Source organism: Cydia pomonella, chromosome 2 (assembly GCF_033807575.1).
Source record: "Cydia pomonella isolate Wapato2018A chromosome 2, ilCydPomo1, whole genome shotgun sequence".
Taxonomy (NCBI): Eukaryota; Metazoa; Arthropoda; class Insecta; order Lepidoptera; family Tortricidae; genus Cydia; species Cydia pomonella.
The window spans coordinates 17,024,302-17,285,145 of NC_084704.1; the positions used below are offsets into that span (position 1 = coordinate 17,024,302).

Here is a 260,844-nt window from a genome sequence, read left to right on the forward strand (position 1 = left end):
TATTATATTCGAAGGTAACATACGGCCTTGCGTGAACAAAAGATTACCTGTTTGGCAGGATTGGTCCTTACAACCAAAATTTTATTGGGGCGGGGGGTTGTTGGGGAGGAGGTCTCTCAACTTTGTCTTGATATCTATCTGGGGGCACGGCAGTACCCCCGCCAAGACGAGCGAAGCGAAGCGCAAGGGCACTACCTACCTTTTCTCGAAGCGTTTCGTCGTTTTTTTAAATATATTGATATTAATATCTAGGAGACTTATAAATGTGTGTTTTCCCAGAGATAACACCTAGCTAGATCGAGTTTTCGCCCCCGAAAACCCCCATATAGCAAATTTCATCGAAATCGTTAAAGCGGTTTCCGAGATCCCCAAAATATAGAAATATATATATACAAGAATTGCTCGTTTAAAGGTATAACATTTAACCTTTTGAACGCCAAAAACACCTAAGGGCGTCGTTACTAGTCGTGCCCACAGCGCCAAGGACACCAATAGATGTTATGGTGGACCCTGTCAAAGTAACCTTCACACTTAAGAGCCCTTAATCCTTGGAGCGTTCTCCGATTTCACGAAATAACGCTCGATAGATGGCGTTGGCGCTCGGTAATCGGACTCCCAAAAAACCTCATTAAAAAAGAGGTTTAAAAAAGAGAAAATGAAAATTTGAACTGTTGGAGCCCCTAGTTTAGGAAACGATTATTTAAGTACGTTATCAGTTTTTGAATAAATACTAATAGTTACGTCGTAATCTTGAATGAAAAAGGAAGCATTTTACAAAATACGCTCGTCTGTAGGAATAAGGCCTCTTAAGGTTTATACTAGCTCCCTTGCACCCGGGAGCTTGGCGTTTGAGTGATGTTTGTATTTATAATATAGGTAAAGCGTTCAAAGAGTTAAGCTAATAGGCTAAGATTGATATCGTTTTCGTATAAATCGGGGATGCCGAATTCATTTATGGTATCAAAAATTAACCAAAAAAGTATGACGTGATTAATAGACCGTGAGCCAGGAACATACTTCCATGACCAATCGCCTCCCGGTCGAAAACACGTGTAGTGGTTAACGGTTAGGTATGATGAACGCCAGTGGACGTCAGCTGCCACTCCGTTGGTGGGTTCAGGAATGGCAGCCACTGAAGAAGGTAAAACAAAAAAAAATTGTCATTGCCTCCAGTTTTATACTTTGTCAAATGATAGTTCAGGTGCTATTATTCATTAAAAAAATCGTCAGCAGTTTATATCGTGGTGGTAAGAACATCAGCTGGTCGCATGCACATGTAAAAAATAAGCGCTATACCTTTTTATGATAGCAATAACAAATCATAAAACTTTGCATGTAGCATTTCATCAGGCGTAACGCCTGAAAAGCCATTTTTTATATGATACAGGAGGCAAACGAGTATATGGATCACCCGATGGTAAGCGATTACCGCCGCCCATGGACACCTGCAACACCAGAGGGGTTGTAAGTGCGTTGCCGGCCTTTAAGATTGGAGTACGCTCTTTTCTTGAAGGTTCGAAGGTTGTATCGGTCCGGAAATACCACAGGCAATTTACACATTACGCATACTTTGCCGCACTTCAAGTGGTAAGGCGCGTATTTTTTTCATGTTCATTTTACAGCTGACGGTCTTCCCACCGCGATATACAACCGGCTGCTGGTTTTAAAAATTTAAAACAGCATCTATACTATTATCTGACAAAGTATCAGCCGGGAGGCGATGACTAACGAAATATGCTCCTGGCCCGCGGTCTATAATGGACAACCCCTACTATAAACGACATGTTATCATAGGATTTTGAATTTTATGGTGGCGCTCGTATACTTTGTCATTGCAAAGTCTACAGAGTTAGCTTAATGACTTAATCATACTTTTATCAATGAAACGGTAAATAGATGTCAATTATTTATTTCAGTCTTACATTTCTAAGCAACAATGTCTACAAAATATCAACGTTTTGGAATGGACTAAATCCCGGGTAACTTTAATAATTTAATATAATAGTATCTGAAAGTACGATATGAATGGACTAAGAAAAAACATATCTGGACACTAGGTACTAAAGATTTGACTTTGATCCTTATCCTTTCCCTGATAACTACGTGTTTAATTAGTTAAATATCAACAAGTGCCAAGTTAAAGATCAAAGGCCAAAGGTATGGCGGCATCGAATCGAGCGATGGCGCCACAATCTTTGGGTTATGCCCGGTAAGATGGGATAGAAAATTTAACACATCAGTGAAAAAATAAGGATCAAATTCAAATGGCGTTCTAAAAGTTTTAATCGTGTATCTAAAAAAGGCAGTAAATTTACTGTGGGTACAAAATTTTCTTTGACAATCCACCTCTATTTCAAATTCTCTTTGCTACTATTACTACAAAAAGCAACTGGTCATTAGGGAGCGTGCATTAACTGTAGGAGGCAGCACAGAAGCCGTCAGATTTTTGGCGCAAGGCGTAAATGTGATGTTTTTTGTTCCGATGTAGCCCACAAGATGGCAGAACCTACTATGTACAAGAAAACACATGACGTGTACATGTACATGTTTATGGTTCCGATTCAGGCGACAAGATGGCAGACCCTCCAACGTGCACGGTCCCTATTAGCGAACTGAGGACTTACGGAAAATATAGAAAATCAAAATTTCATTATCTGTATCTCTATTGCTCTCGCTTAAGCGCTACACACACCTTACTTAATTCAGTACCTGACGACTGGGACGCTGCTGTACGTTAGACACGGTAGAGATATCTGCATCTCATAATCTCACTTCTATACGTATTGCTGTCCTTGTCGTATATTTATATTAATTGTAAATCAGGATCGAAATTATATAATAGTATATTAATTAAGTACAGTTGGTTGGTTTTTACCCTATTTCCTAATGGAAGAGCGGGGTCTCCCGACACAAGTATTTGTTATACTTAATTGGTTAGGTAGATTCCAGCCCTTTTATGTTTTGTGTATTAAATAAATAAATATTATAGGATATTATTACACAAATTGACTAAATTCCACTGTAAGCTCAATAAGGCTTGTGTTGAGGGTACTTAGACAACGATATATATATATATAATATATAAATATTTATAAATACTTAAATACATAGAAAAGACTCAGGAACAAATATCCATGCTCATCACACGAATAAATGCCCTTACCAGGATTTGACCCCGGGACCATCGGCTTCATAAGCAGGGTTACTACCCACGAGGCCAGACCTACTTTACTCTTTGGCCAGACCGGTCGTCAAAATTATGTGTGTGTGTGTGTGTGTGTGTATTATAAGTTAAACCAAGTAACTATTTTGTATTAAATTTGTATTGTAGTCAGGTGTCTAAAGCGCTTTAATTAATCTAGCGATACAGAGGCAAATGAATTAATAGATGAATAATCTAATTGGTTCGCAACAAGTCTTCTAGCTCGTCATAAACATTTTATTTAACTTGCAATGTACCTATGTATGTACGGGTCAAATCTTGCAAGTTAAATTTGACCCACTTCCTGGTTTTCGATGAAGCTGAAAATTTACATACATATGTAAGTCGGGTCTCAATGCAATATTATGGTACAGTCAGCGTCAAATACTTTGTAGCAACCAAAGTAGCCAAATAGTTCGGTACACCATATATTTAGTATGGTGTACCGAACTATTTGGCCACTTTGACTGCTACAAAGTATTTGACGCTGACTGTACACCATATATTTAGTACGGTGTACCGAACTATTTGGCCACTTTGACTGCTACAAAGTATTTGACGCTGACTGTACCATCGAGCAGTGATAAAACAACGCAACCTAATTGTGTTTGGGATTTTAGAATCGTCTCGATGAGTATTACTTGCCTGTGGAAAGAAAAGTACAGTCAGCAATAAAAGCTTGTACCAAAAATGTTTTTTTTTTTGCCGAAAACTTATTTACATTACATATGGTGTTAAACATTGTACAATTCACGTGCGAATAGGTAATTCCCAACTCGTATCGATTTAAAACACTCCTTTTGATTTAAAACACTCGTTGCGAATTTCCTACTTTTCGTACTTATATCGTAATGTACTATTTACAGTGCATATGCTCTGATACCGTATATTTGTGTGGATCCACATAGGCACAGAAAGTACTATTTTTCGAAATTATGCGGGAAAGTTAGCGGAGAGAGTAGGTATATGTGTAAAAACCACCCGTCAATCACAAACTAGATGTACCTATACAATATGTCAATAGCAAAATACTTCAGTACCAAATTAACGTCCATACTTTCAGCATACTTATTTAACCAATTGTTTAAATGTAAATAAACAATAAAAACCAGGTACCACAATAATACATTGCTAAGATTAATATTGCACACAAGACCTGATAATACAAAATTATGATAGGTACCTATTACAAATTACAATCAAACAAAAGCAAACAAGACTTGCGATTTCCTGATGACCTTAATTGTGAAAACTAGGTATATATCAGAAAAAAAACTTGTCCAGCAGAAACCAACGGAGGACTAAATGTAAAGATATAAATAATAATCTGTTAAATAATGTATATTTTTAGACTAGATAATCTAGATAGACTCTGAAAATGGAGTTTACAGTTTTGTTTAGGCCTCTCGTTATTTGTACTAATGAATAAAAAATGTACCGTAACGTAATGTGTCATCCCAATTGCACTAAGTAAGCATTGCGCTATATTCGACCGTATTTTGCTCTCATATTACTCCCGTTTCATCACACTTGCTCGTAAACAGTGTTATAGTACGCCAGCAAACTGAGATGATGCAATGTAATGAGCTAATGAGCTATATTATGGCCAGCCGTAAGTTTTTTTTAAATTTAATTATGCCCACGTGCATATGGGGCATACAACACAAATACTCTTTATTGCACACATCAATAAAAAACAATACAGAGAGAAAACAGCAACAGTAGAGGTAAACAACAGGCGGTCTAATGTTTTTTTCAACGAGGGGGTAAGTGAAGTCTTGGATACTAGGGTGGTAATTCCCGACAGCCGGAGGCTGTAGGGAATTAAAGACCCGAGCTTGCAATATCCTTACCCCCGGAGTTGCACATAATGTTTTTCATCACAATAGCGAAGAAAAAACTAAATATTAAGCGAAATAATTCATAAGTACGGTGAGATATCAAACATTCGTCTGCCATTTTGTAATTTCTAGGCAGGTGAGGCATCGAAGGCACAGACCTGTTCGGTATTCCCTAGAGAGTTATAGCTTTTTTTTTCACAATCCATAACTCCCACGCGAACAAAATAGGCCTTTGTCCTTCAGCACACCTGCATGAAATGAGATCTTTTTCGAGCAAATGTGACGAAAATAAGTTTTTCTTTTTTATGTACTTTATGTACTTATATAAATATTTAATTTGATTTTCATCACACTTGCTCGTACATAAATATCACCGTATTTAAGAATTATTTCGCTTAAAATCTAGTTTTTTACTCACAAGTGTGATGAAAACATTGTGTGTGCTACGGGCGATACAAGAAATGACAAGAATTAAGAACTCGTGTTAATTAGCCCTGGCTTTCGGCTTCAGGCTTAACACTTGTTCGTCAATTCTTGTTTACCGTCCTTAATACACAATGTACTATATTTTTATAGCCGTTTTTTAAATATTTTTACACAATTTTCAATCATGGCTGAATGCCGGATGGGTGTACCTTCGATGCCTAACCTGTCAAAAAATGACAATATGGCGGACGAATGCCTTAGTTAAGAACTATTTCGCAAAAAATTTATTTTCTTCACAAATGTGCCGAAAAACATTGTGTGTTACTCCGGGCGAAAGAAAATTGCCCTCGTTTGTAATATCTCACTAACCCCCCTCCTTGCACATTGTACTATAATGCACTAAGACTAAGAAACCAAGTTAATTTGAAACAAAGGACTAATTAATACTCAATACTATAATCAATATGATATGAGTATAAACACCATTATTAATAGTGCGTGACACATACAACGAACTGCGCTACATACAACCTATTAAAATAATAACCGGCCAAGAGCATGTCGGGCCACGCTCAGTGTAGGGTTCCGTAGTTACTCTTCCGTCACAATAAGCTAAACTGGAGCTTAAAGTATAGTAAATTGTTAACCAAGGGATGAAACGGTACCTTCACCCGAGTTAAACAAATAGGCAAATTTGCATAATCAGTACCTAATTAAAGTAAGTCTTTTTACTATGAAGGGAAAACTTTTTGCGATAACTCAAAAACAGCGAAACTGATCATGTCCGCTATAGTTTTCATTTAATGTCTTTCTTAAGCTCTACTTCCACGATTTTTTCATATTTTTTGGACCTATGGTTCAAAAGTTAGAGGGGGGGGACACGTTTTTTTTTTCTTTCGGAGCGATTATCTCCGAATATATTCACTTTATCAAAAAATGTTGCTTGAAAACCCCTATTAGTTTTGAAAGACCTTTCCAACGATACCCCACACTCTAGGGTTGAAGCGAAAAAAAAATTTCACCCCCACTTTACGTGTAGGGGAGGTACCCTAAAAAAAATTAAATTTTTAGATTTTATTGTACGACTTTGTCGGCTTTATTGATTTATATATCCATGCCAAATTTCAGCTTTCTAGCACTAACGACCACGGAGCAAAGCCTCGGACAGACAGACAGACAGACAGACAGACAGACAGACAGACGGACATGGCGAAACTATAAGGGTTCCTAGTTGACTACGGAACCCTAAAAAGCGACTTCTGTGCAGATTATTGTGTCGCACACGATTTATGGCACGATTTATGGTACGAAGTGCGTCGACCGTAGAAGCTTAAAAGAAGAAGAATTAAAAAAAATTAAATACGTCCGTCTGGGCGTCCCAGATACCGCTGGAGCGACGAAGTCCTAAAAGACCTGTTCGCCCTCGGAATACCCAACTGGCGTGAAGTGGCGCAGGATAGGGCAGAGTGGCGCTCTCTTGTGTCAGAGGCCAAGATCCTGTTTGGGTCACTGAGCCAGTGAAGAAGAAGAAGAAGAAGAAGAAATATACGCAACAAAAAAATATAAACATCAGTATTTTAAAGTCGAGGGAGTATTTTTTTTTTTAAACATAATTCCCGCGGGAACAATATAGGCCTTTGTCCTTCAGAACACCTGCATGAAAAATGATGTCATGATAGATGTTTTTTGAGCAAGTGTGATGAAAATAAATGATTCCATCCTACCGCATCGTTCACTTTAAACGCATTTAATACCTACATAGGTAAGTATAATATTATAACAAAATTCATGCTCCTTGTGCCTCCGGCTTGTGGTCGTGTTTGCCGCTCCCGTATTGGCCTACACAGCCATGAAAAGCGCTGCCGCCCTACCTGACACTGTTTGAATAGTCTGTAATAGACTCAAAGGCCAAATATATACACATTTTAGGAAGACCACTGGGCTCCCAGGGCTGTCGATTAAATAAATAAAGATAATATTGTGACTGTAAATAAGTATTCATTAGTACGTAACTCGTCAAATGCCCAATACAATAAGGCTACAAGAACGGTATCTACAGATGTGGGCGGACACTTGACAAATTAGGTTTTCACTGCGCTATTGGATTTTTCCGATAGCGTTAGACGAATATTACCATTTTAATCGATATTTTTCGGTCAGTTTCCAGAAATATTTTACATACTTTACACTTTATATCGATTTCTAAAATGCAATTCTACAACATTTACTGTTCATATACCTACATTATACATTTCATGATAGATGACAATATGGCGTGGTTACTTTATTGTCACTTACTTATCAATTCCTCGTCCTTATGGACTATGCTTTAGGCAGGACTCGCGTTGTATACCTTATGTTAAATTGGGGTTTGCCTCTTGGCTTATTAAAGATAAAAAATAAATATTGCACAAACATTTGGTTTAGGCTGCAGTTACTACACAAAATAATTTACTAAATAAAAGTGCTAACTAGTGACAAAACCAAGGAACACAAAAAAACGTAACTTACGATTATAGACGGTGTATAACAACCCGCCATGTCTTAGTAATCTAATATTGCACTTAGGTTTAAAGACACAATTACGAATATGACGCAGACAACAACCTTACTAGATATAACATATTAGTAGCATAAAAGTATCTAATATTTTGCTTTGAACATCGATCGAAATCTGTATGTTCGATTTTTCGTTTTCTTAAATAATTGGTCTAATTGTATACTCCAAAATCTGAAACCTGATACTCCTTAGGTACATTCGGTACAATATATAACTCAGGCTGCTATGTACACGGTGTAACGCGAGGAACTCGAAAGATTTTAACCACGCACTTCTGAGGCCAAAAGAAGGAAAAAATGTAATTAAGTAAATTTCGCCAAAAAAAAATTGTTTTTTTCAAAAATTGTGTGTTTGTGAATGTATTTGTACATAAAAAGTTCATGTGATGGTAAAACTGGCACTGAAAATATTGACAAACCTAGTTTTTGCACAGGTTACTAATCACTTTTGACATTCTATCAATAAAGATATTTAGACTACGCCCCATAATGGATATCATCGCCATCAAAAAGGCGTTTTGGACTAAGTGAACTAAGTCACTATAAAAAGATGTGTATTTTTAATTGATATTAACTCTGAAACTAGGCGAAATCCAAAAAAGTTTATATGACATTTTAGTGTCTAAATGTGATCAGGAAAACACCGTTAAAATCCTTCGGTTTCCTCGAGTTGCACCGCGTATATTAGACGATACCTTCGTGCTTTTTGTAATCATTTTTACTAATTTTCACAACTTAGATACTGCACTAGTTTTTATTACCTTTTCACAACCTACGTTATTTACGACAGCGCGACCACACACAACTAGCATTTGCATAAACGTAAAATATCACGTAAAATACGTATATAATGGTATATATAAAATTAGATGCCAAAAATATCTAAGCATAAAATACGCAAAAACTCAAAGTCTTTGAGACGTGACTAGAAATAAGTAAATACAAGGTGACAAGGCAGCACTACTCCAGGCTTCGCTCGCTCTTCTCCTCAATATCCAGTAACATTCAGCTCCAATGTCCTTAAAGTTATCCTGGAAATACAAGAAAGACATATCTTCATCATCTTTCTCGCGTTATCCCTTGGCTTCTTGCCACGGCTCATTAGAGCCTGGGGTTCGCTTGGCAGCTAATCCCAAAAATTGGCGTAGACACTAGTTTTTACGAAAGCGACTGCCATCTAACCTTCCAACCCAGAGGGTAAACTTAGGCATTATTGGGATTAATCCGATTTCCTCACGATGGTTTCCTTCACCGAAAATGATATTTCGTACATAAGTTCCGAAAAACTCATTGGTACAAGTTAGGGCTCGAACCCGCGACATCCGGATTGAAAGTCGCACACGCTTACCGCTAGGCCACCAACGCATCATAAGAAAGACATATAAGTTTAAATTTTGTCCATACGATACGGGGCTACTGCATCGGTGACGTAATTAGAATTTTTATATGGTTCAACCAATTGACTCCAAATAATATAAAAGCCAGAAATGAGAGTAAACATTGCACATTCCAACAGCGCGCTCAAAATACCCAGTGGTAAGGTGGCACGTGACAACTCATACTGCTCGTGCTAGTCGTAGTCGGACAGGCTGAGCGTTGTGTATCCCTAGGGAGGTATGGTATCGTAGTACCTCACTAGCTCAGATCATGCCAAAGCCCTCGCCGCCCTCGTTGATGGCCCACAGCAGCGCGTGCACGAGCTGCTCGTACGAGTCGTAGTCGGGCAGACACAGCTGGTTGAAGCACGTGTGCGCCGTGGGCAGTGCACCGAACGTTGGTGCCGCCGTTATCTGGAAGCGAGGGTTCAGCTCCTGCGGCAATACGATTTTTTTTACATTAGGACATTAAAAATACGACATGACCGTTGGATTGGTAGTACAGAAAAATATCGTAAATAAAACCGGGCTACTCCCGGGATTCCCCTGCGCTAATTCTTGGGATTAGTTGCTCCCCAGGCTCCCATGAACCGACGCAAAAAAGCTGGAACAACGCTAGCTGATGATTCTCGTCCCTTGAATACTTTGAAACGCTTGCTCTCCTATTACTTACATTTTGTAACTGCCGACCGATCGCCGCCTATGTAACGTCTTACTTAGAATTTAAACAGACGGGGAGTTGTACCTGAAAGCCGGCAGGCGGCAGCTGCGAGCAGCCCGTGGTGAACTGCAGCAGCCGCGCGCGCTCCTCCGCGCTGAAGTTGGCGACGGCGGCCCAGAACCAGCCCAGCAGGCGCTCCCAGCTGCGCCCGGAGCCCGCCACCAGCGCGTGCGCGCGCCAGTCCGCCACCGACACCTCGCCCGTGCCGCACACCAACAGCTGGAAATGTTCACAGAATACTTATCTATCGTTAACGACACTTAAAACCGTGTTGGTGATTGACAAACTTGACTTTGGGTTTAAGGAAGTAAATTTTATTATATAATTTCTTAGAGAAATGGATTACGAGATGTACGAGTTAATTACATGACCGAGTTTAATTACGTGGGAGTAGGTATTCGTCTGGGCTTAGAGGGTTACGATAAGTAGTAAAAATACAATTAACCGACGAAGTGGTTACCTCGAGCTCGTTCTCGTCGAAAATTGCCAGCAGGTCGTCGGGCACGAGTAGCGTGAGGCCGCGCAGGAACGCTTCAGTTTTGGGCCGATAGATCTGACCAATAACCAATTGCTTTTGCTATTTGTAGAGTGGTTACCTTGAGCTCATTCTTGTCGAAGATTGCCAGTAGGTTGTCAGGCACGAGTAGCGTGAGGCCGCGCAGGAACGCACCGGTTTCGGCCCGACAGATCTGACTCACAACCAAGTGCTTTTTGCTGTTTGTAGAGTGGTTACCTTGGGCTCGTTACCGTCGAAGACGACGAGCAGGTTGTCGAGTACGAGCAGCCACTGTCTTACACTTCTTCACTTCAATTCTTATGTATCTGAAGAGTGGTTACCTCGAGCTCGTTCTCGTCGAAGATGGCGAGTAGGTTGTCGGGCACGAGCAGCGTAAGGCCGCGCAGGAACGCGTCGGTTTCGAGCCTACAGCGCGTCGCCAGCCGCCATTGCGCTAGCGCGTCCAAGTATTTCATTTTTGTGCTGTTCGTTACCTGCCCAACAAATAAACGATCAAGTCTCGGTAGTTAAAAAAAGCGGATCTCCTCGGTCATTATAATACTCTAGCAACCGGGGTTTTTTATTTATTTAATTAGGAAACAAACAGGGTTGCCAAGTAGATATAGACGGCCGAGCGTAGCGAGGTCGGGTAGGGATACTCGGCCGGCAACCCCGTTTCTTGCCGAGATTTGTGCAATGAAATAATAATAAAAATAGGATGATGATGATTGTTTCATATCCTATAGGTTATTCAGTGCGTTGGGGTATTGAAGGGGAACAAAAATGTGATTATTTTGGCGCTACGACGCACGCCATTAATAACTATAGAATAGGATAGAATAATATTTATTCAGACAACACATCAATTATTACAAAGAAGAAAATACATTAACAACAACAAGAAATAAAAAAAGAACAGTGGAAGTTGAAGAATACAGAACAGATAAGGATGTGAGGTGTGATGTGCGCTGCGACGCACGGTTTAGTTTAGGAGATACAGCCCAAAAAATATAATTTAAATTTAAAATATTTTTTTCAGTCATGCAGAAATCTTTATTTAAAACCGTGCGTTGTAGCGCAAAAATAATCAAATTTTGTTCCTCTTTTGACAACCCTGAAATAATAATAAAAATACACAACAAAGAAAAAAAAGAAAACAAGAAAAAAAGCATAATGGCATAATTTTGCTTATAGGTTTTTATGGTTGAATGCCAAGACGTGTCACAATTTGACGTTTAAAAACAAAAGAAGGTTGCCTTACAGGCCTAGGTGTGTAAGGCTGTATGAATTTCCTTTACATATCATCTTCACTCATCACACCGGATATCTAGTGTTTCCGGACCTATTTTTTTTTATTTGAAGTAAGTCATGTCAACATTTCATTGCAAGTTTGAAAAAATATAATATACCTACTGATATTCATAACAAGTCGAAACAGGGCTTGATCGACACTGCCCATAAATAGGAAAATACACAAAAGTAACTAGATATAGATGCACCATTAGGAAATTACCTAAGTCATGCTTACAAACATACATACGTTGCATATGACTATACAACAATGACAGTTACACTGATTGCTATGGGAAAATTGGGCTCCGCAGACGAGACTATAATTATCTCGATTTATAAAATTAACATTATAATCTTGACAGGCTCGCCTAAAGAAAGTATTTCTGGCGAAATTAGTATTACAAAAACTGATATGGAACGTTTGGGGGTGGCGCGAGCTATACTACTAAAGGGTCTAGCAGGCTAAGCGAACAGAGGTGCCCCCAACGACGGATTTGGTCATTCTTTCAGGTGGTGTACTGGCAAGTCCTAAAAACACTCTATGCTTAATATCAGTCCTCGATCTTCTTTTGTTTTCGAGTTATTCAGGATAATGTAAAATAATCAGCGTATCATTGAAAGTGGCATATTTTGTAAACTGTTCAAGTTAGATTAACGAAACAAAATTATATTTGACAATAATAAAATAGGCTACAAAATACACATTTTTAACCCACGTCATGTACTTATACTTCATTGTGTATAAAAACATTTTATTTTTCTTCAGATTTATTTTTTTACTTTTCGCGGAGGTACACCTCCAGAAAAAATATGCATGAATAGCCACTAGTACCCGCTACATACCCATATAAAAATATTTGCGTAAATCTTCGTGCGTCATGTCAAAAAAAAAAAAACGAATAAGTAGTTAGGAGCATATGTAAACAAAGTACTAGTGCAGGGTGTAGATAAGTTAGTATGTAGGTGTGTAACCTTTTCTTATAAACCTATTTATAATGCATCGACGATGACATGTCAACGTTGATAACATTTGACACATATTCTAGCTGCATATGTTTTATTTACATTTTGTGTTAGAAAATGGATAACACTAAGAGTAAGTCTTGTGAAAAAACATTAAAAAATATTGAAACATCATATATTTGATTTCAAACGATAACTCTTGCTCTATTGTTCGTAGAACTCAGGAGTTCTCGGTCCTAAATCAAGCGAGGGAGCCAGAAAAAACTTAACTTTAATAATATATATGTCTGTGCCTTGTTAAATTATATCAGCATAACACGTGTGAAGTAGCGAGCATATCATTGTATTAAAAAATAATTAATAATTGTAATGAATGGTCTCAGAGATGTCTTTTTTGTGTCAGGAACTCTTCGTTATCACGTGACAAGGCAATACTGACTGACTGACTGCCATATCAACGCACAGCCTAAACAGCTGGTTCTAGAGATTCCAAATTTGGCATGTAGGTTCTTTAGAAGGTCTAGGGGTGCAATAAGAAAGGATTTTTCAAAATTCACTATATGGTGTCTAAGTCTAAAAATCAACATAGGTAGTTTATCGGGTCGCTGATTACGAAAATAACAGCGATTTTAAAATCTAACGAGGTGGACGTGAAATACAAATCCCCTGTTGGGGTGCGATGGGGTTGATATTACTAAATATCAATATGGGTGTCGTTTTTATGGTTTTTTGGGACGTTATTTACGAAACAGACAGAATTATTTTAAAATTTAATATTGTGGACGTGAAAAATGTTGAAAGTATTTTTGCCATAAAAGAAGAAACTGACTGACTGATTGACTGACATATCAACGCACAGCCTAAACCGCTGGTTTTAGAGATTCCAAATTTGGCACGAAGGTCCTTTACCAGGTCTAGGGGTGCACTAAGAAAGGATTTCTCAAAATTAACCCCCTAAGGGAGTGAAATGCGGTTCCAAAGTTTGTACGGGGAAACAAGATTAGTTAGACTATTTTATTCGAAACTTTACAAGAGTATTCCTAACAATAAATGAGTAAACACGTGTTTCAGGATTTTTGAGAATTCAACACCTAAAAGGGGGAAATATGGTGTCTAAATCTAAAAATCAACATGGGTATTATTTCTATGGTTTATCGAGTCGCTGATTACGAAAATAACAACGATTTTAAAATCTAACGACGTGGACGTGAAATACAAGTCCCCTGTTGGGGTGCGATGTGGTTGAAATGACTAAATATCAATATGGGTGTCGTGTTATGGTTTGGATTATGGTTTTTTGGGACGTTATTTACGAAAATGACAGAATTATTTTAAAATGTAATATTGTGTACATGAAAAATGTTGAAAGTATTTTTGCCATAAAAAAAGAAACTGACTGACTGATTGTTTGACATATCAACGGACAGCCTAAACCGCTGGTTTTAGAGATTCCAAATTTGGCACGTAGGTCCACTAAGAAAGGATTTTTCAAAATTAACCCCCTAAGGGGGTGAAATGGAGTTCCAAAGTTTGTATGGGGAAGCAAGATTAGTTAGACTATTTTATTCGAAACTTTACAAGAGTATTCCTAACAATAAATGAGTAAACACGTGTTTCAGGTTTTTTGAAAATGAAATAAGGAAATATGGTGACTAAGTCTAAAAATCAACATGGGTATTATTTCTATGGTTTATCGGGTCGCTGATTACGAAAATAACGATTGTAAAATCTAACGAAGTGGGCGCCATGTCCATGTCCATAAATAAGTCGCAGGGGCAAACTCTAAAATTCGCCGGAGTAGACCTAGGACAGGACTGTCTCTCCCGCGGTCAGTTCTATTTATGTAGCGTGCTCCCGTGTAAGTTCACCTCAAAGTTTGGTTCTATTGCAAAAAATGTTGTTCATAAGAAAGTACTTTAACAAGTATAAAGTTGTTGAAGACTTTATGCATTTTTCAGAACATGATTCTAAATCTAATACTCGTAATAATCGCGGACAAACATACATAATACCTAAGTTCATGCGTTCATACAAACATACAGGTCAAACTGAGAACCTTTTTTTTGCTTAGTACGTGGGCGAAGCCGCGGGCAAAAACTAGTAGCTTATAAAATTTTCAGTATAATATTATTTTTATTTGTTGCGTAGAGCAGGTATCGTTGTGCAGGTGTTGTACAGAACAATTGTTTCATCCAGAGAATCAAACATTTGCTTGGCGAGAGTCAGTAAGTTTCTCTCGTATTTTGTTACACTCGGGCATGTGATTTCACTAAAATGGACCACTCTTTTGTAAAAATTGGACGCAGTGACCCAATTATGAATAGAATAGAATAAAATTTATTCAGGACGCTTGAACAACAAAAAATTTACAATAACATGTCATAAAACGGGTTAAAACGTTACTGAAAAGGTTTCCACTCAGCTTGGTGTCAAGGTACCTTTTGCATACCTTGACGCTGGTCTTCCGTGGAAGCCCTTCCTTTATCTGAGTCTACTAACAAAATCATAAAATAGACGGGATGATAATCTCTTAGCACCTTGTTAACTGCATCTGTCGCTTCCTTAGATCTGCATTCAAACAAGGAACGCAATATGCATTAACATTCGTAAAAAATGTAGTCACCTGAACAAAAACATTCGGAACAAGAATGTCATATTTCCATAAAAAACTGGTGCGTAAATATGGCTTTATTCGCTTGCTCCTTAAAACCCAGGGCTGACAACATGGAATAATTAATACGCATTTTTAAGAGACTTCAAGATTTCAAAAGAGGAGCTAATCAATTCGGTTGCATGTTTTTTTTTTTTTTTTTTTTTTTTTTTTTTTATGTTTGTTACTCCATAACTCCGTCATTTTTGAGCCGATTTTGAAAATTATTTTTTTGTTTGAATTTATATATATATACAGATTGGTCCCGTTTTTGTCAAAACTCAGTTCTGATGATGGGATCCATGAGGAATCGAGGGAACTCTTCAAATGCGAAAGGCATACATATAGTGATTTTTGTGTTTTCTGTAACAAATCAAGCATTTACATTTTAAAAAGTGACATTTGATGAAGTGGGACTGCTGATGATGATTAGAATGGAACTCTTCAACAACGCATAGTACACGTTTGGCGATTTCTCCTCTTCGTTGTGTTTGTTAAGTAAATGAAATTTTCAAAACAAATTTTTGTCAAGTTCGAGTTCTGACGATGGGGTCTATTAGGAATCGACGGAACTCTTAAAATATGAAAGGCATACATATAGTGATTTTTGTATTTTCTTTGACAAATCAAGCAATTACATTTAAAAAAGTGACATTTGATGAAGTGGAACTGCTGATGATGATCAGAATGGAACTCTTCAACGACGCATAGTACATGTTTGGCGATTTCTCCTCTTCGCTGTGTTTGTTAAGTAAATTAGATTTTCAAATCAAACGTTTGTCAAGTTCGAGTTCTGACGATGGGGTCCATGAGGAATCGAAGGAACTCTTCAAATATGAAAGGCATACATATAGTGATTTTTGTATTTTCTTTACCAAGTCAAGCATTTACATTTAAAAAAGTGACATTTGATGAAGTGGAACTGCTGATGATGATCAGAATGGTACTCTTCAACGACGCATAGTACAGGTTTGGCGATTTGTCCTCTTCGCTGTGTTTGTTAAGCAAATTCGATTTTTGTCAAGGTCGAGTTCTGACGATGGGGTCCATGGGGAATCGAGGGAACTCCTCAAATGTTAAGGGCATATATATATATAGTGATCTTAGTATTTTCATTAACAAATCAAGTATTTATATTTGTAGAAGTGACATTTGATGAAGTGGAACTGCTGATGATGAACAGAACGGAACTCTTCAATGATGCATAGTTCACATTTGGCAATTTGTTCTCTTTGCCAAGCAGTTAGGTTTTCAAGGCACATTTATATATTTTTATCCTATTTAGTTTTTTTAATAATTATCTGGTGCTTTATTTCATGCATGGTGTGAAATAATTTATCTTAAATACAGCCGAATACCCTATTGCGGGTATCTTACCAGTCAACCATAGGGCAAATCTGAAATGTGTCAAGGTGGGTGCAGTGGCAAAAAAAAACATGTTACCTCCTTTTCTACATAATTAGGCGTAGGACGCTGTCTTTTTAATTACATAGTATGAAATCTACAATCAACAATAATTCTTTCACCGGTCTCCCTCATTGAAGTCGGTTTTTTTTTCTTAAAAAATATTTATTCTTTATTAGTCCCTTTATTAGATATATAAAACTTTATTGAATAACTTTAAAATCATAGTCTCTAGAGACAATTAACTATGTAACCGAAGTTATGGCTAGACGAGGTACATGCAAATATCCTTACTTTTTTCGTTTTTATAATTTTAGCTATGGAAGTCCGATTTCAGGACAAACTCACCCGTATCGATTCCCCCATTTTCAACCGGTACTCGCTCTTGGACAGGTATATCTCGGGGTAAACTTGGATATCAAAATAGTGCGTCTCCACCATATGGCTGGGCGAGTCGTACACGTCCTACGCGTTGTATATGTCCGGCACGGACTCTGCCATATCCAGGTCCGTTACCAACAGGTATTTTATCTTGAGCAGGTATATCTCGGGGTAAACTTACCCGTATTGTCGAGCCGTTGGGTATTAAATCCTGCGTCTCCACCAAGTGGCCGGACGAGTCGTACATGTGGGCGGCAATCCTTGATGTTTGTTTATATGCATATTTTTAAATACTTAATTTTAATTAGATTTTAATAATCTAAAATCGATAGTTACGAATTAATATAAAAAATATTTGATTTAAAGGAGGCATAGTCAATTGACTGTTTAATTATAACTTTTATATGAGAAGCTGATCATGTTTAATTAAAATAATCACAATATTATTGTACTAAATAAACATTATTGTTAAATTATAACTTATCTTTAGACGATCTAGGAAATATTAATAATTGGGAATTGTATTGATAAACAACTATAGCTCAGGTGGTGTGGCGTGATCTCAGGTAGTCCTACCTGGAAGGGTAGGGCGGGAAAGTTTATTTAAGTGGTTGCATGCCTTTGGTTGATTCATTCTTATGCTAAGCCTAGACTGTGTAAGAGCTCTAATCGTGAATAAATAAACAGGTGAGTTATTAAGTGAAACGTCTGTTTCTTATCTTCTTTTCTATCCTAATGGATGAAGATGAGAATGTGTTACCACCCGATGACCATGCGGACCATACGAATAGTGGAACTTCGCCGACAGCAGCGACAACATTGCCTTAGTCTATCTTGACGATATTCTCATTATGTCTGAAACGCCCGAGGAAGGTTTGCGTAATCTTGATCTTGTCCTAAAACGATTAACTGACTCCGGTTTTTCATTAAACGTTTCGAAATGTACTTTTTTGAAAACTTCTATCGAATATCTGGGGAACATTGTAGAAAACGGGACCGTCGAGCCTAGTCAAGTTCCCCGGTACCCAGAAATGTTAAAGAATTGCGTCAATTTAATGGACTTGCTGGGTATTTTCGGAAATATGTACCGAATTTCTCAAGGATCATGATTCCCCTTTATGAACTTACTAAGAGTAACGTACCGTGGAACTGTCGCTTGACATCTTCTCCTTTGCTCACGATATTTGATCCGGATTTACCAACCGAACTCCCTACGGATGCCAGTTCTCTCGGCTATGGCTCCGTTTTAATTCAAAAAAGAGATCAAGAAGCTCACGTTATTGGGTACTATAGTAAGATGAGAATGTGTTACCACCCGATGACCATGCGGACCATACGAATAGTGGAACTTCGCCGACATACACGTCCTCCGCGTTGTATATGTCCGGCACGGACTCTGCCATATCCAGGTCCGTTACCAACAGGTATTTTATCTTGAGCAGGTACATCTCGGGGTAAACTTACCCGTATTGTCGAGCCGTTGGGTATTAAATCGTGCGTCTCCACCAAGTGGCCGGACGAGTCGTACACGTCCTCCGCGAAGTATATCTCCGGCACGGACTCGGCCGAGTCCAGGTCCGTTTCCAATAGGTACTTGATCTTGGAAAGGTACAGCTCGGGGTCGTCTTGCTCGAAATACTGTGGAAGATTTTGGAAAGTTATATTTAATATTACTGAGAAATTTGTTAATTGTAACTAAGTACGTCGCCGGCATCGCCTGCCATGCCATGCATACGTAAATAATACACCAAATCAAGAGGCCTGGGGCCCGTTTTAAGAAAGATGTTCCTTGAAATACAGGCGGAAGATTTTTTAAATACATATTATATTATTTATAAAGAATTAGTGATTTCCAGTTATATTACGATGAGCAACATGTGTACCCGCGTAAAAAAGATATGGGTAGTGAATGAGGTCAGGCAGCTATGATGAGAGCACCTTATAGTGCACGCGCAGGCCGATGATCTGCGCGAGGAAGGAGCGCGACAGGCGCGCGCGCACGAGCTGGCGGTAGCTGCCGCCCAGCGCGCTCTCGTACAGGCACTTGCCCACCAGCTTGCCCGCCAGCTCGAAGTGCTTCAGCTGAAACAACGGCAACCGTGTAATACCATTCTATACATCATGTTATATCAGGGTTGGCCACATTGTGAAAAAGTTCTTCAATACGATTATGGAAATAGTTAATAGGGGGGTTAGCATTGATTGACTTGCACGTTATCTTTTCGCGGATAAACAAAGTAATATTTTTTGTTTTAATTACTAAGATTATGATTTACATGGCAAAAAAACCGACGTTCGGATGCTAATAATTATGGTTATGAAGTTGATTATTATATTACTTATGAATATGTTTATATTAGACAAATAAATGTGGTTGTACCTTGTAACACGATAATAGATAGATTCATTTAGCTCCAACAAAGTATGCTTTGAGGTAAAGTACGGTCACGTCTGAAAATATCGATACGGACAAAGTGCCAAAAATATGTATACACTACCCTAATATATGAGCCATAAGGTCGTGTATACATATTTTTAGCACTTCGATCGTGTCGATGTTTTTAGCCGGCCGGGGCAAATAATGGAAGGCGTGAACAGCCAGACGACTCGTGGACGGGCGCGAACAGGCCGAAACGGGCATCGAACAGCGCGCCGCATAACAGTGAGAACAACTTCCGCCGGCATCCCTAATTCATTACTGACAAATACTCATATAATACACAGTCACAAGTACCTTCAGGTGCTTGGGCCGTTCGGGGTTGGGGTGCACGAGGCCGGTGGGCGAGTCGTGGAAGGGCGCGAACAGGCCGAAACGGGCGTCGAACAGCGTACCGCACAGTAGAGAGAACCACTCCCGCCTCACTCCGCCCCAGTCTACTCCTAACAAATACACCAAAAAATATAATATTGTAGTTAATTTTCCGATTTAACTATTGTGACTAACAATCATTTTAACGTTTTAAAAGTGTTTTGGAGCAAATTAAAAGTAAAATCCATCTAGATAACAGCAGTTCTAGTGAACAGTGACACTATAAGTTGGTTTTATTATTTTTATTGTTGTAACTGTAATGCGATATAGCAATATTACCTTGTTCTTCGTGGAAGGTGACGTCGCAGTTCTTCCACCAGTCGGCGATAGTAAAGTGTCGGGTGGCCTTGAGGCTGGTGGCCACGAGATCTGCCCTCGACACTCGGATGGCCAGCTTGTCATGTGATTGCAGAAAGTAGAAGAACTTCTGCTTGTTCTAATGTTTTAAAAAGTGGACGTATGTTATAAACTACCTTGTTCCCCTTGGAAGGTGACGTCGAAGTTCTTGCACCAGTCGGCCACGGTGAAGTGTCTCGTGGCCTTGAGGCTGGTGGCCACGAGATCTGCCCTCAACACTCGGATGGCCAGCTTGTCGTGCGGGTGCCGTGCGTGCGCCTTGCGAACCTCGCTGTAGAAGAAGTCCTGCTTGTTCTGTCGATACAAACACATCGTAATTCGATTACATAATCAGGATTCTATCTTAAAAGTTAGTATTCCATTTACGAATATCCACTTCATTATCAACTTTACGAATACAGCTGAATATATACATATAATAAAGTTAGTATTGGTAAAACTTTTACATCCATGATTAGAGGTGTACGTAGGTAGCTGTGCATGTTGAAGTCGCGCTATGCCGACACTATTTCTAGTCACGGCTGCACTCCTTCATGCAACAACGTGTTGGATTATATTCTTGTCAATAGGAAATGGCGCGATATTCAAAATTTGTATGGGAGCTCCATCCCTCGCACCTACATTTTTCAAATTTGCCGCCTTTATTTTCGACAAAAATTCTTGTGGCTTGCCAGAGCACAGCTGTCCCCTTCTTACCTTGAAGGTGTCCTCGCCGCCGCAGTTAGCAACGAGGAGCTGCGCGAAGGTGGCAGCGATAAGGTCGCGCTGCGCCGACACTAGCTCTACTCGCGGCTGCACTCCATCGTCTAATGCGAACGCGCCTTCTTCCGCACTGTCTTCACTTGGTTTGAGGATTAACTGGAATTGTAAGAAAGACAATAAGGAGGACGTGTCGATAAAAGGGAAATTTTCATTTACGTTTGCATATTATATTTGGAGATAACGAAACTAAATAGAAATATTACGGGGCTTTTAATCAGACTTGCACTTGCATAAGAGTGGGGCAGCGTAATACCATAACCTTCAGCTGTCAAAGAGAGGGTTCTGTTGACAGTGAGCCCATCAATTCTGGTAGAAGTCATTACCTTGGTGGAGGGGCACAGACGGAAGGCCGTGGAGCGGCGCGGGATGAAGCCGAGGATGTAGTCCTTGACGACGAGCTGCTTGCGGCTCAGGCAGCACAGCACGCGGCGCGGCTTGGCCGGGGGCGGCGCGCGGCACGCGTAGCACCACATGTGGCGTTTCGACGACATGTTGCGTTGAAGCGTTGCGGTGTCCGATGCTGCAATCATAATATACAATTATCGTTTAAGTTGTACGCTTCCAAACCTAGAGTCATAAAATCTATGGACGTAGGTTCGAGTCCCGACTCGGATTAATGGGTTTCATGGAATTTTTGAAATATATGTACAAAGTAACGCTCTTAGATGAAGGAACAAATCATGTGGAAATCGGACTAATCCCATTTCCTAGTATATGACAGTCACTAAAAAAAACGCTAATTCTCAGGATGAGGTCACCAAAGCAGAACCCATGCTCATTCACGATACAACCGGGAAAGTGCTAAGATAAGGAAGATAAATATGAAAATAGTGATATTACTACGCAAGTACGCAATCAGAAGCTCTGGTAAAAATTGCTTACCAGTTAGCACAATGCAGTCGAATTCTCCGTTATGTAGCAAAACTGATTCATAATAGATGCCAGCTCTGTACAGTCCCGCCTTTAAAACAAAAAAAATATTAGTATTGCGCTATTCTTCAAATAATGTGCTTCAAAATCAAACTCAGTTGCACTGAATGCTAAGAAATTTTCTTCGCTTTTGTTTTTTTTTAATTAAATAATCAGCTATCAAATTCGGGAGATGAGGCCTTTCAGATATCAGACTAATGAATCTACACACGTATTTATGACAACGATAATCTTTGGATACTCTTTGGCAGTTCGTTTTTAAAGTAACAAATTCCCGTTCCAAAGTCCGCTAAGAGAGTCCAAAAGTCCAGGTGGCTTAAAAGGTTGCATTACATAGTTAAGAACAAGCATATTTTGTTTAAACCTTCCAATCCACCTTCATGATATTTACGTCAGTGACGTCATAGATTTTACCTGCGGGAAGCACAGAGTCATGGAGACACGCTGGTTGACTGCATCGTACTGGAAGGCGGCCGACGAGGAGAGCTGCTCGTCCACCGCACCACCCAGCGGGCTGATCCGGATTGAAAAGCCTTCCTGCAAATATAATCATTGTCGTCTTCAAGATCAACAATAAATGTACTATTAAAATCTCACAATCAATAGACGAGCTTAAAGGGATCAGTTCGCCTCTGTACTAATGATGAGAGTTTTATTTCCTGTTTTGTTTTCATTTTTTTATAATAAAGAGTTTTGCTACTACGACGCACTTATAGCCCTCTGATACCTACATACATAACATACAAATGATTTGTATAAAATGATGATTTAAAATCTGTACTCCACTTACTCTAGACATGACTCCTGTTGTTGAATAACATCTTCATCCTGTCTTTATCCAAATAACATTATTAGACGATTTTTTTAAATACTCCGACTACTCCGATAGAAAAAAAGCGGCCAAGTGCGAGTCGGACTCGACCTATCCATAGATACCCCACACGTATGGGTTTGACGAAATTTTTTTTTTTAATTTTATTACGTTTAAAAAAAACTACTCACTAGATCTCGTTCAAACCAATTTTCGGTGGAAGTTTGCATGGTAATGCATATCATATATTTTTTTTAGATTTTTCATTCTGTTATTTTAGAAGTTACAGGGGGGGCGGGATACACATTTTACCACTTTGGAAGTGTCTCTCGCGCAAACTATTCAGTTTAGAAAAAAATGATATTAGAAACCTAAATATCATTTTTGAAGACCTATCCATAGATACCCCACACGTATGGGTTTGATGAAAAATTTTTTTTTTTTAATTTTATGACGTATTAAAAAAATAACTACTTACTAGATCTCGTTCAAACCAATTTTCGGTGGAAGTTTGCATGACAATGTATATCATATATTTTTTTAGTTTTTTCATTTTGTTATTTTAGAAGTTACGGGGGGGGGGGGGGGGGACACATTTTACCACTTTGGAAGTGTCTCTCGCGCAAACTATTCATTTTAGAAAAAAATGATATTAGAAACCTCAATATCATTTTTGAAGACCTATCCATAGATACCCCACACATATGGGTTTGATGAAAAAAGATTTTTTTAGTTTCAGTTCTAAGTATGGGGAACCCCCAAAATTTATTGTTTTTTTTTTCTATTTTTGTGTGAACATCTTAATGCGGTTCATAGAATACATCCACTTACTAAGTTTGAACAGTATAGCTCTTATAGTTTCGGAAAAAAGTGGCTGTGACATAATCGGACAGACAGACGGATCTATAAGGGTTCCGTTTTTTGCCATTTGGCTACGGAACCCTAAAAAGGAGGCTTATCGTAAGTCGGCGTGTGTTTTATTTGTTTGTGTTTAGTTTCTGCGTATCCTGATCAGCTTAGCCTTAGTTTTAGCCAGCTGGACCCTTCGCGCTGCAGTACACTGACCGCCGGCTGCGGGTGCGTGGGGTTGTCGAACTGGTCGCGCGGGTGCACGTGCAGCGCGCGCGCGTGGCCGGCGCACCACACCAGCGCGGCGCCGGCGCGCGCCACGCGCGACCTCCGCGCCTCGACGCGCCCCGCCGTGAACCAGCGCCGGTAGGGGCTGCCGCTGATATTGACGCCGCCTGCCGATTAAATATTCAATTTTACACATAGTCCACGCGGGCTGTTGTGCTTGGACTCTCGACTCGATGAAAACAGATTTATTTATATTGTATAGACAGATGAGAGCCTGACCTATGGTGACAGCGATAATGTAAACGCCGGCAGTCCGGACGGTGAATTTGACGCGCGCTGTGTGCGCTTGAGCGGGATCGCCAGACCCCAACTCGATGACTGCTGTCATCTGAAAACAGTGTCATTTCTTTTAGTAAGTCGGCTATCTCGCAAAGATACCTATTCCTTTTCACGCAATTCCTTGTCATTCAATTTCTAAGTAAAATTTAAGACACATAGCTCTCAATTCTACGATTTCGACGTTCAAAAGTATTCTTCCATTCTGGTTCCTTTCACATAATGTAGGGGTTGTCTCACACTGATTCCATTACTACTGCTCTTTGCGCTTGAAACACTGGGAAGCACCATATGAGGTGTCTTCCAGACCCTTTCCACTCAAAACCACTGTCTCTGTCTACCTTTCTTGTCCCGAGCGAGATGGTGACCGCTAGCTCGTCAGTATCACAGACTGGGTAGGGTTGTCCATTGCGCTGGTAGCACTGGACTGTGAAGCACATCGTATCTCCGACAGGGTGAGGCTCCTCCCAGCCCCATTCCACCTGAATCCAATAAACAAGACTTAATTTTTTCGTCTTAAGGCGGACCTTAGGGGTAGGTGCCTAAGGCAGATAATTACCTTACAGCTAGGCGGGTGCAAGTACTTCCCGGTGACGTACTGCAGCAACGAATGCTTGGCCTCAGGCGCCAACGAAGGCTGCGTCATGGCGGCCAACGTGACCAGCCCACACACCGACACGGATACCACCAGCATGCCACCTGAAATACACGTCTCTTTTAGTCCAGAAACATTATATAGACTGAGTACAGAATTCAGAACAAAAAAGAATTGAAGTAACAAGGTGTTGATAGGTTACTGAAACCCTTTGGTTTCGACACCCAAGTTAATATGTATTGTTGGCTGTTTTGTTTAGGACATAGTAAAGAAACTTCTTTGCAAAGCGAGGTCAAACTAGCGTGTATTTACGTGAGACGTAACGAGAAGAATTCTTTATACTTCCACGACATAACAGTACGAGTAGGTACTTTGAAATTATTAGGTATGTGTTCCGTAATGCTAATAAGTAGTATGTCCTGAATTTTAAGGTCTGATTCTCTCTCACTAAACCTTCAAAATTCGAAGAACTTTGTCACCACCCTTGCGTGATTGGTTATTTTAGGGTCATATAAGTGTAGAGGCGATTAAGGTACCTACTAAGATAAATTCATTCGCCATTTCCTTCCATCTAACCCAAATTCTCACCGGACACGGCTACCACAAGAAATACCTAAAAAGAATGAAATTTTTCACCGACGATCTCTGCTCGTGTGACGGAAACACCCCACAAACAATATACCACCTTCTACGATCATGCCCAAAATTCAGCATAGCAAGATTCAACCATGAAATCATCTGTCATAATCTCCAAATTCAACCTTACAGCCTCCAAGACCTCATTAGCAGAGAAAGTACATTGACCTCATTTTGCAAACTATCCAGGACCATAATCAACAGTCTAAAAAAGTTCAACAACACATAAAAAACAACTCATCAAAACCACACATCTTAACATGCATTACCACCATCACTTTTCATAACAACACAACATCACCCCAGTCTCACATAATTCATTAGAGATATAAAACATCCTACAGACGGTACGGATCCAGCCGCCCGTATACTTCGCGGGGACTGAACCCAAAATTTAAAACGCAAATTAAAAAAAAATGTCCTTTGAATTGTGGTTGAATTGTTACTTACCCCAAGTCCAAGCATCCTGGTGTTTACTGTTCTTAACAACCGCGCTCCAGAGGTCTGACTTGAGGGTCTGTAGCTGGTCCTTTCCGGTGGGCAGACTCTGGCGCGCCGCCGACCACGCGCCGAAGTCCTTAGGGTCTAGGACATGGCGCGCGGTGCTATCTTCTAGCCAGTACACGTCTTCGAGGGAAGACACGTCTAGGCTTAGCAATCTATGGAAATAGATTTTTTTATTAATAACTTTTCGATAATCTTCAAACAGAGACACTGGTATGGAGCTATTAGAGCGTGTTCAATAGCCAATTTAATAATAATTAAGTAGGTAGGTTTGCCTACATGTTTTTAAATTATCCATTTATATATTTAAAAAATGCTGTGCATAAGAATAAACTAGTCAAATATATTTGTCCAAAAGTAAAATTAAAGTAGTAAAATCAAAGTAGTTGGAAATGTTGCAATAACAACATTTCCAACTACTTTGAAATCGCGAATTGTGTACGTGTTTTCATTACAATATAAGCTAATTTCGTTTTCAAGTACCCCTTAAGTATATAGGTAACATAATTTTAAATTTCTTAAATTCGTTTAGTTCGTTAGTACTTGTGAGTCTTGTGACCCTCGTAATTCAGCATACTAGTTTTAATTATCTCTAGAATAGTAGAAATTCCACCTCCTGCACCTACTCATACCTAAACAATGAACTAAGTGTGCGAGTTTACCCCAGATTCACAATCACGGAACAACTTATGAAGTTAAACTAAACTCGTGTGTAATTTAGCAACAATGGTCATTCAGCGCAAGTGGGACTTTCAACTCCGCAATAACGCACAAGTGGGCCCCGGGATTATGGGCTCAGAGCTCAATTGGACGTGTTATAATGACACTTGGCGTGATATGGTAGGTATTCATAAGGCTACACGTGATAACTGAGGATGATAACTAGTACCTGTTATATTCGAAAAAAAAGATTTTACTTAAAATTGTATAATTCTATGTTAGTGTGGTTAAAAATCTTTCCGATTGGCAGCGAAGGGCTAACTAGTAAATTATATAGATAAATAAGTAGCTATTATGTTGTAATTTTGGGATTTTTCTAGCAATTTCATTATAGCGTGATAAAATAATAGGCGATGGGTGCGTCTGAAGCTCAGCCAAAGCCTTACAAAGTCCCTGGTGTATTTAATATCGGCCGGAAATGCCGCTTTTTCGCGGGCCATTTATCATCCCGACGTAGGGCTGTCACAAAAACGATATTTTTTGTACTGGTATAGGCCGAGAGGTAGAGAAGAATTAATTATTATCATGATATAAACAAAACATTTTGCGGAATCTTCTTTCCAGCCGTAACAGTGCAGACGCCGTTGTAGTGCCTAACAAATTATTAATGCAATTCTACCTATATACTTACTCTTCCTAATCGATGCGTATCTATAAAGACGAATTATCTACATAAAATGTAGGTATTTACGTAATTAATTAAATTATAAAAGGGGCATTACGCCAGCCAATAAAATTCTAATAAAAGACAAAATTAATGTGATTATGCGAGCTAGCTACTTTTACAGGCGACTAGGTAGGTCCTACATAGTTTGCGTGAGCGCGTTTTGGGCACACCTGCGAGATCCGAGATTTTATTGGAGCCTCTCTAAAGCCATCCACTCCATTACTTGTGACCCTCGTAATTCTTGCTAAGCCACGCACATTGAATACTGACTAGATTGATCGTATCGGTATAATATGAACCTTTAGTATTATTAGGTACAAGTCAGTACTTGATATGCCGTCTGAAAGTTTACGAAAATTTCTCAGTAACTCGATAGGTATTATCCATTTTCAAAATGAAAGTTTCCTTTTCTGTGAAATTTTGCTGAAATATCCGACAACATTTCCAACTTTTTGCAAACTTCCGCAACTTGCCTATCTGTAGCCACGTGTTTCCACATCAAGTTACAATGGCTTCGCACCACGCAGTGGAGGGCAAGATTTTTCAATTAAAGGATACGTAAATTGAGGTATTCCTCAATGATATTTAAATTATGATAATGATAAAATAAATAATGGAAATTTATCAGGATTCGATTCGGTGACCTTGATGACGGTGATACCGGATCCTGTTCCAATCAAGAACAATTTAAATACTTCCGTTGTGTTGACACGCATTGGGATGCCTCGAAGAGCTCGTAACAGCAGCTTCTGCAGTTATACATTTATATAAGTATATAGCGGGACCCACAAAAAACCTTGCGACGTATTTAGGTAAAAAAAATTAAATTTAAAAAAAATATTTTGCAAGTAGGCCTCAAAGGCTCTTTTACAAGTCAATACAACATTTATAGTAACATCATATAGTGACATGAAAAATACATAAAAACATTTGTTCAGTGATTTTTGAAAATTATGAATTCTTTAGACTTCCTATTTTTCATACAATAGTAGATTGTTAACTAAGGGTGGAAAGTGAACCATATTGGTAATGGTATATGGTTACTTTTACCCGAGTTACGCACTCTACTTTTCATTTCGACTATGAGGAAAGTCAAACACAAGAAATGTAGGTTATGTGTTATTTTTTTTCGATCAAAATGTAAATAGCGCCATTACATAAAAAAAATCTAAAACCATAGACAATCCCATCTCAAATTGGGATGTGTTAAAAACGGTCTTAATGTATACGCGCCTTAAAAAAAGAGAAACTGTTGAATGAATGTAATGTAATGATAATATTTTTTCCTACTCCTCTACTGTTATCTGTCATATATACATTCTTGAACACGAATATAAGAACCTACATAAAAAGTTTGAAGAAAAGTCTATATTGTCTATTCCTCATAACAACACTTGTGCTTTAAAATCGCTTTAGTGATACTGTGACTAATGGCTACCAACCTAACAAAATCAAATTTAATACAAATAAGTGCATTGCTGCCAACTTACAAAATATTCATTTGGTTGCATTGCATGGTAGAAACAATCGCTTCATAAGTCAGAAACACTTATGTGATACCCGTAATATAACAACACCCATAAACTACGAAGACCGCTTAGCGTCGCTTGTTAGTCTCCATAGGCTACTGGGGCCAAAATCGAGAAAAAAAAAACAGTCCAAAAATTTAATTTATCAAAGACCAGACAAGTACCAGGGCCTCTTGACTTACGAGAAGGTGTCGCTGGCCAGCCGGGCCAGGGCGGGCCCGGCGCATAAGAATGTATGCTCACCTCGTTTTGGTTTGTTACCTACTTATATTCTACACTAGTCTAATGTATTATTTTTGTTGACTCGTAGGAAAAGTATTGTATGCAACGTTGTATAAGTAGGTCAAAAAATGCTCGTGGCGTATTCCTTTACAATGTTCGCCGTTTCCTTCGGCTTCGGCTCACATTGTAACTCACGCCACTCGCCTTTTTTGACCCTTCTTATACAACTGTTGTATAATAAACATTCATCATCATTTATATTGATTTATTAACAAATATTTGTTGATTTCATCATTTAAATATTAAATAGAAGTACATAGTATATTTTTAACCAAGATTTCAAAAGAGGAGGTTATCAATTCGGTTGTATGTTTTTTTTTATGTTTGTTACTCCAAACTCCGTCATTTCAGAACCGATTTTGAAAATTATTTTTTTGTTTGAATTTATATATATACAATTTAAATATTATCTAGATCGAACCTTTATCGAACCACATCAATCGAAGGATAGTCCCTAAGTTATTTCTTAGAAACCGTTCAGCTCACAAAGGTTTATAAAATCTGCTGCTAAATCCTGCTCCTTTGTATAATATCGTGAATACTAAAAAGCATGAGGTAGTAATAGTGTTAGGGCTCCTAGTCTATCCGCGTCCGCTCCATTACCATTGACCCGAGGTTGTGCCTCGTTTAGTCGCTTTGAATACTGACTTCCTATAAATAAGTATGTTGGTTTTATCGTGCCCGAGATATCCATTAGCAGGGGTTTTTAGCAATGGAGCCGAAATATGTTTGATTTAGGATAAAGCCGATAAAGCGTGATTCCTTCTACTGCTTATTGTTTTAGCGCTTTTAACTGAACCTTTTCCAGAGTCTTCTTAGTCATACCTACGGTATACTCAAATACTGGGTGTAATGGTTACCTTTAATTTTAACATAATCTTTTAATGTAGACTTTATAATTAATATGATAAGAAAGAAAATCAAATGTATTAAAACCATCTTTCAAACGGAAATTAGACATAACCATGATACCTAAGTTCAAAAGCAACATAAACACGTTACTTTTTAAAATTTTCGTACAATGTTATCCGATTTCATTGCTCTTAAGTGTATATCCCATTCTAACAGAACAAAGGCACGCCGTCAAAGCCTGGCCCCTTATACAATTAGATCGGCATTCACTGCAGATATCCAAGCCTCGTCACTGCCATCCGGCACCGATCCCATCCAAGTTCAGGTTTATCAAAGGCTTTGTCGACGACTGATATTATAGATAGGATAAGCGGTGACCCCTTTGACTTTATAGTGATTATAATTATTCCCCAATGTACTGCAACAGAACATTCGACAAAGTTACAACCGAAACGGCCATCATCTTGGCAAGAAAGTAGATAGTCATAAGTACACCATTATCCGCAAATGTTGTAATAAATGACAAATATCATCATCTATACATAGCGTTGTCCCGGCATTTTGCCACGACTCAGTCAAGGAACTTATAAATATCTAACGTACTGCTACAGCTATGAAATAATCATAGAACAATGTGCAATAGTCATTAGGTACAAAATATTTTCAGTCGATCGTGTGGCGACGACGCGCGAAACTGGCGGCGTTCCAGAACGCTTGCCCAAGGAAAGCTTTCTTACGTTTCACTAACAATACCGTCAAGTAGGTAGTAGGTACCTATGCTCGTACGGAAAATATGTCTGATTTGGTCCTACCTATCTTTTTACCGTACTTTTTTAGTACTGGCGCGGTGAAGGAGTCAACGGAGTATGTTTCTTTGATTTAAGCCAGGAATATAGAGTCTATTCGGAAAAAGAAGAGTCGTGGAATGTATTGGTTTCCATACATTCCACGACTCTTCTAGGGAACATTGTCGCGGCACTTCACTCGACGTCGCTGGCGACGCGTGTCGTGGCTTTATAACACTAGATATCTGTATAAGAAGTTTAAAATGTAGCTTAACTGCTTTGCTTTGTCAACTTTACACACATATTTTTTTACGTTAAGTATGACCGCTTTGGCAGTATGATATAAGACAATAGATCGTAACTTCAACTGAGAGAGAGAGAGAGAGAGATTTCAGAAGTGTCTATGCTAATTCACTGCTTACTTGCTAAGTAGGTGCGGACAGGTATTCCCTCATGTACAGCTAGTTCCAAAATTGCATGAAGACATTATTAATGGGATTCTTTTATGAATGAATGATTTTTTTTTATTTCAGACTTTTTCAAATCCATATTTTTGTTAGTAGTTACATACTAAAAACATACACATTTATAAAATTTCCATGCACTTTTGCTGCTGGCATAAAACGGTTTAGGGACTTATTTGCCTTTGAGTTGCTTGACGAGTAGGTATATTGGTTTCTTTATCAATAGAAAGCCAGTGGTAAATATTAAAAGACATTTCGACAAAGTCATATTTTAGAGGAGGTTAGGTATATTAGAACCCTCGACCTCTGCACGTAAAGTCGCACGCCTGACCAACTCGGACACCGCTCTACCATTCTACCAAATATATGTAAGGAACGAGCATAGATACATATCTGTTCTCGTGTGCCTCCATAGGTATTTATATGAATATCAAATATATAAAGGGGCCGAAGTGCAATAGTTATTGATATACAAAGGCGAATGGCGAGGCGCGAACCTGGCGGCGTTCCAAAACGCTTGCCAGCCGAATGGAGGCTTTCACCTTTACGTTTACTAACAATGCCAGATCTCGTGTAGCTACTAGTATACGGCTTATATTCACCAGCTTTTGTTTCCCGTAAACTCCGCAAGCCGTAGTTGAGCTTTTTATAGACTTTTCATATATGGATCGAAATTACATTTCGTCAACATATTCATACGTTACCTAACATATTCATAAGTTTCATAACATACGTTAGTTACCTAACATATTCATACGCATGTAGAAATAAAAAACTTTTTGTTTCTGTTCCCGAAACCTGAAAGTAAAGTGCACATACAATGCAAACAGTGCAATGAAAAGAACGACTCAACATTACGAATCACTTATAGTTAATAATTAATTAATATTGTCCTTTTCTGCCTTAAACACAGGAACTCCTAGTTCAGGTATTCGTAAATCACTTTTCTTTTCTCTAATAACAATCCTAGCTTAGTCTTTAAAAGCAACCACTGTACAATACTTTTTTTTATTGCTCATGCTTTGAAAGTGACTTGTTGTTGTTCTAAACGTGTGCAGAAAATGAGACGTTTCTGCTCTAGAGCAGTATACTTTCAAAGTACGTATTTTCTTTTTTGTTACGATAAGCAATTAAAATTTTGGTTTTAAATGGATGTGTAGTACAATTTCCATTCTAGTAACTATTAACTCGCTATTCCATAAATAACGATTTTACCTACATAAGTTGTTTATTGGAAATACCCTCAAGAAATACTGGTGAAGTTTATACTTCACCGTGTTTTTTTAGGTAAATGCACATGTATTTTACTTTCATCTTATTTGAAATTAAAAAAAGAGTGTTTAACTCGGGTAAAAGGCATCATTTCAGTCTCGGCCTATTGGCGCTTTCACTGCGTTTGAGAGCCAAACTATATAGCTCGATAGAAATGGGTACCTTTCGTCCCTTGGTTAACAATTTAGTATTTCAATAAATTATATGTATTTGTATTACCTTTTTAGGGTTCCGTTCCAAAAAGGTACAAAAGGAACCCTTATGATGCGACTGTCTGTCCGTCCGTCCGTCTGTCACATCGCTAAATATCTCGAGAACCACTTAAGCTATTGATTTGAAATTTGGAATAGTTATGAACAACGCTAATCCAGACACATTGAAAGTATTATTTTGTTATTTTATTTTTATTAACTATGGAAAATGCCCAATATGAAGAGGGGCAAAATTTTAAAGTCTAGATACTAGGTCAAGTGGGGTATCATTTGAAAGAGCTCAAATTGTACATTCCAAAACATTTTTTTTTTTTCATAGATAAAAAAAATTGAGGTATGATGGAAATTGGAAAATGTGAAAAAAAATACCGTTAAATAAGGGGGGCCTTATCTCTGAAGTTTACCGACGGAAAATTATGAATATTTTACAGGATATTAACATAACTATAAATTTTACAGGAAAAATATAATCAGACCTCTTGCTAACTTTTTTTTTAATTAACAAAAACCCTTTCCGAATATAGTTTGTTTGACTTGAATATAGAGTGTTTAACCTACTTAACGTGTGTTTATTACACTTGAAATTTCTATGAAATTACATTAAATAGTTAAATACAACTTTTTTTCAAATAAAGGAACGATTTTTGTAATCGGTTCACATGATCCTTAAAAAACCAACATACGTGCATTACATCGCGCAAATTAGTTAGACAATTTGCCAATAGATGGCGCTGTACACAATAATACTTAATATAGGTACTTCTATTCAAAAGTCTTTCGCCTTTATAGTTACACGAGATAATTCAAAGTTTGTACGGAACCCTCGGTGCGCGAGTAAAACGAACTCGCACTTGACCGGTTTTATTTTATCGTGGGTCCATCTCATTTGTTGCATAGATTAATGGAACACATCCGTCGCAGAACAAAGAATTAAACAAAATGTGAATTATTTTCTCAATATATTTCCTCCAATGAAACAGTACAAATGAGAATCATTGTACGCCCCGAAACAATGCCGTAGTTAGCGCAGCCCAGGTTTTGTTTCAATTGTTTGTTGAGTATGGGCGAATTGATCGCTCGAGATCGGGTGAACCAGTGACAAGAGTGCTCTCTGCACCGCACCGTTGTTACGGTTCTCAAGGTCGCGTTATGCTGGCTGAACTAAGAATTAGACTCACCGCTTTCGCGTAACCAATGGGAATCTATGGCCAGCATCCGCCAGATTTAATGGACCGCCCGCCTTTTTGTCATTCTTCTCGCGTTTAAAACTATCTGAAAATTCTGAAAGCATTTTATGCGGTGGGCGTTTTGAAATCCGCATGCACATTTTATTTTCTGCTGTTTAGGTTGTAGTTATTTCTGGATATAGATTGTACTAGTCTATTGTTTTAAGCCACTTTTGAGGGCCTACTGATTACCAGTTCGCCGGACGATATTGGCCTGTCAGTTATTGGCAAAAGCTGACAATCGCGAAGCATTTAAATGTCTGCGCCATAAACCATAAATTTGGAACAAATCAAAAATTTATACTTAAGTAATACACAAAGGCGCATGTTCTAACGAGTTAATTATATAGATACCTATATTTAAGCCATACCTACATTATTATGTATATTAATTGTCCATGTTCAAAGTGATGTAAATGTTACTGTAGCGCTAGTGGCAAATGCTTATTAAAACCATGCATTCTGAATAATACGAGTATATGTAGGTCTATAAGGTCAGTTCATTTTCAGATTGGTAGGTACTGATAATAATGAAGTGCATGCCCGACGCAGCTGCTCACAATGTGCTACAGTCAGCTTTAATATCTACTTCTCATTATAGAGTAGATAATAATCTGAAAACACTCGCATCTCGATTGCATTCAGCCATGATTTTGACGTGTTGATAACAAGTCAATTCGAACGTACACTGATATCAGAATGACATCTATTAAACAATGCCATTCGGTCATCGCGCATTTCGGTCTTACTTGTCCATGTATTGGCGCGGGCGAGATGCACTACAACTAAATAACATGATTCAAATATCGTTCTGCGTCAATGTACATTCGAATAGGCTTGTAAGTGTTGATAAAGGGTGTGCCGTAGCCCGTAGAACATTTGCCGGATTCGCCTGAGGTTCCAAATCGGGCACTTAATACGGTTACGGTACCTATTTTTAAACTAAATAATGAATTTTAATCTTGTTTGCTTGTTTAGATTATTTTCTTATGCCACATTGTTATTATATGTTTACCTACTCATGTAGGTGAATTGTAATGTTCTTATGAGTAATAAAGACTCTTTAAACCTTTAAAATGAAATCATCTGATTAACACACAATTTAGTTTTGACATAACCTGTCAGGAAAAGAGTTGTTTCTTCCCTGCTAGGTGGAATCAAACTAGCACTGTAGGGCTAAGATGGTCGAATCTTTATCATTTGTCACTATGCCTGTCACGTTCTAACAAGTATGTAAGTGCGAAAGTGACGGGCATAGTGACAAGCGATAAAAATGGAACCATGCTGCCACCGCTGGCTGGCTTGGCTGTTATTTTATTGCCAGTATAAAATATTTACAAATTGAAATATAAAATAGTATGCACATAATCGACTACAATTTATTTATACATTATTAACTAATACAAACGGGACTTAATCGCGTATTAGGATTTAAACTTTACCTCCGGCGTTTCGAGGACGGCGTTGTCCCCGTGGTCTCGGAGAAGACTGGCTAAAGCTCACATCAACATTTTCTAGCCGCGCGAGTTTTTGGAACTACCCGCACTCTTCTTCCTAATTGAATTACTCTTCTTCATAATTTGCAACATAATTAATTTACTCATAGGTGATGTGTAAAGGAGTACCTATTGTGTCACATTGTAGCAAAATTATTTCCACCTTGGGCGTAACACTTAGATCCCTCGCTACGCCCTTGATTCAATGTACGCCCACGCCGTAAATTTATCATTTGGCTCCATTGTGTCACAATATACTATTTGTGCCCTGATAACAGAACAGAAAATTCTATTGAAAAAGGAGAGAACCAAAACCCGTTTTCCTCCCTTTAAGCAGGGGAGTAAAAGCGGTTTTTCGAAAATAAGAAGTGAAAAAAATATTCCTTGGCCAGTAGGTTTGCAAGGTAACGGCACAGTGTGATCAGATAAGCTGGCGTGCAGGTCGTAATTTATGCCCAGCGCCGGCGCCCAGCCGTGCAAGCGGAAAGATAGCGATTGTTACCTCCAGCCAACATATGTAGTATTACCCACTACTCGTTATCAGCTTTGACCTAACTCCGTATAAAGCCTCTATTTACCTGTGCTAATGCTTGTGTACGGGCTTGTGTAACTTGTAATGTAAGTAACGAGGTTATACGACCTCACTGGTCGTACTCAACGCCTGTCTTGGCTGTAATAATCGTTATAAACAACACTAATAATACAGTCCGTTTCGGATATCGCACTGCTTATTGCTACAGCTGCAGTCACACCTCTGAATGGACTAATGTACCTACATGTAGATCACATATAAAACGAATTATCATTTATCACGGGGGTGGCCAACAGGTCGATCGCGACTGTTAGTCCAGTCGATCGTGATATAAATACGTAGACCAGTTTCATTTAAGGTTTCAAGAAGTATGTAATTGGTAGATCGCACAGGGTTTCGTTAGTAAACAGGAGATCTTGGGTCTAATCAAGTTGGCCACCCCTGATTTATCATATTTAACGCAAAAGGGGCCAATTATGACAAGATTCGTTCATTAAAATTTGTAATAGAAGAAATCCAGCATTATAATTGGTTAAATAAAGTCTTGTAAGAGAAGCAAAAATGACGCGATAAAAACGGTAATTTGGCCACGACAATAATAAATGTCTCGCGTTATTGCTTCATGGAGCGGCGAAGGACAATGGCTGTTACAACTAAATTAGCTGAATTTATTATAATCATAATAATATATTAAGTTTCATCCCTTTGTTATAATACTTATAATGCTACGCGCAACTTTTTGTACGGATTGGAGTAGGTACTCGTAATACTGGTGCTTTCTTTAAGAAAGCGCAAATTCTAGCATTTCTATCCACTAAGGTATTTTGAGTTATGTATTTTATGTGTGTTACGACACCGAAACTAAAACCGAAGCTGCTATGAAATTACCCGTATTTCTATTTATAAAGTAATAAAATTAGTTCGAGATGCAAACGGAGTTAGGATAGTAGTAGTAGTAGATGTAGATAGGAGAGCTTTGCCGCACTAATGCATAAGGGTATTAGCTAATATGAATTATGGATTACTCTATGCTACCTACGATTCGGACACGGTACCGTCAGCAACGTAAGGCTTGACACAACGGGCTGGGAACCAGTTGCAACAATTACAGCCAACAGAATGCAGTCGGTAGTGCTTTAGTATTGGTCTAATGGGGCTTGTAACCGTTTTGGTGTTGCAGGTGTCCATGGGCGACTTTAATTGCTTACCATTAGGTGATTCGGCTACTCGTTTGCCTCCTATATCATAAAAAAATGTGGTAAATATGCGGACATTGTCTATCAATATGAAAAAATGTTACCTGTACACGAAGGCACCCTACTTCTGGTTTTTCCGTACTAATTTGGGCAAATAATTATAGATGCCGCGAATAGTGGTTTTGGCCGAATACCGATATACGGCCCCTCTCTCGGCCGAAGTGCCGAATATTCGGCGAACGAGTCACAATTATTATGAAAACTGTTCGCCAACAAGGCACAATGTTTGCGAAGATATATTATTTGTTGAATAGAATTAATTAATGTGGTTAGAGTCAATCAAATCAGACCCATGATATAAATAAAATATTTTGTAATCAACAAATGCTCAAAAAAGGGTTTTCATTTTTAACAACGTTCAAAGAAAATATTTTTAATATTAAATAAATATACCTAGTATTCGGTTATTTTTATCGTGTAATTTTTATTTTAGGTAGGTAGGTGCAGCAGATATGCGGTATTCAGCCGAATAGTAGGCAACATTCGGCCAATAATTGAATATTCTGCAAAATGGCCGAATTGGCCGAATACCGAATAGTTGCCGAATATTCGTGGCATCTCGACAAACAATGCATTGGAGCCTGCATTACATGTCGTTTATGGTATATTGGACGCACCTAGATAACGAAAATATTTTTCTTTAATTTGTCATTTAAATGAATGACTGTTCCGTTTTGACAGAAAGTTCAGGGACAGCTATTTGTGGTTTTTAGGGTTCCGTAGCCAAATGGCAAAAAACGGAACCCTTATAGATTCGTCATGTCCGTCTGTCTGTCCGTTTATGTCACAGCCACTTTTCTCCGAAACTATAAGAGCTATCTGTTCAAACGTGGTAAGTAGATGTATTCTATAAACCGCATTAAGATTTTCACACAAAAATAGAAAAAAAAAAACAATAAATTTTGGTGGTTCCCCATACTTAGAACTGAAATTAAAAAAATCTTTTTTCATCAAACCCACACGTGTGGGGTATCTATGGATAGGTCTTCGAAAATGATATTTAGGTTTCTAAGATCATTTTTTTCTAAACTGAATAGTTTGCGCGAGAGACACTTTCAAAGTCGAAAAATGTTCCCCCCCACCCCTGTAACTTCTAAAAAAACAGAATGAAAAATCTAAAAAAATATATGATATACATTACCATGCAAACTTCCACCGAAAATTGGTTTGAATGAGATCTAGTAAGTAGTTTTTTTTAATACGTCATAAAAGGTACGGAACCCTTCATGGGCGAGTCCGACTCGCACTTGGCTGCTTTTTAGTATCTTTTTCCTTGAATTATTAAATTACGTTGCTTTTATTAAGGAATTCAACCGGGTCTGACACCTTTTACTTAATGAACAATGAACTTATAGTCTTAATTACAAGATACAATTTCAGTCACACATGTTAGATATAACAATTTAAACTGACGCGTTTGGTACACATATTTAATGTCCTTAACGGGTGTAACGCGATTAAATTTCTTTTATCCGATCCGACGCTTCAGCCAGGTGCACTAGCTGTGACCACGGAAGACTGACGTCCCGTTAAGGACATTAAACACAATGATCTTATATAAGAATATGGTAAACTACTAGATACTACATCCTATGTGCAAAAGTTATGCATACTGCGAACTGTACCTCTGTAAGAGCTCTAATAATATGTACTTGCACCCATGAAATACAGATTTTCCTTTATGCGAATGTCCGAATATCGGACCGGGTGACCCAGTTTCCAAGCACCAGGTAGCATTATTGATGAATGCAAATGCCGTGGTTTCCTTTGGGGACTGCACATCAACTATTTGGCTGTAAGCGCATTAATTACACCTACACCGCGCTTGTTCATGGCTAAGCGAAGTTGTAGGTAATAACAGGAACGGATTAAACTGAGCAGTAGTAAACCGTATATTTTCACAGTAAGGTTGACGAGTGGCCAGTTAGCAGTGTCGACGATGCTACGGAATATCGTGGCAAACTTAGGAACTCAGAAAACTAGTAAGGTTTGCTTCTATCAGACTTGGTACTACTTACAAAGTATTTGAGGTCTGTTTAACACTTTCAGTACTATCGCTTGCAAGTCCAACGTCTGCGAATATCGTTCGACTTACAAATACCTACAGGTATACCTAGTTATTGCCAGCTATTTGCGAAGTAGCATACGGTGCCAGACTTGCAATTAAAGTATATACCTATTTAAAGATTAAGAGCCCTTATTCCTTGGAGCGTTCTCCGATTTCACGAAATAACGCTCGATAGATGGCGTTGGCGCTCGGTACGCGAGCGCCGGCAACGCGACGCGCGTTTCAATGCAGACTAGAATAATCTTGATAGTTTTCAATATAATTTCAAGTAACATTAATTTTAGTGTTATATGATATCATATGGGCACTCTTTGTTTTATTTTATATGCACAGTAGTTTTTTTATTATGTACACTACTACTAAGTGTACAGACTACAGAGTGTACTATACCCTTGCTCTTTATTCTGTCTCTTTCACACCAATGGAAAATGAAAAAGTTAGTAAATGACTGCAGGTATAAATAAAGTACATTAGTGCGATAGAGAGACAGATAGTGTTTCGTTGTCGTGACGTAAAAGATTGGCATGTTGGCTATGCACCCATGGCGCCTAGCCAACATGACAATCGTTTGCGCATGTTAGTGCGATAGAAAGACAGATAGTGTTTCGTTGTCGTATCGTAAACGATTGGCATGTTGGCCACACACTTGCTTGGTGCCTAGCCAAAATACCAATCTTTTGCGTATATTAGTGCGATAGAGAGACAGTAGTGTTTCGTTGTCGTATCGTAAACGATTGGCATGTTGGCTACGCACCCATGATACCTAGCCAAGATGCCAATCGATTGCACATATTAGTGCGATAGAGAGACAGATAGTTTCCTTGTCGTATCGTAAACGTTTGGCATGGTGGCTACGCACCCATGCTGCCTAGTCAAGATGCCAATCGTTTGCGCACATTAGTGCTATAGAGTTTCAGTGTTATTTGAAATCACGTTAGGGTTTGTATTATTATTTTTGACCCGAATGAAGTCCATCCAGGTTCTCATGATGGAGTCAGGAGTTGGTCGCCAGGAGGCCTACCGCGAACCACGTTCGACGTGTTGCCTCTCTGTCGCACTTGTAAATTCGTACGTAAGTGTGATAGGGAGGTAACTCGTTGAACGTGGTTCGCGATAGGCCCTCTGAACTCCTAATCTATTCATTATAATTCCATCGTGTTTGGGCTCAAAAGATTTGGCCTGACGAACACCATCGATCTAGATGAGGTCCAGGGTCTCATGACGGAGTCAGGAGTTGGTCACCAGAACTCCTAATCTACTCATCATAACTCCATCGTGTTTGGGCTCAATAGATTTGCCCTGATGAGCACCATCAATCTAGATGAAGTTCAGGGTCTCATGATGGAGTCAGGAGTTGGTCACTAGAACTCCTAATCTACTAATTATAATTCCATCGTGTTTGGGCTCAATAGATTTGCCCTGACGAGTACCATCGATCTAAATGAAGTCCAGGGTCTCATGATGGAGTCAGAAGTTGGTCACCAGAACTCCTAATCTACTCATTATAATTCCATCGTGTTTGGGCTCAATAGATTGGCCCTGACGAGTACCATCGATCTAAATGAGGTTCAGGGTCTTATGATGGAGTCAGGAGTTGGTCACCATAATTCCTAATCTACTCATCATAACTCCATCGTGTTTGGGCTCAATAGAGTTGCCCTGACGAGCACCATCAATCTAGATGAGGTCCAGGGTCTCATGATGGAGTCAGGAGTTGGTCACCAGAACTCCTAATCTACTCATCATATCTCCATCGTGTTTGGGCTCAATAGATTTGCCCTGACGAACACCATCAATATAGATGATGTTCAGGGTCTCATGATGAAGCCAGGAGTTGGTGCTAGAACTCCTAATCTACTCATTATAGATCCATCGTGTTTGGGCTCAATAGATTTACCCCGACAAGCACCATCCATCTAGTTGAAGTCCGCGGTCTCATGATGGAGTCAGGAGTTGGTCACTAGAACTCCTAATCTACTCATTATAATTCCATCGTGTTTGGGCTCCATAGATTTGCCCTGACGAGCACCATCGACCTATCTTCGATCTATCGAAATCTTTTGAGCCCAAACACGTTGTAATTATAATGAGTAGATTAGGAGTTCTTGTGACCAACTCCTGACTCCATCATGAGACCCTGGACCTCATCTAGGTCGATGGTGTTCGTCAGGGCAAATCTTTTGAGCCCAAACACGATGAGGTTATGATGAGTAGTTTAGGAGTTCTGGTGACCAACTCCTGACTCCATCATGAGACCCTGGACCTCATCAGATTGATGGTGCTCGTCAGGGCAACTCTATTGAGCCCAAACACGATGGAGTTATGATGAGTAGATTAGGAGTTCTGGTGACCAACACCTGACTCCAGCATGAGACCCCGGACCTCATCTAGATCGATGGTGCTCGTCAGGGCAAATCTTTTGAGCCCAAACACGATGGAATTATGATGAGTAGATTAGGAGTTCTATTGACCAACTCCTGACTCCATCATGAGACCCTGGACTTTATCTAGATTGATGGTGCTCGTCAGGGCAAATCTATTGAGCCCAAACACGATGTAGTTATGATGAGTAGATTAGGAGTTCTGGTGACCAACACCTGACTCCAGCATGAGACCCCGGACCTCATCTAGATCGATGGTGCTCGTCAGGGCAAATCTTTTGAGCCCAAACAGGATGGAATTATAATGAGTAGATTAGGAGTTCTATTGACCAACTCCTGACTCCATCATGAGACCCTGGACTTTATCTAGATTGATGGTGCTTGTCAGGGCAAATCTATTGAGCCCAAACACGATGAGGTTATGATGAGTAGTTTAGGAGTTCTGGTGACCAACTCCTGACTCAATCATGAGACCCTGGACCTCATCTAGATCGATGGTGTTCATCAGGGCAAATCTATTGAGCCCAAACACGATGGAGTTATGATGAGTAGATTAGGAGTTCTGGTGACCAACTCCTGACTCCATCATGAGACCCTGAACCTCATTTAGAGCGATGGTGCTCGTCAGGGCAAATCTATTGAGCCCAAACACGATGGAGTTATGATGAGTAGATTAGGAGTTCTGGTGACCAACTCCTGACTCCATCATAAGACCCTGGACCTCATCTAGATCGATGGTGTTCGTCAGGGCAAATCTATTGAGCCCAAACACGATAGAGTTATGATGAGTAGATTAGGAGTTCTAATTTATTTTTATTTATTTAATCTTTATTGCACATAAGGAAACACACTGTACAATAGGCGAACTTAATGCCGGTCTAATGACCAACTCCTGGCTCAATCATGAGACCCTGGACCTCATCTAGATTGATGGTGCTCGTCAGGGCAACTCTATTGAGCCCAAACACGATGAGGTTATGATGAGTAGTTTAGGAGTTCTGGTGACCAACTCCTGACTCCATCATGAGACCCTGGACCTCATCTAGGTCGATGGTGTTCGTCAGGGCAAATCTTTTGAGCCCAAACACGATGGAGTTATGATGAGTAGATTAGGAGTTCTGGTGACCAACACCTGACTCCAGCATGAGACCCCGGACCTCATCTAGATCGATGGTGCTCGTCAGGGCAAATCTTTTGAGCCCAAATACGATGGAATTATAATGAGTAGATTAGGTGTTCTATTGACCAACTCCTGACTCCATCATGAGACCCTGGACCTCATCTAGATCGATGGTGTTCGTCAGGGCAAATCTTTTGAGCCCAAACACGATGGGATTATAATGAGTAGATTAGGAGTTTTGGTGACCAACTCCTGACTCCATCATGAGAACTTGGACTTCATCCGGGTCAAAAATAATAATGCAAATGCAAACCCTAACGTAATTTCAAGTAAAAATGCGTTTTTCAGAAAATCGCAGCCAAATAACACTAGACCCTACTCATAGTGTTGTGTTCCTGCCGGTGAGTAAGGTTGCCAGAGCTCAACGAGGGTGGGAGGGGGTTAGGGTCGGCAACGCGCATGTAACTCCTCTGGAGTTGCAGGCGTACATAGGCTACGGATACTGCTTACCATCAGGCGGGCCGTAAGCTTGTTTGCCACCGACGTAGTATAAAAAAAAGGACCACTGTAAAATCCATCAATAAGCGAGAGTCTGTTGTTAAGCATAGTGTAAAAAATGAACTTTTATTAAGATTTTCTAAGCGCAGTATATAGCACTTCTCGGAACTCCGTAGCTGATTACGAACTCAACGAATGCCTGACAATCGAGCACAGGTCCGTCCTCTAAGCGCGCTCCGCGCGGACTGAGAGCGGGGCGTCGCTGCTGCGTGATTTATACGTGTTTTAAAAAAATATAAATTTACGGCAATGCAGGTCCCATAGTTATGATTTTTTTTATATAGGTTAACATAAAGTTACAGTTTGCTATAATATTATTTTTAAAGCAAAATATGCGTACAATTTGCGGAAAAAAAATATAATAAAACCCTGTTTTCGCCAAAAAAATGAAGAAAACTCGGAAGGTATTTTATCAGTTTTTTCAAATGAATCATCGATTGTTAATCATTCCAGCCCCTCGTACGAGATATGTTGAATCAAATTGTAGTCCCAAAAAAACTCATTAAAAAAGAGGTTTAAAAGAGAAAATGAAAATTTGAACTGTTGGAGCCGCTAGTTTAGGAAACGATTATTTAAGTACGTTACCAGTTTTTGAATAAATACTAATAGTTACGTCGTAATCTTGAATGAAAAAGGAAGCATTTTACAAAATACGCTCGTCTGTAGGAATAAGGACTCTTAAGAAATAAATGTAAGGATGGCGAGGCGCTCATACGAATACGTAGAAATTTATCCATATTCATGCGATCGTGAGACATATTCAAAACAATATTGCGCTGGTTACGTATTTGGATAAGTACCTTTTGAATACTCCTTCTACTCGATGCAAAATAAGATATTTGGCTGTAAGAGGGGGAATTTCCGGCGTTTCGTGGTCGAATGTCGGATGCCGCGAAGTTGCGCAACACATTGCGGCTAGAATGTCTGCCTTATTTACATTTCTGTCCCTTTTAGCTTTATATTCATGCGTTGTGTTGTGACTACATACGTAAATATATACATATACAAGCAACCCGCCCTGGCTTCGCACGGGTTACACAAAAAAACAACTTATACACCTAAACCTTCCATTTATAATCATTATGATCTTCAATCTGTTATCGTATCAATTGGATAAGTAAAATAAGATTTGGGGCAGTAATCCTAATTATAAAATTGACTCCGTCTGTAACTAATTTTTGTATGTTGTAAGCCAAAATGCGTTTCTAAATACCGTGAAGCCACCATCGTTTTGTACTACCTATGGCGTTAGCTGCAACTTGTACGTACGCCCTGTTCACGGACTCATTATCGTGCAATTGTATAAAACGTACACGCTTATTGGTACATGCGAAATGAAATAATGGGTGTGATGACAAGACGATCGTCAAGGTCTTATCAAAACCAGATCAAAACCGTGACCATTTATTAAATCTGAATCGAGCTGCTTGAGTCGTTTCATAAGGCATCTCACGCTGAATGAATTAAATATTATTTTTAATTGAGTGCTTTTAGCAGGATGTTACGCAATTTCTCGCCGCTGTCCGGGGCTGACCCATTTCGCTGCAGGTACCGTTATTGATGGGCACGATGCTCCGGCGTTTCATTACCCGTGGTGTAGCCATTGATGTACGTAATAGGGGTAGATGAGGTACCAGGCGCTCGATCGTGAGCCACAAAATATAGGTTCCGGGACCTATATTGAATTAGTCGTACGGGTGACGCTGAAGTGTCAACATTGTCATCAAATTCGATAAAATATTGCCAAAGAATGCCGTGTTGCGCCTTTTTCCAGTGCTTCAATAGCTCCAAGCACAAAAACAAAGCTCACGGTATCACTTTTCATTCGTAAGTACTGTTATAACATTTGAAAACATAATTTTTTCTAAATAAAATTAAAAATTTCCTTGTTATTGAGTGAGCGCGACAGCTAAATAATGCATTACCCATGTGAGTAACACGTTTATCCGAGTGTCAAGTAGGCCTGCCCACTTCATGCATTGTAGAGTCAGCAATTTTTTTTATAAATAATGCAACTTTTTAAAACATGTGCTCCTATTCCTTGAAACTATAGAATGTAACCGGTTTTTATTTTAATATACGAATAACCGGTTGTTAACCAAAAATTCAGTTTTTCTGATAGTATTGTTAAAACAATATCTTGCATTAACTTGAAATCCAAATATCGGGAATAGTCCATCAAAAATTACTAAATAGTACCTACTTGTACAACAATAGGAAAACTATGGACAACATTTTTAACGAGAGCTCGATTTACAATTTTAATATGCGAGTTATAGTGTAGTTTTAAGATGTATTTATGTATGTTGAAAACTGTGTAAAAATATTTAGAACAGATATTAGATCAATCAAATTTAACCTTTTATCATAAACAAAAGTAATAAATAATAATCATCTCTATTTGTCAAGTAAAATGTATGATGACTGGTCTGGCCTAGTGGGCAGTGACCCTGCCTATAAAGCCGATGGTCCCGTCCCGGGTTCAAAGTTCTAATGATGGAATCCATGAAGAATTGAGGGAACACTTAAAGTCTTATAGGTAGGTACACATATAGTGATTTTTGTGGTTTTTGTTTACAAATTAAGCATTTTCATCCAAAAACTGGCAATTAGTGTAGTGGAACTGCTGATTATAAACAGAACGAAACTCCCTAACTACGTATTTACCGTTTGAGTATTTGTTTTAATTTGTCCTCTTTGTAGAGCAACTAAGGTGATGAAAATGAAAACGATGAAAATCAGAACGAATACTTTAAATTGAACATTCTAATGTAAGGGCACGCTGCCGTCTCAAATCGAGAAAAGTGGGACATTGCTAATTTCGCCTTCGATAGGGAATGATTAAAAAAAATATAACTTCAAAATCAGTATTAACGTTAAAAAAATGAAAACTATAACGTTTAGAGAAAAAACTTTCACTTATTTCTATTTTAAAACGAGCTGCAGCTGTGGAAATGCCTAGCGATTGAATTGTGAAAATTAAAAATGATGCTCGGTTTCGTTTTTGATACAAATTTTTTTTCTCCATACATTATAATTTTCCTTTTTATACCGCCCTCTCCGCATATTTTTTTGAATTGTATAGATAAACTATCGGTTTTACATATAAAATACATACAGTTTTACATATTTTATTTGTGTTAGCGAAAAAAAAATTGTTTTCCATAAAATAAATAAAGTGCCTATTTATTTTAATTTCGTATATATTTTATAAATATTTGTTTCCTGACGCTACCTAATAAAGACCTCCGTTAAAGGCGCTTATTCCAATGACTTACAACTTGTCCAATATAAGTGAATCCGTATACGTATCGTAACTATGAATAAACAAGGTTCACACTTTTATATTGGTTATCTTGAGTCGTGCGCTCGGTGAACGATTGGAATATATAAATACCAGGAGTAACTACGAATTACCAGTGATTACATTATCTCTTGTCAAGCGTACTTGTCTTTTCCGAAAAACCATCAGAAGTGGAACCTCGAGATCCCTATCAACTGAGATCATATCGTTATACTGGTTTTCTCGAGGCGACACGTTAGTTGAACATAGTGAATAGTCGACCAGGTTTTCAGAAGTAAAAAACGAGGGTCAATTTCATGCTTTAAAAATATGATAGTCAATCATTTGATATTAATCTCAGTGTAACTCGCTCGCTCAGATATTTGCTTGAAGTGAGAGACGGTCTAAGATTAGGTAATATCAAATCATTGTATTTTTTAAAAATCGAAATGACTTAATATCACTTTAAGACGACAATGTAAGAAGTATGTACGTCTCGCCTACACATTTGTATAATGTTATTAGTTTTTCTCTGTTGCACCTCGAGGAATACGCAAAATATAGGGGTCTCGCTTGCGCAGCACTGTTAACTATATTTGGTTATCCCTGTTGCTCGTTGTGCACATGTACATTATAATGGTGTGTAGTATTTGCAAATGAGTGGGTGCTGGACCAGATTTTAGTTTTGTCAACTATTAACGTCACATATCTACCCCTTTTACTTACATCAATGGGTGTAGCTGTGCGAATGAAACCGCGTCCTGTATTGTACGTTAGTGTTGCGGTATGTGCATGCATCCACCCTTTACCTAGATGCTTCATTCTCTTTTTAACCCCCTTAGGGGTTGAATTTCTCAAAACTGCCTGTTAGCCCTTGTACACTTTATAAATGCAACCAAGTGTGTAAATTTCAACTTTCTAGCATTTGTAGTTTCGGCTTTGCGTTGATGAGTCAATCAGTCAGGGCACGTACATTTATATATATGTAGAGAAGTGTTTGCTACGTTTCTCACTACATGCGACGGCGTAGCATTTATTACTAATTGTATTTTACAAATATTATAATATTTATAATATAGATAATAAGTTATTGTTACGCCTCAACGTCCCAAATGACTTCTGTGTAATTTGCTCGCTCTCATCGCGACCTGAATTTAAATAAACTGATGCAAAAGTAGGTACTTATCCAAACCTACTTAAAAAGCCCGCGTAACGGGATAGCCTTTAACGACCGAGAGCAGAACTTTGTACATTAATAAATTAAACTTCAAGATCCTATTAACGAGATCCAGTAACTTTGTAGATACTCCTAATCTTTAGAAGGTGGCTTTATGTTGTAGCAACATATTTCGGATGGGCTTGGTAGATTACCACACTAAATGACATTTAGTTTTTTACCATCCTACAAATTACAGTAAAGATTAAAGGTTTCATTAAGGCGCAGGGTAGGGCAAGGCATTCTCCATACAAACCTTGTGCAAGTTTTATTCGTTAGTTTTGGCATTTAATTTCATTTTTTGCTTGTATATATTAGATGTACGCAGAACTTGATGTAGAAATTTTTCTTTATTAAAAAAAAATAGAAAAATACACAAAAAAATAATACATCAAGCCCTATCTAACAGAAAAATAAGCATATTTACCAAAAATAATAACTGTAGCGCAAACACAAACGAAGAAAAACGCGCACAAAGTTTGTATGGAAAGAGCTTGCCCTACCCTTCGCCTTAAGCTTAAGATTTCATCCCCAATTCACTCTTATGATCCATCGTATGTCCTCAAAACTAAAGTTGGCCTAACTTTGGGAAAATAGCAAACATTATTACCTGACTTATAAAAAGAGCAGGTTTCACAGGAAAAAATCATAAAAAATACTTTGTTGAAGGTCAATTTGACCGTGCCCGTGTACATTAGTTAGTTTAGTTACAGTACCGTAAAATGGGGTGAGTAGGAACAAAACTGACATTCAAACCTCGATAAAACTTTATTTTTACATGTGGCAAACTGATTTTTATACATAAAAAATGTTCCGGTGGTTTGAATTTTAGTTTTTTTTTTATGATTTTGTGTAGTTCCTTTTCAGAACTTTAAAGATAAATACAAAATAGTAGGAAATCCCTCCTCACCCCTACTACAGGGTAGGGGTAAGGTGAGTATTGAAAATAGTTGGATCGACATTTTGGGATTATGAACATTATAATAGCTTGGTTTGTTATTAGAATCTATAATTTACGTAGCAGTGCAGCCTGTAAAAACCAACTCACCCCTCTGTCATCCCTCCTCACCCCATTCATAACCCAACTACCCTCGTAATTCCTACTCACCCCATTTTACGGTACATGTTCTTGCGTGACTATAGTATTAGAATATAATCACAGCCAAGTACATATGTAGCTAAACTTAATTCCTTCTAACATTGAGGTTAACTACCTTTAAGTAAACAGCCATTAGCGAGTGAGGGTAAGTTAGAAAAGAATAGCAATCCGACGATAGTAATAAAGAAGGGAAAAAACCAATGAATACGAGAACGACGCTCGGAGGTCATAAAAGCAACGTACCTAAAGCGGATTGTTTCTTTTTAGGGATCCGCGGGAGAGATATCGCATGTCATTTAAATCGTATCAGTAAATCCGCGCCCATGCGACTTAACTTAGTATTATTTCGAAGACAAAAATAATTGCAGTTTCATTATTTTTAACACCTTTTCCTTGCAAATGTGGGTAAGCATAGAAAGCAAATCCAAATACACAGCCGTAATATGTAACATACTCGTATACCAAACGATGTAAGCTATTCCTTTTATATTTATTTTTAGTTATTTAATTCGTTTTACGGTAATAATAATAATACATAGAGGGTGGTAGATTTACACCCGCGGTGGAAATTAACGAAGCTTGATAAATAACTACTGCGTTGGTAAACCAGTACAACTGCCTTACAGGTAGGTATTACGAATTTAGGGGTCTAATATTATTAGACTATTAGAAATGAGATACCAGAAAAATGGGTGTCTGGCGGCTTGCCTGTCTAGGAACCATTAACATACACAGCCAACCAAGGCCATGCCACCTCGAAAAAGGTAATAGTGGCAGTGTTAGCTGCGACTGGAAGCAATAAGAAGCGACTTTGTAATAAGACGCGTCCTGCTTTCTCCTGGTGGGCGCGACTGTAAATAATGTTCGCCTTAAAAATTATACTAATAAGACCACTGACATAAATGTTGCAATTTTCCAATCTATATAACATTGTTAAGTAAAAAATATTGACTCGCGGCGATACTGCGATGACGATCTTTCTCTTCAATATTAAAAAATATTTTATATTTAAATTCATATGGTGATTGATACGAAACGAAGCTTTGATGCCCAGCTCGCGCTTGACTGGTTATCCTGCTATTTACATTTAATAGCCTCCTCGGGCCAGTTGGCGCGGCGATTCAATTTTTAAGCACGGCCCGGATTTGAACCCCGACCCGACCTGTGGGATTATATTTATAGAGACACGAGTATTTTGCATAGTAATGAAAATGATGACGAGTTAGAATGTACCTTGGGCCGTGGGCGATGAGTTAAGGTATTCCACAGTTAATATTTTTGATCAGAAAACTTTTCTTTTTTAGCTTCACGCAACGTCCTCTTCAATCGACAGGGAACGCTATTTTAAAAGTATACAACTTTATGGTGCCTAAAGCCTTTGTACATTGTTTTGACAATGTCGCAAAATCCAATTAGGTATTATAGGTAGGTAGTTAAGTTTTCACATATTAAACATTTTAGGGCTGACGGGTTTTTAGAACAATTGACTAGTCAGAAAGCGGTTAACCCGGTGGACATAATACCTATAAGATACTATGTATACTTCCTACATATAATTATAAAAAAATGTTATTACCCATGTCTAGAGATCTATAAGTACATCTCGCGTCGAATGATGGTCCCTACAGCTCATTTTTACGAGTACGAGTATATGGGGTAGTTGTCAAGTAAAATGTTATCAGACATTTTTTGGAAGTTCGAAGTTGTATCTAACAACGTTTAAGTAATGAAAAAACCCGCCAAGTGCGAGTCCGACGGATGGACAGCGGAGTCTCAGTAATAGAGTCCCGTTTAACCCTTTGGGTACGGAACCCTAAAAACGGTAAAAACATATATTTTCAAGTATATTTAACTTAACCCCAACTAAAAGAGACTTGAAGGAGTCAACGGGACTATACTATAATTCGACGTGAGAGGTATAATGAAAGTATTTGGAAGTTGTATTTATGCAATTGATATTAAACGTTTAGTACTTAAAGCGTGACCGAAAACCATATGGGCATTACTAACCTACATTAGTTACATATACGAGCGTTTCTCAAAAATATGCCACTTTCATTAATTTTGTATTTTTTACGGCAGCATTGGTCTATTTTTTCCAAGTATATGCATTTCTTACTGAAGGCTTACGGCGGCCCCCACCCCCAGCCATCTCTAAATCTGTTCTTGGCCCTATTTACAGACAACGTCAAAGATTTACTTAGACGTTTCTTAGTTATGGCTTCATAATAAAGGGCACGATTGTATGCATATTTAAAGTCGACATTTATTCTTTTGCTGCTGTGTTCATTCAACAATTTCCGATGTTTCCTCCCGCAAATCGAATCGTGTGCTGCATGCCAATCCAACACGAGCCTCGAGCTACATCGCAATATTCGGCTGAATCTCCACATTTACAATATTGTCCTATTGATTTATTAAATGCCAAAGTTAAAACATCCAGCGACTTAGGGGGCGTCCATTAATCGCGTCATATTGTATAGGGGGGGACGGGGCGGGTCAGCAAAAAATCACCAATGATCACCACAGGGGACGGGGGGGTATGGACATGTATCACGTGTATTTTTTTTTCATCTGTGCTATACTGTATTATAGTCAATAAAATAAAAATAATAGTTTTCCGCCCTTATTATCCTTCACGTGTACTTAGGTTCATTTGTTAGAAAACTGTTCTTTAGTTATCGAAAAAAATACACGTCATATTGGATGGGGGGGGGGGGTCCTGAAAATATCACCAAAGATCATACGATACTTATATTAATTAACAAGCTTCAAAATTAACTTCTGTAGTTTAATTAACTACTTATTATTAACCAAAAAATGTGTATATGTAAATTTATCTAGGTAACCGTTGACCGCTAAGTGTTTGACGTAGTAAAACGCTGAATTTAAGCCAATCTAGAGTTCGCAGAGTTTACCAGAGGTTCCGGCGGACTGGATCCTTTACTTCAAGACCAAAACGTGGCCGCAGAAAGCGTACATCAGAGAGGGACGACCGCTTCATTGTCACAACATCTCTCCGAAATCGACACCAGACAAGCGTTGCCATCCAGCAGCGTCTGCGTGAGGTATGAGGAGGGGCGGCCAGTAAGTGGACTAGAAGAAGAAGACTTAAGAAAGCGAATTCAATACCCAGGAGGCCTGCAACCGGGCCCAGATAGCTGGCACGACACCGTACAGCCCGAAGAGAGTTTGCTGAAAGTCATATGGACTGTACCATTGAGCAATGGACCCCAGTTCTCTTCTCGGACGAGTGCAGAATGTACTTGAATGGATGTGACCGAAGAGTCTACAGGAGGCCAGAAGAACGGTTTGGTCAATGTTGCTTTTCCGAAAGGGTCGCCTATGGCGGTGGATCTGTAGTGTTCTGGGGCGGCAATTCCTATGACGGGCGGACAGAGCTGGTTTTCGTGCCTGGCGGGGGCCGTGGCGGTGAATTGACCGCTGCCACGTACATCACTGATATCCTGGAGGAACATGTTGTTCTTTATGCCGGTATTTTTGATCAGGGGTTCATCCTAATGCAGGATAATGCCCCGTGTCATACCGCTAGGGCAGCCTACCTAGTCGAAGTGGGCATCGACACTATGGACTGGCCAGCGATGAGCCCGAACCTTAACCCCATTGAACACGTGTGGGATTATCTGAAAAGGATGGTTCGGAAGCGGAATCCTGCCCCGGCCAATGTTGAGGAGCTGAAGGGGGCCTTGCTGGAGGAGTGGGACGCTATTCCTAAAGATCACATAAAAAAATTAATTAGGTCTATGAAAAACCGCTTGATTTGTGTGAGGAGGGCTAGGGGTGGCAGCACGAAGTATTAATTTATTAAAAATAATTTACATATATTGTATACTAAAAAATAGACTTTTATTCCTAATTTTCCTGATTTATTTTTGGCACATTATGCGACTACTTTCAGTTTTCACCAACTTCGAAATTTCATTGAATTGACCAATTTTCTAATGCGTTACATTATACGCTTTCAGTTGATACCTAAATTTTCAGATTCGGGTATAGAATTACAAGGACGTGCGGACGAAAAAATGCAAAGTGATGCAATACTTTTGAACGCGAGTGTATAAGTAACCAATAAAGTGCGTAGATATTTAGTGTGAGTACTGCTGGCCTGATGGTATGGTGCGCGGCTTTCAAACAGGAGGTTGAGGTTTCGAAACCGAGGGGTGACTAGTTGACTACTACCAATGAGATTCTTATATTATAACTTATACGTATGTTAGGTATGAAAAGTCCTATGATATTTACCAGTAGCTTTTCGGTGAACGAAAATATCGTGTAGAGAAACCGAACTAATCCAATAAAAATCAGTGTGATGGGCGAATTTATCCACGTGATAAAATGATAAAACAAATATCACGTTTTAACACCACACAATAGTATTTTATACTATCGTGATATAATAGATAGCTTTTCAATCGAGTAACGTGTTAAGGCAACAAATCTTGCTGAGTTGCCTTAGTAAGGTACGAGATTTAAAAGCTTGATTATATTATTATTTATATATACATTTTTTACGAGACATCTAAAATAATACTTTAGTTACAATAAAACCTAAATAATTAATGAAAATTGGTAAGTATCTCAGTACACAAAAATGTAGTACAAAAGACATAAACGCGCGTTATGTGAATATGCTCATGAAATAATTTCCCGTTTATATCTTCTCTATGGGAACGCGGCGGCACGTGATGGGCCAAATCTTTATAGTTGACTACAGCGTATCGAAATGAATATTTTAGTTGAGTTGGGAGCCCATACATGAAAAGTACGCAATTATAGTTTGTGACACGAAATCTTAATTTAACCATTACATCCACGAGTAGAAAAACAGTGTTATTATTAGGTACCTACTAAATATGTCACGTAGACAAGCGTAACAATCACATACATTCCTACTGTAAAGTAATTTCTATTAAAGTTTAACTCTAATTAGGAAAGTCAGGTGGCACGATAGTCGCTTTTATAGAAACTGCAGTGCAGTTCGCATAAACTGAAGTGACTTCAGGATGCTGAGGAGCGCTTATATGAGTAGGAGGAATATACTATACTACAGTACACACTTGGTATATGCATGCTGTAGGCGGTGCGTGGCCAGCCACTGCCGCAACACCAGCCGCTGCTGCAGGACCTGGGCCGCGCGGCGCAGGCGCCGCTCCTCCGCCGCCGGCAGCTCCGGCAGCCGTTCGAACTGCTCCGGCGAGCCGCAACCAGACAGCGTCGATATGCCTGTAACAAACGAGAACATGTGCAATTATAAGCATTGTTCTGGCTGTTTGCCACAGCTCTTAGGGGCGCTTGTTGGCCGCTCAGTAAGAAAATACCATGAACTACATAGAGAAAGGACGCTTAGCATAAGGAATTTCCTACATTAACCGGCCTGTTAAAGGTCCCTTTTTTTAGTTTTCATAAATAACTCTTAAACGGTGGTGCATAGCAAAAAATGTTCTTATAGGTACATAAGTAATCTGTATCAATTTGTAAACAAGAAAGATTCCGTAAAAAAATTCCGTAAGTCTTCTGGTGTCATAGGCGGATCCAGGTGGTGGGCCCCAAGTGACCACCACCCCCTGACCATAAAGCTGGTTTCACCCTTGTCTGGTGTACAAACTCCACCACTTTAGCAGCCGTGGCTGTGTAATGCAAACGCGACACATACAGCGTCTTAACTCGGTGTAACAATCTGCAAGCCAGAATTAGCGGTTCAGTGGTACCATACTGACTCTTACGAGGAGCAGTGCGTGCATTCTCCTTTTTAGACGCCAGTGTGAATTCCTCCTCGCGAGGTGCTCGCTCTTCAGGACCCTTTGAATGGTCCGCCAACCCGGTTCGATGCGACTTACGGGGCGGCTACGACGACGCCCGTGTAAACATGGTGACGTGACTTCGAGAAGCCTTATACGCAAGTACCAAATCTATAATTATGAATGAATAAGGACTTACTTCTGAGGGTGTATATCCAGAACCTAATATTTATAGCCAAACTTAACAGGAGCTTTCTGTCAAAGAACAAATTTATCAAAATTACAAGCGAACACGCTCTTTTGTCGTTAAATTTTTCCAAAGCCATTGCGGTTTTTTTGTTAGTGCTCAAAGAGCTCTCGCGTTGTTAAAAGTTGATATATTACTGTAAGTTTTGAAATAAGTACAACTCTGTCATTTTGGTTTGTTTGGGATATCTTTTGTATAGCTCATGAGTTTTGTAGTGCCTTTAGATTTTTACAAATAATGTAATATGCTAATCCGTTGTGATAACTGAGTTTAAGTAAATTAATTTATAGCGGCTGCAGCTTCAGCATCAAAAGCCGATAAAGATTTTGTCTTTAAATACTTTAAGAGCTAAAACATCTTAACCAAATACTAATTGCACCCAGCCATGAAGTTGTCATTTTAATAAAAGGTATAATTAGGCAGCATTATTAATTTAAAAGTCGGTTTGTTGGCAGCCTGTTGCTTAGCAACTCATCACCTTGGCCCGGCAGTTACCGAGTAATTGAAGACACGCCGTCAACTTGCCACGAAAAGGTCTTGTTAATGCATTTACTTTGGCGCCATAATCACATATCACACGCGATTGTGACACCTATATATATTAATAAGTAAAAGCGGCCAAGTGCGAGTCGGACTCGCCCATGAAGGGTTCCGTACCATTTATGACGTATTAAAAAAACTACTTACTAGATCTCAAACCAATTTTCGGTGGAAGTTTGCATGGTAATGTATATCATATATTTTTTTTAGATTTTTCATTCTGTTATTTAAGAAGTTACAGGGGGGGGGGGGACACAAATTTTATTACTTTGGAAGTGTCTCTCGCGCAAAGTATTCAGTTTAGAAAAAAATGATATTAGAAACCTAAATATCATGTTTGAAGACCTATCCATAGATACCCCACACGTATGGGTTTGATGAAAAAAGATTTTTTGAGTTCAGTTCAGTTCTAAGTATGGGGAACCCCCAAATATTTTTTTTCTATTTTTGTATAAAAATCTTAACGCGGTTCATAGAATACATCTACACTCCAAGTTTGAACAGTATAGCTCTTATAGTTTCGGAAAAAAGTGGCTGTGACATAAACGAACAGACAGACGGATATTCTATAAGGGTTCCGTTTTTTGTCATTTGGCTACGGAACCCTAAAAAGCAGATTTCAATTACTTGGTAAATAATAATTATAAGGAGCATTATTGATAGGTACAAGGCTCCTGAATAACATTCTTAACAACGCTTAAGTTGTAAAAAAATCTTATGAGTTTGTATGTAGGTACCAAGCATTGTCTTTAGTTGAAGTTTCACAAAATATTGGTCGCTTTATCATTTTCTACGTATGTTTGCTAGAGACTGTTTCGGATTTACTAATTGTGAAACAAAATTTAACTAATTGTGAAACAGAATCGGCTTCCCAGTATAGAGTATATTTATTTTGTAATTGGAAAAACATTAAGAGTCCGCAGCAAAGTTCGGCCGAATTTCACCTTCCCATGCAAACAGAGTTTCGTTCTCATTTTAAAACTAACGTAATAGGGATTGCAAACCGGATTGATTTTCGATCCGGCCGGATCCGGCCGGATTATGGTCAAAATCCGGCTGGATGCGGCCGGACCGGATCCGAATTAGTATAGGGATATTAAAGTCAATAAAATGACATAATTTTCTAGATTTTTGCGTAATACGTATTCCTAAATCTATAATTTGAAGTTAATAAATAACTTACTAACAATAAAATAGAACTTAGTAGTAAAAAGTGTTAAAATGTCCGTATCACTTTAAAAACAAAAAATGAAATCGGTCATTTATTATATTTAACCATTTACAATAATTACAAGTGCTCAAATGTTCGTTTACAATTATAAATTTGATTAGTTTTCAAAGCCTGATGATGGGATGTGGGGTGGGAATTGGAACTCCTTGAAAGAAGAAGTTTTCGTAACTGTTCTTTGATTGAATTTATTGTAACTTCGACATCCATTCTAGTAATAAAAGTAGATATTTTACTTTTAACCAAAATGATTTTAAATGCGCTCCAATATTATCTTGCTCTAATTTTTTTCTCCGAGAAAGTAGTAGACTGTATGATTTTAAAAATTGAACTTTTTTATTTACAGAAAAGTATATTGGTCAAATTATAGGAAACAAAACACGACACGACGATCTCATTCAAAAAATAATAGAGTGTAGGTTTGAAAACCATCGTGGAGAGGGACTCTAGGGACTAAAGATATCTGCTTAAACTCAAGTTGTCCTAAAAAAATACCTGTCTTTATGTGTAACTTTAGCGATAAGATATTATAAAACTTCGAATATCGATTTTTTTTAGGAAAAAATGAGTTTTAGCCGATGTAACAAAACACGTGCTCATTATTTTTTGCTGCTTTCAAACATATACTCAAACCAGCCATTAACTAGCAAGTTGCTTGAGCATCACTTTCTATAGGAGTTAGAAGATTTAGTAACTTATTAGTACTTTGAAGGCCATTTTCTCCTAACAGGTTGAGTTTGGGCAGCTAAAAAAAATACGTGTCCGTTATTTTAGACTACTCTATAACATATATCAAAATGAATCAAATCGGAGTCGGACAGTTGGGTACCCTTCCTTGTAAGAAGCTATATTACAGATGCTTCATAAAGTATGATGGCGAAAAGACGGGAGTAGAAGCAATCGATCAATATTGTTGTGAATGTGCGAATTGGTTAAGAACAGTAGGTTGTTGTTCACATGTAGCGGCAATTATATATTACTTGTCGTATGGCAGATGTTTATCCAGAATTCCGCGGCCTAGCCATAAACTCTGTGCACTGTTCAAGACCGAAGGTATAAATGTTAGTATTAATACAGACAGTGACGAGGATGAGTAATTATAAGTGTTATGTTTAGGTGTAAATTGTAGGATTTTAATAAAATGTGCTTTACTTTTTTAGTTTCTTTTGATACATTATATTTTTTTAAGGCAGTATTGCGTATGTCATAATAGACCTCAGCTTCGCTTCGGCCGATAATTACATGTGTTCTGAGACATTTCTTATTTTATTGGCCTCGGTATGTTATCTACTATTGCTGTACGTAAACAACTACTACGTAAACATTCCTATTATGAAATACGCAATACTGCCTTAAAAAAATATTACGTATCAAAAGAGTGTAAACAATTTTTCTGCTCGACTAGCTGCTGCTCGTTAATACCTACTAAATGGTTGTAAAGGCGGAAGTACACAATGAGCCAAATACGTTGGCCCAATGTGTAACCTACAGACGCCTTAAGTCGAATGGCCTGCATTAGTAAGACATTTTTACCTTGTTGCCACAAATGGATTTTTATAAAAAAAAAATATATTTCATACAATATTGTATTGTGCATTAAATACCTAAAAATTGAGGTTGTCGCCCTCTTGTAAATAATAAAAAAAAAATTAAACAAAAAAAAAATATTTTTTAGGCCTTTGTAAATAAGTTAGAACCTTGATTTTTTTCGAACATGTATTTCTATTAGTGCCATGTATAATCCGAATTTCAAAGAAATCTAACCATTACTTTAGCTTAGAAAAATTAAAAAAGATTTTATAAATATATTTTTTTTTTATCCAAACCAAGGGGATTCCAGGCTTGAAATATTGTAAAATGATATCTTATAATAAGACCAATTAACGCTTCTAAGAAAGGTATACATTTCAGCCAGGGGCAGTTTCACTATAGGATTGCGGCTAGACCCTTTAAACTTTTTCATTCGCTTTTTGTTCTGTTTAACTTCATATCTCTAATCCGTCGCGTTTTTCTCATCTAAAACGCGTGCGCGTGCTGTATTTAGGCGTTTTTTATTTTATTTTACCGGATCCGGTAGCTCCTGAAAAGTGCCGGATCCGCCGGACCGGATTGCAATCTCTAGTTGGATTGTAATGAAACTTTGCACATACAATGACATGACGTACATCTTCTGCTAAGCTTCAAAAACAAACAAAATAGGCCAAAAACAAGTTTTGTACCTATCAAAATCTTAAATTCGCTGTATTTTTTTAATATGGTTTTTGAAGCTACTACATAAACTAATTACAGTCATAGATATACCTTATCCTATTATAAGTACAAAGTTTCAGAGCAATCTAGCCAGTTGTTTTAAAATGACAGCGTAACTACGTTTATATGGAAAACCGAGCTTGCTGCGAACTCTTAAATTATGACTTACTATTATTTTTGTATCTCCTTGGATCTCACGGGCCTATAAATCCCGGCCTTTTAATAGGCTTGCGTGGGGATATAGATCCAACACGTAGAGGCCCCTTGGAGAACTTTAATGTCATGACTTATTATTATTATGTCTGTATCTTACAAATTCTCGGGACCATGGGTCCCGGACATTTGGAAGGCGTGCGTGGGGCCGAAGCCAACATGTAGAGTCCCCTGGTAATCAGAAAATTTACTCTAATTGTTATGTGACACCAACCGACGATTATCCCTGTTTACACTATAGTCGTGCACCCAAGGACACGCCCCGGTTAGTGTAGGAATATTGTAAAATAAAACCGGCCAAGAGCATGTCGGGCCACGCTCAGTGTAGGGTTCCGTAGTTACTCTTCCGTCACAATAAGCTAAACTGGAGCTTAAAGTATAGTAAATTGTTAACTAAGGAATGAAACGGTACCTTTCACCCGAGTTAAATAAATAGGCAAATTTGCATAATCAGTACCTAATTAAAGTAAATCTTTTTACTATGAAGGGAAAACTTTTTGCGATAACTAAAAAACAGCTAAACTGATCATGTCCGCTATAGTTTTCATTTAATATATTTCTTAAGCTCTACTTTCACGATTTTTTTCATATTTTTTGGACCTATGGTTCAAAAGTTAGAGGGGGGGACACATTTTTTTTTCATTCGGAGCGATTATCTCCGAATATATTCACTTTATCAAAAAATGTTTGTTGAAGACCCCTATTAGTTTTGAAAGACCTTTCCAACGATACCCCACGCTGTAAGGTTGAAGCAATAAAAAAAAATCACCCCCAATTTACGTGTAGGGGAAGTACCCTAAAAAAAAAAAATTTTTAGATTTTATTATACGACTTTGTCGGCTTTATTGATTTATATCCATGCCAAATTTCAGCTTTCTAGCACTAACGACCACGGAGCAAAGCCTCGGACAGACAGACAGACAGACAGACAGACGGACATGGCGAAACTATAAGGGTTCCTAGATGACTACGGAACCCTAAAAAGGGTGCAAAAATAAACCAGGCTATTGCGTTGAGTTGCAAGTGGACTAGTAACCGGGACTATGGAGGATACTATGGCACCTGCCCTGATCATGTTTCTAAAAACACGACAAAATGGGCAGGTGATGGTGAATTGCCAACTCACAATATGGGTCCCCAAAAACGAGCTCAGGGTGGTGTAGAAATGTGTGCGTAACAAGTTAAGGATAACTAATGCTCCTTTATTCTATTTTTAAATACAGAACGGGACTGCACGTGGACACATCTAACTTTGGTGTAAGGAGAGGTGACGAACAGCCTGAAAAGTAAATGCAGTTGTGTAAAATTTGGAATAAGAAGAGAGCACAAAAAGAAGCACATGTTTAGCACACCCCTCGAAAGAAATTTCAAAATCCAATTAAATAGGTGGTTAGTATAATTATGTAGATTAAGTATAACTTTTAAATAAAAGTATAAGGTATCATTATATTAGAAAATACAAACAATAAGCATTTTATCGCGCTACAGTACCTAAGTTACAACGTAACGACCGCCACTCCTCACCTCGGTCTCTACGGGGAATTATGATAACGGTTTTTCTTTGTAAAACTTTATTCTTGCCCGATGAAACTGGATAAACAAGCTCTTGGGAAAATAATAAAACGTTGGAACGTAATAAGAAAACTTGAGTTTTTCAAGATTTTATTTAAACTTGAACGTGCGTCGGTAAACATTGCAAATGTTTTTGGTTTTCTGCAATCATATTTTGTACTTTGTTGTGCATATACATATAGTGATAAACTATTATATATCAACTTTGAATCTTAGTATACACCAAAAAATACGCTTGGAAGGCCAGATTAAACTTAAGATTACTTAAGGTAAACGTGTAGAGTGCACTAAAACAGCTTCCACTCGTATTTAACCATTAAAAAGCTAATTTCTTCAGATAGGAATCTCGCAGGAGCCGAACTCGTAAACATGGCGGCTCGTGCCTCACGCGATGGTATAATGAAACTATATACTTACTTTGGTGTAATGTAAATCGCGGATTACCCGCGAATAATGTTGCCAACTTAAATTAGTTTTGTGCACTACATTATCAGATATTTGTCGTCGGAAACTCAGAATAAAAAATACAGGATACCCACAGGTACATACATGACAAACAACATATTTTTGTATATATATATATATATATAATAATAATCTAGTATTAACATTTTTGTTTTTAGTCACTTTAGTCAGCTTTATTTTAATCTACTGTTTCTGGACAATATTATGTTGTAAACAATTATAAGGAATAAATTTCGTAAAAATTGACAAGCAGTGCTGGATAATAACAACACATTTCGACCAGGATTCTTTCCTGTATTTAATGAATGCACGAAATAAAGCACCAGAAATTTATTTGATAAACGTAGAAAGCAGTTATTTTTTGACATAATTTTTATTTAATAAAACGGTGACTTTACCGTGACGAAAAAAAACTTATTTGACTACCAGGCAAGTGTCCTATTACCTATGACCAAAAAAAACACTTAAGTATATACTTACTTACTTGGCTGGCGCGACCGACGTCCCGACCCTAAATAAGTCTGGGCCTCCAACCTCCAACACAAGAGCACGCCACTTTGCTCGGTCCAGAGCGGATTCGCGCCAGCTCTCGCTGATGCCGAGCTCACGGAGATCTGCCTTCACTCTATCCGCCCAACGATATTTAGGATGACCAACAGGACGGCGCGGCGTCCAGTTAGTCGACCCAAGTAATCCCTTTTGACTGCCCGATCGTTACCCATCCTTTCGAGGTTTATCTGTTGTGAAATAAAACTAAGACAGAGAAAAATTATACATTTTAACACATTTATAATGAGCTCACGAGCCCAACTCGTGCCCTAAGCAAAAGGAGACTTTTTAATCAGATCACAGTTAGCTAAAATCATATATGTATCATGTATTGTATCTAAAGTATTGAGCGCAGAAACAAAGTTAGACAAGATTTCTAACCTCGTGTGTACGTCAGCGTCGAAATGGCAAAGGTCAGAAACTTCATCGGTACAATCTTCAAAAGAAAACTTCGAGCTGGGGCAATTCAATTAATTCCGAATTGGAGTTATTTTTAGATATTTTCAAAGCAGTTTGTAATAAGTTTTGCCGACAGCCAGCAAGCTGGTGGCATGTAGAGTTGGTAAGAACGAGTCTGAATTTGAGAAAATACTTTTACAGTACATATGGTGCTACTTTATAGAACTAGTGCGAAAATTAGCATATTACGTTACTGTTTACTTTGTCGAACATTTAAAGGGCCATATGTACTGTAAAACGTTGTACGATACATGTGCGAATAGGTAATTCGAAACTCGTGCCGATTTAAAACACTCCCTTTGGTCGTGTTTTAATTTATCGCCACTCGTTTCGAATTTCCTATTTTTCGCACTTGTATCGTTGTAACTATTAAACTTACACTTACGTAATACGTAGTACGTACCTACACAGATTTCTCAAAAGGCTTGTCAAGTAGGTTTTAGTTTTTAGACGATATTTACATCCATTACTCAAGCAAAATATATATACAAAATAAATTCTCATATCATCATTTGAACACAGGGCTTCCACAATTTTTTTTTTTATTTCATCTTGTACAAATAAAACTGATAGTGGACCGTACGGCACAGCCATGATATTATTATAGTACATTTTACAACTAGTGTGAAAAGAATGTCTTTTTACCACTAGTACCTCGGTCGGTACTAGTGGTAAAAAGACATTCTATTTCACACTAGTTGTAAACGACGTTTTTTAATATAGTTGCGAAATAATAAAAAATAATATATCATTGCGATAAAATATGCTTGCTTCGAAGTTATTTTTGAACGAACCCATACTTTACAAATGACACTGACAGTGACAACATACTATTGGAATCAGCGCCATCGGCCTCGAGTTGAGAAACTAAATTGAATGCATATAATTAATTATAATACTGAAACGACATTAATTAGAACCTTTAACATTATCAAAACAGAAGTACAAGACATTACAGTATCAACAAACAGAAACAGATCATGCAACAAGAGTTTTAGTGCCAAATTTGTGATCTGCGACATGTGACCAAGGACACGTTTACAACTAAAATATCATGAATTGTTTGAATATTTGAAGACTTTCAAGGATAATTAGAGGTAAAAGAAACATTAAATCACATTATTAGTTATGTTTAAGGTTATTTTTTGAACAAGAAGCTGGTGAAATCTATAAATGTTACTAAATTATTAACATTTTGCAGGTCCCTAACAAATTGGCGGAAGGATAATATTCACTCAAAGTGGCTCCTAGGAAGTCAACCAGTCAATTACTATGTACATACAACTGCTGCTCAAGTGCCACGTTGATGACCATGTTTAGAAGAAATGATGATTATGTTTAACATTATGGAAAGAGAACTATATTCTTATTATATATAATTACTTGCTTTTGTGATTAAATGAGAATTAAAAAAATATATATTTGTATTAAAACAAGGTTGATATCAGAAATATTTTATTTTCAGTAATAATTATAGTTAATGGTACAATTAGTGCAGTTCATAGTTATGTTGTGAGTTCTTCCATGTAAATTAAGTGTCTGACTAGTCAGGCATGGTGTATTTTCAGGTTCCAGCTGTTGTGATAATTCCTGTGGGTCAAAGTTAGAGGGGCTATGTGTAATCCAAGTGTTGTTGGCACGTGACGGTCCTGGTTGGTTAACAGGGCTGGGTGTAACCAAAGTGTTGTTAGCATGTGACGGTCCTGGTTGAGGTTCAGTATTAACAGGTACATTAAGACCAGATTGGAATGTGGATGAAGAAAATTCTGTGGGCTCTTGCGGCTTTACATTAATTGATTTTGCAATTTGTTTTCCAATTTTTAATTTGTTATCAACGGAGTTTTCTATATATCCTTCTGCTACATTACTTGACCGCCAACCTCCATGCCTCTTCAAAGTTGTTATGTCAGCTCCTGAGTCGGCAAGTAATGTAGCAGAGGTTCTCCTAAATGCATGTCCAGTGTAAAGATTTGCATCAGGCAAATTTAAGTACTGAGCGATATCTCTCGGCATATTCCCAAACTTGTTTAAGCCTATTACCTGGGCAGTGCACCTTCCTCTTTGAAAATTCTGAAAGAAACGGTCACTTTTGCCCTTAGAAGACCGCAGACTCTGATATTTCTTGACTATTTCTGCAAATGGGCCGTCAATAGTGAAGGACCTGGGAATTTTATTTTTTGTATTTGGTATTTTGACAAGAAGTATGTCCCCATGTGTTTCTATATCTTTTACTGATACATTTGTGAGCTCTTCGCGTCTGCATGCGCCACAGACTCCAAATATAAGAGCAACCTATGAACAAAGTTACATATTTATTATATATTGTAACTATTGTAAGACAATTGTTTATTTCATTCTATTTTTTTTAACTTCCTACTTTATTTTTAGAGTTAATTTACTTAAATTGTGTACATATTTTATTAGATTTATATTTAAGTTTATACCTTTGTAGCTAGATGTTGCTGATCTGGAGCTTCATTAATAAACGTCTCAATTTGTTCAGCTGTTAGTACCTTCGATTTTTTACTCTGAAATCCTGCACTTTGCCTTTTTAAGAAAGCAGTCAATCTGGTGTAAGTTTTTATATCTATGTCATGTTTTAACTTTATAACAGCTTTCAACATAGAATATTTTGACCATAATGTTGATGGCCGATAGGTTTCAGGCAGCTCTTGAAAATAGGCCATCAAAACAGTCTCTGAAAAAGACTTTGCGTTATGTAAGGTTTTCCACTCGATAAATTTTACATAGACGGCATTATATTGGTTTTTAGATTTTCCTGGAATAACACAGTCATTGGCAATTGCTGCTCTAGCACGAATGTCTGGTGGTGTCATATCAATGTCTGAATCACTCATTTTCAATATTTTTTTATAACTTCTCGTACCAAATTATATATTTATATGCGTTAATGTGTTTAAATAATGTTAGAAGTTATTTCAAAAGGGCGGGCTGATTTGCTTTTAAACTTTTTTTTCTAGGCATACCTATGCTTGTATCATTCAGCCAAATCAAAGAACGATTTTTAGGAAAGTAAATATTTCATACATAGATACCTAAGACAGAGTAGGCTATAAAATGCAAATTCTTAATATTTTTTCGTCATTTATATATTAATGAATACTTAAAATAAATACTCCTAGTATTCGTAAGCGTTTTTAATTTCATAATTTCCAAGTAAAAAATCTAATATAAAATTACTGCGTTTCGAAAGTATAGTTTGGAACTAAAAAGTAAAAAGCACTAGTTCGAGAAATTGAGCTTCTCGCACGCTACGCAGCCACAAAAAGTACCACTTTTTGAGCAACTGTATTAAAAATTAAGTTTTTACCTTGTTTGCCTGCTGTTAACCTTATCCTTAAAAATCCTTTTACACAACGAAGCAAATCACTTTGCACTTTGGCGCTGACAGTCACAGACTATTCCTGAAAGTCTGTATTCAAAATATCTATAAGTATAACACTATTTGAATGTTTAGGTAATAATATAGAGCATCAGTTAACGCCTACATAATTACAGAAATGCAAATACTTAATGATTTATAATATCATGTTACCTCGTCTCTTCATAAGTTTTGAGACGAATGTAAACTCAAATAGTTCGCTTACTGAAATGTTATACTATACGATTATATGAATATTTTTATCTACACACATATCATAAACCCTCTATGATGCCTTCAAAATCCGTAAATAATGGCCAACATTACGATAAACTGTTTTGTAACAACAAATTCCTTATCTGTGATAATGTAGTTATTGCTTGATAACTACATCAAAATCGATTTGGTTATGAGTTATGACATTCAGATCTGGAACATATCTGAAAAAAAAGCAATTCGATTTCACCTCTATTCTAATATCAGTCGAGATGCCTTTTTGTTCTGAAATGTCAATTGCATACAATTTTGACATATCTCGGATGATACTTTGTATCGAATGATGGGGAAATAGGTTCTCTCTCTATTTTGTCTCTGAATTAGAAAAAAAAAAACACGTCTGAGTGACATGCGTGAAAAAAGTTTTCATTTACCGCCATTTGACGTAAAGTTTATTTTTTAACTAGTCTTAAGTATAAAAAATAAAAATAAAAATTGTTTATTTCGGACCATTAAAAAAAAATCCATAGCGATATTAGTAAAAATCTTAATAGCTATTTTATTCTCTATGTTAATTAACTACAAACTAATCCCTACCTTACCACCTCACCAAGAGGCTTAACCCTACTTATCCCTCCCAATCACCACACCGACCCAGTATTTAGTGAGCGGGCAGTCGAGTCTCTCTGCCAACGTCCTCAGCATGCTGTTGTTGCTACCGCGCACACGTTTCAGCAGAGAGGCAATTCGTTTGCGCCTAATTGCAAAGAAGTCATCTGCCCTTGCCTCTGCGAACATGCCAGAGGCACTGCAGTGCTTTGGTCGCTTCAGCAGCATTCTGAGGATGTTGTTGTACTGCACACGTATCGTGTTATATGCCTTTTGTGTAAACCTCACCCACAGGCTGCACGTGTAAAACGACTGGCAATAAGCCTTGAACAGTGTTATCTTTACTTCCTGTGTACAGCGTGCAAACCTGCGGGCGAGCATATTTCCTCGTACTGCCAACGCTCTCCTCTCTCTTTCCACATCTAGATCATCATGTAGATCTTCCGTGATCATATGTCCTAGGTACTTAACCTTAACAACTGTTTTAAGGGCTACTCCCCCCAGCATGATCCTAGGCCTGTTGTTGACATTATATTTACGTGCCTTAAAAATGAGTACCTCACTTTTAGACGCATTGTATATGAGACCATGCTGTTGCGCGTAGCCCTCACACAGCTTGACAAGATGTCTTAAAGAGTCAATTGACGGTCCCAGCAAGACCATGTCGTCCGCGTAACTTATGTTATTGAAACACGTATCGCCTATGTGACATCCGACATGCTGCCTGCTGAGACTGCCAATCAACTCGTCCACATACAGGTTGAACAGGATAGGGGATGACAGCCCCCCCTGTCTCACACCGCACTGAAGTTTATACTCTTCAGAGTCAACCCCTGCCCATCTCACCATGTTGACCTGGTTGTTGTACCAGTATTTTAGCATCGCTATGTACTCTTTGGGTAGGCTGGTTTCTTCCAACTTACTCCAAAGCTTATCGTAAACAACCAGGTCGAATGCTTTGGAGAAGTCCAGAAAACACGCATATATAGGCGTGTTTCTGTCCTTGTAATACTTGACAGCCTGCTTAAGGCACAAGATTGCACTTTCAGTAGACAGACCTGGCCTAAATCCAAACTGTGCGTCGTGCAATTTGACATGTTTGCAAAGTTGTGCATTAAGCAAGCCATCGAGTACTTTCGCTAGCACTGTCGCTAGTGAGATCGGCCTATAATTACCCATGTCTGATAGGTCCCCGGTTTTGTTTTTGGCTAATGGGATGACCACTGTACGGGTGAGTTGTGAAGGGAGATAGGCGTGTCCAAGGCATATTGTATAGAACATCGCTAAGACGTGTGGCAGATGAACACCAGCATGCCGGAGATGCTCAATGCTGAGACCGTCATATCCCGGTGATTTACCCCTTTGCATAGATCTTATGATATTGCTAACTTCTTTAGTTGTAAATCTTACTGAACATTTTCCCATGACAGTCTCAGCATCGCCCACCCCCGCCCTGCATATTGGTTCGAAACGCGGACTTACCCTAAACGCCTTGCTAAAATTATCAGCAATTGTTTTTCTATCGCATTCTCCCGCCACGCTCACAGGGACGCACGATTTCACTCTAAACTTACTCGTGTTTTTCCAGAACGCTTTGAAGTCTTTCGCAGTCCGGTTCGAGGCAAGAATATCACATTTTATTTGTTCTTGCCTGTCCTGACACCACTTAAGCTTAGACTTAAAAAGCTTTCTGGATTCGCACATCTCAAGGTAAACCGGGCCCTGTTTAGGCTTATTCGCAGATATCCATAACAAAAACTTTTGCCTAGCATCCTTATGCGCTTCCGCCACATATTTATTCCATCCAACTACCCTCTTACCCCTGTTCTCCTTTGTTACCTTGCTTGACTTTCTTGCCGCCTCCGTTAGTGTGGTAATTATTGAGTCATACATTTTATCTAACACTACTCTATGTTCCGGATCATTACAGTGATTATCCGCACACGACGTTAGCTCGGCTGGAAAGTCAAGCAATTTTAACTTGCTGTTACAAATTGTGTGGTACTGCTCCACTTGCGAGTCCTGCCTTTCACCCCAACGTACCCCCTCTTGATTCGGTAAACTATGCATACATTTAATTTGTAACTTATCTAGGTCACATTCAATAACAAGCGGTAGGTGGTCAGACCAATACACGTCATATTTTACCTGAACATTGCGCACTGTCTCCCGGGCTGCCTCTGTGACGATGCAGTGATCTAACCACCTGTTACACCCGTGGGCTTCACTGGTGAATGTATATGTCTCAGCGCCTATGCCCAATCTTTCTAGATATATACAACTCCACTTTTGTGATTCACAAAATTGTAGCATCTCATTACAAAAAAGCTCATTTGGGTGCGCGTTAAAATCCCCTAAGATGTAGACCGCTTCAACGTCTGGATTGTCCTCACTTATAGCGCTTATTTCACCCATGCATTCTGTAAATACCGGCAAGTTCTCAGGCGCATTCACTGGCATATATACACTAAATATTAGCGCTGCCGATTGGGTCATTTGCAACTTAATTGCCGCTAGGCGCACACTATTGCACTTCACAACCGATACACTAGAATATGCTGATTTCCGCCAAAGTATCGCAACACCACCGTGCGGCCGTCCCGTCAGCAAACCTGCCCCGGAGTCCACCGCTGATGTCCCAGTATACGCGAAATCACTATGGACGGTCCCAAGCAACGGTAAACTGTGATCTAACAACCATGTCTCTTGCAATAAAATAATATCCGCCATCTCACACAATTCTCTCACTCCTTCCATTGACCTTTTAAGGGATTTACAATTAAAACTAATTATTTTACTACTCATTTTGTACGTTAGTTCCTATAATTCCTCTCTCACCGTTTTGTTTAGCACGCTCCTCCTTACCGTCCCTTACCGATATAAAGCGCCTAAAATAAACCCCTTTTGGCCACAGTGCTTGATCTAAAAAGATATCTAGTTTCTCATTCGATACATACATTTTATACGAGTGATAGTCCTTTTGGCGTCGCATTCTAACCCGTACTAAAGACACCTTTTGTTTCGTTTTCTGATAAATGTACTCCTTAATGTCGCTTTCCGACACGTCTTTGTGCACATTATAAATAAACAATGGCACCTTGTCCTCCGCGGCTTTAAATTTTACATTTAAGCTGGGTTCCGCATTGCCTTTACAGCCTATGAATCTATTTCTGAGTTTTCTCCTTTGTACCAATTCCCATTCACTATCCACTTCTGGTTGTTTCCATTCCTTGCCATTGTTTAATAAATCTGCAAACGTTTGCTTACTCGACTCGGATTCGCATACAGGTATCCTTGTTACTTCCGCCTGATCCTTAATTCTACTGTCATTATTCCGGCACACTTGATTTTCAACCTTATGGCTTTCCGATACAGTCGAGATCATTTTGCTCTCATTGACCGGTTCCTCTATATTTCGACTCGGCGGTGTTGCGCGAGCGGGAGATAACTGCAACTCGCTCCCTGTGTGCGACAAGGGCGGCGACTCTCTTACCGGCCATACGATCTGCACTGACTCATGACCTTGCTGCGAACTTATCGTATCACTGCGGTCATTGCCCTGCCGGTTAGGCGTTGACCCGTCCGCTAGTGGCACTATACCCATCGGGCCGCTATTTCGCATGTACCCACCGCGTTTCGTATTCACATTCACTTGTCCGCGCATTATTGACTCATATTTATCTTGTTGCCCTTTCTTTACTAGGTCCTCCACTTGCTGTTTTGTAGCGTAGGTGCTCTTTATTTCCTGCACTTCATGTTTAAGCCTCACGACGTCCTTTAAAAGCGATGATGCATCTAAAAAATCAAAGGTCACCGCCGGCAACTTGTTAAGATCTCTCGCCACAAACGTTGGTAGCATCTCGCCCTCTACGTCCCTGAACACTAACATTATGTCTTCGAGGTCCCTTTCAGTTTTACCTTCGTTCCTTCTCACGATCTTCTTTTTCCCTTTGTCATTTAAGGCATCAAATAGCAAACTTTTTGCCTCACTTATCTCCGCCTGACTAAACGCAGAGAGACATATACGCTTCATACTTTCGTTGTCCATGAGACCAGATTTATTTTGCACGAAAGTTAGAAGCTCGGACACGCACAGATTGCACCTCGCACATTTTAACGTTTTCGACAATGATAACGACATTATTTTGTGGTGCACTTGCGCACGCTCACCCTCCCGTTCGCGGTCGCGTTCGCGCGCAAAACTGATCATGTTTTGTTATTTTTAATGTAACTATAGCAAAAGTTTCGTGTAAAATGAGCGAAATAAATATTTCGGTGACGTCACCACATATGCGCGAGTTCCGCCAAGAGAGCAACGATGCCCCAACGTTGGCTATAATTTGGGTTAGTGAATATATCATAGAAAGTACTGTATTTTAATGCCTTTTATTATGTAGCAACCACATAAACTACTATTATTAAACAACTATACTATAATGAATTAAAATAAAATAAATTGAGAATATTTAAATAGCCTTCTGTGTTTTTCAGTCATTTAATATGTTATGTTTACTAATATGCATAAATCGGGGTTTTCGGTACGGGAATGTTTCCGTGTATTTATAACTTTGTTTATTGTAAAATAATTACCAAACTATGAATTAAAAATAGACAGTAAGCTCCAAATGCGCTTAGAAATATTAAAATAGTATCGGTTTTTATAGTTTTTACCTGTTTTTTGGCTAGTGTAAAACATTCCCGAACCAAAAACCCCGATGTATGCTAATATGTTAGAGATCCCGAAAATGGTATGTTTACTGGCGAGATAGTATCGGAAGTAAAAGAAAACTGTAATAGATGAGATATCAAATTATACACCAAAATATTAAGAAATGTTTCGACTATTATGCTGAATAAGCAATATTTAATTACCTTGCCTATATTGTGGTAGAAAGATATTTTACAGTACATATGGTGCTACTTTAATGCACTAGTGCGAAAATTAGCATATTACGTTACTGTGTCGAATATTTAAAGGGCCATATGTACTGTAAAACGTTGTACGATACATGTGCGAATAGGTAATTCGCAACTCGTGTCGATTAAAAACACTCCCTTCGGTCGTGTTTTAAATTATCGCCAATCGTTTCGAATTTCCTATTTGTCGCACTTGTATCGTAATGTACTATTACAGTATATATGGTGCTACTTTTCCGCACTAGTACGTATATTAGCACATTATGTAACTACGTCGAAAATTTAAAGGGTCATATGTACTGTAAAACATTGTACGATACATGTGCAAATAGGTAATTCGCCACTCGTTACGAATTTCCTATTTTTCGCAATTGTATCGTAAATAACTATTTTAATACATATGCTCAAAGAGTGCTACTTTACGTAGCTGTTTAGCATTCGCAAAATAGTTTTTTGCGAAGTAGTGATACATTGCAAAGTTATTGTTTAACCGCTCGTGCTAATATTGATACCCTAGCAAGCGAAAGATCCCAAAATTGAACCACGAGCACATCGAGTGGTTCGAGAAGTTGAATCTTGATCGTTGCGAGCGTTTCAAGGCACAACACATCATTTTTCACCAGTACCAAAAAAATCAAACCAAATCAGATCCAAGTGAACATAATAAAAAATGTATCATTCAAAATCATTATTTAAAAGTTAATTCCAGCAGCTAACAGAAGGAAACAACTTAAAATTAGCATCTGATTACTTTGCCCCACATTTCACAATCAAGAAGGCCTTAACCAGTTGGTGTGGTGAAAATGTGAATCCATACATCGACACCAAAGAGTTTGGATGTCCAAAAACTTTATATATTTTTTATCCCATCACACGTTTATTAGTGAGAGTCAAAATGGCGGGTGTACCTAAATAAAATCAAATGAAAAGCATACCATATTTTTGTACCTAATTTGTACTATTTAGTACCTCCTTTAAAAAAAATTGTACCTCACGGTACATAAAGTTATCATCAAAAAACAGGTCATCCGCCATCCTGACAGTCAGAATGGCGGGTGTACTTTATTACGCTATGTTCCCGTGGTTATTGATAAAATCTATAAATGCCAAATTTTTGTACCTTTTTTGTACCTTCACATTCAATTATAATATGAGCCATTTTATTTGTGGTTTCCAAGTTATACTCATTTTATATTTTGCTTGCTATTTCAATTTTGCAGACGTTATAATTTTTCACGTTATCGATCTCATTTTTAAGAAAAAACGCTAAGGTACAATTATTTTGATTACGCCAGGATTTAGTACCTTTAATGTTTAATATGTTAAGTTCAAATAACTCAGAAAAACATGTCTTAGAAAAGAGCAGGCGCAATTTCAAAGAAATCTTCCGTAGAAAAATCATGCAAGTAAATGTTTTTCATTGATTGTTGGCGGCGATGAATCAAATAAAAGCCGCAAATTTTGCGTGTTTGTCGGAATATTTTTGTGATGAGTTTTATACTTCTTAATTGGGGGATATCGATGATGTCCTTACTTTGCTGAAAAATGCAAAGTACCATATGTATTTCTACTATGACTACGACTAGTGGCTCTGTGAAATGTATTCCTCGCGACAAGATCGATATGAAGCATGCAAAAACAAAAAGATACTTCGTTGAGTCATTTTCATAGCGTACTCACAATGGTCTTAAGCGCCATAGACCGTAATGGCACTTAAGTCCTTTACGCTAATTTCCACCATATCGAACAATTTCCAAAAACCGAAACGACAGAAAAAATATATGTAGCTAATGAACCCGCTTACAAAATTGCACGAGAATCAGTTGAGAATTATTTATTCTTCTTCTTCTTTGTCGTTGTACTCTTTGCCATGGTAAACTGATAAACATGGTAAATCAGTGTCATGGTAAACTGCTGACATCACGCGTACGATTTCTCGCCATTTTTCATTTCGTCATTTTTTTTGTATTATGTAGCATACTTATATCACGGAGATTTAGGATCCATGCTTAAGAGGCAACAGGAGTGGTCATTTCTCCGTACAAACGTACTCTACTGTTTCCTCAGTGGTTTTAGGAGCAACAGTAATGATTTATTTAATTAATCTTTTATTTGATTAAGAGCCCTTATTCCTTAGAGAGTGTAAAACGAACATTTAAGTGCATGATTTTTCTTAGGAATATTTCTTTGAAATTGCGCCTGCTCTTTTCTAAGACATGATTTTCTGAGTCATTTGAACTTAACATATTAAACATTAAAGGTACTAAATCCTGGCGTAATTAAAATAATTGTACCTTAGCGTTTTTTCTTAAAAATTAAATTATAACGCCTGCAAAATTGTAATAGCAAGCAAAATATAAAATGAGTATAACTTGGAAACCACAAATAAAATGGCTCATATTATAACTGAATGTAAAGGTACAAAAAAGGTATAAAAATTTGGCATTTATAGATTTTATCAAAAACCACGGGAACATAGCGTAATAAAGTACACCCGCCATTCTGACTGTCAGGATAGCGGGTGACCTGTTTTTTGATGATAACTTTATGTACCGTGAGGTAAAATTTTTTTTAAAGGAGGTACTAAATAGTACAAATTAGGTACAAAAATATGGTATGCTTTTCATTTGATTTTATTTAGGTACACCCGCCATTCTGACTCTCACGTTTATTACGTCCAAAAAATATTATGAAACAATAAAAAGTAAATATTTATTTGATATTAAGTATATAAATAAAATATTTACAATAATTCACTACAACATTTTTTTAATTATTTCCTGAATGAAACTATCATTGCCACGTTGGCTGTAGTTAACAGAAAAATAACAATAATTAAAAAGTAAAACCGGCACCCGCTATATTCAGTATTTTCACTTAAAATTTAGTCGCATAAAAATAATTCAACTTAAATTGAATAAAGAATAATAATTAAGATTAGGTAAATCTCAACCCATTTTCAAAAATCAGCTGAAACTATACTTTCTATCTCTGCCTTAACTTGCTTTTTTATATATTGTATATTTATTTGTGTATTAGGTATTGTTTTAATACTTACTTATATAAGTAGTATGTAGCAAGTGTGTTTGTGTTAAATAGTCTCTAAATTTAGCTCCTTGCACCACCTGTTGACTTTTGTATGAGTTCTACATTTCCTGCTACCTAAAGGTTGTCTGGAAGAGATTGCTTTTTAGCGATAAGACCGCCTGTTATTACCTGGTTCTATTGACATGTATGTAAAGTGTATAATTTTATTGTTGGTGCAATAAAGAATATTTACTTACTTACTTACTTAAATTGCAACTGTGAGAGTGTTTTTGTATGAAATGAGTTGTTGTGATAGGTACTTCTGATTTTTGAAATGCAATACAGTTTTGCAATGTAAATCATCACTGATCGTAGTATATAGTGCTGAATTAACAATATTATTCAAGTTCAAAGGAAAATTCGTAACTGTAAGTGTACTACTCAACGTAACCTATATTTGTTTTATTGTGATTTTTTTCGCAAATGCATTAAAAACGTCGTTCAATGTACGTGTGCAAGTGTCATTATTTACTTGTCCCGGGTCGTATATAATGACACGCTTTGCACACTTGCACTGAAACGTACCAGTTTTTCCTTCGATATTTAGTTCCGAGTAGTGTCTTCATCATTGTTATTTGAGGACAAATTTACCTTTTTGTAGACCTATGAATGAGAAACAACCCCACCATACATTGTGTTGTTATAGCTCAAACGGATTAGGCAGCGTTTTCGATTAAAGCTCCTAGCCAGCGTGATTTTTTCCGACAACATCGTTATATTTCAAACAATTTACACAAAACCTTAACAAGTTATATACTAGCCTTCCTTAAGAATCACTCTATTGATAGATGAAAGTCGTATGAAAATCCGTTCAGTAGTTTTTAGTTTTGGAGTAGTTTTATAAGATGTAGTGAATTGACGTTTTCCCCTAGACTTGCGGACACTAGGTTGCGTGACAGTCGTGCACGCTCCCAATAAAAGATACAAAATAATTCCGTAAAATAAGCCGCGTGCCAGAACTGGCACGTTTTCAGTCGAGCGAACGAAAATCTATTAAAAAAAACACTCTTTTATCGATCAAAAACCTAGAAATAAACTACATTTATTTTTATAACTTACGGACGTTGATTAAAAGTAAAAATAATAATATGACACATTCCGAAAACGATTTAATTATCTTTCGTTGTTTTTATTCAATTTTGTGTCGTCTCAAAACTTATGAACAGACGAGGAATGAGAATTATTTGGGCAAATCTCACTTCTCAGATTTCAGTATCAATTTACTATAGAAATTGGACTCAACGTTTTCGAGTAGTCCTGAAATCAATTTCGTTAGCAAATATTGACTTTCCCACTTACCAGTCGAAGCACTCGATTTCAGCCCTTAAATCTTTACAAGAAATGGTGAAAACGTACAAATATACTTCGTTACGGAAGCCGGACGCAATTAGGACAATGTTTGAAAGATACCACTGAAAATATCGAATTGACAATAAAATTTTCCTTTGTAACAGACGCGACGATGTAAGACGGTATAAGGAGTCCATATTTGTGCTAATATGAGTGGTGCTATATTACACCTAAGTAGTTTTAAGCCGTGGGTAACCGTAAGTTACCTCCATTGCCTGATAGTTAACAAATCGAAAACTTCCTTAGAGATGGTAACTCAGCAGCTGACACCATTGTACGTGCGAAACGACCCTTACTAAACGGTACTTTGTTGCCCTCTTAAAGTACGGAAAACAAGAAAATTTAGATTTTCACGGTGCAATATTGCGTTTATGCATATACATAGTTGCTATATGTGACGTCTTAGCACCGTTGTATGCCATGACACATCCCAACCGAGTGTCGACTTGTGGGTAGCTGGCAAACCACATTTATTGTGTAATCGTCACACTATACAATTTATTTTTATTAATTTGCAAGTTTAAAAATAACTTAAGTTATGAACCGTGAGGTCTTGTATTTTTACAAGGTTTTTTACAAGCTTTTAACTAGTTTCACCTGTCCCGTTGTCTGTCGGTCTGTAATCAAATCTTGCAAGTTAAATTTGATCCACTTCCCGGTTTCCGATTGGGCTTAAAATTTGCATATATATGCAATATTATGGTACCATCGAGCCTACCTGATGATGGAGACAAGAGGTGGACATAGGAACTCTGTGGTAAAAAAACGCAACCTAATTGTGTTTGAGGTTTTTAGCATTGGCTCGATGAGTATTAGTTGCCTGTCGAAAGAAAAGTACAGTCAGCGATAAAAGCTTGTACCAAAAATGAAATTTTTGCCAAAAACTTTTTCTATCATTTCTATATCTTTGTGTCCAATATATTTAGCACAATCGGATTAGGACCAACCTCGAAATCTCTAGAACAAGCATGAAATTTGGTATGTATATAAATTAAAAATCTAAGTTTGACGCTTATATACTTCCAGGGAACATTCTCTTAATTGGAAACTCGGAGGAATATGAATTCAACTTTTAATTACACATTTGTACGTGATCTACCCCAATATTAACATTTTACTCGACTGCGACTTAACCAGAAAGTAGGGTTATGGGATTAAGTACTGATGATTGAGTATACCCTGTAGCTTAGGATACTGGATGGTTTTTTTTTAAATGACGTATCGGTAGATTCCTCTTACCCTTCATAACTTGTTTACACTTGTTTTATAACAGAAAAATTAAACCAACCGCCTCGAGAGGACTCCGAATATTAAATCATATTTTTTCTTCCAGCGCCTAAACTATTTCGCGGATTTCAATAAAATAGACATCAGTAGATCCATAATTAGTACACGGCTGTTACGCAATACAAAGTTACTAAAATTAATGGAGGAAAACGTTTTAGGGCTAAATAATGTGATTGCAAAAACAGATTTTTATGTTTTAAATGGGGTTCAAACAATAGTGACAGTCATCAAATTTCACACCTACAATTTCTGCGATCCCGGTATAGTCGTTAGATTTGTAGCTGGCCCCAAGCGGCTAATCCTTTCAAAACCTTTGTCCATGGTTTAAGACATTTATTCTCATAAGAATATACATTAGTCACTTAAAATGAGAATTTAAATTTAACTTAATGCTATACAATAACGTGGTGTATATGTATTTGCATCTCAAGGAAACACGAGTAAATTCGAATAGTTACTTATTTGAATAGGAGTAAGGTTGTTAAAAAAGGGTTCGGTCACTTTAACCGGTTATTGAATTGTAACTCGTATGGTAATTGGATTAAGATTCAAAATGAACAAATGAAAAAATAATTTGCGATTTCTTGTGTGGTCCCTCTACAGTTACCCAGTGCCGGCGAGTCGAATGCTACAGAACCAGTCTAAAATGTGTTCTCGATATGCGGGACAAAGGCGCGTTATCGGAGAGCGCACGTACACTGGTTTTTTGAGCGTTGGACTAGCCCGCGCTCAGGTACCAATTAGAATTATACGACCTCTTTTTTTGCAGGTAGTGGCACGCGCGGTTTTAGTTAACAATAGACAAAAGATTACCCGCTCGGGGCCAGCTTTAAATCGAACAACTATATGCGTGACTTAAAATTTGAGCTTCGGGGACCATGGGGATAAGACGGTATAGAAAAAAGTATGCGACTTTTGTTTTTTTCTTTTTTCTCTTTAACTATGGATTTAATGAATGATGTGTAAGGCGATGTGAAAGCTTATTAAATTTCACACAATAATTGTTTATTACACTATGTCTCTATCCCTAAAATGAATGGCTTCATTTCTCTTAGACTTCACTTCTCATAGAAATATGGCTCAGAAGTCAAAAAGTTGTACTACTGTCGTTTTATTCAAATAAAACTCGGTAAAAATATATATTTGTACTTTTTATTAACTTATTACTAGGTACAGATAAGGTGTATATCTGAACGAAACATTCGGGATTGAAATAAAAAATATATATATGTAGCCTAGCATTACCTTATATGAAGAAAAGAACCCTTAAATTCTAAAATATTCTAATTTGCTAACATTAATATGTCTAGTAACAAGTTAATAAAAAGTACAAATATTTATTTATTTATTTTATTTAATCTTTATTGCACATAAGAAAACACACTGTACAATAGGCGAACTTAATGCCGTAAGGCATTCTCTACCAGTCAACCTTTAGGCAAAGCAGATAAGTTGTAGACGGTGCAAAAACGTGAGGTATAGGTGATACAATTGATACATGTACGAACACAATACATTCATAAGAAATACACAAACATAAACATACATATATATAAATAATATTGATACAAATACATACACACATACACACACACAATTTTTTTCCGAGTTTATTTGAATAAAACGTCAGTAGTACAACTTTTTGAATTCTGAGCCATATTTCTATGAGATAGCTTCGTTTTAGGGACAAAGTGTTATAAACATTTATTGAGTGAAATTGCCTTGCACAATATTCATAAAATTTCATAGCTATAGAGATAAAAGAAAAAACAAAAAAAAAGTTGCATACTTTTTGCTGTGCTGAGTAAAATGTTAATATTGGGGTAGATCACGTACAAATGTATAGTTAAAAGTGGAATTCATATTCCTCCGAGGTTTCTATTAAGATAATGTCCCCTGGAAGTATATAAGCGCTTAATCTGGGTTCAACAAGTGGTTTTTATAGCAAGATGTATTTTTTTCGCAAAGATGTCTAACCCAAAAAAAAATTGTGTAAAATTTAATAAGCTTGAATGTTACCTTACACGATATTTTCGTGAAGAACGTACATTTTCCGTAAAACGCGAATTTCTCCTGGATGGTACACATTTTCTATGATGGCTGCGATTCCTCGAGGTCTCCAAATGTCAAATGGTGTGGGCATGAAAAAGGGGCCTTTAACTTATATACATACCAAATTTCATGACTGTTCTAGAGATTTCGAGGTTAGTCTTAACTTAATCCGATTGTGCTAATTGTGATAAATTGCTCATTTTCTATATCTATTTCATTTAACTAGATTTTATTATAAAATACAACATATGTCATCATCCCTATTGTTATTGATGCAAACTGCCTTATCCTTATATGATATCATTATTATTATGTAATAATAATATGTTATACGTTATACTATTAGCAGAATATACTTAGTAAGTACTTAAGATATTGCATGCACGCAGTTAGTGTCCACATGCATGGCTTTGTCATGTCATGGGAAAACCATTTTCACATGCCATATGGCAGAACATATTATAGAGGTCAACAATGTAAATATTTATAACATCTACTGTACTGTACCATATGTTCTTGTGAATAAAACTTTCATTAATTCATTAAAATATGCACTAGCTCCGTAACGAGCGCACATGCGGACACGCAATTGGTTACTTTTTGGTCGACACACGCAATCTCTGCAACTGTGCAGTGCGCCCTGCAACCTGTAGGGGCCGGGTCGCTCGATGCCCCACTTATCCGTGTCCGGGTCGCTGCAACAAGTGCTCCCCAAAACCCATCTGACATCCGTCGCAACCGCACGCATTGAGAACGAGAGCCCTACCGAACGAACATTCTAAGATTGCCGATGCTACATGTTAATGGCCTTATAGCCCAATTCTAACAATATATAATGTGCTACTGATCTAACATAGATCATTCCAATATAAGATGGTTACAATCTCCTTTAGAGTACCTGCTGAATTGCGCATTATATCATCCTTCAACCAAAAACGTCACTTTTGAAACTGACAAATGAGTATCAGATAAGTATCATACTGAATTGAAATCTAATAACTAAAACTCCAATCCAAAAATGTACTTTTGATACTCAGAGATCAGTATCATATTGGAATAAGATTTAAGAAGTAAAATTCGAATTGGCCTGTTAGTTTCAAGACGGTAATACAACAATGTCTCTTCCACCAACCAGTTCGTAGAACTGTGTGTCCCATGAGTCGATAAATCTCCGTCGACTAAAGGCCAAACCACACCGGATATGTAATGCAGGTTGGGTTCGGCTGCCGGCGTAGTAGAAATCGTCTAAGGTAACTTTGCACCGACTAATAGGTAAAGTAAGGGAGTGTCATTCATTATAAAAGTCATATTTTCATAGAAATTTGACATTAATTATGACCCCGATTGCAATGACAAAGTGTAATATCTTTGTCATTGCAAATGCCATCTTACAGAGTTAGCTTGGTCCAACTCTATTGTTGTCGTACGTTCTCAATGCCCCCATTTTCATATCTCCAATTTTTGTTTACCAGACAACGATTCACCATAAGCATGGATACGCCTAAGCGTTTTTAGGGTTCCGTAGCCACATGGCAAAAAACGGAACCCTTATAGATTCGTCATGTCCGTCTGTCTGTCCGATTAAGTCACAGCCACTTTTTTCCGAAATTATAAGAGCTATACTGTTCAAACTTGGTAAGTAGATGTATTCTATGAACCGCATTAAGATTTTTACACAAAAATAGAAAAAAAAAACAATAAATTTTGGGGGTTCCCCATACTTAGAACTGAAACTCAAAAAAATTTTTTTCTTCAAACCCATACGTGTGGGGTATCTATGGATAGGTCTTCAAAAATGATATTTATGTTTCTCATATATTTTTTTTCTAAACTGAATAGTTTGCGCGAGAGACACTTCCAAAGTGAAAAAATTTGTGCCCCCCCCCCCCCCCCGTAACTTCTAAAATACATCTAATACATTATCTTGCAAACTTCCACCGAAAATTGGTTTGAACGAGATCTAGTAAGTAGTTTTTTTAATACGTCATAAATGGTACGGAACCCTTCATGGGCGAGTCCGACTCGCACTTGGCCGCTTTTTTTTTCGAAAGTATACGCTCTTAGAAACCTAAATAATAGTGCCCGCCCTAAAAATATATTTTATAATTTTTTTCATTCTCAATTATATTAAAATACATCTTATAGTTTCCGAATAAAATGACTGCGACATACGAACGACGGACGGACGGACATGACGAAAATATAAAGGTTCCGTTTTGCCATTTTGTGTTTCATTTGAAGTCAACAGTTTTTTTTTTTTCAATACACCTCAGCGGACCCTGGCAAAGGCCGGGATATCTCTAGGTAGAAGACACCTCTTAGTTTTAGTCTTAAACGTTGTTGATTTTTTATCTACATCATATTTTTTATAAAAATATGAGAACCTCAGAAAATAATCTGACTAGACGAGGACATATGCCTCGGGGCCATTAGTGCATAGTTATAGAAAAATAATTCGAGGAAGTTGAGAGCAAATTGCTCTAATTGATTTTGAGAATATTAGGGTATTTGACTGTATTTATAATAAATGATTTCGCGCCATGCACGACACGAAGCAGTTATTTTTAGACACTCTTTCTATTTTATAATTCCTATAGATCTATAAAGAGTAGGTAACTTGACCGTGATATCATTTGCTAGTGTTTCATATAAATTCTAGTAGTAAATCATTTAAATATAATCTACTTATGTTTGTTGACAGAATAATTTCACAGAAACAGTTAAAATAAAGCTAACTAATAACCAAATTGTTAACACGAGATCATTATAAATTAATACAGAAATAAAATAAAAGTACCCCACAAACGTTGCCACGCTGAATGGCTAAGGATATTTGTTGGGCCAGGTAAGATCCAGCCCGGGGGTCGCAGCCTCTGCCCTCAACCGGCGTCCAATTTCCCTGACCAGCTTTTTGGCCTCGGAGCGTCATGGCCCAGCCGTTTCGACAGCGACCGGAATAAAGTCATACACTGGTCGTATTTGCCGTGTTTAAACTTAGCAGCAGCCTCAGCCGCTGGCTGGCTGACATGAGTGGGAGCAAAAGTACACACACATGTGGGATCCCTCAGCAGGCTCCGGACTTTCGCCCATGGGATCAGTCTTTAGACCGGCCGGCCTCTTGCCATCTATACGACTTAAACCAGGGGGTTCCAAAATACAGGATATGTTGGCCGAGACCAAAGCACGTCGAATCAACTCATTAATAGCTTGGTGCCTAGGTATTCTTCCCACACACCGCACACAACTGAGACCGTGGTGCCCATTAAATTCGACCAATGCCCCACAAGGACATCTGTGGGGCTCACATACCTTACTTCCAAGCCGTAAGGCAAAACTTACCCTCACAGTGTTATTGTCAAACAACGTTCCTAAATTATTTCACTGACTCGACTGATTATCTGACTCGGGCTCCGCAACAGCCTTCAATCGTACCGCATCTGTCCCAAGAGCGCCATCCAACAAACTCGTATACTTTTACAGATAATGTCATCCTTTGTGATGCAAGATTCTCCGGTTTTAAACCTTCTGGAGAGCGAAAAAACCACTCAACCAGCGCCTCGCGGACAAACGGAACGTAGATACGGACACCATCCAAACACAACATTTTAGCGACAAGCGACTAAGTAAAGTTTTTGAAAAGTTAATGTTAAATGATTTATTGGGTCACTTCAACAGACATAGATTACTTACAAGCAATCAGATCGGTTTCACAAAGGGCCGTTCCACGACCGATGCTGCTTCGGTACTCATTTTTTAGATTTTACATTCTATTATTTTAGAAGTTACAGGGGGGGGACACATTTTTTCACTTTGTAAGTGTCCCTCGCGCAAACTATTCAGTTTAGAAAAAAATGATATTAGGAACCTAAATATCATTTTTGAACACCTATCCATAGATACCCCACACGTATGGGTTTGATGAAAAATTTTTTTTTTATTTTATTTTATGACGTATTAAAAAAAACTACTTACTAGATCTCGTTCAAACCAATTTCGGTGGAAGTTTGCATGGTAATGTATATCATATATTTTTTTTAGATTTTTTATTCTGTTATTTTAGAAGTTACAGGGGGGGGGGGGGGTGGACACAAATTTTATCACTTTGGAAGTGTCTCTCGCGCAAAGTATTCAGTTTAGAAAAAAATGATATTAGAAACCTAAATATCATGTTTGAAGACCTATCCATAGATACCCCACACGTATAGGTTTGATGAAAAAAGATTTTTTGAGTTTCAGTTCTAAGTATGGGGAACCCCCAAAATTTATTGTTTTTTTTTTCTATTTTTGTGTAAAAATCTTAATGCGGTTCATAGAATACATCTACTTACCAAGTTTGAACAGTATAGCTCTTATAGTTTCTGAAAAAAGTGGCTGTGACATAATCGGACAGACAGACGGATGACAGGACATGACGAATCTATAAGGGCTCCGTTTTTTGCCATTTGGCTACGGAACCCTAAAAAGTAATATTTAAAGTGAAACTGTGTAAACCACAGTGAAAGTGTGTATGGCGGAGACAGACGGGAATACGCCAGTACCTCGCAGGGCTTAGCAAAAATAAAAAAACCGGCCAAGAGCATGTCGGGCCACGCTCAGTGTAGGGTTCCGTAGTTACTCTTCCGTCACAAGAAGCAAAACTGGAGCTTAAAGTATAGTAAATTGTTAACCAAGGGATGAAACGGTACCTTTCACGCGAGTTAAACAAATAGGCAAATTTGCATAATCAGTACCTAATTAAAGTAAGTCTTTTTACTATGAAGGGGAAACTTTTTGCGATAACTCAAAAACAGCTAAACTGATCATGTCCGCTATAGTTTTTATTTAATGTCTTTCTTAAGCTCTACTTCCACGTTTTTTTCATAATTTTTGGACCTACAGTTCAAAAGTTAGAGCCCCCCCCCCCCCCCCCCCCCCCCCCCCGCCCTCTACACACATTTTTTTTTCTCTCGGAGCGATTATCTCCGAATAGACTCACTTCATCAAAAAAATGTTTGTTGAAGACCCCTATTAGTTTTGTAAGACCTTTCCAACGATACCCCACATTGTAGGGTTGAAGCAAAAAAAAATTCACCCCCACTTTACGTGTAGGGGAGGTACCCTCAAAAATATTAAATTTTCAGATTTTATTGTACGACTTTGTCGGCTTTATTGATTTATATATTCATGCCGAATTTCAGCTTTCTAGCACTAACGACCACGGAGCAAAGCCTCGGACAGACAGACAGACAGATAGACAGATAGACAGACAGACGGACATGGCGAAACTATAAGGGTTCCTAGTTGACTACGGAACCCTAAAAATTAGTATATTGTAAGGGCTCCTCTACACGATGGCCCAGCGTACGTCAGTCTAAAGGACGCAGGTATGCGGTGAAATGAGATAGCAATATCACTTGCTCCCTCTAACGCACAAATGCGTCCCTAGGACTGGCCTACGCTGGGCCATCGTGTAGAGGAGCCATAACAAGTTTGATGATCTGCGATGTACCTCATAAAAATACGACAAACAGCTTTTACTAAACTCGCGTGATATTATAAAAATATTATCAGTTTTTATATTTTTGTACAAATGCAATGCACCAGTCTTTATTACTCCCAAGTGTTTGTCCTTCTCCTTACTCTTACTCGTAGCTATATAAAATGTTAAAGTGCAGAATGAATTAGCCCGATAGCAAGATTAGCGGGAGTGGATGTAGTATGGTAATATCGTTATGCGGCAGACCGTGTAACTGTCGGGCGAATGTTCATTGCATATGGACCACTAAATTACGAACGAAACTGATATAGAGCCGGATATATTCTGAATTTGAATATTTATGTAACTTCTCAGGGCGTCTAATAATAGGCACCTACTCAAGTTATAATTACTTTTTTTTATACTGCGTCGGTGGCAAACAAGCATACGGCCTGCCTGATGGTAAGCAGTCTCCGTAGCCTATGTACACCTGCAACTCCAGAGGAGTTACATGCGCGTTGCCGACCCTAACCCCACCCCCCTCGTTGAGCTCTGTCTGTGTACTTCCATTGACAACAAAAAAAAAGTATAATCTCTATAGTTACGTATACACATTTACTGCCAGCGACCCGCTACACGGATTCTTTGTTCGTGAGCGCTTTTCGCTACAAATAAGACTACTTGGACCTGGGTCTGTCCTTAAACTACGTCCAAAAGAAAGGTATGGGCACTGTGCATGTCATCTCGCTTTGTGAGGTAGGGGCACAGCACAGCGGATGTCATTCCAGATCTAGAGCCGAACCCAACTGGGGAAGTACCTTCCACATTTTCAACTGACTGCCCTGTTAAGGAACATACACACACAGATACTACAGAGAAGTCGTGCGCACAAACCAACGCTTTCGTGAGAGTCAGAATGGCGGGTGTACCTAAATAAAATTAAATGAAAAGCATACCATATTTTTGTACCTAATTTGTACTATTTACTACCTCCTTTAAAAAAGTTTGTACTTCACGGTACTTAAAGTTGACATCAAAAAACAGTTCACCTGCCATCCTGACAGTCAGAATGGCGGGTGTACTTTATTACGCTATGATCCCGTGGTTATAAATTCTATAAAAGCCAAATTTTTGTACCTTTTTTGTACCTTCAAATTCAATTATAATACGAGCCATTTTATTTGTGGTTTCCAAGTTTTACTCGTTTTATATTTTGCTTGCTATTACACTTTTGCAGGCGTTATAATTTTTCACGTTATCGATCTCATTATTACCATTATTTTAATTTAGTACCAAATAGTACAAATTAGTTACAAAAATATGGTATGCTTTTCATTTGATTTTATTTAGGTACACCCGCCATTCTGACTCTCACACGCTTTCGGACTATGGCGTGTCCGCTATGTGGGATGATTGACACTATGTACCCAAGATGAACTTATGCTCAATGAAAATTTAGCAAGGATACAAAATTACTAGATTATTGAAAAGGCAACTGACTGTACTAAAAGTACGGTGGTATACAAAGTGATCAGCGCAACGACACCGAACGTATCGTCAATGTTTACGACCTACACGTTGCCGATAGCCGCTTGCAGAGTTTTATGGCTCTCGTGTCCCTACGATAGCCGAGCATATTACAATTTATGATGGCTTTTTGACATACTTATGTATCACAAATATCTATATCTAGGCATCATTGAGAGTTATTATTATTAAGAGTCCCCGGCAAGTTCGGCCGAATTTCATCTTCCCATACAAACGGAGTTTCGTTCTCATTTTAAAACTATGTGTTGGATTGTAATGAAACTTTGCATTTGACATACAATCACATGTGATATCTAGGACTGAAATTAGTTTGCTCCACCTCACAAAACACGAAACGAAATAGTGCAAAGGTTTTGTATGAAAAACTTAAATTCGCTGTAATTCTTTTTAACTATGGTATCTGAGGCTACACCTCATATATAATTATTATATTCTTATCTCGTATTAGCACTACCCGTTCATTGTTGTAAGTTATTGGTTTCCTGCTACCAAAGTAATGGCAAAGGTTGTCTGGAAGAGATCGCTTTTGAGCGATAAGACCGCCTGTTGTTACCTATTGTAATGTGTGTTCTTTTTCTGTATTCCCTTTTCATTATGTGGTGCACAATAAAGATAATATTATTATTATTATTAAAACTAATTACAGTGAGAGTCAGAATGGCGGGTGTACCTAAATAAAATCAAATTAAAAGCATACCATATTTTTGTACCTAATTTGTACTACAGTATAATCCGTTTATTATGACTCCGCCTATATTGACCAACCGGTTATTATGACGTAATTACACTACGAAGTTTGGTTTTCATATAAAATTCTTTATAAAAAAGTCGGATATAATGACTTCCCTTACAGTGACATGTCGCTTATTATGACCCATTTTTAATAAATTATGTCCGGTTATAATGACCGACATGATTCTTTACACCTCCGGTAATGTTCGTTGATTCCCGACGACGTTCGGCACGTGGCTCGTTTTTGTTTTGAATCTCAGTGAGTAATTGACGCTTGGAGGTTACGCATTGTTTTTTAAAAATTAAAGGTGAAAATTGTAGTGGAGGTAAGTTGTCGAAAGATAGAATAACTGTCATGGTAGCAGCTAATATGAGTGGCACAGAGAAAAAGAAATTGCTCATTATTGGAAAGTCACAAAAACCAAGATGTTTTAGAAGTATCAAATCATTACCTGTCGATTATGCTAACAATCGTAAACCTTGGATGACGTCAGAACTTTTTGAAAAATGGCTTCGTGATTGGGATCGTGATTTGGTGAAGAAGAAGAAAAAGATTCTATTGCTGGTTGATAATTGCCCGGCGCATCCAAATGTTACTGATTTAAAGTCTATAAAACTTGCTTTCCTTCCGCCGAATACAACATCAGTACTACAGCCAATGGATCAGGGAATAATACGATCACTCAAAACGAATTTTAGGAAGAAGATGATATTCCTTTATCTTTGTGGTCACGAAACCTAAATTCAGATTCTTTAGCAGCACCGGAAATGTGGGAAGATTATGTTGACATCGATAGCGCTCTCCTCACATCCGAAGAACCCACCGATGAAAATATCGTACAGAACATTAGCGCTAAGAAATAACTCGAAAGTGATGGGGAAGAGAAAGTCGAGGAAGAACCATTACCTACCGCAGAAGAGGCATTAAAAGCTGCAGAATTATTATCACGATTTGTTCACAGCAATATTGAAAATTATAATTTGACCATAGCTATGTCTTCTATACACAATAGTATTAGAGACTGTTTTTACAATAAAATGAAAAAACAAAAGCAGTCAAAAATTACAGATTTCTTACAGTAAAAAATACACTTGTATGTGTTATAATGTGCTGATTATGTACAATTTTGATTTTGATTTAATATGTATGTAGACATATGTATTTACTATGTTTCTGTATTAAAATGCTTAAGTACATACATATTTACATAAAAAAGGTTTTTCATTTCACAAAACGTTTTGTATGACGTCCGCTTATTATGACGTGTTTGTCAATTCCTTTCGATGTCATAATAAACGGATTCTACTGTATTTAGTACCTCGTTTAAAAAAATTTGTACCTCACGGTACGTAAAGTTATGATCAAAAAACAGGTCACCCGCCATCCTGACAGTCAGAATGGCGGGTGTACTTTATTACGCTATGTTCCCGTGGTTATTGATAAATTCTATAAAAGCCAAATTTTTGTACCTTTTTTGTACCTTCATATTCAATTATAATATGAGTCATTTTATTTGTGCTTTCCAAGTTTTACTCATTTTATATTTTGCTTGCTATTACAATGTTGCAGGCGTTATAATTTTTCAAGTTATCGATTTAATTTTTAAGAAAAAACAATTATTTTTATTACGCCAGGATTTAGTACCTTTAATGTTTAATCTGTTAAGTTCAAATAACTCAGAAAATCATGTCTTAAAAATGATTTTTCTTAGGAAGATTTCTTTGAATTAGCGCCTAGCCTTTTTTAACGCTAAGGTACAATTATTTTTATTACGCCAGGATTTAGTACCTTTAATGTTTAATCTGTTAAGTTCTAATAGCTCAGAAAATCGTGTCTTAAAAATGATTTTTCTTAGGAAGATTTTTTTAAATTGGCGCCTAGCCTTTTTAAGACATGATTTACTGAGTTATTTGAACTTTACAGATTAAACATTAAAGGTACTAAATCCTGGCGTAATAAAAATAATTGTACCTTAGCGTTTTTTCTTAAAAATTAAATCGATAATTTGAAAAATTATAACGCCTGCAAAATTGTAATAGCAAGCAAAATATAAAATGAGTAAAACTTGGAAACCAAAAATAAAATGAATCGTATTATAATTGAATATGAAGGTACAAAAAAGGTACAAAAATTTGGCTTTTATAGAATTTATCAATAACCACGGGAACATAGCGTAATAAAGTACACCCGCCATTCTGACTGTCGGGATGGCGGGTGACCTGTTTTTTGGTGATAACTTTAAGTACCGTGAGGTACAATTTTTTTTAAAGGAGGTACTAAATAGTACAAATTAGGTACAAAAATATGGTATGGTTTTCATTTAATTTTATTTAGGTACACCCGCCATTCACTCTCACTAATTACAGATATACCTTATCCTATTGTTTATCCTAAGTACAAAGTTTCAGAGCAGTCTAGCTAGTCGTTTTAAAATGAGAGCGTACATACCTAACTACGTTTGTATGAAGAACCGAGCTTGCTGGGGACATCGGCTTCGGAGTCGCCCATTACTCGTTCATAGCGGTTACATAAGTACTTGCCCACTTGTCTGTATGAGTATACTTAACTTACGGACACTATCGACAGTCGACACTGAAGTAATTTATGCGGCATTGTTATTTCAGTGAAATATAAAATGTCACCAGAGACATCTTACTTGCCACATTGTACTTCGCAACACTTTGTTCTTATTTTTATTCTAGGTACATGTAATGAGTGTCAATTTCTGCAATGAATGGGCTGGCGTCGCTGCCAGTAGCTGTTACAGTGTCCAAATGTAACGGTTGAGCGCATTAATGCAAGCTCGGTGTTTTAATATCGCATTCGTTTAGGCTTGGCCCGCACCCAACACGCCATTGCAGATGGACACTCGCCTCTGTATTTCTGATTAAGTTGCAGTGTATAAGTTCACATAATAGGCCAAGCAATAAAGAGGTATAGAGGGAAATGCTTAGAACACAATTTTTGTCTGAGTAACTTTGTTTAGACTGGTAAGGAGGTGAACATATCGAAAGTACCCGGCCGTTGCCCTTGAGCCGGAGGGCGAGGGGGATTTGAATGTCCCATTTTTCGTTTTTTCGAATGAATGCTGCTGAATTCCTGATGTTAATACTATCTAATTTTAGGTTTGAAGTCATGTTTGGTATGATTTTCAACTAAATCAAAGATGTAGATTATCTCAAATTTCATCTAAATCGGTTCAGCGGTTATTGATTCCCCATACAAAGTTCCACCCCACTTTTCACATCCTCAAAAGATGATTTTGGTTTTAAAAACTATCCTATGTCCTGTCTCGGGACTCAAACTATCTTTATACCAAATTTCATCGAAATCGGTTCAGCGGTTTCAGCGTGAAGAGGAATTCAAAAAAAGTATTTTTGAAACTTTTTTTACTTTGGAATGGTGTCAATGTGATACCATAAATGAATTCAGCACCCCTAATTTATACGAAAACGATACCAAACAAAAAACTTATAGCTAATTTAATCAGCTTTATTTTTGTGGCAGTAGTCATGTCGCTAAGATGCATAGTTTCCGAGATATAATCGAAAAAGCGAAAACTAGGATCTTCAAACCCCCCCAGCTCAAGGGCCAGGGTCGGGGACTTTGACATGTTCGTCCCCTAACTCGCCCAAACAAAGTTACGAAGTCAAAATTTGTGTTCCAAGCATTTCCCTGTATACCCTTTTCTGAGCATTCGTTTCCTGACCTATATTCCACGCCTAGCTTTGCATGCGACTTCACATGATACGCATAACGGATTGTTTTTACCTATACATAACTATATTTTAAACCGTTTCAGTGACCCCACGTTGGGTGCCATTTGCACGCTTCATTTAAAAATTTCATAAACGAATTATAATTCTTTGAAGCATTATATTAATGAAAAAACATTTAAACCACATTAAGCTTTAGCATAGGTACATAAAAGCGCTTTCAAAATTAAATGAATATGTAAACACACATTTAAAAGTTAAAATTATAACTCATGAAAGTCATGAAGACGAAAGTGTTAAAACTTGGCATAAGCTTGATTATGCAATATCGGAAAGTTAATGAAAAAGTTATTACAATTTTTGCAACTGCAGTTTAATGCTTTGTCACACGGTTGGCAGACACGCCACGTAACGTAGGAGCCAATAGCATGGCATACAGAAAGCCCATAGCGAAGGCCGTGCCCAGTGGACAGAGACCTTTTTGAACGAGTTCCAAGTGTCCGCTCGCTCGTGGCTGCACTTGAGGGCTGGCCCGAAGCTTAACCCGTGGAGGATCCATTGTTGGTTGTGTACACAATAGGTACAATACAGACGATAAGATGCTGCTAGTCAATCTCATGAAACACATGTGAAATGAAACATATTTATGGGCGCTCTGGGCCGAAAGTAGTGTTTAAGGGTTTAAATCCCCCGCCAAGACGAGCAAAGCGAAGCGCAAGGCACTACCTACGTTTTCTCGAAGCGCTTCGTCGTTATTTTGAACTCTCATAACTTGGGTTTGCATTATAGAGCCTGGCTAACCAAATATTGTTGACAGATATTTCATTGTTGTATTCAATTGTCTATGATTTAAAAAAAGCTAAAAGTTTGTTGTCAATTTATGTAATTCATTTAAATTGTTCGCGGTTTATAAGGGGTTTATTTCAGTTTATTTTAAATCATATTAATAATGACTATACCGAGTGAGGTCCGCAAACTATTATTTATACAATAAGAGATCCAATAACTTTCTGACAGTGCGAGCGTTATCGTTAGCGTTATCGTGGCAACATTTTACATGAAATTTTTTTTGATGATATATCGTATCTGATTAAATAATTCTTAAATGTTCAAGAATATATTCGAGAGTTTGGTTCTTCTATCTTTTTTTTAAATTGCTAATAAACAAAAAACAATTTTAACTATTATAAAACTTCGCCAAACTGAAAACAGTTTGCTGACGAATGAAATACACCCAGTTTATACTTACATATATTGTCTAACCTAATTAATATACCCAAGCACTATGAAAACGGGTCACCTTGTGTGGATATTTTCTTACCAAGTGACCTATCTTACTATTCTTGAGTACATAAGGTCAAGTAGGGGAAGTGCGCCATGCCGTCTAAGTGCGCCTACCTTGAATATTATCACTCTTAGAGTCTAAGTGTTGTAGAATACTAGTAATATTAGTAGTATATAAGCAGTTTTCGATATATTCAAGGTAGGCGCACTTAGACGGCATGGCGCACTTCCCCTCCCTCACCTTACTCATTATTAAACTAAATATAACTAACTTGCATTGCATTAGCGTAACTATTTAATAATACCTTCTCATTTTTTTCTTAAATATTGTTTTTGATGAAAAATCTTGTTCGGAGGGTATAACGTTAAAAATACGCGGTTAAATATTACGCATTAGATACTTGTTCTTCGGCCGTAATAATTAGAGGTCTGTGGCTCGACATATCTTTTTCGTGTCTTTTATTCCGGTAATCAATTCAATTGACAAATATCAATTCACTCAACTAGGAATAAAGTGTATTAAAAGATAATAATTTACTTTATAATTTAATTCCAGCTTTGTTTCGAGCAATAGATGACAGTGGTTATGCTGATACTGTAGGTGAAAGTAAACAAGAGAGTTAGAAAATACTTCTTGCAGTCACTCATCGTTTGCACCACACGGAAACATTACGGCCAGAGTGCACTCGCCAATTAGTTACAGTTGCTTTTTACTTTTTTACTTTTTGCAGAGTCCCTTAAACTGGTATGTAAAATGGTAATTGCATTGCGCAACGTCTAGCCACCTTTTGCTAATTAATATAACTTTACTCATTTATAAACTTTACAATTCCATGGCGTAAATACGGTGTTTAACGGATGCCCATATGCCCAACCCAAATTTAGGTTTCGGCATAAATATCATGTTTCGGCCGAAGGTTCGGTTTTGCTCAAAAATCTGCCGAACCCTTCCGCCGCGCCGAAACTTACCTACAACCTACAACTGTAGTACAGTTGTCACAAACGTACTTTTGGGCAGTGGGTTGGATAGCTTAACCCTTCAAGAAATAATTCTTTGACATTAATGCCTCATTTGGTCGCTTTCTACCACCGCACCGCTTGCCGGCCGCAGGGAGTTCAAAGTTCATCCTCACACCCTGGAACTTAAATGGGCGTGCACTGTGCACTGTCAGGTTCCAAAGTAATTTCCTCCACTGTTGAGGTTCTCCCGAGGGTCACTTCTTCACAAAATAGTGTACAACTTCAGCAAAGCGCATGTAACACCCCTGGAGTTGTTGGCGTCTTGGCTGCGGTGACCATATAAACTTACCATCAGGCGGGCCATATGCTTGTTTGCCACCGACGAGGTATTTAAAAAACTTATTTTATTATACAACCTGCTCGAATAAAAGCAGTTTCATTGTTTATAGAGAGTATAGAGACGGACCAAGCTAACTCTGCATATCATTTACAATTACAAAGTGTGGCTATGTCATCAACTCATCATTTATGATATTTTTTTATTAAAATAGGACGTTTATAATGACAGTCAACACTTTGTTCTATCCAAGTCGGTGTTGTTAACTCAGACGGTTTTCATTAATTTTCATTTTCATTCATTCATTTTCATTTTCAATCAAACATATTTTTAAAACAATACCAACCCAAACGCCGTTCCTAAATCAGGGAAGTACTACCTACTAAAATAAATTTTGTAATAATGCTCACATGCTATGTCTAGTTTGCCTCTCTCGCGACAATGCCAAGTATTTCACGTGCCGTATATTACGGCTCCATCGGCCCGAGAGGATTTATTTCCCGCGCCACGAACGAGGGTTCGACTGTGAAAAACTATTGCCCGGGCGCTTCCTGCCGATTGTTTGTTTGGTCTATAAACACAGGAGCTAAATGTTTCCTTAACAAATGGCCTTCTTATGTATAGAAAGTTGGAAAAACTTGCAATAAAGGCGAATCATGTTTTTATGGTATAAAAATGTTTGTTCATTTATCTTGGACGCCCTTCAGCTACCTGCAGCTTATAAGTATTTGCATAATTAAACTTGTATACTCGTAGTATGTTCAGATTAGGGTTTCTGCTCGAGAATTCTCGAGTGATGGTGATGTGTCTACACTGTGTTTCGTTAGGGCCTCCGCTAGCTGACGCGGACGCCCGCCGCGTGCGCACGCTCGCGGGTCCTGCTCCCAGGCCAAAACAGTCGCACGCGCCCGCGCCAGTTAGCGCTGTTCATACAATTTCTTACTAGACGGGGCGTCCGTTCCGGATAATCCGCGTCAGCTAGCGGAGGCCCTTAGGTAGTTATATAAATCAATGTAAACTAGTTAACCAACCAAATAATAATTATCCGTCCCCTCTTGCGTCCCCTGTCGTTCTGGCTTCAACAGATTTTCATATTATGTAACTTTTGAACTACTTCCCTCAAATGTCTAAAGAATTTAAAGTTAATTTAATGCTTCCTTTACCATTAGAAAAAGGTTAACAGTCTTGACGCGTCTTTTATTAAAAACGCTTAAAAAAATAGTAACTATTACTTTTGAAATCAAAATAATGTAAGTGGGTGTAAAGTGTAATATGATTTATAATTGTTACATATTTGCCTCGAATTATTTTTGAACGGTGTTTTTCAATAAAAAGACACGTCCAGATTAGATCGCTTATCTTATTTCTTTTAGCAACTTTATTATTACGTTGAGTACATAGTAAATCTTCTGTAAGTTTATCGCATCGAGTAAAATTAATTCACTTGAATATTCTTGCCTAATAAAACACCATATTGTGGTTTGTTTACATTTTGTTAAATACTTAAAGAAATACACTATAGCATGTGACATCCCCGACGCGCACGCCTGCACCGAAAGTTTTTTTTGTTTGTTGTGGAATTTTTGATTATTAAGTGCAATTTATGGTAATTAATTACCATTTGTATAATTATTGATCTCACCAACGACTCCTATGCATCTGATTTGTAATAAAGCAAAAAAATTAAATACTTAACATTATGTAATTTGAGACTTTCAACATTTCTCGAGATACTCGAGAATTCCCGTGCCTCGAGAAATTAAAAGAGTCGAGAAACCAGAAACCCTAGTTCAGATTTGTTTTAGTGACATTATTTTTTCACCTCAGCAACTCGAACAAGCCTACTTTCGTCACTCCAGGGAGTGAGACAAAGTAGCTTTTTTAATTTAGTAAAGGCCATGAATACAGGAATAAAAACTTTACTTGATGTTGAATTTTTTTTACCTTTAATATGTTCTCACTACTGAGGTGAAAAGTTGTATGTGTCACATGAGAGCAAAGTTATTTTACATCCCGTGTTTTTGAATCAACAGTCGCAAGAAAAACTAACTTTCCTCTCTTGTTACACAAATAACTATTGTAAACAGCCAGTATTTTTTATTCTTTTATCTTATATATTATTATTATTATATAATTTATCAGCCTTGCTAAAGCTTTTATGCTTAAAGTAATAATTATACCCGGTTTGTAGTTCCCAATACTTCGATGTTTGAATAATACGCTTAAATTCAAAGACAAAGTTTTGAAAGGGATCCGACGACTAACCAAATGGGGCCTACACAAATACAATCCTATAAGATTACTGAGCAAATTGTTTTGCTTGTTCCGCTTTCATGGCCCTATTACATCTGCGAAACTTCCCACGCTAGACTATCGTATTGAAATATACTTCATGGTGATATAATAAATGTTCATACGTCGCTAAAGATACGTTGGAAACTTGGAAGGATGTAAATCCAAGCGAACGTTTTGCGACGAAAATCGAACTGTCAGGACACAGGACAGAGTCCCATATGTGCTAAGCTGTATATAATTTATGATGTATTGAAAGTGATTGAAGCAAAACATATATGTACCTATAGACACTATCAAATCACTAGTAGCGAGGTAGCGACCAAAGTAGTTAAATTAATCGGATCTGATTGTACCTGTGCTAGAATTGTAGTAATTCAGAAAATTTGCATCATTATAATTATGTATGGGTATGTGTTGACTAACTACGCGCCCTGTAACGTTTATCTACGTGTAATAAAGCCCCATCTAATATCCTGTACCCCTAGTGTAAATTTAGTCGATAGCGAAACGTGACGTACGCGTTTGCGTTAAGTCTCATTTTGTATGGGTTTTTGAACAGCGCGCCAAGCGGGACGTTTTGGAAAGTCAAAAATCTCATACAAAATGACAATTAACGCAAACGCGTACGTCACGTTTCGCTGTCGCAAATATTTACACTAGGGGTACTGAACTCGAAAGTTGCATGTTTTTACTGTTTGTAGATATAACAAATCAATTCATGTAGGTATTACGGTGATGCTTGCCTCATATTACGTAATACGCCAAGTGCCCGGTATTTGTACGATAGGAGCTGGTACTACAGAGTACCATACTTTTAATAGGATTTAACATGTAACGTGTTTATATTTTGAAATATTAGTGTAGTCTTTAATTCAACCGTACCGTGTGTGAAGTTACTTACGATTATCAAGGGTTAAACCAAAAATAACTTTTGTTTAAATAATCGGCCGCGGTAGGTATGTTCATGTTGTATGTTGTGTGTTTTGACGACCGGTTTGGCCTAGTGGGTAGTGACCCTGCCTACGAAGCTGATGGTCCCGGGTTAGTTATTTATTTATGTTCATCGTTTATTTATTTATTTAATTACGTGACCATTATTTATTTATTTAATTATAATTGCTTACATGTATGTATGTACAGTCAGCATCAATAGTAGCGGATGAAACAACGCGCCAAAAGTATCTGATATTCCGGAAAACTTTTCCAAATATTCGTTTATTTATTTATTGAATTACGTGACAATTATTTATTTATTTATTTATAATTGCTTACATGTGTGTATGTACAGTCAGCATTAAAAGTAGCGGATGAAACAACGCGCCAAGAGTATCTGATATTCCGGATAACTTTTCCAAATATAGATTGTTAAAATTCGCGCTCAAAAGTATATCTTTTACAGTCTTAGTTGTTCGATATTAAAGACATTACTTTTTGTTAAGCTGTTACAGAATAGTAGATACTAATGAAACGTTATTTGATCCGCTACTTTTGATGCTGACTGTACATATATAAGGTCTTCCAGTAGGTAACAATTGTTTCAATACATGCTACCCGTATCGGGTGTGGCAAAGACAGATGCTTATAAATAAGTGCATTATATCAATAATTCCTATACGTATTACAAATTAAGTTTTCTATAAGACAAATTAATAAAATTATATCTGGGGGCAAGGTAGTGTCTCGCCAAGACGAGCCAAGGAAACCCAAGGGCACTAACTACCTTTTCTCAAAGCGCTTCGTCGTTTTTTTGAACCCTCATAATTTGCGTTTGGATTATCCCAGGTAAACAAAATTCTAAGGATTTAATGCCAATAGTGGAACTATTAAACATAAAAAGTTTCAATTGCATAGCTCTTATTCCTTAGATTTTATTGATATCTAAAAAAACCGAATTCGTCACTGACTCACTCACTCATTTGGTATGTAAGCTAGTATTAGTACACAAACAACAATCAACCCTTTAAACGAGTGGATGTAAAATTTGTATGAGGGTTCCGCAAGTTTTGATGCTAGAGGTCTGAAAATGTATATATGGACATGGACTCCTTGTTATAAATAATAAAATACATATTTCGGGATTTTTAGTAAATCAACTAAAAGAGGATGGAAGATTGCATCATAGGGAACGTAAAAAAAAAGAAGTGAAATCCCACCAAAACATTTTCATGTAAAATGTTCCAAGATGAAACCATAAGCCTACACTGTCAAAAAGTTATCAGATCTCATGTGCTCTACATCACAAGCTTCTAACTCTACAAGCCCTAACTTCACAAACTCTACACCTCAGTCACAATATGTGGCTTGGCCGTTTCGGCTCCATCACATGAGCGTAACGTGAAATTCACTGTTCATTACTTTACTATGTTATACAATATAGTTCTTGTAATAACCAGCCACCAACGATATAATGGGATTAAGATTTTGTAAACATATCTACATTATCTACTAATTTCTAAGTTATTGAATTGAAAACGACATTTAAGTTGTATCACTAGTTATTTTTATATCGTTGCTGGCACCGACTCCAAATATTGTTTATTATTATTGATTTGTAAGTAAATAATATATTTTGTAAAGGGGTTCTTTAACGAACTTTGGATTTATAATACAGAAAAAAACTTTATTATTTCTAACTTTTTAGTGTTTTATCTTACTGTGTATATAGTTACTATTTTCTTTATTGGATATTTTTTGAAGGCGGTTTTTTTTTTTAATTAAAAATTATTTATTTTTTGCTTTTTAGTGATGTAAATATATATATATATATATATAGCCACCATGATGTGGTGTGCACCATTTGCAATAAAATGATATATCCTCAGCAGCGTATACGAGACTAGTAACTACAAATCTAGACAATTTACTTCCTGCTGTTTTAATCGCTTTAGGTAATATCGTGACCTGTACTCGTTGTTCAAATCATATTAAAAAACGAAAAATTCCTGCTCAGGCAAACTGGAACAAAATGACCGTTTCAGATATTCCTGACTTATATTGTTTAACTTAGTTTTAATTTTAGACACTTGGACTTTAGATTTTGGACATCTCTAAATTTTTACTTTTATTTTGTGTTTAATTTGATTGTGTATACCTATATTTTTAATAATTCTGACACTTAGAGACCTTTACATCTCATAGTACATTTAAGTTAATTTAAGCAGTAATTTTGTGTAGCTATTGCGTCTTTTATCTGACATACAAGCACAAAATGTTGTGTCTCACAGCTACATGTTATTACTATTTCTTCCTATTTCTTTTTGATAGCGAGTCGGGTGTGTTGGGAACGCAAGATACCTAACACTCCTCCTCGCTTCGCTCGTCGTCGTACCTAACGGTGACTCTGGGACTGTATTTATTTTTTGATAGCGAGTCGGGTGTGTTGGGAACGCAAGATACCTAACACTCCTCCTCGCTTCGCTCGTTGTCGTACCTAACGGTGACTCTGGGACTGTATTTATTTTTTGATAGCGAGTCGGGTGTGTTGAGGGCGCAAGATACCTAACACTCCTCCTCGCTTCGCTCGTCGTCGCACCTAACGGTGACTCTGGGGCTGCATTTCTTTTTTGATAGCGAGTCGGGTGTGTTGGGGACGCAATATACCTAACACTCCTCCTCGCTACGCTCGTCGTCGTACCTAACGGTGACTCTGGGACTGTATTTCCTTTTTGATAGCGAGTCGGTTGTGTTGGGGGCGCAAGATACCTAACAATCCTATTATGCCTACTTATTAGCAGAAAATAATTATGCAATGTAATAGTACGCTATAGGATTATTATGGTATCTAAATGATTATTTATTTATTTTGACACTTGTAGAGACTTTACACCTCCAAATTTTATTAGTATTAGTACTCTGACATTGGGGACCTTTTACATCTCCAGATTTAATGTGTTTTTAACCATAGAGACTATACATCTCTATTGTATTGTATTAATTATTTATTTTAAGATTATTATAATGTAATGTTTACCCAGGTATTGGCTGTTGTATTTATAAATGTTGTTATTTATTTTTCATGTCACTATATGATGTTACTATAAATGTTGTATTGACTTGTAAAAGAGCCCTTGAGGCCTACTTGCAGAATAAATTTTTGAATTTTGAATTTTGATGCTAAACCAAAGTCGACCAAAGTAATGTTCTACGAAACAATGTTCTGCAAAATGTGTCGTATGCGTGGTATTAATAATTCCAACTATACCTTTATGCAAAATTACCATTCGACCGAAAGTGTCTCTGCGAAACATGTTATGCCAAGTGTGTTTCTGACCAATATTGTTCTGCCACATGAGGGTAACCCTTATTGTTGATGCGCTTGTTTTTGTTTGTATGTAAATTCCATGTTGACGTGTAAAAGTGCCCTTGTGGCCTAATTGCTGAATAAATGTTGAAGTTGAAGAAGTTGAATGTTACCTATTATTTTATGCTGGGCTGTAACAGTACATAAACTACAGGGTATAACCCTCGATAAAGCTGTTATAGATTTAGGAAAAAAGAATTTTGCTAAGGGACAAGTATATGTAGCAGAGTAAAAACTGGAAGGAATAGCTCTATCTGATTTAGAACCCACTAAACTGTTAACTAAACCCCACGATGAACGGGCATTAGCAGAAATGCAACGGTTGAGAAATCTCATTACTGACTAAAGGTAGACAGGTACCTATTCATTAGGCCAAGAAAGCGGTTTGCTAGTATTGACAAGGTTTCCCGTGTATTCATCATCATTAAAGTAAACGTATTGTTGCAACAACGGAAGCTATCTACCCCCTATCTCTTTACCGTTAAGGATTTGTATCTTCCATCATCAGCTCTGCAACGAGATGATGACTACCAGGCGCAAATACCTAAATAGCTTTACGAAGTATATGAAAAACGTTAAAATTGCCTATAAAATTTTAAGAATACCACTAGTTTCTCAAGGATACCATCATCAGATCCTGACCTGATGACTATGGGACCACCTGGGAAGTATACCCTATCAAACAAAAAAAGAATTTTGCAAATCGGTCCAGGCGTCTTTGAGTAATCGGTGAACATACATAAAAAAAAATAAAAAAAAAATATTCCGACGAATTGAGAACCTCCTCCTTTTTTGAAGTCGGTTAAAAAAAAGAAGTGAAATCCCACCAAAAACATTTTCATGTAAAATGTTCCAAGATGAAACCATAAGCCTACACTGTCAAAAAGTTATCAGATCTCATGTGCTCTACATCACAAGCTTCTAACTCTACAAGCCCTAACTTCACAAACTCTACACCTCAGTCACAATATGTGGCTTGGCCGTTTCGGCTCCATCACATGAGCGTAACGTGAAATTCACTGTTCATTACTTTACTATGTTATACAATATAGTTCTTGTAATAACGAAATGGCCAAGCCACATATTTTGAATAAGGTGTAAAGTTTATGAAGTTAGGACTTATAGAAGTTATAGAGTTAGAGGCTGGGCTCTATCTACATGAGATCTGATAACTTTTTGAGAGTGCGAGCCTTATGGTTTCGTTTTGGCAAGATTTTACATGAAAATGTTTTCGGTGGGATTCAATTGTCAAGTGTAGGAACTATTCTACTGTATAACAACATTTGTGTGTTAGAAACGACTTTAACTGTGTAGGAGGCGACGAATATGGCTGCTGGTGATAAGGTTTAGTTTTAGAATAACATGTTATAATACCAATGATTTTGAAATGTTGATAGAACTTTTGATAACTTAGCGTAGGTGAGGTAGGTACTGTAAAGTGCCTAAACAAAAATAACGCCGTTTTTATCATCCTTACAATGAGATATTACTAGATTTACTAGAATTAAGATCACTACTAACGCGTTTCACTCAACTGTTTACCTTAAATCTGCTGTTGACATAACTTGTCCACCCACAACATGTCGTGTGGGGTCCAGTAAACTTTACCACTAAAGCTTTACCAAAACTATAAATAAAGCAACCGATTAATAAATACATGCATTTCCTATTAAAAGCTTTAAAAATGCACCAGCAAATATACGATACCTATCTCTTCTATCTTTGTGCATTGTTTTGTTATTATGGTGCCGACGACTATCAGCCCTTGCGAACATAGGTTCTGATTGAGACAAGCCTACCTGAGAACTGTGACACCCCCGACAGCATCGACAGGCCTGAGTTGCGGCTGTGGGAAGGATGGATCATCCCTATGGAACATATCTCAGAGTCCTCAAACTGCCACATATTGAAACTCGACAAAGGACCAACACATCCAAATCTTATACACTTTAATGTTATAAACTATATACGAATATTGCTTTAGTTAATAGATCTTGAGCTATTGATGATGTTTGTATCACATGACGAGTTAAAGCAGTTTCGGTGATGTGTTGCGGATATGCATGTGGAACGTCCGCGCGGCGCGAAGGCTGCGGCGAGACTGAGCTTGGCCGGGTGGTTGCTACCCCTACCCTGCCCCCCTGCTTTTGTGTGAGCGGCAGGGGACGTCATGGGACCGGGACGGCTTGTACTGAGGTATTATCGCTATTCTGTCGCATTGTTATCGTTTTCAACTTTTCCTTAGGGGAAGTAATTTGGTGTAAGATGAAATTTGATTCATTAGAGATGCTATTGTTTGGTCGTTTAGCTTTACATGATCTCAGTTTGACTTGGATAAACGTGTTTATTTATTTATTTAAAGTTTATTGGACGATATCAAATGGCGGACTTAATGTCTTAAGGCATTCTCTACCAGTCAACCATTGGGTCAAACGGAAACTTCTGTCATATACCGTACCTATGTGGATTTCATATAAGCACCTATAATAAACCAGATACACAACACATTTGAATATGGATTGACTACAAACCAGTCTGTCCGGCAGACACACTTACTTAAGTAAAAGTAACCCATCTTTAACTGTGCTTCGTATTTATACCTAATAACATTAACTATAAACGAGATGCACTGAGTTACATAATTATGTACATCACATACAAATAATAATATTTATTTATAGTTCAAATCCTGCACATTTGCCCGATTCGAACTTTAAGATACGTCAAATATTGGGTCTAGATACGATATGGATCGGACATGTCAGTGTGAAAAATGACGTTTTTGTTTGAAGAAATTTGACGTTTGAGTTTTGTTCAGTACGTTCAGTAACACAAACTACTAGTGATACCTACGATCATGTGCTACGCCGTAGGCCGTAGCCCTTTTTCCCACCTTAATACAGAGGAAATTTATTCGTAGACGTTGGATTTGCTGTTCGACGGTGCTAAATTGACTTTAGTATTATTTGACCAATTTAATACATATACGTACCAAAATATTCTTCCGTATGAAAGGATCATTCCATCCTTAATTTGATTAGAAGCATAAAGCGAATTAGTCCTGATGAGATTTTAAACTGATCTCATGGTAGCGGGCGTTATTATGATGGACCTGATTCGGATTAAATTGAATGGTCAAACGGGCCCGGAACGTATCAGATCTGCAATGTGCGCTACAATTAACTGATCATCACTGAAGCAAACGACTTGTGGAGAACAGGAGGTTAATTCTCGATTAAGGAAAGTGTAGTTCCTATTGGTATAGGAGTAGGGTTGGTATTAAGCCGCGCGCAGCAAACGGAAGAAATCTCGTGTTGTATCGAAAATTACTCGGCTATATATTTTCGTAAATGACACATTATCTCAGTGACACTTCTCATTATAAAAATAACGATATTTTTTCTGTAAGTGCCTATAGATCCAAACACGTAATAGTTATTTACGATACAAGTGCGAAAAATAGGAAATTCGTAACGAGTGGCGATAAATTACTCCCTTTGGTCGTGTTTTAAATCGACACGAATTGCGAATTATTTACCTATTCGAGTATTCGCACGTTTTACAACGTTTTACAGTACATATGACCCTTTAAATTTTCGACAGTTACATAATGTGCTAATTTATGCACTAGTGCGGAAAAGAAATATTATTTATTACTTCCTGGTTCCCTGGCTAGGCAGGATGCATACTTCCACGTTAAAATAAAGGGACCTTTTTGTTATCGTTACGCATAAAAAAATACTTCAAATAAAAAGCACCTCTAACTCGCCGCCAGCAGGCAGTGTGCCCAGCAGGCTGGCCGCATTTCCCCGTTGAATTGCGATGCTAATTCTTTGGGCAAAATACTGACCAGCCCTTTGGTCACCCGTGGCATCCACCAAACGCAACGCTAAACCCTTATAAAAGCGCCGGGCGCTGGGCCCCCATGACGCTAACGTTTCCATCCCAAAAGGCTCAAACACGTAGCCACTGCCGAGCGTACTTACTGTATTTGCGCCGTTTGCTATCCTCGGCCGTTGAAGCCGCATTACCAGCACCAATGCTGGTGCCCGGTAAGTGGGACGCGGCAAAAGTGTCTACACACGTAGCGTCCCAAACCAAAGGCCGCCCCATACTCCAAGGCACCAGCGTCATGCCGTCGGGCCTCTTGCCGTCATCCCTCGCAAAACCAACAGGCTCCAGTATAGCTGGCACCTTTACACTGACAAGAGCCCTTCGGATGACATCGTTTAAGCTAGCATGACGAGGAATCCGACCAGCACTCCTACTACAGGAGAGGCCATGATGCCCAAGGCTGTCCACCATGGAGCCACATTGGCAGCGATACGGGACATTAGTCACAGCCCCTACCCGCAAACTAGCAGCCAGACGAAAAGTAACGTTATCTAGGAGCGTTCCTATCGGCGGAGAAGGGAGGACTAGTAACCACTGGCCAGACTCCCATTCCGCAGCAGCAAGAAGACGAGCACGCTCCGCCATGCTAGTTAATGCCATGTTAGTTGCCATGGTAGTGTGTTAGTGCGTAGGTCTTTTCAACACATTAAGTGCCGGAAACAATCCTCTACAAAGCGGGAAAACGCCAGGATCGTTACGAGTGTAGCGCTACGAAAACTTTGGCAGTAAATTAAACATAACATTAAGGTTGCTAAAAACGTTTTTTGGTTCGCCGTTCGAAAAACTTCCGCCCTGACCAGTGGTTTGTATACAGGCTCTCAATCTCCTAGTGAGTATTATATTCTTTGCTCTCAATAGACATGGGCATTTTGATAAATTGTGACATTTTAAGGCAATTTATTGCATAGTTCTAGCTTTAAAGCCTTATTAACTACTACTAATCATAACCCTTTAGCTGGCACATATTTTGACTTGTTGAAATTTTTATTATATCATTATTGATTTCATTTCAATTTTGCATTCTTCACTTCAGGGATCGGAAACCGGTATTTTTTGTATGGGAACGAAAACGGTATTTTTTCGTTCTTTGTTAATTATTTCATTCCTAATCGGGCAATCTAATAATACGAAGTCGTTATCTAAAAACACAACTGAGTCCTACATTTTGAGTATAAAATAAACCGAAATATATGGTTATTTCGATGTTTTTGCAAAAAACCGGTTCCGATCCCTGCTTCACTTCACTATGGGAATTTGCCAGACAAAGAGATTAGTTTTATTTTACTTGAAAATTGGATACATAATGTACATTTTGCTTGAAATAGCTTCTACTCATTATTATAATTACATTCTTACGGAAAATAATTCTCAAATCCTTGATTTAAAAACTTTTTTTTTTATAATTTTGTTTTATACAGAAGCATGTATGTATGGGAAAAGGGAAAACATGAACATGACCATTTCTCTCAAAATTTCAAGTAGGGCTGGAACTGGTAAAGTGTATATGCAATGAACCAAGTGATTAATGTGGGCATTATATATAATGCCCGGGCATTATGAATAATGGCAAGCTATATCGGGCCAAGTGATAAATTATTATCTGAACTTCATTATTTATCACATTGTCTGGTCATTATGAATATTGCTACGTGGTCGTTGGGCAATTTGATAATAAAGATACATTGGATGAGGTGCGAGGAGGAAAACAAACGCGTAACACGCCTTGACCAACCGAGTCCGCGATAGCAACGTGCGGACGTCAAATGATACACTGTTTACTGTAAAACGCTCACTGTTTTTATTTAGTTCTGGACTGAATTAAAACCGAATACGGATGGACGCGGACGGATCTTATTTTCTTAATTCAGTTTCGAATTATAGTAAAAATCAACTTCATTTTTTTTACTTCCTTTTCTGGGGGGTTTGAGGTGGCTATTTCTGGCCCTTTTTGGCGGCGCTCTAACAATCGCTTGGAGACTCAGCGTCTCCTAGCAAGTGAGTCTTATAGATCCCCAGCTTTGTGCGTATAGGGGATGGCTGCTGTGGAGCAGTAGACGAAGTGTGTTGCTCCGTTGTGATGCACCTGTGTGACCCCTAGGTATTTTGCCATGTGCTGCCCCTATATCTCCTCGCCTAGTAGTTGCTCGCATGGGCTGCGTCTTGGTGACGTTCACCTAGAACCTCCGTTTGGTCAGCCACTCAGGTAGAAAATCAAGCTAGCGCTGGATCTTCAGTGAGGCGTAGGTTGGTGTGATGGACGACGCGTAGTACGCTGCGTCGTCTGCGAACAGACCCAGCTTGACGCGGCCAACCACCGAAAAATCATCGGTGTACCAAGCATAACAAGATGGCGATGATAGCTTTCTTGTGGGACTCCCACGAGGTCAACTGCCACTTGAAAGCGTCGGTTGGTGAGAAAGGAGTTGACAACGTGTATGACTCGACGTGGGGCCGATGACGTTGACAGCTTTGGCTTGCAGGCCCTCATGCCAGACCTTGTCGAACGCCTTTTCTGTGTCGAGGAATACTGGGACGACATGCTTCTTCAGGTTGATCCTCTCAACCATGTAGGAGGAGAGGACTCTGGTTAGCTACGTAAATAAAACAGAAGAAACACTGGGTAGCCTCCCTAACGCACGCCTCAAATCTCGTAGACCTATCTGGTCAGACTCCCAATTCCAGGGCACAGTATGCTTCTACGTTAACCTGGCATGGATGGAAAACTGGAACTCGTACTGCACACAAACTCAGTTTTCCAACAGTATCGAGATCAATCCAACAAAATAACCACCCGGTCTAGACGAGCCACGAAAGATCTGAGTTACAGTGAACAGAATAAGGTCCGACGTCAGCTGTTGTAAACACAACCTCCACAAATGGGGTTACAAACCCTCACCAAACTGTGAATGTGGCGCGCCAGTCCAAACAACTACGCACATTGCGGAAGAATGTCCCAAGAGACGTTTTTCGAGAGGCATGAAAATCTGCACGCAATAACTACGGATGCCAGGGATTGGCTGTCAAACTTATATAGAGCTATAGATGTACATATAAGATTAAGCGCTGAAAATTTGATTTCAATAAAGCCTTACGATAATAATATTACAGCCAGATCTTTGTCACCTGCTGCTGGAGTTGGAGCTGCGGCTTCAGGAGCTATAGGCTTCGTCTTCTTTTTATTTTTCTTTGTAGCCTTTTTGGTGGTGTTGGTGGCCGCTGGTTGGTCTCTTTCGCCGCCTTGAGTAGGGGCGTTCGCCAGCGCCATCAGGGAGGCGGGCGCTGACTACTCCACCGTGGGTTTTGCAACGCTAGCCTTCGTCACCGGGCCTGCCTTCTTACGGACCGTGTGTTCATGCCCGCCTTCCAATTATGGGCCTCTCTCAGATACACGGGGCATCTCCTGTAACGGGCTAGATGAGAGCCCGTGTAGTTGGCGCATGTACAGGGCTCTTTTTTTGGCCTGCGGCATTTTGTTGCTGGATGAGGTCTGCACAATGGACGCACTTTTGCGGACTATGACAGTCCTTCGAATGATGCCTGAAGCCCTGGCAGCTGTGACACTGCAGTGGTCCAGATTTCCCCCTCCATGCTTCTATTATAAAGGAGTTCAGGAAGAGAAACTTGTTCACCCTGTAGATCGCGGTATAGTCTCGCGAGGGGGGGGGGGAGCTGCAAGAAGTAAAAGCAGCCATTACTTTGCCCAATAGGTGAGAGGCAGTAATTATTTGCATATTTATTATCACATTGCCATCTCAAATTAGGCATTTTTCATAATGCCCGGGCATTATGAAAAATGCCCAATTTATCACTTGGTCTATAACATATATACTGATAGTGATAGATTGAGCCTCCAATCATAGACTGCCGCCTCACTCATGGATCATGAAGTCAAAATCTAAATTTGGCGATTTTTATTCATAGTTACAAGCTATTTAGAAGCAATACTATCATACTAGTCCAACGTAGTTGGGAGTAACCATGCCTATGAACCGATGGTTGTGGATTCGAATCCCAGTAGGGTCCATATTGGCTCATATACAAATTATTATTCGAATATTTTTAATGATACCGCTTTGTAGTCATAATCATCGTTTCTCCGAAAATTGTTGCTCATATATTTTTTTAATGGTTTTTTATACTACTACCTACATTATTCATAACGATACATATTCCGTTTTTTTTACTCATAATGTTATTACTGAGAATGTATCGGTGCCCATAATGTTATTACTGAGAATGTATCGGTGCTCATAATGTTATTTGTATGAATTTCTTTATTTATAAACTTATTTCATACAATTGTTTGATCAGAAGTTATATTACTTATTTTAAGTGAACGTATATCGGAACGTACACGGAGATTATGATTTATATTGGAGGGTATGCACTACATAATTCCAACATAGTCTAGTTTGACAGCGAGTCAGGTGTGTTGTGAACGCAAGATACCTAACACTCCTCCTCGCTTCGCTCGTCGTCGTACCTAACGGTGACTCTGGCACTATATTTCGTTTTTGTGAGCGAGTCAGGTGTGTTGTGAACGCAAGATACCTAACACTCCTCCTCGCTTCGCTCGTCGTCGTACCTAATGGTGACTCTGGCACTGTATGTCATTTTTAAATAGCAATATCCTATATCTGTTAGCATAAACTTAATAATGTTTAATGAATATACTATTGTGAAATGTTAAAAAAAAACCTTATTGTTATTTACCCAAATATTCATAAATGCATCAAATTAGGATCCAAAATGTTTTTGCTTGAAATCGATAGTTCGAGTAATAATATATGCATAATTTTTTATGTATGCATAAATTAGGATCCAAAATGTTATTGCTTGAAATCGATATTTCGAGTAATAATATATGCATAAATTTTAGTATTAGAGATATTTATGTAGAATGACATTATGGATATAATAAATTCGAAGTTCCAATGAGTATTGTTTAAAATTAAAAAGTATAATGATCATTAGGATGTAAAATTGTATGAGATACATTTTCGGAGTTTCAATAATCGAGTTTGCAATTTTATATGAACTTTGGCGCACCCATCCCAGTAAGAGCATTTAGTTTTGTGCATATCATCATCATCATCATCATCAACATCTCAGCCATAAGACGTCCACTGCTGAACATAGGCCTCCCCCTTGGACCTCCACATGTACTGGTTGGAAGCGACCCACATCCAGCGTCTACCGGCGACCTTAAAGGTCGTTTGTCCATCTTGTGGGTGGTCGTCCTACGCTGCGCTTGCTAGTCCGTGGTCTCCACTCGAGCACTTTTCGACCCCATCAGCCATCTTCTCTGCGTGCAATGTGGCCTGCCCCTTGCCACTTCAGCTTGCTAATCCGGTGGGCTATGTCGGTGACTTTAGTTCGTCTACGCAGGGGTGGCCAACTTGATTAGACCCAAGATCTTCTATTTACTAACGAAACCCTGTGCGATCTACCAATTACGTACTTCTTTAAACCTTAAATGAAACTGGTCTACGTATTTATATTTTTTGCCTTGTCACGATCGACTGGACTAACAGTCGCGATCGACCGGTCGATCGCGATCGACCTGTTGGCCACCCCTGGTCTACGGGTCTCCTCATTTCTGATTCGATCGCGTAGAAAAACTCCGAGCATAGCCCTCTTCATAGCTCGTTGAGCGACTTTGAGTTTTGAGATGAGGCCGATGGTGAAAGACCACGTTTCGGAGCCGTAAGTCATCACTGGTAACACACATTGATTAAAGACTTTTGTCTTGAGGCACTGAGGTATGTTGGATGAAAAGACATTACGTTAAGATATTCAAAAAGGTCGAAGAAGGTTCCATACTATTCTTTGAGGATATTACCTTAGGAGCTACTAACACATAAGGGCTGCTCCATAGTAAAAAATGGTAATTTGTTAATTTTTTCGAAACCGCTACACCGCTTGTTATGATACTTTGTACACTGGTTCTAAATACCCTAATGCATATGTACATTTCGGCTTTGTCCAATGGCTAGGGACACACTGTATATTAAGTATTAACACATGTTGTGTTTACCTATAATTGGATAGACACTTACTCTTGTATTTTTGGGTTTTTATCTATATTTTTGTAGTGTTGTATCTGTTGGTAACCCTCAAATAAATAAAATTAAATAAAATAAATTATATATATTGTTGTCAGAGTACTGTGGGGCTTAGTCAATCTGTGGAAGAATGTTAAATATTTATTTAGGTTATTTGACGTTGGTTGGACCCGGGTATGTCCTTAAACTACGTCCAAAAGAGAGGTATGGGCAATGTGAATGTCATCTCGCCTTGTGTGGTAGGGCACAGCACAGCAGATGTCATTCCAGATCTAGAGCAGAGCCCAACTGGGGAAGTACCTCCACCTTACAGAAAACCGCAGCCAAATAACACTTGACCCTACTCATAGTGTTGTGTTCCTGCCGGTGAGTAAGGTTGCCAGAGCTCAACGAGGGGGGTGGGGTTAGGGTCGGCAACGCGCATGTAACTCCTCTGGAGTTGCAGGTGTACATAGGCTACGGAGACTGCTTAACATCAGGCAGGCCATATGCTTGTTTGCCACCGATGAAGTATAAAAAAAAAAAAATTATATGTATAAAAGAGGTTTGTACACTGTTTGCCTACTAAACCATATACCCAAAACAATTTGGTATTTATCACTAAACATGCTTTATAGGTAAAAAAGTTGTTGTGAGTAACCAGCACACATCTGTTGCGAAACTGGAAGATTTATCAAAGTATTCCAAATTGTTAATTTCACACCATTTCTACAATGGAGTTCAACCTCACTGGATCATGATTGAATAGACTGCATTATCATGGATCTTGTTATACAAGTGACATTAGATCCAAAAAAGGAATATGAGGCAATCCTTAGCTGATTATTATTTATGTAGTAAAAACCTCAAGAAATTAAATCCTTCTGTTAAGTATATTCACTTGACATGTTCATTTGACTTTACTCTAGGAATGTACATGGTATCATGAATATTCTGCGATAGCTGATAACTTTCCCTTCCATTTGTCCGTGGCATAACAGAGTGTGTTACGAAGCGCGGCGATTGGTCCAAATAATAAATAAATTACTTTTCAGGTAATAACTCTACGTACTTACAGCTGACTACATATGAATCTCCATAATTTTAGCCGTACTTTAGTATATTTACTCACCATATTCCTTAAATAATTTCTTGTATTCGCCAAGATCGTTCTGGTCCAGCCACTCTTCTACTTGCGCCGTCTCGTCCTCAAAAATCTCGGTCAACACAACATTTGTGAAGTAAGTTAACGAACACAGAAAGAATACAGTACCGAAGTATTGCATCCGCTTTGTCATTATCGAAAATCTTTAGTCATAATTTTAATGTTTTTGTAAGTAAACAAACGAGAAAGGTACAAATTGGATTTTGACAATTCGCTGAACGTTCGGAAACACGGATCGATAATGTAGCTTTGACAGTTAAACAAAACGCTACGTTTAAGTAGACAGCAGTAATAGTTTGGTAATTTCACTAAATATTAAAAGTCGTAAGCCGGTTATATCGCGGTAGTAAGAACATCAGCTGGTTGCATGAACATGTAAAAAATAAGCGCTATATACCTTTTATGACAGCAATAACAAATCATGAAACTGCATGTACCATGTCAACAGGCGTAAACGCCTGAAAAGACGTCATTACGGATTACGCAATTTACACATTACGCATACTTCACATAGTGGTAAGATGCATATGTTTTTAATGTTCTTTTTACAGCTGACGGTCATTCCACGCGATAGAACCGGCAGACGGTTTTTTAATTTAAAACAGCATCTAAACTATCATCTGACAAAGTATCAGCCGGGAGGCGATATCTGACGAAATATGCTCCTGGCCCGCGGTCTAGTTACACTAGGACCAGTATATCATTCGACCAATGCTGTCATCTTTAATTTGTGCTTAACTGATAAATAAATAAATACTAGGGGATATCTTACACAGATCAAAGTAGCTCCAAACTAAGCAAAGCTTGTACTATGGGTACTAGGCGACGATATATACGTACTTATATAGATAAATCCATACCTATATACATATAAAACATGAGTCAGGAACAAATATCTGTATTCATCACACAAATAAATGCCCTTACCGGGATTCAAATCTAGGACCAGCGACTTCATAGGCAGGGTACCCACTAGGCCGACCGGTCGTTAAGTGTTTTTATACATTTCATGTTTTATCTTGTTATATTATAAGTCATAATTTCTGTTTATGATTAAGCACAAAAAAAAAACTAAACACAAACTAAAGATAATAGCATTGTAGATGTGTTTTTATTAAAGCCGCAACATACGCTCTTTTGCTTTTACAGCTTTTTGTATTTTATGAAGCTACGGAATAGGGCGGATCATTTTTCTAAACTTAAGAAATCCTTTAACGATGGGTGTGGATTTGGTGCTCTATAGGGTGCAAATGACTTAAAAAATAATAATAAAAATATCAAATAATGGGAAGTGCCTCCACAACGCTATCGAAAAATAAAAAAAACGAACGATTTTCGCATCTGAAGCTATGATTTAAAAAATGAAAATTAAACGCTCAAAATAACAGTTTAATAATTTTAATATTTTTTAGAATAAGATTCAATGTTCAAATATTATATTTGAAATATAGCTTAACTATACTTATTAACGTGTTTAACTGTTTATTTCATTCTCATCAAGAAATTTTAGCATCGGCGGGGTTCATATATCTTGAATTGGAGGCATATCAATATAATCTTGGGCTGAAAAATTAAATTGAGGCAATTTAAATGTTCTTACTGCAGCAGATGGCTGTGACAGTGCCTTTAATAGTTTTCTTAGAGCCAATATTTTAACATGTTGGCGATCATCAGCCTCATACAATAATATACATGACCAATTTAGTACTAAATAGTTAGGTTCCAAAACACCTTTTTTAAATATATTTTTCATTACTTTCAATCGCTTTGTGGAGGCACTTACCAGTACTTGATATTTTTTTCTTTATTTTTCTAAGTATGGCCTCCACAAGAGGCATCAAAATCGCACCCATCGTTTTCGAAAACCGTTAAAAAAATCATATCATATTATAACGTGAATAAAATATGTTGTTTAGGATTGACATGTTTAATTCGTTCTTGGATATATCACAAAGGAGTGCTCCAACAGTCTACGACCTGTTTAAAGCTATAGGTGTGTATTACAGTCACGAAGAGCTGACCGCTGAAACAAAAACCTAGTTTCACTAGTCTTTGACATTACTCCAAATATAAACTACATATTAATAAACTATATTTTTACTTCAACGATCAGTTATAAATGCTCAAACATTTTACTTCTTAACTTTAAGTTTGTCCGCAAGGGAGCATGATAGACCAGTGCCATCTGGCTCAACATTCAGTTGTTCAACTTTGTTGTCGTTGAGGACCATAGAGAATCGCTTCGAACGGAAACCACCTAGCGGGGGAAGGTTAGTTCCGAGGTCCAGGGCCTTGATGAATGTACCATTAGGGTCAGCTAGCATGCGGACCTGAGGACAAGAATACAGCAAATTCAAAAACTTATTGTAAAAGGGGTGTACAAGTTTTAAAAGTGAGCCAAGCAAGCATCTACACCACCGTAACGTCTGTAATTACTGACCATCTTTCAGGCCGCGCATCGGTGCTAGTCAGTCTACGGTCAAGTTGTATTCAATTGAATATATATCAAATGGGTGCCCTCTTTTGGGTTATTCCTACTAGTTACCACCAAGTTGTTACCAGTGGTAACTACTGGGAACCAAACCAAGTTGGTGGTAACTAATGGGATTTTTTTCCCAGTAGTTACCAGTGGTAAAAGGTGGGGAAAAAATCCCAGTTTCTATTAATCTTATCTACAATCCTATTCTTGTATCTTTTTACTAAATTTCGAATTCCTAGCTAAAAACAAAACTTGAACCCCATAGAAACTTTCATCCCTTTTTTAATCCCCTTAGGGGTTGAGTTTCTCAAAAACGCTTCGTAGGTCTTGTACACTCTATAAATGCAGCCTAGTGTGTAAATTTCAACTTTCTAGCATTTGTAGTTTCGGCTCTGCGTTGATGAGTCAGTCAATCAGTCAGGACACGTGCATTTATATATATAGAATGAATAGGGTTGCCATACGTCCCGTATATACGAGACTGTCACCGTATTGATGTAACGCATCCCGTATTTGCATCTGTCCCGTATTTGGATACCGCTGTAGAATACCTGGAGAAATGGTCACAATCTCTGTGTAACCAGGTTTTTTTTCTTATTATTATAACTACACAAAGAGACACAAAAGCAAAGCTAAACCCCTAACGCCATTACTATACCCTATAAATGACTAATGTCGGATGTTTATAACTTCTAACTTCATAATATTCAATACGACGAACAGATGCTTCTACTAATGCTGAAAATAACATAAAAATTACTATAACTAAAATTACTGATTTAATTTATGTTATAATAAAATTTTAGGCTGTATCAAATACTTATGCACTATGCAAGTTTTGCTTCTTTGTACTTTATTGTTACAGGCTAGCTAGCGGCCTTAGGCGAATAGTATAATGAATACTGTGATTTACTGATATTTATCAAATATTGTGAGATTTATAGATCGTCTAGCTAGTTTAGCATATTGACCGATGACAATTATCACGGAAATCTAGATTTTTGGTTTCAGATGTTAGTTTGTGATAAATCCGTGAATATACCTACTAAAGTACAAACGTTAAGAGTACTGACACTACTGACGTAATAAATATTGCACGGGTAGCCTTGCTGCGAGGGTTGATTGAAAAATTCGCGGCCTGGCCAATTAAAAAAAAACTTTTTTCTTTTTTCTGCCGCCATTTTGAACTGTCATTATTCAACTGCCTTCCCGCAAAATTTCAATTGGCGTCTATATTTAAAAGCAATTTTACGGCATATTTAAAGTTACGTGTCGGTAGATATCGTGAAAATGGAGAAATTAGAGCAGCGTGCTGTGATTAGATACCTGCATAAAAAAGGATTGACACCGAAGCAAATTTATGATGATATGCACATTGATGTACGTAATAGGGGTAGATGAGGTACCAGGCGCTCGATCGTGAGCCACAAAATATAGGTTCCGGGACCTATATTGAATTAGTCGTACGGGTGACGCTGAAGTGTCAACATTGTCATCAAATTCGATAAAATATTGCCAAAGAATGCCGTGTTGCGCCTTTTTCCAGTGCTTCAATAGCTCCAAGCACAAAAACAAAGCTCACGGTATCACTTTTCATTCGTAAGTACTGTTATAACATTTGAAAACATATTTTTTTCTAAATAAAATTAAAAATTTCCTTGTTATTGAGTGAGCGCGACAGCTAAATAATGCATTACCCATGTGAGTAACACGTTTATCCGAGTGTCAAGTAGGCCTGCCCACTTCATGCATTGTAGAGTCAGCAATTTTTTTTATAAATAATGCAACTTTTTAAATCATGTGCTCCTATTCCTTGAAACTATAGAATGTAACCGGTTTTTATTTTAATATACGAATAACCGGTTGTTAACCAAAAATTCAGTTTTTCTGATAGTACACAATATCTTGCATTAACTTGAAATCCAAATATCGGGAATAGTCCATCAAAAATTACTAAATAGTACTTGTACAACAATAGGAAAACTATGGACAACATTTTTAACGAGAGCTCGATTTACAATTTTAATATGCGAGTTATAGTGTAGTTTTAAGATGTATTTATGTATGTTGAAAACTGTGTAAAAATATTTAGAACAGATATTAGATCAATCAAATTTAACCTTTTATCATAAACAAAAGAAATAAATAATAATCATCTCTATTTGTCAAGTAAAATGTATGATGACTGGTCTGGCCTAGTGAGCAGTGACCCTGCCTATAAAGCCGATGGTCCCGTCCCGGGTTCAAAGTTCTAATGATGGAATCCATGAAGAATTGAGGGAACACTTAAAGTCTTATAGGTACACATATAGTGATTTTTGTGGTTTTTGTTTACAAATTAAGCATTTTCATCCAAAAACTGGCAATTAGTGTAGTGGAACTGCTGATTATAAACAGAACGAAACTCCCTAACTACGTATTTACCGTATGAGTATTTGTTTTAATTTGTCCTCTTTGTAGAGCAACTAAGGTGATGAAAATGAAAACGATGAAAATCAGAACGAATACTTTAAATTGAACATTCTAATGTAAGGGCACGCTGCCGTCTCAAATCGAGAAAAGTGGGACATTGCTAATTTCGCCTTCGATAGGGAATGATTTAAAAAAATATAACTTTTTGCAATTTTTTTGACTAAAAATGAGTATGAACGTTAAAAAAATTAAAACTATTATGTTTAGAGAAAAAACTTTAACTTGTTTCTATTTTAAAACGAGCCGCAGCAGTGGAAATGCCTAGCGTTGAATTGTGAAAATTAAAAATGATGTTCGGTTTCGTTTTTGATACATTTTTTTTCTCTCCATACATTATAATTTTCCTTTTTATACCGCCCTCTACGCATTTTTTTTTTAATTGTATAGATAAACTATCGGTTTTACATATAAAATACATACGGTTTTACATATTTTATTTAGTGTGTTAGCGAAAAAATAATTGTTTTCCATAAAATAAATAAAGTGCCTATTTATTTTAATTTCGTATATATTCTATAAATATTTGTTTCCTGACGCTACCTAATAAAGACCGACGTTGAAGGCGCTTATTCCCATGACTTACAACTTGTCCAATATAAGTGAATCCGTATACGTATCGTAGCTATGAATAAACAAGGTTCACACTTTTATATTGGTTCTCTTGAGTCGTGCGCTCGGTGAACGATTGGAATATATAAATACCAGGAGTAACTACGAATTACCAGTGATTACAATATTGGCTCTTGTCAAGCGTACCTGTCTTTTCCGAAAAACCATCAGAAGTGAAACCCTGAAACCTCGAGATCCCTATCAACTGAGATCATATCGTTATACTGGTTTTCTCGAGGCGACACGTTAGTTGAACATAGTGAATAGTCGACCAGGGTTTCAGAAGTAAAAAACGAGGGTCAATTTCATGCTTTAAAAATATGATAGTCAATAATTTGATATTAATCTCAGTGTAACTCGCTCGCTCAGATATTTGCTTGAGAGAGACGGTCTAAGATTAGGTAATATCAAATCATTGATATTTTTTAAAAATCGAAATGATTTAATATCACTTTAAGACGACAATGTAAGAAGTATGTACGTCTCGCCTACACATTTGTATAATGTTATTAGTTTTTCTCTGTTGCACCTCGAGGAATACGCAAAATATAGGGGTCTCGCTTGCGCAGCACTGTTAACTATATTTGGTTATCCTTGTTGCTCGTTGTGCACATGTACATTATAATGGTGTGTAGTATTTGCAAATGAGTGGGTGCTGGACCAGATTTTAGTTTTGTGAACTATTAACGTCACATATCTACCCCTTTTACTTATATCAATGGATATGCAAAGTACATTAGGGCAATCCTGTCCATCATATACGATGGTGAAAAAATGGGCAGCTGAATTCAAGCGTGGACGAGATAGTATCACAGATGACCCTCGTCCCGGGAGGCCAACAACGGTGACTAACACGGACAATGTGGCAATTATATGCGAAATGATAATGAAAGACCGGCGATTAAAGGTGCGGGAAATAGCTGACATCGTAGGCATCTCTTATGAAAGAACTTAAAATATTATAGTCAACGAATTAGGTTTTTCCAAGGTGTCGGCGAGATGGGTCCCGCGAGGCTTCTTTCAGTGGAACAAAAAATCGCTCGCCGTACTAATTCACGTGAATGTCTAGACCTGCATGAAGACGATACTCAAGACTTTTTGGACAGATTTGTAACTATGGACGAGACGTGGGTCCACCACTATACACCAGAGACCAAACAGCAATCGAAGCAGTGGGTTCGTCCTGAATCTCCGCCTCCCAAAAAAGCCAAAGCAATTTTGTCGGCCAATAAAGTCATGGCATCTGTTTTCTGGGATGCAAAGGGAATAATAATGGTTGACTATCTCCAGAGAGGTAAAACTATAAATTCCGACTATTATTGCGAATTATTACGCAAATTACGCGAGGCTCTGAAAATAAAAAGACCTGGACTGTTGACAAAGAAAGAACTTGAACAGAATGCGCTCCATCAGTATTTACCATATTGATTAATCAAAGTATTTATAGTACGTCTATCCTTCACCTTAGATCCATTCACCTTTTATAGGGCAACATTATTAAATAAATATAATAAAATAAAAAAACTAACTTACGCGAAACCGCTTGCCGCTCCAGTGTGGGAGCGAGACAGCTCTATATACAGTATACATATAACAGTCCTGCTCGCACACTGGAGTAGCTTGAGGGTCTGTATCCAATGTGAGGACCATCTTCACCATCTTATAATGCATGACTAGAATATTTGCATGCATAATGAATGATATCAAACTAATTTAATATCATCCTGATTAGCGTCAGCTTGAACTCTTAATTTAGTTTATACCAAACAAGCATACAGTGATATTGATGGTTAGCCGTCACCCTATTTGGATCCTCCAGGGGTGTCCCAAGCATGCGCTCAACTTTTCAAATAAACGTGTTATAATTTTAAGCAAATCATGCCAAATAGTAGGTACCTTAAGCTGAAAATAATGGATGGCATTGAAATAAACAGTGATTTTATATAATTATAGACATTGGTGATTTCAATAAAATAGACAGACTTTTCATAGTTTGTGCTAGGCACAAATAAAATAGTCAATACATACATATTAATATGAACTTTATAAATATTTAAACAAGGTAGGAAATCAAATGTATAAAAAAAAACATGTTAAGAACATACTTAAGATTGCCATAATAAGTATACCTGTTTCTAATTTGACTGCATAAGCAGTGGGATTTTAATGTAAATATATGTCAAAACAATCACAGTTGGAGTGTAATTAACCAGATAAAAATAATGCATTAATGACTTGCAAATTGCAAACCATATTCATGCGACCTTGAACTTAAGTAGTGAGAGGTATTGTGTTTCCTGTTTGTGTTCAGTGTAGTGGAAAGATAAATGTTTTAGCAAACTAATACTATAGCTACTAGACTAATGGAAAAATGTAAGAGAATACAATATGCCAATTGACAATAATTTATACTTTTCTTTCATTATTTAACAGTCACTGCGGCAGTGGGCCGAAAGATGTGATACAAAGTATGGACTGCGGCAGTGGGCCGAAAGATGTGATACAAAGTATGGCTAATTACAAGTTATACTAATTACTGCAGCAAATGTGTTAATGAAGGAAAGTCTGTGTGAATCTTACAAATGAAATCAAGGTTTACAATAAAAGTAAAAAGTGGTTAACAATGTTAGTGGGAGCTAAGTCTTATTAGCATATTAATGTGTGAATTGTCATGCATAGAGGTCATTTGCCTGCTCATGTTGATTTAATATATAACCCTTGTGTGGCAAGATGCCAGGAAATGATTAACTCAATTAACTTTGAAATTTTATTATGTAAGTACTAAAATGAAAAAAGTTATTACTTTATTAGACATGCCACAAATAGTGATTTTGCCAAATACCGAATATTTGGCATCACTCTCGGCCGAAGCACCAAATATTCGGTAAATATGAAGGTACTGTTTATAGTCATATTTGTTATGAAATCTGATTGCCTACAAAGGACAATGATAGTTTTGTTACTCAGTAGTAAATGTAGTTAAGAGTCAAGCACATCACATCATTAAGCACACTAAAACTATGACATGAATAAAATCATTTACAAGCAACACATTTTCAAAGAATATCTTCATTTATAACAACTTCCTAAGAATAGTTTAAAATTAAATATAAAAGTTTGTGATACACTTTGACAATGCAATTTTTCTTCATGAGTAGGCATAATAGCTATTTAGTATTCGGCCAAATAGCATGAAATTTCAGGCGAATACTGAATAGTTGCCGAATATTTGTAGCATCTCTAAAAGTTATCATTCAATAACTTAAAAAAAGGGATAATATACATATATAAAAAGTAAGATTTGTTTTACTTTATAGGATTAGATATGTTTTAATAATCTACACTAACAATTGATTAATGAAAACTACTAATTTTTCCCCCTTACTCATTTCTACATTGTGTTGGTGTCTAAAAAAAACTATGAATCTTAGAAATAATACAGACGTAATTTAAGGAAGTCATGTTGTTTTTCCCCATTAGAAAAACAAACACTATGTTTGTAATTAAATGTAAAGTTTTAAAACCCTGTAAAAATAAAACCTTAAAATAATAAATTATTAGGATCAACTTCACCTTTTTTTATTGAGTTACTGTAAAGAAAATGATTATATTGCAATACCAAACTAGGTAACATGATAGCATTGATAACCTATGACTTCAATAGCTTATCATTTAGATAATAAAGTACATGAATACACTTTTAGCCTGCATAATATATTGGTAACTACAAAAACTGATGCATGAGATCAATAACCCATGCACAGAGTGAAATTACCCTGAGTTTCTAGACATATTGATTTGATACTATTTATAAATATTAAACCAGGTATTTATAAACAGACAATACTACTACTTCTGTACTACTTTGTATCACAAATGCTTACCTTTCCTTTAGTATTGTGTTGGGCCCCCCACGCAGCCATCACATAAGGATCGTTCACGGAGATGCACACGATTTCATCAACTCCATCAGCCTTCATCTTGTCGGCATTTTGCACGTAGCCGGGCAAGTGCGTCTTAGAGCAGCCCGGGGTGAAGGCGCCGGGCACGGCGAACAATACAACTTTCTTTCCCGAACCCAACTCGCACGTATTCACTTTATTCGCCGGCGAATCCTCGAATAAATCCGCCGCCGGTATGTTGTCTCCAACCTAAAAGCAAAACAAGTTATTTTAATACCTTCCAAGTTACATAATAGGCAACTAAGTTAAATTACAACCTTTATTGGTGCCATGGCTAACTGGGAAGTGTGCAACGCTCGTGCTGTTCGCGAGGTAAATGCAGAAATACCTCGAGTAATTAGAGAGGTCGTGGGAAACATTGGCGATGGAGTATGTATATTTTATTGAGTTTGACACTTTAGTATCGATTGATTTGCCGGTGCGCGAATGAAATGGAACGAATGACCTTCAGCGAGTCTATATCAAAGAGCATATATTACAATAGGGGTATGACAACTTTAGTTCCGCTACTATTGTATTAGCGCTAGCATCGCACCCTATATTACATAATCTGTGGTCTTTAACTGTCAATTATCTGTCAACAGTGTCAAGTGAAAAAATTTCAATTTGACAATTCTCACTTTTAGTTGTTTTGTAAACTTTGAGTCGAGCGTCGGTTATCTTGCGTTCTCCTCCCGTCTTGGTTGAGTTGAGTACCCTGAGAAGCCACCCACCTCTGGTTTGCAATACAATTCTTGTGTCCTCCCATCTTGGTTGAGTTGAGTACCTTGTGGCTGCCGAATATGGCACCATTAAAGTGTTGTGTTCGCGATTGTGAATCAACAAGTGACACACACAGACTATTTTGCATGCTGATAAACGATCATTTGCGAAATTTGTGGATGTCGTTTCTAGTTCCAGTTAACCCACATTTACTGGGACTGACAAAGGGTCAGCTAATGACTAAACGTGTTTGTCAGAAACATTTCGACGTAACTCAGTTTAGCCAAGGGTCAAGAATTCGCTATTCTTACCCTTGCCTTTTCACAGAAAAGGAATTTTTTCACGGTGTCCCTCTCTCGTCTGAAGGTAAGTTTATATTTAAATTATTAGTGTGTAAAATTTTTTTTATTCTCTCATGGTGTTTTTGCTAAATATATTATTATGTTTTTGTACCTAGCAATATATTCAAATTAATGAATAATCTATATTAAATATTATGCTCGTGGTATTTTTACTAAAAATAATATTACACTGCTGAACGATTTTCATGCGGTTTTCACCTGTCAATAGACTGATTCTTGAGGAAGATTAAGTAGTGTAACCCGTGCGAAGCCGGGTTCGCTAGTACCTGCAAAACTTTGTCCTATGGATACTTCAGCAGAACATTTCAAATAAAATTCTGACGGTGGCATTATTTATTTCACATATTTCTAATATAGTTAAGAAGCCGTCTTTTTGTTGATTTAGTTACTTAGTAATTGAATTAAAACAGTGGGGCATATTACGCAAAACTACGCAGGGGCGATGCCGGCAATGAGCATTTTTTGCATAATATTTCTTATATAAGTATAGTTGTATTAAACATCGTTTTTGTTACCATCATTGTACATACCAATTTTTTCTTTCAGACAAACGAGTCAATAATCCACAAGAGACTATGGAGACGACAGCTGCAGTCGTTTTATTTTTCGATGATTTATTTGACAGTGTCAATGGATCGCCAGGCCAAGGAAAAGGCAAACTTAGATGTGCTGTTAAAGAAACATCAAACCATAAGGATTTTTGGCAAAATGCGCTAAGAACATTGCAAAGTATGACATTTTTAGACCGCAATAGCATACAGGCCAAACGTAATGGCCAGCCAAGACATGTACGCGTTCCATGCTTGGAAGGGTGGATAACCACATTAAAAAGTTTCCTGGGCTTATCAAAAATATTATTTTCTAAATACAAAGTGAAATATTTTTACCCTCGTTTTGTCAATCAGGATCCCATCGAAAACTTCTTTGGTCGTATAAGAGCAATTAATTACAGAAATGTGAATCCCGACGTAAACACTTTTATATATTCTTTTAAATCCATAGTCCTCTCTAATATATTGGCCCCACAGTCAACATCCATGAACTGTGAAGACGATGACGGAGAAACCCTAATTAATGTAAGTAATCTGTTCTTCACTACATCATCTGAGAATGAGAAAGAAAAAATTTTAAAAATGCATACTTTGCATGTTACCGCTTATAAAAAATACAAAGCGCACCGTTTAAGACAAAAAGCTACTAAAGATTAAAAATAAATATAATTTAAATACATTCTCTAGTTTTTTTTTTGTTATCCTTTTTGAAAGTACATATTTCCTGAAGGAGGGTCCTGTCATTCATCGTATTTTTTATCGTAGTCACAACACTAAAGAATATCGATATCGATAATTTTAATTCTTGAAATCCCTAGTCTACTGTCAAATAAATGCCACAGATTATAAAAGTTTACAGCGCCACAACTATAGTAAAGGGAACTAACACAAGGCCACTGTCCCATCTGTAGCTAGCTACATATTATTAATCTGTGATTACAATCACTACGTTTTAAGAGACGGGACTTCCATACTAGCGAGTGGAATCAGTTTGTTTCGCAAATCATTACCAAAATGTACGACAAAGAACTGTCAAAGAACCATAGTACCAACATAAGCAATTTAAATAGTGTAGTACGCTACACGCTCGCGTTTCTTATCGATATCGATAAACCCCATTTTAGGGTTGAAATATAAACTCTAGATTACAAATTTTGTACTCAAAATCAAGTTAGGATCGAGTCCACATTTAAGTTGTATGTTATATAGTGGATAGTTCTATGAGTGGAATAATACGAGGTCGAGCTTAATGTGGACCCGATTTTTTTTTAGAACACCTTGTTGTTATTCACCACTAGGAAGGATCAAAGTAGCACTTTTCTTCCCTACTAGGAGGGATCACTTTTTATTCCTCTTTTTGCATACTTCTTAGGTTAAATTATTTAATTTAATTACCATTAATTAAATTTATTTAATTTATTTATTTTTTATTTGTACCATAATAATTTCCTCATAGGTGATGTGAAAATTAGTATGTAAATTTATCACGTGGTAGCAAAAATATTTCCACCTTAGGGTGGTATTTCACCTATCCAATTTCTTCGTCCAATGTCATTGCGTCTCACTCTGTCATTAAGCAAAATGTGAGACGCAATACACATTGGACAAAGAAATTGCATAGGTGGAATACCACTCTTAGGCGTTAACACTTGAATCCCTCACTACGCTAGGATTCTATTTTAGAATACCTCGTTACACTCAGAATTTAATCATAAAATCCTTTACTATTATTTTTGTTATTTTTTATTTTATTTAAAGCACTATTTTCAAAATGATCAGCAGATACATGTTTCAATAAATGTAACTTTTCTATGGGAATATGTATCAGGTCTTCGCTCCCAACAAATTTTACCCACTGCCTGCATCTGAAAACATACAGCCTTGATTATGAACAGTTTATATTCCAAGTGTTTGCTAATGAGATGATCAACTGATTATTTAGCGCTAATATGCATCTATAAATCATGTTTTTTTGGCATCCAATTATCAACAACCCTTTATCAATGCTCTAACTTTTTATGTATTTATATGTCTGTTAATCATGAGAAACGGTCTGGCCTACTGGGCAGTAACCCTGCCTATGAAGCCGATGGTCTCAGGTTCAAATCCTGGTACGGGCATTTATTTGTGTGATGACCATGCGTATTTGTTCCTGAGTCATGTGTGTTTTCTATGTATTTATATGTATATATCGTTGTCTAAGTACCCACAACACATGTCTTATTGAGCTTCCTATGGGATTAAGTCAATTTGTGTAATAATGTCGTATAATATATTTTATTGATCACAAAAAGAGAGATTAATTTACTAACATTTCAGATTAATATATTAAATAATTACTAGATTTAAAAAAATCTGTTAAATAATGACCATTAATGCATAGATGATAGATACTTTTCCACTGAAAATCTTCGACGAATTAATTTTGTGTCATATTGCATGCAAGTTCTCAGGAAATTTCACATATTTTATTTTATTACTTACACTGATATACAAATAAACATACAATTATCGATAGTTTTAGTACATCCCTAGTTCCAATGCCGGATTTAGATGTCTGGAGGCCTCGGGCAATAAAGGAGTGGAGGCCCCCTGGCCCCAAATTTTTTCCAAATAAAATGGTAAATTTTCTGAATTTTCTATTGTGGGGGCCCCTCTTTTGTGGAGGCCCCGGGGCAGTGGCCCCGGTTGCCCTCCCCTAAATCCGGCCCTGCCTAGTTCACAACTAAAACTAATATAATATATAAAATTTTCGATGTGTTTAAAGCCTGCTGCACCAGAATAAGGTCAAAAGTATCTAAAGCAATACGTACCGGTTTTTATCCAAGGGAAATTTCGCCATAAAATCCCTTTTTTCGTGATTTTCTCGAGTGGCTCGCTTGCCACATATTTCACACTTAGTAAACCGTTTTCTCGGTGGCATTGTAACAAACTCGTTCTTTACTCTGATCACGGTCCACTATTTTCGATATTTTCACTAAATAATAAAGAAATTGCATGAAATACCCGAACAAAACATTGAAGCCTCCATAACATACAAAACAATTAGGCTGACAGTGGACTTGATGTAAACTTGACAGAATAAATAGCACTGACGTTTTATTTTTCTTCGTTGGCAAAGATTTGCGAAACAAGTTCCATACAAAACTTATTTTGTTCCTAGTGCTGACAGCTCTATTTTATCCGTAGACAATGAAGGGTGTCGCCATACGATACGTTGGGATCCGACGAAACGGATGCTAATAAGACGGCCACCGGTGGCCACCGGTGTTTAGCTGACAGTCGCTCACTTAAGCCCGACTCATACTAAATCTAAATTATAAAGTTGAGTCCGGTTAATGCACGACCAAATAATGTACAGCCCAATAATTGGCGTCCATGATGGAAGCCAATTATTGGGCTATACATTCCTGGGTTGAGCATTATTTGGCTGTGCATTAGTGGCTCCCATAAAGTTGAATAAGGCGCCAAATGTGACATTGACATTTCTAGTTGTCATCCAGTTGTTTAGGCAGAAATTTACTTCCTTAAATTATTTATAAAATATACATATAAATTTACAAGAAATACTTCCAAGATGAAGTTTGCTATCCCTGAGATTTCTTGGCATAATAGGGATCCTGTTCTTAGTGTTGATTTTCAGCCAAAAACTGAACCAAATGGTCCATTGCGTTTAGCGACTGGTGGAACAGATTCTCACGTTTTAGTAAGTTTTCCATTCCGATGTAAACAATTCTAAAATGATCTCCCATTTGAATTCTACGAAACTTTTTCTTTGTAGATATGGTACGTGTCTCCGTTGGAAAGCGGTTCAGTAAACTTAGAAGTAGCAGCGGACCTCACGCGACATCAGAAGGCAGTGAACGTGGTACGGTGGTCGCCCAGCGGCCAGTATCTGGCGTCGGGGGACGATGAGTCAATTATATTTGTTTGGCAGCAGAAGACAGAGAAAGACTCCATGCCTACTGATCCTAATGAAGAACAATATAAAGAAACTTGGGTCATTTATAAGGTAAGGGCACATCCATGTATGTTTTATCCATTGACATATATCTAAGGACGGGCCTTGTGGGCAGGCTAAGAATATAGTTCAGTGGTATCACTCACAAACTCGAGCCAACTGTACAGTCCAACACAACTAGTTGTGACCAATCGTGCACATGATGCGAACTCTCGTAGCATTCGATTCGACTGTCGGTCCTTATATATATGTCACTGGTTTTATAGTATAACTTACTTTTGTTCAATGTCAATCAAAAGGTTATTCTACTTTTTACTGCAGGTTTTACCAGTTGCAAAGAATCTTGAAATTTTAATATTCGTAATGCGTTTAACTAACACTAGCTACTTAAAAATGATACGCACAGAATTAGGCCTCAATATTTGACCCTTGGGTTTTTTATTTTTACTATTTATAGCCTGGAGAACGCTGTTTTACTTATAATGACAACTTTGTAATTGATAAAAAATATATAAAAATTATTACAATAATTTTACTTTGGTTACAAGGTACGGTTAGTGTGGCATTAAAATGTGCTTTATATTGATATACAATAAAAAGATACATAATTTACAAATATAAGAATCTTATACCTTCTTCATAAGAGCGGTGCCTCCCAACACAAGCATTGTTTTGCTTACCGGGCGGCTCCATCCCCTGCATCACAAAAATTTATATTATTAAGAAATAAAGAATTTTGTATTTGTATTTAGTGGGAAATAAGCACACAGTATTATCGGGCAACAGTTAAGATTAAGTTATAATTTCCTTAAGCAGGTTGTTGTAGTTTTTAGGCTTTTTAGCGGTCAATTTACGGAGTCGATTAGATAAAGCACATCTATCTTGACTTGTTATTACACCCATTCTTACTTGATCCAACATTTCGCCGAAAAATTGGTCGTTTTTTTGCCTCATGTTTATGTTTTCGAATGGCGACAGTAATTGTCTCACTGGCAGTTTGAAAAGATCGCCAAACAACACTATATGAATTCAAATTGTTTTTTTTTTTTTCAAATGAATTTTTAATATTTTTTTTGTGTTTTATATTTTTCCCGCTATGTACACCTAATAGCCTACCTTGTTGCCAAATATTAAGTTTCTAGGTCATCTGGAAGTGGGTTAGGTTGTGATCCAAAGAGGGTCTTGGCCTCCAAAACGATAGAACGCCACCTGTCCAGATCCTGTGCCACTTCCTGCCAGTTATCGGCTTTGAGTTGGCACAGATCCGCCTGTACACTGTCGCTCCAGCGGTATCTGGGCCGACCCACTGGACGGCGACCAGTCGGTCGTCCCAAATAAGCTCTCTTAAGTACTTATATTAAATTTAAATATAATCAGCTGATTTCACAAATGTAGAAGGTGTCATTAAACATATATACTGATTAAACATATTTTTTCTATTTGAACCTGCCTAGTCTACTCGACAAGTTCAAAAAGGTGCAAACCCAGGTAATGGCATTTATTTGTGTGATGAGCATATATATTTGTTATTAAGTTGTGGGTGTTTTCTATGTGTCAAGCACTAATTAATACAATTTTTATTCTTTTCAGACTCTTCGCGGACATTTAGAGGATGTATTAGACCTCAGCTGGGCTTCCAACTCACTGCACCTGGCCTCCGGCTCTGTGGACAACAAGCTGGTGGTTTGGGACGTATCTCGGGGGAAGTACAGCTCCATCCTCAGTGACCACAAGGGCTTTGTGCAAGGTGTGGCCTGGGACCCTAAGGGGCAGTTGATTGCGACAGCTAGCTCTGATAGGTAAGATGGTATCCAGATTCTACAAGGAAGGAAGGAAGGAAGGATTCTACATTTATTGGAGGTCAATAGTTTAATACTTAAAAGAAAGTCAATAGGGTACTTTCCTGCTAGTCAAATCAGTTTCCATTTCAACCTGTGGAAACGATTAGCCACTATGTAATTTATATGAAAACAGCACAAGTGATGACTGTAACCTACTTTTTAGAGTTCCGTAGCCAAATGGCAAATAACGGAACCCTTATTGATTCGTCATGTCTGTCTGTCTGTCCGTCCATATGTCACAGCCACTTTTTTTCGAAACTGTAAGAACTATACTGTTGAAACTTGGTAAGTAGATGTTGTACGAGCCGTAAGATCCATGGCATGAGTCGGCCAAGCCACATTTCATCGCCTTAGGTATTGTCACATTGCCGGGTCTCTTAATACTGCAGACAGCCGTGTATACACGAGAGAATCTGGATAAATATCACAAACGGAATACGAATACGGATACGAATGTTTTATAATTATCTACCTGTAATTTATACTAGTCATGTAAGCCTGACCTGTAATTTACATTATCAATAAACTATGAGTATGAGTATTCTGTGAACCGCATTAAGATTTTCACACTAAAATAGAAAAAAAAAAACAATAAATTTTGGGGGTTCCCCATACTTAGACTTAACAGAATCTCAAAAATTTTTTTTCATCAAACCCATACGTGTGGAGTATCTATGGTAGGTCTTCTAATATTTTTTTTTTTCTAAACTGAATAGTTTGCGCGAGAGACACTTCCAAAGTGGTAAAATGTGTCCCCCCCCCCCTGTAACTTCTAAAATAAGAGAATGATAAAACTAAAAAAAAAATATATGATGTACATTACCATGCAAACTTCCACCGAAAATTGGTTTGAACGAGATCTAATAAGTAGTTTTTTTTAATACGTCATTAATGGTACGGAACCCTTCTTGGGCGAGTCCGACTCGCACTTGGCCGCTTTATTTAGTTCTATCCGATTTATGAAAAAGAAATTATGTAAAAAAAAAATCTCTACATTTTCTAATATCTTTCTGGTGCTTTATTTCGTGCATGGCAGGTTTTTTTTTAATACAGGCAATATCCCTATTCTTAGTTAGCTAAATTGGCAATATAACCAAATTAAAAGATGGTATACCCAAAGGTTGTCTGGAAGAGATCGCTCTTAAGCGATAAGACCGCCTGTTGTTACCTCTATCAAATTGTCTTTGTTTGTTTCTGTACATTTATTGTCAACTATGTGAGGTGTTCAATAAAGAGTATTGTATTGTATGTGGGATGAGATTCATTAAAGGGATAAGTTTGATTTTGCACTAAATAATTGTACCTCTGACATGTATTCTGCTAGTACTACTAAGTATAAACTAAACAAAGTAGTGGAAAGCAGACGAATCCTGATACTTTTCCTATGTAAGGCGCAAATTATACAGAGACAGCGAAGGTGAAGGCGCGCCCCTTGAGTGTAACAAGTTACGTCGCCTTCGTATGAAAATGCTTTGAAACGGCATCATGCCTGCGCCCGCACCTCCACCTTACGTTGCCTCTGTAATTCGCGCCTTACATATGCAAATATTTTCAGAGTATTCCGCACATTCGACATCACCACAAAGAAGGTGGCATCGCGCAGCAGCAAGGCCGCGCTCCCGTTCCCCGCGGCGCACCCGCTGCACGGCGTGCCGGCGCGGCTGTTCCACGACGACACCCTGCAGACCTACTACAGGCGCTTGCAGTTCAGCCCCGACGGCATGCTCATAGCCGTGCCCGCGGGGAGAATAGAGGCCGAGGTGAAGACGGAAATCAAGCCGATAAATGCAGTTTATATTTATACGAGATATAGTTTGAAAGTGTGAGTATTGCATATTAATATTATTCCCTTCCCCTCGTTTGAGTGTGTCGAGGATAACAATTCTAAATATGTTTTATTTGTCTTAAGCAAGTAAGTGTTAGAAATATCGGGTATTTTAGTTTGACATCTGAAATAGACGGCGCTTTACTACGCCACTTTTTGTGGTTAATAAAGAGACCGTGCGTGTTGGAGGGCCTACCATCTCGTGTGATCTGTATCGAAAGCGAAAACAATTCACGCTTCTAAGAAGGTGCTGCTCCCTAAACTACACGCCGGCTCTATTTTTCATAGTAGGGTCTCCCGTTTGCCATCTGGAAATGGAAACTTGACAGTATAATGCTTTGCGCCAGTAAATACTGCACTGAAGCCGCCAGTGCTGCCGTCTACAGTTCATGCACGCTCCCTGTATTGTGTTGTGTATACAATAGTCCAAGTTACCGCAGAAACACGGTGTTTCATGAGGAATCCTTTTTGAATAGTGTATTCCTGATCATATTAAAGACTAAAAAGTCCTGTAAACTTTTCTGAAATTCGTCTATTAGTTTCAGAGTTAATGCCAATTGATGAAGATGTTGCTAACTTGCTACTATGGGACATAGTCTAAATATTCTCATTGATTGATGTGTAACAACACTTTGAAAAGCGCGTTCCAAGGGCTCCGTACATCACACGATTTTTAAATAGAGGCTCTGCAAACTGTAAAGCTCACTATTATTTATTTACTTAATATACAACTAAAAACCGACTACAGTATAAAATCCGCGCCACATATCTATTAGGCGTAACCCCTGTAGTCATATTAGGTATCTACGACGAGGGCATCGGATCACGCGCAGTGCCCCCTGTAAGTAGCCCCGTTTATGAGGACTCCTTTGATGCCCAGGAATTTACTTCGGCCTTCGCCCGCCTCGCTTCTTTGAGTATGAGAACACCGTAGGCGCCCGACACTGGCCTGCGCGCAGCGCGCCTCGTACGTCTTATCAGTCTTTAGGGTCAAGGCAAAGAGTAAAGTAAGTATATAGGTAAAGAGAGCCCTCTTGAAGCATTTTATTGAAACTCATTTGAAAGCGCCATCTCTGATCTCATCCCCAAGTTAGATATGTATTTGTGCGTACACAACTACATCCGTACGTGTACTTTCGTCCTACATAATATTAGGACTACTTGGTCGGTTTACAAGTTATTTTTTTTGTTTAGTTTCTTGTAACAAACATGTTTTATTGGTTACTAGAAATCAAAACAAAAAAAAATACTTTTAAACCTCCCAAGTAGACCAATATTATGTAGAAAAGGTTTTAAAAGAATGAAATGAAAATAAAAAAACCTAATAGTAACGTAATAGTATGTTTAATGCTTTCAATTATAAAGTAGGTGTAAGTAAGTACTTTGCAAGTGCAACTCCTAATCTCTTTGGAATTGTACTTCTTTTTAGCATAGTTCATCTTTGTGCACAAAGCTGAATTAGCCTTGTCTTCTATGACATGCATCTCAGTCTGACCTAGTACTCTTCCGTGTTCGCATAAATGACTTGCCAGGTTCTCAACTGAGTATTCTTTCTTTGATATTAACAGCTAATTGAACTTGAATTCAAGATATTCCGGAGGTAAAGTCTCTACAATCTTGCACGTTACGAGAATTTGGGGTTAAAATTGACACATGAGTAATGATGTTTTGATTCGGGTCTTTCTTGTAGCTGACAGTAAACAACAGTTGCTAGGTAACAACATTATAAATAAAGAAAGGTCATGATAATCGAGGTACATGCAACCTTCTTAATGTTGTATTCATGCCTTAAAATTATATCCATTTGTAGTGACATCTAAATAAAAATAAATAAATAAATTTTATAGGACATTATTACACAAATTGACTAAATCCCACAGTAAGCTCAATAAGGCTTGTGTTGAGGGTACTTAGACAACGATATATATAATATATAAATACTTAAATACACATAGAAACTCCCATGACTCAGGAACAAATATCCATGCTCATCACACGAATAAATGCCCTTACCAGGATTTGAACCCGGGACCATCAGCTTCGTAGGCAGGGTGACTACCCACTAGGCCAAACCGGTCGTCTAGTGATGTAGTTTACATAAGGTGTAGTTCAAATATACGTCAGGCTTTTCCCGAATTTTTCGTGTAAGGGCGTCGAAGGCGTGCACTGTTTGTTACAGCTGGCCCGACTCTTTTTGAATGAGTGCACTGGAAGGAGCCTGGTACCCCAGAACCCGCAGCGCTGCCCCTCGATATCAGTACGAGGGCGCCCTGGAAAAAGACTAGAGCGTTCACAGCGGGCTTCGTTCATCTTTGTATCATGTTGGCGCTGCACAGTTGGCGATTGCGGATTCAAAATCTACTTTCCCCGCAAGTCTTCTTTTATCGGGTCAATCAGGTGCATGCAAGCAATCCCAAAATAATCGCCAACAATATGTTGGTACTTTATTTGTTACTTAAGCCCTTTCTTGAATGATGTACAACACGGTATCACTTTCTTATTCATGACAGACTTAGGATAGCATAAGGGCAAAAATTGTTCATGACGCATTATTTATTTAGCTTAATAAAGGCGTTTCGCAGGACACCTCATTTATGAAATTATAATAAGTACCTATTTTAGAGAGAATGAGAGAAAGAGGGTTAGAGCCGGCATAGCTTTATTTGAGGTTCATGATATAAGGGCATAGTAATGTCTACTTGAAAATAAGGTTTTTGTCGAGAAAAAAATTCAGACGCAAGATTTTATCGCTGACTGTACTTTTCATTCCAAAGTAAATAGGTTGCATTTTATCACAGTGGTCTAATGGCCACCTCCTACCATCTGTCTGTGTGATAGGAATCTCCATCATCAGATCAGCTCGATTATCTTAGAAGTTTTTGAGGAAACAGATGAACATACATACATATATATCTACAAACATACTGCTTTAGCTTTGCTGTAGTCGGGTAAAATATAAAAAATACTTACTTCGTTAAGTCATCACCGCGAACTCACAAGTCTTAAGCGCATAGACATTAAAGGCGCTTAAGTCCTTTGAGCCAACCATTGCTATTTTTAACAATTTCCAAAAAAACGTAACAACAGAGAAGTTCTATGTAACAATCAAACCTACTCACACAATTTCACAAGAGTTGGTAACACCTTCGCAGCGGCGATTAGTGTTACTCGTAACTTAAGTTTTTTTCTTAAGTACGACTTACGCTTGATTGTAGATTTCTAATAGGTTTTTTGCTGTAATCTTTAGGTAAAGAACTATTATGTGTATTTTTTTCAAAGATTTATACCCAATAGTTTCGGAAATAAAGGGGGGGGGAGTCATTATTTGCCCATTTTCTTGAATAACTTCGAAACTAATTATCTAAATATTATTTAAAAAAATATATTTGAGATTCCTACAATGCACCCTTTCATTTGATATATAACACAATGTATTTTTCAAAACTTTTATTTTTAATTTTCTCTTTTACCCCCCAAAAGTGACCCCTAGGTTTAATATTCATTTAACTTAAACAAACGTCCGGCTTTGGGTCGCAGATTTACATATGTGTACCAAAACTTTATTGGTTCAGTAGTTTTGGAGCAAATATGCTGTGACAGACGGACAGACAGACAGATGCACGAGTGATCCTATAAGGGTTCCGTTTTTTCCTTTTAATTTATGGAACCCTAAAAAAGTAAATATGTATGTATAAATACATTAAAAGAATAAGTGAAAAAAGGTTAACAAAGAGAGTGTATAGAAGTAGAAGAGGGAGCTGGAAGGGGTAGACCTCGGCGGACTTTCTCTGATCAAATCGGTGAAATCCTGAAGAAAGGCCAGGTCAAGAGCACCCTAAATCGACGAGCGTGTATGAGGAATGTCATGAAAGTGAAGGAAGCGAAAGAGCTATGTCAGGATCGTAGAAGTGGAAATCCGTGGTCTCTGCCTAACCCTCAGGGAAATAGGCGTGAATAGACGAAAAAAAAAAACAAACAAAAAAAACCTTTTCCGAAATTAACCTCACTAAACTCATAAAAAAATCCTTCTTCTGTTCAGAAATGCGTGGCTAAAATCTTTCGGGTTCCTCGTGACACACCGTGTATATGGAGCTATACAGCGCCATCTACACCGGCTGTCAAATTCGGATTTGTTTTAGATTTTATACAATCATTTAGTTTTCGGTCTCAAGTAACATTTGAGAATGCGTGAACGTTTCCGTCCGTCCCCAGGCCGGCGTGCGTGCTGCCGTGCGGCGAGCCGGCGCTGGCGACGCGCTGGAGCCCGGTGGCGTACGGCGCGCGCGCGGCCGGCCCGCGCGGCCTGGCGCTGCGCCGCCGCCTGCTGCTGGCCGTGGCCACGCGCCGCTCCGTCATGCTCTACGACACGCAGCAGAGGACGCCCGTTGCCGTTATATCCAACATACATTATACGAGGTCACTTGTCACGTGATCGTTTCATCATCTCACCTCTGTCATCTAAAAAGGCGCATACACGTCTCTTCTGTCACTTTTATTAAAACGCAAACCTTTCGGAGGATGTGTCTACTTATAGTCAGACTACTTACTAGTCATTCGGGGTAAGAATACGCTGTGGGTAAGAGATTGCGGTGTACCGTTCACCGGCCAAGGTGAGGGGATCGAAGTGTATAATTATATTTTGGGAGCGAAGTGTGCAGATAATTTGGAACCACGTGAGCTGCGGACGCGAGTTAGACCCACGTTTCTCTAAAAAAAAACTTTAAAAATTTCTTTATTATATTTGTTGGGTAAAAATGTTTACAAATTAAATGGATGTATCGTCTAAGACTATTACGTTTATATTATTCAGATAAAAGTAAATATCTCTATATAAGGAATGGACATATGAGTTATAACCAATCGCATAATTATTTAGCTGATTACGAGTACGAATTTAAAAGTTCGCACGTAACCCCAATAGGTACTTCTTCTTAAATATAAAATAAATAAGTTTAATCTTATTAAGTACTTCTTGTAATTGCAGAATACAGTCAAATGCCCAGAAATAACATAATAGTAGCGAATAATTATGACTATTGATGTGTACTTGTGACCTCTATAGTTCATTTAAGTCAAGTTTTGATGCAATAATCAAGCACTGTTAAATATCTTAAAGTATTTTAATAGTTATGTAATATATTTTAATACGTGGATATTGATCAGACAATTTACATCATTTCCTTTTTAGAAAACCTGATTTTTTACATATGATTTGGAAGTATTTTGCTTCTTGAACACTGCAATACATTAATATAAATGTAATATAGCTTGTTACAAAAAATACAAAAGAATTAAAAAAAAATTGTGATTGGTAAAATTTTACGACACAATAGGTGAAATGCCATTGCCAATCATCATGAAAAAAAAATTGTCAATGATATTTGGTATTGATTGAATTTCAAAACAATGAGAAATATATTTACATAATTTATCACATAATTAAGTTACTATCTACTAATCGTTTTTAAAATGGACAAGGCCGTATGGATCCATGAGGTATATACTCCTCCAAAGTATACCAAATATTGTTTTGTCCCTTCCCTACTCCAAAAATACCAAAAATGATTCGTCGAAAATATCGGTCAAACGTTTAATTACATTACATTCGTTAGTGTTTATCCGTCGATCCTTCGTATTCCTATGAAAGCCTGGTGTCGTATTCATGTATCAGTATCCGTTATTATATCCAAATCGTCGTAGAAATCTGATATTTTATCAAAATTGTTTTCAAACAACAGACCAGTTTAAAGCATTGACAATGACAGACTACGTCAGATTAATTAAGTGATGTTTTCTTTTTCTATCGAGATAAGACCTAGCTTCTAACGTAGAACTGTAGTTACGCCATTTTAGAATAAGTACACATTAAACAAATTAATAAAAAATAAATACAAAGCCTAGTGAAAAAAATAACCTATTAGCGTATTCCTCGTTTGAATTAAAATGTAGAGAACCAATAAAATTATAGGGTCAGATATATAAAATGTTGTCAATTTCATGAATTTCATTCGTTCTTCGTTAAACTTTATTTTATTGTCATTAGCCGGGTCCACACAGAGCGAGCATACGCGCGAGGCGCGTAGACGTCTACACTGGCCGGTTTGTGCGTGAGGAAATTGCCTCGCACGTACGTGCTCGCTTGCTTGCTCTGTGTGGACCCGCCTAATTCCATTGACATTTTCTTGATGCGAACAATTACCCCACATGCGTACTTTTTCGCGCAGAATTTTACCCGCACCGTTGGGAAGTGAGTGCCAGCCCTTGCATTTCATTAAAATGTCACCACTAATAACGGGGTCTGATAATATCCAGGAATCGTGAAAGTTGAAATCAATGTATCCGCAGATTAACGGACCTGAGCTGGTCGCCGGACGGGCGCATGCTGGTGGCGTCCAGCACGGACGGCTACTGCTCCGTCGTCTCCTTCGCGGCCGGCGAGCTCGGCCCCGTGCTGCCAGACGCTCCCGACGATGTGGCGGGTACGCAATTACGGCAACATAAGCCTATTTCATTCTAACTTTTAATCGCTACTTATATCTAATACATTATAGCCACACATTTTTAGGGTTCCGTAGCCAAAAGGCAAAAAACGGAACCCTTATAGATTCGTCATGTCCGTCTGTCTGTCCGATTCTGTCACAGCCACTTTTTTCCGAAACTATAAAAGCTATACTGTTCAAACTTGGTAAGTAGATGTATTCTATGAACCGCATTATGATGTTCACACAAAAATAGAAAAAAAACAATAAATTTTGGGGGTTCCCCATACTTAGAACTGAAACTCAAAAAATCTTTTTTCATCAAACTCATACGTGTGGGGTATCTATGGATAGGTCTTTAAAAATGATATTGAGGTTTCTAATATCATTTTTTTCTAAACTGAAAAGTTTGCGCGAGAGACACTTCCAAAGTGGTAAAAAGTGTGTCCCCCCCCCCGTAACTTCTAAAATAACAGAATGAAAAATCTAAAAAAAATATATGGTATACATTGCCATGCAAACTTCCACCGAAAATTGGTTCGAACGAGATCTAGTAAGTAGTTTTTTTTTAATACGTCATAAAAATTAAAAAAAAAAAATTTTTTTCATCAAACCCATACGTGTGGGGTATCTAAGGATAGGTCTTCAAAAATGATATTTAGGTTTCTAATATCATTTTTTTCTAAACTGAATAGTTTGCGCGAGAGACACTTCCAAAGTGAAAAAATGTGTGTCCCCCCCCTGTAACTTCTAAAATAACAGAATGAAAAATCTAAAAAAAATATATGATATACATTGCCATGCAAACTTCCACCGAAAATTGGTTCGAACGAGATCTAGTAAGTAGTTTTTTTTTAATACGTCATAAAAATTTAAAAAAAAAAATTTTTTCATCAAACCCATACGTGTGGGGTATCTATGGATAGGTCTTCAAAAATGATATTTAGGTTTCTAATATCATTTTTTTCTAAACTGAATAGTTTGCGCGAGAGACACTTCCAAAGTGAAAAAATGTGTGTCCCCCCCCTGTAACTTCTAAAATAACAGAATGAAAAATCTAAAAAAAATATATGATATACATTACCATGCAAACTTCCACCGAAAATTGGTTTAAACGAGATCTAGTGAATAGTTTTTTTTTTAATACGTCAATAAATTAAAAAAAAAATTTTTTCTTCAAACCCATACGTGTGGGGTATCTATGGATAGGTCTTCAAAAATGATATTTAGGTTCCTAACATCATTTTTTTCTAAACTGAATAGTTTGCGCGAGAGACAGTTCCAAAGTGGTAAAATGTGTGTCCAAAGTGGTAAAATGTTGAACAAGATCTAGCAAGTAGATTTTTTTTTAATACGTCTTAAATGGTACGGAACCCTTCATGCGCGAGTCCGACTCGCACTTGGCCGCTTTTTTTTAACTATGAGTTCAATCTGCATACATCTGAGAAGAAATTCAAAGGTGTATGTGAAGTCCCCAATCCGCATTGGGCTAGCGTGGGGACTATAGCCCAAGCCCCCTCGTGCATGAGAGGAGGCCTGTGCCCAGCAGTGGGATGTATATACAGGGTGACCTTAGCCATTGGACAAATCCTGAAATCCCACGTAGGGTTACTTCTCAGGAATACTCTGACGTTAATATTTTTTTAATTAGAACAAAAGATAAAAAAATAAAATTTTCGAACAAAAGTTATTTGCAATAATCGACAACAAAAAGAAACACACTGTGTTAATCTTTGGCAGTGTTTTTGCCAATTTTTTTCGAAATATTTGATAATGACATTTTACAAAAGTCAGAAGCTTATTAGTGTCATAAATAAAAAAAGATAATCAAAAAGATCGAAGAAGATTCCATACTGTTCTTCGAGGATATTACCTTAGGAGCTACTAACACATACAGGCTGCTCCAAAGTAAAAAGCGGCCCAGTGCGAGTCGGACTCGCCCATGAAGGGTTCCGTACCATTTATGACGTATTAAAAAAAACTACTTACTAGATCTCGTTCAAACCAATTTTCGGTGGAAGTTTGCATGGTAATGTCATATCATATATTTTTTTAGATTTTTCATTGTTATTTTAGAAGTTACAGGGGGGGGGGGGGGGGTCAATTTACCACTTTGGAAGTGTCTCCCGCGAAAATTATTCAGTTTAGAAAAAAAATTGAGTTTCAGTTCTAAGTATGCCCCCCAAAATTTATTGTTTTTTTTTTCTATTTTTGTGTAAAAATCTTAATGCGGTTCATAGAATACATCTACTTACCAAGTGGCTGTGACATAAACGGACATGGCGAATCTATAAGGGTTCCGTTTTTTGCCATTTGGCTACGGAACCCTAAAAATGGTAATTTGTTAATTTCTTCGAAAGCGCTAAACCGCTTGTTATGATACTTTGTACACTGGTTCTAAATACCCTAATGCATATGTACATTTCGGCTTTGTCCAATGGCTAGGGACACACTGTATATATGAGATCAACGCCGATATCGCGAAACAAGTTGACTGATTTATACATTTCGAGGTGAAGCCATTTCGCCGAAGTTTTATTGACCTAATTTCACTTGCCAACCAACTCTTCGCAGATGATTTACTTTGGCAACCAACATTCGCCAAACTTTCATTATGACAACGTTTTACTTAGTAGAATTATTGTTAAGTAGAATATTATTATTATTATTATGACATACAACATTTGGAATACATTTCTTTCACCAAATTTCATTTGGCTAAATAAATAATACGATAACGTCTTGTCATTTTATAGAAACTCTCTAACTCGCACATAAAGAGATAGGTGCGACGAAGAGCGAAGCAAGGAGGAGCATGTCAGAACTGTGACATAACAGCGCCAGAACCGACTTTTTTGCATAGAACGATTTTAGATTACATAGTCATTCTGCTATCTTAAAATAATACCTTTAATAAGTTTTTTCCAAACATACAGTTGCTAACTGTTGAGTTGCTATTTGATCATTCGGCTAAATGAAATTATGCGTTCATAATTGGTTGGGAAATGTTAAAATATTTTCGGCAATGATTTAGAGAACCACATTTCGGCTAATCAGTCAATCAAATATACAATATATTGAGATTCTAGGAACATATATTATGTGTCAATGTTATTTGATTGTACTAAAGAAATCAATTAATATTTACAGAACAAATGGAAATTGACACTGAAGAGCAGGCTGAAGCAGACAAAGCTGTCAAGGACACGAAAACAGTAGATAAAAAAGAAGAACCTACCCAGAGCCCCAAGTCCAAGACACGTAAAATAGATTCCTTCATAAAATTTAAGGCACCCTCTGAAAAATCGCCAAAGAAGCGAAAGTGTGAGCCCGAACAAAAAACACCAGTGAAAATAGACCTCCTCGTCGAAACTGCCATGCCGTCGTGGTCAGATAACTCCAGCAACGAAATCATTAAACCACCCTCAGATAAAAACAGTAAAGATGAAGTGATGGTAATTGAAGATAGTGAAGACATAAAACTCGTATATGAAGAAACTGAACAGAATAAATCTAATGAAAGTCAATCACCAACTAAGGCTTCAAATACTAAATCAGACACGCCCGATTCTAAAATGTCAAATGCAAATCTTCCCGAAGTAAAGGTTTCTCCTAAAAATACCATGAATTCATTCCTAAAGCAGGCCAAGGTGACGGACATGAAGGACCCCGTGGCGGTCGCATCTGCTCCTAGCCCGAAGGCGCCCAGACGGGTCAGTTTTGTCACGCTGTCGAGCCCTAAAAATTCTAAGAAGAAACTATAATGTGGACTTTTGACAATGAGATAATATTTTTGATATTTATACCGAAATAAGTATTTTGTACTGTCGATACAGATAATATTGTGAAGTTTCATATTTAAATGTTGTCGAGTCTGAGATAATTTTGATGATTGAAGAGACTGTTCATTATTATGAATTTTAATAAATAGGGTAATTGATAATTATATAAACTTGTAGTATACCCACATTATGGATCATTAGTTGTAGGCGCTTATGACAATACTAATAAATGACATCCATTTTAAAGATATTGCTTCAATTATTTTAGACCAAAATTTGAAGATGACAGTTTTGTTCCGAAATACCAAAGGGTTTAGCTTATCCAATTAAGGATAGGTTTAAAACTACAGTCATTACCCCCACCACGAGCAACCACCATTAGCCACGGTCATATACAGATTTAAAAACAAATGTGGCGCCTTGACACGTTATTCGTATAAAGATACAAGCTAATCTCGTCCTTATGGCAAGCGTCAAAGTGGAACGTTTTGCCGGCCGCGGTCACAAATACTGTTCCTCCTGCAATTACTAATAGCAAACCCGCTTCACCTACGCAGGCACAGCTAGTTACAAATGTTTAATAAAAAAGGTCAAGATATAAAGTAAACATTTTTAATAAATATTTACAATTAAATCACATTTGAAATAAAAGAGAGTATATAACAAAATATATTTACTTAGAAATAAAACTGCATACTTACCTAACTCGCACAGAGTTGATTCATTGGTTTCATTCAAAACACAAAACTCAAATCAATATTTTATAGTCGTCAATAATTGGAGACAAGTGTAGTGAGATACAGTCAGCAGAATAATTTTTGTCTTCCTGTTTATTGTGTCAAAATAACAATGAGTTTGACAGTGAATAAAGCTTATATATTTCTTTATTATTGCTCGTTCATAATATTTCTCGATATAATAATGAAAGCCTGAAGGAGTTCTAGACCAAAATAATTTAGTAACAACATTCCAAACGGTCTAGTTATAGTACATAGGTACTATAACTATTTAGTAAACCTGTTCAATGACTTCATACTTTTCATTTTCAATATTAAACCATCGCGTCGTCTGAATCAAATGAAATTAGTTATTTTATTAGTACTTATGTTATCATTCCAATCTTTGGATAAGTGTAGTATACTCCATCAGACTCAAAATAAAATAATTTGTCAATATGATTTTGATAATTATAAACCACATTCGTAGTTGTCAGTTTTCCGAAATAAAGACATAACTTTTCATCCATTCTATTCAATACAATTAATGTTGTTCTAGGATCACCCTTGTGGTGAGCTGAGAATTGTTATCAGTTACCGATACAACCTCGCAAAGTCTCGCAGTAGTCGCGTCATTTCCTTGCATTTCTCTGCCCTGTAACAAAAATATACTTTTTGTAAGTTTACATTTTTTACCAGCTTTTATTTAACTTGCCCTGACAGGATGTTCGTTTGTTAGTGTGGTTCAAAACTTAGAAGCTAAATATGACCCACTTCCCGATTTCCTTTGAGCTGATATGATGATGGACAGGAAGTTACCATAAGAACTCTGTGATACTACTAAAACAAAGCAAACTAATTGTGTTTGGAGTTGTTAAAATTGTCGCGATAAGTAATTAGTTGCTTGTCTAAAAGCTTGTACCAAAAATGTTCTTTTTTGCCAATTTTTTTTTTAATTTTAAGTAAATACTCAAATCAAGCAGGTATTTACTAGGGTTGTTATGGGAAAAGTAAAGCAGTTAGTGCGCTGTCGATGCGACAGGGTGGGGCGCAAGGGCAGTGTGAATAATGCTTTATGCAAACTTAAGCAGGTGGTAAATTTAGAGTTCTAGTATTTAAACCTTAAATGCATGATTTTACATTTTTGGTAGAAAAAAAAAATGTTTTTGGTTAGTACATTGGAGGTATGATCTAGGAAAATGAAAAAAAAAAAAAACAGCTTCAATATTTACTTGTTTATATACAAAAAAAGACCTATTTTATTCCCACGGGAGTTATGGATTGTAAAAAAAAAGCGGTCAAGTGCGAGTCGGACTCGCCCATGAAGGGTTCCGTACCATTTATGACGTATTAAAAAAAACTACTTACTAGATTTCGTTCAAACCAATTTTCGGTGGAAGTTTGCATGGTAATGTATATCATATTTTTTTTTTAGATTTTTCATTCTCTTATTTTAGAAGTTACAGGGGGGGGGGGGGGGGGGGGGGACGACATATTTTACCACTTTGGAAGTGTCTCTCGCGCAAACTATTCAGTTTAGAAAAAAAAATATTAGATGATCTACCATAGATACCCCACACGTATGGGTTTGATGAAAAAAAATTTTTATGTTTCAGTTAAGTCTTAGTATGGGGAACCCCCAAAATAGGTCGAATAGGTCTGTGCCTTCGATGCCTCACCTGCCAAGAAATTACAAAATGGCGGACGAATGTTTTATGTCACCGTATTTAAGAATTGTTTCGCTTAAAATTTTGTTTTTTCTTCGCAAGTGTGATGAAAAACATTGTGTGTAACTCCGGGGGTAAGAATATTACAAACTCGGGTCTTTAATTCCCTCCAGCCTGCGGCGGCTGCACAATGTACTATTTTTCACTGTAGAATTAACACTTATCCTAACATGAAATCAAAATAGTATTTTATGCAACCGTTGTTTAAGAGAGGTCAAAAAAGGCGAGTGGCGTGAGTAACAATTTGAGGCGAAGCCGAAAATTGTTAATAAAGACGCCACGAGTATTTTTTGACTCGGTTAAACTACGTTGCATACAATACTTTTTCTACGACCAAGCACTTATTTTGAAATAAAATTGTAAATTTAACAAATATTTTTCATTTCATCTATCGCGATTTTGAAGGCAGAAGCATTAGTGACTTCTTGGGCCATCACTAATATTTCTTCAGGCGTAGACACTGTTTTAGTCTTCATCCATTTTAACTTGAAATACATACTATTATTTAACTTATTTAACACAAAAGTTAAGTTTTTATTCGACAACCACAATAACCTCATTCAAGAAGTAACAAAGAATGTAGGGTACGGGCGGGAAAATGAATGAATGAAACTAAAAAAACTTGTCTATGGTTCACTTATTTGTCACAGATGACATTTAAGAGTCCTTATTCCTACAGACGAGCGTATTTTGTAAAATGCTTCCTTTTTCATTCAAGATTACGACGTAACTATTAGTATTTATTCAAAAACTGATAACGTACTTAAATAATCGTTTCCTAAACTAGGGGCTCCAACAGTTCAAATTTTCATTTTCTCTTTTAAACCTCTTTTTTAATGAGGTTTTTTGGGAGTCTTTTCCAAATTTTGCAGTGAGATGTGGCGTTTCGGTTCTCAATTTTGCTATAAACAAGAATCATTTGGTACATGAATGACTACAATTTGATTCAACATATCTCGTACGAGGGGCTGGAATGATTAACAATCGAAGATTCATTTGAAAAAACTGATAAAATACCTTCCGAGTTTTCTTCATTTTTTTGGCGAAAACAGGGTTTTATTATATTTTATTTCCGCAAATTGTACGCATATTTTGCTTTAAAAATAATATTATAGCAAACTGTAACTTTATGTTAACCTATATAAAAAAAATCGTAACTATGGGACCTACATTGCCGTAAATTTATATTTTTTTAAAACACGTATAAATCACGCAGCAGCGACGCCCCGCTCTCAGTCCGCGCGGAGCGCGCTTAGAGGACGGACCTGTGCTCGATTGTCAGGCATTCGTTGCGATCGTAATCAGCTACGGAGTTCCGAGAAGTGCTATATACTGCGATTAGAAAATCTTAATAAAAGTTCATTTTTTACAGTATGCGTAACAGACTCGCTTATTGATGGATTTTCAGTGTTACTTTTTTTTTAATACTAAGTCGGTGGCAAACAAGCATACGGCCCGCATATGTACGCCTGCAACTCCAGAGGAGTTACATGCGCGTTGCCGACCCTAACCCCCTCCCACCCCTCGTTGAGCTCTGGCAACCTTACTCACCGGCAGGAACACACCACTATGAGTAAGGTCTAGTGTTATTTGGCTGCGATTTTCTGAAAAACGCATTTTCACTTGAAATTACGTTAGGGTTTGCATTATTATTTTTGACCCGGATGAAGTCCAAGTTCTCATGATGGAGTCAGGAGTTGGTCACCAGAACTCCTAATCTACTAATTATAATCCCATCGTGTTTGGGCTCAAAAGATTTGCCCTGACGAACACCATCGATCTAGATGAGGTCCAGGGTCTCATGATGGAGTCAGGAGTTGGTCACTAGAACTCCTAATCTACTCATTATAATTCCATCGTGTTTGGGCTCAACAGAGTTGCCCTGATGAGCACCTTCAATCTAGATGAGGTCCAGGGTCTCATGATGGAGTCAGGAGCTGGTCACCAGAACTCCTAATCTACTCATCATAACTCCATCGTGTTTGGGTTCAATAGAGTTGCCCTGACGAGCACCATCAATCTAGATGAGGTCCAGGGTCTCATGATGGAGTCAGGAGCTGGTCACCAGAACTCCTAATCTACTCATCATAAGTCCATCGTGTTTGGGCTCAATAGATTTGCCCTGATGAACACCATCGATCTAGATGAGCCCCAGGGTCTCATGATGGAGTCAGGAGTTGGTCACCAGAACTCCTAATCTACTCATCATAACCTCATCGTGTTCGGGCTCAATAGATTTGCCCTGACGAGCATCATCAATCTAGATAAAGTCCAGGGTCCCATGATGGAGTCAGGAGTTGGTCACTAGAACTCCTAATCTACTCATTATAATTCCAACGTGTTTGGGCTCAAAAGATTTGCCCTGATGAGCACCATCGATCTAAATGAGGTCCAGGGTCTCATGATGGAGTCAGGAGTTGGTCACCAGAACTCCTACTCTACTCATCATAACTCCATCGTGTTTGGGCTCAATAGAGTTGCCCTGACGAGCACCTTCAATCTAGATGAGGTCCAGGGTCTCATGATGGAGTCAGGAGCTGGTCACCAGAACTCCTAATCTACTCATCATAACTCCATCGTGTTTGGGTTCAATAGAGTTGCCCTGACGAGCACCATCAATCTAGATGAGGTCCAGGGTCTCATGATGGAGTCAGGAGCTGGTTACCAGAACTCCTAATCTACTCATCATAACTCCATCGTGTTTGGGCTCAATAGATTTGCCCTGATGAACACCATCGATCTAGATGAGGCCCAGGGTCTCATGATGGAGTCAGGAGTTGGTCACCAGAACTCCTAATCTACTCATCATAACCTCATCGTGTTCGGGCTCAATAGATTTGCCCTGACGAGCATCATCAATCTAGATAAAGTCCAGGGTCTCATGATGCAGTCAGGAGTTGGTCACTAGAACTCCTAATCTACTCATTATAATTCCAACGTGTTTGGGCTCAAAAGATTTGCCCTGATGAGCACCATCGATCTAGATGAGGTCTAGGGTCTCATGATGGAGTCAGGAGTTGGTCACCAGAACTCCTAATCTACTCATCATAACTCCATCGTGTTTGGGCTCAATAGATTTGCCCTGATAAACACCATCGATCTAGATGAGGTCCAGGGTCTCATGATGGAGTCAGGAGTTGGTCACCAGAACTCCTAAACTACTCATCATAACCTCATCGTGTTTGGGCTCAATAGATTTGCCCTGACGAGCATCATCAATCTAGATAAAGTCCAGGGTCTCATGATGGAGCCAGGAGTTGGTCACTAGAACTCCTAATCTACTCATTATAATTCCAACGTGTTTGGGCTCAAAAGATTTGCCCTGATGAGCACCATCGATCTAGATGAGGTCCAGGGTCTCATGATGGAGTCAGGAGTTGGTCACCAGAACTCCTAACCTACTCATCATAACTCCATCGTGTTTGGGCTCAATAGATTTGCCCTGATAAACACCATCGATCTAGATGAGGTCCAGGGTCTCATGATGGAGTCAGGAGTTGGTCACCAGAACTCCTAAACTACTCATCATAACCTCATCGTGTTTGGGCTCAATAGATTTGCCCTGACGAGCATCATCAATCTAGATAAAGTCCAGGGTCTCATGATGGAGTCAGGAGTTGGTCACTAGAACTCCTAATCTACTCATTATAATTCCAACGTGTTTGGGCTCAAAAGATTTGCCCTGACGAGCACCATCGATCTAGATGAGGTCCAGGGTGGAATGGAATGGAATTATAATGAGTAGATTAGGAGTTCTAGTGACCAACTCCTGACTCCATCATGAGACCCTGAACATCATCTAGATTGATGGTGCTCGTGAGGGCAAATATATTGAGCCCAAACACGATGGAGTTATGATGAGTAGATTAGGAATTATGGTGACCAACTCCTGACTCCATCATGAGACCCTGGACTTCATCTAGATCGATGGTACTCGTCAGGGCAAATCTTTTGAGCCCAAACACGATGGAATTATAATGAGTAGATTAGGAGTTCTGGTGACCAACTCCTGACTCCATCATGAGACCCTGGACTTCATCTAGATCGATGGTACTCGTCAGGGCAAATCTTTTGAGCCCAAACACGATGGAATTATAATGAGTAGATTAGGAGTTCTAGTGACCAACTCCTGACTCCATCATGAGACCCTGAACATCATCTAGATTGATGGTGCTCGTGAGGGCAAATCTATTGAGCCCAAGCACGATGGAGTTATGATGAGTAGATTAGGAATTATGGTGACCAACTCCTGACTCCATCATGAGACCCTGGACTTCATCTAGATCGATGGTACTCGTCAGGGCAAATCTTTTGAGCCCAAACACGATGGAATTATAATGAGTAGATTAGGAGTTCTGGTGACCAACTCCTGACTCCATCATGAGACCCTGGACTTCATTTAGATCGATGGTACTCGTCAGGGCAAATCTATTGAGCTCGAATACGATGGAATTATAATGAGTAGATTAGGAGTTCTAGTGACCTACTCCTGACTCCATCATGAGACCCTGGACTTCATCTAGATTGATGGTGCTCATCAGGGTAAATCTATTGAGCCCAAACTCGATGGAGTTATGATGAGTAGATTAGGAGTTCTGGGGAGTTCTGGTGACCAACTCCTGACTCCGTCATGAGACCCTGGACCTCATCTAGATCGATGGTGTTCGTCAGGGCAAATCTTTTGAGCCCAAGCACGATGGAATTATAATGAGTAGATTAGGAGTTCTGGTGACCAACTCCTGACTGCATCATAAGAACCTGGATGGACTTCATTCGGGTCAAAAATAATAATACAAACCCTAACGTGATTTCAAATAACACTGAAACTCTATAGCACTAATGTGCGCAAACGATTGGCATCTTGACTACGCAGCATGGGTGCGTAGCCACCATGCCAATCGATACGACAACGAAACACTATCTGTCTCTCTCTCGTACTAATATGCACAAACGATTGGCATCTTGGCTGGGCAGCATGGGTGCGTAGCCAACATGCCAAACGTTTACGATACGACAAGGAAACACTATCTGTCTCTCTATCGCACTAATATGCGCAATCGATTGGCTTCTTGGCTAGGTATCATGGGTGCGTAGCCAACATGCCAATCGTTTACGATACGACAACGAAACACTACTCTCTCTCTATCGCACTAATATACGCAAACGATTGGTATTTTGGCTAGGCACTAAGCAAGTGTGTGGCCAACATGCCAATCGTTTACGATACGACAACGAAACACTATCTGTCTCTCTATCGCACTAATATACTTTATTTATACCTGCAGTCATTTAGTAACTTCTTCATTTTCCATTGGTGTGAAAGAGACAGAATAAAGAGCAAGGGTTATAGTACACTCTGTAGTCTGTACACTTAGTAGTAGTGTACATTTAAAAAAAAAACTACTGTGCATATACAATAAAATAAAGAGTGCCCATATGATATCATATGACACTAAAATTAATGTTGCTTGAAATTATATTGAAAACTATCAAGATTATTCTAGTCTGCATTGAAACGCGCGTCGCGTTGCCGGCGCTCGCGTACCGAGCGCCAACGCCATCTATCGAGCGTTATTTCGTGAAATCGGAGAACGCTCCAAGGATTAAGGGCTCTTAAAATAAAGTTGGCAACAATGTATTTCATAAAATATTCTTTAATTAATATGCAAAAATGCGTTTTTGGGGAATAGACTAAAGACTTGTCTTGACAACTATAAGATAGGGTTTTAAAGATGTGTGCACGACCCTTTAAATGACAAATAAAAGTACGGGAGTAGCTGGTGGAAGTTCCAGCATTGGTGCTCGGTGGCGGCGACGGGCCCCCTCGGCAGGCGGGCCAGCGCTGGCGCCAGCAGGTCGTGTACAGCTGGTGGTGGTACGTACCTCGTGGCCAGCTGGTGGAAGTTCCAGCATTGGTGCTCGGTGGCGGCAACGGGCCCCCTCGGCAGGCGGGCCAGCGCTGGCGCCAGCAGGTCGTGTACAGCTGGTGGTGGTACGTACCTCGTGGCCAGCTGGTGGAAGTTCCAGCATTGGTGGTCGGTGGCGGCGACGGGCCCCCTCGGCAGGCGGGCCAACGCTGGCGCCAGCAGGTCGTGTACAGCTGGTGGTGGTACGTACCTCGTGGCCAGCTGGTGGAAGTTCCAGCATTGGTGGTCGGTGGCGGCGACGGGCCCCCTCGGCAGGCAGGCCAGCGCTGGCGCCAGCAGGTCGTGTACAGCTGGTGGAAGTTCCAGCATTGGTGGTCGGTGGCGGCGACGGGCCCCCTCGGCAGGCGGGCCAGCGCTGGCGCCAGCAGGTCGTGTACAGCTGGTGGTGGTACGTACCTCGTGGCCAGCTGGTGGAAGTTCCAGCATTGGTGCTCGGTGGCGGCGACGGGCCCCCTCGGCAGGCGGGCCAGCGCTGGCGCCAGCAGGTCGTGTACAGCTGGTGGTGGTACGTACCTCGTGGCCAGCTGGTGGAAGTTCCAGCATTGGTGCTCGGTGGCGGCGACGGGCCCCCTCGGCAGGCGGGCCAGCGCTGGCGCCAGCAGGTCGTGTACAGCTGGTGGTGGTACGTACCTCGTGGCCAGCTGGTGGAAGTTCCAGCATTGGTGCTCGGTGCCGGCGACGGGCCCCCTCGGCAGGCGGGCCAGCGCTGGCGCCAGCAGGTCGTGTACAGCTGGTGGTGGTACGTACCTTGTGGCCAGCTGGTGGAAGTTCCAGCATTGGTGCTCGGTGGCGGCGACGGGCCCCCTCGGCAGGCGGGCCAGCGCTGGCGCCAGCAGGTCGTGTACAGCTGGTGGTGGTACGTACCTCGTGGCCAGCTGGTGGATATTCCAGCATTGGTGCTCGGTGGCGGCGACGGGCCCCCTCGGCAGGCGGGCCAGCGCCGGCGCCAGCAGGTCGTGTACAGCTGGTGGTGGTACGTACCTCGTAGCCAGCTGGTGGAAGTTCCAGCATTGGTGCTCGGTGCCGGCGACGGGCCCCCTCGGCAGGCGGGCCAGCGCTGGCGCCAGCAGGTCGTGTACAGCTGGTGGTGGTACGTACCTCGTGGCCAGCTGGTGGAAGTTCCAGCATTGGTGCTCGGTGGCGGCGACGGGCCCCCTCGGCAGGCGGGCCAGCGCTGGCGCCAGCAGGTCGTGTACAGCTGGTGGTGGTACGTACCTCGTGGCCAGCTGGTGGAAGTTCCAGCATTGGTGCTCGGTGGCGGCGACGGGCCCCCTCGGCAGGCGGGCCAGCGCCGGCGCCAGCAGGTCGTGTACAGCTGGTGGTGGTACGTACCTCGTGGCCAGCTGGTGGAAGTTCCAGCATTGGTGCTCGGTGGCGGCGACGGGCCCCCTCGGCAGGCGGGCCAGCGCTGGCGCCAGCAGGTCGTGTACAGCTGGTGGTGGTACGTACCTCGTGGCCAGCTGGTGGAAGTTCCAGCATTGGTGCTCGGTGGCGGCGACGGGCCCCCTCGGCAGGCGGGCCAGCGCTGGCGCCAGCAGGTCGTGTACAGCTGGTTGTGGTACGTACCTCGTGGCCAGCTGGTGGAAGTTCCAGCATTGGTGCTCGGTGGCGGCGACGGGCCCCCTCGGCAGGCGGGCCAGCGCTGGCGCCAGCAGGTCGTGTACAGCTGGTTGTGGTACGTACCTCGTGGCCAGCTGGTGGAAGTTCCAGCATTGGTGCTCGGTGGCGGCGACGGGCCCCCTCGGCAGGCGGGCCAACGCCGGCGCCAGTAGGTCGGCGCCGCGCGCGCGCTGCCAGCGCACCAGCTCCAACAGCACCTCGCCCACCTCGCCCAGCATGTACGCGTGCAGGTGCAGCACCGACGACTCCAGCAGCGCGTATGTCAGCGACCCGCCGTACTCGACCAGGATGGCGTCCGCTAGCACTGTAACACAATTCATTTATTATTCTACTTATTCAATCCTACCTTACCGAAATATAATACATTATTTTAGGTTTTTCATTAAGAGTGCGTTTCTAACATTTGTGCCGTTCGGTAACGTCGACGAATTACCCCTAACAACATGTATTGAAGTTGTACTTTATCAAAAATAGTCCGAATGTAATAGTGTTGGCTTGGCGACAGTTAGACAATCAGGACCACCTAACAGCCGCACTTACCTTTAATCTCCTTGTTCTGTTCTCGAGTAGTCGTGGCGCGGGAGACCAGGTCCAGCAGGAACTTCATGACGGAGCAGTTTGCCTCGCGGTGGTCCAGCGCCGTGGCCAGCGTGCCGCACTGCACAACCGCTGGCATCGCGCCGGATGAGAGGAACTCTAGTGGGATGCGTTGCAAGAATCTGGCGAATAAACGGATTGAAATTTAGATAAATTAATCAAGTGAAGGTTTTACGTTAAATCATTCTAAGTCACAGACCAATCTATAGTCTGGTGTATAGGTCTTATATAATATTGCACGCGCGCTGCTCCGATCAGTTGCTTGCACTTGGGCAAGTGTGCACGTGTCTAAGAAAATACATCGTAAACTATTGAATTCATTGGGAACTCATGGGATATTTGCAGCGTAAAATGGTGTGGCAAGTCATCTAAGACTTCTACTTACAAAACAGTTGGAATAACAATCCACAGGAAAGTCAGATTCGTTATTAAGTTGAAAATTGTTTCTTGTCCGCGGGGTTCATTTTATACCGGTCAATACGCACAGGCGAAGTATGTCCGTCCCTTTTCGTTAACTTTAAAATACCATGTGCTAGCCCTTTCACGTTTACGATTTGTGTCATGTGATGATGATGGTTTCGTCAGTTGCTTTCGTTCGTTCCGTATTGTATCATTTTAGACATAATTATGTTGTCTAAGTTTTTTAGAATCCTCTAGGTGAGCAGTTACCTAGGTGTCATGTCACGAAATGGAACAGATTATGAACTTCAAAGAAGTGCGAGGGAACTCGGTGTTGGTTTGTGATAGACATATGTTGTGTGGGTTTTTTAAATCTTCTATAGGGGAGTAGTAGGTGGACATGATGATGAAATTGATGAACTTCATAGAAGTGCGTGAGAACTCTGTGTTTATTTGTAATATACATATGTTGTGTGGACTTATTGAAATCCTGTCTGTGATAGACCGCTGTAATGAGCAATGTAGCGGACAGACAGTAAGACGGACATGGAGAACCTATAAGGGTTCATAGTTAATTTCTAGTTTATTAGTCAGAATGGCGGGTGTACCTAAATAAAATTAAATGAAAACCATACCATATTTTTGTACTTAATTTGTACTATTAAGTACCTCCTTTTAAAAAAAATTTACCTCACGGTACTTAAAGTTATCACCATAAAAACAGTACACCCGCCATCCTGACAGTCAGAATGGCGGGTGTACTTTATTACGCTATATTCCCGTGGTTATTGATAAATTCTATAAAAGCTAAATTTTTGTACCTTCATATTCAATTATAATATGAGCCATTTTATTTGTGGTTTCCAAGTTTTACTCATAGATTTAAAAAGCATAGATGAGTAGTCCGCACATCCTTAGTGAATCCACTTCAGGGGCGACATTATGTCGCACTCGTTCGAACGGCCCTCGTAGTACTCAAGGTCGAGTCTGTTTGTGTACACCTCCCGGTTGTAAATTAAAAAATACAGGAATGATGGCTGTTTGTGCGTTGAATGGGAGTCACGATTCATCACTAAATAAAAACAAATCACCTGATATTACATTCCACGCGTAAGCATCGAGTTTAATATAATATTTTTACGTAATTATGAATACTAAAATCCAAACCTTCGTCAGCCGCCATTGCTTATAAATGTTGCCAGTTAAATGAATCATTTTTCCTCCACATGAGGCATGACGTTGACATTCTAAAATAAGTACGCTTACTTTAAGTTCCTTGTATTATTAAAGGAAATTATATTTTTCGTTATTTTATTTCAAAATATGTTTTTTTTTTAAATAATATTTCATGTAATGATCGATTTAGAAATCCGACACTATAGCGCCAATACTGAACAGAGTCAGCTTGTGAGGTACCTCATTGTTTGTACACTTGTAAAATGTATTCGAATATAGTATTTTTTTAATATTTGTAAAATAAAAACAAAATAGTAAAAGCTTATTTATTTAAACCTTATTGCCAAAAAACAGGCGTGGCTCTCCCAGCGATATCGTCGCGTTGCTATTTTTATTGAATTTGTATGCCAATAGGCACGACATAGTGATACCAAAATATTTATGTAACATCTTGTAATCTACCTATGTTGTACAACTAAAATCTTTGAATCTTACAAGTACATGCGGTCCACGTCCGGACCAATTTTGGTGTCTAGCAGTGGTTGCCGCGCACAGCTATAGAACGGGTAGTTATTGATCCATTTTTATTAGGGTTCCGTACCCAAAGGGCCCTATTATTAAGAGTCCGCTGTCCGTCCGTCCGTCCGTCCGTCCGTCCGTCGGTATCTCATGCGTGTAGTCCAAGGTCTTCATTGATAACTTTTTTAGGGAACTTCTCTTCACAGACATCTGTATTGCCAACAACTTTTGCCTCCGGACGGGGTTTCTTGTAATTCTCGCCTTCACTGCCTTTATTAGAGCTGGGGTCCGAACGGTGCGTGGTCTTCCAGACCTCTTGCGGTCATCGAAGCTCTGAGTATTATTGTATCCATTAATTGGGCGATAAACAAATTGCTGTAGATTTTTAGGTTTTCAAGCAACTTCAAAATCATGTTTGGCGGATGCTCATATTTGTGCAACGCAATTACTGCGATACGATTCTCTTTTAGGCCCCAATTCATTATAGATACGACGAGATAAGCGTTATGTGTGGTACATAATTATAGCTCACAAATCCACCACATTGTCATTTTTAGGGTTCCGTAGCCAAATGGCAAAAAACGGAACCCTTATAGATTCGTCATGTCCGTCTGTCTGTCCGATTATGTCACAACCACTTTTTTCCGAAACTATAAGAGCTATACTGTTCAAACTTGGTAAGTAGATGTATTCTATGAACCGCATTATGTTTACACAAAAATAAAAAAATAAAACAATAAATTTTGGGGGTTCCCCATACTTAGAACTGAAACTCAAAAAATCTTTTTTCATCAAACCCATACGTGTGGGGTATCTAGGGATAGGTCTTCAAAAATGATATTTAGGTTTCTAATATAATTTTTTTCTAAACTGAATAGTTTGCGCGAGAGACACTTCCGAAGTGAAAAAATGTGTGTCCCCCCTCCCCCCCTGTAACTTCTAAAATAACAGAACGAAAAATCTAAAAAAAATATATGATATACATTACCATGCAAACTTCCACCGAAAATTGGTTTGAACGAGATCTAGTAAGTAGTTTTTTTAATACGTCATAAATGGTACGGAACCCTTCATGGGCGAGTCCGACTCGCACTTGGCCGCTTTTTTATTTTTTCGGTAGCATGTGTTTTAACGGAAATAAAGAGGTTGCAGTTATACACTCTGCTTTTCACTTCGATTGCGAGGAAATTTTATAAAAATATCCAATATTTTAGGTTATTTCGCCGTATTTTTACAAGACAAAAAAATCGTACTCAGACCGGACCGGAGATTTTGGACTTTATAGCTTAGTTAATAAGTATTACGGCAGACTATACGGTAGGTTATAATAGATATAGGACGACGTCGTTGGGTGTAGCTGAGCGGAGTCAGAGGACGAGGTCATAATACGCTATATAATTGATCCCTTGGCGTTTTTAATGTAAATGTAACACACCTGATACACAGCCTGAAGAGATCATCAACGGTATCCGGGTTGTCCTTGAGGCCGTTCTCCTGCTGCAGCAGGTCGAAGGCGCGCGGCATGAGCGCCTTGAGCAGGTCGATGAGGTCGGACACGCAGTCCGGCTCGTGCGCCAGCTCGTCCACGAGGATGCTGGCCAGGTAGAGCAGGCACGAGTGCTGGTGCGCGGCGTAGATGTCGGCCATGGCGCGCGCCAGGTGCGGCAGCAGCGGCGCGGCGCGGCGCGCGCAGCAGCGGAGCGCGAAGCGCAGCGCGCGGCAGCCGCGCTCCATCACGCGCCCGTCCGCCTGGTATCTGCCGCACCCCACAGACAATCAATAACCGACACCCACTTTGGCAAGCCATTTCCGTCTGTAGCAATAAGAGACGAATTTAAAAATTGTAGTTGCTAAGGGTTGGTCTTCCCAAAATTATTAATTTCGCGCTTTATTCTACTGACAAAGTGGATTTGCTAGACTATAAGAGACGGTTTATAAGGAAAACTTTTTGTACGAAGTTACTAGGTAATGCTCTAAGGGTCGGTTGCACCAAACCGTCTATCAACTTTAATACTGTCGCAAAATTTTATTGTATGGGTAGTTCCATAGTTTGGTACGACCGACTCTTCGCTATCATTGTTGTAAAGAACAGTTTCAACGCGCCAGATAAGTGACCATACCACGCCCAAATTCATAAGTTAAGCCTTTTCTGCCTCACGTAATATCCGGAGCAGTAATTCTACACGTTTCCGGAGTTCACTTTTCAGTTGGTGTTTTGTGTAGTGAACACAGGACTTAGGACTTTTCCATTTGTAAAGGTACAATTTAGGCAACTTCAAATTGTTGATACATTGCGAGTTTTACAATGTTATAATATAAGTGACCTGTGTGGTAAACAATGAACTAAAACGCGAATCTCTTCATAATTCATAATTGTTCATATTTCATAATTGATTTATTGTGTGTAGAACACGGGTAGATACAATTATGGAACATAATAATATAGGATCACCATGGTCTTGCCATTAGGCGTACAAACAGTCAAACTTATTATCTTGGTACTTACTACTACTTAATACATAAGTCATGCAAATCACAATACATTTACATAAGTTAACAAAAGCGGTATCACAGAGGTACTCTTGAATGGAGTAGTAGGCTTTTTTTGATAAAAAGTCGTGCAAAATTTTTTCACACACAATTCCAACTGATTAAACATGATAAAGAGCAAACACCAATGTAATTTTGATGGTTCATTAAATAAAATTATCAGGCCAATTCCAACGTGCAGCTGAATGATATGATTTCAATATCATTCTAATATCGATTTGATGTCAGCGCATGTTCGAATTGGCCCGTATGCAATAAAAAAAAAGAAATCGTTAAGGATTCAATATTGAGGTGGTAGATAAGGCGGAGCGGAGTTTGAAAGTACTTGATCAAGACGTCGTGCAGCACGGGCCAGGCGTCGCCGAGCGCCGGCACGCAGGCGTCGGCCTTGCGCGGCGACAGCTCGCGGAACAGCGCCGCCAGCAGGTCCAGCGTCGGGCACGGGTCCGAGTCGCCGCCGCTGCCGGCGAGGATCTCCTTCAGCGTGCCCAGCTGGATGGACGCCGCTTCTCGCATCGCCACCGTCAGCTGCAGATTCAATTACCATGATTACGTGTATTGCTAAATAATATATAACCGGCCAAGAGCATGTCGGGCCACGCTCAGTGTAGGGTTCCGTAGTTACTCTCCCGTCACAATAAGCTAAACTGGAGCTTAAAGTGTAGTAAATGGTACCTTTCACCCGAGTTAAACAAATAGGCAAATTTGCATAATCAGTACCTAATTAAAGTAAGTCTTTTTACTATGAAGGGAAAACTTTTTGCGATAACTCAAAAACAGCTAAACTGATCATGTCCGCTATAGTTTTCATTTAATGTATTTCTTAAGCTCTACTTCCACGATTTTTTTCATATTTTTTGGACCTATGGTTCAAAAGTTAGAGGGGGGGGACACATTTTTTTTTTCTTTCGGAGCGATTATCTCCGAATATATTCACTTTATCAAAAAATGTTTCTTGAAAACCCCTATTAGTTTTGAAAGACCTTTCCAACGATACCCCACACTCTAGGGTTGAAGCGAAAAAAAAAATTCACCCCCACTTTACGTGTAGGGGAGGTACCCAAAAAAATTAAATTTTTAGATTTTATTGTACGACTTTGTCGGCTTTATTGATTTATATATCCATGCCAAATTTCAGCTTTCTAGCACTAACGACCACGGAGCAAAGCCTCGGACAGACAGACAGACAGACAGACAGACAGACAGACAGACAGACAGACAGACAGACGGACATGGCGAAACTATAAGGGTTCCGTTTTATGCCATTTGGCTACGGAACCCTAAAAAAAGACAAACCTTTCAAAACATTTTCAAAGTTACACAGGTTGTTTAATTATTTGGGTCATTCTTACAAGGAAAGGTACCCAACTGTCCGGTTCCGATTTGATTTATATTTATATATGTTATAGAGTAGTCTAAAATAACGGACACGTATTTTTTTTTTAGCTGCCCAAACTTAACCTATTGGGAGAAATTGTCCTCCAAAGTACTAAAAAGTCACTAAATCTTTTGACTCCTATAGAAAGTGATGCTCAAGCAACTTGCTAGTTAATGGCTTGTTTGAGTATATGTTTGAGAACAGGAAAAAATAATGTACACGTGTTTTGTTATATCTGCTTAAACTCAAGTTTTCTTAAAAAACACCCGTCTTTATGTGTAACTTTAGCGATAAGATATTATAAAACTTCGAATGTCGATTTTTTTAGGAAAAAATGAGTTTTAGCCGATATAACAAAACACGTGCTCATTATTTTTTGCTGCTTTCAAACATATACTCAAACCAGCCATTAACTAGCAAGTTGCTTGAGCATCACTTTCTATAGGAGTTAGAAGATTTAGTCATTTTTTAGTACTTTGGAGGACAATTTCTCCCAATAGATTGTGTTTGGGCAGCTAAAAAAAAATACGTGTCTGTTATTTTAGACTACTCTATAACATATATAAATATAAATCAAATCGAAACCGGACAGTTGGGTACCTTTCCTTGTTAGTTAAGAGGTAATTGTTTGTATAGAAAATGCGGCACGACATAAATGTTAAAATTTCGATTTAATTACACAATATTTTTATTAAAACAACTCTTCTATGTATACCTGCAAGGTCATCAGTCATGTTTTAATTTTTTTTGTATTTTATACGAGACCAGGGAAAAGACTGTACTTTTTCTATGAAGTTACAGATAACAGAATAGTCTCTCCCCTGATCTCTTCAAAAACAAGAAAAAAAATAGAATTTGACCAACCTTCTTACAGATTCGATCAAATTTAAATGTTATGATTCGTTTAAACCAAATAAATGAAAAAGTATGACTATAATCTATGCGAAAATTATTGAAAATATACAAACAAAACAAAGAATTTATATAAATCATTTTTAAATAAAAGTGACCAGGGTCGATTCGATACCATGTTTAGTGAACAGTATCGATAATTACAGATGTCTTAAGCAAAATGACTGGCAATCAGAGCAAAATGATGCAAATGCATCACAATCAGGATTAACATTGCCATAATATAAATAATAAACACAATTATTTTACAATTACAAAATCGCCAAGGTGCGAGCGCGCAATAAGAAAGCCAATGCACACGCGTTTCATACGACCTTTTTTCAACACACTTGCTAGGAAAGCGCTGATGGCTTAGCGGTAAGAGCGTGCGACTTGCAATCCGGAGGTCGCGGGTTCAAACCCGGGCTCGTACCAATGAGTTTTTCGGAACTTATGTACGAAATATCATTTGATATTTACCAGTCGCTTTTCGGTGAAGGAAAACATCGTGAGGAAACCGGACTAATCCCAACCAGGCCTAGTTTACCCTCTGGGTTGGAAGGTCAGATGGCAGTCGCTTTCGTAAAAACTAGTACCTACGCCAAATCTTGGGATTAGTTGTCAAGCGGACCCCAGGCTCCCATGAGCCGTGGCATTTCGTGACACTTTACTCTCACTATGTTCTCTTTTATGTCTGTCTATTACTGTTTGTGTGTTTATGAATAAAACAAATTCTATTTCTATTTTTTCTATTTCAATATGCCGGGACAACGCGAGGAAGAAGAGACTTGCGAGGAAAAAACATAACTTATAAATTAGTTTTATTTTGTCAAACACAGTAAAAGTACAATTTTCAAAATTGTGGTTTACAGTTTTAACATCGAATAATTGCACTAAAGCGTGCTGGACTTGTAGGCACTTATTCGCCAGTTCATTGAAGTAAGCTACCAACACGTTTTCCAAGAAAGACAGCGCGTTTTTGCTGATTTTCCATTGAATAAAAGTTTCATATGCCGCCAATTATTTTTCACCAGATTTTAATGGTAAAAGGCTATCGTTCTCGGCTCTTGCCTCTAATATTAGTATTACTGGCAGCTAAATTTTATGTGTTTTTCATTTTCAATGCTTGAAAATGACATTTTCGTCTATATATAAACTAATAAAAACATGCAAAACTATTCAAATTTTATGACAAATACGGAAAATGGCTGGCGCGTTATATTTTTAAATCGACAAACAGCAAATCGAAAAAAGCTAATATTTTCGTATTTCTATTCGACGGATGAAAATCAAATCGATAAAATGTTGTTTATTCATTATTGTAATTTACGAGATAATTTAATCTATATATTATGTTTGGTGTGATAACTGATAAAACCTCTTTGAACTAACATTTGAAACCTAATAGTTGGTTTAAAAAATATATTACTCGACCAAATTAAGAAATTATTAGTAATCAGTTACCTTCTTAACTCAGTCGGATAATATAATGAAAAAGCACGAGTGTTATAATATACTGAGTAAGCACGCGTGTTTAATATCTAGGATTATGAGCCAAAAGTCGGTGGAATAAAAACGTCGTTTTGAGCAAGTGTGTTGAAAAATAATTTTATGAAATATACATACTTTAACAGATTCAAGGGCTTTAGACCTGGATAAAATTACTGATTCGTTGTAAAAAAATGCTAAGCGACAGGCCAGGGGAGAGATATTTTGCATGTTTGAAGTGCCATTGTGAAAAAACTGTAAATTAATGGATTTAAATTAACTGTCCATAAAGTAAATGCAATTCTATTACTAACGTATTTTTATTTTTTAAAGAAAAGTATGGATATGTATCATGAACATCGTTAATACCTCTTAACTGAGAATCACCATTTACCAAGTTAGTTTGTGGACATGCATTTCTGATATTTTATTGGCAGTGGGTTAGTTGTTATTTCATCCTCGACGTGATTATTCACAGCGAATCCGAGTCGAATACGATGCGAAGTCTCCTGATGTACTATCCAAATTAAGTCCACGTGCACACTTGCGGTCGCAACCGCGACGGTGCGTCGCCATTCTTAACTCTAAGCTGACAGTGATGTGCGTACGGACCATACGCTGTTGCATAAAAACCGAAATTGTGGCTGGCTTCACAGATTCATTTGCAAGAACTAATGCGAATGGAAGTTTGAGGAGCTAAGAAGTAAGGTTACCTGGTCCTGTGGCAGCGAGGCGAGGGCGCTGGCCAGCGCGCGTACCAGCGAGGCGCCGGCGCCGGGTGGCAGCGCCAGGCTGTCCAGGTGCCGCGTGGCGCGCAGCAACGTCACGGCGTGTGAGGCCGCCTCTTTGCTGCAGGCCTTGCAGATGTTCTGTATTGGAGAAAGTTTGTTCAATTAGCCTAGCGAATAACTGCAGTGCACAACAAAATTAATGTATTTTTTATTATTATGGTCCCTAAAGTAGCTGAGGTTGGGGGTTGAGGGGTTGGGGCTTGACCAGTCAGGGTTTGCGAGGTTAGGGGGTTGAGGGGATTTGTAGTGCTGCTATGGAACAGCGCATAACAACAAACCTGTCTACGTGCCAGTTATCGTTTGCTGATGCACTTGTAACTAATAATAAAGAAACAACGCATGATGGCGAGGCTTGTAATAATGATTGGGTCACCGTGGAACGTAAAAAGAAACCTAAAACGCGTCATGGAGGACAATTCGGGACAGCAAGTGTAACACATGGCGAATTTAGAGCGGCGGAACGTAGAATCACAATGTTTATTACAAAAATAAACAAAGATGCGAAAGAACAGGACATTACAAAACACATATTTGAAAATACTCAGAGTCGGTTAAACTAGAAAAATTAAAGATTAGAAATGAAAATTTTTACAGTGCATATAAGTTTTTTGTAAATGAATCGAAAATTTCGCTGTTTTCGGATAGTAAAATATGGCCTAAAGATATCATATTCCGTAAGTTTATGCACTATAAAAACAGAGAGTCGAGCAGAGTAAGCTCTGGAAACGGCAATATACCAATATAATAGTTTATGACATCATGTTCACGTACATATACATTTGCTAGCTTTAATTGCAAAAATATTAAATTAAATTGTAAATTTCAGCTTGATACCTCCACGCGTTCCTGAGAAAAAGGGTCTGGACAGACAGACAGACGGACGGACAACAAAGTGATCCTATAAGGGTTCCGTTTTTTCCTTTCGAGGTACGGAACCCTAAAAAAAAGGGGTTAAATGGTCTAGGGTTGATGTGCAGTGAGGTTGAGTAATTAGGGTTGAGGGATTAGGGCAGTGTTGGGGCGGAGTATATATTTCTAGTAGTGGGCAGTGGCAGGAATGATTTCCTAGACGGACTCAAGGGAAAATCCTGATTATTTATTAAAGTTAACGAATTCAGTGTTAAACATGATTGTGTTTTTCATTCATGCGTCACGCGCGTCACTCATACGCTCTTAACAATGCATTAAAACTAAAAATGGAAAAAGTAAACCGACTTCAAAAAGGATAAAATAAAATATCATCCTTTTTTAAGTATATGATATGAGTTATCAACTCATATGTGTGAAGTCGGTGCCAAGCCAAATTTTGAAGCATACCATGATTTTGGTGCTATTTGATAAGTATGCGGCTATATAAGTATATACCAATACTTAAAAAGGGATAATATTTTATTTTATCCTTTTTGAAGTCGGTTTACTTTTTTGTAAAAAGTTTCTATAAACAGTATAAACGCGGGGTTTAAGGCACCAAGATAGAGAATATTACCAGCTAAACATAAAAATCTAACATTTACCATCGCTAAAAGTATCGGGATACTTGGTGTCGGCATTACGAACGAAGTCCAGTTTCGAAGTCATCTGGAACATAAATCCAAACTGGCCTCCAAGAAGTTTGGGGTGCTTAATAGAGCCAAACAGTTCTTCACACCGGGTCACCGACTTTTGTTATATAAAGAGCAGGTTCAACCTCATATGAAGTCCTGTTCTCACCTCTGGTCTGGCACTCCACAATACCAGCTCCTTCCTCCATCCAACGGCGGGCAGTTCATTTTGTCGGCTATCCCAAACTTACCCTCCTACTCCTCGCTTAGAACCTTTTAGCCTTCGAAGAGACATTGGCTCTCTTTGTATGTTCTACCGTCTGTACAATGGGGAAAGCTCGAAATAACTTTTTGAATTGGTGCCATCGTCACGTTTGTATCACCGCACCTCCCGCCAAAGGAGCAAAGCTCATACTCACTTGTTAGACACATGTCACCCCAAGAATAAGCTAGCATCTTGCTTATTTCTTCCTAGGAAGGTGCAGAATGTGGAATGAGTTGCCTCCTGAGGTATTTCCTTTGCGCTACGACATGGGATTCTTCAAGAAGCAGGTTCTCCAGGGTCAGCAACGCTTAACTGGCTCCTGTGATGTTGCTTATGTTATGTCAATGGGCGACGATGACTGCTTCCCATCAAGCAGCCCGTCTGCTCGTTTGCTGACATCACATTAAAAAAAAAAACGTACTTGTAATGCAGTAGCAGCAGCCGGAGCCAATTTGGGTTCCTGCAGCGCCGTCACTAAGGTCTGCAGACAAGGCTCCAGGCATGTAGGATGCCTCTCAATCCAGTCGCACAGCTCTCCCAAGAGCAAGATACACGTTTTCCGAACTGCTGGGTGAGCTCCTTCAGGCATGGACAGTATTGCTTCCACCACTTTTGGAACATATTCATATTCATCCCTATAAACCCAAAATAAAAATATATATATAATTTTAAAATTACAGTGTCTGCACCATCTAGTCAGTAAAATGATATGAAAACCTTAACACTGACTAACCATTGTTAGTTTTAATTATATCTGTTTATTTAAACTGAAAAGGAATGAGTATTTACTCTAAACAAATGCATTTTTACCCAATTAATTCCATTGTAGTGTCAATCCTATTAATCCGATTTTGGTATTTAACGAGGTGGCAACCCATCATTCTTATACTTTATAAGAAATTTTTTTTAGGGTTCCGTACCCAAAGGCTCATACGGGACCCTATTACTGAGACTTGGCTGTCCGTCCGTCTGTCACCAGTGTATCTCATGAACCGTAATACAGATGATGTATTTCTGTTGCCGCTATAACAACAAATACTAAAAACAGAATAAAATCAATATTTAAGGGGGGCTCCCATACAACAAACATAATTTTTTTGCCGTTTTTATAAATAATGGTAGGGAACCCTTCGTGCACGAGTCCGACTCGCACTTGCCCGGTTTTTTTCACTTTAAACCCCTACTTAGATTAAAACATTTTCTTTGTTACTACATAATTTGTATACTCACGGCAAAATATTTTTGGCAACAGCTTGCATTACATATAGAGCGGCCTCAGTACGTTCCCAGGACAAGTCAGCCTGCAATGTGGCAAACATCTGCCGGAACACAGAGCTTGAGCCCACAATGAACACCACATCTTTGATCAGTTCCATCACCTTCACTCTGAACTCCTGAAAACAAGAAACAAGAAATGGCTGCATCTTACCAGAGTAATAAAGTTGAAAGGTTAAACAAAAATTATATCCTAATGACAATGTCGGTGGCTGTATTTAGGGCATAGTGATAATTCATGAAACTGGCCACTTAGAAAACTTAAATTAAAAAAACAACTATAGGGTTTGAAAAAGGAACTCTCTGGCAGTATATTACTTTTTAATTTGTGAGACTATCATTTGTTTTTTCATCGTGCCATATAATGAGGGAAAACAAAGATAAATGGACTAGAGAACTTGTGGAGTGGTGCCCAAGATATAACACCAGAAAAAGCGGGCCACAACAGTACAGATGGTCCAGCGACCTAAGAAAGACTGGAGGAAAAGCTTGGATGAGTGTTGCAAGAAATAGACCAGAATGGAAGACTTTGGAAGAGGCCTTCGTCAAGGGACGAGTTGGAGTTGCCGATGGAAATGATAAATAAATATACTTACAAATGTAAAAACTTCAATAATAAAGGCTATTTTTATTATTTTATTTTATTTTATCATTTGTTTTTTCATCGTGACGTTGGGTTGAAAATCGTGTTTCGTTGTTGCAATGAATTTAAGTCGTGAACATTTTTGAAGCATGACTTTTTACGATTTTCGATGTGGTTTAACTCAGCAAGAAAGTTGTCAAAAACTTCAATTAGCATTTGGCGATGAAGCCCCATCTCGTAGCTCTGTTTATTCGTGGTTTAGTGAGTTTAGACGAGGACATAGACCATCACCATGATGATGAACGTGAAGGCCGGACGGCGACAGCGGTTACCGATTGTAATATTGATACTTTACGACAACTAATTGAAACTGACAAAAAAATTACCTGCCAGCAAATTCGTACTACCTTAGGCATTGGAATGAGCCAGGTGCAAAAGATAAGGTTCGGAAACTTTTTACTAGATAGATACCGCACGATTTGACGGACCACCAGAAACGACTGCGTGTAGAGTGGTGCCGTAAAATGATAAAAAAAATTGACGGCGGATAATCAACGGCTGTATAATTATAATATCGTGACAGGTGATGAAACCTGGGTTTACTGCTTTGAACCAGAAAGGAAAAGTCAATCGGCGGAGTGGGTCTTTCCTTTTGAAGACTTGCCGGCGAAAGTTAAAAAAAGTCGAAGCACTGGTAAGAAAATGGTTGCTTCTTTTTTCGGAAAATCAGGGCATTACACCACTATACCGCTTGAAAACCAAAAGACAGTAACTGCAGATTGGTATGTAAACATGTGCTTGCCCAGAATTTTTGACAAAGTTCGTGAAAAGCGTCCCCGTAGCAAAATAGTCCTCCACCACGACAACGCGTCGGCACATTCCGCCAAGGCAACGAATGCGTATTTGAAGGCCTCAAATGTGGAATTAATGACTCATCCGCCATATAGCCCCGATCTCGCACCATGTGATTTCTTTTTATTTCCAAAAGTTAAAGATAAACTCAGAGGTTTACGATTTACAAGCCCGGAAGTGGCAGTGAATGTTTTCCACGAAGCCATCGAAGAGGTCCCTAAGGAAGACTGGACCCACTGCTTTTCACAATGGTTCCAGAGAAAGCAAAAGTGTGTAAATAGTAAGGGTATATACTTCGAAAAACAATAAATATGTCATAAGGATAATAATTAATAAGTCGTCTTATTTAAAAGAATCCAGAAGCTTTCAGTATGGCCCACGTATAAGCCAATGCAGGACTGGCATTTGTGGCAGCTGAAAAGGTGGCCATGTTGACACCATTTTTGGAGTATTGTGCCACTTTGCGTGTTTCTTGAAACAGTTGAAACCAACTTATTCCATCCATACAATACAGATTATTAACATAACATTTAAGCCTATTGTGTTTTAATATGCCCTTCAACAAACAATATAAAAATTATTCCATATATTTATACTTACATAGAAATCATCCCCTTCATCCAAAAGCTGTGTGCGATCAGGTTCACACTGACAATGCCTTGCCAGAGCCTCAATTAGGCGCTCTATATGTGGTTTAAATGCATCTGTTAGAGGTTGGTAGTCTCTGCGGTAGACATCTTCAGACAAGCGGTACCATAGATTAAATGTAATTTCAGCTACCTGAAATATAACATTTTATAAAAGCCATTAAATAGTATTAGGGTTTTATGGTTGCATTTTTCAATGTTATTAAAAAATCTGCAAAAGCTTGAAAGCCTTTGAAAACAAATCATATAATGTAAGTTTATAATTTGTGCTAATAGGCGGGTCCACACAGAGCGTGCATACGCGCGAGGCAATTTCCTCGCGCACAAAACAGCCATTGTAAACATGCCTAGGGGGTCATCCATTAATTACATCACACGTTTAGGGGTAGGGAGGGGGTACAGAAAATGTGACATGTGACATGGGGGAGGGGGGAGTGAACAGCTTTGTGACGTCACTTAACTTCACTAGTAAACAAAAATCTTTTTTTTTTTTTTTGTATTAGCAGTACAGCTAAATAACTATTCTTGCAAAGATATATAGTTTTTATCCGTAAAATTTTTATTCCAAATCGGTTTTGTCATAAAATTTCTAAATTGCTATTATTACAAATAGTTTATTATTAGAATAATAATACTTCATTTGAATTGTTTATTTTGTTAACAACAAGATTGCCAGATATGTGATGTCACACCAGGGGGGAGGGGTTGCTAGATGTGACCTGGTGTGACAAGTAGGGGGGAGGGGCCCAAAATTCGTGAAATCCGTGTGATGTAATTAATGGATGACTCCTAGTGACGCCATCTTGCCGAGCAAATTGGCTCGGATGAGGCAAACATGCTGAGGCAAATGAATATTTAATTATTATCCGGGTCCCCAGAGAGCAAGCGCGTGAGGCAATTTCCGCGTATGCTCACTCTGTGTGGACCCGGCTAATGACTGGTTTCTCATAGACACGTCAAAAATAAAAATAAATCATTTGAAAAAATATTATTTGCATTCCTCAAATTCACAGATTCTAATAAGGGGCGGTTATCGATTTTAGTCGCAAAAATTACAAATTGATAGATTTAGTCAATGAAATTGTACACCATTTATTAACTATTAGAAATAACAAGTACTGGTTTCTATTTCTATTAGCACATCTTCAGATTTTTTTTCTGATGGACGTTTAGGTAAACGCGCGTAAAACACTGATTTTATCGATCTTATTTGTAAATTCCGTTAAGTTTGGACTGCTAAAAATGGTAATTTGGTATTACACATATCCTGCACTTCAACTTTAATAAACTACATTTTTATTATTATAAATTTGAAGTAGTGTAAATGAAAGTTAGACATAATCAATTTTCTCCAGAACTTACTTCAAAACAAGTGACAATGTCTGTGAAAATCGATTTATGTTTAACGTAATTTTGATACTTAAAACAATCTACAACATTTGCTGAAACTGTTCTGTATAATTTGTGTAATTTACCACCATAAAATATTGATGAATTTTTAAAAACAGTCTCTTCTCATCATATATTACGGGGGATGCATGCTTGCGACCTCATTATTAAAAGGCAAGATGAGAAAACATGCTAATAGAAACCAATTTTTGCCCCTTGGGTACAGAAAGAAAATTTATGACATCTGTGAGACATATAGCTTAAATGAACACAGAGGGTCCTGTACATCTAATTTTAAGACAAATATTACCTCATAATCGTGATGTCCAACACATACTAGGGCCAACTCTAGTGACCTCATTGCAAAGTGGGTTTGCCCTGTTGATGTGGCAGAAATGATCTTTTCTAAGAATGTCTCTGCCAATTCTGTGAAGATCCTAGCAAAGTTTGAGGCCTTGTCCTCTTCTTCATGAGCCACAGCTAAGTGATAGCACTCTTCTAAAGCTGCTATGCTATCAAACAATAGTCTTTCTATCTCTTCATTATTGTTATTTTCTTCTAGAGTATGCAGCAATGAACACAGGCAGTCTGATGCTGCGTCATGAAGTGTATTTATACAATTGTAATCTCTTAGAATTTGCAAACAGTATGCTATTACGGCATTCTGCGGAATTTCTTGAATGTTCACTGCCCTAACATGTATCCATGATGTCATGCATTTTATAATTTTAAGTGCTAGTTGTGTGTTCTGTGTACTTGTTATGCTTTCTTTCAAAAACATAGTAACTAGATCAGTATTTGTTCGTAATTCCTGCCTTATATCTTCACGTCGGTTTTCTCCTAATTTTAAACTGGAAGAGTCAATTTCTTGTGGTAGTACTGTTAAAATTTCTAATAAAGCTGGGTTATTTCTGTCTGAAAATGATTTAATTAGGTCACTTGTACAGTTCTTCCATGTAGGCATTTGTAATGCTAAGTCAGCAAGGGCCAGGCACAGTTGCGTGAGGATGGCTTGACTAGTTTCTGACATGTCTCCTCTTAAATGGGCTATAAGGGAGTCCCTAAGGGAAGTGCGGGCTTCCTCAGGTAGCTCTGATAGGTTATGCTGCACTTTAGACCTCATTGTCTGAGCAGCAAAATAACACGAGTGAATATCCTTCTTCTGTTGTAACAACTCATCAGCTATTTTCCATGAATGGATCTGTAAAACAAAAAAAAACTAGTTTTGTTTAAAGTTAAGACTGTAAAAACGATTTCACTACCTTGTGAACTTATTACTGAATGAACGGATTACATTAATTATGAAATCTTTGGTATGGAAAGCGGCTTACCGATTTTTGCACTTCTCCTAGCCATTTGGAAGCTTTTTCTTTAATTTCCTTATCATTAGCATTGGAGTTATCGTACAGAGCACTTATGGCCTGGTATATAGTTTCCATTGACGGCGTATCCATGATGTTTTCACTTCCGAATCGAGGGTGATCCTCAACACCACACTATCAAAACACTGAAAACAGTATAAATTACATACTACTGTATGTAGAAAACGACGAAATATCGGAGTAAAACAATCAAACAAACAGCCGAATGAAAAATGCCCGAATGAAGGAAACCATAAACAAATAGAGTTGCAAGATCTAAATTTGACGTGTCGATTATTTTTTTCTTTTTTTACCGAAGAATCTGAAGAAGAAATGTCACACGGACTTAAATTGATTAACATAAAATAGAAGCTCTTAAAATATCGTATTACATAAAAAGTGGTAAGGAAGCCAAATTGACTTCAGCAAATAATTCATACAATATCAACAGATCAAGCCGGAACGAAACTGGGTGCTTACCAAAAAACCGAAATTCCAAAAATTTTTAATGTTCTTTCTCTTTTACTCTCACTAAAACGTAATTAGTGTGACAGAGAAAAATGCCCGCAATTGTCGAACTTCGATTTTCGCGGTTATAGCCCTGGGGGCCTACCGAAAAACCGAAATTCGCAAATTGCGGGGATCTTTCTCTTTTCCTCTTACTGATACGTAATTAGAGTGACAGAGAAAATGCCCGCAATTGACGAAGTTCGATTTTCGCGGTAATAGTCCAGCGGGCCAACCGCGAACCACGTTCGACGTGTTGCCTCCCTGTTACACTTACGTACGAATTCACAAGTGCGACAAAGACGCAACACGTCGAACGTGGTTCGCGGTAGGCCCTCTGGAGGCCTACCGCGAAAATCGAAGTTCGTCAATTGCGGGCATTTTTCTCTGTCACGCTAATTACATCTTAGTAAGAGTAAAAGAGAAAGATCCCCGCAATTTGCGAATTTCGATTTTCCCGGTAGGCCCCCTGATCGCGTAGCCGGAATAATAGGCTTTCCGAATGTATCCTGGTAACATTGGGTAGTGATTATATCACAGACTAGGAGGATTATATGCTCTTTGAACATTGGTAGTTATTACGCCAACGCACAGCAACACTGGCCTGTTCCTTTCTTTTTGACGTTTCTTTGGATCGTGCAAAGTCAAACACAAAAATGGTGTGTGAGTTTTCTATTTCCATCCATATAAATCGTGACTTCCGTGAATTATAATGCTGAAAACTATCGCCAATCGTGTTTCTTTTGACAATGGTTGTGAATTTCTGAAGATATTTCAACGACGAACTTTGTTATTTTCAGGTTAACGTACCTAAACAGCGCAGGACGTACTGCAAAAAATGCAAGGTCCACAAGACCCACAAGGTGTCCCAGTATAAGAAGTCCAAGGAAAGACACGCCGCCCAGGGCAGAAGGCGTTACGACCGCAAACAGCAAGGTTATGGTGGTCAGTCCAAGCCCATCTTCAAGAAAAAGGTAAACAACATAACCTCCAAACGCCGATAATGATTACTCAAATTATTAAAGGGTACGGTGTTATATTAAACCATTAAGTAAGTTTTTATTGCTCTTAATTACTTTGGAACATAATTTATGGACTAGCTTAAATTCACAACTGAATTGTTTAATCCATACTGTTTATGTATGTTTTTAAGTTATTTTTAAATGTATAGGTACTCTAATTTACGGATACATTTGCCTTACTTGTTATAGACTGTGCTGAAGGACTGAGCTCCATTGTCATCAAGAACTTTGATTACTCCGTAGTGTTTTTGAGGGCATGAAATGCAATTGCTGCCTATAATAATATTTATGTTCCCTGAATGTAGCTAGTTCCATTTGACACTTAATTATTAAGGCCCTAACCAAATTGTGCTATTATTTCATTTAAAATTAGAGATGGGCCGAATATTCTGTAATTATTAGAATTATTAGATATTTAACAAGTTTTTGAATGTTCATATTCGGCCGAATTATTCGGTTAAAGCGCGGAATATTCGCCTAGTAATATTTATTAAGTTCCTCTTTGCATTCAATTAAAGAAAATGGTCATTCAATTAAAGCTAAGGTCGGACCGAGAACGCGAGAGACAGACCGAGAATTTATAAAATAGAAGAAAAAAACACGCATGTAGACGAAATTCGACGATTTATCAGAAAAAGTTATCATGATCAATTCCTAGCACTATTAAATACTATTTTTAGGGTTCCGTAGCCAAAATGGCAAAAACCCTTATAGTTTCGCCATTGCCGTCTGTGTGTCTGTCCGTATGTCACAGCCATTTTACTCGAAAACTATACGATGAACTTTATAACGATATATGAAACGATGGTGTATTATATAAGTCACTATTTAGTGTGGTAAATAGCTAAGCTGTAATCAATACTTTTTCAGGAAAATTATTTTGAATATCTTATTTAAACGAAGCAAGTGCCTCGAACATTCGCTCTTTTGCTTGTCTGGCTTTTTGTATTGTATGAAGGTACGGAACCCTCCTTTATGCGTTGCCCGACACTCATTTGGCCGGTTTTTCTAGTACGGATGTGCACTAAAAGAGGTACAATAACAAAAATCAAAATTAAACAGTTATATATTGTAACCCAACAAAACATAATTTTTCAGCGTTATGGTCCGTTAAATTGTGACAATGCTCATTGTTTAACTAACCACCACATCAAGTTAATTTAAGTTACATCTCAATAACAATATACACTCATTTATTAACTCTTCCGCAATAACAACAACCACAAAACGAAAATAACCAAACAACAAGTCATTACTTGCAACCGAGCCTTTCCAATCCCAACACCGTATTTGATAAGTAATTGGCTTAAAATGTGGGTATGAAACCAATCAAAATCACAAAAAACGTCACACCAAGCGGGCGATGCCACCAAATGATAAGTTGATAACTTATTGCCTAGTCTCGGTCTCGGCAAGAATCTCGGCCCATTTTGGCCAAGAGCCGAGACCAAGATCTCGGCCCTATTTTCGGCCGAGAATGCCGAGACCGAGATCTCGGCCGGACCTTAATGGTAGCTAGGTACTCCAGAACTTTCCATGTACTCTCCCAGACTATGTCTTCCTGCTGTCATTATAACACATGATGAGACATGTATTAAATCTATAGGACTTTTTAATAATTTAGCAAGTAAATATTGAAAATTTGCTTGAGAGAACTCTTTGCCCTTGATGTGGATCGTATCTTCTAGCTAATATAGGTAATATTAATATGGCAGTTTGGAATGACTTTTTAGAACGTTATATTGTTGAACCAAATTATTCAGCCCAATATTAGGTTCAGCAAGATCTGAACCAATCATTTGATTTTTCCCATCTCTGTTTTACACGCACACTGGATGATACACGCATTTTGACAAATACATACTATTCATATAAACACGCCTTTTGATTAGTATACAGCGTGTCCCTAGCCATTGGACAAAGCCGAAATGTACATATGCATTAGGGTATTCGTATTCATTCGTATTCGCGGGCTGGGTTTCCGCAACTCGACGTCGCAATTCGCACCTATTTTGCGTGATGGTGGGTTGACGGCACTACTCCTGCCAACCCAACTCTACCAGGAAGCCTAGCAGACCCTTGATGTTGCCGACGACTTCTGGGAGAGACCTCGGGGAACCGAGGTATTGTGCCCGGTATTCTGCCACCCCTGGGCATTCAAGAATGACGTGGGCGGCTGTCTCCTCCTCCTCCATGCACGCTCTGCAGAGGGGGCTATCTGTAACACGTAGGGTTAATAGGTGTTTGTTTAGTGGGGCGTGGCCGGTTATGGCCCCAGTCAAAAGCCGGAGCTGTGGCCTCTTCAGCTGTCTCAGCCTCCTCGACAAACCGGGGTCGATTGTCGGGAGGGCCTCCTTCGCCTGCCTGCACGTGCCTAGGTTAGACCAGTACTGTTGGTGTTTTACCTTGGTGTTGCATCTCAGCATGTTCCGGAGCCAGGCATAAGGCAGAGGTATGATTGGCTCCGGTCCTGCCACCCTCAGTTCCGAGCCACCTCTCGCCAATATGTCGGCTGCATCGTTCCCTCGCGAGTTGCTGTGTCCCTTAATCCACTGCAGAGTTACGCTGGTGGTGGTGCTTACCTCTGACAGAGCCTTGTGGCATTCGTAGATTAGCCCTGAGGTCAAAGTATAACTTTGCAGAGCTTGCAGTACTGACCGACTGTCAGAGAGTATGCGGATGGGGTAGTCCTCTACTTTCCTTGAGACGATTGCGTGTGCATGCATTAGGGTATTTAGAACCAGTGTACAAAGTATCATAACAGCCGGTGTAGCGGTTTTGAAGAAATTAACAAATTACCAATTTTTACTTTGGATTAACCTGTATGTGTTAGTAGCTCCTAAGGTAATCCTCAAAGAATAGTATGGAACCTTCTTTAACCTTTTTGATTATCTTTTTTATTTATGACACTAATAAGCTTTTGACTTTTGAAAAATGTCATCATTATTAAATATTTCGAACAAATTGTCAAAAACACTGCCAAAGATTAACACAGTGTGTTTCTTTTTGTTGTCGATTATTGCAAATAACTTTTGTTCGAAAAATTTATTTTCTTATCTTTTGTTATAATTAAAAAAATATTAACGTCAGAGCATTCTTGAGAATTAACCCTACGTGGGGTTTCAGGGTTTGTCCAATGGCTAAGGTCACCCTATATATCGCGAATTTTGGAAGCTTTAGTGTGTTAAACACAATGACGTAAAGTATTTGACGCGGGTCGGGTTGGTCGGTCGGATGGCCAGTTCACCCATATGCTCTTGTACCAAGTAGGGGTGTCAGGCGAGACACGCTTAAAAGTAATCAAAAATAATAAAACCAGTGCAAGTGGAATAAAATAATATTTAAGAAGAAATTAACGTGTGGATGAAATTTATCATAGTAACTGTAAACTGAATTAGTTATGATGTTATTTACGACACCTGGATCTTTTGTCGAGGGTGCTTAGCTGCAATGCGTAGCACAGCATTGTATTTATATGTATAGGAGCATTGCTGATAATGGCGTTAGCACCATCAACAATAAGGTCCCTTTCAATTAATTAAGCTTATTTTAATAGTATTGAATTTTGGCGGTAACTACTGGGATTTTTTTCCCCAGTAGTTACCAACTTACCACTGGTAAAGGTAGGATTGTTTTACCAGTAGTTACCACTGGTAACAATTTGGTGGTAAATAGTGGGAATAGCCGGGTCCACACAGAGCGAGCACGTACGTGCTAGGCAATTTTCTCACGCACAAACCGGCCAGTGTAGAAGACGTGCCTAGGCCGAGGCGGCGCGTGCGTTTTTGCCCGAGCGCGCCGCTCGCTCGCTCTGTGTGGACCCGCCTAATAACCCGTATTTGTGGACAAATATGCATATTCCATATATGTAGAGAGCTGGAAGAGGCAAAAGACCAAGCTTCTTAAATAGTAGTTCTTGGTAGGATTCGTCAGGCCTAGGGGATGAAAATTCCGGATAAATTAAATGTTTTTTCGGGACTTTTACCAAATATCGTTCCTTTTCGGTTTTTTTCCTATTTTATCAGGCGCGTGTGGTCAATCAATCAATTTTTCGTGTTATGGCTCCATCAAGGTGTTGATGATTCTACCAATATGTCGAGGTTGGATGTGGTCGCTCTGTGTGGACCCGCCTATTCAAAAAATTAAATACGTCATTAGACGTGCAACCTTAACCTTCCTGTTTAAATTCCCTATTAAATTCATATGGAAAAATACAGAAGTTTAAAAAAAAACTCGTTTTATTTCGGAAATATTGTAATTGAAATTTGCATTGTTTTTTTGGAAAGAAAATTGAAAAAAACGAGGCGTATGGAAATTTTCCCGTATCTTTCCAGGTTTTTTCAACGCTACGAGTAGTCAGGCCGCATTCCATGTATTGCTCTTAAACATCTTTATTGTGTGAAAAATGCTTGGTTTATGTCAGTGCTATAGCTCCATAGTATTAACCCATGAGTTGTTCTTCCAGAACCTTTTGGCCCCAGAGGATATCTACGGGATATGTACCTCTCCTCCAACCCCCATCCCCTCCCTCCCCTGGCCACTCGACTATGACCTATATCAATTATTGTCAACTTCCTTGGTTCTCTTGGCGATCTCATGTCTAATTCAAGAAAAACCCTGTAAGGAAATTACTCTACAAAGTGTTCCATTTCGATGTATCTTAATTACTGGGTATTATTGGAAAGGTCTCGGCGGACCGGCGCAGCATCCGCGTGGAATCGATGTCTTATCTTGCACAATTCGGCTGGAGGAACTTCAGAGTAAAAATAAACTGCACTTTATTTGCTGCACACACGGGTCTTTTATTGTCATAATAAATACACCGTTTGCTGGTCAGGATTCGCTTAATATAATTAAATATAAATGTATCTTACACAAGAGCACTCGGGAGAACAGACATTCGGAAAGAGAGAGTAGAGAGCAATAGAACGGATACGGAACTATGTATCAAATGACATTAGCTGTCACTGTCATGCATTGCGTTTTGTTATATGCTTAGATATATTCAATAGGTATGAAGTTAAATTAGAAAATAATTATTAAGATTCATTTATTCTGTTTTTGTTCTAGGCGAAAACCACCAAGAAAATTGTGCTCCGTCTGGAATGCGCCGACTGCAAGGTGCGATCCCAGGTGGCGCTGAAGAGGTGCAAGCACTTCGAGCTTGGTGGTGACAAGAAAAGGAAGGGACAGATGATCCAGTTTTAGGCGCGATAATAAATAAGGACAAATAATATGACTGATTTCATTGTTTGACCCCCTAACTAGACGTGGTGCGCTAAGAAACTGCTTAATTTGCTTATTGGTTAATCCGGCCAATCCGGTATAGTATACTTACCACAAGACTTCATGTGTGAGCCACACAAGAGCGTAAAACCGTTGCCAATGGAATGCAGTTGAACCCCCCCGAGAAATTAAAACTTGTAACTAAATGTATGCCTCTGGCCTCTTCCTGGTTCACAATCATATTCAAGCCTTAAGTGCCGATTATATCCACACATCCACACGTCATCAAGCCCGAGCAAGATAATTTTTCCGTTTCACTAAATATCGACCAGCGGTGGCAGCATGGTTTTATTTTTATCACTTGTCACTATGCCCGTCACTTTCGCTTACCTACTTGTTAGAACGTGACGGCCATGGAGACAAATGATAAAGAGCTGACCATCTTAGCCCTACAGCGGTGGCAGTATGCTTATTAGAACGTGACAAGCGTGGTGACAAATGACCACCATCTTGGCCCTACTGACTTGATAGAGCCTAATGTTGATAGGCCTGCTAAAGTGTGGATGTAATTGGCATAAGACCTGAGTATTTATCGTATCGTATCGTCGCTATACTTGCTCAACCACGTATTACGGAAGATAAGGAACGAAATCTCCATATACCAAAAAGTGTCATCAAAAAACTTTAAATAGGTCGCGCTACAATACCTAGGTCCTAGAGTACTTGAACAAAAAAATCAAATAGCGCAATTCACTCCGTCAATAACGCCTAGGTTCTTAGCTACTCTGGGGGAGATTTGGAACCAAAGAGCATATAATCACTACGTTTTATTTGGAACTATTATTAAATTTATAGCTGACAGCTGGACACTTGCAACAGTTCTACCATAAGAGATGCCACTCCTCGTAATTCCATACTCGTATATTAGATACGTATATCAGATACGAGCTTGAGTAAGTAAGCGATGATTTGTTGAAAATCATTTTTAGGGTTCCGTAGCCAAATGGCAAAAAACGGAATCCTTATAGATTCGTCATATCCGTCTGTCTGTCCGATTATGTCACTGCCACTTTTTCCCGAAACTATAAGAGCTATACTGTTCAAACGTGGTAAGTAGATGTATTCTATGAATACACAAAAATAGAAAAAAAAAAAAATTTTGGGGGTTCCCCATACTTAGAACTGAAACTCAAAAAATCTTTTTCATCAAACCCATACGTGTGGGGTATCTATGGATAGGTCTTCAAAAATGATATTTAGGTTTCTAATATAGGATATCTGGGAGTATATAATAAGAAATGCGGCAGTACTTAATTAATACGTGAATTTTCCCAATCACGACCGGGAGACAACTAAGGAGCGAGCTATGCGTCGGGCCTTCCGTAGCCGCGCGGAATGCTGACAACGCATAGCAGTCCCTATAGTCGTCCCCCCCAAAAAAATTTTTTACAAAAAATTTCCAAAAATAACCTTAAAAGATAATACTAAAGATATCTAATTATGTTTTTAAATAGTCAAACAATGTGAAAAAAAACAATAAATGAATCTAATTTATTTTTAATTTTATTGTGTCTGTTACCACTTATCAATTTTAAATTATATCTGACTGTACTTTTATAGTATTTTATGCAACAGTTGTATAAGAAGGGTCAAAAAAGGCGAGTGGCGTGAGTTACAATGTGAGCCGGAGCCGAAGGCGTAGGCGAACATTGTAAAGGAATACGCCACGAGAATTTTTTGACCTACTTATACAACGTTGCATACAATATTTTTCCTACGAGTCAACAAAAATAAATCTTAATTTAGGTAAACAAATTACAGCAAAAGTATATAGCCAAGACGCGCGAGCATACCTTGTTACGCGCCCGGCCCGCCCCGGGCCGCGGCCGGCCCGCCCCGGGCCGCGGCCGGCCGGTCGGCGACACCTCGTAACTCATGAGGCCCTGGTACTTGCTACTTGCAAAATGAATTTTTTGGACAGTTTTTTCTCAATTTTGGCCACCGTAGCCTACGGAGACTAACAAGCAACGCTAAACGGTCTTCGTAGTCTATGGGTGTTGCTATATTAAGGGGGTCACATGCGTGTTTCTGACTTATGAAGTAATTATTTTTACTATGCAACCAAATGAATATTTTGTAAGTTGGCATCAATGCACTTAGTTTAAAACCGTATCGTATCGTTCGTTTTGGTTTTGTTAGGTTGGTAGCCATTAATCGCAGTAACGTTATAGCGTATAAAAGCACAAGAGCTTTTATGAGGAATAGACAATATAGACTTTTCTTGAAATCTTTTATGTATGTTCTTATATTCGTGTTAATGAATGCATAAATGACAGATAACAGTAGAGGAGTAGGAAAATTTAAATAAAAATGTGCCTCGTAAACAATACCGCGCTGCTCCTACCTGGAATTCAAGAGCGAGCGATAACAGAACACAATGTAACATGATTACTTACGTTTGTTAAGTACATACAATGTTGTAATAAAGTTGACTCTAGAATAGGTACAATGAATTGTAGGTAAGTACTCAATACCAATCTAAAAATAGAATTTCATTGACTTAAAACTAAAATGATTTTAGCACAATAATTTTGACACTTATACACACAATAATAATCCGCACTGCACTTTAAACTTTTAAAAATATTTGTTGAGGCTGACTTGAAGTGGCCTGAACTCCTGAAGTCAACTGATCCTGTGCCAGGACCAGGGACCGGACCCGCTTACCCTAACCCGTTCAAAAACCCGGGTTATTGTAAAGCTGTGTTCCAAAAACCGCTTCATTTCGGTAAGCTTTTGATTGGCTTACCGGTTAAGAAACTAATCCTTTTATTTGAATTAATTCAGGTTAGCGCTTACCGATATTAAAAACCCGGGAAAGGGTTACCGCTTCAAGCGCTGATTAAATACGAACAAGCTGTTTTAACTTTTACGTGAACTGCATATGGTCTATTAACGTAGCGCCCGACGCGAAACACGGCGGTTCCATTCCCTACGTGCACGTGCGAGTGCGCGGCGCGGCGCGGCGGCAGTCGGTATTTGTCAAAGGCTTTGTAATTTGCCGACCTAATATTGCTAATTCAAACAAAAGTGTACGTTAAGTCAAGTAGCGCACAACGTAGATTTCAAAACACATGCTAAAGTTTAAGGCAAATTACCTAATATGGTAAGGCGTTGCATTGATTTTGGTATATTTTTGTTTAGTACCTATTACTCCTATTATAGTCACTTTCTTTATCGTTAGTTGTCTGTGCACATCTCCTGTGTCAGTGGAACTCATCAATGGCTTCTAATAATTTCATCGAGTTCGGGCTCATTTTAAAGGTCTTGACAAGTCCTTTACGATACACATGGTGGAGAGGGTCTGATGGTGGAATCGGAAGGTGTCGATGGAACTCATCGATAACTACTAATAATGCTATCGAGTTAGGGCTCATTTTAAAGGTCTTGACGAGTTCTTTACGATACACATGGGGGAGAGGGTCTGATGGTGGAATCGGAAGGTGTAGATGGAACTCATCGATAACTACTAGTAATGCTATCGAGTTTGGGCTCATTTTAAATATCTTGACGAGTTCTTTACGATACACATGGTGGCGAGGGTCTGATGGTGGAATCGGAAGGTGTCAGTGGAACTCATCGATAACTACTAGTAATGCTATCGAGTTTGGGCTCATTTTAAAGGTCTTGACGAGTTCTTTACGATACACATGGTGGCGAGGGTCTGATGGTGGAATCGGAAGGTGTTGATGGAACTCATCGATAACTACTAGTAATGCTATCGAGTTTGGGCTCATTTTAAATATCTTGACGAGTTCTTTACGATACACATGGTGGCGAGGGTCTGATGGTGGAATCGGAAGGTGTCAGTGGAACTCATCGATAACTACTAGTAATGCTATCGAGTTTGGGCTCATTTTAAAGGTCTTGACGAGTTCTTTACGATACACATGGTGGCGAGGGTCTGATGGTGGAATCGGAAGGTGTTGATGGAACTCATCGATAACTACTAGTAATGCTATCGAGTTTGGGCTCATTTTAAATATCTTGACGAGTTCTTTACGATACACATGGTGGCGAGGGTCTGATGGTGGAATCGGAAGGTGTTGATGGAACTCATCGATAACTACAAGTAATGCTATCGAGTTTGGGCTCATTTTAAATATCTTGACGAGTTCTTTACGATACACATGGTGGCGAGGGTCTGATGGTGGAATCGGAAGGTGTCAGTGGAACTCATCGATAACTACTAGTAATGCTATCGAGTTTGGGCTCATTTAAAATGTCTTGAAGAGTTATTTACGATACACATGGTGACGAAGGTCTGATAGTGAAATCGGAAGTTGTCAATGGAACTCATCGATGACTTCCCATAATGCTATCGAGTTTAAGCTCATTTTAAATGTCATGACGAGTTCTTTACGATACACATGGTTGAAGTTCATCATTTTTGAAAACCACATTCCCTAAAACCTATAAAACGACATCCATGACAACTTTTATGACAAGTTGCATGGCCGCCATCTTGGATTCCAAAATAGTCATGACTTTCGAAATCCGCACTCCCTAAAACCTATAAAACGACATCCATGACGACTTTTATGACAAATTGCATGGTCGCCATCTTGGATTCCAAAATAGTCATGATTTTCGAAATCCGCACTCCGTAAAACCTATACAACGACATCCATGACTATTTTTCTGACATATTTCATGGTCGGCATCATGAATTCCAAAATGATCATCTTTTTCAAAATCCGCACTCTCTAAAACCTATAAAACGACACCCATGATGACTTTTATTAAATAGTACGTGGCCGTCATCTTGGAATTCCAAAATAGTCATCATTTTCAAAACCCGCACTGCCTAAAACCTATAAAACGATATCCATGACGACTATTATGACAAAAACAAGGCCGCCATCTTGGATTCCAAAATAGTCATGATTTTCGAAATCCGCACTCCCTATAACCTAAAAAATGACTTCCATGATGACTTTTATGACAAAATGTGTGTGTTAACGCCTAGCATGTGTTTGTGCAAACTATACATGATGCACCACTCACACACGCATACGCCAAGAAACCTGCCCGATCGACGCGAGCCTACGGCTTTACCGACAGCGCCGCGTCCTTCACTCGTCCTCAAGCCACCAAATGGACTACGTGCTATTTAACCTATAATTTTTTTACACCTTGTAGTTTCCTGGTTATTAAACCAATTTTTTATTGAAAAGGTATTAGCACTCATTTCTTCGCCAAATCATCCCAGCAATCAAGTACCGGCGTTCACATTTTTGGACCTACGACCCCGGATATTTTACCAGCGACGAACAAAGAACAAAGGAAATACTTCGCTGACGTGATTTTGGCTGTGACTACGTGGAAGTTTTCAATCATTTCAAACATCGGATTCACTGGAAATAGGACGAGTCATCCGATTTTATACCCATCTACAACTTCTACGTGGCTTGAAGATAATTTCTACGAGGACAAATACGATTGGGAGAAGAAATCTGAGAGTGAGAGTTGGGAGATAAGTAGATCGACGGCGCCGACACAGGGAAATATCATTTATAAGTTAAGTTCTAAGTGAGACTGGCAAACCGTAAGTTCGTTCCGTTTGTTCGTTCCGAAATCATTAATTTCAAACACAATCCTTTATTTGTGTATTTACTTCCCAATTAAATTACATATTTGTCCCGTAACCCTTATTCTGCAATTAACGTCCACGAATCCGTTATTTTGGGGTATCGTTAAAAACGTATTTCACGTTATACTTGCAAATCCTTCATTTTGCAAGTCTTCTCACATTCATATACCTTTTAGTAACGTTAAGGTTAATAACGTTAACGGATATTTCTTAATAACGCTCACAAATCCATTATTTTGTGTTGTCGTTACATTCGTATTACACGTTTCTTGCAAATCCTTCATTTTGCAAGACATATCATATTCATATACCTTTTAGTAACGTTAAGGTTAATAACGTTAACGGATATTTCTTAATAACGCTCACAAATCCATTATTTTGTGTTGCCGTTACATTCGTATTACACGTTTCTTGCAAATCCTTCATTTTGCAAGACATATCATATTCATATACCTTTTAGTAACGTTAAGGTTAATAACGTTAACGGATATTTCTCATTAACGCTCACAAATCCTTCATTTTGTGTTGCCGTCACAAACGTACCTATTGCACGTTATTCGCAAATCCTTTATTTTGCAAATTATTCATACTTATACATACTTAAATACGTTAACGATCCGTTATTCTGTTAACGAGTTATTTCTAATTGCACTTAGCAACAATATTTCCTATTCGCATTCTCATCATAAACAGGTTAATTCTGTTATCTTTGCAATCACTTCATTTACGCTTCGTGCATTATTGCTCATATTTTCCTTATTGTTAAACAAAGGTTGGAATACCTTTTGTTCGTTAATAATTAACATAATTCTTATAAATTGCATTTCAGAGTGTTCTAGTTTTTTGGCATCGCTTCGTTGTGAGTGTGAACTGTATATAACAACGTACTTAAATAGTGCTATTTCACGTGTTCTAGTGCATTCCGATATCCGCGCTGTTTGGCTGGCGCCTGGCTGGCTCGGACACCGCGCGCTCGCTGCGAGCTGTTGCTACGCGCTTGCACCGCTTGACTTTTTGCAGTTTTTACGCGCACCCTCACTCCGCTGCTTTTGTACTAATTTAAGTAATCGTTTCAAATCTTTATTTTTGAACTTAATTGCATTGCAACTGTTGTTTTTCTAGCAACTCATTTCATCGCATTGGTTCGTATAAATTACATTTTAGCTATAAACAAGCTGTCAGTGCCAACTTACACTGACACATATACTGAATTAATTAACTCATTATTTTGCCTTTAATTTATAATTTTTAAAATGGTTGATATTAAACCTTTAATTAAAAGGCGTGCCTCATTCAAAGCTAAGCTTACGCTGTTTGAAAGCCATCTAACAACTGTCGAAAGTTGTGATCGCTTGAGTAGATTGCAAATTTCTGAATTAAATCACCGTTTATCAAAAATTGAAGAAATATATTCAGAATTTGACTCCGTTCAGTGTGATATAGAGAACGAATTGGAAATTCCAGATGAGCAGTATAAAGAACGCGAGGCTTTCGAGAGCAAGTACTTCGGGCTCGTCGCGCGCGCGCGCGAGCTGCTGGCGGCGGCCGCGCCGGCGCCGGGCGCCTCTGCGGGCGGCGACGGCTCGGAGACAGGTTCTTGTGTTACTGCGATTGGAGGTGGGACAAAACTTAAACTTCCTACTATAGATATGCCTAGCTTCTCGGGCCATTATCATGACTGGTTGGAGTTCCGTGACACATTTAGTAGTCTCATACATTCAAATAATTCAATTCCAAACATTAATAAATTTCATTACTTGCGCGCCGCGCTAAAGGGTAGTGCCGCGGTGGTGATTCAATCTTTAGATTTTTCCAGCGATAATTATACATCAGCTTGGGAACTACTTTGCGATCGTTATAATAATAAAAGATCTTTAGTGAACAACCATATTCAGGCAATTTTTGACATAGAACAATTGTCAAAAGAATCGTCTAGATCAATAAGAAACCTTATTGACACGATAAATAAAAACTTAAGAGCACTCAAATCACTTGATCTCCCTACTGAGCATTGGGATGTTCTCATAATTCAAATAATATCAAGCAAATTAGATACAACTACACATCGTAAATGGGAATCGTATAGGAATAAATTAAAGGAGCTCCCTACACTTCAAATGTTTAACGATTTCCTTAAAGATCGGGCTGACTTACTAGAATCAACTGAAATCTCTAATATAAAACGTCGGTCTAGCGACACTACGCACAGTCGACAGAAGGCGTTGACAGCTAATACTTATTCCCCCACTACTTCTCGCAAGTACGCTTGTCCGTTTTGCAATCAAGACCACGCACTGTATCTATGTCCAAAGTTCAAAACATTAAAATTACAAGCTCGCGTTGATAAAGCTAAGGCACTCAAGGTTTGCTTAAACTGTTTACTCGTGGGTCACAATGAAAAAACGTGTAGGCTGAATTCGTGTCGCATATGTGGATTACAGCGCAATAGTCTGTTGCATGAACATACAACTCCTGCGCCTTCGTCAAATGACGTCGCGCTGCATTCTTTGCCGCAGCCTGACGACGATGAACAATTTTCTAGTCCAGTTCAAGAAATTTCTATGTCAGCCGTAAATAATAATAGCATGCTACTGTCAACCGTCTTAATTCAAGTGACAGACCACAGTGGTAAAAAACAAACAATACGAGCGTTACTCGATAATGGTTCAACCGCGAGTTATGTTACTGAAAGTTTATGCGCAAAATTAAACTTACCTACTTCTTCAGCTCCGACAATAGTCGACGGATTAAATTATCAAACATCACATTTGTCAAAAAGTTGCGACGTACTTATATCGTCATTACTCAATGATTATCATGAAAAGGTGCCCTGTTTAGTAGCATCACGTATAACTCAACCGTTGCCAGTGTCTCGAATTGACCGTACAACGTTAAACATACCGCCACACATTAGGTTGGCAGATCCCACATTTGATGTACCTGCTCCAGTAGACATGCTACTTGGATCAGGAATATTTTGGTCAGTACTTGGTACTCATAAAATTCCATTAGGTAAAAATAAACCAACTTTATGGGAAACCAAATTGGGTTTCTTAGTTACAGTTTCATCAAAACAAAACTTACCATCAAAATTTAATACAGTCCATTGCAACCATAACATTAATTTATACTTACAACATTATGATAAACAATTAATTGATCAAATTTCTTAATTCTTTGAATTAGAATCAGTAAGCTTCAACGTATAATCGCATACGTTCATCGGTTTATTCACAACTGTCGTAACCCGCAAAACAAACACACTGGCACACACTGGTTACATAAAAATTAATGAACTAAATTTGTCCTTGAATTCAATGTGCAGATTCGTTCAGCTTGAAAGTTTTATTTCAGAATATGACTTATTAAAAAACAAAAGGCAATTGTCTGCCAATAATAAATTGCTACAATTGAATCCATTTTATAACACAAATGATAAACTGTTACGAGTAGGTGGCAGGCTCTGTAACTCATTTTATGATTATGACACTAAACACCCAATATTGCTTGATTCAAAGCATCATTTAGCCACTTTGATATTTAGACACTATCATACTATGTTTTTACATGCACCTCCGCAACTATTACTTGCAATATTGCGTCACAAATTCTGGTTTATCAATGGTCGTAACCTGGCGAGAAAAATCGTTGAAAATTGCATTAGATGTCGTTGTTATGCAGGCAAGAGCATTCAACCCATAATGGGCAATCTTCCTTCACCAAGGCTACATACTGACTATGTTTTTGCTAATACCGCGTGTGACTACGCCGGACCAATCATGATACTGTACCGAAGAGGTCGAGGCAGTAGACTGATAAAGTCGTACCTCTGCATATTTGTTTGTCTGGCCGTAAAAGCAGTTCACATAGAACTTGTCACCGATTTAAGTAGTAACACTTTCCTCTCAGCACTAGATCGATTCATCGCCCGCAGAGGAAAGCCTCAAAATATTTTCTCAGACAATGGGACTTGCTTCACAGGCGCATGTAATGAGTTGTCTAAGTTCCTAAAATCAAACAGTAACTACATCAGCTCAAAAGCATCTGAGTTGTTCATAAACTTTAAATTTTCACCAGCATATAGTCCACACTTTAATGGATTGGCCGAGGGTTCCGTAAAATCTGTAAAATACCACCTAAAAAGGGTCTTAGGTTTAGCCCACTTAACATATGAAGATTTAAATTCAGTTCTCACTTCCATCGAGGCTACCCTTAATTCTAGGCCTCTCACCCCATTATCATCCGACCCTTCAGACCTTACAGCACTCACCCCCGCTCACTTCTTAATCGGACGAACGCTAACGATGTTGCCTTCTCCTCAGAGCTCTGACCCTGCGGCGATACCTACTCTCTCACGATATATGAGGATTCAACAATTAAAAGCCCATTTCTGGTCCCGATATTATATAGAATATATTACAGAGCTCCAGAAACGACAGAAATGGCGCAAGCAAGGCCAGCAACTCCAATTAGGAGAGATGGTGCTGGTGAAAGATGACCGGCTGCCTCCCAACCGATGGCTGCTGGGGCGCGTGACGCGCCTCTACCCCGGCTCCGACGGCGTGACCCGCGTCGCCGACGTACACACCACCTCGGGGACTCTTCGACGAGCCGCGCAACCGACTGTGCCCGCTACCAGTCATAGACACGAACTTCGTTCCTGAGGCCGCAACATGTTAACGCCTAGCATGTGTTTGTGCAAACTATACATGATGCACCACTCACACACGCATACGCCAAGAAACCTGCCCGATCGACGCGAGCCTACGGCTTTACCGACAGCGCCGCGTCCTTCACTCGTCCTCAAGCCACCAAATGGACTACGTGCTATTTAACCTATAATTTTTTTACACCTTGTAGTTTCCTGGTTATTAAACCAATTTTTTATTGAAAAGGTATTAGCACTCATTTCTTCGCCAAATCATCCCAGCAATCAAGTACCGGCGTTCACAGTGTGGCCGCCACCTTTGATTTCAAAATGGTCATCATTTTCGAAATCCGCACTCCCTAAAAGCTATTAAACGATATCTATGACGACTTTTATGACAAATTGCATGGCCTCCACCTTGGATTCGAAAATAGTCATCATTTTCGAAATCTGCACTCCCTAAAACCTATATAATGACATCTATGACGATTTTTATGACATTGTACATGGTCACCATCTTGGACTCCAAAATGGTCATCTTTTTCGAAATCTGCACTTCCTAAAACGTATAAAACTACATCCATAACAACTTTTATGACAAATTGCATGGCCGCCATCTTGGATTCCAAAATAGTCATGATTTCGAAATCCGCATTCCCTAAAACCTATAAAACGACATCAATAAAGACTTTTATGACAAATTGCATGGCCGCCATCATGGACTTCGAAATGGTCATCATTTTCGAAATCCGCACTCCCTAAAACGTATAAAACGACATCCATGACGACTTTTATGACAAATTGCATGGCCGCCATCTTGGATTCCAAAATAGTCATGATTTTCGAAATCCGCACTCCCTAAAACCTATAAAACGACATCCATGACGATTTTTATGACGTAGTACATGGTCACCATCTTGGACTCCATCCATGACGACTTTTATGACAAATTGCATGGCCGCCATCTTGGATTCCAAAATAGTCATGATTTTCAAAATCTGCACTCCCTAAAACTTATATAACGACATCCATGGCGATTTTTATGACATTGTACATGGTCACCATCTTGGACTCCAAAATGGTCATCTTTTTCGGAATCTGCACTCCCTAAAATGTATGAAACGACATCCATGACGATTTTTATGACAAATTGCATGACCACCATCTTGGATTCCAAAATAGTCATGATTTTCGAAATCCGCACCCCCTAAAACCTATAAAACGACATCCATGAAGACTTTTATGACAAATTGCATGGCCGCCATCTTGGACTCCAAAATGGTCATCATTTTCGAAATCCGCACTCCCTAAAACGTATAAAACGACATCCATGACGACTTTTATGAAAAATTGCTTGGCTGCCATCTTGGATTCCAAAATAGTCACGATTTTCGAAATCCGCACTCCCTAAAACCTATAAAACGACATCCATGACGATTTTTATGACATAGTACATGGTCACCATCTTGGACTCCATCCATGACGACTTTTATGACAAATTGCATGGCCGCCATCTTGGATTCCAAAATAGTCATGATTTTCGAAATCTGCACTCCCTAAAACCTAAAAATGATGATTTTTATGACAAAGTGTGTGGCCGCCATCTTACTAAAACCGGATACAAATAAGCATCTATAATATAGATTCTATATAGTAAGTCAACATTAACGAAAAGTACTTTTACGTCGTTAGTTACAATATAACTATCGAATCAATTACGTAATGCCCATCTCTGCCGCGGTGCCGCAGCGGTGGAGGAAAGGCGCGGGAGAGGGGTAAGGCTTACCCTAAACCGAAAGGTTACCGGTTAGTACACGCAAAACACAAACCGAATCAGCTCCTGTAAGCGGTAACCACTTGTTACGATTAGGTTAATCTGAATAATACGGGTTAATCATTATTGTTGGGCAACCGGTTGAACGGGTTACCCAAACGATTAGCTTATCATATGAAGGGGTTACCCATTCGAACGGGTAAGCCAAATGAACGGGTTTTCCGGTCCCTGGCCAGGACCTGGACTCGTCTGGTGAACCATTTGTTCATCTTCCTTTTGCAACTACTATAAATGTAGTACAGCAAAAATACTAGTAGAATTATAACAATTACTACTAAATGTATTCAACTGGGTAGCTATCCCGGAAACGTTAATTGATGCTTCTGCCGTCAACGTACTTGATTTATCTGTATTATCCGAATCTTTCTTGCTACCGTAGTTACCCATAATTAGTTAGGTATTATATGTTTCGCTGCTTAAAGTGAAGTGCAAATTGTTCTGAATATTTTCTAGATTACATGTTGTTACATTAAAATACTTAATTGCAAAAATATAACCTACTAACCCTATTCATCACAAAATCGAACAGATTTCTTAACCATCCGTACCCCTAGTGTAACTTTGATCGACATCATAACGTGACGAACGCGTTTACGTTAAGTCTCATTTTGTATAGGATTTTGAGTTTCCAAAACGTCCCGCTTGGCGCGCTCTTTCGAAATCCAATACAAAATGAGACTAAACGCAAACGCGTACGTCACGTTTGGAAATCGAATTTATTTACACTAGGGGTACAGACCACTACGCGTCACATAGGGTGCGACGCTAGGCATAGGCGGAGCGATTCCGCTACTCGCTTGTGGTGTACTTGGAGTAATTCTTTTTTGTGATGAATTCACTTTTTCATTTAGTAAATACGCAGGTTTTAACCTGTCTATTGACATATTTACTTCACGGTCTTCCAATTGAATTTTGAAAACCTTGTCATTCCTTGAAATTACTTTATATGGCCCTTCGTAAGGCGTTTGTAAGGATGTTTTTACAATTCGACGAACAAATACATAACTACAAGTTTTAAGGTCAGGACTAACAAAGAATTTGTTATTACTACTATGATGACATTGATGACAATATGGTCTCGGTGTCAAATTCCGTATTTTCTCTTTAATTTTACTTAACATGGAATGTGGTTCAGTTACATTTTTATCGACATTACAAAAAAATTCGGCTGGTAAACGTATGGAACAACCATAAACCAATTGAGCGGCACTAACACCAGTATCCAATCTAGGTACTGTACGAAGACCTAATAAAACTGTGTTTAACTCAGTAACCCATGAGGTACTATTAATACGCGCTTGCAACGCTGCTTTCAAAGATCTATGCCAGCGTTCAAGGACAGAATTACTCTCCGGGTGGTATGGTGTAGTTCTAAGCTTTTCCGTTCCTATGTACTTCATTAACTGTCGGAAAAGGTTACTTTCAAATTGTTTACCTTGATCACTAGTTAAAGTAACTGGACACCCGAATCGCACTATCCAACCGTCATATATTGTTTGTGCTACTGTTTCTGCCGATATGTCCTGTAATGGGAACGCTTCAGGCCAACCGGTGGCACGGTCTATTATAGTAAGCAAATACCTACAACCTTCAGATGACGTTGGTAAAGGTCCGACCAAATCTACATGTATGTGCTCGAATCTGTCTACCTCTGGATACTTACCTGGAGTCGATTTGGTGTGTCGCGCGACCTTGGATTTCTGGCATGCAACGCAGGTTTTGGCCCAAAGACCTACATCTTTGTTCATGTTTGTCCAGAAAAACCTGTTAGAAACCATCTTACGTGACGTTCGTACACCTGGATGACTTAAATTATGAACACTTTTGAAAACATCGCGACGAAATTGCTCAGGAATGTACGGTCTCGCATTACCTGTAGATAATTCACAGTAAACAGTATAAGTGCAACTAGGCAACATTATCTCTTTAAATTGTAATTTATCATTTTGCAATAAAGTTTTTAACTGGTCATCATTTTTCTGTGCCTTCGATAACATGAAATAATCGATCGCAATATTTTGAAGAGCAACAGTCTCTATTCTAGATAATGCATCGGCAACTACGTTGTCCTTACCCTGTATATGTCTTATATCAGTAGTGAACTCACTTATGAAAAGTAACTGTCTTGTTCGTCTAGGAATCTCTTTGTTACTGTCGCTATTCAATTTACTAAAAGCATATATCAAGGGTTTATGATCTGTAAAAATAATTAGTTCTCTGCCTTCATGCAGATACCTAAAATGTTGAACAGACAAATAAATAGCTAGTAGTTCTTTATCGTAAGTACTGTATTTCATTTGTGCAGAAGTTAGCTTCTTAGAAAAATAAGCTAAGGGTTTCCAATTACCGTCAACATATTGTTGTATAACAGAACCAACGCACGTGTTGCTAGAGTCTGCAAATAAAGAAATAGGTACCGTGGCAAGTGGGTATGCTAGCATAGCAGCATTTTCTAAGCTAATCTTACATTGTCGGAACGCTTCGTCAGCTTCCTGTGTCCACACTATAGGTGTTTTGTCGTTGCGTTTAGCTTTGTGAATGTACCTAAGTAATAATTCTTGATGTTGTACAGCGTGTGGCAAATGTGGTCTATAAAAGTTAATCATGCCTAAAAATGTTCGCAACTGATTAACTGTTTGCGGTTTAGGATAGTCTTTAATAGCTTGAACCTTACTTTCCAGTGGTCTAAAACCTTCAGTTGATATCTCGTAACCTAGGAATTCTAATTTCTTCTCTTTAAACGTACATTTCTGTAGATTGATGGTGATACCAAATTCGCTAAGCCTTTTAAATAATTGTTCGAGATGACCGTCGTGTTCTTCCTCTGAGAGAGAAGCAACAAGTATGTCATCTAAATAACAATAGGTACACAAAATCAAAATCTCTTAAAACGGTGTTATTCATAAAACGCTGGAAAGTCTGGCAAGCGTTTCTTAGGCCGAAACTCATTCTAGGGAACTCGTACAACCCAAACGGAGTCGTAATGGCCGTCTTCTCCACGTCTTCAGGATGTACCATGATGTTATGATAAGCTCTACGAATATCTACACAAGAAAATATGGTCTTACCTGCTAGTAGATAGGTGAAGTCGTGTACTCTCGCAATAGGGTAACGATCCGGTTTCGTGACCGCGTTCAGAGCTCTGGGGCCTTATTCGACATGCACAACTGTCAAATTTCGCGTCCACATCAAATCAACACTTGATTCTATCGCATGTTGATTGTATCAAGTGTTGATTCTATCAACTGTGGATATTATCATTTGGAACAATCAAAACTCATTCATAGAAAAAATAATCAAACTAAAATCAACTTTGTTTATTACTACTATACAGTTTGTAATGGCTCTGAACTCGAAGTGGATCGGTTTGATTTGATTGTCACCTGACTGTGGATTGCTAATGTCAAATTTTGACAAGTGTTGATTTTATTGCTAGACTTTATTGTCTATGGGCTTGGGCACCATCTTGGATTTTTTGACGTACGACAGGGAATACCCTTCCTTTCATACAATATATGGCATAGAGTAAGGCGTCTTTTTTTTTTAAAACATAACTTTACAAGAATCAGCGACATCTTGTATCCGATAGTATAAGTAATGCGCTATGAATAATGCGGCGGCGAGTAGTGAAACTATACCTGACAATGTCAATCAATTAAAAAGTGACCACACAGTTGATGGTCGATAAAGGCGATTATTAATTGAATTTTAACGACAATAAAGCACTATTGACATGCGATCTTTTTGTTGAACCCACACCTACACGTCGAATAATGCTCGCTCCACATATTCTCCTAGAAACGCTCAAAATTGTAAAAAAAATTGATGCAATTTACTCCGCACCCAGTCTCAAGTTGCTTCTAAACCACGTTAACGAACCAAGTTGTAACCTAACACATCTGTAAATATAAGGCATATGATTTAGAGATAAAGTCCGTTTTTTTTAAATTACGAGATGGTTCATGAATAAACTTTATTACTATAAAAATAATACTACATTTGTCAAAAAAAAATTCTGTATTGCGCTATTACATAATGCATAAAATTGATATAAAGATAGGTACCATAGTAGCTCGCTCACTTGGTCTATCAACAACTATTTTAATGCTCTTTGTACTCGTATACGCGACCCCATTGTATGTACAGTCGCCATCAGATATATCGGAACGCATGTATGAGATCTCAAATTATTAAGATAAGACCTACTGTCCTGTCTATATTACTTACCAAGACCTAAGTACCTATTATTTATATGTACCTACACAAAGAGAATTCCTATGTTAAAAGGAGATTAAATACATATTTTGTTATTCAACTACAAATAAAATAAAATTTATCTTTTTCAGTTAACACATTTTTTTACCGATTTCTTTAATAAAATAAAACATTAAAGTATTATGTGACTATATTTCATTGTCTTCGGTGTAGATTATTTACTGAGGTTCCAATTTCCTGTATCAGTTTGGTACCAGGAAATATAAAAACCTCACACCTCTTCAAAAACTTTGCTGGTAGTTCGACATCTGTAAGTTTAAATATAAAACATGATAAAAACACTTAAGTCAAAAACGTATACATAAAATATTTGCCCTATATTCTGGTCGCTCGGTAGGGTGCCCAGAAGGCTGGGTGCATTTCCGCGCTGGTTAACAATGCTGATCCTCTGGTCACCAGAAGCCTATATAAGGCGCTCTCATAGAGCCACGCTAGTGCCCTAGAGTTTCAAATTCAACCCCAAGTGCCACAAATATGTAGTTAAGGGTTTAAATTCTGGATCAAGAACATGGAATACTATTCGCTAGTAAGGCCATAGGTATTAGAAAAAAATAATAGTAGGAGACGGCCGTGGTCATGGTAGGTGGTACAGGTGGGCCAGGCAAGCTCTGAAATTATGCACCTATTTTACTATAACTTTGTTCACCTGTGTATATTTACTGTTTCCATGATAATCATTTTTAATATGTAGCCCGTGTAATCGGGCTGTATAATTGGTCTCATATTTTTTAACACAAAATCATAATTTTAATTCAATAATTAATGGTGTTTTACATATTAATCATTAATGTTTAATGTACCTATTTTGCAAAATTTTCTTGCATATAATAATATTGTTTACTTCAATTGACGTGTTTATTATTTTCGTTACTATGTCAACGTTAATACTTAAAAAATTATAACGTGAAGGTTGAGTCCGCAGTACAGTTACAGTTTACGTACATAGTGGCATTAGCACAGTCAGATTAGGACCAAACTCGAAATGTCTGAACAGTCATGAAATTTGGTATGTATATACGCCCCTTAAAGACCCCTTTTTCATGCCCACACCATTTGACATTTGGGGACCTCGAGGAACCGGAGCCATCTTGGAAAATGTGGACCATCCGGGAGAAATTCGCGTTTTACTCTAAATCTACGTTCTTTATTCAATAATCGTGTAAGGCAACATTCAAGCTTATAAAATTCTACATAAAATAGTTTTAGACATCTTTGCGAAAAAAAATGATCTTGCTGTAAAAAATACTTGCTAAACCCAGATTTAGCCCTTATACCCTTTCATGGGATATTCTCTTAATAGAAAACTTGGAACAATAAAAATTCCACTTTTAACTATACATTTGTACATAATCTACCCCAATATCAATATTTTACTTGACTGCAACTTAACCAGAAAGTAGGGTTATGGGTATAAGTACTGAGGATTCAGGACACCCTGTACCTTAGGATACTGGACGGATTTTTTAAATGACGTATTATTTAGCCCTAAACTTTTTTCTTCCGTTAATTTTAGTAACTTTGTATTGCATAGCACTTGTATACTAACTGTGGATCTACTGATGTCTGTTTTACTGTACTCCGCTCAATAGTTTAGGCGCTAGAAGAAAAAATATGATTTAATATTCGGAGTCCTCTCAAGGCGGCTGTATTGATTTTTCTTTAATAGAACAAGTAAAAGTAGGTTGTGAATGGCAAGAGAAATCTAACGATACGTCATTTAAAAAAATCCGTCCAGTATCCTAATACCTAGCTACTGGGTGTACTGAATCATCAGTACGTACACCCATAACCCTTCTTTCTGGTATAGTCACAGTAGAGTAAAATGTTAATATTGGGGTAGACCACGTACAAATGTATAGTTAAAAATAGAATTCATATTCCTCCGAGTTTCCTTTTAAGAGAATGTCCCCTGGAAGTGTATAAGCGTTAAACTTAGATTCAGCAAGTATTCTCTATAACAAGATGTATTGTTCTGCAAAGATATCGAGGACTTTTTTGTGTAGAATTTAATAATTTTTAATGTTGACTGTTGTGTTGATGGTACACATTTTCCAAGTTGGCTCGGATTCCTCGAGATCCCCAAATGTTAAATGGTTTGGGCATGAAAAAGGGGCCTTTAATTTATATACATAATAAATTTCATGACTGTTACAGAGATATCGAGGTTGGTCCTAATCCGATTATGCTACATAGTGCGTCCGCAGCAAATTCGGTTCTCCATACAAATGTAGTTACGCTCTCATTTTAAAATGACTTGCTAGATTGCTCTGAAACTTTGTACTTACAATATGATATGGTATGTCTATGCCTATAATTAATTTAAAACATTAATGTGAAATGAGAGCCAGTTAAGTTCAATATTAAGAATATGAGTCGTTGTTGATTCGCCGACAACGGAATTGAGATCTATATGGGTCCCATGTTCTGTGCTGTGTAGAAAATCCTGAAATTATAAAGGATTTGTCTTGGCTAGTTTTTACGTATAGGCTACGTATCACCGAAACGTCACAAACACCACGAAGGTTCGGCTTGTACGGGCCCTCGTTTTTCCTATATTCTTACACGCTGCGGAGACCTGGACTATCCGAAAGACAGAGGAAAAGACGATAGACGCCCTAGAAATATGGTGCTGGAGGAAAATGCTGGGGATATCCTGGACCGAGTTTTAGACTAATGTCTCCATCCTTAAAGAACTCCGTATCAAGCAGCGCCTTTCGACTCTCGTAAAGACCCGCATACTCAGTTTTTTCGGTCACGTCTCGAGGAGGAACAACGACTCCATAGAGCGTCTAGTGGTGCAGGGTAGAGCAAACGGAAATAGACCGCGCAAAAGGCCACCTATGCGATGGACTGACCAAATCAAATCTGCCATGAAGGGTCCCCTGAACGCATTTGCCAGAATGGCCCCCAACCGCGAAAAATGGCGAGAAATCGTACGGCAAGCAACATCTGCGCCTGATATCAGCAGTTGACCACGACGCTCTGCAAAGAGTACAACGACAAAGAAGAAGAAGACGTATCATATTTGTCTAAAATTTGGTTTGTTGGTACACACACAAGGGATAGTCTCTAGCTAGGTACGGGGTGCCACACTCGTCAGCGCGACGGCGATATTTTTTACCTTTTACCTAAAAATCTCAAATTTGTGTACGGGCTCAGCTCCTGTTTCGTCTTAAGGCTGAATTTAACAGATTCTGACTCACAGGGGGCTTTGAGCATGCTGTTGCGTTCGTTTTCAAATTTTGAAAAAAAAACTAGCCTAACAACACAATAAATGCTTGTTTTTTCCGCATTCTTCACTATATCTCCCTGTCTCACTACTATCTGACCTTCTAACCCAGAGGGGAAAATATACCTTATTGGGGCTACTCCATCTTCCTCATGATAATTATACCTATATTTTACTTTACTGTAAAGCAATCGGTACATGTTACAAGATGCACATTGTTAAGAGCCGGGGTTAGAACCCACGACCATTGGTTTTAAAATGAAGCTTTGTATATAATTTGTATTTTTATAATAAATCTGTTTTCTTGTTGACATTTTGTGGTATTGTATTGCTTTATGTTAATTGTCAAGATAGTTCTTTCATCCTGGACAATTGTCACATGCGTCACATGTACGTTTTATGATAGATCTACATCGACGCAACTGCATGTCATTGTCAAAGAGCATATAATCACTACGTTTTAAGAGACGGGACTTCCATACTAGCGAGTGGAATCAGTTTGTTTCGCAAATCATTACCAAAATGTACGACAAAGAACCGTCAAAGAACCATAGTACCAACATAAGCGATTTAAATAGTGTAGTACGGTACACGCTTACGATTCTTATCGATATCGATAAAATGGGGAGGGTTGAAACATAGGCTCCTGTCTACAAATTTTGTACTCGAAATCAGGTTAGCATCGAGTCCACATTTAAGTTGTATGTTATATAGTGGATAGTTCTTAATTGGACTACTATCTGGTCGGGCTTAATGTGGACCCGAATTATTTTAATACAGTTTTTAAGTCGTGTTTTTTTATTTTATTAAATGCTTGATTTTCATAATTATGTGCACATACATGTTTGAATAAATGTAACTTTTCTATGGGAAAATGTATCAGGTCTTCGTTCCCAACAAATTTGGCCCACTGCATGCATCTGAAAACATACAGCCTTGGAAAAACATGACTTTATCTACAGTATCGATTTTTGCACTAAATAATAAAGAAATTACACGAAATACCCGAACAAAACATTGAAGCCTTCAAAACAAACAAAGCAATTAGGCTGACAGTAGACTTGATGTAAACTTGACAGAATAAATAGCACTGACGTTTTCTTTTTCTTCGTTGGCAATGATTTGCGAAACAAATTCCATACAAAACATTTTTCTTCCTAGTTGCGTCAGCCTGATCGGAATTTGGCAGCTAACTCCATCTTGCGTCCAGTAGAAGAATCAAAATCGTACAGGTAAAACTACTCTCTGCCTTAGGATCCCCTTTTAAATGTCATAAATCCAAACATGGCAGCCATACCCATCGACAAAAAAGTCTACCGTTGATCTAATTTCATTTGACATTTAACTAATACGTATTCGACACGCTTATATTTGACAACTAGAATCCTGACTAGAGCTGGGACTGCGTACCAAAAGTACGTCTCTGTTACTCGTACCAAAAGTACGTCTAAAATACCAGTTTTACGAGTATGACCCCCAATAGGCAGTTTACGTATTTGCCGTGCTTAGGCGTCTTACAAATAAGGATTATTTATACAAATATCGACTTATTATTTCGGTAAGGGTCGGAAATATGGTGACGTTTTGAGTGAAGGCTATGAATCTATTGTCATATTTTTGTTATATATTATTACATTATTTTTAGATACAACAGACACCCAGACGACCATCTGTTAACAAAATTTTATTTTACCTAAAGTAACGGTAAGAATGGAGGTACGAGGTGATAAAAGTTTCATATTTGTTTTATTTCAGAAATCAAAGTCCGTACTTTTAAATACTCGACAAGCTAAAAGTAGTCTATTACAAATAACCTGTTCCAAAAACTATTCCGGTACAACGCCCCGCCTCTAGTGTGGATATTGTTCACTGACAGGTGGTGATAATAGCAATTCGACAAGTCACAATATTTCTCACATCAAATGGAAATCAACACGAAACGTCACTTTTAGCATGTCGAATAAGGGCCCTGTAATCGCCACACGGACGAATCTCTCCATCTTTTTTAGGAACAATATGCAAAGGACTAGACCACGGACTCTTAGATGGCCTGCAAATGCCCATCTCCACCATTGTTTGAAATTCCTTTTTTGCTTTTTCGTACCTATCAGGAGGCAGCGGTCTAGTTCTTTGATGTATCGGAGGCCCTGTCGTCTCTATATGATGATAAGTATTGTGTTTAGGTGCCTCGATAAACGAAAACGGCTTTAAAAGTTCTGGGTACTTGTGCAACAAATGATATGCCTTGTTATCCGTACTAATTAAATTAATTGATGAGTCAGTAAGATTTATGATCGTACCAATTACATAAATACTTGTCAAATTATCAACTAACTTTTTGCCATACAAATCCACAATGAGTCTATAATTATGCAAAAAATCTGCTCCAATAATAGGTTGTTTAACATCACATGCAATAAAATTCCACTTAAAAGTACGTCTCAAATTCAAATTTAACGTTAATGTGACGTATCCATATGACTTAATCTCAGTGTTATTCGCGGCGTATAACTTGCAATTTTTAACGGATTGTAAAGAGTCTTTCGCAAATTTAAAGTTTTTTGGAATCACACTCACATTTGCGCCTGTATCGACCAAAAATTTAAAACCAGAGTTTCTATCTATTACACTAAGGCGATAATTATTTACCAAGGTGCAGGGTTCCGCCGAAAACGTCTGCACGGTGTCTAGTTTCCCGTCGGCGACTGTCCTTTCCAGCTGCATGGCTGCACGCACTTATTGGCCTTGGTCTTGTATCGGTAATGGTAGAAACACAACCAATCAGGGCTGTTAGGGGTCCTCCCAGAGCGGCTGTTGTTGCGTGAGCGACTACGTGCACGTCCCTGGCTGCGGTTCCTCCTTCGGCTCCTACCTCGTCCACTAGAGCTGGCTAATTCACTGATGCGACTGTTAATCTTCGCTAATTCCGCCGTTATAAAATCATTCGGTGAACTTTGGCGCGATGTTGTCTGAATTGAGGCGACTTCATTCGGTTTAAACGTCTCCATGACCTTGTCGGCAATACTTGCAAGGGTTTCTAAGTTTTTTGAATCTGCTGACGCTACGACTGCCCTTACCGATGGTGGTAGATGACCTTGCCAAAAATAGATTAAAGTGTCGTCCGGAATTTTATCACGCGCAAGGTCACGCATTCTCCTCATTAGCTGAGATGGTCGTTGCTCACCCAATTCCATGTCTGACATCAATTGCTGTAACCTCTTCGCTTCTGTCTCCTCGTAAACACTAAGCAATCTGGCCTTCAGAGTATCGAATTTGTTCTCACTAGGCGGCTTCTCAAGGATATCCGCAACTTGCTGAATTGCTTGCTTTCCTAATTTTGCGATGACCATATTGTAGTTTGATTGATCACCTGCCTTTTGTTGTGCTAAAATAGCTTCCACCTGCAAAAACCATAGTCGCGGCTGGTCCTGCCAAAAATCAGGTATCTTTGCAGCTAATGATATAGCGGATAATTCAATAGTTGTTGTTTGTGGGGTTGGTGGTGTCGGAGACATTCTGCCACACCTCTGAAATTTGCTTCCGATGACCCTGGAGCCGGGGAGTTGTCTGCCCGATAGCGCACGCAAACACACGCGCACTCAAGACGATTACGAATTTAACTCAACCAGATCGAGGAATTCCTAGTTGTGATTTTTCCATACAAACGCTCTCGACTGTTTCCTCCCTGGATTTTAAACCTAGAGCAATGATTTTTTCAAATAAGATCAATATCATCAATATCTGTGCCGCTATGTTTTGCTTTTTTGGATTATTTTATTTTGAAGAAAATTACAGCGCCTCGAAAATCGCAAAAACGGCTCAATTGAATTGGCTGTAAAAAAAGGCGCAGTATACAAATATGACAACAAATATCCAAAAAATCAAAACATAGCGGCATAGATTATTTCTTCCTCTTGCAATTTCCAAAATTTCATAATGATTGGTTGCGTTTTGGAGGAGGAAACAGTCGAGAGCGAAACCTCGATTTTTGAGTTTTTTGCGTGTGAATTTCGGTCCGAGCTGCAGTTGTCCTTATCGCACGAATTGGAGGCGGAGACAGTTTCTAAATATACGTACACAGAAGGAATAGTGATGGGCATAACATCCTTATTAGGGATTGCAGAACCGGTACTGTTTTAAAGAACCGGGATTTCCCGGTACTTTCGGAACTGGTCTAATTATTTCATTATTTTAAATAAAACGACAGCATTTTGCGATTTGACCACCTTTCGTATTATAATTTAATAATCACATTTTCTTTTACTACGTATAATCACAATAAACAAGTCATTTTTTTAGAAATATAGTATTTTACATTGCTCACACTTGTGCATCACAAGTAAAAGATAACTACATTGATGTTTGCCACTAGATAGCAAATTAAATGAAATTACATTGACAAGGGGATTTATAATTTATAGACATATAAGTATCGCAGTCTTATTGTATAATCCGCCGTATTACATTACGGCTAGCCGATATCAAAATAAGGCCCATTTTGAAATGCGGCGGTTCAACGATTAAGGTATGTTGGGTAAATACCGGATGCGGGTGAAGAACGTAGGACATTCATTTCTCCCTAATTTGGCTTTATTTTTTAATGTTGGCAACATTGTGTAAGACGCCATTTCATTGCGCCTCGACTGCCAGTGTCCCCGCGTCGCTCAGGGAGTCGGGCTTGTGCTATGCGCAATCACAGAGAGCAAGGTAAATTTCGCGAATTCTTTCTTCTATCCGATCTTCGACCTGTAATTTATTTTGCGTATTGTGATGAAACTGTGTTTGTTTTTGTAATTGTGTTAATAGACCTAGCACTGCTGTAGACCGCTATCCGATCTCGACCCTTCCAGGTAAAGATCGGAAGAAACAATCCGATCTTTACCTATTTCAAAAACAGCAGTGATTGTCAAACTTTAAATTTTCTTTTATTTACCTACTGACCTACTTAATTATCACATTTATTGTTTTCTTGATCACACTTTCGCACCATTATTTTTATCCAGTACCACTACCAGCGCGACGGTAAATCAAAAGGAAGAGATTTTGGCAGTCTATTTTGTATGTTTGTATATTGTATGTGTATGTACACCTACTTACTGACAATGTAATTTTTTTAATTTCCGCAACCCAAAGGTTGCCTGGAAGAGATCGCTTTTTAGCGATAAGACCGCATGTTGTTTACCTGTGCTTATGTTTCTGTTTTCTTTTGTATTGTTTTCTTTTATTGAGGTGTGCAATAAAGAGTATTTATATTGTATAGGGATGATTATACATGTTGAATTGTATAACAAAATCGAGTAAAATAGATAGCAAGTGAGCAATTTTTCGCAATAAAGTACCTACACATACGGATGCATATGTAGTTGTGCACGCATACATACATAGCTAGTTTAGGATACAAATTAGAGATAGGGCGTCAAAATTAGTTTCCTTAAAATGCTTCAAGAGGGCTCTCTTTTCCTTTATATTTACTTTACTCTTTACATACGATCCTTACATTTTATAAAAAAAAGATTGTATATCAACTATATATATACATAATTGCAAAATTATACCAACAAAATCGCAATTTTACTTATTTTCCATACTTCAAGATGGGCTCTCAGTGAGCTCAACGAGGGGTGGGAGGGGGTTAGGGTTGGCAACGCGCATGTAACTCCTCTGGAGTTGTAGGCGTACATAGGCTACGCATACTGCTTACCATCTGACGGGCCGTATGCTTGTTTGCCACCAACGTAGTATAAAAAAAAACCTTGACCTTTTTAAAGAACTACTTAATCTTTTTGATTTCTAAGTTTGATTCTTATTTTTTTTGCGACCTTCATTAAAAATGACTGGGCACGATTATTCTTTATTTTGATTTTTGTCCCTCCTACTTAAGTACTTAATATCTTCCAGTACATTCCTTTCAATAAACAATACATTTACACTTTCACTAAACCTGTACAGTTCACGAGATCTTAAATTGTCAAAACTTCGAAACCTATCTATTATTTTAGTGGTTTTTCTTACTTTATTATTTCGGGTAAACCTTACAATAAGAGGTTTCTTAGCACATTGTTTACTTATCAAATTGCCTTATGACATAGGTATCAAAGTTTGAGAGCCACAATTTTACCAATTTTTGTATCAGGGTTAAGATCGGATACAAAAATACGAAAAAAGAAAACTTTCGTTGACAACTTTTAACTTTGTAATTATTGGTGGCTGTAATGTAATTTATATACATTGGAGAAGGGTAGACACCGGACCTATTTCTTTGTGATACCTTATTCTCTTTTCATTAGAAGCAACTTTTTTTCACCATCCGAAGTTTCCCCCCTTGATGGTAAAACACTCGTTACTCTAAAAAAACGTATGTCTTATCTTTACACAGGTACAAAACTGAAACCGTTCTAAGTTGAATATAACCAAAATTCAGGCCGAATCTACGGTTATTATTTAACGATTCGCTCCGTACTTCCAAGAGTCTGTCACGTGCTGAGATCTCGAAAAAATATTTTCTCACGAGTTCTCTCAATTGGGCCCAAAATTGTCCGGCATTATCCCAACATACTTTACCCAGATTGTCATTGCGATACGTTCTTCAATAAAACGGCCCAAGTTTAGCCCCATCGTACTACAAGTTAAATAGATTGTAGTTTAACCATATATTTATAGCTACTTACAAAAACCGATAGGTAGGTACAGTCAAGTGTTAAAATATGGGTATACACATCTTACTCAAAAATATGTCCCATGGCATCTTATTCCAGTGTAATAAGAGCGTAGTACCATATTTATGAGACGATTCTTTCGATACATATTTTTGCACTTGACTGTACGACGACGACCGAAGCAGGGACATCATTCTTTTTTGCAGTTTCTACCTATATGGTAATTAATAGATACAGTAGGTATAATATAAAAATAAAAAACAATATTATGTGATAACAACAAAAACAACTTGCGTCGGGCAGCGCAGGATAAATTCCGTCCGCCTCGCGGGCGATGTTGACGGAACGGCGCGCAATGAGCGAGCACTCGAGTCTCGCGTCTGTGTGCGCGCACTCACACTTAGATAGCTCCCGCTCCCGCCCACCGCAGCGCGACAGAAACATAGCTTCAAAAATTCGAGATTTGAAAAGTTGCTCAGCTAGGAATTGCTCTTAAGTCTGTATGCAAAATAATATTAGAATTCACTGCCGTAAAAGTTCAAGGTGCACTCAATTAATGTTCAGTCGGGGTCACCACTATAGGATATCTGGGAGTATATAATAAGAAATGCGGCAGTACTTAATTAACCCTTAAATGCATAATGATGTATATATGCATCGTATATTTGATGGTCCGTGGCTCAATATGCAGCTATCCAAAATCACATTTATTACTTTTATTTAATAAATGTGACGTTTACGTGTTAGATTCTGAACGCACCCATAAACTTTTGATAGTTTTTTTTTTCTGTAGTGTCATATTTTCAATCTTTGGCGCGTAAGTTGCTACACTGGTTGCCGCGAAATTTACAAGTTCAAAATTTATTGATAAATATTTATAAGAACAGCAAGTAAAAATTATTTCTGAAAAGGATAAAAGGTAAGTGTAATGTATATTATTAACAGGTTTGATAATAATAGTATAGTTTTCCGAAAATTTGTGTTTTATATGTGATGCGTAAATACATCACCATGCAAAATCGGTTGTATTAGAATTTACTTTATTGTTTCGTTCTTTGTATAGTCATTGAAAAGTTTTAGAATAATTTTCTTATAAATTGGCATCCGGGGCCTTAAAGTAAAAAGTCCCTTTAAAGTACATATAGTATAATATTAAATTTACAATAAAAGTTTCATAGTGGAATTACAATTAGGTACCTACTTAGGAAGATAAAACTTGGGAAAAACTGCACGTTATGATAAAAAACAAAAACTAAGAGTGGAAATACCTTGTCCAAAAATTGTGCAAGAATATAGCATGCATATGGGTGGTGTGGACCTAATGGATAGCTATTTAGGCCGCTATAGCGTCAGGGTCAAGAGCCGTAAATGGTATTTACGATTATTTTATCACGTTTTGGACTTGGCCGTAATAAATTCCTGGATCTTAATGAAGAAGAATTGCATTGCAAAGGGTGTTCCTCAGAAACAACTACCGAATCTTGGTCAATTTCGCAATGAATTAGCTGATGTCCTTTGCAATATTGGATTAACTTACGGCATCAAAAGAGGACGTCCAAGTAATGCTTCCATCGAAGAACAATTACAAGCCAAGAAACGAAAAGGTACTATCTAGTCATCCTCTTCCAAGCGTAGATGTAAGAAAAGATGGCGTTGATCACTGGCCTATGATTGCTACTCGTCTTAGGTGCAAAATACCTAGTTGCAACGGGACAACATCTTGGTCTTGCTCAAAATGTAATGTGCCTCTTTGTTTGAATCCAAGAAATAACTGTTTTACATATTTCCATCAATAATATTATGTAGAAAACTCCAGTGAGTCTCAAACATGTTCATTATTATTAAACGGGTCACTTTGCCAAAAGTAGCTCAACCTGTTTAGGGTTTATTTCGAAAAACTTAGTCATGAGCATTCGGCCGGATTCAGATTCGCAAAGCTACATTGTTCCGTGAACGGGAAAGACATAGGTATATAATTATTACATTTTCTGTTTGCCCAAAGGTTGACTGGTGGAGAATGCTATTTGGGGTGAAGTCTATCTGTTGTACGTTAAGTTATTTGTTTTGTGCTATAAAGATACGAGAACAAATGTAATAATAAATTGCAGATTATAATTTTACTGTTAAATATGTTCTTTAGCGTTTAGACGTTAATGCATAGTGATGTATATATGCATCAAGTCTTTTTCGGAAAAAATATATGTTTTTTTTTAAATACTATGATTTTTTTCTTTATTTTTCCCTCAATCTATACAACATGACACATCTATTTCAATTTATTAAAAAGTTATACAAAAAATCATGCATTTAAGGGTTAATACGTGTATTTTCCCAATCACGACCGGGAGACAACTAAGGAGCGAGCTATGCGTCGGGCCTTCCGTAGCCGCGCGGAATGCTGACAACGCATAGCAGTCCCTATACTAATATCATTTTTTTCTAAACTGAATAGTTTGCGCGAGAGACACTTCCAAAGTGAAAAAATGTGTGTCCCCCCCTGTAACTTCTAAAATAACAAAATGAAAAAGCTAAAAAAAAATATATGACCATTACCATGCAAACTTCCACCGAAAATTGGTTTGAACCAGATCTAGTAAGTAGTTTTTTTTAATACGTCATAAATGGTACGGAACCCTTAATGGGCGAGTCCGACTCCCACTTGGCCGCTTTTTTTATAAAAAAAAAACCGACTTCAATGAGGGAGACCGGTGAAAGAAAGATTGGTTTCATACAATGAAATTAATAAGACAGCGTCCTACCTACGCCTAATTATGTAGAAAACAGAAAAGGTTATCAGGTCCGAAATCGGGGCTGATTTCGGGCCTGAAATCGGAAAAGGTACCTTATTGTTCAAAATGAAATGTCAATTGACAAATCTGTTCCTTGGTTAACTTGGTTTACAGATATTCTATACAAAGTCAAGAATATGTGCTTTAACAGGTGGTCTGAATATTTCGATGAAAGATCTCGCACAAAGGGCATATGGTACAAAACGATCCAACCCTCACTTCCTCGAGCCCCATGGTTTTCTTTTTGTAAGTTGAACAGGCAGGATCTAATTGTTGCCTTTAGATTGCGATCTGGCCACATTCCTTTGAATAAAAGATATCAACTGCACTGTGCACTAAAATTGTATAAGAAGGTATTTAATTTCAGTGAGTGTAATTGATTTAAATACTACCACAATGGTATGTTTTTAACATTGGCAACATGTGCGAGTGAGACACTGCGCCCCTTCTCCAGTTGACCGTTTTCTCTAGTCTGGTAAGAACACCTTCCTTCCTCACTGATAAGGTTCAATTTAGTTTGACAAAAAAGTTAGAGCGTGCTCCACTTTATATCCCCATGATGTAGACACACTCTTTGGCCAATATACACTATCCGCATTATTTTCCAGGTCCGAAACAATCTGTGTCCGAAACCCTAAATGGCCGAAAGGGATAGTGCCATACATTAGAAAGGGACAGCATAATTGGACCCAGGGCGGCTACTGGGAGAATCGAAATTCGTCAATTGCGGGCATTTTTCTCTGTCTTTACTCTCACTAAGAGTACTAAGACGTATAGTCTGTCAAAGGGCTATCTCATTTCAAACATAGACAGAGTGAGTCATACTATCTTTGTCTTACACTAGTACTAGCATCCAAAAGAAAAGGATGAGTATAGTTTTTATTGTTCTTATTTACTGACAAATTGGTTTGACCATCTATATTTAGAGTGATTTTCGCGGTTATGGCCCTGAATCGCTGTCAATCTTCGGTTTTGTCCGGTCTGGCACAAGTGACAAACAATTAAGATAATTTGATAGATTCATTTTTTAATTATGATGCTGCAGTGCACGTAGTGATTATGATTATATGCTCTTTGCTGCAGTGCTAAAACGTAGTGATTATATGCTCTTTGCTGCAGTGTTAAAAGTTTTAACATTAAATATCTGAGGTGTGTTTGGTCTCGAAATTAAGTTTCAAAATGAACGAGCCATTCAGCTCTAACGCACCGGAACCGAAGATGGTAGGAGTTTGGACCGAGGGAGCCCGTATTGAGCCGAAGTGTGCAACTATTATAGAATCATATAACTATTATTTGTAGTATTTCCGTATTCTTCGAGAAATAAATACAAAGTATTTAGAAGAATTTAAATTTGTAAATACTGTCATAAATAACTAGTATTCGGCCGTTTCGATATTTATTGTTAATTAATAATTCACGACAAACATAGGTTCTTTTAGAAATGTACCTTAACAACTAATAATGTTGTTGCCTGAAAACATCACATTTACTTTAACTATGTTTTAAATTGTAAAATAGCACTGAATAAAGTACTGTTTTATATATTTTTTAATATATATAAATGTTTATTACAGAGAATTCATAATTCCGAAGAATTCACCAGAGTCCAGTGATGACATACCAACTATACCAGACCTGGATGACTTGCAGGATATTTTGGAAAAGGAGATAACCAAACCACCTCTGTAAGTTTATGAACCATGTAACTATTACATTACTGTGTTACTTGCAAAGATGTGTTAAGAGGGCTTGCTGCAAACATTGATTCCCTTTTTCTAAATGGCAAAGAAAAATGGTCTCCTAATTATACTTGTAATCTGAAATGGATGTCATATACCAGGGGTTCCCAATCTTTTTCAACATGCGGCGCAGTTACAAGTTTAGTATTTTACTACGGCGCCCTTGTAAATTTAAAATCACGGTCGAAAAAGAGTGACACGACGCTATATTATTTACCGATGCGAGCGCTCGAATAGGTACCCGCGAATATTTGTGGTTTCGGATAATGATAGAACTCACGGCGCCCCTCTTTACTTTCTACGGCGCACCAGGGCGCCGCGGCGCACACTTTGGGAACCCCTGACAATGTCATATACAAAAGAATAAGTTCTGTTTACAGACATTTCATTTTTGATACCAGCTTTTGTCACCAATTCTAGGTACTTTTCTTTCATCTTTAATTTAATATTCATGTAGATTCTAGAATCTTATCTAGACAATGCTAACAAACATCAATTCAATGAAGTTTCAGTTTTTGTCATAAGAGTTACAATGCCTATCTCCAGGCTCCATTATCACATCACCTTGATGCCATCATAAAATGTATTAACTGTGTCTTTATTCATATTATAGGTACATGTTCAGATTAATAACATTTCAATGCAATTTAAAGATAAATGTCTTCCAGCTCGGATGGCAAAGACAGCGAAACCGTGAACACCTTGGCTGCCGTAGGCGACGGATACTCGGGCTCCGCGGATGGCGTGGAGGCCGCGCTGGCGGCGCTGCGCGCGCGTGTACCCGTGGTCCAGTCAGCTCCTGATGCTGTCTGGACCATTGACTCACTACTAGCACAATTGGCCGAGGAGGGGACTGACCAGGAATAAGAAGTCAATTGCAATACTGTTTATTCATTCTTTGTCACCATGGCATGTCCTCAAGGAAAGGTAAATCTACACACCTCAGATTTTTAAAGTCTTGCAGAGTGCACATATAGCTAGAATTGACATGTCATCTTTATGTGACTTATAAAGCATCACCTTATCCTTTGACATAATAATTATTTTTAACGAAATTGGTATCTATTATGTCATCACTTAAGTTAGTCTGCAACTAGGTTAGTAAAGATAGTTTATTTTCCAAGTAGACATTAGGTACAATGCGCTGTTATTTAAAATAATTATGTGCGGAAATTGGAAACTCATATAACATATAGTAGGTTTCAGCTTTTGAGTTCTGAGACAACAGTATTTTTAAGAAATAAAGAAAGCAATGGTATTTAGTATGTTTTATTTTATTTGTTATAATTAATAATTTTCTGTCCAATTTGTATAATTAAACTAGACTAAGGGAATGAATGTATAATAAATTAATGTTAAACCTATTTCATAAGGTTTTATTACCTCTTCTATCTATCTTACTAATTTCATTATTGTCCGTCTAGTAGACATTGGCTTGTTAAAACGGAATAAATTCCTCTTGAATACATATCATCACCCAATCAAATGGTTAATAGTATTTTAAGGTAAACACAAACCCATTATGCATATTTCATGATGCTAATAAAATAAATTAACATGGTTCGATTTGGTATGGATTATTTACATTAGAATATTATTAAATTAAAAAGTATATTTATGAATTCAGACATTGTATCAATACAAACCCCAACAGTAGTTCTCTGAATAGGAGTACCAACCGATTTGAAGGAAGGATATTGGTAGGTAATGGTGCTATGGGTACTCATTCTCCCCAACACATTTTTTCGTCAGAAAACATGTTCTTGTTTTAATTGAAAACTGATCTAATACCTAAAAGGAATCTAGTACTTCCGAAAATAGACGCGAAGGAAATTCAACATCTAAATGTTCAGGCCAGGTTATCATGCTCACGAGATCATTTACATATTAGTATAGGCACTGGGCCACTTAGTAACTCTTATTCTATGTTCTGGAGGAAAAGCTTTGCAAAAAGCTTCTACCAGTACCCCCAGCGGACCTGTACGCTAAATAGGCCGTTACTATCAGCACTATATATGATGGTATAATAGTAGCTGCATACAATTCATTCCTGTTTAGTAAACTTAATCCAGATACAAAAAAATGGGACCCAACAACCCAGACTATCTTTGGATAGTATTTGTCATCAAGGCCACTGAAGAAGATTACACTCCAGAAAGTGTTGAGCAGGATCATGCAGAGTGTCATGGCAGCACTTGTAACAAAAAAATACTCTGTGCCATTGTGAAGGCCTAGAGTGCCTGGTCCAACCTGAAACAAATTCACTGGTTATTGTCAAATACTTGTGGTCCAGTTGTAAAGCAAGATCCCAGAGCCGCGAGTCCTTACTTATTTTCTCATAAATAAAATGTATGGGGTAATAGTGTTAGTATGTACTTTTAATATCTGCATACTTGCTATATAGGCACGACGGCCATTTGTCCGGTACATGGTGCTAAATTTAGGTAAAATTATTTCTTACTTTTCTTAAATTTTCATGGCTGATTTTTATGTAAGTATGTTTTAGAAAATACAGTTAAAAATTTATAATCAACATTGCCAGACCATTTCCGCCGGCGGTTACTATTACCAGACGCTCTAAAGCTGTCAAAAAATATTGTAACTTACTTACATTCTCACTCTTGATTTTTATATATGATACTTACTCACGGAACTATTACTATTACATTTAGAAAGTAGCCACACCAATTGGAGGGGCCCAACCATCCCCCCGACCCGATATATGTGTATTTGTGTGAAACTGTGGGTCTGGGGGATGGTTGGGCCCCTGCAATTGGTCTGGCTACAATAATTTTTAGGAAAAAAAACCGACTTCAATGTGGGAGACCGGTGAAAGAAAGATTATTGTTAATTTTGGATTTTATACAATGAAATTAAAAAGACTGCATCCTACGCCTAATTATGTAGAAAAGGAGGTTTGTCACTACATCCACCTTGACACATTTCAGATTTGCTGTTTGACTGGTAAAATACCCGCAGTAGGGTATTCGACTGTATTTAAAATAAATTATTTCACACCATGCATGAAATAATAATAAAAATGGCTATAAGTTTGCTTAAAAGAGTTGAGAAGTACCCTCAATTCCTCATGGAATCCATCATCAGAACTCGAGCTTGACTAAAATGTGCCTTGTAAACCTAACTGCTTCACAAACATGCGAAGAGAACAAATTGCCAAACGTGAACTATGCGGCGTTGAAGAGTTCCATTCTGTTCATCATCAGTAGTTCCGCTTCAACAAATGTCACTACTACAAATGTAAATGCTTGATTTGATGATGAAAATACTAAGATCACTATATATATGCCTTTCAAATTGAGGAGTTCCCTCGATTCCTCATGGACTCCTCCATCGTCAGAACTCGACTTGACAAAAAATTGTCTTAAAAATCTAATTTGCTTCACAAACATAGCGAAGAGGACAAATCGCCAAACGTGAACTATGCGTCGTTGAAGAATTCCATTCTGATCATCATCAGCAGTTCCACTTCATCAAATGTCACTTTTTAAATGTAAATGCTTGATTTGTTGATGAAAACAATAAAATCACTATATGTATGCTCTTCACATTTGAAGAGTTCCCTCGATTCCTCATGGATCCCATCATCAGAACTGAGTTTTGACAAAAACGGGACCAATCTGTATATATATAGATTCAATAAAAATAAAAAAATCGGTGCAGAAATGACGGAGTTATGAAGTAACAAACATTTAAAAAAAAACATACCAACCGAATTGATAATCTCCTCCTTTTGAAATTTTGAAGTCTGTTAAAAATGGCTTGTAATAGTTCCCTAAGTATCATATATAAAAATCAAGAGTGAGAATATAAATAAAGTTACAATATTTTAAATAATAAATAGTTATCGCTAGCGGAGATGGTCTGGCAATGTTGATTATGAATTTTTAACAATGTTTTCTAAAACATACATATAAATCAGCCTTGAGAATATTGAGAAAAGTTAGTAAATTTTTTACCAACCTTTAGCACCTTGTACCGGACAAATGGCCGTCGGGCCAATAAGTATACCAAGTATGCAGACATTAAAAGTACATACTAACACTATATAGTAGGGACCGTGCGCGTTGGAGGGTCTGCCATCTTGTGGTCTGAATCGGAACCATAAACATGCACATTTACACGTCAAGTGTTTTCTTGTGCATAGTAGGTTCTGCCATCTTGTGGGCTACATCGGAACAATAAACCTCACATTTACGCTTCGCGCCAAAAATCTGACAGCTCCTGTGCTGCCTCCTACAGTTCATGCACGCTCCCTATTATCCCATACATTTTACACTTATTCTCCATACATAACCAGCACTGGGAGAGGACAATTTTTTCCTATTCCAAAACCGGGTTTTGTAAAAGGTTTTTTTTTCCTTATACATAACCAACGTCACAACGTCGTAACTTAATACAAAATTGCAATACCGAGTTAGGTAAACGATACACATATTATATATTAGGTAAAGTTAAAAATGAGCGAGTCGAGTAATATTTTCGGTGTATGAAAAACATGAGTTTGAGTTTCCAAATCGTCCCGCTAGTCGCGCTGTTTCTAAATCCCATACAAAATGAGACTTAACGCAAACGCGTACGTCACGTTTCGCTATCGAACAAATGTACACTAGGGGTACACTAGTTATCTTCTATGTTATGTATCTACGTAAGTCACTGATCTTCAGAAATTATAGTATGTAATTTTCATGGTTTTCATACACCGAAAATATTACTTGACTCGCTAATTTTTAACTTTACCTAATATATAAATATGTGAATCGTTTACCTAGATAGGTATTGCAATTTTGTATGTAAGTTACGACGTTGTGACGTTGGTTATGTATAAGGAAAAAAAAACCCTATTACAAAACCCGGTTTTGGAATAGGAAAAAATTGTCCTCTCCCAGTGCTGGTTATGTAAATTGGTTATGTACGGAGAACAAGTGAAAAATAATCAAAAATCACAATATGATAGATTTTTTCCGCTACTGTAGCTCTAGCTCCCTATTTTTCCTACGCCTCCAACTTCTATATTCATCTCTGATAGGTCTCAGAATCTTCCACCAGAATTTCGTCTTCATCACTAAGAGCTTGTTCTCTTTTTTTCGAGTCAGAGGCCAAGTGTGATAATAACTATGAATGAAAAAAAAAAAACAGGGACGTTTATAACGAATAATCATTAACAACTAAACTAAAAATTGCATTCGTGTTATTTTTACTCTGCATGAGGCTCCGCCTGATTATGTGATCTCAAAGCATTCTATAAGGTGTCTGTGAAACTTAATGTCCCCATTTATTTATCATTATTTATTTAATGGTCTATAGTCGTGGTTTTTTTTGCCCATAGTTCTGCTGATTTATGCATTTTTTTTAAAGTAAGATGCTAACTTCGCAAAACGGCACTCTAGTATCACAGCCGTTATCAACTCCACGCTTATTTTAGAGCTAGTTTTACGAATTATATTACCTGGAATCAATATTTTGTTTCATTTACTTATAATTATCCGAATATTCGGATAATACACATTTTATTATTCGAATTATCCTAATAATAAAATCGGACGGATATTGCAAACCCTTGTTGCGATAGTAGGTAATCTACTTACATAAGTTGTTAGTTTGGGTGCATGGTGTGTGTTTTAGGTTGGGTTATAAAAAGAACCCGGCGAAGAGCGTTTCGTGCCACGATCAATGTAGGGTTCCGTATTTGCCCATCCATTACAAGACCCCATCATGTGTGTGATGTTAGGTCTTTCAATAATCTCCCCCGTATTGTGACGGAGACGGGTAAATACGGAACCCTACACTAAGCGTAGGCCGACACGCTGTTGGCCGGTTTTTATTTTTATAACTCGTTAACTTCCAGAACCCAAACTAACAATTCATATAAGAAGATCACTAACGCAACAATTAAAAAAATGCAATTTTAGTTACGCGTTAACAGATTAACAGTGCCCAGCTTTGCCTCCTTGTGTGTGTTCTACTGCTTGTATAATGGGCTGTGCTCTGAAAATAGTTTGACATGATGCCAACACCACTTTCTATCACCGCACCACTCATCGTCGGCTGAGTTTTCACCCTCACGCCCTAGAACCTAAATGGTCGCATACTCTGCGGGTTAAGAGCAATTTCTTCCTGCAGATGCTCCGGCTGTGGAAAGTAAGGGAGCTCCCTTACGAGGTTTTCCTGAGGGTCAACAGTCAAATAAGGAGTGTACTGGATTTTAAAGGGACGGCAATGTGCATCTAACACCTCTGGATAGGCTAGGGTGACTGCTTACCATCAGGCGGGCCATATGTTTGTTTGCCACTAACATGGTATAACAAAAAGAAAATGACACTTTTAGAAAACTGTGAAAAGAGATCATCATAAGTTGCACATATAATAGAATTATAGTGTTTTACCGAATCAGCTAGGACATTGACAAGAGCAAATGCACCACTCATTGCTCCAAATCCCAGCCCAGAAACATAAGCCATCTCCAACTTGTTACTGCCAATCTCGTGATTCTCCGAGATCTCCTTCAGACCAGCCTCAGTCTTCCGGAGAAGCACATACATGCCATAGCGGAAGAGCTCCTGTAATGACAGTTTTATTTACTTTTTAAGAAGATAAGATAAAATTTTAAAACTATTTATATTATTAATCTTCATCATATATCTGCTACAACCAGGTTAAAAAAGTAAGAGATATTTTCTTGCCATTAAAAAGTGTGGTTGCATCATGAAATATTATTATTATATTAAATATGTATATTGTTTAATACACTAGCAGCTGAAAGCTGAAACGTGTATATCATATACACACATATTTTTTAATCATTTTTATTCTCATGACACGGTACATAGGTGTTAAAATAGTACTGCCAAACTGCAAAGTAGTTTGTTGGCAGTTAGTTTCGCTCTTGATATCCAGTTGAATATAACCATGCTGTATTATTTTAACTTAATAAATAAGCATGCAAAGTTAATTATAATTATTCTAATTAGCCTTCAGGGTCAGCAAAGACAGGCCAACTTTTATAGGTTTCCATAATGAGTTTACCCCTATCTACTGCTCCTGTGGGCAATCATCTATTAAATATTAAAATTACATGGGCTTATCTCTTCAGCAAACAATTTTTCTGGTAACACATTAAATATTTTAGGTACCAAGTGTTGAAACGTCTGCTCTCCATAGTAATTAATGGGAGTAAAATTATCTAAGAATAGTTTAGGTTTTCTTCTTGTCACTTTATCTTTATTCTGTGTTTTACATGGAAATGATTTTGATGTATAATTATGTAACACCATAATATAATAATAAATAAGGTAATTAATCATAATATTTACCTGGAATATAATAGCAAACACCATTCCAAACACTAAATATGTCCTTAAAGGCACTACAGCGAACCACACAAGTGACGATAACAGGAATGACAGTAGCCATCCAAACGCCGCTGCGATCATGATAATAATCCTCACAGGATCATTGGCGATCGTCATTGCGAACATTACGAGAGGTGGCCCAAAGGCCAGCAGGGAACAGCTGAAGAATTCGGCGAAAGTCATTTTGCTCTACTTTTACTTTGAAAACACTTGAAATAAAGTAAAATTATCAATACTATATTAATAGTAAATTACTGACGCTATATAGTTCAATTCATTGAAGTTATGAATTGAAAACTACTAAAAATAACAGATTCTTATGATAATATTAGTCATTAAAAATCGCAACAAGCCACTTCTACTGAACTAAACTTCAAACGTCATGTTGACAATTGTCATGTTTTTTTTTTTTTTTATTTATTACGACAATTGTCATGTCATTTATGATAGACGGGCCTTACGGGCAATAAGAATGGGGCCAGTACAGCTGTGTCACGAGAACTCTAACAGTTCAACGCCACAACGCAATTGGTTGATGAGTTCGCATCACGCGCGTGATTGGTCGCAACTAGTTGCGTTAGACTGCACGATTGGTTCAAATTCGTGAGTGGCAGTAGTGGCACCACTGAACTAGCACCATTCCTAGTGCCCCTAAGGTCCGTCCTTAGATATATGTCAATGGTTTTATTTATTAAATTTGACACCTCGCGTCGGCGTCGCATCTATTTTTGTATAGTTATATTTTGTAATCTGATTTTACATAACATAAAGTTGTATTATTAAACATTACTATCAATAAAGAGCCTATTATGCCTCCTAAAAGTAGTAGTCAGCATGCTAAGAAATCATTATGGGTGGAGTGCGAGCACTGTGGAAGAAGTATAACCTCCAACGATAAGAATACTCACGTGGAATCTAAATGCGAGAAAAACCAAGTGAAGTGTCCTTATGTGGAAGATGGGAAGCTCTTCACTTGGCTGGAGCGAGCCGGCTCACCGCCGGAGGGTGCGCCTAAGGACGCTGTGTTCATACATCCGTCTGCTGGGTCTCTTATAGGTGCTGTGATTGGAGGGCCTTTAGAGTTGAGCAGGCAGGGAGCGCCAAAATTAGTAAAGCGTATGTGGCCGTCTAAAGCTTCGGCACCAGCTGCTGTTATTCTGCCCGCTGCTGGTAAGTGGAGTATTCTATTAGTAACAGTATTCTAAATAAAAATATCCTTTATTCATAATTTTTTATTAATAGATGCTTTAATAGCTACAGACTGATTTATTCGACTTGCTCAACTAGGGTTCAAATCAAATTGTTATTTTTTTCAACTTTGAATGAATGATTTAGCCCAATCAAATAGGGGGTCTAAATTGAGCTCACTGCAACATTTTCAACTGGGCCGAAAGATCTGATACAAAGTATGGTTAATTACGAGTTACCCTAGTTTGTGTAATATATATTCATTAAGTTTTGTGGTACTTACATAACATCATTTACATCATCATTACCCTAGTTACATTAATGTGTTAATTGATTTAAAAAAATAATAATAATAATAATTCAGCCTATATACGTCCCACTGCTGGGCACAGGCCTCCTCTCATGTGCGAGAGGGCTCGGGCTATAGTCCCCACGCTAGCCCAATGCGGATTGGGCACTTCACATACACCTTTGAATTTCTTCCCAGATTTATGCAGGTTTCCTCACGATGTTTTCCTTCAGCGAAAAGCTAGTGGTAAATATCAAATGATATTTTGTACATAAGTTCCAAAAAACTCATTGGTATGAGCCAGGATTTGAACCCGCGACCTCCTGATTGAAAGTTGGACGTCATATCCACTCGGCCACCACCGCTTCGCTTGGTTTTTTTATATAAAAATATTTATTTCTAAATTTCTACCTAAAATATGGTTATTAACTTATTGCGCAGTATATACTTACAAACATACATAAAAAACATCCTTAACTCACAACCATAATCATATCCATGGATACTTGTTAAAGTAAGAGAGTTTTAGAATGTTTTGATCATATCAATTGCTTGTCAATAAAATATGTTATATAGTGCCCAGAACTGTTAACCGCCGAGACGCGCGCGTATCGGCTGTTCGCGGTGGCCCCGTGCCGCACCAACGCTGGTGCGCGCGCGCCTCTTCGCAGGCTCCTTACTACGTATAACCAACACTTTACCCACTTAGATATATGTCACCTACCCGAGGCTATACTACCTTTAGACGTGCTGTCTTAGATTCCTTTAAAAACCCTTAATAGAAATATGGTTATTTTTATTTTTTAAACAGCAAATAAGCTTAAGATTGAATCTGCATCTGAATTTGGCAAGAATGTTCCACTAATGCACATACTTATCCCAGCAAACACTTCATTTCTTTTCGTTACCAGTTTGTTATATAAGGCATGACGTAATTAACATAGGATACCTTTTTCCCCTGTTTAAATAAGCACCTACATCAAATAATTAACTGTTCTTTTTTGTGCCAACCATTGCATATTTTTGTTGTAATTTGTGGATAATGTCGTTGGCTATGCATTACGTTAATTTTAATTGTAATACTAAATGTAACATTATATTGTATAGTTGTTTGTTATCCCTAAAAGGAATAAATAAAATAAAATAAAAATATCACAATATTATTACAAATTTTATCTGACTATATATCTGATAGTTGGCTATAGCTATTAATACTTTTCCAGATCTTTCGGGAGCTTGGTGCAAGGACAGCATAAAGGATGTTACAGTGTCAGTACTTGAAGGCCAGCTCCCCATTGCTGGCCATGTAACAGTTAGGATAAAAAACCACAAGACAGACACTGATATTTGTGACATATTGAAACACCATTTTTACAACCACTTTATCAGTGTTGGTACCATTTTAGTGTACTACTACTTTGGTAAGAAGTTGCAAATAGAGGTATTAAGTATAACATGTAATGAACAAAATGATAAGCATAATACAAATTGGTTTGTTCTCAAAGATAGCACTGTTTGGTATATGGAAAAGGAAATTGTAAAGAAAGTTAAGAAAAAACCGGGAGCATTAGGAGGTGTTTGTGATATACTGGAAGAAATACAAACATTTATACAGATATCCTTCAACACTGAAGGGTTTGCTTCTAATTTTCAGCCAACCAGAGGTCTCTTGCTCTATGGGCACTCTGGTGTAGGTAAGACAGCCTTGTGTAAATATCTAATAGATACAATGAATTGTTTTCATATAGAAATCAATGGACTAGCCATATTTAGTAAATATTTTGGTGAAACTGAAGGTACTATGAGATCTTTGTTTGACAAAGCAATACAAAATGAACCAAGTGTTGTTTTTGTTGATGAACTTGAAACTATTTGTCCAAAGCGAACTTCAAGTAGCACTGAACAGGAGAGAAGAATTACTTCTGCATTTGTAGCACTCTTAGATAGCTTGCATGAGGAAAATTACAGAGTTTTCATATTAGCTACTACTAGAAAACCTGACGCAATTGACCCTATGTTAAGAAGGTTTGGTAGACTGGATAAAGAAATAGAAATACCAGTTCCAGACAGGGCAAGAAGAAAAGATATTTTAAGGAGTATGCTTGTAAATTTACCTAATAAGGTATCTACACATGATATTGAGTCCATTTCAGACTTGGCTCATGGGTATGTGGCAGCTGACATAGTAAACCTCTGTACACAAGCATCTCTAAAGTGTATAAAAAGGTCTGATGAAGCTATTGAGAAGGCTGATTTAGTAGCGGCACTCACTATAGTTAGACCTAGTGCCATGAGAGAATTATTGATTGAAGTGCCAAATGTAAGGTGGACTGATATAGGAGGTCAAGATGACTTGAAACTTAAGTTACGACAAGCTGTTGAATGGCCACTCAAGCATGCCGAGAGTTTCCTTCGTTTGGGGATTAGGCCACCAGGTGGAGTGCTCCTTTATGGCCCTCCTGGTTGCTCTAAAACAATGATCGCAAAAGCGCTAGCAACCGAAAGTGGACTTAATTTCCTGTCTATAAAAGGCCCGGAGTTATTTTCTAAGTGGGTTGGAGAATCGGAAAAAGCCGTACGGGATTTGTTTACAAAAGCGCGGCAAGTCGCTCCATCGATTATATTTTTTGATGAAATGGACGCCATAGGTGGCGAAAGAGGAGCAGGAGAGGGTGTGCATGAGAGAGTACTAGCTCAATTGCTGACAGAATTAGATGGGGTGGTTCCTTTGAATTCCGTGACAATATTAGCTGCTACAAATCGCCCTGACAGGATGGATCGAGCCTTACTTCGACCAGGACGATTAGACAGATTAATCTATGTTCCTTTACCAGATTTTGAAACAAGATTACAAATTATAGAGTTAAAGATTGAGAAAATGAGTACTATGGAAGTAAATACTCATAGCTTAGCAGTTAGAACTGAAGGTTTTTCTGGGGCCGAGCTCCAAGCTTTGTGCCACGAGGCAGCCTTGAAAGCTCTGGAGAAAGACTTGGATTGTCCTGCAGTCACTATGGAGCATTTCGAGAACGTTTTGAAGGACTTCAAGCCTAGAACGCCAGAAACATTATTGAAGGTCTATGAAGAGTTTGCCTTGGGGCAAAAGTCTGGATAATTAGTTCCTGGTGTTCTTTAGTTGCCTATACTGCACCCCGAGCACTTGTACGAACGAAAATATTTCACGCGTCTATCTAGACTTCCGTCCCATTGTAACTATATTATATTAATTAGAACGAAATACCACTGAGACTGCTTACCATCAGGCGGGCCGTATGCTTGTTTGCCACCGACGTAGTATAAAAAAAATGGCTTGTTTATCTTGCGTGTGAGATACTGTCGCGGCGCACTCGTGCTGGGGTTTTGGAGCAAGTATGTATTGTCCATAAAACTCAATATAATAATTATAAGTGATGTTAATATAACTATTGTTTGCAATGAATTATTAATACGTTACATTATTTTGAACGAATATGATATTTGTAATTGTTTAAAATGTGAAATAATTTGGTGTAAGTAAGTACAAAAAATCTATTTAGGTACTATCAAATAATTTATTTAATATGTAAGAAATCTTAAACTATTTGAATATAAATAATACAATAATTCTGTTCTGTTTATTATTAACTTACTCACTTTAGTGCATAAAGTCAATAATTTACTAATACCCAGCTAGAGATAGATTGCGTGTGATAATATGTAAACTCCACTGCATTTTAATAAGTATTGTTGCAGGCGTACATCATCACAGGCGACCTTTATAAAAATAATCACATTTCAAAAACCCTTCACAAAAGTGTTTTACATATAGCGATAATTACGACTCAGTAAATAAAAATCGCTATTTATAAACAGTCACTTTTGTTCCATTATTATGGAAGGTTATATCAACTTTTTAAAAACTCTATAAAACACCTGGAACACAAGGTTAGTCACTATGCTTAGCGCAGGAACGCCGCGAAAATGTCTCGTCCGCGACACACCCGTCCCTCTCTAATTAATACAGTTAGAAAAGGACAGGTAGTCTATCTCTCGGACGAGATATTATTGCGGCACCACTGCGCTACGCCTACAGGAGTCTGTTACCTCACACATATTCCAAATATTCCGTTTTTTGAAGGAGATACGATGTCTAGAAAACTATCTGTAGACACACACTGACACAACAATCTTACAATTTTGGAATTAATTTGGTTCAGGGCAGGGACCTTATTTAAATTAAATTTAAATGCATACTGTCATTTCCATGATTCAGACCGAATTATTATATGTATCACCTTATATATCAAACATCTACAGTCTATATAAGTGTTAGAAAGTCTTGTCTATAGGCTTCAGACCATACAGTTTTCACCTTTAAGATTTGAAAGATTATTAAACTGGTTTTTACGAGGAAGTGTCTATCAGAGGACACCGCAGGAGGATAAACAAACCATCTCACGCTTCGCTCATTTCTGAAATCAGAGCTAGGCAGTTAATCCGTTAACGCGTAAATAAAATTGCATTTTTTGTATTGCTACGATACTTAATGCCATGGTGATATAGTTATATGAATTCTTAAGTTTGGATTCTGGAAGTTACCAGGTTATAAAAAAAAAACGGCCACGCTCAGTGTAGGGAACAGTTAATTAGACCAGTCCATCACTATACGAGGGAGATTATTGAAAGACCTAACGTCATGCGGTTCACATGATGGGGTGTTGTAACGGACGGGCAAATACGGAACCCTACACTGAGCGTGACCCGACACGCTCTTGGTCGGGTTTTTGTTCCTAACTTTTCACTATCGCAAGTATCGCAATAATAAAAAACAATGCAATTTTAGTTACGCGTTAACGGATTCACGGTGGCCATCAGCTTTGTCTGAGATTACGTAAAAATAAATACATTAGTAAAAAATTCGGTCAATTTTACAGCTACTACTTACATCTAGGTTGTTTGGATCTTGTGACGACTTCACACTAGTACACGCTCATTATACATCTCGCTGTTGGGCTTCCTTTCCCTTTTTATGGAAGTAATGGAAGTATAAATAGCATTACATCCGTAATATTTACAAATAAACAAAACAATTTTGTCGTCCCGCTAATGATATTAAAAAATACAATCATCATGTTTAATATACAACAAGGAAGTAAGCAGACATGATTATGATAAACCTCAGAAACAGGAACGCTGGTATTTACAATATTGCACTATAAATAAATGAGCTTGCCTACATATGTGAGCAATAATATGTACAGTTAACCCATTAATGGCCACGAGTGCCATGGGCGTACTCAATACGCCGAGCCACGATAAAAACCGTTTACAGTACATATGGTGCTATTTTACCGCACTAGTGCGAAAATTAGCATATTACGTTACTGTGTCGAACATTTAAAGGGCCATATGTACTGTAAAACGTTGTACGATACATGTGCGAATAGGTAATTCGCAACTCTTGTCGATTTAAAACACTCCCTTCGGTCGTGTTTTAATTTATCGCCACTCGTTTCGAATTTTCTTATTTTTCGCACTTGTATCGTAATGTACTATTTTAGCTAAAACGTATGACTCAGCTTACGGGTCTCGAGCCTGGTGTGCACGGTAAATAAATCGCCCTTATGAAGCCACTGTTGAACAACATTATGCACCATGTTTACTAACCACTTCTTTGCCAAAAAAATAATAATTGCAGTTTTTTAGGAGTGAACATTTTTTAATTTATACAAGCTTTTTGAGTCAGACCAAGCTAAGTTGGCAGCGATTTGATAGCCCAGCCTGTGCAAGTGTTAAGTAAACGTCATAATTTCGTAGAAATTCGTTCAAGAAGGTTGTTCGGGTGAAGCAGGTTCGGGGTCCAGTTGGTCAGGTTAGACGAGTTCAAATTCCGGTAATCCATAGCCAAGGTATGAATACGAAATCACTAAACATCACAGGAGAAGTATAAAGTCGCCAACGAATAAATCGTGACTAAATAATATTTCCCATATTACTCCAAAATACATTTCTAGAGCCAGACCCAGATAAGTTGGCAACGATTTCGGCTTCCCAAACAGTGCAAGTGTTCACAGAAAAAAAATAGTTCTCCAGCCAAGTAAATACTCTTGTGTCAAGACATTTTGTGTTTCCTATATAAGGAAACAATAACATTCTTGCGTCAAGATATAAAATATTTCAAAGTTTATTATTTAAGCCAAAAAATTAAATTCTCTATCCGAGCTATAAAAAGTTTTTTTTTAAAAAGCTCATTATTCTCACCAAGAGCGTTTTTTTTTTGTTTTAAGTATTGTATTTTTTATATTGAACCTAAAGCTAGACTTTCGTGGCTAGCGGGGCTAGCGGCCCGCGCGGCTGACGCTCGCGGCAGTCGTATCTGCCGCGCGTCAGTAATAATCAGTATGAAACTAATGGCGCCACTTTCGAGGGTAGCGGCTCGAGTCGCGCGCGGCTCGCGTCAGTAGCGACAGTCGCAAGCCGCGCGCGGGCGTGTTCGGTTGGTCTGTGTGTGACGCGTGACAAAAATGGCGAACATTGCATCTTTCTTTGCAAGAAGAAGAAATTCTTATCAATTTGGTAGCGCAGCACACTTTTTTATACGACCTTTCTTCAAAGGATTATAACTTATCTTCGGGACAGATTGTTTTTTTTTTTATGTTTTTGGTTTGATTTCGTCATCTATTAAAGACACAACAAAATTAAATTGCATTTTATTGAATCGACAAAACTTCCTGAATTTCTCTTCATCAGATTTTAAGTGTCTCTCTATCAAAATACGATAAAATCCTTCATCATTTCTGTTCCTGAAAATTGGATCAATTTGACTTCTTTGCTTGAAATAATGTAACAATAACAAATCGTCATCCTCTTCTTCTTCTAGCATCGCTAGCAAAATATATTTTTTAGAAGCCATTGAAGATCTCACAAAACTGCACTGGACGGACACACACCAATGCCAGTGGCCGCGCGCGACTGACGCATCGGCCGCAACCCATGAAAGTCTGGAGCTCTGCATCGGCCGCGCGCGTCGGCCGCGCGCGACTGTTGCGAGGGTCGGCCGCACGCGGCTGTCGCATCGGCCGCTAGCCACGAAAGTCTAGCTTAAGTGTCTTAGTGCAATACTTAAAGAACTTGTGCCAAGAAACTTTGTTTCTTGGGGTTAGATACTCATAATTGAATTGAGAATTATATTTCTCCATAAAAACAATGAAAAAGTATTGGTTCAAGAGTACGTTACTCAATGTGAAATATGATATTATTTATATCTAGAGCTGAAATCTTTTAGCGCCAAGTTTAGTATGTCTTGAATAAAGAATTAATTTTCTTAAACCAACATGATTTCCGTCATTCGTTGAAATCTTTGTTTTCAATAATCCTCTTCATCTTCTTCTTCTTCCTCGCGTTGTCCCGGCATTTTGCCACGGCTCATGGGAGCCTGGGGTCCGCTTGGAAACTAATCCCGAGAATTGGCGTAGGCACTAGTTTTTGCGAAAGCGACTGTCATCTGACCTTTCAACCCAGAGGGTTAAACCTGGCCTTATTGGGATTAGCACGGTTACCTCACGATGTTTTCCTTCATGGTAAAGCGACTGGTGAATATCAAATGTTCGTACATAAGTTCCGAAAAACTCATTGGTACGAACCCGCGATTGGTAAGAGGGTTTGAACCCGCGACCTCCGGATTGCAAGTCATACGCTCTTACCGCTAGGCCACCAGCGCTTTTGTCCTCTTCGTCAAATATATTGATACTATTTTATGTAAAAGTCTCAAACCAAAATTTTGGTGCTTTTTCTTTAAAATAGCTTTGGCTCTTGACTGTATATTGACAACATCAAACCAAGAATTAATCGCTCGTGCGTAAAAACTTAAGTCTCAAAGCAAAATTTTGGTGCTTCTTCATTGAAATAGATTTGGCTCTTGACTGTAGGTTGCAAACATCAAACCAACAATTAATGTATCTTGTATAAAAACTTAAAAGTTTCAAACCAAAGTTTTGGTGCTTCTTTTTAGGGTTCCGTAGCCAAATGGCATAAAACGGAACCCTTATAGTTTCGCCATGTCCGTCTGTCTGTCTGTCTGTCTGTCGTTGCTCCGTGGTCGTTAGTGCTAGAAAGCTGAAATTTGGCATGGATATATAAATCAATAAAGCCGACAAAGTCGTACAATGAAATCTAAAAATTTAATTTTTTTTAGGGTACCTCCCCTACACGTAAAGTGGGGGTGATTTTTTTTTTCGCTTCAACCCTAGAGTGCGGGGTATCGTTGGAAAGGTCTTTCAAAACTAATAGGGGTTTTCAAGAAACATTTTTTGATAAAGTGAATATATTCGGAGATAATCATAATAAAAAATGTGTCCCCCCCCCCCTCTAACTTTTGAACCATAGGTCCAAAAAATATGAAAAAAATCGTGGAAGTAGAGCTTAAGAAAGACATTAAATGAAAACTATAGCGGTCATGATCAGTTTCGCTGTTTTTGAGTTATCGCAAAAAGTTTTCCCTTCATAGTAAAAAGACTTACTTTAATTAGGTACTGATTATGCAAATTTGCCTTTTTGTTTAACTCGGGTGAAAGGTACCGTTTCATCCCTTGGTTAACAATTTACTATACTTTAAGCTCCAGTTTAGCTTATTGTGACGGAAGAGTAACTACGGAACCCTACACTGAGCGTGGCCCGACATGCTCTTGGCCGGTTATTTAAAATAGCTTAGCTCTTGACTGTATATTGAAAACATTAAACCAAGAATTAATCGCTCTTGCCTAAAAACTTAAAAGTCTTAAAGGAAAATTTTGGTTCTTCTTCTTTGGAATTGGGTAATATTTTTGGTTTGAGGAAGAGTTACTCAAGATAAAACCGTTTTTTAAGAGCATGCTGTGTCTCTTGCTAAGACGTTTTTTTTTATAATTAATATTAACTCTAATCACTACCATTCGCTTTAAAAATGTGTAAAGATAAAACTAAATAATTTTTATTCTCCTTTAAAAAATTACGTAGACATATTTATTGGACTAAGCAATTTATTATTTTATCTAAGCAACCGTGCGCAAGAGAGTTTTGCGTTTTGAATTAAGATATCTTTTTTATCTGTGTTATTTTAAACGTCAAACTTCTATGAAATTATGACGTTTATTTAACACTTGCACAGGCTGGGCTAATAGAATCGTTGCCAACTTATCTTGGTCTGACTCTAATACTCCTATTAGAGATGTATTTTGGAGTAATATGGGAACTACATATTAATTATGGATGCAATGAATCACTCCTTGAACTCTTGTGAAAAATATGATATGAAAGATAATACCATTCATTGCAGATGCATTCATTGTTCATTGTTTATTGTCCAAATGCGTCCTATAAGCTTACAACTGGTCGGTCATTATCTTTGTTTCGGTAAACGTCATTAAAATAGTAACAGTAGAGCACTTAAAATGTATTATAGTACTTACTTACTAATCTACCGTAGAAACAGAAACCACCAAGATGGATGGTGACTGTTTCAACTACCTTGTTTTATATTGAAACGAAAAAAAAAAAGAATCTTAATATCATTTTTACTTTAGTACTGTAGGTAATTTGCATATATGTAAAATACCTACTATATATATACACTTTATACAAGTGGTTTATGGGTACACTTTAGTCAGAGAGCGTATAACGCATTGAGAGTGCAATATAATAATGTCTTTAGGGCCCTGTTTCGGCTCCCCTGCTTTTGTAGCGCTTCGGGAATATTCGTTGACGCAGCGGTTGATGATTTTTATGCAATGCGGAAAAAATTGGCGTCCAATGTACGGCGAATGTTGGCGAGCGGAAACGGGATCCTAAAGATGATAGCAGATAGGCTGGACTCTGCCGTCCTTGCCCGGTTCACTGATCTGCATGTACAACTTAATCGGAGAGGCGGGCAGGGAGGGAGGGGGCTAAAGAGGCCATTTATTTTAAAGTATAGGCTTAGGTTATAGATTTAGTTTTTTTTTGTAACATATGGACCCTCTGTAACAGTGTTGTCTCATATAAATGTTTTTTTTTGATTTTATTACTTAATACATTTTTTTAATAATAAGTCGGTGGCAAACAAGCATACGGCCCGCCTGATGGTAAGCAGTCTCCGTAGTTTATGTACACCTGCAACTCCAGAGGAGTTACATGCGCGTTGCCGACCCTAACACTCCACACCCTCGTTGAGCTCTGGCAACCTTACTCACCAGCAGGAACACAACACTATGAGTAGGGCCTAGTGTTATATGCGGCGGTGCAGATCTCCAAATATTATGACATAAAAGTAGAGTGCGAGAATTTCCTCCCGGTTTACCTTACCCGGTTTACCCCTCATACAAAACAAAATATTATTATTCTACGATTTGATAAATGTTGCTTGCCATCATCCAAACAATAATCGGTTGTAAAATGGTACAGTATCAAACAAAAGCTTTAACATGAAATAAGCTTGAAAAACTAGCCAAAAATTTATTTTAGCCTGAAATATTTTTAGTTTTTACAAGTAGCGCCAGGCCACGGCGACCAATAGCCATGTCAATAACTTCTGAAATATACGTATATATTTTTCTGGTATCTTTGAAATATGGATTTTTCAGACCCTATTTTGCTTTAAAAAAAACGTGTTTATAATTTTTTTCCTAATATACCTCATAAAAATGGTTGTTTGCTTATATGATACTTACGTTGTTACGTCAAATTACGTTTCGTTTATGTTTAGGACTCACATGCGAGTCACTGGCCGTGCGAAACTATTTGACCATGACCCATAAGCTGAGTCGCTGGCCCTGAATGTGTTAAGAGCAATCAGATTACGTACATTTTGCAAGACAATAGTGTACAAAGTAATTACCGCTGCTCTTGAATGCATTTACATAAAACACGTCCTGAGCCTTACTATCATATACCACAAATCCAAATCGTCGCAAATTCTGCTGGCCTTTTTGTCAAAAGAAGGGATAAAGATGCTTACAAGGTAAGCGAGGAGCTAGGCGTTATCGAAGTACGTGGTGGTAGAACTAAAAGTGAACTTACATGGTCTATTGCCGCTACACAGCTTCAGTGGCGCACACAACGAATGATGTATTATGACCCAAAACACTATCAGAACTAGCGTCAAATTCAGCAACGCTACTGAAATGTTATCGTTAGACGTGTTTTTCCATTTTGCTCGAAACCATTGGCGACGTAGGGGCGGAGTATCTAGACGCGGAGTATCTCGGCGTGGCGGTTGTAGCAGATGGCGATCCAGTCAGGCTGCGTGGCGCCCCACTGGATCTGGTTGACCTCGCCCTCGGCCGCCGTGTAGGCCAGGATGGGGTCCTCGATGGCGCGCGGCATCTGCTGGATGTCCCAGATCAGCGCCTGGTGGTCGTCGCCCGCCGTGCAGATGTGGCATGAGCTACAACAAAATTTGAAGTTACTCAGGTTTGGGACATTCTTGTTGCTTTGCATTCCAATTTTACCTTTGTTGCTAGAGACAAACTTAGCCCTAGATATTTTCTCAAATGTTATTGTTGCTTGTTTTTCCTTTATATCGCAAATATCGCGGATGTTGCGAAAACCTATATGTACGTCGACCCCGAGCGGAGATCCCTTCTCAAAATGACTGTTACCGTTCTTAAAACCATAGAAATAGGATGTACAAGAACGACTGTCAAACTTAAAAAGTGCGACCAAAAATGAAATGCAAGTGTGTGCGTAAATTGTGAGAGTCAGAATGGCGGGTGTACCTAAATAAAATTAAATGAAAACCATACCATATTTTTGTACCTAATTTGTACTATTTTGTACCTCCTTTAAAAAAAATTGTACCTCACGGTACTTTGAAGTTATCACCAAAAAACAGGTCACCCGCCATCCTGACAGTCAGAATGGCGGGTGTACTTTATTACGCTATGTTCCCGTGGTTATTGATAAATTATATAAAAGCCAAATTTTTGTACCTTTTTTTGTACCTTCATATTCAATTATAATACGAGTCATTTTATTTGTGGTTTCTAAGTGGTTTTATTTGTGGTTCATTTTATATTTTGCTTGCTATTACAATTTTTCAGGCGTTATAATTTTTCAAATTATCGGTTTCATTTTTAAGAAAAAACGCTAAGGTACAATTATTTTTATTATGCCAGGATTTAGTACCTTTAATGTTTAATCTGTTAAGTTCAAATAACTCAGTAAATCATAAAAAAATTTCGCTAGGAATATCATAATTACCTGTGAAATTAGAATTTTCCTGGTTTATTTGGCCCTGAAACACTACAATCCGACACACATGACACCATCTTCACTAAATTACTTGATTAATAGTTTTCTTTCTGAATTTCTTATATTTTTCACATCAAAAAATACGGCAATATGCTCTTGGCCGATTTCTAACTCAAAAATGGTCACGTTTTACTCATATGTAGTCTGCCTCTCTCGCACTCATGGGATGTTCATATACGTGATGGCTTCCCTTTCGCACACTTCATCTGTCTGTCAAGCGAAGCGTTTGAGATGTCTGTGCTTAAAACGTATGTGTGGTGGATACACACCTGTGCGGCGCCCACGCGATGCCGTTGACGCATGCGCGGTGGTTGTTGAGGCGCGCTACGGGCGTGCACGGCACGCGCACGTCCAGGATGATGACCTCGCACGCGTCCATGGCCACCGTGGCCAGGTAGTTCGGGTCCTGCTTGTTCCACGCCAGCCGCAGCAGCGGCGTGTGCTGTGGGTCCTGGGACAACGACAACAATAGCGGATTGTATTTGGAGTTTTATTATTTTTTATTTTTTTGTAAATTGTACCCAAAGCGTAAATTGATGAACGTTACCTCGTATATAATGGTGGAGTGCTCGAGGTGGCGCAGGTCGAACATGCGTACGGAGCCGTCGGCGCCTACCGACGCGAACATGTCGCGCCCGCCGCCCGCGCGGCTGAACGCGATGTCGTATACTTCCTGAAACAGTACAGCATTTATTATATTAGCCGGTTCTACACTAAGCGAAGAGTACTACTCAAAATCAGCCTTTTTGTCAAAAATCAAACAGATAAAGGCATCATTATCACTGTTTACGTTATCAGTGGAACGTTCGCACCGCGATTGAAAACCCTTTGTTGAACGAAGACATATTAATGATAAGTCTATTTATTTATTTTATTGGCTTTATTGCGACATTGAAAATTACAATTGGAATTCTACTAGTTGGTTACTTAGTTCTGTTACTCGATTTGAAACCTCTTTATTTTCGTTAAAACAAATGCTGCCGAAAAAATAAAAAATGACATAATGTGGTGAATGTGTGAGCTATAATTATATACCACACATAACGCTTGATTTTGAAGTTGCTTGAAAACCTAAAAATCAACCAACAATTTGTTTATCGCACAATTAATAGATACAATAGTACTCAGAGCTTCGATGACCGCAAGAGGTCTGGAAGCCCACGCACCGTTCGGACCCCAGCTCTAATAAAGGCAGTGAAGGCGAGAATTGCAAGAAACCCTGTCCGGAAGCAAAAGTTGTTGGCAATAAAGATGTCTGTGAAGAGAAGCTCCCTCAAAAAAGTTATCATTGAAGACCTTGGACTACACGCTTACCGCAGACGAAAAGGTCATTTGCTTAATGGACAAACACATTCACTGCCAGACAAAAAACGGCGCGCTACCCCAGAAACCGGTGGTCTATAGCTGCGTACAAAACAACCCGCCCAGCGGGTTGTCCGGCATCTGAACAAAGTTCACGAGCGCCCACCAGGTCGGTTCCCGGCAGTGAAAGACTATGAGGCTAGAGAGAAGTCGCGTGCTATTGAAGCGGTACGCACAAAATGGCCACCGAAAAATACTATTTACAGATGAAAAAAATTTTACCATTGAAGAATGTTGTAACCGCCAGAATGACTGTATGCAAAAAACAGTCAAGAGGCGATTGCGGCTGTTCCGAGAGTGCAACGAGGCCATCATCCCTCTTATGTGATGATTTGGCTGGGTGTGTCATACTCAGGGCTAACACAGGTTCATTTCTGTGAAAAAGGTGTGAAAACTGGGGCCAAAGTTTACCAGGAAACCGTTCTCGAACCAATAGTGAAGCCCTTAAGCCACACCCTATTTCAAAACCAGCCATGGGTCTTTGAACAGGACTCAGCTCCTGCACATAAAGCAAAAACAACTCAAGCCTGGTTTCGGAGGAACAAAATTGACTTTATTGCCCACGAAGACTGGCCGTCCTCCAGCCCGGACCTTAACCCCCTGGATTATGCCATATGGCAGGTTATTGAGGGGAAAGCCTGTGCTAAGCCCCACACAAATCTTGACTCCCTCAAGCGGGCCATAGTTAAGAAAGCGACGGAATTAGACATGACAATCGTGCGTGCCGCTATTGATGACTGGCCTCGTCGTTTGAGGGCCTGTGTCAAGGCCAGAGGAGGCCATTTTTGAATGATATTGTCATATGTAATTCCTGATTTTGTGTACTTCATTTTAATATATAAGTAGTTGCAGGCGTACATAGGCTACGGAGACTGCTTACCATCAGGCGGGCCGTATGCTTGTTTGCCACCGACGTAGTATAAAAAAAAATAGTTTATTCAACTTTCGTTCGTATATTTTATGTAGATAAAGATTATTGCAGTAACAGAATGTAGTAACCAGCTAGGTATATATAATAAAATAAGAACTTTGACGTTAATAATAAATTTAGTAAATTATTACATATTTTGACATATTATATTGACATCCATTTCCCTATTAGAAAATTTCGATTAAAAAAAAGCCAAATGTTCCATGGATGACCAACGAGACATTGAATTGTATAGCAAACTACAACGATCTTTCTCATTTTAGGCAACAATACCCTGAAGACGGTAATGTTACTCAGACTTGATAAAACGAAAAGTTTTAGTAGCCAGGCAAAATTATACGGAAAAACGACTGAGAGAAAGCCGTAATCCACCTTATTTCAGAGGAAACATCAGCATCACAGGGTAGAAGAGATATAGTTTTGAATAATAACACTAAACCAGTAACCAATAATTACCTAACCGAATCGAATACCTAAACTCCCACTTCCTGAGTGTAAGCACTAAATTAAATATTGGGGTACATAGGCCTTTAGCTATTAGTCGGATCCACACAGAGCGAGCATATGCCGAGGCCGAGGCACGTCTACACTGGCCGATTTCTGCGCGAGGAAATTGCCTCGCGCGTATGCTCGCTCTGTGTGGACCTGCCTATTAACGATGCAACAATATGTTGTGTATGTGAATGCTTACAAACCAGAGATGTGCCCACAGTTGAGTTACCTAAATTTACCCCAGCCGATCTTGACCGAATCCTAAAACACATCATATTGTTCATCTGGCTGATACTTTCGGAGATACTGGTAACTTTGTTAAACGAAATGTTTTCGACTGATGTCTATCCCGATATGCTTAAATGCATAAGAGTTAGCCCCGTATACAAAAACAAGGACGAAAAAACATCTCGATAACTACAGACCTATATCGATAGTACCCAGTATCTCCAAAGTTATCGTCAATTATATCACAGTGTTTAATTAAACACATCGAACCTGACTTACTGACTGATAGTTCGCCTACCGTAAAAGCATGTCCACCACCACAGCAGCCTTTAGCATGATTGATAACATGTCGTCGGCAATCAAGGACAAGTAAAATAAAAAGTAGCTGGCATATTTTGTGACTTGTCGAAGATTAGGAAACTGAACCCAGACTGTGAGGTAATATATATTATGCAGCCAGCTGAGTAATACAGTGAGTATTACATTTTATAATCTCCTTGGATTTAACGGGCCTATAAATCCCGGTCTTTTGATAGGCTTGCGTGGGGATATAGATCCAACACGTAGAGGCCTCTTGGAGAGCTTTAATGTCATGTAGAACGCCTGCTGGAACCCGTTCACGGGCGCAACAATAGACACCCATGAACCGGTCGCAACAGGCATTGGGACTATTGTAGTAAAGTTAACAGTATAACGGTCTATGGATTGAAGTTTAGGAGGACAATGAGACAGGGTTATTGCAAAGACGTCCGGACACCTGCCATAACAATGTTTTCACTAGTTATCGAGGCAGGCGGTGACTCGCCGCCAACTAGATGGGCCCCTGAAAATGCCGTCGTGAAGACGACCAGGAGCAACACCGGTGTGAGCGGCTCAGGGGTGTCGAGAGGTGTGCGCCGCTTTCTACCCAGTGGCTGATAACAGCCACTGTGCCAACTCGCGTCTTATGCAAGTTTTCACTTCCACCCCTGGAGCATTTAGCTCTAACGACTCCTCTCTGGACGGCCAATGAAGGCAAGCCAGAGCTGAGAGTCTTGCGGGTCCCCTTGGGGTCCACTCCAACCGACGAAGACACGCCGGAGACGGAGACCCTGACCGACTCTCGGGAGTAGTCGGGTCTGTGGGATCGTTACTCCCCAACAGCTCGCCACAAGCTGCCCTGCGGTTAAATTTTATAATTATTATTAACAAAATAAATTATTTTGGCATTACATTATTAATTATTATTAAAGCTTTATTTGTTCTACAGTCAAATTGTTGTTATTTTTATTTTTTATTTCTTTAACTTTGTTTTGGGGCTGACTGCAGATCCCATCTGCTGGGTGAAAGCCTCCTCACTTTTTCTCCACTCATCCCTGTCTTGGGCTTTTTGGAGCCAGTCTTTTCCTGTGACGGAGTAGATGTCGTCTATCCACTTCTTTTTGGGCCTTCTTCGGAGCCTCCGTCCTGCCGGTCCGGTCCATTTTGTTGCTACTAATGTGTTTGGCATTACATTATTTTCATAAAATAAATCAATACTATGTAAATCTATAATAAAGAAAAGAAAGGTCATCTTAGGCTAATAAATCAAACACCTCAAATATGTATTGGACACTGCACATACCTTGTCATGAGCTATCAACTGTGTCTTCACATGCCCCGACACCTCATTAACTCTTCCCAGCACCTGTCCCGTTTCCAGCCCCCATATAGTGCATGTGGTGTCAATGCTGCTTGTCCCAATGAGGTTTGGATCAACCTCATTCCAATCAAAAGAGGTAAGTGGGGCACAGAAATCAGAGTTTTTGTTGTTATTCAGGACACATTCAAAGAGAGTGTAGGGTTCTCCTGCGCGCCATATTCTGAGATAGTCACCTAGAAATATAACATAATTTTAAAAGTTACATGACAGACCGTCAATTGATTGTAAAACTTTGTTGCCATATCATAAAAGGATTCATTGGCAATGACTATTTTCTAGTGAATTAAAAGTTGTTAACAGATAATGCATTTTTAAAAAGTCTCATAGCAAGTCTCATAATGATGTAGCATTAAGTATATTACAGATAAACATACTAAAAAACTTAAGTTGTAGATGGACAAAAATCTTTCTAAATGCAAATAATTGTCCTTACCACTAGTAGCCAGAAGGTCTGGATATTGCCCCTTGCTGTCTGGAATCCACATGATCTTAGTGGTGGGGTATGGATGGTCAAATGTGGATTTCGGGCCAAACTCGCTTGTCTCTTCATCTAGTGATATGATTTGCACCTGAAATAGTAGAGTTGGTTTAGTTTAACATGTTCTGGCTAGTATTACACAAATTTGAAGTTTTTAGGCAAACTGTATTGCATTGTTAATTGACAACCAGACACAAATTAATTTATGGTTGAAATTGGCATGCATTGATAACAAAAAAAGTTAGTAATTTTCTGCATAAACCAAATAACAACAATCACGACCAATGTGCCCCTATGTAGTTTCTTAGGGGTCCTTCATATTTATTTAACTGTGGGTGTTAATCACATTTTTCCCAACATTACATACCTTATTATTATATTCTTCCACAAAGCTGCCTAAGGCTAAGCGGAATCTTTTGTCTGGCCGTACCGACCAGTTCATGGAGTAAAGTGGCCATGGTGCTTGGTATCTGAAAATATAAATATTAAGTTTAGCTATCTAATGCTCCTCTAATGGTTTAATTTGATGAAGTTGGGTTGTATGAAAATGGACTCAAGCTGAGGTTGAAACAATTATATCTCTCTGAATACTGTCATTTTTTTTCTCCAAATTAGTTTCTTTTACTTTAGTTGATAACTTTCTGGAAAGTAAAATGGGTTTCAATCTAGGACATCTAGGTCAACAGAAATAAACTGACTAGGTTATGTGGATCCACTTACTTGTATATTTCCTTGCGTTTTGTACTAGAACTTGTCGTACTGGAACTGCTGTGTGGCATCGACATCTTGATATAGATGTCTTGATGCTAAACATGAAATTATTAAAACTGTAGGCTTTAAAAATGTGCACCACACTCATGCTTCTTAATTAACAAGAATATTGGCGTGCAACTTGCATTATTAAATGTTATAAATATATTCTGTTAGAATCTTGCGTTGTAAATTAAATAAATTACGAGTTAAGATTAAGATACGGTGAAAAAATTATAAATCAAAATGTATTATAACAGTTTAGCACTGTTTACAGTAATGGAAATTGTTTACTTACCAGTTGCTAAGTACGGCGTATGTGTCACGGGAAACCCTCTTTAGTTATTATTTACAATTTATCCATATGAAAAACAAACAAACATTTGCCTGAAATCTGTCGATAATGCATACGCGATTGAACGAATTGCACATTGTTTGGTTATATTTTACTCTACGTTATACACTGTTCATAAATACTTAAGTTATGAAACATACCTTACGTCTTTGAAATAGTGACTCTTATGTCTTGTCAGCAGCACAGAAAAATCTCATCAAATAATGGAAGTAGCTGTTTAGAGTTGTTTTTGACGTATTTGACATTTAAAAATGTAGCTATATTAAAAAAACACGCGTCTCCGAATCATAAACAACAGAAAGATAGTCTGTAATTAACTAATTATGAAGTGTGGATTTAAGAGGAGAGAAATCTCTTATGATAGAATTATTGCAAAAGTGTCCAGCTGTCAGCTGTAAATAATAGTTCCAAATCTCTCCAGAGTAGCGCTAGAGTAACTAAGTGACGTGACATTATTGACGGAGTGAAGTGCGCTGTCTATGATTTGATTTTTTTGTTCAAGTATTCTAGGTATTGTAGCGCCACCTATTTAAGGTTTTTTGACGAGATTTCTTTCCTTACCTCCACCTTCCATATCTTGATAGCCTGGGCCCCTACCGGGAAAATCGAAGTTCGTCAATTGCGGGCATTTTTCTCTCTCACTCTAATTACGTCTTAATAAGAGTAAAAGAGAAAGATCCCCGCAATTTGCGAATTTCGGTTTTCGCGGTAGGCCCCCTGTCTAGTACATTTATGTCAGTGGTTTTCATAGAAATAGAATAGTAAGCTAAGCGTTTGACATGTCTCTGGTGGTTTCAGAGCAGTCTAGCTAATCGTTTCAAAATGAGAGCGTAACTACGTTTGTACAGTCGCCATCAGATATATGGTAGCGGCCAAGGTACTCAAATATTTCGGAGCAGCATTAAATTTCAATATATTAGTTACGATAGATAAGGTCTATAATATCGGACCATATAATTCGCCGTAAATTTGGGAGCAGCGACTTTTCAATTAATTCGTGACATACAATGAGACAAAGATATCGTAACAAACAGATCGTCAATGGTATCTAAGCAGTCAAGGTGATCATAAATATCGGAACATTTATGAAAAAATATACTGTAAATCCGTATGACATAGTACAGTCGCCATCAGATATATCGGAGCGGCCAAGGTGGTCACAAATATCTGAACAAAACCTCTATTGTCAAGGCGATAAAGTACATGTTCAGATATTTGTCCGCTCCGATATATTTGATGGCGACTACCTACACATTTGAATTCGTTACTACCTATATTGACTAAGTTGTCAATGTCAAGGATGATTTTGACGACTATTATGGATGAGCAAGTAAGTTTCTTAGACACATGAGATAATTTCAAGCAGCATTCTCGAAAACTGTATATTGATAGGTAAGCTAACGACACCAGTGCTCGATATTCACGCAATGATCGACACTTTCAACCTTATTTCATAAGTAATAGACGTGAACTACTGGTGTCGTTTATTGGGTATTAAGTTGTCGATCATTGGTATCACTACCTTATTCATATGAATATAAAAACTTAATATAAATAAAAAAACTGATTTAGTAGAAAATATTTTTATTTTAAGAATCAAACACGAACAATATTTACTTATACCATTAAAATAACCTTTTAATACGTGCTTCGCTAGCCGTAAACAAAATAAAACTCTGCTTTTCTTCAGCCTGTGAAAACGTTAGTACTTCGTGTAACTTCCCGGTGGCTCGGCGTTTAATACAGCTTGCAATCGTCTTCGCATTGAGCCGACCAGATTTTCACACACGTTTCGCCCTCTAAAAGACTCCCAAACGTTAAGAGCGTGGCGTCTTAAAGCATCTTTGGTGCGACACTGGTTTCCGTCCCACTCTTGCACCATTTTACCCCATAGATTTTCTATGGGGTTGAGATCGGGGCTCTTTGCAGGCATTTTTATGCGAGTCAGCACATCTCTGTGGTCATGAATCCATCCCTGAACCAAGCGAGCATTATGCACCGAGCTGTTGTCTTGCATGAATGTTATATGCTCATTGGGGTAAAATATTTGGGCAGTAGGCAAAAACGACTCCTCAAGTATTTCTTTGTAATCCACCGCATTCATACGACCTGTAATTTCTACCAGCTCCCCTGGGCCATCTTTACACATCCAGCCCCAAAATCCAATTGTAATACGCCCACTCTGGCGGTTAGGCACTACATTTTGCTCCAGATAACGCGTATTGTCTGGTCTCCATAAACTCATTCTGCCATTATCTGCTGAACAGAACACCTTTTCGTCCATAAAAATGACTTTATTAAAATTATGATTCAAATACCTAGCTGCAAATTGCAACCTGTCCTCTTTGTGTCTATCAGTTAGTGCCGGTTTCCTTGCTGGCACTCTATTTTGTAAACCACCCTCTTTTAGACGCCGTCGTATGGTACTGCTCGATACTTGGTATTGGTTTGCAAACTGGGTGGTATTTATGAATCTTTCTTCACGAGCTTGATTTATAATATCCATGTCTAGACGCCGTGTCGTAGAACGTGGACGTCCAAAAGATACATGATTCGACAAAGCTCCTTCTTGCTGCCATCTCTCCAGCCATCGATACACGGTGTTTCTCTGAAATAAAATTTTAATTTATTAAATCATTATCGTAATAACCTTTGCATTTAAATTCTGTAAGTATGTATAGTAAACAATACTTACTGCAACTCCAACTTCATTAGCTACGTCTGTTATAGGCAGACCATCATTCCGCAATTGTATAATTTTCTTTTTTATTTCAATATCTACGCGATAGGGTATCATGGTCGTGGGCAAAATTGTTAAAGATTAAAATAACAATTTTCGCAGTCTACTTTCGATAAAATATTACGAGGATAACAATTGCAGGAAGTTGTCAACGTCAAGAATATAGAAAACCAAGAAAACATGAAGAAATCAAATATCGAACGCAGTTTGAAGTAGGACTACGCGAGTTAAAAGAGTTCGCACGTGAAAGATAATTACCAAGTAGGTTCTAGTACTTGATCAACAATTCAAACGTGATAGATATTAGATACCTATACTAATCATTTTAAGTGCAGTCGCCATCAGATATATCGGAGCGGCCAAGGTGGTCACAAATATCTGAACAACGCTATTCTCAAGGCGATAAAGTGCATGTTCAGATATTTTGAGTGCCTTCGCCGCTCCGATATATTTGATGGCGACTGTACAGTCGCCATCAGATACATCGGAGCGGCCAGGGTACTCAAAAATATGCGAACAAGCACTTTATCGCCTTGACAATAGAGGCGTAGGGATGTGACGACCCCATCGCCCACTGGTTTTCACCAGCGCAATCAGTCAACGCAGGGCAGCTTGTGGCGAGCTGTTGGAGAGTAGCGACTCCACGTACCTGAGTGCCCCTGGGGTGCCCTGTCGGATGGTGGGACAGGTCCCCTGCCTCTGGCTTGCCTTAGCCGGCTGTCCAGAGTGGGGTCGTTAGAGCTTTGTTCTCGAGGGTAGATGTGGAAACCTACGTGGCGAGTTGGCTATATGTTTAAAGTCCAGTGACACCTCTCTACCCCCAGCTCCCGCACCGGTGTTGCCCTTGAGCCATCTTTGATGTCGCTTTTTATGGGGGCCCATCTTGCGGAGGGCGAGTCACCGTCTGCCGGAAATAAAATTGGATACCGTTTTATTAGGCAGGCGTCCGGTTCTTCATCCAATAGCCCAGTAATCAGTCCATACTATTCACCCAATAGCCTAGTACATTTTAGACTCCATTAACTCTCAATAGTCCTTACACCATGGCGGGTGCTGTCGCTTAGTGTACCCCTCTCTTTTCATTAAATTGTCAAAAGGGCCTCTGCGCGTTGGCTTCGGCTCCGCATACGCCTCCCAAAGGTCCGGAACACCATTGTTCCGTGGTCGGGAAAGACATACACGATAATAATAATGTAAAACGTAGCCTAAGAACGAAAATGAATAAAGGAAATAATAATGTTATTTTTATCCAAAAAAAAGCAAAACTACTTATAAGGTAGAATTCATAAATCCGCGGACTGATTTGACAGCTCTTTTCATACATTTGACAATCGCTTTGTATGCCAGGAGCTGTCAAATCAGTCCGTGGAATTATGGATTTTAACTTAGACGGGGAGCTGGCCACGTCAGATATGACACAATAATGAGAGCAACGAAACCCCTCTAGTTAGTTTGCAATACTATGCTTATTTCTAGATCCGGACATCTGGCAGCTGTAAAGTGGTGGAGGTAAAAGAAAGCAAATAACTTGAAGAAAATAAATTCTAGAGTTCTGGTTTTGATCCAATATTATGAAAAATTATGTAATTAATTAGATTATACATATAATATCTAAAGGTTTCGATTGGCGGAAGTAGTGCCAAATGATGTATAATGTAATTTGTGGTTACTCGCCTACTGTTCTTGTTTGCGCAATAATACACAATGTTTTTTGTTCTAATGTTAAAATATAGGCCCTGTTCTCTATAAATGACACAACTTTAGCAGTTTTTACCTATTGCGTCATTACTTTTTTTCAACTTAAAAACTTTGTTGGTCTGTCACTCTGATCTCCACCCATTAAAAGCTGCCAGATGCCCGGATCTAGCAATAAGGATGGTTATGCAATCTAACTGGACTGATTACAAACCTCTCATTATTGTGTCACATCTGACGTGGCCAGCTCTTAGACCATTACTTACATCAGATCTGAACCCATGACTTTGTGCTTTAACTTTTTCGACGCCATGTCAAACGCAAAACCTACCACTCAGATGCCACGACATCTAAATGTCAAAAATGAAGTTAAACTTTATGCGTGTGCATGTAGGACTATTTTGCTCTGTGGTGGGTGACCGATATATCGGTCTTTGGCGTTGGACCTGTGGTGCCGATATATACGTCTTTGGCGTGGAAAAGGTTAATAGTCAAGGGACTATCAATTACGCCATTAAGCATCTGACATCTGACATAATTTGACGAAATTAAGCTACTCATTCTACGCCCGCCAATTTTGACATTGCGTCGAAACAACGATTTTGTAGGCATTTAGTTTTGTAAAAAAAATTGTCTAATTCGAAAAAGACGGAAACATAGGTATTTTGTCACGATGACAAGTCCACACTCTTTTCGGTGAATGTCACAACAAACAATTTCGTTCTAAATTTAAAGTATTGATAACATAGTATTAATGCCTGTCTGAAACCTTATTTTCATGGGTCCAATCTTAACTACTTTAAGTTGTATTACACAAACTTAAGGTACATTTTCTATAAATGTTCCGATCTTTATGATCACCTTGACTGCTTAGATACCATTGACGATCTGTTTGTTACGATATCTTTATCTTATTGTATGTCACGAATTAATTGAAAAGTCGCTGCTCCCAAATTTATGGCGAATTATATGGTCCGATATTATAGACCTTATCTATCGTAACTAATATATTGAAATTTAATGCTGCTCCGAAATATTTGAGTACCTTGGCCGCTACCATATATCTGATGGCGACTGTATATATACTTACTTTAGTCTTTGGTTTGTATGGAGAACTGAGCTTGCTGCGGACCCTTAATGGCCGAAAATATGATTTTTTGCTGTATTTTTCATACGTTAAAGGGATAAAGCATCTAAACTTAATTATGTAAAATAAAAAATAATAAATAAAATAAAATTAATTCTAGGCAATCTAAATGCACCATTTCTCAACATCTGTTGCTGCAACAGGTACTATGTTGTTACACGAATGACCCCAATTTAGAGGGTAGGTATTGGTAGGTATGCGTTATTAATTTCTAAATAAGAGACAACCTAATATGTAGCCTAGTTTTAGGACAAACGTAGCATTCGTACTAAAGTAACTAGTGGCGACACTGTTGGTACAAATGTGTAGTACGTGCCAGATCGACCTTATCAATTCAACACATGTGCAAAGCCCGGTTAAGGACATCGCTTTCTTTCTTACGTCAACACTTGCTTATGGACTAGTGATATAATTATTTGCGCAATGACTGCTTCACCTTTAAACGTAATGGACTATTAGGTGACTTTAAAGCAAATTAGTTAAGTATACCTAATTATTTTTAACAATACTTGAGGATGAGGAGGTTCAGGGATACTTATTGACATAATTATTATTACTTATAGCACAATCCGATTAGATTTAGGACCAACCTCGAAATCTCGGGAACAGTCATGAAATTTGGTATGTATATAAATTAAATGCCCCTTTTTCATGCCCACACCATTTGACATTTGGGGACCTCGAGGAATCGCAGCTATTTTGGAAAATGTGTACCATCCAGGAGAAATTCGCGTTTTACTCTAAATCTACGTTCTTTATGAAAATATCGTGTAAGGCAACATTCAAGCTTATTAAATTCTACACAAAATGGTCCTAGACATCTTTGCGGAAAAATTACATCTTGCTATAAAAATACTTGCTGAACGCACATTTAGCGCTCATACACTTTCAGGGGATATTCTCTTAATGGGAAACTTGGAAAAATATTAATTTCACTTTTAACTATACATTTGTACATGACCTACGCTAGTATAGATGTTTTACTTGACTACGACTTAACCAGAAAGTAGGGTTATTACTTTAAGTATTGCTGATTCAGTACACCCTGTAGCTTAGGATACTGGATCGATTTTATAAAATGATGTATCGGTATATTGCTCTTGCCCTTCACAACCTATTTTCACTTGTTCTATTAAAGAAAAGTCAACAGAATAGAATAGAAGAAGCTTTATTCAAAAAGCGGCCAAGTGCGAGTCGGACTCGCGCATGAAGGGTTCCGTACCATTTAAGACGTATTAAAAAAATCTACTTACTAGATCTTGCTCAACATTTTACCACTTTGGACACACATTTTAGAATAGAATAGAATAGAATAGAATAGAATAGAATATCATTTATTTCAGTATAAGTACACAGTTATACAATACATATAGAGGAAGAAAGAGAAAAAATGGCTTATAACTAACTTGTACACTGTATTATAATTATACTGAAAAAGGTGAACACTCAGCATAATGCCAGGTCCTACTGAAGTAGTAATATCATTTTACCACTTTGGAAGTGTCTCTCGCGCAAACTATTCAGTTTAGAAAAAAATGATATTAGGAACCTAAATATCATTTTTGAAGACCTATCCATAGATACCCCACACGTATGGGTTTGATGAAAAAATTTTTTTTTTTTTAATTTTATGACGTATTAAAAAAAAAACTACTTACTAGATCTCGTTCAAACCAATTTTCGGTGGAAGTTTGCATGACAATGTATATCATATATTTTTTTTAGTTTTTTCATGCTGTTATTTTGGAAGTTACGGGGGGGGGGGGGGGGACACACATTTTACCACTTTGGAAGTGTCTCTCGCGTAAACTATTCATTTTAGAAAAAAATTATATTAGAAACCTCAATATCATTTTTGAAGACCTATCCATAGATACCCCACACGTATGGGTTTGATGAAAAAAAATTTTTTAAATTTTATGACGTATTAAAAAAACTACTCACTAGATCTCGTTCAAACCAATTTTCGGTGGAAGTTTGCATGGTAATGTATATCATATATTTTTTTTAGATTTTTCATTCTGTTATTTTAGAAGTTACAGGGGGGGGGACACACATTTTTTCACTTTGGAAGTGTCTCTCGCGCAAACTATTCAGTTTAGAAAAAAATGATATTAGAAACCTAAATATCATTTTTGAAGACCTATCCATAGATACCCCACACGTATGGGTTTGATGAAAAAAATTTTTTTTAAATTTTATGACGTATTAAAAAAACTACTCACTAGATCTCGTTCAAACCAATTTTCGGTGGAAGTTTGCATGGTAATGTATATCATATATTTTTTTTAGATTTTTCATTCTGTTATTTTAGAAGTTACAGGGGGGGGGGGACGACACACATTTTTTCAATTTGGAAGTGTCTCTCGCGCAAACTATTCAGTTTAGAAAAAAATGGTATTAGAAACCTAAATATCATTTTTGAAGACCTATCCATAGATACCCCACACGTATGGGTTTGATGAAAAAATTTTTTTTTTTTTAATTTTATGACGTATTAAAAAAAAAACTACTTACTAGATCTCGTTCAAACCAATTTTCGGTGGAAGTTTGCATGACAATGTATATCATATATTTTTTTTAGTTTTTTTCATGCTGTTATTTTGGAAGTTACGGGGGGGGGGGGGGGGGGGGGGGGGGGGGGGACACACATTTTACCACTTTGGAAGTGTCTCTCGCGTAAACTATTCATTTTAGAAAAAAATGATATTAGAAACCTCAATATCATTTTTGAAGACCTATCCATAGATACCCCACACGTATGGGTTTGATGAAAAATGATTTTTTGAGTTTCAGTTCTAAGTATGGGGAACCCCCAAAAACCCCCTTTTTTTTTTTTTTCTATTTTTGTGTGAACATCTTAATGCGGTTCATAGAATACATCCATTTACTAAGTTTGAACAATATAGCTCTTATAGTTTCGGAAAAAATCTTATAGTGGGATATATGTACCTGCATGTATCATATATATAATATACTTTACGATTATAATGAAGTAGAAAATAATAGCTACCTACTAAACTATAACCTATGATTCTATGGTCAAAATTAGGAGTAAATAATATAGGGAACAAAGCTTTTAAGTACCTATAAAAAACTGCGACTGTCATCACGTCAGGGGTTTGACCCGCGGCTGACCTCTCACTGATCAGATTAGGTCAACAATGGAGCGGAGACCTTGACCGAAGGTCAGGAATAATAATTAACAAGAAAGGTTGACCATTGGCTTAAGAGATTGTAGCAAGCTACGAAGCGTGGAAACTTGCGGTAGTCAATAGAAGTGAGAACAATTAAATTAGAGCCGGAAACGACATACAAGAATAGTTCATTTATGGGAGCTCCAGTATCACAATTGCATTTATTAATCTAAGAAACCCTTCGCTCTGAACTAAGAGCACTGGCGAATGATTTGCTATTTACCTATTAATTTTCAAAATCTTGTCTTCGTACTTATATTAAATCTTGGGAAAAAACATGACATTGCCCGGGGCGGCGGCGGCGGCCTGTCTCAGGCGGCTATGGAGATGCAAGCCTTTACAGGCCCAGAGTGCCAAATATTGGAATACGCCGTTGCTTATAGAAAATAGCAATTGAAAAGGCATTACTTAATTATTTCTTGAATAAGCCATTCCGGTAATAATGAATTGTCAATTTAAGTTTTGCTAGTTACCCATTTGATATCCGACGGATTTTTCATTTCTCATGCTCTGAAAGTTTTTGTTCAAAAAAATGTGCAGAAAATGATATCTTTTATGCTCATTTTTTTTCAAACAAATTGTATGGAATTCATTGATAGCCTATTGTCGACGTTTGTTCTAATGTACCTATAGAAAATCTGGACTAATTGTATAAGAAATCGGGGGTACACTATGTACTATCACGTCTGAAAATATCGATACGAAAAAAGTGCCAAAAATATGTATACACGACTTTATTGCCCATATATTAAGGTAGTGTATACATATTTTTGGCACTTGCTTCGTATCGATATTTTCAGACGTGACTGTACGTTTCCGCTCTGGAGCACTGTACGTTGTAAGTACCTAAGTAAGTTCTTTCTTTTATTTACGATTAGCAATTAAAATTTTGGGGTTTTAAATGGATTTGATGTACAAATTTCCTTCTGATAATTAACTCCCCATTCCATTTAATTACGTTATTTTTATCTAAATTGTTAATTGAAAGTACCCTCAAGAAATACTACTGAAGTTTATACTTAGTCGTGTTTTTTTTAATGCACATGTATTTGACTTTTTTCGTATTTGAATTGAACAGTAGTGTTTAACTCGGGTGAAATGCAATAATGAGTGTCTTTCATCCCTTGGTTAACAATCTACTATTGATACTTATCTAAAATTGTCCAGAAGAATGAGTAAAGCGATGGTCCATGTATTGATTATGAGTATTAAGTAGGTATCTATCTAGGTACTTTCCCCACTAATGTACCTATACATATAACATTCGACCTTCGACAGACAGTTCCTCGAACTGTCCAGTTCACTTACTAAGGAACTAAATCCCAGCCTAGTGACTGAGTACACGTTCGTAGTTTTCATTCCTGTAGGTCAAGGCCCTTCTCATACTTATCTTTTGTCCGTTGGCCTGATCTACCATTCGTCATGTTTAGACAACTGCCTTTGTTCGAAAGGTTAATTCTTTATATTGAGGTCTATCACTTTAAATTAATTATTTTGATTAAATTACATACTTAGGTACAGCCACTTCAGAAAATATCGATACGGGCAAAGTGCCAAAAATATGTATACACCATACACGAAGTTATTGCCCATATTATGTTACGATAGTGTATATTTTTGTTAGTTTTATCCGCATCGATATTTTCAGACGTAACTGTACCGGGTATAATTTGGCCAGTTGTACCTATGACGATGAGATGCCGATGTTACTATTCGGATTTCCCTCTATGCATGATATATTATGTTGTAATGTAATGGTTATAAACTACAAGTAAACGCTAAATAGTTGTGACATTTGTCTATTTTTTTGGAAGAATTTACTGACTCTCGAAGGTGAATTAAGCTGGTTATGATTGTTCTTGAAGACCTTTTGCAGAGCCTGTAATATCGACCCAAGCACTATTAGTATTCCGAATTCCCGATCAAGTCAAGACACATCGGTGTCCTACGAAGACGAGGAGGCGTGCATTTTGACAGGTTTGAACTGGAACAACAATAGGATCTTGTATTGAACTAGATTTACTTAAAATCCACTAGTTTGGTCTCGAAAAAAATTACCTATTTCTTTGTCATTTTATTAAATAATCTGAAAAAAAAAACATTTATCAAGGGACTATAAAATAGTATCATATCGTGACGTTATTCAGTTACAAGAAAATAACTATGAACCTTACAGACAGATAAAGTATTTAACTAGAATGATCCAATGAATTAGTCTGTATAGATCGTGTCATTCACGACGACGCGTGCCTTGACTCGTATTTCCATGTTATTAAAGGTTAGTGTTGACAATTCTGCGCATCATCGTGGATGACACGAACTATGATTGTAAGTAATGCAGTGTTTGCGCCCACGTTGACACATTTTTTACATCTTTTTACATAAATCAATCTCTGCGCTGCTGTCTAATTTTATGAACTGCAGCTCAGTTTAGGGTTTAGGTACCTACATTTGTGTATAGGGACGTAATTGTTCTGGCAATCTCCATCTTTTGTGAAACCAGTAAGAACTACGTAATGACACAGATAAAGTACCTTCTTTCCCAAAACTAGAACAGTATCTTCAACGCCTTCTTATTCGCCTCGTACATCTTGGCTCCCTCTCAGATAATTTTTGGTACAAATAGCTGCATATCATGGCCATTAGAACCAGCGCTCCCACATACACCAATGCGGGGCACACTTTGATGTATACTGCACATGCACACTCCTCAGAAGCATTAACGGCTTGAGCTGCGCAAAAAAATAATTGTATAAGATTACTGTAGGTACCCATTGCTGTTTTGTGTTTGCGTGTAAATGTATCTTATACCTACAACACACCACTTCTGTTAGCTACCTGAGTTATAAAATACGTATTTGAATTCTTTGCTCTACAGACACGACGTAGGCAGGAAACAAAATTCTGTAAGTTATCCCAGTACTTGAAGCAAGCACTGCAATGACTGATAACCAAAACTCACTAATTACTGCTACAAGTTCAGAGCCACATCCACATTACCAATTTTTTTTTGCAGTTAATAGTGAGTTTTGGCTATAAGCTGACGACGTAGGTAAGTAAGTATTTAGATACGAGATCAAGTTATAAATATTAGTTGTGTTATATAGCATATACCTAGCATGTCTCTGATAAAATATCTATAATCGCGTTTAGAACGAACAAACGAACAGACGGAGACGGTAACGCGATGGACTTGTATCCTTAGCAAGAGTTTGACACTGGTATATTCGCTAGCGACTGCGTAAGTTAACTCACAATGCAACTCCCTTGTACAAGCGAGATGCACTGCGTTTGAGTTGACGCAGTCGCTAGCATTTAAGGCCGCGTAAAACTCATGGTGAGGGTACAGTGATGCCTCTGCCACGAAAAAATGCACCAAGCGCTGACGCCGTATTAATACGCCAATTAAAAAAAGCAAACTAACAAACTCGACCTTAACCATTCGAAAAATTGATGTTTCACTTTTATCTAAAAGTGATACATTTGTTTTTCACAACTATAAGGTAGCCAACAGCGCTAGAAGCGTTTTTTGTGGCGTTTGGGTTGTTTTAGAATTTATTCAATCAAATCCAAAAATACTTTGGATAGTTTAGGATTAGGTCAATTGGACTTACAACGGGATTTAGCGGATTTGAGGACTGTGGGGCATGGTGCGGGATCGGTAGTTGCACCCACAGTTCGCGTGTTTGCGCTGCTTAACTTAATGTTTTTCTTATTTGCTAAAATTATAAGTAAAAGTTTCTAACTAACACGTTTGTTATCCATAAACGCTTTAGTTCCTGCTAAAGGACCCTTAGGATCAGCAAGTGTTATGTTGTACTTAGTATACCTAATTATTACCTATTCAAGGCAAAATTACAAGCTCGTTTCTTGGTGAGATTGGGAATGCAGCAAGTCTACCTATAATTAATTTATTTGGAAACCTCTCGGAGAAGGATGAAAAATGAAAAAGAACGAATCTCATGCAGGCGGAGCCGCAAGTATAGTAGTTCCACATGCTAGCTGAGCTGACTAACACAACTTGTAGACAAGTATTACCTGAAGTTAGTTAAGTATTTTATAATATCTTTTCAGATTCATTGCTATTCCTACATATGATACTTGATGATATTATTACAGGAAACAATATTTGTTGTTGTGTAATTAAAAATGCGTAGATATGGGAAGGGACTTACTATTTTTACGACTAGGTTTCGTGGTTTTTGCACAGCACATTATGATCAATATTGGTTTTTATTCATGGTTGGACCATTGTTATTTATTTAATTTGTTTTATGTTTACATGGTACATTCATGACGTTGTTGACATAACACAGTGACATTGGCTATATATTGGCTCTATAGCGTAAAGGGACCGTGCGCGTTAGAGGGTCTGCCATCTTGTGGCCTGAATCGGAACCATAAACATGTATTTTTACACGTCACGTGTTTTCTTGTGCATAGTAGGTTCTGCCATCTTGTGGGACATCGGAACAATAAACATCACATTTACGCCTCGCGCCAAAAATCTGACGGCTCCTGTGCTGCCTCCTACAGTTCATGCACGCTCCCTATAATATACTTGTTTGCATACTGTTTGTGTGTATCCAAGTAGGTTTTATACTCGTAGTACAAACATCGACTGATATTTGCACGGTCGAGCAGATTGGTTCTTTAGCAGTTTATGGTTCACTTTACATTGGACAGCTCTTAGTATAAACATGTTAAACCAAATTTACTTGAACCGCAAATTGCTAAAGAACCAATTTCCTCGAGGGTACTTGTACTGAAGCATTACGACGCAGAGTCGGACCAAGCTATCTGTGCATGGAATTTGTAATGACAAAGAGTCACCACTCTTACTATACTTAATTTACTAACGGCAAATTTGTATGAAAATATGAGGTTTATAATGATACTGCAATGCCTCACTTTGTTTTGTGTTCAAACGTGTTTTTAATTGTCGCATTGCGTATGTTCTGTATCTCACGGGCGCACGCGTATAGGACATCTATAAGTGCCAATCACATCCACACTTTATCAGGCCTGATATCAGGCCCGAAATCGGGCCCGAACAAGAGTTTTTTTCCGTTTCACCAAATATCAGCACATCGTTTACAATATTAGAAATGTAAAAAAAGGGTTCATATGTAAAAATATCAAACATTGAACATTCGTGGCAATTAGAGACAAAGTATTTTTTACATTTCCAATATTGTTAACGACGTGCTGATATTCCGTGTAACGGAAAGCAATTATCAGGCCCAAAATCGGGACTGATTTCGGACCCGATATCAGAAAGTGTCGATGTAATTAGCGCTATAGGATCCTACCATATATGGTGCCAAGTGTAAACGAACTCTAATACCGATGTCGATGTAGGTATGACATATTTCATCGGCGTCAATTCCAGTTCCGAGGCGTAAACTACAAAGCTAACCTAGAAGCCTCGAACCTTAAATCCCCGAGCTTATAATATAAACCTTAAAGTAAAAGGTTCTGTGCATATAGCTGCTTGCGTGTTGCTGCTTCCGAGCGTAGAAAGCTCGAGTCCTTAGGCCTTAAGCCTTTATATCCACCAAGGGCACCAAGCTTTAGAGATTCATGGTTTAGAGCTATTAGAGCCTAATTTTAACCAAATTATATCAATAGACTCAATAATAACATAAATACAGGGTGGACAAATAAGAATGATACACTTTATTTTTAAATTTTAATTACATTAAGTGGAAATTTTATTAAATATTTTTTTCATAAATATATTATTCAGGGTTGGCAATTGTATACGGAAGACAATTTCTGCCAAATGTCTACCACTAGCAGCAAGCAATTTTATCTCAAATGTTTCTGTTGTTTAAAACACGTTGTTTGCTCGATTAATTTTGAAAAAAAGTGACAGTGATTGGCACCCAAATTCCCCAAATTTTGCAGCTCTTGACTTATTTCTGTGGGGCTATCTAAAATTACGTGTCTATGCTAATGAGCTGATGAAATTTAAACAGTTAAAACCGACTATTCGACACAAATGTACTAAGATAATGCCAAAAATGTGCGGATAGATGCTGAACATTGGGATGATAAGGACTTACATTTGCCTGCTGTTAGAGGTGGACATATGACATTATGTTTCGCATGAATTTGCCAACCCTGAAGAATATATTTTTAAAACAATACTTAATAATTTTTGAACTTAATACAGTTAAAATTTAAAAACAAAATGTATACTTCTTATTTGGCCACCCTGTATATACATGTACGTGTATAAGTGCACGGAAACACGGGATTAAGTTCCGGTTTGAATTTTCAAACTACTTTTATTATCGCGGAACAAACTACAAGAAAGACTGTTAACTACTCGGACATGGCACTGGCTGATAGTTAGGTGCGTTCGGAGTTTAATGAAAGAACTTCTTGCTCGTTTGATAATGCTCTTACTCGTAACTATTTAAGGCTAGTATTGCTAATGAGTAATGACACCAGACTTGTACTTGTGCAAACAAAGAGCTCGAGATGTTAAGGTTCTGAAAACTTATTTGAACTTAAACTTTTCAAGGCTTGCAGCGACAAGGCGGCAAGATTGGAGTCATCAAGACTGGCAAGCAAGGTAAAGGTAAGGCTTCAGACAACATTAGTTAGAGCACCTGACACCCGGCAAATAACCAGCTTGGTAAGTCCATGTCTTTACATTCCCTTAAATTTTCAATTAATGGGACGGTATAAGTAGGTATAGTCGTTAGCTTTGTAGCTGCCCCTTAGCGGCTTATCCTTTGTCTATTGTTAACTAAAACCGCGCGTGCCACTACCTGCATAAAAAATTGTCTGGTCACTTTAACAGGTTATTGAATTACAACTCCTATGGTAATTGAAATATGATTCAAAATGAACAAATGGAAAAATAATTTGCGATTTCTTGTGTAGTCCCTCTACGGTTACTGAGTCCGGCGAGTCGAACGCTACCGAACCAGTCTGAAATGTGTCCTCGATATGCGGAACAAAGGCGCGTTATCGGAGAGCGCACCTATACTGGTTTTTTGAGCGTTGGACTAGCCCGTGGCCTGATGCCAGTTAGAATTATACGACCCTTTTTGTGCACGCGCAGTTTTAGTTACCAATAGACAAAAGATTAGCCGCTCGCTAGGGGTCAGCTACAAAGCTAACGACGATACAGTCAGCATCAATAGTATAATTATACCTAGCACATGAAACAACACGCCAAAAGTATCTGATATTCCGGATAACTTTTCCAAATATAGATAAATCCCTAAAATTCACGTTCAAAAGTATATCTTTTACAGTTTTAATTGTGGTACTGTAACGAAATGGTACATACTTTGGAAGCGTTGTTTGATCTGCTACTTTTGATGTTAACTGTACCCTTACATTTTCGCTTGTTCACGGAACTGGATCTGTGACCGATACGGCGAATATCTATGTAAATGTTGTCGTCAAACTGTAGGAATTAATCAGAACATAATATTTAAGGAAAGTATTTTTACAAAATGGTCCTTGGCACATCTGGAACGACCGCATCGCTGCTGTAGCAACTTCGCTTCATATTACCATTGACAATCATAAACATGCATTATGATACGGACTTGTTCTGTGAGACTTACGGTTCAATTTATCCCTCTGAGCTAGTTATTGCATTGTGGTAATTTTACTTGAGATTCTGCTCGCGGCTAAGCAGGCGTCTCTGTTTTTGAACGCAACATTCTGCTGACTGAATAATCAATAACACTTGGCAAATCTAATGCTTGTTTGTTTAATGCTAACGTAAATGCACGTTTTTGATGAAATTCTCCCTACCCAAATGTCTAAGCTCCGTAAGCTGTTAATATTCTCAATCCTCGGATACTTATTGAGGATCGGCAATGCGATTGCGTACCTATATGTCACATTTGGAGTTACAAGCGCCCAGAGGCTACGGTACCCGGGCTGGGCTACCCGGCAAAGAAGATGTTTTTAATGCGTATCTGTAGCTGGTGTTTTTCACCATTCGTTAAAGTTTACCTAAGAAAAGTATAAAAGACAAAGACGTAAGTATTTAACTATTACAAGCTTTTATTGTTTGTTTCTAATACCGTGATCATAACGATTCGATTCGAAGAATGATTACGACACGTTTAAGATATTGGAAAGATCGATAACTAAACGAAATGCCAAAATTGACGTTTATTTCGATTCCTGTGATCTCAATAAGATCTATCTACGATATTTCTAACATCAAAGTGACATTGGTTGCCCGAATCGAGCTGCTTCTGTCAATTATACGACATATGTACAAACGATATCCCAATGAATACTTATCTAAACCAGAACTTATCGTCATCGTATTTCATTCTTCGAATCGGGCCGTAAGGTGATCTTAGACCGTTGACCGTAGTAACAATGAAACGCCCTGAACGCTGAAATTTAACAGTATCGTTTTCAACGCTGTGAAATTTAAACCATTACGTAGCCTACGTTGTTATAACAATAAGTGAGTGCGATTTTAGATCAGGACCCGTAAGTAGGTACTGTCGTGTACAAAGTGACAACTCAATTTGCCATTCGGCCTTGAGCGGTAATAGTATCGTTTTACGTAATTTTAAACCATATTGCCGTAAGTGTAGCCTATTATAAAAAAAGCGGCCAAGTGCGAGTCGGAATCGCCCATGAAGGGTTCCGTACCATTTATGACGTATTAAAAAAAAACTACTTACTAGATCTCGTTCAACCCAATTTTCGGTGGAAGTTTGCATGGCAATGTCTATCATATATTTTTTTTAGATTTTTCATTCTGTTATTTTAGAGGTTACGGGGGGGGGGGGGACACATTTTACCACTTTGGAAGTGTCTCTCGCGCAAACTATTCAGCTGAGAAAAAAATGATATTAGAAACCTCAATATCATTTTTAAAGACCTATCCATAGATACCCCGCACGAATGGGTTTGATGAAAAAAGATTTTTTGAGTTTCAGTTCTAAGTATGGGGAACCCTCAAAATTTATTGTTTTTTTTTCTATTTTTGTGTAAACATCCTAATGCGGTTCATAGAATACATCTACTTACCAAGTTTGAACAGTATAGCTCTTATAGTTTCGGAAAAAAGTGGCGGTGACATAATCGGACAGACAGACTGACATGACGAATCTATAAGGGTTCCGTTTTTTGCCATTTGGCTACGGAACCCTAAAAAGTTGCGGAGCGGCATTCAGTTTTTAAGAATCCCGTCTGATTTATATCATTTATATGAAATTATTCTCAGTGAATCTTGCTCGTGTTTATTTTTTAGTGCAAGGTCGATGCATTACAGGGTTTAAAAATAACATCGATAAAAGAAATATGCGTATTAGATTTTTAAAATCTGAATGCCGGTTAGCGGTTAAGGATAGGGCTTATATATTATAAGGTGTCAATTAATGACGGGCTATTACTTTGTTTCTAATAAAAGTAGTCAAGGTTATAAGTTGTTGCTAGTTTGATAAAAAATAAACGTAGTAGGTGGCAAAGTAGGCAGTAACTGGAAATAAATCACTTCATGTTCTACTTACCAAAATTGGCCTATTAGGTGTAGTATTGAGTATCTAAACAAGAATTCAGTTTATTCCAAGGTTAATTATTGCCATTTGAAGTTTAATTTCACATTAAGTCCTTAATGTGTTAGGGACTTCGCGTTGGTAATAAAAACAACAGTAGGCACTCGCAGCAGTAATCAGGCAGTTAGTGTCTTAGATGCCCGCTCTATAATTCAGCAGTTTATACAGCCGAACGCCGGATTACAGAGCGGTTGCATTTTGCGGTAGTGCCACGTGTTTGTTATCGTGTTTTTTTCCATACATATTCAGCAAAGGGGGAAAAAATCGTGTGCCGGATTACCGAGCGCGTAAATTTGGTAATATGTAGGTACAGTCAGCAACAGCTACTGACGAGTCGTCAGAAAATTTCCTAAATTCCACAATCCACATGGAATAATTTAAACTTCTCAGTTTTGTGTAGGAAATGACATTTTATACTTCAAAAATTTGTCCTACTTATACTTATTTATATCTTGTATACCTTCGTGCGGGGGAATATTTCGCTCAGCGGCTAAGTCTGGCAATCCTACGGGGAAATGCAGCTGTGCAGCAAGCGTTCTGGGGACGATGCCCCAGGCAACTCTATTAGGTTTAAGAGACGAAAATTTCTAATGTGTATATTTTAGTATAACGAAGAATAAATTATATTTCATCGTTTTAATGAATACCTTGAATAGTTCTTGTATATATTTTTCTTAGGTATACATTTTTTATTTCTTTCCCAATTTTTTGGAAACTTTGCATAACTTGACAAGATCATGTAAACCCCATTTTGAATACCTTATTCGATTAGCCACTTCCTCTGCATTCTACGCCCTGTCCTAGTCCTAGACCCTTTGTCTTACAACACAGCAAATATTTAAGTGAAGTATCGATGCCTTGGTGACTTATCTGCAGGCGACTGTAAATAACACAGTAGAAATCGAACACGTTAAATAGCCGTGACATTTGATGATCTTAATATTATCTGTGATAAATCAAAAAGGACAGCGTTATCTCCCTGGATTAGACTATACTATTTAACACGGACTAACGAAATGAGATACAGCTTTTGCTTTATTGGGTACTTACCTACATTATATTGTGGTATATACTCTACGCCCCACAAAATGTTTTTTCTTTGTTCACGTTTTTAATCGAATTCAATCAATGTCTTAATGACTATCAAATTCGCGGTCGAGTGCGTTTCCCACGCGTCGTGTTGTACCGAATCGAATGATTTATCGTGTCCTGACAATGCTTATTATACTGTTTCAAGTGTAGAGTGCATTCACTATAGCTACATAGCTGTATAACATTTCTATGCTCTTAGAATATTCGTAATGGGTGTTTGGAGTTTATTAAATATATGGTAATTACACTAAACTGACGATCTCTCTTCTTTACATAGCAGGTAGGTACGTTAGGTATGGTATGTATGGGGGATCGAGCAAACTTGAGATGGAACCCCTATATGAATATATTGCTTGGCAAAAACACATGCGCAGTTGGCCGAGGGAATACATGAGGCTTGTGACCAATTACAAACATGGTTTTCATCGAATGGCCTACTGTTAAATATAACGAAATCCAATGTGATGATATTCTCGGGTCGCAGCACCACAGTGCCTCCATGTATTAGTAACGGTCCAATGCCACTATGTAATGAAACAAAATTTCTGGGTTTCATACTTGACTCGAATCTTAACTGGAAGTGCCATGTCGATCTGCTTTGTAACAGGTTGAGTAGTTCTATCTTTGCATTAAAAAAACTACAACCTATGATATCAAGGAAGTCACTTAAAGCCGTATATTTCTCGCACTTTCACTCCTTGATGTCATACGGTACACTGCTTTGGGGAAATTCCACAGATGCAAAGAGAGTATTAATTCTCCAAAAACGTGCGATCCGTTTACTAGCTGGAGTTAAACCAATGCACCATTGTAAGGAACTTTTTAAAAATAATGGTATAATGACGCATTATTCGTTATACATGTTTCAAGTTCTGATGTTCGTGAGAAAAAACTTATCTATGTTCAAACGTGTCGAAGTCATGGGCAAACAAATCAGATCGACGGGAAGACTGCGAACAGTGCCGCGTCGCATGGAACTTTCATGTAAGAATCCGCGAGTAATAGGCCCAACTTATTACGAACGTCTACCCGCCGAATTAAGAACTGAAATATCTGACGAAGCATTTGAACGTCAATTGAGGAATTTTTTATTGGAAAACCCATTATATTCAGTGGATGAATACATGGAATTAAAATTATAATAACTGTTTAACATTATAGTTTATGTAAAATTGATTTAAGATGACATTTGTTCTAGAATATTATTAATTATTACTGCTCTTAGTTTTAATGACGATCATTATGTGATATCTACTAAATATTAAGTTTGACATGTATTCCATTATTTCTTTTTAGTTTTGACGGTAATTTCGAATTTGTTTTGTTTTTTTTTGATAATTATTATTGACGTTTTATAATTATATGTTTGCATGCCAAATCATTGACGATCATAATGTAAATTCATATAGATTAACATAAGAATAATTTATACTGTAATTTATCGTTATGAAAATAAATAAATCTAAATCTAAATCTATAAGTATAGGCGCTTCTTTCTTTCTGTAAGGTTTATCGTCTAAGGGTAAGTAGGTACATGTGTTCTATGGTATCGGTAGAGTAGAGATTTAAGTAATGTACTATTGTTCTCTCGTTTATAAACTTTGCATGTTATGCATCTTGATACCTATAGGTATTAGTATATTATGATACAAGTGTGCTAAGTTGGTCATTACACATGAGGCGATATTGTGCGCGCGAGCTGTAAGCGTGCGCGCAATAAGAATTCCGATGTGTGTAATGACCATAGCACACGCGTTTCATACAACGTTTTTCAATACATTTGCGAGAAAAAAACAAAACTAATAAATTAGTTTTTTTTTTGTCAAAACAGTAAAAGTACAATTTTCTAAATGGTGGCTTACCTACAGTTTTAACATCGAATAATTGCACCAAAGCGTGCTGGGCTTGTAGGCACTTATTCGCCAGTTCATTGAAGTAAGCTACAAACACGTTTTCCAAGAAAGACTGGACGTTTTTGCTGATTTTCCATTGAATAAAAGTTTCATATGCCGCCAATTATTTTTCACCCGATTTAGATGGTTAATGGCTATCGTTCTCGGCTATTGCCTCTATAGTCCATGGAATCGGTACATTTTACCTAACATCAAATGAGGTAGTTCTGTTTTTTTAATAGGTTGGTAGTGATGAAATGGTAATAAAATTAGTATTACTGGCAGCGTCAATTTTATGTGTTCTTCATTTTCGTTTATATATAAACTAAAAACATGCAAAACTATTCCAATTTTATGACAAATACGAAAAATGGCTGGCGGGTTATTTTTTTTTAAGCACGATTCCAATGCGCGCGCAAGTCAGAGGCGCGAACGAAATCGACAAACAGCCAATGATTTTTTTTTTAAAAGCTAATATTTCCGTATTTCCTTTCGACGGATGGAGATCAAATCAATAAAATGTTATGTTTATTCATTAATGTAATTTAACAGATAATTTAATCTATACATTATGTTTGGTGTGATAAAAACTCTTTGAACTAACATTTGAAACCTTATAGTTGGTAAAAAAAATGTATTACTCGACCAAATTAAGAAGGCTCTGTTTCCATGCATATTATTAGCAATCAGTTACCTTCTTAACGCAGTCGCATAATACAATGAAAAAGCACGAGTGATATAATATACTGAAAAAGCACACGTGTATATTTTGTCTTAGACAATCAAGTGTGACTTATAATTCACACAGCCACATAAAACATCAATCTAATATTTAAAGCATCTATTGGAAACTAAAAACCTTTATTAAACAGACCCTTAGTATCCAACCGGAACGGACACGCGTAAATATAAGTACTTCCCACTAATCCTAATACAATATCCTATAGCAGTCAAAACAATCACCTATAGAGTTAAATATCTCATTGACGCACGGACAGACGTATAACCGGACTTGGGCGGCCTTGCTAAACCCAGCTTTGTCCAGTGGCTCTATTCTTGACGCATTGAGATTAAATGTAATGAAAACTTACTGACAGTACCTAATGCTCAAAACCTAACTGAATTTAGTGTCTCAGAATACAGCTACAGTTAGCGCAACTTATAATTGTATATATTTTGTTATCTTCGTTTATATATCACTAGAAAGTGACAGATTGGCATTCCTCTTAGAAAACGAAGTTTATACGTTGGTTTGGCTTTTAGCGCGTTAAGGCATCTAGGTAACTGGCAACTGGAGGATGAATTATGATTTTAGTAGTCCATACATATTTATAAATGGTCGTCTGTGTCATCACTGCCACCGAATCGACTGTACTGTACTTACTGTAGCGTCAAAACTATTGAGCCTATTTTGATAACCTACTTTCAAAACAAATTTTACAGCCGAGTTCAGCTTTAATAATTTAAATACCTTGTATAGGGAAAGATACGAGTACAAAATGCAAGCCGGTAGGGACATAATTGTATACCCCCGTAAATATATTATATTTTCCTGAATGTCCCTGTTTGGTTTCAATGACAATTTTCCTTGAAAGAGTTTAAAGGCTCGTAAACCACCAACAACCAACAGCAAAGTAGCTAAGCGAGTGAGATTTTCAAAATGAACGGAATGTAGACAACTTTACTGACGCTACGCAAAGAATAAGAGAGTGTGCGTATCGGTTTGAACACCTCATCCACTTAGTTTCTTTTGCTACTGACTGTACATACCTAATTTACACACTACAAGTGTAGTAATTTACTAAATAATCTTTTACCATCGTATTTTCTGCGAAACATTCGTATTCATTATGCTATAAATGTAAGTACTTCAGTCAGCCTCAGGACTAAAGTATGAAAATACGATGGGAAAGGATTATTCACCATCAACACATACATATGTATCATATTTGTATGTATGTTAAAACAATAATCATTACTATCTATCAAGTGTTTTACAAAAAAGGATCGCACATTTCAATTGGCTGGGTGTGTCGTGAATGCTATTGCCTGCTGTTATGTGAATGACTGTGTCGATAAAGGTTGCAAAAGTTTGATAAGATCTTTGGTTTGTCTGTGGCTATGCCGCATGGTGAAACCACTCTATTGTAATGTATAACTCTGGACAGTGGACGTGCGTCACATACTTAGTTAATACCATCTTATGTTTAGATAAATCGCATGAGAATATTTTCATACCCGGATTAGAGTACGACCCACATTAACGCAAGGTTTTCCGTGTCCGTTCTAGTTTTATACTGTATATACTTATTTGGATTTTTGCTAACCTAGAATAACTTTTCGTCGTCCGAAATTCTTGATTCTGTTGGAATATGCATCCATAAAAACAATGGCTGTATAGATAGGTATGTCCAAAAGATGTACTTAATCAAGAAAATACGACGAGTATAAAGTTCAAAACAATATTTTGTTGTAGTTCTAAAAGCTAGCACCCACCAGAAATTATCAAGACAGCGGAGCAGTGCGTGGTTGCATTCGCATTAGTATGCACTCGTGTTTCTATTAGCGTTCCTATAGGTGTTAATTTAATTGCACACTCTGCTTCGCATCTTGGCTGGATGCTATTGCACTACATCTGAAAAATTTGGGGGCTTTGAACTAGTCTACTGTAACTGCGTCCTAAAATAGAGTTAATACTGTCCACTGAGCACCTTGAGCACACTACATCTTCCTCGCGCTGTCCCAGCATTTTGCCACGGCTCATGGGAGCCAAGGTCTGCTTGGCACCTTGACCACACTGATTCAGAAAAAAAAAAGTTCTAATTCGTCCTTGCATTGAAAGTCGTGCATTCCAGGAATCAGGATACATAAAATAAGATCACAGCGTCGGCGCCGGCGTCCGCCTATGATTGGCCGAGTCGCGTGACCTTGACACGGCGAGTGCCGGCGCGGCGAAAGTGAAATGAAAACTGGCTGACAAAAGATCTGCATTGAATGTACCTATCGATACATATTTATAAAGCAACGATGTTTGCAATGCAACGTCTTATTAACCGACTTCAATTTCATACAAGGAGGAGGTTCTGTATTCGGTTGTGGTTATTTTTTTATGTACGTCCACCGGTTACTCCAACACCCGTAGTCTGATTTGAGTAATTCTTTTTTGTTTGAAAGGAGTTACCTCTAAGGCGGTCCCATATGAATTAGGTTCTGATCTGATGATGGGGTCCATGAAGAATTAAGCAACTCGAGCATTTTTTCTCAAAAACCATTAATTGATGAAGTGTGTCTGATGATGTTGATTTTTTGATGATAATGATGATTTTTTTAATGTTCTATATTCATCGATTACTCCGACACCAGTGGTTTTTTTTTTTTTTTGTGTAAATACGAGCGATATGCTTAGAAAATACCTAACTCTAGCAAATATGTCAGTGTCAAACTCGTGGTAAGGCAACTTAGGGTTGGTGTTTGAGAGGTTGGGGCTTGACGAGTCAAGGTTTGAGAGGTTAGGGGTTTGACGGGGTGGTGAGTTGATGGATCGGGGACTGAGGAGCTGGGAGTTAAGGGATCGGGGGTTACCTAGTTGGTTACTAAGTTCTGTTACTCGATTTGCAACCTCTTTATTTCCGTTAAAACAAATGCTACCGAAACAATAACAATGACAATGTGGTGGATTTGTGAGCTATAATTATATACCACACATAACGCTTATCTCGTAGTATCTATAATGAATTGGGGTCTAAAAGAGAATCGTATCGCAGTAATTGCGTTGCACAAATATGAGCATCCACCCAACATGATTTTGAAGTTGCTTGAAAACCTAAAAATCAACAGCAATTTGTTTATCGCACAATTAATGGATACAATAATACTCAGAGCTTCGATGACCGCAAGAGGTCTGGAAGACCACGCACCGTTCGGACCCTAGCTCTAATAAAGACAGTGAAGGCGAGAATTGCAAGAAACCCCGTCCGGAAGCAAAAGTTGTTGGCAATACAGATGTCTGTGAAGAGAAGCTCCCTAAAAAAAGTTATCAATGAAGACCTTGGACTACACGCTTTCCGCAGACAATAGGGTCACTTGCATAATGGACGATTAAAGACTATGAGGCTAGAGAGAAGTCGCGTGCTATTGAAGCGGTACGCGCAAAATGGCCACCGAAAAATACTATTTACAGATGAAAAATTTTTTACCATTGAAGAATGTTGTAACCGCCAGAATGACAGAGTGTATGCAAAAAACAGTCAACAGGCGATTGCGGCTGTTTCGAGAGTGCAACGAGGCCATCATCCCTCTTATGCGATGATTTGGCTGGGTGTGTCATACTCAGGGCTAACACAGGTTCATTCCTGTGAAAAAGGTGTGAAAACTGGAGCCAAAGTTTACCAGGAAACCGTTCTCGAACCAATAGTGAAGCCCTTAAGCCACACCCTATTTCAAAACCAGCCATGGGTCTTTCAACAGGACTCAGCTCCTGCACATAAGGCAAAAACAACTCAAGCCTGGTTTCGAAAGAACAAAATTGACTTTACTGCCCACGAAGACTGGCCGTCCTCCAGCCCGGACCTTGACCCCCTGGATTATGCCCTATGGCAGGTTATTGAGGAGAAAGCCTGTGCTAAACCCCACACAAATCTTGCCTCGTCGTTTGAGGGCCTGTGTCAAGACCAGAGGAGGCCATTTTGAATGATATTGTCATATGTAATTCCTGATTTTGTGTACTTCATTTTAATATATAGTTTATTCAACTTTCGTTCGCATATTTTATGTAGATAAAGATTATTGCAGTAACAGAATTTAGTAACCACCTAGGTAGCAGATGAGTGATCGGGGGTTGGAAGTTGAGGGATTGCGGGTTAGCATTAGGAGTAAAGGTTCTGGGGTTAAGGGGACGGGGAATGGCGGTTGAAGGTTTGTTGTTTCAGAGAATGATTACTCAGACGGACTCGAAGAAAATCCTGATTATTTATTAAAGTTAACAAATTTAGTGTTTAGCTAATTGTATTTTTCATTCATGCGTCACGCGTCACTTAGAAGCTCTTAATAATGCCTTAAAACTAAAAATGGAAAAATAGTATAAACTATCTACAATAAAAAGTAAACCGACTTCAAAGAGGATTAAATATAATATTATCTATTTTTAAATATATGCGTTACCAACTGATATGTTTGAAGTCGGTGCCAAGCTAGAGCAAGTAACAATACTGGTTAAAAATAACCAACTTTATGTCTATAAATCACATTACAACTGTAGTAAGTAATAGGTGGAAACGTGGAATTAATTCTGCCTGCCTCTATGTTACCTTTTCACGGCAAAACATCTGAACCGATTTAGGTGAAATTTGGTAAGAAGGTAAAAAGTTCTAGCCCTGAAGACGGTCCTTGAATTGATTTATATTTTGCAATGAAGTTCTCTGGATGAGGGACTGGAAATAGCTCAGTCTCAATTCCACACTTGCGTGCTATGGACAGTTTGAAAATTAGTAAAAATAGCTCTTTAACAAATACGACGGCAAATAAACGCATTGGATTTATACTAATATACCGACAAACATGGTACAGACTACGGACTGCGCTAAGTAGGTTCGACCGTGTGTTTTTAGGTACCTACCTACAGAAAGTATGTTCAATGCTGTCGTGTAATCCAACGTATTATACTTACTTATACTATGTATAGCCGCATCCTTATCGTCTCGCACCAAAATCAAATTAGGGCATAAGTAGTTATACACATTACTCAAGTTGATTTATTGAAAAGTAATATAATGTACCTGGTGTTTCCTGTAACAGAAGCAATAAATTAAACTGTAGGCTGTACTCCTCAAACCCTCCTCAAAGGAGTACAATATATGGTTTAATTATTTACTCGTGTTACAGGAAACACCCGGTATATGTTACGGGTAATGTTAGATGGTTAATTAAACTCAAGTTTACCCTGGTATAACTAGTATTACCCGAGCCTTTAGGCCGAGCCGAGTATAAAGTCCGAAAATTTTAAAAACATTAATGTGTATTCGGCGTTTACCCGTACTAGGTCTAACCAACACTGGCTGGGTAATGTTAGGTGTTGCATTATCACTTCTGACATTACCCTCCCAGTGTTGGGTAGATCTAGATGTATACAAGTAAACGTCGAATACAAATTAAAGTTCATTTAATTTTCAAACTTTACCCAAAAGACTTGAGTAATACTAGGTATACCCAGATAAACTTACGTTTACTACTAACATATACACAAAGTTTAAAAAAAATATTCTTTATCGTCCACGAGAATATAGGTACGTAAAGTAAAGAGGTCTTGGATGAGTTGGAAGCGATATGTGATGTGGTCAATTTCGAACACAAAATCAAGGAGAGGAAAATAATCTAAATGCTATTTAAAAAGGTTCCATGATTTCCATCAGATGAGACTAGGATTAGCCATAAGTAATTGAACTATCATCGGACAAAGTATCAAACCACTAGGGTCCACTAGGGTTCATCATATATAGCCGATAACTACTATACGAGTTTTCGCCCGGGTGCCGATTGGTCATGGAAATCTGTTCCTGGCTCGCAGTCTAACAGGTCACATTTCTGAATTGATTCTTGTTGCATTTTGTAAACAGATTGGATACTTATGGATTTATATGTCGAATAAATTTTTGGAAAAAAATGGCCGAGCCGTGTAATAATATTGTTTAACAACTGTGCAATCTAGCGAAACAACATTGGTACCGTGGATTGGGGTTACTTTGATTCCTGGGTTTACTTTGATAAAAACTTTACCTCAGGTTCAAACTCAAATATTACGCTTTCT

The 260,844-nt window shown here is 38.2% G+C and overlaps 12 protein-coding genes, 2 long non-coding RNA genes and 1 pseudogene across 15 annotated transcripts; 6 read left to right on the forward strand and 9 right to left on the reverse strand.

The window, feature by feature from the left end:
* Positions 1–7,814: 7,814 nt before the first annotated feature.
* On the reverse strand, positions 7,815–105,273 carry LOC133515538 (apoptosis-resistant E3 ubiquitin protein ligase 1). Its single transcript, XM_061848087.1, has 19 exons — positions 101,757–105,273; positions 54,226–54,391; positions 26,076–26,284; positions 24,954–25,093; positions 24,736–24,876; positions 24,338–24,446; positions 24,047–24,225; positions 22,585–22,707; positions 22,123–22,201; positions 21,564–21,760; positions 21,175–21,336; positions 20,595–20,772; positions 20,047–20,192; positions 19,251–19,394; positions 18,777–18,950; positions 10,963–11,115; positions 10,150–10,344; positions 9,660–9,839; positions 7,815–9,059 (listed from the first exon to the last, which is right to left on the reverse strand). Exons 1-18 carry the CDS (start codon positions 101,860–101,862, stop codon positions 9,669–9,671), a joined length of 2,772 nt encoding a protein of 923 aa, XP_061704071.1. The 5' UTR covers positions 101,863–105,273; the 3' UTR covers positions 7,815–9,059; positions 9,660–9,668.
* On the reverse strand, positions 64,555–65,881 carry LOC133534534 (uncharacterized). Its single transcript, XR_009802050.1, has 2 exons — positions 64,874–65,881; positions 64,555–64,721 (listed from the first exon to the last, which is right to left on the reverse strand). It is a non-coding gene; the product is annotated as an uncharacterized LOC133534534 (long non-coding RNA).
* Positions 105,274–105,412: 139 nt separating the features above from the next.
* LOC133530472 (uncharacterized) lies at positions 105,413–111,256 on the reverse strand (annotated as a pseudogene).
* Positions 111,257–112,968: 1,712 nt separating this feature from the next.
* Positions 112,969–121,050, reverse strand: LOC133515548 (peroxiredoxin-5, mitochondrial). Its single transcript, XM_061848099.1, has 3 exons — positions 120,840–121,050; positions 120,505–120,771; positions 112,969–113,390 (listed from the first exon to the last, which is right to left on the reverse strand). The coding sequence occupies exons 1-3, from the start codon at positions 120,939–120,941 to the stop codon at positions 113,193–113,195; spliced, it is 567 nt and encodes a 188-aa protein (XP_061704083.1). The 5' UTR covers positions 120,942–121,050; the 3' UTR covers positions 112,969–113,192.
* Positions 121,051–121,117: 67 nt separating this feature from the next.
* Positions 121,118–123,137, forward strand: LOC133515545 (uncharacterized). Its single transcript, XM_061848097.1, has 2 exons — positions 121,118–121,650; positions 122,193–123,137. Exons 1-2 carry the CDS (start codon positions 121,365–121,367, stop codon positions 122,852–122,854), a joined length of 948 nt encoding a protein of 315 aa, XP_061704081.1. The 5' UTR covers positions 121,118–121,364; the 3' UTR covers positions 122,855–123,137.
* Positions 123,138–125,681: 2,544 nt separating this feature from the next.
* On the forward strand, positions 125,682–140,333 carry LOC133515539 (chromatin assembly factor 1 subunit B). The gene is made up of 7 exons (XM_061848088.1): positions 125,682–125,903; positions 125,979–126,209; positions 127,749–127,957; positions 129,555–129,821; positions 134,037–134,240; positions 136,170–136,303; positions 139,454–140,333. Exons 1-7 carry the CDS (start codon positions 125,775–125,777, stop codon positions 140,065–140,067), a joined length of 1,788 nt encoding a protein of 595 aa, XP_061704072.1. The 5' UTR covers positions 125,682–125,774; the 3' UTR covers positions 140,068–140,333.
* Positions 140,334–140,683: 350 nt separating this feature from the next.
* On the reverse strand, positions 140,684–168,207 carry LOC133515537 (transportin-3). Its single transcript, XM_061848086.1, has 11 exons — positions 167,748–168,207; positions 166,727–167,617; positions 164,981–165,160; positions 162,901–163,064; positions 162,092–162,305; positions 159,787–159,942; positions 155,642–155,844; positions 154,202–154,522; positions 150,616–150,794; positions 148,852–150,379; positions 140,684–141,456 (listed from the first exon to the last, which is right to left on the reverse strand). The coding sequence occupies exons 1-11, from the start codon at positions 167,868–167,870 to the stop codon at positions 141,396–141,398; spliced, it is 4,020 nt and encodes a 1,339-aa protein (XP_061704070.1). The 5' UTR covers positions 167,871–168,207; the 3' UTR covers positions 140,684–141,395.
* A 584-nt stretch (positions 168,208–168,791) lies between these two features.
* Positions 168,792–174,540, forward strand: LOC133534535 (large ribosomal subunit protein eL42). The gene is made up of 3 exons (XM_061873700.1): positions 168,792–168,943; positions 169,085–169,258; positions 174,377–174,540. The coding sequence occupies exons 1-3, from the start codon at positions 168,941–168,943 to the stop codon at positions 174,512–174,514; spliced, it is 315 nt and encodes a 104-aa protein (XP_061729684.1). The 5' UTR covers positions 168,792–168,940; the 3' UTR covers positions 174,515–174,540.
* A 4,997-nt stretch (positions 174,541–179,537) lies between these two features.
* Positions 179,538–183,358, forward strand: LOC133534536 (uncharacterized). Its single transcript, XM_061873701.1, has 2 exons — positions 179,538–180,957; positions 181,102–183,358. Exon 2 carries the CDS (start codon positions 181,439–181,441, stop codon positions 183,356–183,358), a length of 1,920 nt encoding a protein of 639 aa, XP_061729685.1. The 5' UTR covers positions 179,538–180,957; positions 181,102–181,438.
* Positions 183,359–196,146: 12,788 nt separating this feature from the next.
* On the reverse strand, positions 196,147–199,317 carry LOC133534539 (uncharacterized). Its single transcript, XM_061873705.1, has one exon. The coding sequence runs from the start codon at positions 197,684–197,686 to the stop codon at positions 196,859–196,861; it is 828 nt and encodes a 275-aa protein (XP_061729689.1). The 5' UTR covers positions 197,687–199,317; the 3' UTR covers positions 196,147–196,858.
* A 5,272-nt stretch (positions 199,318–204,589) lies between these two features.
* Positions 204,590–206,719, forward strand: LOC133534542 (uncharacterized). Its single transcript, XM_061873707.1, has 4 exons — positions 204,590–204,653; positions 204,692–204,875; positions 205,191–205,301; positions 206,024–206,719. The coding sequence occupies exons 2-4, from the start codon at positions 204,796–204,798 to the stop codon at positions 206,220–206,222; spliced, it is 390 nt and encodes a 129-aa protein (XP_061729691.1). The 5' UTR covers positions 204,590–204,653; positions 204,692–204,795; the 3' UTR covers positions 206,223–206,719.
* On the reverse strand, positions 206,609–213,083 carry LOC133534540 (gamma-secretase subunit Aph-1). The gene is made up of 3 exons (XM_061873706.1): positions 212,687–213,083; positions 211,760–211,933; positions 206,609–207,605 (listed from the first exon to the last, which is right to left on the reverse strand). Exons 1-3 carry the CDS (start codon positions 212,906–212,908, stop codon positions 207,279–207,281), a joined length of 723 nt encoding a protein of 240 aa, XP_061729690.1. The 5' UTR covers positions 212,909–213,083; the 3' UTR covers positions 206,609–207,278.
* A 301-nt stretch (positions 213,084–213,384) lies between these two features.
* Positions 213,385–217,808, forward strand: LOC133534537 (ATPase family gene 2 protein homolog A). The gene is made up of 2 exons (XM_061873702.1): positions 213,385–213,895; positions 215,426–217,808. The coding sequence occupies exons 1-2, from the start codon at positions 213,535–213,537 to the stop codon at positions 217,315–217,317; spliced, it is 2,253 nt and encodes a 750-aa protein (XP_061729686.1). The 5' UTR covers positions 213,385–213,534; the 3' UTR covers positions 217,318–217,808.
* On the reverse strand, positions 217,734–232,866 carry LOC133534538 (DDB1- and CUL4-associated factor 7). 2 transcript variants are annotated; one of them, XM_061873704.1, is made up of 8 exons: positions 232,666–232,866; positions 232,338–232,416; positions 231,985–232,087; positions 231,573–231,708; positions 231,062–231,312; positions 226,993–227,118; positions 226,715–226,896; positions 217,734–225,579 (listed from the first exon to the last, which is right to left on the reverse strand). In XM_061873704.1, the coding sequence occupies exons 2-8, from the start codon at positions 232,400–232,402 to the stop codon at positions 225,381–225,383; spliced, it is 1,062 nt and encodes a 353-aa protein (XP_061729688.1). In that variant the 5' UTR covers positions 232,403–232,416; positions 232,666–232,866; the 3' UTR covers positions 217,734–225,380. The 2 variants fall into 2 exon arrangements, with proteins under 2 accessions (XP_061729688.1, XP_061729687.1); XM_061873703.1 differs by having other exon boundaries at positions 232,338–232,423; positions 232,666–232,863.
* Positions 232,867–243,284: 10,418 nt separating this feature from the next.
* On the reverse strand, positions 243,285–246,105 carry LOC133534543 (uncharacterized). The gene is made up of 4 exons (XR_009802051.1): positions 245,677–246,105; positions 245,116–245,220; positions 244,036–244,233; positions 243,285–243,485 (listed from the first exon to the last, which is right to left on the reverse strand). It is a non-coding gene; the product is annotated as an uncharacterized LOC133534543 (long non-coding RNA).
* Positions 246,106–260,844: the final 14,739 nt, after the last annotated feature.

Coding starts and splice junctions, on each gene's coding strand:
- LOC133515539 (XM_061848088.1), top strand. CDS start 125,775: ATGAAGTTTGCTATCCCTGAGATTTCTTGGCATAATAGGGATCCTGTT. Junction 125,904..125,978: donor GAACAGATTCTCACGTTTTA/GTAAGTTTTCCA, acceptor TTTTCTTTGTAG/ATATGGTACGTGTCTCCGTT. Junction 134,241..136,169: donor TCCAACATACATTATACGAG/GTCACTTGTCAC, acceptor ATGTATCCGCAG/ATTAACGGACCTGAGCTGGT.
- LOC133515545 (XM_061848097.1), top strand. CDS start 121,365: ATGGCACCATTAAAGTGTTGTGTTCGCGATTGTGAATCAACAAGTGAC. Junction 121,651..122,192: donor TGTCCCTCTCTCGTCTGAAG/GTAAGTTTATAT, acceptor TTTTTCTTTCAG/ACAAACGAGTCAATAATCCA.
- LOC133534542 (XM_061873707.1), top strand. CDS start 204,796: ATGAACGAGCCATTCAGCTCTAACGCACCGGAACCGAAGATGGTAGGA. Junction 204,876..205,190: donor GGAGCCCGTATTGAGCCGAA/GTGTGCAACTAT, acceptor TGTTTATTACAG/AGAATTCATAATTCCGAAGA. Junction 205,302..206,023: donor GAGATAACCAAACCACCTCT/GTAAGTTTATGA, acceptor AATGTCTTCCAG/CTCGGATGGCAAAGACAGCG.
- LOC133534537 (XM_061873702.1), top strand. CDS start 213,535: ATGCCTCCTAAAAGTAGTAGTCAGCATGCTAAGAAATCATTATGGGTG. Junction 213,896..215,425: donor TGTTATTCTGCCCGCTGCTG/GTAAGTGGAGTA, acceptor ATACTTTTCCAG/ATCTTTCGGGAGCTTGGTGC.
- LOC133534538 (XM_061873704.1), bottom strand. CDS start 232,402: ATGTCGATGCCACACAGCAGTTCCAGTACGACAAGTTCTAGTACAAAA. Junction 231,313..231,572: donor AGACCTTCTGGCTACTAGTG/GTAAGGACAATT, acceptor TTATATTTCTAG/GTGACTATCTCAGAATATGG. Junction 226,897..226,992: donor ACTCCACCATTATATACGAG/GTAACGTTCATC, acceptor TCGTTGTCCCAG/GACCCACAGCACACGCCGCT.
- LOC133534535 (XM_061873700.1), top strand. Junction 169,259..174,376: donor AGCCCATCTTCAAGAAAAAG/GTAAACAACATA, acceptor TTTTTGTTCTAG/GCGAAAACCACCAAGAAAAT.
- LOC133534540 (XM_061873706.1), bottom strand. CDS start 212,908: ATGACTTTCGCCGAATTCTTCAGCTGTTCCCTGCTGGCCTTTGGGCCA. Junction 211,934..212,686: donor TGTTTGCTATTATATTCCAG/GTAAATATTATG, acceptor CTGTCATTACAG/GAGCTCTTCCGCTATGGCAT. Junction 207,606..211,759: donor TCAATGTCCTAGCTGATTCG/GTAAAACACTAT, acceptor AATTTGTTTCAG/GTTGGACCAGGCACTCTAGG.
- LOC133515538 (XM_061848087.1), bottom strand. CDS start 101,862: ATGTGGCAGTTTGAGGACTCTGAGATATGTTCCATAGGGATGATCCAT. Junction 25,094..26,075: donor CCAGGATGCTTGGACTTGGG/GTAAGTAACAAT, acceptor CGTGTATTTCAG/GTGGCATGCTGGTGGTATCC. Junction 22,708..24,046: donor CCACGCACCCGCAGCCGGCG/GTCAGTGTACTG, acceptor TTATATTTGCAG/GAAGGCTTTTCAATCCGGAT.
- LOC133534539 (XM_061873705.1), bottom strand. CDS start 197,686: ATGTCTCCGACACCACCAACCCCACAAACAACAACTATTGAATTATCC.
- LOC133534536 (XM_061873701.1), top strand. CDS start 181,439: ATGGTTGATATTAAACCTTTAATTAAAAGGCGTGCCTCATTCAAAGCT.
- LOC133515548 (XM_061848099.1), bottom strand. CDS start 120,941: ATGTTTCCCACGACCTCTCTAATTACTCGAGGTATTTCTGCATTTACC. Junction 120,772..120,839: donor TAGCCATGGCACCAATAAAG/GTTGTAATTTAA, acceptor TTTTGCTTTTAG/GTTGGAGACAACATACCGGC. Junction 113,391..120,504: donor AACACAATACTAAAGGAAAG/GTAAGCATTTGT, acceptor TCTTGTCCTCAG/GTCCGCATGCTAGCTGACCC.
- LOC133515537 (XM_061848086.1), bottom strand. CDS start 167,870: ATGGATACGCCGTCAATGGAAACTATATACCAGGCCATAAGTGCTCTG. Junction 167,618..167,747: donor TAGGAGAAGTGCAAAAATCG/GTAAGCCGCTTT, acceptor TTTGTTTTACAG/ATCCATTCATGGAAAATAGC. Junction 154,523..155,641: donor CTGCACGACGTCTTGATCAA/GTACTTTCAAAC, acceptor GGGGTGCGGCAG/ATACCAGGCGGACGGGCGCG.